Source organism: Syngnathus leptorhynchus, chromosome 19, assembly GCF_054491065.1.
Source record: "Syngnathus leptorhynchus isolate UIUO chromosome 19, UIUO_Slep, whole genome shotgun sequence".
Lineage (NCBI taxonomy): Eukaryota > Metazoa > Chordata > Actinopteri > Syngnathiformes > Syngnathidae > Syngnathus > Syngnathus leptorhynchus.
Window position 1 is genome coordinate 1759120 of NC_141213.1, and position 251827 is coordinate 2010946.

A 251827-nucleotide genomic window follows, 5' to 3' on the forward strand; every position below is an offset into this window, starting at 1 on the left:
TTAATGTGTTTCATCATACTTTTAATTAATTCAGTCACTGTTACTTAGACATTCCTTGTTTTTACTTGATTAGTCTAATTTGAAGTAGTCGTCAACTCAGACAAGTTTGTGTGTTGCGATTTTAACAGAAAAAAATTGGACCAGAAGACATTGAACTAGTGTTTCTTAATACAAACATGTAATATATTTGACTGATAGTGTGTCTCATAACTTCTTCTCACTTCTTAAAATGACTCAATTGTGTCATATAATGTGTTCTAATCTTGACTGAGACCCAATTTACACACAAAGACAATCAGGCCGTTCTCCTTCCTTTCCGACCAAGGACGAAAAATGCTAGCTTATGTCTTCTAAGAATCTGAACATGATCTCATTTCTAATCTTCAAGTCAGGGCTCTATAACAACAACAGCAAAAAACAATCTTTGAAGAATGAAAAAATCCTTACATGTGTTCGGGGCCTAATTTGAAAGAGAATTAATTAGTATTAGTATCATGAAAGGTGTACTTCCCAGCTTGGCCACTAGGGCATCGCTCTGGGATAAACTGCAGTATGCATGTTTTGCGGTCTAAGTATCTCTGTGCTAAATTTAAATGTGCTCTCTCCTGCCTTCCCTCAAGGCCTCCAGGACCCGTCAGGCTGCTACTGACGATGGCGACAAAGATGGAGGTAGGTGGAACTTGTCAAAGTTTGCTGTGTTCCAAATCACTCCATACCCATGATATTGTTGCCTGATAGTGAGTCAGCCATTTTACAGTGCTGCGATTAGTGGTTATCACCTCTTTAGTGACCTCAGTGTATCCCACAATTCTTTTGTAAAGTAGCAAACAATGAAAAGCATAAAAAAAAGTGTTTAAAGTTTGATGATGTGGAGTGGGGGAGCCCCGATCTACTGCACTACCACCCTCATGAGGCCCCTGGAACAACAAGGTGAAGTCGTGGAAGCGCCGGGGAAGGAGTGGCGTGCGTCTCGAGCACCACAAAGTGTGTGATGTTATTTATTGGCCTGTCGCCATGGAGATGTTGCCGAGGAGCCAAGCATCGGCCGCAACGGCCCGGACTCATCCATTCGCACCCCAGCCAAGAGTTTGGGGCTGTTGGAAATGGCTTCCCCGGCCAGCTTTAAGTTGGAGGGCTGTGACTTTGTGAGGGAAAAAAAAGCCTGAGGTGTGATGCAGTGGAAACGTTTCCTGGAAATGCGCAAGCGGCTACCCTCCCCGAATGATCAGCTCATCAACAAGCTTTGCAAAAAGCCTTATAACGATCCTAATTTGAATCTTCTAAAACAGGCTGGATAGGGGCTCTTGAGGACCGAATTTGGGCACCCTTTGTTTCGGATTTTAAAAAAATGAAAATCTTTTTGACCCTTTTCTTCATCTTATTTGTTTTTAGAGCAGGTTTGCCTTTTTTTTTTTTTTTTTTTGAAAATGCCTTATATTAGTTTAAGTATTCTTATTTCTTTTCATGTATGTGGCGTGTTTGTGCAGTACAAGGGTTGAAACTATTCTAGCCTGGTTGCAAAAGAGGTGAAAATGAAAGACACGGCCCTCCTCCCCTGCTCCAACTGCTTGGCTTCCATTGGAGCGGGTAGGTCAGATGACAGCGACCCCTGTTGGCAGTGTCGGGATGACGAGTTTGAGCGCGCGCCACCGGCGGCAGATGCGGGGAGGGCCTGCAAAACCGGTTTCCAAAAGGTGACGGATGATTTGCAGCGAACACTTGTTTGCCTGCCAGCCGGCCCCTCAACTCTGGTGCTGTTCTAAAAGCAACAGTTCGCCATGCACAAGCGTGTATGTCTTCACTTTTGCCCCAGCTGTCTGTCAGCTGGAACCTTTGCTCCGTTCCGCTTGTCAGGAGCGGGACAGAGATTACCTATCACTACTTGGGATGACGCCAACTGCGTGTACTGACATGTGCAGCCGCTAGAGGGCGTTTTGTCGCAATCCAAAGCGACTTCACATCACTTTTTACTCATCGACGATGAGCATATTAGAATAAGTAACTTTAATCTAATAATCGCCAGTTAAGGCTGTCATACTTTAATTTGATTGGGAAAAACTTCCATAAACACACGCAAACATTGGCAAAGAAATGACTATCGTGCCCCCTAGTGGTGAAAATAGGACCTGCAGTATGTGTTAAGTGTAGTACGTACACGTTTGGCTATGTGAACAACATAGCTCGTCTATTTGTGTTTGTGTGGTTTATGTAAGAGTGTCAAATGGACGTCCACGCAATCTAAAGAGTTTTGTTCAAAAAAAGTGAGATGCTAATTTTGACTGAACAAAAGCAGTACTCTCAAAAGAACAAGTTCATGATGATGCTTTTGACTTTGCTTTATTGTTAGATGAGCAAGAAATGCATTAGAGCAAAAATGAGTTCAAGAGAGAAACAATCACTTGGTTTATGGAGGCATTTTTTGTCCAGGTTTTCTCAAGGCGATAAGGACCGAATTCAAAAAGGCTAGTTTTGTCAACACATACAAAAAAGAAATCAACTTCTCAGGATACAATCTTTGGAATTTTTAGTGAAAATGTTTGGTTGTACTCAACTGCAGTCAGATTTTTTTCAGACTAATTTTTTAATGTTGCGACTTTGATTAAAAAACAGATTTACTGTCACCATTTTTCCAATGTCATTCCGATTATTGGCGATTGCAAAAAGCGTGCGGGAGAAGCCTGTCGGTTGTGCCCATCTCAAAGTGAGGAGGGCGCATGTTCATTGTCAAGCTTCTCTTCAACTGTGAAATTGATCTTTCCCCAAATCTGCAAATAGAGAAAATAGGTTATGAAACAACAACGTTTTTTTTTGTATCAAGTAGAAGAAAAAAAACAAAAGCATCTAAAAGAAGAATGTCATTGACTTTGGGCTTTTCTTTACCTCGCACAGATTGGCGCAGGACATGACGGCCACCAGGGTGCGCATTCCGCTTACTTGCGGGATGAACGACTCCTTCCAATTGAAGGAACCTTGAGGTTGGATGATGCTGAAACACACACAAACACACACACATAAAGATACACGAAGAGCGAGGTGGGCAGCACGGGAGCAGATGCGCGTACTTGTAGAAGCGTTTCCTGTTGGCCATGACTCGGGGGCCCTCCATGCCCAAGGTGACGTTGTAGAGAGGGAAGTTGAAGGTGTTGACGAAAGAGACGTTGACAAACATGTCCTGTCCAACCGCTTGGACTCCGCTCACCTACGGGGGGGGCGACGCCACACCGCCATCAACTGGCAGTCCTGTCTCACCTGGCCGTGACGTCGAGCGTTACCTCCAGCTGGAGGTTGGGGGCCTGCAGGTAGACCACCCTCAAGACATTCAGGTACATGGTGTCCTCGCGACCCATCAGTGTGAAGGCCAAGAAGCGCTGGAAGCCCAGGTTCTTCAGGTAATCCTGAGCCTTGATCTTCAACACCACGCGCTCGGCTGGACAGAAACGAGTCGGCTTTAGCGTATCGAAACGAGCCTTCATCCGTGAGGCACAGTCCACGTTAGTCAGACTCACTCTTGTTAGGAGGTACGGTGACCTTGACGACTTCATCTTTGAAACGATGGGCCAGCACGCCTGTGTAGAAGATGACGCTGCACGACACCAAGGCTTTGGCCGTTTGGGCCATGTCGCTGTTGTTCTGGATCTCCACCACTAGGTCCAGGTCCTTGCCCAGCTCCGCCTAACGGAGGAAGACATGTTAAAGGGGAGCTCACCACAAGACACACATGACTTTGACTTTGATTTGTGCAAGGCACGAAGACCTTTTCGACGGAGAGCGTGCATGTGAGTAGAGAATCGGTGTCTGGTGGAACGTCGTCTCGCTCCAAACCGAAGCCTTGGGCAGTCACCATGGCCTTCTTCTCATCAGGACTCCCTACACATGCACGTGCTTGAGCGAAGCCCGTGAGGCCGACTGGGGCGGAATCAGGGGTTGTCACCTTCGGGGTACTTGTACGTGTACGTGATGTCGTCGGGGGCGTCCACCAAGATGTGCTTGGTGTAGAGTCCTTTTCCCACCAGCCTCTTGTCCACATGTGTGGAAATGACGCTGCCGTATTTGTCGTGGGTCAAGTAGACGACGTCGCTGTTCACCTGCAAGGCAACGCGCTGATGTCAACCACCCAAAGACACCAAAAGAGCTGCGGCCGGACTTGACAGCTGACCTCGGCAAAAATGAAGGGTCCGTCGTAGGAGTGACCCACAATACCCTCCTTGATAGCGGTCACAGAGGCGGGGCCACAGCGGTAGAGACCTGATGTCACAAGGGAGACTCAGGTCTTCAGCTTCCACTTTAAAACGAGTGCCACGTCGTTGTCGCAAAAAATCCAGCGAGTCACTTGACGTCACCGCCGCCAACCTACCGTCGCTGGTCTCTTGGGGGGTGGCGTCCACCACCTGCCAGCCGTTCAGTCGGGGTGGCAAGTCAGGCCGCTTCATGTAGACCTCGTTCCAGCAATGATAGTTCCTGCACAAACATTGTCCGGTTTTTCAGTCAGTTTGGGATTAAAATGGTTGCCCCTCGCTGTCGCCACTTGGCAACATCCCACGCGGTACCAGATGGAGTCCTGCGTGTTGCGCTCGTCCGCCGATCCGTCAGCCTTGAAGATGAGCTCGATTTTCAGGTTGCCATTGTTGTCGTGAGCCGAGTTGAAGTTGGAAACCACTCTGGCCGGGATGCCCATGCAGCGCAGGACTGCAAAAGGAGCCATTATTGTCATTGCCACAGTGGGCGTTACCGTGGCGACGGATGGAGAGAGCATCAGTTGTTTTTACACGTGTTGAAGACTCCGGCGAAAACCCAGCACTGGCCGTAGCGGACGGGACTCCCCGTGTTGGCGTACTGCAACAGAATATTCACGCTGCCCGTCCACAGGGTGGGCGCCGTGCCTCCAGAAAAGTTCTCGCTCCAGTTGCCCATCAGGACGCCGTTTTCATCCTGGGAGTTAATCTGCCATAGGGAAGATCAAACACACGCCTCAATAGGTTAAGCCAAATAAGGTGAGAAGCCATGTCAGAACTCACCAAGGCAGAACCCATCCGGACCATTCTGATGGCATCGCCACGGTTACGGATGGGCATGCGGCAGGCGTCCAGGATGTAAATGCACGCATCCAAGACGCCCTGTTCAAACTGCAAAGACGTGCCAAATGTTAGTTAGCTTATTAGCATATTAGCCAGTTTACTAACGCACCTGTCCGTAGACCCAGTCGCGACTGAGCAAAGTGTCCTCGGATCCCATGTAGATGGCGCCGGTGTCGTTGAGAACGTACTCCAGCCGTCCTTGCTCATCCGGATAATACACGGAATCATCTGCGGGCGGACAAAGACGAGGTCAAGTGTCCAAGAAGGAGGAAGGTGGGTTAGCATCTGGCAAAGCGCGCTAACCCACCGCTATTCCAGCAGTTGAAGAGGATGTAACAGTCGGTGGCTGGGTCCCTCTTGGTGCGCTGCAAGCCTCTTTTGGACACGATGGTGACATACATTCGGAACTTCCCCACGATGGTGTCGGCTTGTGGGGTGATTCCCAACATCAGCCGCGAGCCTTGGGAGTCCACGATGCGACCCGCCCAGCGACCCCGACGCCGCGTGCCGAACGTCACCCTCTCCAGGGTGCGCCGAGGGATGGAGGGCTTGGAACCTGAAGACGGAGGAACTCACAATAACCTTCAACAAATTGAAGCGGTCGTCATGGAAACCCACCGATCAGGAACTCCAGCTGGAACTGGTCCCTGGGTGTGACCGGTCGAGAAAAGGTGACGTGTAGGAGGAACTCCTGTCCCCGGCGGACCACCAGGTGCTGGGTGTCATAAGCTTGGGTTCGATGCTTGGGCATGTTGATCTCCCTGCACATGTTGACGTCCTCCACGCTCAGCGGCCCTCCACGCCCTCGCGGGTCCAGCTCGTCGTCAAATTCCACTTGCTCCTCTTGAAAAGCTTCGAATGTGGGGAAATCATCTCCATTGCTCTCCAGGTTGTTGGTGGACGGCTGCGGGGACATTTAGGTTTTTCATTCTGCGTGCTAAGTTGGAATTGCTTAGCTTACTCACCGCCTCGTTGTAGCGCCCCCTCGTATTCATACTGGCCGAAGATGCAAAGAGGATGGAAGACAAGCTGAGCAAAAACAGACACCAGCTCAAAAGTCCGGTTGTGACAACAGCATCTTGAAGCTCCTTTAAAAAGCCAAGTGACTTCCTTCTTTCCAAATAGTCCCACTTCCTGTGACCTTGAGCTTCCCGCGCGGAGGTCACTGTGACATGTTCGAGTCAGCAACTTCCTGTTTTGTTGGACGGTCCAAGAAGTATGTTGACCTGGGGTGGCGCGGTGCACAAGTGGGTAGCGCGTCTGCCTTGCTGTTCTGCCAGTCCGGGTTCTTTGGAATGTGGACTCTGCAAATGTAGCACGTTGGCAAAAAACTACTGAAATTAGCAGTAATTGTAAAAAAAAATATTAATTTGAATTAATTCATTCATTAATTAATTAATGAATTAATTACAAAATATTTTCACTATGACGAAGATGTCAAATAGAGGAAAAGCTTGCCTTAAACTAGAAGTGAAAAAATTGATGAGCAAGACTTAATTTGGACTGAAGAAAGTTGATGGAGGAAGTAGAAGGTCACCACGAACAGACCAAAAGAAAAAGCAGAAAAGCCTTTTGGATGCTCAGTCAGCACAACAACACTTGATGAAGATGACTGTCATGAAGATGTCAACGCAGGTCACCACAAACATGGACCATCCTTCCAGAAAATTCTTCCAGAACCGCAAGAACTTATGGAGTTCGTAGTGAAAAAAAAATATTGATTTGAACAATTCTTTATCCGAGGGCAGGCCTGACAAACAACAATAAAACATGCCAGAAGCCAAAGTATGAGATTTTATTGATCAGGATGCTTCACTTCTGCGTCTTTCTTTAACGCCGCCAGAGGGCGCTAGACACCCCCTTCAAGGTGAACAGAGGCACAGGCCCTGGAAGTCTTGCCATGGATCGGATACATATTTGTGTGTGTGCGATGTTTGAAAGTCATTTTTAATGTCATATGTCGATGTACAATTTAAAAATATTTTAGCTGCTGAGACAATAAAATGTGGTCAGTGGCATAACCCTAAAAATAATAATGACGCGTTACACTTCCTCATTTGAAAGATTTGATGGAATTTTCATTCTTCAGCAAACACAGGCGGAAAAAAGTAGGAAAAGAAAAATGTACAATTTGAAGGTGTGGAAAGAGGCAAAATATCTACGATGAAAAAGAGATTGATGTTAAAAAAAGTCCAGTTCATTTCCCCGAATACATTTTTTTATATTGTATTTGGTATTATTTTTTTGTTGTGTAACAATAATCATCATAAAGAGAGGAATAATCGTGACGCATTGAAGAAAAAGCTCTTCAGAAGGGCCTTCGTTTGAACGTGCATGTTGCGCATGATGGAAAATGCGGGGAATTGAAATGACGCCCCAAAAATCACGTCATGTTCAAATGAAGGCCATGTTGCAAAGAAAGAAAAAAAAGTGAATGGAATGGAGTCTCTCCAATGACGAGGATGATGATGATGATGAGGAGGAGTTCCCCCCTTTCTCTCTCTCGCTCTCTCTCTCTTTTCCCGCCACGGAGGAGGAGGAGCGTGTGCGTGCGTGTGACTTTGCGGGAATGCGCGCCTCCTCTGCGGCGTCAGTTCGTTCGTGGATGCGTGCGTGCTTGCGTGCGCGTCCACCGAGGATGGCGGGAAGCCTGCTGCTCGTGCTGGCGCTTCACTTTGGTGAGTTGCGAAACGACATTTTTGTCAGCATCATCGTCTTTATGATTAATGTTCAACGACGGTTGTTACGTTTGCGATTAGTTTTAATATAGTCACCTTGTAGTCACACGTGAAAGTGCACGAGTCCATTTCATTGTTTTTTCCTGACCAAAAATATTTTTTGTCTTCATTATAATTCATGTCATGATTTGATTTCATTTGTCGCACGTGAGCACTACAGTGTGTGAGTGAATGTGTGTTAACGTGAGTGTGTGCTCGCTGACAAGGGGGATCCCCACCCCCTTCCTATCTTCCTCCTTCTCCTCTTCCTCTTTTTCTTCCTCTTCCTCCTTTATTTGTAGCAAAGTGGCCTTTTACGCGGGTGTGTTTGCGTGTTCGATTTTGCGCTCAGCGCCGAGGCCGTGCCCAGTTGTCCTAAAATGAAGAATAGTCGTGAAAAATTGAATGCTCACGTTTTGTTGTTCTACCTGAAAAAAAAAAGGAATGATGAAAAAATAGACAGAACAATGATGATGTCATTTGTAGCCGTGCACGCGCCTTTCTGCAGAGCGCGGGTGCACGGGCCGAGCAGGCTCCGTCTAATATTTGGACTGCAGCATTCATTATTATTCCCCCCCCACACACACACACATCTTATGAATGTTCTTGCTTTGATTATTGCATAAGTGCGAAGTGTGTGGTCTGCGCGTGCATGTGAAAGATAGAGCAAAGCTCGTGAGCGCGCGCACTCCCCCGTCTTTCTATAGCTATTCTTGTCTCATTATTATGAACGTTATTCTTTTTATCTTGTATAAATACAACAAATTATTATTATTATTTTATTATTATTATTATTATTATTACTGGATTTGTGATTGGAAAAACACGTCCTTTTTCTTCGCGCGTGAGTGTGTACGCGCGTGTGTGTGTGTGCGTGTGGTGGGTGTGTCGAACGCATTCAGCACGCTGCTTTTCTGCACTGCAGGAAAGTGCGAGTGTGTGCGTGCGTGTGCGCGTGACAGGTATAGGAAGGAATGAAAATTTGCAAGACCTCCACGCAAAAGAAAAAGAGAAAGATAAGCAACGGGTAATGATCAGTTCAAAGTGGATCAAATCTGTGTGGGCATTTTTAACATTTGTCGTGTTAAAAAAAAAGATTTTTAATGGAACGGAAAAAAACCCGATTTTTTTTTGTTAAATGGAAAAAAAAGTCATGAACATGAAATATTAGTGTATGTGAAGATATGTATTTGAATGTAGAAATGATAAGTGTAATGTGACGTCACCCATTTCTCATTCATGTATTCATTGTTGGAGAGGGATAAAACCCTATATAACATCTTTTTCCGATTTGCGTTCGGAATTGCTAATTTCCCAATTGCAGGACTCATAAAGAAGCTTTTTCATTTTTGCCACTTGCTTCATCTTAACAATTCATATCATTGTCTTCATCAATCGAATATTTCAGTCGAGATGAATGGATGAAGTCAGCCAGCATCTAAATACCATGACGTCATGAAATCGGTCCAAAATGACATAAGAATCAAAAAGGCGCCAATGAAAAGGGTCTCAACTCCCAAGGCGTCCTCGCTCATCATGTTTGCCAAATTCAACTTGCGTGAAATGTGCTGAGCTGTGGCAAGTGTGTGTACGCGTGGGTGACCTCGTCCAGGGAGCGCTTGCCCTCGCCGCGAACGTCGCACGCTGCACAACATCATGCAGAATCCATTTAAAAAAAAAAAAAGATCATCCGTGTATTTGGCAGTTAGTCTCATTAGTCGTAGCAGGAAAAAAAAAAAAGATCTACGTGTGAACGTTGGATGAACAGGACTCCGAAAGAAGTCGATGGTCAGACGATGACGTCATTAGTTGAGGCGTGACTAATGTTTCGAAGTGTTTTTGGAGCGTCTACCAGCGTTTATGTGAATGCGTCGCCTTTGCATTTTGCTGCGCTGATGATTCGGATTGTGGGGCCCCGCGCGGTTTAACAGTGGTTCGCTGTTTTGTGCTTTGGGCTCAGTGTGGCTGCTGCAGTCGGTGCTGGTAAGCTCCGCCCACTGTGACGCTGTCTTCAAAGGTTTTTCCGACTGTTTGCTGCAGTTGGGAGACAACATGGCCAACTACCCCGCCGACCTCGATGACCAGCAGAACCTGCACAAGATCTGCACGTATGACGCACGCACGCACCCACGCCATCTTTGATGACGGCAAAAAAAAAACGCCTCTTCTTTTTAGTCATCACATTATTTGGCCCGATAAAATCAATGAAGCATAGCAAAAATTGGTTGAAAATCACCTCATCGTTCCAAATGCCGTCTGTTACATCCGTCAGAAAAAAAAAATGGACTGTTTTGCTTGACCTTTGTAAACGGGATGCTTGACGACGTGGTTAATTGGCCTTGGAGATAAACCCCGCCCCCGCGGCTTCAAAAACCAAATGTTTGTCCAAGACATGCGTGAGGGCGTAGTTTTGTGTCCTCCGCCACACTTAAACACACTTTCATGAGGGCAACACGCCCACTCCAGATGGTGCACGCACACACACACGCATTGATTTCATTGAGCGACAGCTTTATCACAGCAGGGAGGGGGCGTGGCAGGTGGGACCGGTCAACACGCCTCCTCACCACACACATGCTAATTGGTAGCGTGAACACGGGTCAAAAGGCACATTATAGATGTGTCCTTGCACGCCTCATTGATCACATGGTCAGTGGGCGGAAGTACAGCCCTCATTAGAAGAAAAATAATGGGCCAGACAAGAAATTCTCCATTTTTGGGGGGTTCTTCATTTTTTTTCTCCTCCGTTTATGGAAATACGACTTTTGTTGTTAGATTCCAACTTGGATCTCACAAGGAAATGTGTAACGTTTGTTGTTGTTGTTTCCCGCCAGCTACTGGGACGACTTCCACTCTTGCGCCAGCACGGCGCTGTCCGACTGCCAGGAAGGCGCTAACGACCTTTGGGAGAAACTCAAGAAGGAATCTCGCAGTCTGGATTTTCGCGGGAGTTTGTTTGAACTTTGCAGTGGAGGAAATGGCGCCGCCCCAAGGTGGGGCATGGCCAGTGGACTGGGAGGAGCGTTCCTGGCGGCGCTGCCCGGCCTGCTCACCTGGCTGCTGGCCCTTTAAGAAAGACCCCCCCCCACCCCATCTCCAATAAACAAAAGAAAACAACAGCAACAACCCACCGGGAACGCACAGGCCTGTGTTGTCCCTCAACTCTGCCTTCCAAGCACTTCGTCCCGTCACACGCCCGCCATGACGCTTTGATTGCCACTCTGACCAAACTTTTGAGGACATGTGGATGACACGCCAAAGGAATTTTGGCGCTCGCGTGGACGTCGGGCGGACGCAACTTGAACACGCGCAGCACACCAAATTGGTCCCCAGCAATATGGCTTGCAAGGCTTAGCGGCTAGGCTTGCTAACTTGCAAGCTAGCTTTTTTTTTTTCCAACCTCTTTGGCTGTGTTGGGAATCCTTTCCTAGACTCCATACTATACTGGCCCACATCGTGTCAAAATGCACATTTCAGGTTTCAGGGAGTAGCACATCTTTCGACTGTGGAGTCGGGAATGATAAATGATCCATATGGCATCATCAAAAGTAGAAAGAGGACATTTGTTGAGTCCCAGCACAGCCAAAGAGTGTTTAAGGCACAGACAGGAAGTGAGTGTCTTTGACTTGCATGATGTCACTTCCGCACCCCTTTTTAGGACATGAGCACAAATGTTGGCTTAGCGCTACACGGCATCTAGCGTAGCGCTGTGAATCGAAGGCTTTGCGCTAACGCGAGCTGATGCTAACCAGAGGTGAGTTGCTTCAATGAAACTCTTAATTGAGAAATGTTTTCCAAATGCAGCCAAGTCAGGCTTAAACACTTTGCTGATGATTTAAGCGGCTCACGGTGATAAGATGGAGCTAAGTATTGACGTTAGGATGAAAACGTGTAACTTTTGGTCGGCCTTTGTTGTACATCAGCTGATAACATTTGGCATTGTAGTGTAAAAGCTACGTGTTAAAGTTTAGCGATTTAATGTCTTAGTCTTTTGACATTTTTGTTTTTAACATTTTAGCTATTTGATGTTTGAATTGTTAACCTTTTAGGTTTGTATTGTTTGCATTTTAATTTTGACATTTTAGCGTTATAACATTTTGCCATCGAACATTTTAGTCTTTTAACATTTTACGTTGTAACATTTGAGCATTTGAATGTTGAATGTTTTAGCGTTTTAATGTTTTAGTCTTTTAAGGTTCTAACATTTTAGCATTTAAGTGTTTCAATGATTTCCATTGTCACATTTTAGCGCTTTAACATTTCAGTGTTGAGCGCCAAGGGCGCGTGCTTTCAGGTTAGCTAACATTTAGCAAAGACTTAAGGTGAACTGAAGTTGATTTTTGTGCTGGTTTCCTGAAATGTTTTACAAGTTGTTTGTTTTTTGTACGTGAGTAGAGAGTTTAGCGTTAACGTTGTTGTGTTTGTGATTACGGCAAAAAATAGAAAAACAAAGCAAAAGAGCAATACCACCACGACATCACGGCCAGTGTAGCTCCTACCGACCAATCAATATTCATTCATTAAAAATTCAAGACTGTTGTATTCCAATAAATAACAAGTAATAATTAATTGAATAATAATAACTTCATGTTTATGTCTCTTTCTGTTTGTTTGCTCGAAACTTCTACAAATCATTCCAAAAATCATCAAAAGAATTTTCAAGAATTTATGATGTAAAATATTCCTAAGAAAAAGATTTATCATATAGAAACTTTATTCCACTTTTAATGAACATAGAAATATCAGAAAATGGATTTAGTGCAAAATAAAACAATACTGTTTGAAAGGATGTTTGTGACATCACTTTTTTTTTGCTGTACATTTCTTATTAACGAACTGACGCGAATGCTCATTCCATATGGCTGAAGATGAAGAGGAGGATGAAGATGAGGCCTCAGCTGGTCCAACATCAAAAGTCCCTCGGTCCTTATTTGTCTGACGGGTCGCGAGCGTGCTGTGAGCTTGAAAATCCAGACAAACCTGTGCTGCCCCCAACTGTGCTGCCCTATTTTATTATTAATATTTTTTAACAACCGCATTCATGAAATGGCCTCATCCAAAAAATAGGGAAAACGGAAACGCCAACGAAATTATGTTTTTAAACCAAAATGGAACGATTGTACAACAGGATTTAGAGAGCCTACACATATGTTAGGGGGATATATGTATTTTTTTTTAATCTTGATTTTTGTGTTGATTGGTTCATTTAATTTCAATGCTTTCCATATTTCATGACGCTCACGTTGCGTGCACGTTCCTGAATAATCATAAAAGAAATGTTACATTTGCATTGGCGACACATTAGATGTCTTACTTATTAATGTGGTCACGTAACTATATGCGCAATAATGCTCTATCGAAATCGGATTTGATCGCCTCACCCCACGCAAAAAAAGCAAACAATTGTTTTTGTTCGTAATGATTTTGAGGACTGCAAGGGAGCGTCTCGGTGGGCGCCGACTAATTCCTGGAAGCGAGACTGCTGAATAATTAAAGACGCAATTAAGGCCTGCAGGAAGAAAGCCGCTCATTCAATATTCATGAAGGAAATCCCGCGAGATTTCTTCTGGCCTCAACCCACTCACGACCACACCCTGCAGGCGTCTGCTTCACTCATAATCGCATTCATACTACAAGAATAATCACACTTTTCTTTTTGACAATCAACAAATTAACGTGCAGAGAACCTGCATGAGATTAATCGATTGATTTAAATAGCAATTACAAAATGTTTTATTCTAAAAAAAAAAAAAAAAGTCAGCAAACGTCAATGGAAAAAAAAATGAAGGAAAGCAGAAGGGAAAAAATAATAGACACTAAAGCAGACCCCTTGCTGCAGTGTCATCTTCCTGCTATGTGCGCCTTGGCCTCTTAGGGGCAGTGTGGTGCAAGTATGCAGATAACGCAACTTGAACGAATAAAAGAGCAGAAGAAATAAAAACGCCATGTTTTGAGTTTTTTTTTAGGGGGGAACAGAGTAAAAAGAAAATTTGCGGGTTAATTATCTGTGTTTCTCCCTGAATGTTAATTGGTTGGACCGCCATTTAAAAATCATCCTTAGTTCTGTTAGCCTCGCATTAGCCATAGGCTAATGGAAACCAAAATCCCTGAAAAACATGGCATTTATTTGGTTTAGTCTTGTGTTTCGTTTGACAGTAACCCTCAAGAGTTTTGGTCCAATTTTACATCCTACAATAACCAGTCAAGAAGAGAGCCTTTGTTTTGGGATGTTTGAGGCACGCTGGTGATGTAAAAATATTTCCTGTTTATTTATTTATCGTAAAGCCTTTTCCAGCAGGGTAGCTCTGGAGGAAAAAGTGGGTCATTACTAAAAATAAGAACCACCCCCACCTCGGGAGGTCCATCAGAAGGCCCCTCGCCATCCTATCATGGCACCGACTGACCGGCTCATAAACGCAGTGAGTTCGGCTTGATGTCATTAAGCTTCTTGTGAATGTTCTTGTTTTGAAACATGCGACACACGTGAATAAGCTAAGTCACGACAGCGACGAGCCCCGCCCTCTTATGCGACAATCTTCTCAGGCCGTGCCAACAGCAGCCTGGAATTTGGAGGGCACGTTACCATGGCAACACACACATGACAAATACCTGCTAACCACTATCGGCATCTAAACAGCTCAGGCCTCCTAGGATTGGCCAAGTAATGGGAAATGGAAAAGAAATTAGGATGGCATAGACCATTTTTACCACATTTTATTTGAAAACATTTGAAAATGTTGACACGATCAGCAATGAACAAAAAGACGCTTCATTAGGAACATCTGAACTCCCAACAAATGTCTCTTTACACCTTTTCAAATGGAAACAAACATTAGCGTTAGCATCTAGTTGCCAACATAACGTCAATATCCTCCTCCACATGGTGGAGTTGACATTTTCCACCCAACTTTATTTGTATTTGAATAAAGTCAATATTAAGCCTAAAATTAGCATATAATGGCAGCTCTTCCCTTAAAAAACACCATTCCATGAACATGTTGACTGTGCTGTATATTCCTGATTTTCATGTTAATGACTATTTATCCATATTAATTAACAAAAGTGGATCCGTTTTACCACGGGCGTGTTCAGTAGCGTCCCTCGACGCCCAGCTGCGTCTCGGCCATGCGTTCTATCTGGCGGTGAAGCGTGTTCACTTCCTGTTGGCTTAGGGTGCGCTCCATGTGGCGGTAAACCACGCGGAAGCATAAGCTCCGCCTCCCGCTCCTGAAACACACCACAGGATGGTCGGCTCGTCCGCTTTCTTCATTCCCTGTCCTGTCGGTCGCTCACCCCGCCAGCGCCACTCGATTAATTATTCAACATGTGCACACACACACACATACAGTGAAGAAGTCAATGTGTGTGTTGAATAATTGACATCGCCATTATCCACACGTGCACCCCCGCCATAGAGATCAATAGACACACACATCTCCGTGCGAGTGTGTCTTGCAGTGTATCCAAAAGAAAACAAATCGGGAGGATTTTTTTTCTGCTGTGATTGGCGTGCGTGTATCACGACTAATGGAGCTGCCGTTCTTTGAGCGCTAATTGCTCTTTAAGCGCTGCTTGACCTTTAACGAGCCTTTCAAGCACCTGTGGAGACAGCGCGTTCACTTTTGCGTCTTCCTGTCACAACAGGAAGTCAATCCTTCCCGCATGTGTGTGTGTGTGTGCGTAAGAGCTGTAAGAGCCGACGCGACGGCATCCATCTGGTGAAACGTGACCCCCATCGATCGCCCTCCCCTCCAAGATGGCGGCCCGAGGGTGCATTAGGGTGTCACGTGTCGCTAATGGCTACTTAGCGCGTGCTAATTTGCACTTGCGATGGAGTGCGTTGGCGTGAAACTTGACGTTTCCTTCCTCTCGCTCCCTCGATTGATCCTGATCACTTGAGTATCGTTTGTTGCATTCATGACCAGTGCAAATTTAAAATATTTTTATATCACATATTTCACTTCATGGGAGGAACGTAACTCTTGCGATGGAAGCTCAATTGTAGTTAATTCATTTGCATACCATTTTAAATATATTTTTAACATCTTTTTATATTTTTTTGATGAACACGTAGGCCTACTATGCTGTGTGTGGGCTCACTTGGGGTGCGTGAAGTCATCGAGCAGCGCCACTTCCTCCACAAGGTCTCCGGCGACGGTGCGGACCAACTCGTAGAAGTCGTTGGCGTGGAATGCCGGCTCGCCCGCCGCGGGAAGCCAGAAGGAGATGTCATTGCGTAACGGAGGGTACTTGCTCAGCGCCTCAAAACACACACACACACACACACACACACACACACACACACACACACACACACACACACACACACACACACACATAATCATCAACTTTTCACGCCGAGTATCACCTCTAATATACCATCTCTCGATTAATCGATGGAATAATCGATAGGATGATGATGGAATCTCCCGTTACAGCATACCCAATCCAACCCTTAATGTTGAGTGTCAAGCAGGGAGGCATCGGGTTCCATTTTTTTTTTTAATAGTCTTTGGTATGACTCGGGTGGGGATCGAACCCACGACTTCCCAGTCTCAGGGCGGACATTCGTACCACAAGGCCACTGAGCTGATAGGATCTTCGACTTCAAAAATGTTCGTTTGTGGCAGCTTTAATCTAGAACGAGACCTGGCCCATATTCTCGTTTCATTCAGTGATGCTTTCTTGTACCACTAGAGGGAGCCCATGAAGCACTTGCGCTACTTCTAGCGCACTTTTGCGACTCGCTGGTCCAAATTACTGCCAAAGCACAACTTGAGCGGTACCCCAGTGACATTTTTTTTTTTTTTTTTTGAAGAATCCAAAGGAACAACAGCTACAGAGTAGGCAGTACCTGGTAGCGGACCTCCTGATGGATGTCGTCCACACGGAATTGCTTGAGGAAGCGCTCGTCCTGGCTCCAGAACATTCGGATGTCGGGAATCTTGTACAGGACCATGGCCAGACGCTCCAGGCCCAATCCAAAGGCCCAACCCACCTTGTCGGCCGCGCCGGCTGACAACAAACAACAACGTCTGTCAACAAAAAAAGGGACGTGATTGTAAACCCCGCTTGCCGCCTGTGCAGGTGGCGGCTAAACGTCGTCCTCCGCGGACGACAAAGTGGATAAAGACGTGCGAGAGCAGCGGCGGCAGAAGGAAATCCTCTCCGCTTGCGCTCGCCATCTGTCCGCCGCAAACGCCGGCGGGAGCTGGGCTGGCTGACGCTTCCAGCACAAACAGCAGGGCCCGCTTATCCTTGTGCCTGGATTTGAACCTGGAACCTCAGGACTGCGAGGCAGATGTGCAGGTGACTAATGCCTACGCTGCAAAAGTTTGGCCTTCACACCAAGCATCGTGACATCACCATTTCTCTTCTTGGTGGTCTCTCACCGTGAGTTTAACATCACTTTTGATAAAGCTCTGGGCTCTTGATTATCATCTCATTGTTTTCACTAGCTCCGCCCGCCGGCTGCGTCCCATTGGGCCACATCAAACGCTCATTAAGGCGCACTGATGTCTTCATCGTTAAGACATGCTGATGTCTTTACCTCACCCACTCCCAAGTCTAATTTTTTCCACAAGCAACCTGCCACAAATAGCGCCCCCTGGATGCCAGTCTACCTCAGATTCACTATTTGTTATGGACCACAGCAGCCTGCTGAGATGGATGGCTGCACAAACAAATGTTTGCTCTGCCCTTCGACACTCCCTGGATGCACGCAAATGCACACACACACACACGCACACACACACACACACACACACACACACACACACACACCGAGCCGGCAGTACATCCGCACACACACTGAGATATCTTCTCCCAAAATTTGGGACTCTCAGCATGACGCTGTAACGACCAGCACTCAAATACAGTAACCAAGTAGGACTAAGTGTTCATCGCTTTTCTTTTGACCTGATATGCTGCTTATTTTCTTTTTCAAACTAATGACAGTGAGTCTGTGTTATTCATGGCCTCCCCCCCCCCCCACACACACACAACAATTCCTCGCTTGAGCAGCTGGAAAAGGGCCAAAAAGATCAACGAGGCAACGCTCGGCAACTTCCACAACAGGTGCGTTCCATTTGCTCACCTGTATGTCCGGCCACCGTCTTCTGATGAATTTCTATTTTCCTTTTCCACATCGCAACTTCACGGCTGCGTTTTTCGCAGTTTGTGCACGTTACATTGATATTGTAGCCACGTTTTCTATATAACCCCCCCACCCCCCCCACACTCTTGCCTGACCCCCTCCCCAAGTCATGTCTGGGGTGCAGACGATGCTGACACACGCGCTCATTCCATGCGTGTGTCGAAAAGGTAAAATCTGATTAAAATCATGTCGGGAACAATTAACAGCCTCTCCAAGCTGTCACCTCAGGCCCTCTGGGAATGGTCGTGTGTGTGTTTGGGGGGGGCGGAGGGGTACCAGCTGGCCACCAGTCATTCTCTCCATAGCGTGTTCGGGAGGCAGACAGAGTGAGGGATGAAGGAGGAGGAGGAATGTCGGCATGAACGAGAGCTGTCCATCACGCAGGGGTTAGGGTTCAGGACAAGATGACTCATTACAAGCGTGGGGTGGTGCAGGAGAGGAGGGGGGGGGGGGGGGGGGAGCAACAGACAATTTAGATTTCTTCCCATCCCTCCATCCTTTTTCCTCTCATCCCCCCATCCATCCACCTCTCCATCCTGTGCGCACAAAACGAGCTGACTCATCACAGGAAGAATTTCAGCGTGAAAAATGAACAGAGGGTTAATGACAGCAGGATGAGCTGGGGTGGAATGGTGGGTGTGGGGGGGGGGTGTACGTTGGTGGGACATGATTTATTCAGGAGGGGGGGGGGGGGGATTAAGACCCGAAGCCAGCACCTGAACCACACGCACATTCCCAGAGGGCCCGTGGCGACGGCTTGGAGAGTCTGTTAATTGCTAGCAACACCACTTTAATCAGATTTCACTGACCACACACACACACACACACACGCGTGCACACGCACACATTAGACCAGCGTCATGCGCACCCCAGCATTATGGGGGTCCCCTAGGAAGTGGGTGTAAATCAGATTTTGGCCAGGAGGCGTGGCCATTAGTAAGTCCCATCTGTTGGGAGGGGACACACACACACACACACACACGTGTTAGGTTCCTGCACACACATTGATATTCTATGTTCAAAAACACGCATACTAAATACACACACACACACACACACACACAGAATGTAATGAATAAATAAGTGGAGAAAAAGCACTCCGTCTTCTCACAGCTCCTGAGTGAATTAATGAAGATGTTTAATTTCTCCTCCGCCATCCATCACTCCCCCTTCCTCGTCTTGCTAACTTCCTCTTCAATCCCCCCCCCCCCCTTTTGCTCTCCTTTGTCCTTTATCCCCTCCCCTTTTACACACGCTGGGCCTCAGGCGCTACATATGGCGGTCACACTATTAAATAAGACTCACGCCAACCGGTGTCCCCTGTTGAAACCCCCTCACCCCACTCCCTTCGCTCTCTCTCTCTCTCTACTGCAGTCACTCGGGTGCTCTCTCACTTTTTTCCCCCTCGCTATTGTCTCCTACACTGCAGAAATATTGGATGGAGAGCGTAAGGGCGGGGGGTGTTGAATGTGGTACGTTACCACGGCAACCAGTCACCCTGCCGCAGTGGAGATGTAAGGGGAGGCGTGCGCGATTCCTAACACGCTTGTCTCGTGCAGTGCGCGTGCGCCACTAAACGTGCGGGCGTCTTTGAACTATTTTTGGCCCGCTCGCCTCTCTGGACGAATTTGCCAGCCGGCGTACACGTGTCACGGCGGAAGTCAAAGGCAGAGCGCCGCGGCGGTGGGTGTGTAGGAAGGAAGTTTGGCCAGCAGCTCATAAATAACATGAATGATGTCATCGTGATGACTTTTTGAGGGTGGCATGACTGATTGGCAATCAGACAATGATTGAAAAACTTCACAAAAGCACTTTCAGGTCTTCTCCAAATGTTCAAATCCGCAATCTCCGTGCTAACGGGGCATCCCGTCACGTTCAAAGTTCATTGTGTGTGTGTGTTCTGACCAGAGTTGAGCAGTTGCTGCTCCATGACTCCGCAGCCCAGTACTTCCATCCAGTCGCCATGGAAACGCACCTCCATCTCAAAAGAGGGATGAGTGAAGGGGAAGTAGCAGTCCACCCAGCGCACCTCCAAATCTGATGAGGAAGATGAAATCAGTCAAGCGAGGAGGGAGCTCTCGGCCGGCGAGGTGAGGCTACCTTCTCCGAACAGAGCCCTGACCAGTCGGCTGAGTGTTTGTTTGAGGTTGAACTCCAGGAGCTTGACGGCCTCCAGACTATGGATTTCCTGTTTGTGAGGTGTTCTGCGTCCCCCCGCCGCCTCAAACATGTTCAGCTGGTCGCCGTCGGCAACGTCGCAGAAGAGCTGCGCATAAAAGTTCCGGGGCACCATTGAAGTAGACGCTACTTCAATCCATTTGCAATTGGAAACAAAATCAAATGGTCTGGCTTTATTTTTATCGATTTGTTTATTTTTACCTGGTGATTGGAGAAGAGACGCACGCCTTCCATCTGGTGGAAGACGGGATAGTGGCTGGCATCGATCTCGTCCCGTCTGTACACGTCTCCGGCCAAGAGGAAAGCGTCCAGGCCGCTGCTCACTAACTCCCTCTGGTGGGCTGAGGTGTGCGCGCGCAGCATCATGCTCCTGATAAAAGAGGTAAGCAGCGAGGCTACATAGTGGGCGGGGTGGCGCAAGCTCACCTGTTCAGGTAGTAGTTGTCGCCGCGCTTCCTGCTGGGGTGTTCGGGCGGAATCAGCAAGCTGTCAATTCATTAATCAAGTCAGTTGGGAGAGCGTCTGGGCGTGCGGCTGTCAATCAAAATGACCTGTCAAAGTTCTGCTCCACAGTGACCACGGGGCTCAGGTTGTCATGGGCCGAGAACAGCGGGTTGCCTGAGCGACCCGTGTAAGCGCTGACGAGGAAAAAAAAAAAAAAACACAAGCACAATTTAACTTTTTTTTAACACCTGTCGTTATGGAATATCGTCATCGCCTAATAACGGTAACAACGCATCATCGTGGAGGTCAGGCTTTAAGTGTGGAGGTGGCACCTGTAGAAGTGAGCTTTGATCCTTTCCTTAAGGAGCCACAACGGATGGTCCCGTTGGTTGTGGAGGTTGCGGCCAACTTTCGCCAGGATCTTCTGCGTCACGTTAGTGAAATCGTCACACGGGTAGGTGTGGCCCAACACCTCCAGACTCTCCTGGTCCCTGGCGGGCTTTAGGGCGGGGCCATCTGTGCAGGCGCATCGGCATGACGCGACCAGAGGCGGAAGCAGGGGGCGCAGCAGCTGGCGAAAGATCATGACCCCAAGTCCCCCGGAGCTGCTGAAGGACATCGGCTCTTATCCAGCGACCCCCGCAGGCTGTGTGCAGAGAAGCAAAGCGCAGTCAGCAGAACATTCAGAAAATCGCTGAGACATAAAGGTCGACGCTGTCATTTGCTCAAAATGACTGTGACAAAGACCAATATGGAGGGACAAAGTTTCCAGGGGGAAAAAAAAGGACCAACCAATCGAAGGCGACATCCAGCAAATGCTCTGTTTGCCAAAATCTGCACCTGAAGGACATTTTGCCTCCAGTACCACCTCGCCATTTTAAGTTGTTTATTAAAATGCATATTTTGCAAATGTGTCCAGACTGTGTGCACGTTGGAGGTTTTATTTGAACAATACTTTTATGCCCTCTTATTTAATATGACTTGATTTGCGACTCTGGCTTAAATCGATCAATAACAAAGGGCGATCGAGGGTGAAATAAAGCGATATGATGATTGACATATTTTGGCGTTTGGCGTCTTGCAATAACACGTATTACTCTCACGTCATTTCGTGTTGGTTAAACACAAAGTTTGTCTTTCAACGTTTATTGTAAGACGTTTGCAAGAGTAGCTTACCTTCAAAAGTCGTACGGCATGAACGCTCTTTTGGTAGCAACTAACGTGCCTGTATATTTAAGTAGTCATTCAAATAACACGTTGCTGAATTGATGCATATAGAGCGTCTAACAACGAGCCAAATAAAAGCCTAGTATGAATTGAATTGGACAAAAAAAAAAAAAAAGATAAAGAAAACAGCGGCACGGATGTGTAAGTGGGACAGGCGCTCTTTGGGCACACTTATTAGTGGGGTCCTAATGCCTGTTGACTGAAACTTGTAGCCGTAAGCCTAGCAACGTGATGGCGGCGCCCTCAAGAGCGCAGGTGATCTCTTTGTACAGGATGCTCCTAAGAGAAAGTTTTAAATTCGCTTCGTACAATTACAGGTAAGACATGTGCGTGCGTCCTACTAACTCCGTCGAAGTTTCTGCTGCGTCATTTTGTTTCAAGGACCTGTCTGTCTGCCAGCGGCGTCCTATGTGCTAATGTAGCTTCTCGGTGTTTGCATCAGACGCCACTGTGATTGGCTGGCAGACAGCAGAGACAAGAGAAGATGCTCTTTTTTTCCCCCCCCCCTCAGTCGACATACATGTAGCGTCAAAACAATATACGGATTGAGAAAGTGAAAGCGACTTCTTGGCTATTAATTGATGCCAATGCACTTGTATACTTGTGAGTCTGCGTCATGCTCAACTCCCAATGGAGTGCGGTCCGACACTTTTGGGCACTAAATAATTCATAGTTCAATCAAAATAGTTGTCAGTTCATTTAATGATCAATAAGTTGTGGATTGTGCTGTGAGAACCACAAGTGACAAACTTTCATTCCAGCTTCTCCGCCATCTGCAACAGTCTCTTTCGTCCTCCTTGCCCGCTTCCCTTCATTGCCTTCCTTGTTCTCATTCTCCCTCCATCCCGTCCTAATAATAAAAGCCGTTGTCTCCTCATCTCTCCATCATGTCCTTGTGCTCGTGTTTAACGACGTCTCGTAAAACGGATCCGTCATTGCTTTACTGGCGCTCTCTCGAATGCTCAATGAGCTGCGCCTGCGACAAGAGGAAGAAGTGGAGTTTGTCAAGGTCACTGAACATCTGCCAGCTTTGCCGCACTTTCACTTGTGGGTTCATTACGAGAGTGATCACAGAGTAAATTCATCGACGAACAATTGGTCTTTAGGGAAATTCAAATGTAAAGAATCACAATAAAAATAGTAATAATACAAATAGAATCCTCCACATAATGAGTTTTTGTTCCAGGACGTACGCAGTGCGGCGTGTACGCGACGCTTTCAGAGTCAACAAAAATGTGAACGAGCCAAAGTTGGTGGAGAGGCTGATGCTGGAGGGCCGCCAGTCATTGGCCATGATCCAGAGACAGGTAACGCATGCACACATTGGGCGGGTAACTGTGTGCGTGTTTACACGCTCGTATATCTGCCATCAACAAACCAGAATCAAACTCTGCCCTCGCTAATGAACTTTGAGCTTTTGAGAAGCTAAAACCCTGCGTGAAGGGTTGCGACCCCACCCCCCACCCCGCTCAGTTCCCGTTTGTTTTGGTGGTCAGGAGTAAATACTTCGATCTTGTTTGCGCAAAAGCGCAAACATCAATCAAGAACGCGTACACACACATAATGACAGCCAACAGCGAGTGTTGCATAATAGCAAGTAAGGCTGAAGTAAATCAACATTTCACAGTCCGTCAGTTGCCTGCCATGGTCATGATGAAGGAGACTGGTCACGTGATCGTTCGAACGAAGTCGTCGTGACGCCATTGCATGTGTGTGTCTGCGCAGGTGGCTGTGGGCGCTATGTTCCAGGCCCAGAAGACTGTGGTGGAGTCGTAGCAGTAGCGAGAGGAGGAAGTCACATCACATCACCCAATCAGTTTCCAGCTTGTGAGGTGGGCGGGGCATCATGGGAGGTTATGCACATTGGATGTTTCATCAAGAAACTCAAATAAATGCGATATGTTATAAAAAAAAAAAAAAATGGAATGGAAGATTTTTCAGCAACTGCTCGTTTTGTTAGCATCACGCGTAGATGCCGTCGGGAGGGATTGGGGTCAGATGTCAGTGATGTTAGCAGGGCGAAGGTGAAGCGGGTGACTGACCGCGCAGCTAGCTGACAGGCTAATAATAGAGCACTGTGTTGTTTTAGGACTCGGGACAACGATCTGCATCCTCACACGCACATACACCTGACCTGATTGTGGGGGTCGTCCTTTAAACGTGTTAACCACCAACACCGCTGTGTCACATGAAGCCTCGCCAAACGGTTGCACATAACTCTCCCTACTGGCCAAAACCTTAATTGTCCTTTTAACGACCTGCTGTGAATGGTGAGTCCTTGGTGACGTCACTCAATAGTGATTTATTTTGATGGGTTATCAGGCAAATTGGACTTTGGAATTAAGACACCTTCAGTGTAGTAAGTACCTGGTTGCGCCATAGCATGCGCAGGAGCAACAAGCTCTCCCGGCGCAATGTGCAGAAGAAGAGGCAGACAAGTTCTATTGTCTTAAGTTTTATGGATCAGTTTGATAGTAAACCACAACAGCCAAGGAAGCATGTGCATTCTAGGCCTCATAATTGGAGAAAGTCTTTTCATTTCCTTTTAAATGATGTACGAAAGTCACCAAACAGTGAGCGTGTGTTAAGTCTTTGAAGAAGTTAAAATGTAGTCAAAGCGTGTGGGGCGATGCGATTACGTCACTTCCCTTTGCGCGCACAGCAGTCGTGCGGTTCGGGGGACGACGGCGGCGCAGCGGGCGCACGCTCGCGGCCGGCGCGGTAGCGGAGCGTGAAGTTTCGGCCGTCGTTGTTGTCCCAGAAGTCACCCTGGTCGGAGCGGAAGTACACGGCCAGGTGTACTGCCGCCCCAGCTTCCATCGCAGGGGGCGTGTAGACGGTGAAGCCGTAGCGCGCGCCCCCGCCAGCCGGAAGCTGGGCGTCCAAGAGCAGGGCCTGCGCGTCCACGTGGGACAGCCACTCGTTGAATGTGTAGCGCACGCCCACCTCCCCGTGCGCGCTCCCGTTCAGCACACGCACTTGGCCACGCACATCGTAGTGCGTGACGGACAACCGTTCCAGGCAAACGCGCAGCATCCGAAGCCGAGAGTCCGGGTCCGCGGGCTCGGAGAAGCAGGGGACAAGGCGCCCTCCCCCTGCTGCGTCTGGGTCCGGTTCTGGGAAGCGCCCTCCCGCTGCCGGCCGCCCGGTGTGTCTGGAGAACACCTTGGTGGGCACTCGGGGCTCGTCTAGAGCGCTGAAGTGTTTGACGCTGGCCAAACTCAAACCAAGTGAGTCGGCGAACTGGACCCGCTTGCGCCGCTCACTCCCAGACACGGCGGCCAGCAGCAACGAAGTCGGACAGGCAGGCAGTGAGCGGGCCCGCCGCCTCTCGCTCATGCGCAGCTCCAGCTGCCGAGCGTCCTGCTCGTCGTCCAGTTGGTCGTCCTGCTCGGGGTCCGAGTCCGGGTCGCGTTCGTCCTCGCAGGCCATCCCGACCTGGAGTGGCGGCGCTGATCCAGACCAGGACATTACTCAGCCTGCCAGGCCAGTCCGCAATGCGCTGCTAAAGCAGCTGCAGGTCAGAGTCCGCGCTGGGGCCTGCTTGTATAGGGGAGGGGACGCCCCCCATTGACCTCCCCCTCAAAGCCCCACCACTGCGCACCTGCTGTCACGCAAGCAACGTACTAAACGTGCACACATTGGACACACGAGCGCTTTCACCTGAAAGCAAGACTTGAGAGTTTACAAAAAGTCACTCACCTTGATGAATGTGACTTGATTAAAAGTCTTCCCACAGCATGTAACATTTCACAAGGATTGGCGAGAAGATAACAACTGTCATGCCGTCAATGGCTGGCACACTAGCGTGGATGCGCCGATATGGCGACGCAGACGCAACCTTTTTTTTTTGGTTGACGTCCGCCCAAAGACGCTTTTTTTTTCAATTGAAGGGCTATTTGACAGCTGATTTCAGTACAGACATGTCCACAGCTCTTCAGACCCGAACGACTGGCCTTGAAGAGAAATCGGATCGTTTTCCTGAAGCACTCGGGAACCAATGACGTCATACTACAACATGCGTTGTACACTAGATCTGTTTGCTGTCCAATTTTTGTATTAGTTGGTACTGAAAACAAACTTTTGGAAGGAAGACATTACATTTTAAAACGTTATAATTATCGCTCAAAATGAATGAACAGCATCAAAACGAACAGTGAAAAAGGTCACACCAGTGGTGGATATTTTTTTTTTAGTTTATTTAGAAAGGCAGATCATAACATTGTATTTAGAGCGCATTTATGTGATGGATGGATATGTAGCTTATTTTCTCAATCACAAACATGTCAGGTGACGTCAATCAAGTTGGAGTTGAAGGTAAACATCCAGCCGTCCGCTTACGTAACAGTCCCCCGAGTGCGTCACTACAAATCAACACTGACGTCACACCAACATTGATTCATTTTCAACCACGTGGAGACAAAAGATTGCCAAGGCGACTGTACTGAAATGAAATGGCGCCACTTAGTGGCAAATTTAATTCACTCCCGTGCAGTCTGATATAAAAAAAAAAAATAAGTTTAATAATGCGATATTGACTTTTTCTTTTCCACAAGAGGGCGCAATAATAACTTTCCTTCAACTCAACGCAGCAAGAGGGCCAATCCAAATGTTGCTTGCTGTCGAGTACACGTCCGTTCAAAAGCTACAAATCCAAACTTGGAAAGCCTGGAAAGATTGTGCGTGCCTAAATGATTTCATTTCTTGTGATTGCAGCATTGACTCGCTCCAGCATCACGAGCCAGCGGGAGAGAGGCCACGCCTCCTGCACCATTTCAAGTGTGACATCACAGACAATATCAAGAGCAAATTGCATCCATCCCTGCGGCGGCATGACGTCACACGCTGATGTCACAGCTCGCTTTCGGCCACGTACATGCGATACACCAGGGTGACGATGGCTGCCGCCGCCGCCGGAATCAGCCAGTTGGGTAACCAGCGACTGACAACAAAGCAGGTTTGTTTATGTGTGTGTGCCTGCGTGTGTGCCTGCGTGTGTGTGTACGTCCGTGTGTCCGTACCTTGGCTCCTCCTCCAAAGTAGTCGCCAGACTTTCCTGGAAAACAAAGCAAGCTCATCATCATCATGACATGCATGATGATGTCATCACAGGGCTTACCTCAGGCTTAGCCAATTTCTCTCTGTCGTCCTGAACAGGCGCAACGCACACAGACACACAAGACAAAGTGCAAAATCACATGAGTGCCCTCGACATTCGTGTACGGTCAGTCCGAGGCGTCCGAGGGCGGCATACCGGGTGCAGTTCTCCAACGAGCATCTGCTGGGCGACGGCGCGGGCGTCGGTGGAATGTCCGACGTCCTCGAAGCTCTCGGTGGCGTCCCCGCCCGCGTGCTCCCTCAGGACCTCCTCGCCGCCCGGGTGCTGCCAACGCACACACCTGGACCTTGAACGCCTCGTAAAAACGCTGGCTTTGATAACGCTTATCCAAACATAAACGCAGGCAATGATGAATGGCGCCGCCTGACGTGACCTCCAGAACCTCGGAAAGACGCCCAATGGCAACCTTCAGCAAATCCTTCCATTGGCTGCAGTTGTGTTTTTGTAGTCTAGTTGTGTTCAGTTCTTTTTCTAGTTGTGTCGTGTTTTTGTAGCTGTATCGCTGGAGCTGCAATTGTTGTGTTCTCTCTGTTATCTTGTTGTAATTATTATGTCTCTGTAGTGTTGGTAGTTGTGTCTTTGTGATCTTGGAGTTGTACTTGCACAAGTAACACATTAACCTAAAATATTGAGTAGTCATTCATGGATTTCCCTCACATGTATACGTGACACTAAATTAATAATTAACAAATAATCAAATGCATGAGGAAAGTAAAATCCTAGCTAAAGACAGAGCAAACAACTACATGATAGAATACTTATCGTCTGCGGAAGTGACGTCACGTATGCACCGTGTCACGGTATCGTAATTGTTGGCTTTCTGGAATTTCCTGTTCTTATAATTGTTTTTTGAAAGTTGCAGTTGTGTTGTTGCACTAGTTTCGCTGTGTGTTTCTGGAGTTGTATAACCACTTGTTGTGTTGCGTTGTGTTGCGTTGCGTCGGCGCTCGCTCACCTCTTCCAGAAACCGGGTGACGTCATAGACCTTATGGTGTATGACGATCCAAGTAGACTTGACGGAGTTGTGCTCAGCGATGTCGTCCAGTGTTAAGTATTTGAGGTCTTCCGCCATCATCTTGCGTCTTTGTGCTGCTTTGATGGTGGAGGTGCGCCTCAAACTTGAACTTTGTGAACGTTTAACTACTCCCGAACGTCGACATTCACGTTGCACCTATTTTCTGCTCACCTTCCCTCATTATCCGCTTAGTACTATTAAAGTAAATTCAAATGGCGAGAAGTTACGTTTTACGCTTTAATTTTGAAAGAAAGTATCCGGTAAGGTTGTGTTTCATTTGAGCGCTTCACAACCATTAAACTTTCGCCCAATGTTTTTGGGGCACCGCCCCCTGCTGTATCGGCTCTCTAATTGGTCGTTCACCGCGCGAACGAGGTGAACGGTCACCTACGCCCAACACATGAAAATCCCATAAAACACAAGATTATTTTTCTGTTTGCTTTTTTTTTTCTTCTCCACCCTTAGGAACATCATGAAGGTCAATCACATCACGTACAATTAGATAAAAAAAAATTAAGACACTAGGAAGGAAAACATTGCTGTCACTTGATGATGATGTGATGGTGTTATCGTGTCATATTGTTAGTTTTAGAGTGTTACACATGATTTCCAATTTGGTGGACACATGTTTATATTTGCTGCTGTCCACATGTTTGTCATCAAGTCAGCAGCAGATGTTAGCAGCAAACAGCAGATGAGATCAAATTGCTTGTACTGAGTGCAGACCACCCCAGACGAGTCAAACACGCCAACAAGCATTCTTGTCTTTTCTGGTTCGAAGCAAGAAGCCAGAAAGCAGGCAAGACAAGCTTTGTTGCTGGTGACCGCGGGCTGGGCTGGAGATGATGTCACAAATGTTTTCCTGTCCGCATGTGGACTGGGTTCATTCGTGTTCACATTCATATTGATCAATTTGTTCTTGTGCTTTTTTTTGGGTCAGCTGCAGTGCAAATGGGCGAGAGGCAGTAAACACCACGATTGGTCACGGGCCAATTGCAGGTCCGTCTACAAACAAACGATTGGATTGGTCAGCAGTTAACGTCAAGTAAGGAGGGCTGGTGTTGCCCTTTTCTTTAAATGCGACAAGTCGTTGAACTAACACAAGTTAGCGCCCTTGGGCATTTGCAATGTGTTTCTTGGCAACTTTCCAAAGAAGGACAGCTCTCGCTTGGGGAGGGTCAGTGGGGAGGAAGGCTTTAATTCAGTCTAGGCTGGCTGCCATGGTAACAAGAGGGGGGGGGGGGAGGTACACTAGTGTGTTACTGTGAGGGCTTGGCCTTCCTCAAGACCACCACCATGGACACACACACACACACATTAACCCTCCACCTGCCATGTGGGGGCATCCCAGAGCCACACAGAAGACAGCTGTGAGGGAGGACAAGGCGTGCCCGAGCATGCACATGCAAAACAAAAGCGGGACTGCAGCATTCCAAGGCAGCCTAACAGTCTGCACCCAGGGCAAAAGTCAAGGCCGACTTGCGGGAGCATCTTCAGACATCCGCAAGTTGTATTTGGGGAGGAGGGCAGAACTACAGGGCGGTCTTTCTCAAATGTTCTAGGCCTGAACAGGAAGCGGCCACCGCTCATTTTGTAGGAAGGATAACAAGCCGGCGCAACTTTCCCGACCAGAGCAAAATGTGGAATGTCCACTCCTCTTTAAGCCGGAATACATCACTTGGTGGACTAGGCAACTTTTTCCGCTCCCCATTTGGCTTGATGACAAGAAAACTCGAAAGGACCTTTGGGGGATGTTGGTGAAGACCAACCCTCAGGTCGCGGATTACCTCAGATCACTGGAGGGGACGCACACATTTCCCGGTCATCATTTGTCTTCCCAACTGAGTTGCAGAACCTCCTAGTCCCAGTTGATCATCTCCAAAAGCGATGACGCCAAAGATGTTCAAGTCGTCCAGCCAGAGGCCTTGCGCATGGTTCCTCAACTCGAGCTCGAGTCTGGCCAAATTTTCCTTTTCCATTTTCTGACCGGAGCTCTCCTCCCTCTTGCAGAGTGGCAAAAGCGCTATCGGGAATCCGTGATGTTTGGCGTGGGTCGCCGGCGCGTGACCTTGGCGCTGCTCCTGGCCTGCTCGGCGTCCTGGCTGCTGCTCGGCCACCTCCCGCCACTGCTCCGCGCCGACATCCCGTCCGATGGCTGCACCGACGCCGGCAGTAAGACGATCCTGCGCCACCTGGTGAGTCCTGCCGATGGATACCTTTGCTTGCACAGCCTTCATGAGAAAAGATGAATTAGGGCGCCCGAGCAGCAGCTGCGGTTTCCTCTGCTGTGTCCCTGCACGTCTTTGACATTCCAGACTATTTATGGAGTCCTTAATGGATTCCATATTCATGCCTCCCGGTGACGGAGTACGGCAGACCCCGTCGGGACCACCGGGAAGGGCTTGGATAACAATCAGTTCCGTATTTCGGCTGGAACACCGTCATGCTTCTCTGCTCTCCTTCTTCTCCAGTGTGCCGACTTTGCTGCAGGCTCGGCGACGGGCAACTTGTGCGCCGACCTGTGCGTTCGCGGTCTGGTGGAGTACAAGCGTTGCCTCTACTACCGCAGCGGCAAGAAGGTGATGGAGGTCCGCTGGAGGGGACGGCCCGTCATCCTCAAGTCCAAGCTGGAGAACTTATCCTCCTACCAGCCCCTCGGAGCTCTCGGCTACCGGGTAGGACAAGAAGAAAACGAGGATGGGGTCCACGAAGCTAAAGGCGTTTGCTCATTGTCTTCTGACAGGACACCACAGAGGACACGTCTCCTATGGACGTCCTCCTTTCCGCCACGATGGCGGTACGTGGACCGCACCAGTAGTACTTTAGGACAAGAAACGGTCAAATCTGCAAATGTTGACTAAATGCTCAGGTGCGTAGCTGGCTGGGTCTGGCCGAGCAGCAGGAGGATGATGATGAAGGAGCCAGTTCTCTGGTCAATCTGCACTCCGCTGACAAGAAGAGTTACTCCAGAGGCGAACTGACGTCCTTGTGGTCGCTGCTTCAGCAGGATGAGTACACCTTCCTGAGGTGCTCCACCACCGTCCGCCATGGCCGCCCGCCTGCCCAGCTTTTGAACTTTCACATCCCTCCCGGCCCAGAGTTCTCCAGGACCTGAGCGCGCATGTATCCAAGGTGTTGGGCTCGTGCGGGCATTTCTACGCCGTGGAGTTGCTGTCAGCCGGCCACGCCTGGGACCAGAACATCTTCTCCCTGGATCAGGAACTGGCGGCGGGGCTCGGCGGCCCGGATCGCAGTGGGATGTGGGCTGCTCGCCACAAGGTCCACCGCATTGCGCTCAGCTTCCTGGACATGGTGCAACACTTTGACCGTGACTTCACGCACAAAGTCCATTTGTGTGACGTCAAGCCCGAGAACTTTGCCATCAGGAAGGATCTCACAGTCAGCATTCTTCTTCCACTTCTTCTTCTTGTGCAAATGCTGAAAAGAATTAGGACACGCTAGTCTGCACCTTTTATGACGTGCTCTGCGTCTTCCTTTGGTGTGTCATGTGATCAGGTGGTGGCCATTGATGTGGACATGGCCTTCTTCCAGCCCAAGATGGAGGAGATCCTGGACCACAAGTGCAGCGGCGACGACGACTGCGGTTTCTTCGACTGCGCGTCGTCGTGCGACCTCGGCTCGCAACGCTGCCGCCGACAGCGCATCAACACCAACCTGCAGGTCGCCAATCGCCCATCCGGCATTAATTGCTCATCGCAACATCTTGATGAAATTGGAACGGAACGGAAACCATTGTTAAGGGCGGCACGGATCCATCAGCAATATTGCTCTTTGTTGTCGTCGTTGATCAGGTAATCTGCCAGAAGATCTTCAGGCTGTGGTTTTCTCCCACGTTGCTTGGCGCCAAAGCGGGGCTCCCCCTACTGGTGGGTTGTGCTTCTTCACCTCCTCCTTATTATCATCTCACTCAGCATGTTTTTCTTACGTCTTGGGGCAGGTGGAGCTGCAGAGCGCGGTGCAAGAATGCTCTGAGTCAGGTGACGCGGACAAACGAGGGCGGGATGCCCATGGGCGCCTCCTCAATGTCCTGAGTCGCCTCCTTCACGAGGGAGGAGAGCCAGACAAATGACGGAAGGAGATCAAAGAACATACAAAACATACAAAAACGGCAGCAAGAACCGCAAGAAAGAATTTCTAAATAAAGACTTTGAACTTTTGATACCTGGAATGATGTTTTACCTGCTGGTGGAAACTGCTTGACTGCATGCAGAGTACAATAAACATCAAGGACGAGTCACATTGTTTTTACTCTTAAACATTTTTTAACACAGCATGTGATTCGTATTCTTTTTGAAACTTGAACTTGAAATGAAAGGGAAAAATAAGTGAAGCACCAAGTCAAAGAACGCCGTTGGCAGCGTGTCAACAAATTTATTATTATTATTATTATTATTATTATTATTATTATTATTATTATTATTATTATTATTATTATTATTATTATTATTATATTTTATTTTGTGTTTTGGTAGTGTCGGACGGGCCACTGTGTAGCACTCAGCTATTGTTTCCGTTTCCGGCGGAGCTTTGAGGCGGACGGACCAAAATATGGAGGGGGCGGGAAGCTTAAGCAACTTGATGGAGTAAATCGTGTCTCTTCACTTTGTTAACGTTTTCGCTGGTTGAAGTTGACTTTGTGAACATTTCCGAGAGTGAAAATTACATGAAGTTTCGTGGGAAGATTGTCGACGTGGCTTGTCTCCACCATTTCACTCGTAAGAACATTCTATTTGAAGCGAATGCTCGTTTGCTTCTTATCGGAGTCGCATGTAGTTGACATTTGACCCCGACTGTGGTGTGTTACGGTCTACTTTATATTTTATGTACAATTAATACCTGTTTTCTGGGTTTTGGTCATGAGAGGTTCGCAAACTCAGATGAAAAAGGCACGACTTTGTTAAGCAATAGAAAATGATGTTTTGATTTTGCAGGAGTGGTGAGCACCATTTCCAAACTGACCAAGACATGTGTACTGCGTTTGACGCCCGATCATCTTTTTTTCATCCTCTGCGGCTCAGTAGCAAACGGAGGCGTGGCCATGTGGTGCGAGCTGGCCCAGGTAGCTGCACCCTTCCGCCCCCCCATCCCACTGTCACCTTATTTTTCACCTGCACGTCGCTCTCCCCGCAGGCCACTATCTTTGATGAGTACCAAATGGAGGGTGTGACCTCCCAGGAAAATGAAATTTGTCTGGAGTTGACACCGGAGAACATCTTCCGCGCACTCAAGACTGTCCACAGTGCCAAAAGTGTCAAAGTCAAGCTGACAAACAAGCATTGCCCTTGCCTCACCATCCTCGCTGAGCTGGTCAGTTAACAAAATGTTATGAGAGTGCTCTGCGTTAGTCACAAGCAGTGATGTCATCACGCAGTGACACCGTGACTCCCCCCCCCCCATGCAGCCAACCATGTCCTCCATCAGCCGCGTAGTGACGCACGACGTCCCCGTGAACGTCGTCCCTCGACGCCTTTGGCACGAGTTCAAAGAGCCCAATGTTCCCAACTTTGATGTGAGTGTGCGCCAAACCGCTATTGCTTTGCGTGCTTGTCGACGTTGGAGTCCTGTGTGATGTGGCGTGACTTGTTTTTCAGGTGAGCATCTTTCTGCCGCCTTTCAAGACCTTGAAGAACGTGGTGGACAGGATGAAGAACCTCTCCAACTTTCTGGTGCGAAGGAACGACATCAGCACTACTGCTGCACCCGACGGGTTTCTTACTGAGCCTGTTTGTCCCCGTCAGGAGGTGGAGGCTAATCTGAGCGGCGAGATGACCCTGAAGATCGAGACAGACCTTGTATCCGTCACCACTCACTTCAAAGACCTGGGAAATCCTCAATGGGGTAAAACTGTCAATGGGACTCCGTCTGAGGTCACCTGACCCGACTTTCCTTTCTTGGCCCGGCATGTGACGGTGTTTCCCAAGACGACACATCGCCGCGGTCTTGGGATGTCGACGCCATGGCGCAGGTGCGAGTGGACATCAGGAAGCTGCAGCAGTTCCTGATGGGTCAGCAGGTCATCCCCAGCAAAGCCATATTCAGTAAGTGCAACCATCATCCGAGCAGAAGTGTTGTTCTTTGGTTTGTCACAGCGGGCACGTTGTCTGTCCCGCAGACATCGTCCACCAGAGGGTGCTCCACATCTACCTGCTCCACCAGGAAGTGTCTCTGCAGTACTTCATTCCCGCCGTGGCCTAACCCACGTAAAACAAAAAAACTTCGACAAATTGAAATCCTTTGAGGGCACCAAAACGTATGTCGCAACATCAGCGTTCTCAGCAGGTAGGACCGCAGCTGGTCTCAAGTTGCTTGATATGCAAGACGGATGCATATGCCGTCATCAAGTCCCGCCCCCAACTAATTGTCGTATCTTCCCATCCATTTGCCGTACTAATGCATTATTAGCTGCTGTTTTTCCCCAATTGTCTTTATGTTTAAAATTTGAAAAGTTGTTTGCCTATCTCTGTCAAGTTGGGTTGTTTTGTGAATCCATGGCTAGCTTAAGCGCCATGCTAACGCCAGGGAGACATAGTGATGAAAGGTCAATAAAAGCCAAAACAAGTTGAACTCGTTGCTTGCGGGTGCAATTTATTTGCCAAAATCACATTCTCGCTCAACTCAAGTCGCTACACCAAGCAAACGCCGCCACCATCTTGTTCCCGGTCCCCCTACATGCAAAACGTAAAAGAGTTCTCGTCAACACGCAAGCTGATTGGCTATAAAGACTGTCCAGCATGAGCTCTTCTGCCCAAGGCATCCTTGGCCGGCCGGCCGGCGGGTGGGCGCTACGACAGCTGCTTCATGTCGTACACGTGCACCTCGCCTTCCGGGCGTGGCTCATCCGCGACGCCCCGCCGGCCCTTGGGTGGCGGCACGGGTGCGGCAGCGGCGCCCCCGTCAGCGGCGAGGTCGGCTCCCTCCTGGCCCTCGGCCACAGTCCTCTCTTTCTTCAGGACGTTCTTGGCCAGGGTCTCCTTGAGGCGCTCGCCTGACTGGCGGATCTTCTGGCGCCGCTCGGCCGTCACGATGCGCTCGCCCAGTTTGTTGACTTTGCTGCCCAGGCTCTCTCGCGTCCGGCTCATGTTGTCCCGCGAGAAGGTGGCCTTCAGGCTCTCCATGCGAGTCAGGCCCGTCTTCTTCTTGGGACGTGCCGCCGCCGCTGCCGAGTCAGCCTCCTCCACCACCATGTACTCCTCGTCCGAATCCGGAGGAAGCTCAAACTTGTTTGACTCCTCGTCGCCCGCGTCGTTACCCGGTGTTGCCGCTCGCACTTCCTGCTCGCCCTGAAACGCCACAATGAGAACACTAAAAATAACTTTACTGTGTCATTTATTTCAAAAGATTTTTGCACACTTTTCAGCAAATCCGTTTGCGATTTAAACCCAAACTTGTTTTGGGCTTTTTAAAACAAGTTTGGCCTTAAATCGGAGACGCTGGCGTTTCAGATGGCGTGCGCACCTTCTTGATCCCGCCTCCCTAAATAGCGAGCGGCAGCTGTTGGCAGAGCTCAACGCGCCGCGGCGAGCGGCTAAACATATCGCACGCTGCGATCGGGTTACTGCCGTTGCTGCCAGCGAACTAAGCGCCCAAGACCTTTTTTTCTTAGCGGGGATGACGATGCTTCATGCGAGGGGTCAGCAGGCCATTGGACCAACCTCTGACCTCTGGTCTTCTCTTCGACTCGTGCGCTTCCGCCACGTTGAGACGTTGGCTTGTTGGCCTCTATATGCCATTGTTTGTCATGATATGCTCCAGAGGGTGATGGCTTGAGGCCAAAATTCACTATAAACCTCAAGGACACTTTGACACCCTTACAAATGTTGAGCAATGCCACCTTCTTGTCACTCACCTGGTAGATGACCACTCGGAACTTGTTCTTGGCCAAGAGGTCCCCCTGCGTGGCCTCCACCTTCTTTACTCGCAGGTTCTGGTTCTCCAAGCGCACACGCACGTCCTTGATGTGCCTGCTGACCTTACAGGTCTTCTCCAGGAGTTTCTCCAGGCCGCCAACGGCGCCGGACTGCTCGGCGGCCAACTTGGCCACGCTGGCCTGGATGGCACGGACGGCGCTCTCCACCTCCAGCTGACGGTCCTCCATGCGCTGCTGCGTCGCCTGCACGCCCTCCATCAGGCCGGCAACGCGCTCCAGCAGAGACTTCACGACCGCCGCGTCCTCCCCGCCGCCGTACACGGAGCTGTCCGCCATCCTGCCTCTGCTCGCTCGCTGTCGCAAACTGGCAAGAGGAGAAGACGGGGGAAGAGCAGTGGGACAGACGCGTGCTGGCAGACTCCACCCGAGGGGGTTAAGTAGGTGGGAGGGGGGGGGGGCAAATCTAAGAACAGAACAGGAAATGACAAAGTCGGATTTCAATCTATCAGTCTATCAGCGCCACCTTTACCCTGCTAACACCCCCCCCCCCCTCGGTGAGTGGACGGCAAAGTTCTCAAACACTTTGAGTGTGGACACAAGAAGATGAAGAATACCAAGATGAATCCCGAGGGAATGTTGAGCATGAGGAGACAGCCGGGGGTGAGGGACTGGGGGTGGGGACTTCCCACACCAGCTGATACCTAAAATTACTCTTGACCCCCCCCCCCACCCCCCCATCCTTGGCCTGCTAGGAGCGCTGCGTCATTCTCTTCTGTAGCCCAGAGGGGTGGGCACCCATCAATTCGGCGACCATTCAAAGCACATGTTGATTAGTTACCATGGTGATTTACTTCTACAACAAGCACAGTGACAGTTGACAGCAGCATGCAACAACTACGGAGCGGCCGCAAGCGGAACCGAGATTGGGAGCGGAACCACTGGTGGCCGCCTCATCTAATACATAAAAAACCAGCAACATGGACACTTGCTACAGACATTGGATATTTCAAAAAGAAAAAAAAAAGGTGGATGAAAAATCTTTGTACCAGCTTAACAGAAGGTCAAGAAAAACAAACATTGGAATGGATTTTCTGGAAACTTGTTGCTTTGGACCTGAAGAGTAGAAAAAACAAAGCATTTTGCTTGTAGTGTGACAGGACAAGTTGAGATGAGCGCGCCCTCTAGAGGACGCCAACAGCATCACGTGTGCTCAAGTGCCTTATGGCAACTGTTCAGACTTCTGTGTGTCAAATGTGTGGAGAAAAAAAGGCTTACGTTAAGTTTGAAAAAGGTCCACAATGTGAGCTACAAATATTTTAAATAAGATTCCCCAAAATGTGCCATTTCATTCAAAAATGTAAACAAAAGCTAAGAGGCGTTAGCGTCCGAGCTAACCAGAAAACAAAAAGCTCATTGGCGCATTCCAGAGTCTGAGCTCGTCTGCGCTTGCCTCTCAGGAAAAAATTCAGCAACGGTGGACACAAACGCATCCAGAAGCAAAATCAACAACAAAAGAAGATTAAAAAAAGATTGAAAAAATAATTATAATACAAACAAAAGAGAATTTCCCCCTGCCCCCAAACTAAGACTCCCTTAGGAGTTTAAAGTATCTGATGAAGAAAGAAAAGAGGCACCACAAGTGGATTTATCAAAAGTGTCCGTGAAAAAAGTGGATCAAGTGGAAAAAAAGCAGCCAACCGGCAGTCGCAAGGCTACGCTAGGCTAGGCTACATCATCCTGGACGATGTTCCGGATGGGAAGTGAGCCAAATGTTGCTTCTGCCTCCGCCCTCGCTTGGCCTTGTTGCACCTCCTGCGGGAAAAACACGCAAAACCCACGTTAAGCCAAAGGCTACAAGCTAAATGGGCCTTGAACACTTAGCTTAATGCTAATTAGCATCCACGTTGTGATGCTTTAACCCTTCAAGCAAGGGATTGAACCTGAACTGAACTTGTTTCAGGGACATGTAGACGCAATACGACAGTTTTCGGAGTACGTGCCTGGTGAAGCACATGACGAGGGCCACGATTATGGCGATCTGAACGGCGCCGATGATACCGGCGATCAGGACGTAATGCAGCTTCTGGCCACTAGGGACCACGTACAGGATGTTGAAGTCCACCAACTGGTCGCAACGAGGGCCACCGTACGACGCCGAGCACCTGGAATGCGCCTCGTGGTAAACGTAGAGGTCACGTGTGCCACCCGACATGTTGCCGAATCGACAAATGTGCCTTACCTGCATGTTGCCTGGTTGCTCCTCATCTCACATTGGCCGTGTATGCAAATAAGGGCGTGGTCTGGTGGGCAGGGGGCGGAGCCTTCCGCAAAACCTTCTCCCTCACCAGACTTGGCGACACCTGCGGCAACAAGAAAAGCGACTTGACGACGATGACGACAAAACCAAAGCAAACAACGCGGTAGGATTTTGTACCAAAGATGTCTGGTTTCATCTTGACGCCGTCGTCCTTCCTGCTTTTGTCTGAAAAGCACAAGAGACCAGAGTTTACGGGACACGCGAACCATCTCGTCCACCAATGTGGGGAGGTGAGCTGAAGTTTTTCTTCCTCTTTGATTTGAACACACACTTGCACGGATTCTGTACACAAGTCTGTCGAACGGGCCGTTACCTTGGCAACGTCCCACGTGGCGGATGTCGATCTTCATCTGTTTGAGGCAGGACGCCTCGCGTACGTGACAGGGCGTGTCGTACGTCACGCCGTCGCCGCCGCAAACCGGGTTGTCGTTGTGGCCGTTACACACGATGTTACACATGCAGCTGTGCGCGCACACAAGTCAAGCGGTCACGTTAATCGTGCGTGCGTGCGTGTGTGTGTGTCTGCGTGTACACTTACAGTGTGTCCTCAGAGTCTTCATCACACTCAGCACCAAACTTGCAATTTCCACATTTGGATGATTTTTTGCCGCGGCTGCCGCCAGAACCTTCATCATCTACACAGGTACACACACACACAGACAAACATACAAGTTGTCAGTGTGTGGATGAGATGTGAGGACTCTCACGCACAATGTGTGTAGACAAGAGTGTGAAGTATTGTGTAGTCGTGTCTGATGAGGACACTTTGTGTGTGTGTGTGTACCTCCATCTCCAGATCCCGAAGAGCCATCTGTCAGTCGGACGCAAGCAAACAGTAAGACATCACCATGAACACATGCATTAACATGGATTGTGTGTGTGTGTGTGTGTGTGTGTTACCGTGGTAACAGGATCCCTCGGACACAATGCTGATGGCTCGCTGCTTCTTGCATGCGGCTCGTCGCAGGAAGCACTCGTTCTGGTAAGTGTCGCCGTTGGAAGCGCAGACGGGGACGAACTTCTTTTGGCACTGAAAGACGACAACCAGACGGTCGCTCGCTCGCGCGGCCAAATAAGCAAAGCGTGACGGGCGGTTGGTCGCACTTACGTGGAAGTGACACACGCACTTGATGTCGGCGCCGTTCTCGCGGCACGTCCCGCCAAAACGACACGTGCCCGCGTCGCACACGCGCAGATCGCTCTTCTTCACTGACGCGTCTGGCGAGAAGAAAAGGCGTCAAACGGCAGACCATCTTTCCAGATGGTGCTTGTGACCTCATGGCAAATGAAGGCCACGCCCACACAGGAAGTGAGTGAGTCTTTTCAATTTGTTTTGGTTTTCATTTTCTTCTCATCTGAAGGTTAAACAAGTCATCTTGTCCCAATTTCAGATGGACATTGCCACCACCATGGGCGTGTCTCCTCAATATTTGCATGAAGCCACGTCACATATTTCCACATATTCTCTGAGCACCCCATGTATCAGTCAAGCCCACCTGGAGAAAAAAAAAAACTGGAGCCATTCCTCGGAATTAACCTCACGTCACACACACACACACACACACACACACACGCACACACACACACACACACACACACACTAGCGTACACACGCGCAGGCATGCGATGCCCCGCCCTGCATGCGGAACTTGTAATTATCTTGAAAATAGCATCCCAGTTCAAGATGAAAACACCACAGCTGACCTTCAATATTCATGGTCGTCATGACAACGCAAACATAGGTGACCCCTACTGAGTTGGCGTTTCCTAATCATGTGTGCGCGTGCACGAGTGAGGTTATGTTTGTGTGTCCGCGTGCGCGTGTCACCTGGACACTCGGCGTTCTTTCCCGGTCCACATTCGAGCGCGGCGCTTCCTCCTCCTCCTCCTCCTCGAGCAGTTGCGCTCGTGGCGGAGGTAAGGCGCAGCAGAAGGAGTAGTAGCAGGAAGGACGGTGAAGATGAAAACGAAGCGGTGGAGGCCACAAGAGCCATGATGGAAGAACACGGGGTTGTCAGAAGAGCTGGAAAATCACGCGCTTTTGTCTCCAAAGCCGCACGAGAAGCGCAAAGATGGCCTTCAGCGCTTCATATCGCCGACGAGGAGGAGCAGGAGGAGGAAGGTAGCACAAAGCGGAGCCCGCGGCAAACGGCGGCGACCCCCACGCAGACGCACGGCGACCCCCCTCACAGCCCGTACTGCGTCTCCATCCCCCACAAGGCCAAACATCCAAACGAGCTTCGGCTTCTGCGGCTTCTCCGTCTTGCCCTTCTTGGGCTCTTCCGAGCGGTTTCAAGTTTTATTCTTTTGAGATCTTCTCGTGGTCGTCGTTCTTCTTCCACGAACGAAGCTCATCAACAAAGGGCCGGCTCTGTCACGTGACCAGCGCAAGACCCCGCCCATTATACCCCGAGAGACAGACCGCTTGGTGACGTCACTACGTTGCCGTGCTCGGTGTCCCGTGCTTACGTCACGTCTCGACGACGCACTCTTTTTTTATTTTAAATTAAATTTAGATCTACAGTAATAGCAACTATCACCAGACCAGAGTTGCTATTCTTTTCGTATCTAGGTATTTAGGAAGTGAGAAATTCAACCAAGTTGAAGTTTGCAAGCCAACTTTTTTTGCTTACATAGATAGAATTTCCCAAATAAAATGACATCATTGCTAAAATAGTTATTTAATCATAATTAATGCACCTAGCTTGGTAATGAAATCAATAATAAAACTTCCGCTTGTTGTTATTCAGTTATCCAGCAGAGAGCGCTCCGTCAACACATTCATTTGACTCCAATTGTCAAACGGAATGTTAGATCATCATGGTCAGGTAACTCAAAGAAGCTGGGAAAAAATATTTGCAAATATGTTTTGCAAACTTTATTGATCGTTTGTGTTTAAATGAGTCCTTTTCACACAACAAACATCTCAAAGACGCCTCAGGATGTTCAACTTTCCCACCATTGACAGCAAAGATCCGCGCACACACAATTTGCCCCGAGGAAGGTGCACGAGAAGATTATCACATTTCATGCAAGCGTTCTTATGATAAAGCCAGCAGGGCTCATTAGTCTACTCCCGCAACGTCATCACCTTCATCTTCCTCTCCTCCCCTCTTTTTCTTCACAAGCCAAGGAACTATTTGTTTGCTCGCACACAAGATAAAAAAAAAAATGTTTCAAAGCAATGAAAAAGAAATGGGCCCACATTATAATGATGAATCCGGTAAAGTATGATGACCCCGTGAAAACACAAGCAGTTTCCAGTAATTGCTTTTAATGACTTTCTACTTTTGAAAGTATGCCAGCTGTCAATCAAATCACGTAGCCTCGCAGACTGTGAGAAAATGAGCGAGAGGGCGGGGGAGAGATGTGCGCGCGCGCGCGCGCGCGTAGGTTGTCTCAACGTGGTTTGTGTCAGATAAGAAGTTCTTCCTGGCTGGTCGTCGTCTCGTTATGGTGCACGGTGGAGGTACCGGTCTAAGTTGATGGTGGTGCGGGTCTACGCCAGACTTTTAGCGGAAGTGGAGGTGCGCACGTGAAGATGTGCCGAGGCGCGGTGGACTTTTTGCTTCTCGCTCGCCTTCGTCTTTTTATACATTTGGTTCTTGTTATGGTTTTGTTGCCGGACGCACTCTGCACGCCAACCGACAGGAAAGGTACGATGACCGGCAAATTCATCTCTCCTTACGTTACCTTACGTTCCTCAATTCCACGCGTTACATGCACGGGTTTGACAAGTTGAGCGACTACTTTGACACCATTGACGTCATCATCCAGTACACTGAGTGAGGTGACCTATTCGAAAAACAGCTGTCGGTCATGATGAAGAATTTTTGGAACTTTGTCATAAATCACATGATGCTCACTTCAGCCTATTGCGTGAGTGAGCAAAAATATCGGGACGTTCGATATCACTTTTTTCCCCAGACCAACACCAGTACGAATATTCAAGATGCTACCACGAGTAATTTCAATACATTACCCACCTTGAAATTATAACAAATAATGAGATATATATTCCAATATAACAATTTTTGCTGTGAAAATGCCTGACTAAAGGAATGGCGACCAGTCTATTCCTCATCTACATACTAGGCGACCAGTTGCTTTATCATTTGACAGTGTAGTTGATAGAAGCTAACATGTTGGATGAACCAGGATGAAAATCACAAGCGTCTTCTTAGAAGCCTTGAGAAGCTTCCGCTGGCTGGGAACGACCTTGGCTCCGTGCGTGTTTGTAAATCGATAGACAACGTGTGTTTATGTGGAATTGTGTGTCTGCGTGTGTGTGCATGTTTGTATGGGTCTGCTTGTGTGGGGGTTTTTGTCTGTGTCCATCCGTGTGTGTAAATAACTATTGTGTCTACTCGTGAGTGGGAATAGAAAGAGATGGTCCGAGTCACATGGTAACCATGGCAACGCAGACTTAAGTGTGGTTTACTCGTGCGCGAGTGCGCCGGCAGGTGAGAGAGCACTTGGCAGCCCCGCTCGCAGCCCGCGGGATTGTTGGTTTTTGGAATCCTGGGAATGTGGAGGTCAGTGCGCAATGTCGGGATTAAACATGTTCAACCTGATGCCGCACAGGTCAAAGGTCACAATGTCAACTCTTAAATGCAGGTCACCCAGGAAGTAGGACGTGGTCAGTAAAAAGGCGGCAAAATGGCAAAGATGCCAAAAAATTTAAAACATCATGCATGTGTGTGTTATGTTTGTGTCAAACTTTCTTTCTCGTGTGTGTGTTAAGGTAAAAATCCTTACATCACAGCACAGACATCGAGCTTGAACGACGACTCTCACTGACAAGTGCCGACACTTTCTGAGCGCGTGCGCACATACGTGTGTGTTTTGCGGAACATGTTGGAACTAGCGCGATGTTGCGAAAGTGAACAAAGTGTGCGCTTCATCAGGGTTACTCGCACATGCATGCTAAATGTTAGCTTGCCTGCGAGCATCCTCAATGTGCATTTTAATCCTTAGCATGCTAACACGGAGTAGTTGACTCGTCTACAGGAACATGCTTGTTGGGTGTTCACAAGTGTGTGTGTGTGTGTGTGTGTGTGTGTGTGTATGTATGTGTGTGTGAGTGTTTGGGTGGGAATCAAGCTGGTGAATGTTTTCAGCTGGCTGACACATTCCTCACACGCATGTGTGTGTGTGTAAGTGTGTGTGTGCACGCGCACACGCATTTGAGAGATTAACACACAAGGCCGTTGTGTTGTTGTTTTTGTGACATGAAGTGCGCATGTGACCTGTGATCCGCTTTAAGTGCGTTCGATAAGTCAATGACAGCACTTTAGTCAAAAAGTGTCAGTCGATGAATTTGAATTTGATTTAATGGACTTTGATGGTTTAGCTGCAGGCAAGGTCAGTGAAGTCAACTCAACTTACTTTCATCAAGCTTGGCTTTCCCAGTTGAATTTTTTTTTTTTTTTAAACTAAATAGTACGCACAGAGAATAGTTAGAACACGAGGAAAGTCCACTTAGCTTAACACTATCAACATGCTAGCGGTAAGCATTGATAGTCGATAGTCGTAGGTTTTGAAGCAACGGCTAATTGAACACAAACGGTGGAGCATCACGTGTCGACAGGTAATGTCGAAGAAGGCAAAAAAACAAACTGAAAAAAAAAATCACACTTCTCACAAATCATCCACACACACAAAATCAGATTTGATAATGTCATCAGGTGGCATGACCGGCAAAGTCGAGGTGGCCTGAATGTTAGTCATGAGTGGACACTGACAGTTTGTTGACAGCAACAACTAGCGCGTCGTTACAGCTAATTGCGAGCGCACACACATTCCTAAAGGACTTGTTGTCATGACTGCGGCGTTCATGTTGAATTTGGGGGCTGTATGCATTGTCCATTCTGTGAAAGGGTTAGCGTTTAGCATTAGCGTTGAGTTGAACAACAACTAGAAAACTGAAGGAGATTTTTCGCGGGACCTGCACAAGCGTGTGTGTGATTGTTTATGTGCGAGTGTGTATCGTTTGCCTGAATGCGTGTCCGTGATTCCGTTCATGTCTTTGTATGTTTGCGTACCTCCACACGTGTTTGTCAAACCTTGACCTAATGTCAGCCGTTGTGTATTTTGCGCGCTTCTACTCGAAAAAATATTTGAGAGGTGTCTTCTTCTTTGCGACGTGTCATCGAGGCGGGGGGGGTGTGTCTTCTTTGAGGATCCGAGGCAGGCGAGATCCAGAAAGATTTCATTCCTTACGCTCCGCCAGCCACGCAGCAACCAAACAACTTCCTTGTCTTCTCACGTAGTCGTACAAATCACATGACTTGAAAGTTTAGGGGCCTATTTCACATGAGAAATGTATCGACGCACAACAGGGAACAAAAAAAGTCAACAAAATGTCAACAAAACACATTTGTGTGTGTGTGTGTCAGTGTGTCAGGGGATGAGCAACCAGCTAACGTTGCTGGGCACGCGCGAGAACCACTACGACAACATGGTGCGCATGTACAGCAACTGCTCGGTGGTCCTGGACAACCTAGAGGTGACGTACACCCTGGACCACCAGAACCTCTCCTTCCTGCAGGTAGGCGGCGCCGTCAAACTCGCCCGCCGAGACCTTTCCTTCACACGGCTTGTCTTCAGTCCATCCAGGAAGTGGGCGGCTACGTGCTGGTGGCCATGAACGAGGCCCGCACCGTCCCGCTGCACAACCTGCAACTGATCCGAGGTCAGAACTTATACGACGGCAAGTACGCCCTGCTGGTCATGTCCAACTACAACCGCAACCACTCGGCCGCTGCGCTGAACTTCACGGGCGGGCTGGCGCAGCTGCAGCTCAGCAACTTGACCGGTGAGGTCTCGATTCTGAAGGCTTCCGGCATGTCTCTGAATGCTTTTTGTGTTTCAGAGATCCTTCGAGGAGGAGTGAAGATGGGCCATAATCCCTTGCTGTGCAACGTGGACTCCATTCAGTGGTGGGACGTGGTGGACAAAAGCAGCAATCCCAGGATGCTTTTCAAGAAGGACGACTTTGCGCGAAAATGTACGACCACGTGACGCTGCCGTTTTGTTCTTCTCCGACTTTTGTGTCTGATTTCGCCTTTTTGTGCAGGTGAGCCTTGCCACCCCTCGTGCATCAACGGCTCATGCTGGGCGGCCGGACCGGAACACTGCCAGATATGTAAAGGGATTCACACACTTTGAACGTCCCTGCATTTTCCGAGTTGTTGAAGTTGTCGATGATCTCGAATCCGCAGTCACCAAGTTGTCGTGCGCCGAGCAGTGCAGTCGAAGGTGCCGGGGGCCCAAACCTAGCGACTGCTGCAACGAACATTGCGCGGCAGGCTGCAGTGGCCCGCGGGCCACCGACTGCCTGGTCAGTGTTGAGGCGTCACCGGTGCTAGCCGCGCTAGCTTGCTAGCTTGACAGCACTTTTGTTTTCAGGCCTGCCGGCTGTTTAACGACGACGGCACCTGCAAAGGCGCCTGCCCACCCGAGAAGCTCTACGACCTTAAGACGCATCAAGTCATCAACAACCCCAATGCCAAGTTTACCTACGGCGCCACCTGCGTCAAGGCCTGTCCACGTAAGACTTTTGTGCCGGCACGCCCATGGACACCTAAATGTTGCAATGTGTGTGTGTGTGCATGCGCGCAGGCAACTACGTGGTGACGGGAGGTTCGTGCGTGCGCACGTGTGGCGCCGGCATGTTCGAGGTGGATGACAACGGCGTCCAGCGATGCCGTACCTGTGAGGGAGCTTGTCCCAAAGGTAGCAAAAGTATAAAAAAAAAAAAAAAGCACGAATATGAGCGGGCCCTCTCGCCATGCATCCACGTTGTGTGCGCTCTTGTGCCGTCCAGCTTGCGATGGCGTTGGCGTGGGCGCGCTGGTCAACACCATTGCCATCAACGCCTCCAACATCGAGTTCTTCCAGAACTGCACCAAGATCAACGGTGACATCTTCCTCATCGAGACTTCCTTCACCGGGTCCGTTGCCGGCAACATAACGGCGTATCCGTTAGCATTAGTTTGTTAGCATTTGCTAGCGTCGCTTTGGTTTCAGTTCCCCCATTGTTATGCTTTTTAATGCTTTCTGATTGGTCCCCGCAGAGACGCCCACTACAAGATCCCGCCGATGGACCCGGCCAAGTTGGACTACTTCCGGACTGTCAAGGAAATCACAGGTAGCTGAAAAGCCCGATTGGTCAGCCTCACTGCCTTGTTTGCTAAAGCACGTTAGCACGCTCGCTGGAACTTTGCAGGATTTTTGCTGATCCAGGCGTGGCCTGAGAACCTGACGTCTCTCGCCGTCTTCGAGAACCTGGAAATCATCCGCGGCAGAACCACACGAGCGTAAGCAGCCAGCGCGGCCGAGACGGCAAGTGGTAACTCGGCCGACGCCCGTTTTTCTCATCGTGTGTGTGCGTGTCCTCAGGCAACACAGCTTGGCTGTGGTGAGGGCCCACAACCTCCGCTGGCTGGGTCTGCGCTCCCTAAAGGAGGTCAGCGCCGGAAAGGTGACGCTCAAGGACAACCCTCAGCTCTGCTACACACGCAGCGACCAGTGGACTCGCCTCTTCCGATCTCCAGACCAAATGATCACCATGAGGAATGTGGCGTCGCCGCAAATCTGCCGTGAGTTCATGTTCCCCACACTAAGAATCAGCGATGGGCAAAAAGGAAGGAATGAGTCTGGCCTTGACGTTGAGAGCATCCTTGTCTTGTCATACAGAAGAACAGAACCACACGTGCGACCCAGAGTGCTCCCAAGATGGCTGCTGGGGGCCCGGCCCCACCATGTGCATGTTATGCCGGCACTTTGAGCGTAGGGGACGCTGCGTGCCCTCATGCAACCTGCTGCACGGGTAGGACGCCCCCCGCCGCCATCCAGCAAATCCACATTTACGTGAGCGTGTGTGCGCAGGGAGCCCAGGGAGCTGACGCTGAACGGAAGCTGTGTGGAATGTCACCCCGAGTGTCTCCCCGCCCAGGACGCGCCCACCTGCTACGGACAGGTCACAAACACGCTCTTCACCTTGCACTAGATTTTTCCCCATAAAATCCAGAAAAGCTTTTGAGAATTTCTTTTTCATTTAATTTTTTAAAAAGTATATTTTTTTGCCAACAAATGTCAGTTCTGAATAAAATTTCTGCCCTTTTTCTTATTTACTTAGAGATTTTTCCCCCCAAAATCCAGAACAGCTTTAGAGAACAACATATTTTTTTTAATTAAAAACGGGTAATTTAAAATAAGTAAATTTTTTCGCAAATAATGTGTCAGTTCTAAATAAAGTTTCTGCCTTTTCTTTTTGCTTACTTGGAGGCAATATTTTCATCTGATGTGCGAGCAGGGTCCCGACCAATGTTCCCAGTGCGCTCACGTCCAAGATGGCCCCCACTGCGTGCCTCGCTGCCCTCACGGCGTGATGGGGGACGGCGACATTACCATCTGGAAATACGCCGACGCCCAAGCCCGTTGCCAGTCGTGCCACCAGAACTGCTCTGAGGGGTAATCAGAGGGAGAACTTTATTTGGGCATTTTCCAAAAGTGCTTGGACAAAATCACAGATGACATGATGTTTGTGGGCCTCTGTGTGTTTGTGCGCAGGTGCACGGGGCCAGGATTATCGGGATGCTCCGGGTAACGTGGTGACCGCACGATGTCCGACACGCCTGGGGCATTTGTGCCTGGTAGATAAGTTTCAAGGTGTTTTTCTGTGTTGTGTCCTCCATCAGCGCTTCCAGGCACTCCACGCTGGCGGTGGGCGTGGTCAGTGGGCTCCTGCTCGTCGTCATCCTATCATTGGTCATCTTTGTCTTGCTGCGGCGACGCCAAATAAAGAGGAGGAGGACCATGCGGCGCCTCCTGCAGGAGAGAGAGGTACTTTGGCAGAGCACTAATTTTGTCTGGATGAAACTCCTCCACTTGATGTAAAGACGGCACAAGTTGGCGGCAAAGAAAAAAATAAAATAATAATTTCAAATGGCACTAATATGCTGTAATGTGCGTGTGCAGCTAGTGGAGCCGCTGACCCCCAGCGGCCAGGCCCCAAACCAGGCTCTGCTGAGGATGCTGAAGGAGACGGAGCTGAAGAAGATCCGGGTTCTGGGCTCTGGAGCCTTTGGAACCGTCTTCAAAGTAAGACGTGGCTACTTTGCAGGTTAGCACTTTGCGTATTGCCAGTGAGCGTAAGCTAGCGTTGCGGTCTTTCAGGGACTATGGATCCCTGACGGCGAGGACGTGAAGATCCCAGTTGCCATTAAAGTTCTCAGAGAGGCCACATCCCCAAAAGCCAACAAGGAAATCCTGGATGTAAGCCTTCGTTTTTTTGTCTTCTTTTTTGTCTATGATACCATTGGCGAGCCAGTCAGCAGGGGTAGGTGGATCTTTGTCATCCTTGTCTTTTTTTTTTCTCCCGTGTGTAATATACAAGTATTGCTTTGGCGCCATCTTGTGGTATCTCGGGGAAATTAACTACTACATGTTGGTCATTTCATCAGGTGTGTATTAATAACTTGCGCATTGGTAGCATCAAATGAACTATAACCAAGCAGTGGGTCTAAAATTCCACACAGTCAACTTTAGAATCAACTCAAATCGAAATGACCACCTAACATGCAAACGTGAGTGTCTAACGTGGCAATTTGGCCGGCAGGAGGCTTACGTGATGGCCAGCGTGGACCACCCCCATGTGTGCCGCCTGCTTGGAATCTGCCTGACGTCATCAGTCCAGCTGGTGACGCAGTTGATGGCGTACGGATGCTTGCTGGACTACGTGCGGCAGCACCGGGAACACGTGGGCGCGCAGTGGCTGCTCAACTGGTGCGTCCAGATCGCCAAGGTAGGCCAGCCGCGCCGCCGCTCGAAGTTGCCGCCCTCCTCGGGTGACGGAAGAATTCCCTTTGCCAGGGAATGAGCTACCTGGAAGAGCGCCACCTGGTGCATCGAGATCTGGCGGCCAGGAACGTGTTGGTGAAAACGCCCAATCACGTTAAGATCACAGACTTCGGTCTCGCCAAACTTCTGACGGCCGACGAGAAAGAGTATCACGCGGATGGAGGAAAGGTACGTGATGCTAAGCTATGATTCTGAACAGGTCGACCAGCTTCTCAGATGTCTTCCGTACTTTCTGTTCCTTCAGGTTCCCATCAAGTGGATGGCCTTGGAGTCCATCCTCCAGTGGACGTACACACACAAGAGTGACGTTTGGAGTTACGGTGAGTTGCCTTCCATCACCCACCCTCCCCCTCTCAAATGGCCACAGCTGTCAATCAAACAAGTACCCCCCCCCCGTCCCCCGTCCCTTATAGGCGTGACCGTGTGGGAGCTGATGACATTTGGGTCCAAACCTTACGATGGCATCCCGGCCGGCGAGGTGGCGTCGCTTCTGGAATGCGGCGAGCGCCTGCCACAGCCGCCCGTCTGCACCATCGACGTTTACATGCTCATGGTCAAGTGTAAGTGAAGTCCAGCCACAAAGTACTTCTACTCGATTACTTGCCACACCGGTAAGCGGGGAACATGACGGCGTCTGCGTCACAGGTTGGATGATCGACCCGTCCAGTCGGCCCAGCTTCCGGGAACTCATTGTGGAATTTTCCAAAATGGCGCGGGATCCCAGCAGGTACCTGGTACTTCAGGTAGGTTAGCTGTAGCATTAGCTTAGAGCGATACAATTTATTCTGACTACGCTTGTGCGCGCCCGCAGTGCGAGCCGCCCAGCCCGTCCGACATCAGGTTCTACTCGCGCCTGCTCAGTTCGGACGACGCAGACGACATGGTCGACGCCGAGGAGTACCTGCTGCCCTTCAAAGGTCCCAGCGGCCATAGCGAGACCCCCTGCGGCGCCACGGTACCGAGTCGTCGATTATGGTGGTGGTCGTTTGGTGCCGTGACACGGCTCTAATTTTCTGCATCCGCAGGCTCATCCTGCGCGAGCTAACAGTCTCGCCATGCGCTACATCAGCGACCCCACTGGAAACGCGCTTGACAAAGACCACCTCGGTGGACACGGTAAAGACCTGCAAAAGCCTTGACTTCGACTTAAACTAAATGCATGACAAGTGAATATGGTTTGAAAATGTTTGCCGCAGACTACGTGAACCAGGATGAGAGTGGCGGCGGCAGGAGATCAGACTTCCACAACCCTAACTATGAAGACTCCAGCGCATTTTGGGGCTCTGCCTGGGCTCCCTTCTCACAGGAGAACACGAAGGCCGGCCCCCGAGTCCAACACGGACCCGAATACTTGAACACGGCGCAAAACTCGCTGCCCCGTGCCGCCAGCCTGGACAACCCCGACTACCAGGCCGACTTCCTACCAGGGCCGGCACCGCCCGACGCTTTGTTTGTGCCGGCCGGTCAGAACCACGAGTATCTGGGCTTGGCCACTGCCGTGCAGACGTCCACCTGCTAGGGGACGCAGGAACACCAAAGTCGCAAGTTTTATTTTATTTTTAAATCTCAGAAGAGCATTCCAGAACTCAAGTGAACAAAAGGAGAAAAACAAGATGAAGACTCATTTAAGTCTTAATGATCGTGCATGCCACACACACCCGCATGTTGTTTGAACATGTTTGTTGAATGTTGACAACCCACTGCTCTTTGTATGTAGGTTTAGTGTGTACCTTTTTACTTTTAACTTATGTCAATTTATTAATGCTAATTTTGGAAAGAAGAACATGTGAAATGTGTTGTTTTAAAATGTTAAATCAATGAAGAGTCCTCTTTTTTAAACCCAACGCAATTGAGCCTCTATTTACGGACTGGCGTGGCAACGTAGCCTTTACAGTAGACAGTCTTTCAAATTATTCTTACATCCGGAACACAATTAATTACTGGCAAATCAACAAAATCTCCTTTTTTTTTTTCCACAATTTGTTTTCATGATAAAAAAAGTGGCTCAATGAGAGGGAAGAAAATTTGCGCACTTCAATATGCTGGGCTTGCCGGTGTATCCCAGCAACGGGCCAGGCAGTTTAAGGGGGCATTTGTTTCATAGGGATGGATGTAAAAGGGGACAAGGCGGGAAAAATGTACCGGAAGTACCTCGAATATTCCGAGGCGACGTCAACTTGACGTTAGCATTAGCCGCGGACGAACGAGCCGCTCCAATTATGTTGTGTGTTTGGTCGTCGAAGGGCCCCCGGGGCGTGTGTTCAGCAGCTTTGGCGTCCCTGCGGCTGGGAAGGAAAAGAGACAAAAGTTGGGCAGGCGGGCGGCGGCTGTCACAAACTGCAACAGGTAGCGCTAAAAGCTAAGTGGCTAACGCTTAAGTCAACGCTTCTCGGTTAGAGGGAGTTGAAACAAAAATACGAGCCCCTCCACATGACAACAGTGACATGGCAGAAACGCAAAACTTTATTTTTGATGTTGACTTCTCCCATTAAAACTGTTCGAGATTAGTTATTGAAAGCAGGTGTCGTATTCCGAGGGTCAAGTTAGCAACACTGCAGCACTGAGTTTTTCCTGTTCTGTCAAGTTACTACCATCAACATGACAAATGAAAAGTTACTTTTATTTTTTAAATTGAAACTGCAACATTGCAAGCTATGGTCATCAAATTGATTTATGTTCTTTTACATGACAACGTTGATGTTGAATTCCGTTTAAAATCCGACATGCAACTCGTCTGCAGGTGGTGACCATCGGCGGCCACTGGACGGCGTCAGAGTGTTGGACCTGACCCGGTAATAGAAAATGAAGATTCAAATGTCAACAGCATGCACACGACTCAAAAGACTCTAATTAAATATCACAATTCTATCAAATACAGCCACACATTTTCAACGTTGTATATGAGCACTGTCATAAACCAAACGCCCCCTGTGACGTGACGTGTCGTGTGTTTGCAGCGTCTTGGCCGGCCCATTCGCCACCATGCTGCTGGGAGACCTTGGAGCCGAGGTCATCAAAGTGGAGAAACCAGGTGATGCGCACAGCCCAGCATCTCGGGGCATCATTTGTCAAGTATAAATGAAAACAAATGAGCTGAATCCGTTATTTGTTCCACACAAAGTTGAAGCGTGTTGCGTGTGGCGCTCTCCAGGTGCGGGTGACGATACGCGGGCGTGGGGTCCTCCCTTTGTGGGCTCGGAGAGCGTCTACTTCCTCAGCGTCAACCGCAACAAAAAAGTAGGACCCCCAAAGAAGCAGGCTTGCCGCCGTTGGCCATCTGCCAGTCTTCATCTCTTCTTCTTCACTTGCAGAGCATCGCTGTCGACCTCAAACATCCCAGAGGAGCACAAGTCATCCACCAGGTCCGTTCAGCCATCGTTCTTGCATTCATTTTGCCATCTCCTTCCTAAAATGGTTTAAGTAAAACCCGCACGACTGTTCAAACATGGTCGATGTGCGTTAATAACAAGCCAATAGGTTGACAACGCTAACGTACTGACGACACACTAGCTAACCTTGTTTGTTTGCCTGCGTTGCTGTCAGCTGTCGGGCGTGTGTGACGTACTGATGGAGAACTTTGTGCCGGGCAAACTGTCTGCTATGGGTCTGGGATACGAGCAGCTCAGTGGACCGAACCCGGCGCTCATCTACTGCTCCATTTCAGGTGCGTGTCAATATCGTTGCACGTACACAACAGACAAAAAGGTCTGTAACAACAAAAAAGGCAAATGTGGCACCACTGCCGAGAAACGCCACCAGATGGCGTCAGTGGCTGGCCCTCCTCTTCTTTAGCTTTGTCTTCATTCGTACAAACGTTGAGGGGAAAGTCACATCCAAAATGTCAACACTCTCGGATTGGTTGGAAGACGCCGCCCCGCGTGACCTTCTCTATGCGCAGGTTACGGGCAAACAGGTCCTCACCATCAAAAGCCGGGCTACGACTCCATCGCCTCGGCCCTGTCCGGGATGATGCACATCACCGGGTCAGAGGTCAGGCACCCTTGCGTTTGCCCGTGCGCAAGCGAGATGTCCCACTATGCTGCTTTTGCGCCAACAGGACGGCGATCCGGTCCGGCCCGGCGTAGCCATGACTGACCTGGCGACCGGTTTGTACGCGCACGGCGCTGTCCTGGCTGCCCTGCTGCAGCGCCAACGGACGGGGAGGGGCGCCCACATTGACTGTGATCTGCTATCCTCTCAGGTAGCGCCTGTGTGTGTGTGTGTGTGTGTGTGATGGACGACTCCCCAAGAGTGCTCCGTGTGTAAACCGGCGCTCGGGAGAATCTAAACACATCGATCAATATTTGCTGCACATCCAAACAAATCAGGGCTTATCGTTCCTTTCCCAGACTCCGGCGTGTCCCAGGGTGCGTTTGATTTGTGGCGTCGAAGCGTGCCATTTGTGCGACAGCATTGCGTTTAAAAGCCTGTTTTATGTTGCACGCCGGCACCACGCCGGCCGGTCTGAGGTTTGACCTCTGACCTTTGCACCCCCCACCGCGCTTGAATTCCGAGCTGTAAACAAAAATAAATCAATACTCAGCCCTAAAAGACTAGAACGAAGGACATTTTCACTCTTTAGAGTGAGTTTTTGTTGAAGTTTTAGTAACTTGACATTCCAAAACAAATTTTTATTTCATCATGAAAAATGTTATCAATGTTAACTTTTATTATTTTGTTTATTTTTCATCAATTATAATAATAGGTTTGCAAGGAACTATGATAAAGGAGTTGTGGAAAAAAAAAATTCCCCATCTTGGAGAGGCACGAAATCAGGGATGTCCAACTTGAGAATGCCAATATAAGACCACTTCAATGTGTTGCCTTTATTGCCACAGGAATGAACAGGTCACCTCCCAAGATGTAGTCATGGTACAATTAAATAAAAACCCCAGAAGAAAGTTGTCTTCTTCAAAAATAGTCGTATTTAAAACAGTCACAGTTAGAAAATGAAAGGCGCATTCATTGCAAAATATTGAGCTGGCCAACTCTACTTTTGAAATTGTGCATTAGCCAATTGGCACCATTGTTGATCTAGCTTGCGCCCAATGTCACCTTGGATAGACCCCAACCCCTTCGTGTCAAAGCGGCAGCGTGACGCTCGCTCGTCATCCCGACGGCGCTGCCGCAAAGAAGCTGCCGCGCCGGGCTCGGCTCTCATGTCGGCCTCAAAGCGGTGGTTTGTCTCACATGTGGCGTCAAGTCCACTCAGCTGGCACGCCGTGGGCCTCGTCTTCCTCTTTCTCCTCTTCTTTTTTGCTTCCACGCGAGCGCAGACTTGAAACGCGAGTGGCCACAAATGCAAACCAGACCGTTTATGTCAACATCCCCAAAACGCTCCCCCCCCCCCCCTCCATCACGCCTCGCCGGCTCCCCGAATCTCTCTGGTGGGATTTGTTGGGCTTGGATGAGGCGCTGAGGCCTTTTTGTGCTCGTGTGCGGCAGGTGTCGTGCCTCAGCCACGTTGCCGCCAACTTCCTGAACGGCGGGAAGGAGGCCAGGCGCTGGGGGACGGCCCACGAAAGTATCGTCCCCTACCAGGTAAGCTAACTCCTCTCCGCTGTCTTTCTTTAGCGAGATGGCAAAATGTTGGTGAACCGCTTTTCGAGATTGTCGCCTTCCTGTGTGCACAATCAGGCCTTCAAAACCAAAGATGGTCACGTGGTTATAGCGGCGGGAAACGACCAGCAGTTTGTCAACGTCTGTCACGTACGTTGATCCTCGGGCGCCATGTACGACGTTGGTGGTCGTCACGGTGACCACAGCTGATGTGTTTCCAGGTTCTGCGGCTCCCGGAACTCAGCCAGCAGCCTCAATACGCCACCAACAAGCTCCGAGTCCAAAACCGTCAAGCGCTGGTGCGGACGCTAGCGCAGAGGTAGCTCATCTTTGCTCATTCCCATTTTTTTAATGTGAAAAGTTCCGCACCCAATTTGAAGCTAGCTGCACAAGTCTGACCCCGCCCCCTTTTTCAGGTTTCTGCAAGAGACCACGGCACATTGGCTGGGACACTTCGAAGGCTCGGGCGTTCCCATTGGACCGATCAACAGCATCCGGGACGTCTTCTCTGACCCGCAGGTGAGGGTGTGTGTGTGTGTGTGTGTGTGTGTGTGTGTGTGTGTGTGTGTGTGTGTGTGTGTGTGTGTGTGTGTGTGTGTGTGTGTGTGTGTGTGTGTGTGTGTGTGTGTGTGTGTGTGTGTGTGTGTGTGTGTGTGTGTGTGTGTGTGTGTGTGTGTGTGTGTGTGTGTGTGTGTGTGTGTGTGTGTGTGTGTGTGTGTGTGTGTGTGTGTGTGTGTGTGTGTGTGTGTGTGTGTGTGCGCGTGCACGTTCCCACTTTCCCTTCAAATAGGAGCAAATCCTCATGAGTCACTTCACACTCGACACAAACTCATCGCCCGTATGTGTGTGCGTACGTCCATGTATGTGCAGAACAAAGCAACAGGACATTTGGTGTGTGTGTGTGTGTGTGTCTCATGTTCGTGTGTGTGTTTGTGTGTGGCGTGTTGAAGAGGTTAAAGTAAACAACATGCTAATGTTAGTCAGCAACATGTGAGCATGTCCAGAATGTTCCGGAATGTTGTGAGACTCGCCACAAGTTGGACTCGAAGGTTTTTGCGGACAACAGCTCCTGCCACCACCTGGCATGGCGGGCGGCGCGCTCGTATAGAGGCTATGATTCAGCGGGCGCGTGTGACGGCCTGCGTGTGCGTGTCTCACGGCAGCTCATCTGCCTCAAGAGGCGCCGACTTGTTTTCTCCATCACGACATTGTTGTTTGTTTTTTCCCTCCTCGCGGATCGAGACACACCTCAGAGAGGAACTCGTGCCCCGACTCGTGTCTCACAGGCTGCGAAGCCATGATCGCTTTTGTTTGGGATGTCTCAGCCAAAGCGTCGGTCAGGTGTGCAAAAAAAGGATTTTTCCGTTGTGATGCAAGGCAGGAATTTCTCGTTGGTTTTCTAGCGCTTTTGTCGTTCGCTTGCTTCTGATTTATATTCAAACACTACTACAAAAAGGATAAGTCACTCGATGCACAGGAAGGGAGGGATTCCCAATACAGCCTGTGTGTTTGGTGTGTTTTGGCGGCGCCGGAGAGGCTTCTGGCAGTCGAGGGGGGGACGAGGCCGCCCCAAAGAAAAGTCTGGAAGTCATTTGGCCAGCGTCCTGGTCTCGCGTCACCGTTGGCCGCGTCCATCTCGCTCACTGCTTCCTCTTCTTCGCTTTCATCCGCCTCTCTGTGTCAGACATTTTCTTTTTCCATTTCTTCAGCTTTGCGTGTTGGAGCACCGACGCTAGCCGCGGGTCTGATTGTAGCCTCTATTTATGAGTCTGGGGACACTTTTTTAATTTCGGGACAAAATGGACACCCCTAGACATGGCCTAATCTGCTTAATTCATATCCCACAAATTCATCAGAACCCGGTCTTGATGCTAGCGGTGTCACGTGGGACAGACAGTTCCCCTTCACCTTGCAAGTTTGACGACATTGGGTCCGCGTTGTCCTCCTCAACTTTTCGTCTCCCCGAAGGTCAGCGGCGGCGACTCCCTTTTACGAGCGCAAGCCCTCCATCCAGTAGCTGTCACCTCAAATATGCAGCTAAATATGGCTCTCATATCCTGACGGCCGGAGGCCAAAGCTAAACAACGCCGAAGTGGAAGTTGGACGTAAATCAGCCGCACCTAAACAAGCAACGCAGTTTTGCTCAGCCCACACCGCCGACTGCCTTGCTCAAGAGCCGGCGGTTCTCCTCATGCCTTTTTTTGGGGCTCTTCAACCTGCGACAAGCTCCGCCTCCTCTTTGAAATACAGCCGTGTACTCCTCTTCGCTTGGACACGGCGGCTATAAATACATTTTATTACAGTTTGGAAACTGTCAAATAAAGTGAAGTTGCAGTAAAATGTTGCTGCGGTGGCTTCCAGCGAGCTCCTGGGTCGCGGGGACCTCACACCGTCAACCCCCCGCCCCCCCCACACATCTTGTTCGGAGGTCACGACGGAGCTCGTAGACCAAGGTGAACAATTTTTGCTCGGCTCGCCATTTGACAGCGAGAAGAGTGAATTATGTGGTCTCGACGTTCCCAATCATTCGTCATTCCCTTCTCCCCAATCTCGCCGATAGGACATTTTTCGTCAGCTATAATAATAAGAAAAAAAAAAAGAAAGTCTTCGCTGGAGCTCTTTCTCATCTGGTGATGGTCAGCTGAACGTGTGTTTGTTCACCTGTCGGCAATCGGCGTTGCAGGAACAGGAACAAATCATTTTTGGCTTGTTGGCTCTCTGCCGAGGCCTGAACGACCTGTTCTCGTTTCACGCTAATTGGAGGCAGCGTGTTTATTTCCAAAGACACTCGTACTTCAATTAGCTCCTCGGAGAACATTGACACTGACGTGTTCATGAGCGTGCGCTCCGTCAGGAACGCTTGCGTCACGCCGGGGTTTATTTTAAGAGAAGATTGATCTTGGCGTCTTTTCCCAAAGAGGACGCCTGTTGCTCTTCTTCTCCACATGTCGCACTTGATCGCCCTCCTGGGTCAAAGGTCTTGTTGGGGGATTCTCCAGAAAGTGCAAAGCTGGATCTGAATTGTTTTTGTGAAACTTGGAAGTTGAGGAGAGCCATCGAGCGTTCGGGGGCGCCGGCCTTGACAGTGAAAGACGGAGACGAGGTGTTGCAACAGCTGGACGGCGAGCGTCATGTTTGGAGCCGAGTGAAAACATGAGAGGCTTACGGGGCTGATCCCGCTCCATCAGTTGCCATGGCGATCCCGGTCCGCCAGAATCCACAAAGCGGTTACAGGTCACCGTGAGGCCACGCAAGTTAGGTGTCACGCGCGAGTGCGCTTGCCAATCAGTGCGGATGGAGGAGGATGTGATGTAAGAAGATAATGACTCGCCGGAAAGAAGCATCGAGAGCTACCTCGGAACATCTGCAGGCAAAAGGCCACCTGCCTTCTTATGCCTTCAATTAAAAATCCTTCCTTGCTGGGAATTAGCATGATGCTAACATGCTAATGGAAGAATCTTTCTTGGGCTTCTGCGGTTGAACGAGAAGCCAATGTCTCCGTGACTTCCACTGACCTGCCGAGCACGGAAGCACCGTGACAAATTTGGAAGGATCATTTTTGTTTTCCCTTCAAAAAATGCCTGAACGTGACATTTTTTCTGCGAGGGGAAAACATCCGTCGGCGAAACCTGATCACACAAGCAGACGCGCCCGCGATCAGGCCAAGCAAAAGCTCCAGAGTCAGTTCATGTTGACCTTCACGCTTACTTATCTCCATCGTCAAATCGAGTCGGCCCGCTTTTCCAGCCAGCCGCTAACCTGAAGGAGACGCCTCTGGAGCGGGAAAACAAACGGAAAAGAAATTTGATTTCTCGGGGAAGCGTTCTGGCGACCTGACGAGGCCCCGACCCCCAAGCAAAAACCGTCGGAGCTTCCGGGGAATCGGACCACCTTCGGCCTCCGTTTGAGAGCGCCGCTCAGGAATGCACGTAATGAAATGAAAATGTGTCCGCATACTTTCCCATGGAGATGGCGGAGGAGGGAGGAGGCTCCAATTAAATTGTGACACCACAAACAGACGGCCGGGCATCGGGACGGCTGAGTGGCTAACAAAAGCGGTCGGGCTCTTTGGATTATTTTTGGAAGTTTGAAAGGTGTTTTTATGTAACTGGAAGTCGCTAACGAGCTCAAATACCGAAATACAAAGAGCGGCAGACAAAGCCGAGTCTCTATTTTTGACTCATCTGCCGCTCGTTAAGCCCGATAGCAACAAAGCCGTAAGGTGGCATCGTCACGTGACGCCCGCTTCCACGACACCGCCGTGAGGACACGACTCATCCGGGCGGGTTCGGCGCCACTGTCGGAGTGTCTGAGCGGTTCCGGAAGTTGGCCCGGGTCTTGCGTGAATCTGAACCGGTCTAGTTGGCCATCGGAGGCTTTGGTCCCTTTCCATCGTTCTGCAAACGACTCGCGAAGCTTTCCAGCTTCAAGCCGTAATCTTGCTGGCGAAGGTCACACGTGAGATTTCTTCAAAAAGCTCCTTTTGAACAAATCTTTGTATTTGTTCTTCACTTCTCCAAAAGCGGGTCTCACCGACAGGAAAGCGCCGGTTGAGAAGGAGAAGACACCGGGCGGGAGGATGTTGGATGAGCAGGTCAGGGTTCACCTCGGAGGTGAAGAAGCAATGGCGGCGAGGGGGGACCGGAAGTCCCGCTTGGCACGCCAAAGCCGTCCTGTGATGAAGAGCATAATTCATGCGCTTTATGCAACACATGCACACGCGCAGCTGCTTTGATAGGCGAGGTCAAAGCCAGAGCAGCAGGTTCAGGCAACCTCAGATCTTCGTCGCTGCGCGCTCCATCCCCCCCCGCCCCTCCCCTCCCACGCCTTGATGTTGCACTGACGTGATGTAACAGCAGGCCCGCACGCTCCCGGGGGGGCTGCTTAGTCGACTTAATGGACCGCCACTCTTGGCTTCAAAGGGTTGGATGGGGGGGGGGGGGGGAGCGGAAGAGAAGGCGCGAAAAGAAACGAAGGTGAAGAAGTCATTGACGGAGTTGGCTTCGGTCGCTAATGTACGCACGCTACAATGGTGGCCAGGCTCGCCCGAGAGCAAGACTTGGATGGAAAAGTGAAGTGCAGTCGTCATCCTCGTCCTTCTTGTCATCATCTTGGTTTCTGCCTTTGGAAGAAGATGATGACTTCATGTGCACGTCACACACATTTCGCCCCCTTCTCAATGACTTTGGACTTGTTCGCATGACGAGTTGGAAAGCCTTTGAGAAGTACAAGGTGCGTGCGTGAGCGTGTGTGTGTGTGTATGTGTGTGTGTGTGTGTGTGTGTGTGAGAGAGACGGCCATATGGATGTAATGATACCCTGCATGACAAGCAGACACACACACACACACACACTTAAAGCTGGTGAGTCACTTTGGAATAGAAGCTGCTCGTGTGAGTGTCCAAAACATTTGGACTTTGTTGTCGTCTTGCGTGCACGTGAAGGCTGCTTCTGGCACATCTGCAACACATCTGGATTCGCTCCCGTTCGACACCCGCCAGCTGTCACTCATCTTCTTTTCTTACACGACAGCCCCCGGCCCGGCTTACGACCCACCCCACTCGGGACCGGTTCTCGCCCAGCGCCAGTCCTGAAGTCAAAATTCTATCGTTGACAGCTCTAACTTGTGTTTGTGTGTGCAGGTGAAACACAACGGGCTCATGCAGGAGATGGAACATCCCACTGCAGGACACATCACTGTGCCTGGTTAGTGCGCACACACACACACACACGACTTGGGCTCATTAGTGCTACTCTTTGATATTTTATTTCAAATATCAATGATTATTGAGGAGGAGGAGTTAGCGATACAAGCTAAAGATGTGCTAGCGTTTTCATAGCTTCCAGTTTAGCTTGGCCTCAAGGTGGCGCCACTGAGAAGGCGGGCAAGACGGTGTACTGTAGGAAAAGCCACAAATAAACAAAGACGGCGTCCAAATGTCAGGCGTGAAAAGTCGGATGTACGCGTCACGTGACTTGTCACGCGATGTCGTTGCGGCTCAGGTCCGGCGGTTCGCTACAGCGGCTTCTCCCACGGCGAGCCCTCGCCCCCCCCCGTGATTGGCCAGCACACGGTGCAGGTGCTTCGAGACGCCTTGGCCTACACTGATGACGTCATCAGCGAGCTGCTGGCGTCGGGAGCCGTGGCACAGAACTCTGTTTGCTGACGGCTTGCTAGGCAGGCCCAAAAAATTGCGCAACTCCAGATTCATTTAAGCGGCGGGAAGTAATCGACCACAAAAACTCCAAATTTGATCCTGCACTTTTGAATCTTTACCTCATGAAAGATTATTTTATCCCAGCCTTCTGAATGACCTCATTAAAAAAAGTTGAGAAATTGAAAGTCATATCTTGATTGATTGATATCTTGAATTAATTTTCTAAAATCAGACCCCCCTTCCCCTTTCTAGAGTCGTTTCCTTCTGCTCCAACTTGCTGCTAAGAAAGCTGTGAAAAAGTGAGTGGCTTCTTTTTAACACGAGCGTAATCTGCTCCAGATGGTTGCTAATTTGCCATGATGGTGACCAGAGGCTCGACGCTAACCGTATCTCCGCTAGCCGCCACAACAGCGCCAGGCCGCGGCATGTGCGGACAAGGAGCCGGAAGGCGCGGCGTGGTGCGGAGGCCCAAGCGAGGCCCGAAAGGCCGGATGGCTGATCCGTGACCCCTTCGGATGTACGTAAGTCATCAGCTCTTTAAGTGTCCCCGACTGACATCTGGAGCGTGTGCAGGAACCGGAGACGTTTTTTTTTTTTTTTTGCATCCTGATGCCGATCGCAGACGCGCTGACATCAATAATACTTTTATTTTGAAAGCTTTGCAGCTGCAGCTGCAAAGCCACTCAGAGACTCACAAAAATCAAATCCCCAAAAAAAAAAAAACTTGATTTGAAGCTTTTGACACCACTGCACTATCCAGTACTCACACCCTGAACTTAAGTACCAGAACTCACTCGTAATAAAAGTAAGAGCTCTTAAAACGACATATTTTGAGTGTCAAACCAACGAGCTGCACATTTCCATTTTTCCGTTTGCGGCCCTCGGAAGAAAAGCGCTTTGGACAGCTCTGCTTAGATTGATGGATGGCCTTTGCGAGTCCTCGAGACAGCTTTCGTGTCAGAGACAATAAGGGTAGTCGGTGCCGGGCCAAATCGCCGCGCTGCTGCCAAAGGCGGGTTCGCACGCACTCAGGCGGGCACGCTGGCTGCGGGGCCGGGACTCCCTCATATGACGTCCGGCGGGAGGTTCTCTGGAAAACACTTCCTGGCGTTGGCCGCAGGGAAGGAGGCGGCGTGCAGCTGGAACAGCTGCGTTTCACATTCAAACACACCTCAAAACACACACCACAGTCCAGATAGGATGTGTACTCCAGGTTGCCATAGCGATGGGGTCTTCTCACAAGAAATCACAAGATGCATCCGACAGAGTTGTTTTCAGTCGTTGGCTTTGCAAAAGTAACACGGCCGTCGTAAACAGGTCGGGTCCGCAACTCGAGTTCATTGGAATCCGAAATGATTGTCATGTGCAAATTATTGATTGATTCTTATCTTGTGTCTTCAGGAAGGATTTCCGCAGAAAGGGCGTTTCACTTTTAAAGGTGAGTCACTCTTTTCTTTTCTTTTTGGAGCCCTAACGAAGTCGGTTAGGAAAAGACCGCATTCTTCGTTCAGTCACAGCAGCCCCGCCCCGCCCGCCTTCTTGTGGCTCGTTGCGTCATGTGATCTCCTCTTGTCTCTAGCTTAGCCCTACAATTAGCTTCGCGCCGGGCCTCTTCATTTGTCGTCTCGTCTTTGTTGTCTCTCACGCCGATTCAACCCTGCCCTCGCCCCGATGCACCCTCGTCCGACCTCGAGCCGAACTCTGACGAGCACGCTTGAAAATGAACAAACAAAGAAGACAAAAAGAATTGGACGCTTCCCGTCTTTTAAAAGTAGCTGTCCCGTATTAGTTAGTTCCTTTCAAAAATAAAAATTCCATGCGTGTTTACGATGCGTGCCGTCAAAACACAGCTGCGCCCGTTCAGCGTGGCTGAGTGAATCATGGTCTTGGTTTACTTTGTCCGTCCACGTTCTAAAACACGTGACGCCATTCGTCGCTCCCGTGTTCCGGAATCGAGCCAGCAATTCCCAAAATGTTCAAGTGGATCGGGGGGCGTGGCCATCTTTTGTCCTTTTAATCAAAGAGCCCATGCTGAGATTGGGCAGAAATGCATCTTTTAGTGGGAGGGGCCACTTTAGAGCGCGTCGGTGTCCGCCCTGAGTGCAGGGATGTGAAGGAGGACCTTCCCCAAAGTTGTTGTCAACTTGCTGTTTGCGTTTCCGATGTCTTTCCCAGACGCGCAAGTCACCGGCGGGTCAGCCAGAGTGACTCAGCGCTGCCGGCGGGAAAAAGCGCCGGCAACTCCGGCTCGTCCTCCTGTCGACTTTGGGGGAACCTCGTGGCGCAATCGGGGGATCGGTCTTGGCCGAGCCTGGGAGGGAACTCCGCCCTGGCTGCTGTCCGCTGAACACTTGTTGACTTGCGAACGAGCTCTAGGCAGGGAGGGGCGAATGTGGGTGTGTATGGGGGGGGGGGGGGGGGGTCCGCCTTGTTGATGCTTTTGACACTTCCTGTCATTAGAGAAGAGAAAAAAAAACACGGCCTCAACTTGCGACCAGTCCCTCGATGTGCTCATCCTAAGATAAGCCACTTGAGGACAAGTGGACGGAGCCAAATGTAACGACCAATCTGTTGACGTTTTGCCCATCCTTGCGCCTCACGCACGAACCGTGATTCACACCCTGAGTCAGCCGCACGCACGTGACCACCGGACTCGTGGGCGCCGGCGTGAGACGGGTTGCCGCCCTGGTCTGCTTCGCTCGACTGACTAGACGCCAGTCTTCTCATCGTGCAGGTCTGTCTAGACGGACCATCTGAACACACACACACAGACGGACGCTGGCACTTTTGACCAAGAAGTTGAACAGGAGAAAGTTTTTTGAGCCAAATGAGGACGCACGAGGCCGTGAGAGGTCATGTCTGTGTGTGTGTGTGTGTGTGTGTGTGTGTGTGTGTGTGTGTGTGTGTGTGTGTGTGTGTGTGTGTGTGTGTGTGTGTGTGTGTGTGTGTGTGTGTGTGTGTGTGTGTTGACGCACTTGTGTCATTTCCTTCTCCATTAAGCGCTAATCCTATGTTGAGCAAGCTGAGTAAAATGAGCAGAACAGGAAATTAAAAAAGGCGACACAGATTCAACGTGCCGGCGTGGCGCGCACACACACACACGCGCACGCACGTCCGCAACATCTCGTCCGTCCGTCTACGCCGACAACCCTGACTGACACTCAAGCGGCCTGTTGTTGTTGTTGTTTGACTTCTGGCTTACGAAGAGCCGCAAGCCGCTTAAAAGAGGCGCCGACTGCTCCGCTTTGAACATCTCGCGGCGCTTCCAACGCCCTCGTCGGCGTGTTTCCGATCGTTCGCTTCACTCGAGCTTCAACTCATCTCAGTCGGTTCGTTTTAGCGCTGTGACATCATGTTCCGTTTCCGAATGAAGGGGATGCAAATCGAGCAAATCGGATATATAGATCAAACTGAAATCAACACATGGATTGAAATAATGGTGCGCTGCAGCACTACTTTTAGACCCGTAAAGGTGCCTTTGAACATCCCGAATCAAAGGCATGATTTTTTTTTTTTTTTCCGCGCTCGTCAAACCTTCCATTTGGTTCTCTTGCTCCAAAAGTTTCCATTTGACATAATCATACTCAGACGTTTGCGTTTGTTGTTTGAAACTTTAATGGGAAGCAGAAAAGTCCAATAAATTAGATCAGAAAATGTCACAAGCACATTTGTACATCAAAGCCACAATTTCCATATTTACAGAATAAAAAATAGGCTTTTTTTTTTTTTATTCCTCGTCTTTCGTGTTCAGTGTCAACAACACCAGCTTTCCCTCCGTATTATTATTATTATTTTTTTCTGGTTTCTTTTCGTGTGGCTGGGGCCCGTTGGGAAGCGTCCGAAAGTAGCGCAGAACAAAAAGAGGTTTTTGGTGAAAGTTTGGAAAATGATGACATTTCCTTCCTCCCTGTGAAACACGTTGACTTGGAGGAGAAAAGTATTGTGGGAAATTTCTGAGTAGAAGCTCAACACCGCTCAGTCTTTTGGGGACGCAAATGTACATTTTAGAAAACTTGAGCTAACGTTCCAGCGTATTCACACACACACACACACACACACACACACACACACACACACACACACGGGCCTCTTTGGTGTCTGAAAAGAGCTAAAAGTGAAAGGAAAGTCAAGCTGGTGAACATTTGACCGATCAAATAATTTCACGCACAGCTAGCAGGTGGTTAGCTCGTTGCTACGCTAACGTTGTCGCCAGTGATGTCAGCAGAAGTTTTGTGTATCGTAGGCGGGGATCAAACCTGTGACCTGGAGTCTCGCTATAGTGCAAAAACATTTCGCAAATAACACGCATCATTATTATGATGATGATTATTATTAACATAAACAATAATATTATTTATATATTCCGTGACAGTAAACGTCAAACATAATAACCATGGTAACATAGAAGTGTTTGGTTCCAGCAGCTAAGCCAACTTGTTTCATTCAAGTAATCTCAACACACACACACACACTCGGACACACACACACACACACGCACACACACTCGAGAGAGTGTCCATCTTTCATCCAGGTGCGTTTCAGCAAACAAAAGGAAAAAGTGGAAGTTGCTCATAGTGAAACCCCAAATTATCGCCGTTCAATGTTTGCGTCCGCTAGGTTGCACTTTTTGGGGATGGGCGAGTCTGAACCCAAGTGTAGTGTCGCAATTTTATAAAATGTGCCCGGCCCGGCAACACGGTGCTGTTGCTACCGTTAGCCCGTCTATGGCCGTTTTGTGTTGTTTAGTTGTGCTATTACGCAAGCGGACATTCATTCTTAGCTGGTTTGGTTGAACATTTTGGTGTTACAATACATTGGGGAACTCACTTTTGCCGCTATCCTTTAGTTGAAGCAAGCACCCTTGGCCTCTTGGCGCCATCTTTTTTTTTTTTTTTTTTTTTGCATTATGAAAGTCTTTCATTTCATGACAGCTGGAAATTGAAATGTGAATATAATTGTAAATGTGGAGATGTGGGAGAGGTCAAATTCAAATTATTATTTTTTTTTTTACTGTTCTTGGCAGATTTTGCCTGATGGCAGGTGAATGTGGGACGTATCCCAAACAAGTTGCATAGTTTGTGGCGTGTCAGCCCCGCCGCCGCCGCCGCCATCATGGTCTCAGCCACACAAATAGGCCACGTCCACTTCATTCTTAACAAAAATATATTAATATTCATCTCTTTTCTTCCTTATTGTCTGAAAGTGCCCGGAGGACGGACGTGACCACCCCTCTTTACCCGACCCGACGCCTGATGCGTCCGCCGTCCCGGTGAAGGTCTAAGAGCATCCACACTCGTCCACGATCATGTTGTGGATGTCCTTCTTGATGATCTTGTGCTCCTCGTTGTAGTAGAGCATGGACATGGCCCGCAGCCGCGTAGGCACGCAGCAGGAGCGCAGGTTCTGGAAGGGACTGTAGCCCCGCATGCGGTAATGGCTGATGACGTTGGAATGGAAGGAGAGCGCCGAGCCCGTGATGCTGACCACGTGCAGCGGGCATTCGCCCTCGCAGTAGTTGGCATGGTAGCCGCCCGGCGCGATGATCCAGTCGTTCCAGCCGATGTCTTTGAAGTTGACGTAGAAGTGGCGCTTGCAGCAGACCCGCACTTTGCCGTCGCACTCCAGGCCTCGCTTGCGCCGGCGCCGAGCGTCGCCCGAGTCCTCCGGCCGCACGGCCGCCATCAGGAAAGGCCGGTGCGACTGCTCCCGTTGGGACGGTTCTTTCCGGTTGGCGCGCTGCTGGGACCCGCCGCCGGACAGCAGCACGGGCGTGGCGCCCGCCTCGCCGCAAAGAGGGCAAGACACCCTGACGCGGAGCTCCGCAGAAGCGCCCCCTTCCAGAAGCGCCTGGACCGCCGCCGAAACCGGGAAAGTGTGCCAGCCGCTGCGGCGGGTGTCCACCGTCTTCTCTGCCAGCAAGACGTCATCCTGTGGCGAAGACGAAGGCGCGCCCCGCTGGAAAAGGCGGACGGCCACCTTAGCGCGGCTGCGGTTGTTCTTGGCCAATCGCAGGAAAAGCCACACGTTGGCCTGCTCCACCAGAGACACTTCGCCACCTCCGTCGTCTTTGGATAGGACAAAGGTCACCGTGTCCCGGGCCTCACCTGAGATGAACAAGACGCAATGCGGTCAGCAGCAGGTAACCATAGCAACACACACACACACACACACATGGATATTCTCTCATCACCAAATTCATGGCCTTAAAAGTTAAAACGTGCAACATGAGTAGAGAAATAGCGAGCTTTTTTTGTTTTTTTTGTTTTCTCCAACCATCCACTTGCGAGTGTTTGTTCTCCCTCCTCTCTGAGAAAGCCAACCACATGAAAAGCATCCTGTTGATTCTCACCAAGCGTATTCCCTCCTTGACGAGCGTCAGGCTCAAAGGACGCGCAAACATGTGCATCCGAGTTCCACGCCCTCTCGGCCTTATTGGCACCACATGTGAGTCTGCGTGCACACGTAGCAGTTTGAAAAACGCAAAAGGACGTGAAACAGCTGGTAAATAAAAAGCCGCCAGCCGTCGTTCTTCTGGCGAGAGGAATGTCCCGGACGCCGAGTGACTCAAACGCGCTCGCCGTCGTCGTAGACAGGGGGAAAAAAAAAAAAAAAAACGACGGGAGGAAAAAAAACATCCATCTCTCTGCGGCTTCTTTGCGCCGGCCCAGCTTTTCCATTCGGGCGGATCAAAGCTGGCTTGCAGACGAGATTATTCCCAGACAGGAAGAGAAAACAAGATGGACAGACACGCCCACCCCCGCCAATCGCAGCTCCGCTCGCTCTCGTCACTCCACACCGGGCGCGCTATCGAATCGACGTGAGGGCTTTCCTCATCGTGCTAGTCGTAGTTGGCGTCTATCCCGGTGGTCGCTGAATCCAGGACTGGTCACTGGCCAATAACGGGCTCACCACAACTCGACTCCCGAAATAATTTCCACATACTTTTTGGAATTTCAAATGAAATGCTGGAAGGGGTTCACCCTTTTGTAAGGGGGCTTGAGCCCCTCCTGGCCCCAGGGTAGCGCCAGGCCTGCTTGGGAATGAGGCAGTGGTTGCGACCCCACGCCCTGAGTGGCCACACCCCCACCTGCCACAGGTGGCGTGTGATTGGCTGAGACGAACAGCAATGTCGTTTGCTCTGAGCGAGCGACTCGCTGCCTTTCACGCCCAGCAGTTTGAATCCTGACTGAGGAGCAACAAAGACTTCGCCAACATGGCCGACACATGAAAGTTCTCTGAGGAATGTCCCTAATGATGTGTTCAATTAAGTCCAATTAGCCAAACGCACATGCACTCACGCCGGGGTTTTGTGTGTGCTCTACTAAAGGACGCGGGCATCTCCGCCAAGAATTCCGCCGCGTCTTCTTTGCAGTGGCGTCTCGCTCGGTCCAATTAATTAGCGAGTCGCTGAACGCATGGCTTGTCGGCGACAAAGGCGCAAGTGTCCTGGCCGTTGCGTCTTCTCACGGTGGCGCCTTTGAGCGCACAACAACACTTTTGATCTGGAGCTATTTTCGGATCACCGGACCCGCCTGCCGTCGTGGCGTTTGGGCCGGCGCCCTCCGCCGGCCGCCGAGGGCACGACAACATGACTTCCCGTCACACGTTTGAGAGCGTAGGCACGCGCGCGCGCTACTTTGGCGCACTCGCTAAGCGACGTGTTTACAATGCGCTGATGTCATCCGCGCTTGTTTTGGGCCACTCCATATGATCGAACCTAATTGACAGCTTTTCAAACTTTTAACACCACCTAAAAACTTACGTAGCTGGACCATCACACCTCACCTATTTTAATCATTTTAATCCATTCGTAGTTCATAAATTGATCAATACTTGTGACCAACCGACATTATGACCAGCATAGTTGCGTAGCGGGCCTAAGTGTTTATTAAAACTGAGACAAAATTGAAAAAAATAAGGAGCGACGAACAAAAAGTGTTCGATAACATTCCTAACATTATGCACAGTTTGAACGTGAATACTGCCCAAAAAAAATAAATAATTAACTCATTCACTGCCATGTGGATGTCTTGAATTCTTTTGAAGTGAATGAGTTGAATTAATCCATTCAAAATTGTCATCAAGAGAAGTTGAAACCCAAACAAATGTATAATCACCGCATGCACTTTGCGTGTGCTCGCGACGGCGGCACGGCACTCACCGGGCTCGGCGAAAGTGATGATCTCGGTGGCGTCTTGCTCATCGTCGTCGTCGTCGTGGCTTCGGGTGACGGCGGCCGGCGGGGTCGTGACCCCTCCTCTCCCTCCGCCGCCGCCTCCCCCCCGGCCCCTCCCTTCGGACTCGCCCTCGATGTGCACGCTGCCGTCGTCGGCCACCCGACCCACGTGCAGCTTGCGCAGGGCGTTGAGGAGCGCGGCGCGGGGCACGGGCCGGGTGATGTTGGGCCTGGCGTGGAGGTGCAGCATGTTAAGGATGTGGCGCTTGACTGCCTCCACCACCTCCCGCTGGGCCGCATCCTCTTCCTGGGTGCCCTGGTTCCCATGTACGCCCGCCAGGGCGCAGGAGGGGCAGCGCCCGGCCGGTTCGGCCGGCTCCGAAGATGACTGGCACACGTGCAGCAGGAGCAGGACAGCGCCGCTCAGCGCCGTCAGTGTGGACATGGCGAAGGAGGGTGACTTTTGGTTCCAAGTTGGTCCCGTTTGTAAAAAGGCGCACAGGCGAGCGATGAAAGCCAGTCAACCTGTGGCGCTTGCAATCTTGGCGGAGATCCTTGCGGCGATCCTGGCGGCTCTCCGCTTGCTCCCGGCTGAGTGATCCTTGAATGATCCTTGGCGCACTAGTTGAATGCTTTCAGCTGGGTGGGCGGAACTGCACTCGCTCGCTCGCTCTCTCGCTCTCTTTCTGCGCCGCGCTGCGCTCGTCCCTGGACGCCAAACTCCCCCCTCCCTCCCTCTCTCCCTCCCTCCCTCCCGCCGCTCGCTCTCACTCTCGCTGTCTTTGTGACTCACACTCTTCCAACTTTTACCTTCTCTGCTTCTTTCCCAGCTCCCCCCCCCGCCCACCACAACCTGGTGGTCCCCACTTTGAACTTCCCCATGACTTGTCGTGAGTGTCCGTCTGCATTAATTTAGACGTCATCTTTCCCGTCTGCGTCAGTGCCAGATGATGCGGTCAGGGCAGACGGCCACCCACCCTCCACCTTAACATTTTTTCGCTGATGCAGCTTCTTTGCCGAGTCCCGACACTGGACATTTCTGAGCTGGAATCCATCACAGCCTCCGGGTTCCCTCTGAAGGCTAGCCGAGGTCCGAGGCTGCTTCCAAAAACCTTTCTCAGATTCCCAGGGACATTGGAGCCACCTCCATCACAGCTTCTAATGTTCATCCAAAATATTGTCACTTTGTCATCACTTTGAAGGGCTTCTGCAGTAGTTCCAACAATATTGGCTGCTTCTCCAAATGCCATTTTCAAGATCCTACAGTGCTACTCAGGCCTTACTGTGTTGTTCTCAAAGGTGTTTCTACAGACATGGGTGGTTCTTAGAACCCATCAGATGTTCTAAAACCTGTCAAAGGTTGCAAACTATTTTTGTAATGACCTTTCGAAGGTTCTAAGGTGAGGTTCAAGGGTGGTTCTGAAGACCTTTGAGAGGAGCTCCAAGCAGAGCCGCTGCTTCTCCACAAGGAGACGTGTAGCTTGATGTGGTTCTTGTGACCACCTTTTTCTATTTTGGACGCTTTGTGATGTGTCCTCAGCATGTCGGGAAAACGCCTCCCTGTTTGTGCGTGCGTACGTGCATGAGTAGGAAGCGTCGTTGCTGAGAAGTTCAGAGGAAAAGGGCTCCCACATCTGCTCTGACGTGTTTACAGCGTAACATCATCAGCATGTGACTCGTCGTTTGTCTGCACGCTTTCCTCAAACGTTGGCAGAGCGAGTCATCGTGTGACGGACGTTGGCGTTGCCGAAGCTTGATTCAGTCTTTGATTTTTCCATTGGTACGTCAAATAATCATCACCTGTACATGGCAGCGAGGTCTTGTGACAGGTGGCCTTCCACTAGAGGGCGCAAGCTTCAAGATGACCTTTCAGTGACTACATATTGTTGTTGACTGCTCAATTTATCAGATGCATTTTCAAACTGCCTAAAAACAAACAAAAATTGTGTTTCTTGTGTGGACAAAGTGCATCTTGGGCTATGTTCAACTTTTGATTGACTTTTGGGGGTGCCACATCGGGCCTTGTAAGGGATTCCCAACATGCAAATAGAGCGACTTCCTCGAGTGACGCTTGTCGCGCCGTGATGTCACCGCACGTCCTTGGTTGCCCTGGCGACAGAGGAAGGCCGCAATCATTCACAACACTGCGTGTGTGTGTGTGTGTGTGTGTGTGTGTGTGTCAGGGGAAAGCCCGTGATCTCAGTGAGCCCTCGCCGGAGCGCCATATGTCCGATGTCCAAACAGGAACAGGAAATGATGGGAGACAGCCAGAGGGGGAGGAGGAGCTTGGACACACCATCAAGTTCACATCCCTGGCGTCTCCTAACATGGCTACCGTGTGTGTGTGTGTGTGTGTGTGTATGTGTGTGTGAGTGTGTGTGCACTCATGCTGACTCAGCATTTACTGAAGTTATTTGAAACACAAACATTCTTCTCACATTGTCTCTTGTCCTCAACATTCTGACGTCTTCTTCCCGTCTACGCCAGTGTGGAATTATTAAATAACACACTCGGTGTGTGTTGCGTAGGTGTAAACTTGTCCGTGCGTAGATGAGCGCGTGGGTGCGCGACCGCTTGTAAGCTGAGTGTGTATAGTTTTGTACAGATGATGTCACTTCTTTCCTTGAGACTTTTGTGGACTTTTATTTTGAAAATTCCTCTTCTTACTTTTGCCAGGGTGTTTCCCCGCCCGCACGCTGAGGCCGACGGCGATGTGGGATGAGGATGATGGAGGAAGGTAAGCAGACGTGATGACACATCAAAGTGTTGACGTGTGACATCATCAATGACAGTGAAAGCCCTCGTCTGCGCCGTCACTTTTCCTCTCTGAGTCAAACACGTGCACGTCATTGTGGTCTTCCTCGCGTTGACAAAACTTCCCCCCTCCCCCCCCACTTTGTCTTCTACAGACAGAAGGTCTGTCTCACTGTCTCAACGCTGAAAATCACACCAAGTGGAGCGTCTGCTCTTCTGCCGAGATGAGCCTTTTGTTTCTTTTGTTTTGTTTTTTTATTCAAGGTTTGGAAATTTTCCTGTTGTAGTTCACCCACATTCCCTTGCTTGATCACAAAAGGATGCAACGCTGCCATCTACAGGAATGCGTTAGTCATTAAAGTGCTGGAACCCCCTTCCACGCCTGCCCATTAATAAAACGTACTTGATGGGTATATTCATCACGACTGTCAGTTTATGTTTGTTAATAAGTCAATGAGTTCATGCGCTATCGTAAAATTGTCATCATAAATACGTCATCATAAAGTCTCAATGCAGAATGTCCACCATCAAGAGGGAATATCATGCTTGTGTGTGTATGCGCACTCTTCATATTGCAGTGGTGAAGTCATGTGAGGACATGTAAAGCACACACACACATACACGGGCATTCCTCCGCAGTGTGGAGAATGTCGATGAGGACGAGCGGTCTCGGGCGGCCCGAGTCAGTCGAGCGTGCCGAGGAGAAAATAAGCAACGCCGATGACGTGCCGATTAGATTTCGATTGGATGTGGCTTGAACGTATACGTGATGGACTTTGCCCGCAGCCGATGAATTATTCATATGGATTGATGTGTTTTGGTGTTGTTTAAGGTGAATGCACTTGAAAGCGAGGCAGAGCACGGATTTGATTGGCCGCCCGGCAGCTGGCATCAAAGGCCGAGAGTCGAGTCAGGACAACGGCAGCCACGTCGCTCCGCGGCGCTCACCTTAAAGGCACTGACACCCAAACTTTTTCATCCTACTTTGGGTGCATTCTGCAAAAACAACAAAAGACGGTTTCGATAGTTTTCAAAGGTAGTGAATCTTAGAGGTATTTCTTTCTGATGCGTCACGGGACTCGTCATTTTCCAACACGCATTTAACGGCACGCCGTGTATTTAATTAACACACGAGGCCCGCTGCTCTGACCTTTGACCTGTCTTCTGTGGCAGAGTGTATGGATGACTTCCTGTCATGTGGCCCGCCTGTCCAACGATGCACTGCAGCGTCGGCGGCAGGTCACTGGGGGAGCGTCATTAGCATTATTAGCGTCATCATTAGCATCATTAGCGCGCTGCCTGACGCTTCACAAGGCTTCAAACACGCTGGCGAGGCGGCAGCGGCGGCGCTGCTTGTTCCCGGCGGGGCCTGAACGCAGCAATGTGTGTGTATGCGTGTCCTACATACGCTCACTGATGAACTTCACCTGAACTCTGAGCCGCCTTGTATGGCACCGCCCGCACGTAACCATGGAAACGCCCGATAAACTCACCAAGCCACCATTCACACACCCATCCACCTATTTGGCCTTTAATTTTTTTTTATTCATTCGTCCATCGTCTATCAAGCTTCGGTCATACATTCCTTCGCCCGTTCATCTCTTTAGTCAACCAATCGTGTTCATGTATTCATTTGTTCATTTGTCAATTGATTATATCCATATTTTTTTCATTCATCCTGTCATTTGTATATCCATTCCTCAAATCTGTCTATTCATCCATCCATGTAGTCTACCGTCATTTATTCATCCCATCATCTTTCCATCCCGTTCATTCATCATATGAAGCACGTCAAGACAGCCCCCCCCCCCCCCCCCCCCCAAAAAAAAGAAGCAAGCTGACTGATGGCTTCAGCAAGTAGACGGGCGCCCGGGGGCAGCCCGATTGATTGATGATGGGGCTGTCGGGAAGCTTTCCGCCCGCAGGAAGCGCCAGCGTTATGGAAAAAAAAAAAATTGCCATCCAAGCCAGTCGGGCTGAAGATGAGGAGGTGGATGATGACGACCACCGAGACGAGACTGAAGGCCAAGAAGCAAAGTTTGCACTCAGCAAGAAAAGCCCGTTTCACCTTTCATTTGAAGGACAAGGCCAAACTCCCTGAGCGGACATCGCGGCTCAGCGCTCGCTGATGGATGCACGGCAGCTTGACGTTTCTTGACACGTGCAAAACGTCCCGACGGATTCGAAGCGAGGAAACGTCATTGCAAAGCATGTTAAAGTACCACAAAGAAGTGTAGCATGAACAAAGGAGAAACGGGAATGGACCATGCAAATCTGGATCTCTTGTCGTGTTCTTCTTCACCAAAATATTTTTCGTGGTAAAATTTCCCCATTCTACCACTCCCACTTTTCTCCACCGATTCAAACTGCTGTAACTTGCAAATGCAATCTTCTGTTCGTTCAGGACATCTGGAAACTATTTTTCACATTTCACCCAATTAAGCTATGAAACCTCCAAATTATGATCTATGATCATACATTTAAACAAATTTGAAAAGGTTCAAATCATTCAGGACTAGTACAGTCCCTGTCAACATTTAAACAATTACACAATGTCACGTTAGGAGTTCTGTTTATTGTCGTGTTAGTGCTGCCACCTGCCGGCAGAGGGGCCGACCAACATGTCAACCAATAACAGGACGTGACGTAACCGCCCTGTGTTTACATCGCCACTTCTGACAGTTAATCGGTAGTCGCTGATGATGTCGGGGGTACACTTGCCTCCCTTATGTTCCAACACCGTGAATTCAATTCGCGCATGTGAATGTGGGGAAAAAAGTGAGCATAGAAGGACATGAAATAGTGATAGCCCCTCGCTAACTTTCTGCTTTTGCTTTTCAGGTCAACTTTCGTTTCCGTAAAGGCGCAGAAAAGATCGTCTCTTTAACAGTGTCGTCACTCCTCCAGCGATGTCGGAGCAGCTTTGTGTCGCTGTGAACAATCCGGCGAGTAAGAGTTCTTCGTAATTGAGTGGATCTCAGGAGGCGTCGTGTCTTGTACGTGAACAAGCAGAAACTCAAGCAGGGAAGGTAAGAAGAGCTAGGTGAGAAACTAAGTTGCTCTAAAAGACGTTGGAAGCGTACACGTCGGCCCCTTTAACGGCGAGGTTCTCGCGCTTGGCATCCTCCCTTCACGTTCGCGTTACGTTAGCGTGCTGAGCTAATAGCACGAAGGCAACTTTTCGGACGCGGTGCTGACTGGACTTTCAAGTGGGTGCGTTGTGACGTCACTCAGGTTCTCATCGAGGATGGCGGAGCAGAACGTGGAAGCCAAACTGAAGAAGCTCTTGAAGCAAGATAAGATCCAACTGTGGATGGCACCTTACACCCACGACGCTCAGCAACCCGGACACACTCACATGCAGGTCACCATCTTACTTTGACTAATCATCACCTGTGCAACCATGATTGGTTTTGATTATGACAGCGTGTGTCCAACAGAGGGCGCGCCAAGTCACTATGGTAACCAACAACAATAATGCTATCAGCGCAATGGTCAGATAATAGTCATCATATAAGTGGTGGAGGTCAACATGCAAAGTACACACAGTAAGGCTAGTGACCAAATCCCAACCGTGAACCTGAGTGCTACGAGGCAGATGCGCTAACCGCTCATCCACAGTGCTGCCATGCCATCAAATATTATCCTGCAGTCAAATGCACAACGTTTTGTTCTGATGTCGATCCTGAGTTTTTGTTTGTTGTTGTTCCAGGAGTTGGCGGAGCGCTACGGGACCCTGCTCCGCATGCAGGTGTCAGAGGTCGCGGGCGCCCTGGAGGTCATCCGCGTGCAGGCACTGACGAGAGGTCAGCGGAACCAGACCTTCAGGGAAACCAATATGGCCACCATAGAGCTGCTGCTGCCAAGAGACTGCCTCAAGGTACAGCCTCATTCTTCCCCTTCAGCAGTGGCATAAAGCTGTATTTGGAATTTTTACCAATTGGGGGTCGGTCTGGAACGTTGCCCCTGCGATAAATGTGCTGGTGTGTCTGCTGCTTCCAGGAAAGCAAGTCAAAGATGTTTATGGAGACCAGGCTAGATGTGTCTGCTCAGGATCTGATGGACAGGTAAGCCGTGGATGGTGCCATTTCACTTCCAATACAGAACCAACGCAAGTATGTCAAAGATGCTAATGAGCTAACTGTGGCCTGTGCGGCAGGATCTCCCGAGAAGTCGGCCTCAAATCCTTCAAGGTGATCCTGAACGGGAAAACGTTAAATGGCGGTGAGTTGAGAAGACAGTTGGTGGACGACATTGGAGCTTTGTCCCATTCACCATGCAAACAATCATCTTCAACTTGTTTATTTCCTTCAATTTCCAACTTGGTTGGTTTTGCAACCCTTCTCAGGTTTGCGGCTGGACCAGCAGGGCGTTCGCAACCACAGTAAGATGATGGTCCTCAAGGCTAGCGGCGTCACCGCCGCCGCTGGCCAGTCCACTTGTCAGGATGCCAACGATACCAACACAGCCTCACAGTCCACCTCGCACGACCACAGCGTCCAGCGCACACACAGAGGCTTTGAGATCCTGTCCGAGCGAGGTAGCACACCCTCACGCGTTAGCGCGCTAACTCTTCAGGAACATTGAAAAACGCTTATGATGGATAGAAGACAGCGATGACCTTCGGACCGCGCCCTTCCTGGAAGTCGCCGACCAGAGGGGAAACCCGCTAAAGATCCCCCACAAGGAGAAGAAGGTAGGTTTTCTTCTTTTTTTTATATACAAATGAGTGAAAATAGTAAAAAGGTGAGACGCATGAGCGAGTCTGTTATTTGTTCAAAATGGATGTCACTGCAGGCGCTGATCCTCGCCATGGGCCTGCACGAGAAGGGGCGGGCCCTCATGAAGAGGAAACGCTACGACGACGCACTCTGTCACCTCCTGCAGGCTGACCTCCACTTCAGGTGAGGAGGAAGAGGAGGATGACAATGATGACGATGACGACGTGCGTGTGCGTGTAGCGAGTGCGGCTCCGAGCTTCTGGGCGCAGTCGACAATCACGGCGTGCTGCAGCTGGACATCGTTTGGTGCTACCAAGCCTTGGAGGCCTTGTCGTGTTTGGATGACGGGCGGGAACGTTTGCGACTGGCCGAGGACTGCTTCCTCAGATGTTACGGTGAGCAGCAGCAGAGGCTGCTCATGATCAAGGTACGCGTGCACGTTCATTCAACAACCAAAGAGTTTCGTTTTTTTTAAGATCTATGCGTGCGTGCAGGGCAACACGGGGCGCGAGGAGGCGTTGTTCCTGCGCCTGCACCTCCTGCAAAGCCTACTGGCTTTCGTGGACGGTAACGACCTTCAAGCCCAGCAGCAACTCGAGCAAGTGAGGAAACGCTGGCTGACCACGCCGCTGCTAAAGACCGCCGCAGTCTTTGGACTCCCGACGGCCAGCCGCCGACCGTTTTGCCTTTGCGTCAGGTGGAGTCGCTGTACACACGTTTGTGTCCCGATGCAGACAAAATGACTCAGCTGATGGTCCTGGGCTTCAGCGAGCGAGAAGCTCGATTGGGCCTGCGAGCGTGTCACGGCGACGTGCACGAGGCCGCCATGCTCGTCAGCAACCAGAGACAGGTAACTGGTCCGAAGCTGACGCTCGAGACTTTTGTCTAACACATGTTGGCCATTTGCCCTCTACAGGAGAAGGAGGAGCTGAGGCAACGGGAGCGCCGTAAGCGCCAGCAAACTAAGGCCGCCTTGGCCGTCCTGGCCGAAGCAGGCTACGGCGCTAGGGAAGCCGCCGCTGCGCTACGACGGGCCGACGGAGACGTGGACCGAGCCTTCCAAGTTAGCGCCGCTCGCCCTTGTGCGGCGCCGCAGGCCGCTGTCACCGAGCGCTAACCTTCTCTCGCCGCTCGAATTTTAGATCCTGCTGGACGCCAGCCAGACGCTCGCCGCATCCGATTGGAACACGGATGAGAATCTGCAGCAGGTCGGTCGCCCGCTCGTTATCTCAGAAATCAATCAGCGGACGGATTGATCAATCGAGGTCGCGCTCGCGTGGATGCGCAGTTGCTGTATTTGGGCTTTGAGCGGTCGTCGTCGGAGGCGGCGCTGGCGTTGGCGGGCGGCGACGTCCAATTGGCCACCGAGCTGCTGATGGACAACCCGGGAGCCGTCTTCTCGGCGGCCTCCTCCTCCTCCTGGGAGGAGGAGCCCGCCACCTCGTCCAGCTCCGCGGGTAGGCCACTGTTTTTTTTATTTATTGTACATGAAAGCTGACGTAAATGTATTGTGGGTCAGCAGACGACAGCCAGCTGGTGAACGAGGTTCTGGAGGACATCCCTCGTCACGAGGACGACTACTTGGACCTGACGCTGGAAGAGGAGCTGCAGCTTATCAACACCATCAAGACGCACCTTGCACGATCCCTGGCGCATTGACCGTGCCAATTGATCCTATGACTTGGCTCAGTCTCCATTATGAAAATCAGGGAAAGGAGAATGTTTGATTAAAAACAAAATCTATTTTTACATAAATAACTAGATGCGCTTTTAAAAAGGACTGTCTCCCTCCTTTTGACACAATTTGAGTCAAACTTCTTTCATTTTTTTTTAAATGTGAGCCACGACATGGTGTAACAGGAAATGAGATGGGAGCGCACGCAGGACAGGAAACAATGTCAGACTTTTATTTTGGCAGAGGTGGCGGACTTCCTGGGCTGGGCCGTCCGGAGGAGGTTGACATGAGGAAAAGAATCATTAAAAAAAAAAAGGTTTCTCTTCATGACGTCTGCTTGCTTTGGCCGCTTCAGAAGTAGTTGACCACTCGTCGGATGGACTGGATGTTGGGGTTCTGCGCCTGCCACTCGTTGGGGCTGCAGTAGTTGCCGCGCTCCAGCACAAACATGCGGCCGCGGAAGTTGGGCTCCTCGTACATCACCCACCTGTCCACGGGACACCCGTGAGCCGAGGGACGGGCGGACGGACGGACAAGCGGGCGGCGGCCGGTTACTCACGCGCCGTCTCCGAACACCTTGACGGAGTTGATGCAGTTCTTGGCCAGGCCGCGGCTTTGCAGGAAGGGGCAGTCGTCACACACTTCGACGCTCTGCCCCGAGAAGTTGGGACCCTCAAACAGCTCCATGCGGTAATGTTCTCCGTGCTGCACAAAAAAAAAAAAAACGTTTTCACACAAGTTTCCCTTTCATCGTGTGTGTGTGTGTGTGTGTGTGTGTTACCATGCGGACAGGCTTGCAGGAGCCCATGTGGTCGTTGTGGGAGTTCCACCTGTGGAATTCGGGGTATTCGCCGTGCTCCAGAATGTACTGCTGACCCTTGAAGTCAGGGTGATCGAAGCAGATCCAGGCACCGCTTTCCACGCGGATGGAGTTCACCCTGACAAGCACACGCATAGCTGGTACCTTGAGTTTCTTGGTAAAAGCTTTTTTTTTTTTTTTTGCCACTCACCTGTTCATGAAGCCACGGTCCTGGAAGTTGTCGCAGTCACCTCTGACCTCCAACTTCCTGCCGGTGAAGCATTTCCCCTCGTAGAAGGTGATCTACGCAAGGGGACGAAATACCGGTGAGTTTACCGTCAACTCGTGACGGGTCGGCGGCGACCGCTCACTCACCTTGCCCGAACACTGTGACATTTTGTGTCGTCCTCACGCTGCACCACGTAAGGCGTGTAGGCCAGCCGAAGTTGGACGGCGCAATTTATAGGCAGGGCGGCGCCGGCGCACGCTCCGACACAAAAGGAATTTTGTGTGGCGGTCGGCGCTTTCCCACAACTTGCTGCGTGCGCACATTCCGTCTCAATGGAAAGCGCACACGTCAGGCCTCCGCTCCAGTGACGTCGTCATCGTCCCCGCACTTGACATGACGAGGGGGAGGAGCAACGTGATGTCACCTCGTGGCTCGTCAATTCCCAAAAAGGCGAATGTAAGATGAATCGTTTTATTGAATATTTCCAAGCAGTATATCATACAAATATGACCGAGTGCTTTTTTTTTTTTTTAGTTGGTGGAGAATATATAAAAAAACAAAAAAAACCATCACATTTTCAGCAATCACGTACAAAGGTCACCTATCTTCATTATTATTTGGATTTGGCCGTTTTTACACACACACACACACGCTCGCACACACAGTAGTTAAGTGAGCTACAGGATCGATTTCTCATGAACATCAGACTCTAAAAAAACTAAATAGACAAATTTGAAATATTAAATGTTGAAAATCTTCAGCAGCTTATGGACAAAAGGACTCGCTCGGTTCTTTTTCAATGTATGCGCCTCGGCTCTTCGTTTTCCCGCTTTACAGGTTCTTGAGCGCGTTGATGTGCGCGCAGATCTTGAGCGCGGGTCCCAGTTTGATGTTCATGCTGCCCATTAGATGTTCTTCGGTCAGCAGCAACAACGCTTGCCCGTCGATCTCCTGAAGGCGGAAAGCCGACGAAACCTCGCCGCAGCCTAAAATGCACAGACAAACCGGATGGATGGATGCATCGGGATGTAAATGTGTGTGCGCGGGCGTTTACCTGGCAGCGTGTGTATGAAGGCTGTGACATCCTCGACCGTCCACTGCGAGGGTTCGGGTTTGAAGGTGCTCGTGGGCGTGGATGGGGTCGCCGCCGCCGGCGACGTCCTCACTCTGTCTGACGCTGGACTCTCCATCCTGGTCGGCACAGCGGCCGCCGGTTCCTCCTCCTCTCCTTCGTCTTCCTGCTCTTCCTCTTCGCCTGTTGCCTCCATGTCCTCCTCCTCTTCCTCCTCGTCTTCTTGCCGATGCTCCTCCTCCGTCGCCGCCACGACCTTCTTGTCCTCTTTGGCGTCCTTCTCTCTACGTCCAGCGCTCCAGAGATCGCGAGGCTGCGGACGCATCAAAAAGTTCACGTCGTGGCCGCTATGACGCGAAGGCGGGCTTTTGGGTTTGTTACCAGTCTGAGCAGGAGCGGTTTGCCCGGCACGGATTGCGCCCTGTTGAGAACCGGCCGCGACGGCCTGTCGCCACGGCTACCGGCGCTCAGCGCCCGCAGTCGCTTGGTCAGACGTACGTTGAACCTGCCGGCAAATGTGGTGTCACCGTCGTGTTGTTAATTTTTTGCCTTAAGAGCGATTTGTGGCTCTGCCGAGTCTCACCCGCGAGCGCAGGAAGTCGAACAGAAGCGTTTGGAGCGCATGAAGTTGTGGGCGTGGCCTCTTTTGCCGCAGAACTGGCAGTGCAGGACGGCGCGCTCGCAATGGGAAGCTCCTGAAAAGCAAAGATGACCCATGGGGGGGCCGTGTCGAACCAGCCGGTGATTCTTAATGCGGCCGAAGAGTCCCGTACGTGTCCCGTGTTGTTGCGCGTCTTTGACGTCCTCGTCTTGCGAGTCTGTAGAATGTTCCGAATGTTCCGTCGCCTCCTCTGTTGCCGTTACGACCGTCTTACTTCCATTCAATTCCTGCGCCGGCGGCGGCGGTGCCGCCTGAGGAAGCAAAAGCAACGACGAGCGGTTCACCTGAAACGAGCAGACGGCAGGTTTGCACCTTCATGGCAACTCGTGTGTGTGTGTGCGCGCGCGTGTGTGTGTGTGCATACAGGAAAGGGTTGCAGTCCTTCCTGTATGACGAAGCCTTCGACCACGTGCGTCAAGACGTCCCTGTCTTGAGGCCACGGCCCGGTCTGCCACGGCCCGTCCGCCGCTCGTTCCTTGGGCCCGTCTTCCGATGGGTCCGGAGGCGGGTCCGCTTCTGTTGCGGTTTCGCTCGCACGTTTATTCTCCACGACCGGCTGCGACCGGCTGAGGTTGAGCGGCTGGGCAGGGGCGTGAGACGCGGGATCCGTCCACGGGGACGAGGGTGGGGACTGTGATGACAGGCTGGACAATGCTGGAACGGGTTGCGAAAGGACAGACACACTTTAGACGATAAGCACAAGGTGGCACAAAACGCGGGAAGTGTTACCCGAGTGGTTGTCGGAGTGCGCCGACACGCTCTCGTTGATGATGTCACCTCTGTCGTCAGTGATGCGCTCACAGAGTTCCTCCTGGCCGGTCCCGTCTGTAGGAAGTTCCGGTGCATCGATGGCACGTACGCAAGCTTCTGGAGGCCGGACAGGAAGCGCTTCCGGAAGATCAGTCTCTGTGACGTTAGATTCCGTCGGCGGCTCTTTGAGCGCTTGTGGCCGACCGACAGGTGACGGCACCTCGGCGGCGCCTTCTTCTTGCAGCTCCATCGGCTGTTCCCGGTCGCCGTGCTCTTCCTCAGTCACCTCCATTTGCTGTCGCTCCAGAAGGTCAGCTTCCTTCTTTGCCTCCATCTTGACTGGTTCGTCCTCATCTTTCCGTCTTTGGTCTTTTTCAGCCACGTGGACATCGTGGAGCCCCGCCGGCGGAGCCTCGATGTCCTTCCGGCGGGGAGGCGACGCGGCGCTTTGAGGAAGCGGAAGCGCTTCCCGTCTGCTCAAAGTCGGCCGCGCGACAGACTGCGGGGGGCGAGCTGAAGAGAGAGCAATAATTTGTAGGCGCCTGGACGCAGATGGCGCCGTCTCCGAGGACGAAGCGGCGAGCGGCGGGACGGTCGCGGGGAGGACGCCGATCTCAGGTGGCTGCTTCTGGAGAGCGGTGGAAACCCACGGCGACGCCGCTCGCACGGACTGAAGTTTGGGCCGCAGAGGGACGGCTCGCACCGGCGAGTAGAGCGCTTGGACCGAAAAAGACAAGCGTGAGGTGAGCATATGACCACTTTGCGAGAAATCATCTTTGTTTCAGCTGTTCCTAATGAAACGACCGCAGAAGAGAGCGCCTTACTTGGAGGCGGTACCGACAGGTGGCGGCAGGGCGCGGTCGGGGGACGTGGCCTCAGAGGAGGGAAGAGCGCCGTCTGCGGGCGGGAGAGCAGAGGCGGGGCCGAGGCGGGGGGCTTCAGGCGCAGGGAGGGGGGCGCGGCCAAGGCGGCGGTGAGGGGCGGCCTCGGCGTCACGCTCTGAAGCTGCGCGCCGCAAACGGACACGAGACAAGAAGAGGCCACTGTCAAGCGGCGGCCGACAGCGCCGCTAGGCGTGCCCGTGTTGCTCACCTGGGGCGGAGGAAGAAATGTGGCCATTTTGTTTTGATTTTCTCAATGGAAAAGTTTTAGTTCATTTCATCAGTTTGCTCTCTGACAAATTTGCTCAATGACTGAATTTAGTGTGCTTGCACTATGGTACCCGACAAACAGCGCATAGTGGGACTGTAACGCGAAACCTTTGGGATGCTGCTTTCACTGTCACCATAGACACGGCAGCATCCCCACAGACGTTTCCGTGCATTTGTACGTGTTTACCATCTGAGTTCTGAGCAGCACCTGCTCTTGCCCGGAGCCTTTGAGACCTTTTCCCAGGAGCAAGGCCTGCTGGGAAGTCCTGTGCCTGGCGGAGCCGGGCGAGCCTGCCGGGTGAGGCTGAGGCACCTGTACACAGCGGTGGTTGCGTTAGCTTAGCACAGATGTTTGTCTTGGAGATGTCAAACGAGCTTAACGTGTTGACGTGATCTCGACTTTGGCAACCGAGATGCAAAACTGTCTAAATGAAACATCTACCTGTCTTCCAGGTGGACTAGCGGGCGTGTGGAAGGGGGTGATGGTGTTGGAGGTCGGCGCGGGAACGCTCCTTGCGCTCCCATTGGTCAGCACCATGGACGTTTTGGCTGAAGAGGCGGTCGTTGACAAAGATGGCGAAGAAGAAGTGGCGCCCCCTACAGAAGAAGACGAGACGTGCGCGGTGGTCTTGGAAGCGCAGGGCAGGATGGGGCGAGCGTACGTACGAAGGGCGGAGCTCGCCGTGGTGGTCAGTTTGGGGGGGGCGGGGACCAAGACATGAGGGGAGGAAGTTCTGGCTGCCGCCGCCATCTTGGGTGTGGAGAGGGATGGCGCGGGAGTGAGCGGTGGCGGCGGGGAGGACGTGACGGGCGTCTGCGGGGGCGCCGGCAAGTCCTGCAGTAGCATGGGATTGGGCGTGAGGCGGGGCGGCGTCGGCGTGCTGGTGGGGGCCGAATCGAGGGAGGAAGAAGAGGCCGGTCCGCGGTCTGATTGGCTCGCACCGCCCGCCTCCTTGTCCATCCTGCAACGCTTTAACGATCTAGAAATAAACACGCAATTAGAATCGCGGGCTGCGATGAACGAGCCACCAAAGAACCAACATTTATGTGGTAAACATGTAAATGCGATACTTTGACTAACAAATCGGAATAACATCATTGAAGCTCATTTTGCTTTATTGTAAATAATTAAATCTAGTATCCATACATTTATTTCTCCACCTATCTATGTCAATGACGTGTAGTGAGTGGATGAGCAATTGGATGCTCTTCCACTAGAGGGCAGTGTCTATGATGATCAGTGAAGCCACTTTTTCGGTGTTGTGCTGTGAAATTTTTGCGCACATCAAATTTATGCCTTGGCTAAAAATCGAGCTTGCAATGAGGAAAAAGAAAATATATTCTGCCAATTGGGTGAGCTCGTCATGCAAGCAGGTGCACGGCAACGCACGACAGCTGCACGCTAACACATTATTATTACTATTATATTCATATCGTATAATAAAAATGATGAGGATTAGCGCCGCGCCAGCTCGTCATGTGGACTCACTGTGAAGTGTTAGAATAAAATAAAAACACGGAGACAGGCCTCAGCTAGCAAAGTGTCAGGCTAACTACACGAGTGATGCTAAGCAAGTGTCAGCTGGGTCGACTCGGCTCGGCGGATTCGGCGGGTTCTTGCCTCCTGGCGTCAGCGAAGCGCGGCGGCCCGGTCCATCCGCTCCTCCATCCGCTCCACGGAACATTCTCACGCGATGACGCGGTCGCGGTGTCAGAAAACCTGCCAGCCAGCCAAAGGGAGAGATGGGCGTGTGGTTGGTTAGTGTAGTGTTTGGCTCAGCCCTCCACTGGTCCGGTCGGTGTGCACTAGTGCACTGGTGAGGGCTACTAGTGGAGTCTGAACGAGTGCAGTCGCTGTCAGTGGCGACTTCGTCGTCACCCGAGATGTCAAATAGACATTGACCCCGCCTTGGCCCGGAATCGCACGGAGACTTCGCCGCCATATTGAATGTGGCAACGCAGCTTCAAAACTAATATTTAGACCAGCGCTACATTGGCTTACGCGTTTCATCGTGGCGTGATCTAACTTGGATTCAAAGTATGCGTCTATCATGTAAATTCTCCCAAATTAAAATATTACAAATGTCATTGATGTACCCCCCGAAGAACACTATTATTAATATCTTATTGTCAACAGATTTGATTTGGTCTTCTTGCCATTTTCTTGTTTTCAATTATTCTATCTCATTTTTGACAGTAACACACAATTGCCATATACTTTATCGATAACAATTGATGATCAAGACAAGATTAATTACTGTAAGGCGGAAGACTTCCTGAAACACGTAGAGTTCAGGTGGTGACGTCTTACACTCACGGCGATTGGCGAGACTACCTGTGACACTTGAGGGACTTGTCAACAAATCCTCAAATGCGACGTCACACTTTCGTCTGCCAGCCTCGTCAAGCTCACGACTGAAACAGCACTATTCTGGCAAGCAGAAATATGCCTTTCAAATTAAAAGCTAATATATACGAGAAGCTGTTTTGACGTCACATTCTTAATACATGATCTGCCCTTCTGGTAACACAACGACTTTATGGAGAGTGACTGACGACGTCTTAGATTAACTGAGCCCCACCCACAGTGTCCCACTAAAGCAAAATATTTTTATTTTGAAGATTTTAGCTAGAAATGATGCTCAATCAATTACACTTTGTGATAGTATTTATGTGGTCGGAGCTCCATGGCAACCGGGACACTTCGGAAACACGGAGCTCAGGAAACACTTTGGAGTAGAACATGTCCCCATCGGGAAGTTGTGACAGAAGTGAGGAACACGTCTTTATTCCATGACTGTCTCCCAACAACTCTGGCTGGATATAACAAAGACAGCATGACATCACAAAGGGCAAACATATCACTGCAGGCCTGCTGGGTGAGAGGCCTGGTCCTGGTTGTGGACTGAAACCAAAGAAGATGCCTTCAACAAAGATGATCAAGCACAAAGAGGTGGAGGGGAGGACCAAACCTGTCAACCTCAAACCTGTTACGCTCCAAGTGGCCCCCACGCGGCAAAGCCGAGCGGCCAGCTGCCCTCGACTGGCGCAGAAGGGGACTCGCTCCCAAACGGCCTGCGAGCGCCCCAGCAGGTCCAGATCCACCGTGACGCGAGCGAGACTCGACTGGGCTCCGGCTCAGCAGGACGCCGCCTGTGATGTAAAGTGGACAGAGGACAGCGAGTGTGCAGGACGGCAGGGACGAGTCGGCGTCCAGAAGCAGGGAATTCACAGGCGAGAGAAAAATTAATGCGTATAGATTCAGTCTAGAAAATTGTCCTGCTTGCCCTATTCATGTGGGCATGATGGTCACATGTAAACCTTTGGTGTGTGCATGCTGGTGCCATCTGTAGCTGTGTGCGAACAGCTGCTGTTGTGATCTTTGACTTGGACCAGACCAGAGTATAATCTGGATCAAGTGCCGTGTAGGAAGATGTTGACCTCTTCACGTGGCCTGGCATCCTGGCATGACGGCTCCTCGTGTCCTGCATGGTTTTGTTGTCTTACTCCCATTTTTTGCTCTTTGTTTCTTTCAGCCACAAAGCCTTCACTGTCATTCCCCCGAACCCCAAGAAGAGAAGAGACATCCAGAAAAGTAAGTGTACTTTTTCAAGCCTTGTCCACTAAAGACTATCGTTTTCAGGCATGCCAAACTTATGATGACATTTGAGGATTCAAGATTTTCTAAAAAAAAAAAAAAAAAAAAAAAAAAAAAGATGTCAATTAGGTTCCTCCTTGTTGTTCCCCTGTTGAATGGCCTTGATTGTAATGCTCTGGGTGAATTGAAACCGAATTGTTTGTATCCATGGTGGTGCGATTGGTAGAGGCGGAGGCGGAGCTGGCGGCTTTGGAGGAGCTGAAGCTGAGCAGAGCCATGGCGTATGTCAACATCCAGCCTAGCACCGTCGGTGAGCCCTGAGCACGCCCCGTTGCCTTTCTTACCATTTGCGCACGTGCAAATAGAAAGTGTTGGCCCCAGATCACATCAAGAAATTCAACAAAGGGGTCGTGTATGTGTGTGTATTGAAAGGGGGGTCTTTGACTCTGGAGGAAGTGCGAGTGAAGCAGCAGCAAGAAATGATGCAGACGAAGAGGAAGCAGAAAGTGAAGCGTTGTGATGTGGCCAAGGCGTCCTGACAACAGTCCACAAGAGACGTCGACGTTTTCGTGCACAATTTCAACTTTTCTCCTGCTGACAACACGTGACCTTCATTGAGATGGAAAAAAAAGAAACCTGTATAAGATATGCAAACATTTACTTGGTCATTTTTTTTCTTTTTTTAAACATCACTCAGTCGTCATCATTCTGTTTTTTGGAAGATGAACTGTATTACAAAACATTTTCTGATATTGGGATTGTAGTAATTATGATAATTGCAAAATTCCCACAAACAGTTTCTGTTCTCATCTCAAACATTTGACCAGCTATAGAACTCCCGTGTCCAGGGCGTTATTTATATCCGAGTCTCCGGGTGTCCGATGCGTATTCTTAAAAACTACACGAGCGGCCATTGTTGTAGTTCATCAGCACCCCATCCTGTGACGTAAATGCTGCGTTCAGGAACTACTCAGAGGAACAAGAGCTTCCCCATCCAACGTGGACAGTCAGGTATTTAATAGACATTTTACATCGTATCGTTGCTGCTGCAAATGGAAATTATATAATAAATTGGGTTGTAATAAATACTTTGTTTCCATTTTTTTCAATAAAAAATGCATTAGGATCAAGAAAATGTAATTGTGTGTGAATGATGAAGATAGGTAGATAGGAGATAGATACTTTATTGATAGGGGGGGGGGGGATTAAGTTGTCAGCAGTGTGAAAAAATAATAAATAGTTGAAAGGTTGAATGTGACGCTGGAATGGTTTGAATAATGGTTTGAATAAGTCAACAAATATGGAAGAAGTAGGTAAATATGTCATATATCACTTTAGCTTGGGAATTGTCATGCAAAGTTTTGGTAATTGGTGCATTATTGTTATGCGGAAAATAGATTGAGCTGACTTACTCACATAGACAAACTTTTATTGTGTTGAATGTCTGTTCACTCCAATCTTTGTTATTGTGGAAAACTTTAACGTGTGGGATAGTGAGGAAAGTGGGGACTTGGGGAATTTACTGAAACGAAAAAGCCTGCCCCCCACCCCAAACCCCGTAGAACATATTTCCGAGCGTCCCTGAAAGCAGCATGAATCGGCGCTTGGTGAGTTGATCTTTGTGCGAAGCATAGCGAGTTAGCACTTAGCAGCAGTTAGCCGCCGCACTCAGCATTAGCGGCGGCAGCAGCAACAGGGCACGGCCGCCGTGAGCACCACGAGCCACGATTCCGCACTGAGTTCCACGGCCTAGAAATATGGTAAAGGCAAATTTTAGAGTCTTTGTTGTCCATTTCTCCCTCCTTGTGACAATTCTGCAAGCTGTGAGCTAGCCGGCTAATGCTAACGACTAGTGGTGTGTTTTCCTGACTCATTATTGGGAGGCTGGCTGCCATTTTAAAGATTAACACATGCGCGTCAAACGATCCTTTTTCGCACAACAACATCCAGATAAGCGGGCCCGATTGTGATGGAAGGGCTGCTACAACACGAGTTGTGATACCGCTTTTACTCTAATCACGTCCTCGAAGCGAGCTCGTCCAAAGCTAACGCAGCTAATGGAGCTAGCCGACGAGCTAAGCGGCTAGCACGATGGCGTAGTAGGCTCCCACTGGAGAAAAAAGCTCACTTGTCATGTCAGTTATTTATTCGGCTTGCGTCATAAAATGTTCGACTTGTCAACCGATGAACAAGCCACTTCCACCCCAAGGGGAGTGAAAACTCCGCGACCGTGACAGGACACCTACAAGGAGATAATCGTTATCATCTGATTCCTAAGATCTAGATTGCTTACGTGCTCCAATTTTGATCTACTTTTGGGTTTTACTGGAGTGTCTTTGGAGGAAACAACTAACTTGCATCGTTTTCAGTTGACATGATGTCAGAATTGATGAGTGAAACTTGATAGCTTTCAGTGTCTTAAAATAAATGACACCATCATGGATGTGTTGGATGGGTTTTGCATTTCACACAGTGAGATGGAAATTGTTTGTTGTTGAAAAATGTATTCGTATCTTCTAGGTTTGGTGTGGCACTTATGGCTACGTCTGATCCAACAGCGACACATCAAACATTAGAAGAGATTTGAAGCATTCCGCTCAGTCAAGTTTCACATGGTAAGAAGCGTCACTATCTCCACATACTCCCCCATCACATCATAGCATACTTTTGATGATAAGGCAAAATATTTCCGGTTAATCATTTTGATGTTTACATTTAAACTGTGTGTGTTATTGTCTTTTATTTTCTGTCACTTTCACAGTAAACTTCGCCACCGAGTGACAACTAATCAAATTGTAGCAAGCACGCTTAGCCTCTTTTTGGGAGAAAAGAGCGAGGGAGTGAGCGAGTCGATGTTATTCAATACTCTTCAAAACCGGTGCTAAGGAATACATTTTTTAAAAATGCTCTTAAAAGTTAACATATTGCGCGAAGAGTCAAACTATTTGAAAACAAAGTGTTTCATCTCTTCACCATTGATTTTCCATTCTTTGTTGGTGAGTCACTCCCTGATCTGGCAGCTTCCCTAGTTGCCGTGGTAACGGCTGTACCTTCTCTGGCTTGTGCTCCCCAGTAGATGCTGGACCACATACACGATCAGGACGGATCGAGTAGCGCTAACAGGAAGTGCCGTTAATGTGGGGTTTTGTGGACTTATTGGATATTAGCTGAGTGGCGAGAACACGTGTAGTCGATCGCGTAACTCTGGCGTCCTCCGCCGGCAACGATGTTTTTTGAAGTCGTTCTTGGAATTTCTTCTGAGGCGTCCTACTTAACACCCTGTGCGGATGGAAGGACTTTTCCTTTTCTTTTTTTTCCTTTTTGCATCTTCTTGGAAATGTTTGAAATTGAATTCAAAGGGCATCGGCCTCCCAAAAGTGCCCTCAGTTGACAGTTTGTCTTTTGCAGGTGATCTGGTGACAAGCGCAAAAGCTGTGCACGCATCGCCACTTGCCCGTGCGCAGCAGGAGCGCAGTCCCGCCCATCTCGTCACCAGTCCCCCACCCCCAACCCCCACGATGGAGTGCGCACACTGAGAACCCCACGTCGCCCCGTCCGCATCGTCGCAGGAGAGCGGCAGCAGCGCCAGGGAAGCGTCGGCAGGAGCCGCCGCCATGTCGTCCAACCGGACCCAAAACCCGCACGGCCTTAAGCAGATCGGCCTGGACCAGATCTGGGACGACCTGCGGGCCGGCATCCAGCAGGTCTACACCAGGCAGAGCATGGCTAAGTCCAGATACATGGAACTGTACACGTATCCGCAAGCCAGCAGGCCTCCTTGTTCTCTCTCGTTCGCATTCGCCTTTTATTCTAGATCTCGTTTTCCTGTTGGCTTTTCCTTAACCTCTCCCGCCAGGCACGTATACAACTACTGCACCAGCGTGCACCAGTCCAATCAGGGCAGGGGCTCAGCGCCCCCCAGCAAGCCCTCCAAAAAGTCCTCCACTCCGGGCGGAGCCCAGTTTGTCGGCCTGGAGCTCTACAAGAGACTCAAGGAGTTCTTAAAGAACTACCTGACCAGCCTGCTCAAGGTGAGTCGGCGCCGCCTCTCCGCACTCGCCCGGACGACGCCGGCAACTTGCCTCTCTTTTTGTGCCGCGGCAGGATGGAGAAGACCTCATGGATGAGTGCGTACTCAAGTTCTACACTCAGCAGTGGGAGGATTATCGCTTCTCCAGTAAAGTCCTGAACGGGATCTGCGCCTACCTCAACCGCCACTGGGTCCGACGGGAGTGCGACGAGGGACGCAAGGGCATCTACGAGATCTACTCGGTCAGAAGGAGGAACCTTTTGCGGCCGGCTTGCCTTTGTGTTTCGCTTCCTCCTTGTCGCTCACTGTTCACGTCAACTGTTGTTGTTCCTCGCAGCTGGCCCTGGTCACCTGGAGGGAGTGCTTGTTTCGACCCCTCAATAAACAGGTGTGTGCGCCCGCCGTCGCATTGAGTTATGCTCACTTCCGCCGTGTTCTGACTCAAAATGTGCCCGGCGGCAGGTCACAAACGCCGTGCTCAAGCTCATTGAACGCGAGAGAAACGGCGAGACCATCAACACTCGCCTCATCAGCGGCGTCGTCCAGTCTTATGGTGGGTCGCAATTTGCAGTCGCCAACTCCCCTCGCAAGTTAAAGGTTATATTTTTAAGAGCAGTTTGACTAACCTTTCACACACACACACAAAAAAAAAAAAAAAATTGTCAGCACTTTCTACCAAAGTATGATTCCCACCATTGCTTTGGACATGAACGTGAAATGTGAAACAGTTGAGCTGGGCCTGAACGAGGAGGACGCCTTCGCCAAAGGCCCCACGCTGTCGGTCTATAAGGAATACTTTGAGTGCCAGTTCCTGACGGACACGGAACGTTTCTACACGCGTGAGAGCACCGAGTTTCTCCAGCAGAACCCTGTCACAGAGTACATGAAGAAGGTACGCACGCACTTTTGGCGGCAACGGCAGCAATGCCAATGACATCACCAACGCGTTGGACGGCAGGCGGAGGCCCGGCTGCTGGAGGAGCAGCGGCGCGTGCAGGTTTACCTTCACGAGTCCACGCAGGACGAGCTGGCCAGGAAGTGCGAGCAGGTCCTCATCGAGAAGCACTTGGAAATCTTTCACACTGAGTTCCAGAATCTTCTGGATGCTGACAAGAATGAAGGTAAGTTAGATTTTTTTTTTAAATTAATTAATTATTTTTTACAAATTTTATTCTCCCTGTGTGTGTTCAGACCTGGGGCGCATGTATAACCTGGTGTCTCGCATCACGGACGGCCTGGGAGAGCTGAAGAAGCTTCTGGAAACTCACATCCACAACCAGGGCCTGGCCGCCATCGAGAAGTGTGGCGAGGCAGCACTCAACGTACGGCGGTCGGCGCACGTCTGTCACACGGGCAGACAGCGGATTCCCGCCTCACTTTGTGGTGTGTGTGTGTGTGTGTTCTTCAGGACCCCAAGGTGTACGTGCAGACCACGCTGGACGTGCACAAGAAGTACAACGCATTGGTCATGTCGGCCTTCAACAACGACGCCGGCTTTGTGGCGGCGTTGGACAAGGTCAGCGCCGGGTGGATGGTCGAATGGACCGGTCGCCTCGTGACACTTTTTGCTCCTCTTAGGCGTGCGGCCGCTTCATCAACAATAACGCCGTCACCAGGATGGCGCAGTCGTCCAGCAAGTCGCCCGAGCTGCTCGCTAGATATTGCGACTCGCTGCTCAAGAAGAGGTCAGCATGCGTCACCGAGCGTTCTCAACTTTTTTTTTTTTTTTTTTACATTTTCCCGTGACTGATTATTTTCTCTGGATGGTTTTCTTTCCAACCTGTTTACGCTCCTCAGCTCGAAGAACCCCGAGGAGGCGGAGCTGGAGGACACGCTGAACCAAGTGGTAAGGCCGCCATGACGCCGTGCTGTTTGCCGGCCTTTGCAAAGACGCGTCCGTCTCGTCCTGTCTTCCAGATGGTGGTCTTCAAATACATTGAGGACAAGGACGTCTTCCAGAAGTTCTACGCCAAGATGCTGGCCAAGCGTTTGGTCCACCAGAACAGCGCCAGCGACGACGCCGAGGCTAGCATGATCTCCAAACTAAAGGTGGCGGCCATGTCGTCGTCGTCTTCTTCTCCTCCTTCCTCCTCCTCCTCCTCATTGTGGTCTTTGCGCTTTTGCAGCAAGCGTGCGGCTTCGAGTACACATCTAAACTTCAGAGGATGTTCCAAGACATTGGCGTCAGCAAGGACCTCAATGAGCAGTTCAAGAAACACCTCACCAACTCGGAACCACTCGATCGTCAGTGTCACGGACGCACGCTCGCTCGCACGCTCACGAACGCACTCACAACGCTCATGTGTTGTGTTTTCAGTGGACTTCAGTATTCAAGTCCTGAGTTCTGGCTCGTGGCCTTTCCAGCAGTCGTGTACCTTTGCGCTCCCCTCCGAGGTGGCAAGCAAGCACACGCGCATGAGGTGAGTGGCCCGCTGACTTCCCGACTGACTCGTGTCTTCCTTCAAGCTGGAGAGAAGCTACCAGCGCTTCACGGCGTTCTACGCCAGCAGACACAGCGGCAGGAAGTTGACGTGGCTCTACCACCTGTCCAAAGGCGAGCTGGTGGCCAACTGCTTCAAGAACAGGTACAACTCCCGCACCCATGTCCGCCGTTCCCGCCGAGCATCTCATCGTGTCTTGCTGTGTCCTAGGTACACGCTGCAGGCCTCCACCTTCCAAATGGCCATCCTGCTGCAGTACAACACGGAGGACAGCTACAGCGTGCAGCAGCTCTCTGACAGTACACAGATCAAAACGGTGCCAAAGCAAAATGGTGTCCTCATCTGACCGCCACAAAGCTCACTCCTCCTCCTTCTCTGTTTCAGGACATCCTCATTCAAGTTCTGCAGATATTGCTCAAGTCCAAACTGCTGGTGAGTCAAATCGAGCCAGCGGTCCAGTCCACACCCAACGCGCGAGCGCTCGCCTGCGTCCGTCAATACCTTTTGTCCGTCTGCCAGGTCCTGGAGGACGAGAACGCCAACGTGGACGAAGTGGACTTCAAACCTGACACAGTCATCAAACTCTTCCTGGGATACAAAAAGTCAGACTGCTTCCTGCTCATTTTTCTGCCAACATTTGGCTGTAATTGTGTGTGTCTGTCTGTATGTTTGTGTGTAGCAAAAAGTTGCGTGTCAACATCAACGTACCCATGAAGACGGAGCAGAAGCAAGAGCAGGAGACCACGCACAAGAACATCGAGGAGGACCGCAAGCTCCTCATTCAGGTCTCTCTCTCTCTCTCGCCCTCTTTTACTCTTTCACACACTCTCTCGCAATCTTTCTGTCTCACTCACTCACTCACTCACTCACTCACTCACTCACTCACTCACTCACTCACTCACTCACTCACTCACTCACTCACTCACTCACACTAACCCTGAAAAGGTTTTTTTATTTCAGTGTGTTTCAGTTTTTACAATCAAATTGTGTGTGTTTGTGCGTGTTAGGCTGCCATCGTGCGTATCATGAAGATGCGCAAGGTGTTGAAGCATCAGCAGCTGCTGGCCGAGGTCCTCAACCAGTTGTCGTCTCGCTTCAAACCTCGCGTGCCAGTCATCAAGGTGCCCGGCCGGCATTGGCTTCCTGCCAGCGGTAACTATACAAGGTGCTGACAGCAGTTTCCCCCTTGTGGACAGAAATGTATCGACATCCTGATCGAGAAGGAGTACTTGGAGCGAGTGGACGGCGAGAAGGACACGTACAGTTACCTGGCATGAGACACAACACACACACACGCCCCCCCCTCCACATTGCCTCAGTTTTATTTTTTGTGTGTTCTTGTTTTTCTTCTGTGAGTAAACAAAGTATGGCTCATGATGTGTGGCGAAACGTTGCGCGTACGTACGTGCGTGTGTGTGCCGCACCAGAGCGGCTGAGCATCTGCCTGCCGACTGGAGGCTGAACTCTGGGCTCTCCTGCCAGTCATGAAGGAACTAAACACATGACACCCCCCCCACCCACCCACCGAAACCACCTGCGCACGTTGTAAATAGGCCCAGAGTTTAAGAGGAAGAATGCCTCGTTCTCATGGCAAGCATTCAGCCAATCCGAGAGCCATATCCAAAGGTTTCTGCATGTTCCAGCTTCTCTTGCGCAGGACGTTTGTATAGTGTGCTTCATTTTCTAAATGTGTGAGAAATAAACGACTCAAAGGTTTCGTAAGCATGTTCCATCTTTGTATTGGTACTGCTGCCCACTGCAAGTCGACACTGAGGGCCCAGCTGAGGTCATAACTCTACTAAGAAACCTTAATCCAATATTAAAATTGTACTGCTAAACCCAATAATTGTTTAATTAATTATAATTAATAGCAAGGCTTTTTTATTTATAAAAAACATCTATATTAAGTTTGTTTGTTTTTTCATAAAAAATGAATAGTTTATGTAAGAAAAATGTATAGTAAGGCTTTTTTTAATGTAAATAAATGACCACATAAAAGGTTTTTGGGTGAGAACATACCACAGAGTGGGTGCTATTCTGATTTGTTCATCCTTTAATTTTTTAGGACAAGACAGGAAGCTGGCATGCCTGCCAGTAAAAGTGATAACTAAAGACAGGAGTGACAAATGAAACAAGAGCACTAATTTCCTTCATCCCACAGACAACTCTTGCGTGTGCATTTCTTCCATACACACTTTGTCTTCATCCTCATCTTCTTCACCCTCAAACAAAACACACAGCAGCCCCCCAAATGCACACCACACAACCAAGTGTGAAGACAAGATAAGCTTCCTCAGCACAAGGTGTCAAAATAAGCAGCATCCAGCCAAAGGTGCGGTGGGGAGCCATCTGTGGGCGGAGCCATTTTTCTGTTACGTCGTCGTCATTGTGGCGGCGAGAAGAAGAGCGGGTGGGACCCGCGAGGGCCATTTAATGGACGAACACTGAACTAGTCGTCCACGTCCGTCCGTAAAGGAGGGTCGGCCTCTTGCTTTTCTTCCTCTTCTTCGTCGTCGTCTGTGGACGTCAGAGCAAACGTTTTCTTTCCTCGCCGCTGCACGTGGTCCTCGTTCCTCTTCTCCAATGCTACGATCTGAAACACGGCGAAGCAGGACCACGCCATAACAATATGTGTAATTCAACTAACAAAACCATTTAACCTAAAAATACCCTCGCATCAGATAAATATTTTCTTCCATTAGACTGTGTGAAAATGGGCGCGCGTTACCTCGGCAACAAACTCCGCCTCGTTCTCCGCACCGATGGGAATGTCGAGTCCAGACACGGCGTTGAAAAGCTCGAAGATGCTGAGCGCCTCGCTCACTCCTCGCTTCTGGAAGAACTGCACAAACACGCGTGTACAAAAAAAAAAAGTTACGTGTGTCACACAGAAACAATAGTGCTGGTGTATCGTTACCGTGGAAACGTTCCTGCAGTCTCGGAAGAGGAACTCCAGGCCGTGAGGGTGTGTGGGCTCCACCGACTGACTGACGTCGATCAACCACACCTGCAACAAACATGGCAAAGGGTTTAGGGAGAAAGGGAAGAAAAATAAAAGACAAATTCATAAGATAACTAAGAATAGACAAAATTGAAATAAGGGGGGGGGGAGGACAAAGGGAAGAAAACCAAAGTTACCTTTCCTTGATGCCACAACATGTTGTATTCGCTGAGATCCGCATGGATCAGATGACACTCCTTATACAGCTTCTGCATCATCTACACATAAAAGCCTCAACATTAGAAGAGTGTGTGTGTTTGTGTGTGTGTGTCCATGGATACATACGTCTAAGACCTGGTGGAAGGCCTTCTTCATGTCGTCAGAGCTCAACATGACGTCCTTGAGTTTGGGCGCAGGGATGTGATCTTGTCCAATGAATGACATCACCAGGATGTGTTTGCGCAACACCACCACGTCCGGACATGGAATCTCCGCCTTCCTCATCCTGGTAAACCAAAATGCATGTGTTTTTTGCATTATTCCTCACATTAAAAAAATAAAATAAATCTATACTTAAAAAAAAACGTAAGTATATGAGGAAAAAAAACATTTTCACATAGTTATGGAACTTGCAATTTGAGAGCGTCACATGACTGGACATGGGATACTTATTCAGAGCCTGCCCTCTTGTGGCCGTTTTGTGCTGCTCGACTTTAGACTGATTTAGGAAGGTCGATTTTCTCTTTTTTTTTTTTTTTAGACTTTTTTTGAGATGCTAAATTTGCTGTCTGAATACTTTGATATGGGAAATGGGAAATGACCTGCTGAGGTTGTGCATCTCCTTCTCGGCCCACAAGCGAATAATCTTGCGAGGGTTGAGTTTGGTGAAGCGGTCGATGAAGCGGTAGTCGTCTTTGATGTAGCGGTCTCGGTTCTTGAACTCGTTCAAGGTAGTCTTGAACACCTTCAGGACCACCTCGTCCGGGATAGGCCGCTCCTCCAGGCTACGCACGTACAAACACGCACAAATCTTCAACATGTACGAGGAGGGAGCGAGCGCAAAGGCCGTCTCGTCTCACCTTCCTCCGTTGGCGTGGAAGACCACAGACTCCTTCCCGGTGCTGATGCAACCGTTGATGCTCTCCAGCACGCCGGCGTTAACCATCTTGTACATCAGCAGACGAGTGCGGGGATCCACCGCTTGCTCCTGAAACCGTAAGGAGGAGCCGTTGGGACACGACACAAACGGTGGTGGATTTGTGGCGAGGGACTCACGGCCGTGGAGTGTTCTTTCTTTTCGTGCAGTTTGGCGCTGCGGCGCTGCTCGCTAACGCAGTGCTGCTTCAGGGAGTTGAACACCTGGTTGGATAATTTCAGGTCCATGCCCAGACCGTCACCCACTTGCACCCCAGGAGCAAACTGAACACACACACACACGCACACACAACGATCCATCTGTTTTGTTTGTTTGGTGTGTGTTGTGTTGACAAAGCGTGTCATACGTTGTCCATGCGTGCCGTGTTCTTCCTGCCGCACGCTACCGCGTCGTGTTTGGTTGTGATGTTTTTGCCTTTCCCGGTAAAACCTCTCCTGGGCGCGGTCTGAGGCTTGGCTGGAAAAAAACCAAAATCAAACATAACGCACACAATGTATACTCCAGAGGTATTCATAGCATTGCAGTGACGCTACCTGCCCTGTAGGGGTCATCCCTGGTGTCCTGCCAGTCCACCTCGTCCTCAGAACTGTCACTGTCCTCGTAAGGATGAACCTTGCGGTAGTTCTCGAAGGAGATGGACACTACACAAACACACACAATTGACCAGTTTAACTAAATTGTTGAACCGGCAAGCTTCATATGACTCGCTTGCTCTGGAACCAATCAAGTTGGTTTTAATCCAAAATTGGAACGTTTGCTTCTAAGCGGCCACCACTACCTTTGCTGTCTCCGTTGAACTTTCTCTCCTCTCGACGCAGCTGGTCATCAAACTCTCGGTCATACTGCATCTGAAGCATCTGAGCCAGCATCAGGTCACTGGTCGTTTCGGCAGAGTCGTCGCTCAGCCAAACACCTGATGAGCTGAACAAATACGATGTTATTTTGGACAGCAAGCCGCCCCCATTGTGACGCATCTCCTGCTGTAACCTTTTTGGCCACTAGAGGGCTGTATAAGACAGACGAACAAAGATCGTCTCTTAACTAGGTAGTCGTATTGTCTGTCTCTATATATGGCTACCATGTTTGCATTGAAACTATTTCTTAATATAGCACTGAAACACAGACGCTATTTGGCTTTATCATCAAGAAGCTAATCATTGGAGCATGTCCAGTATTATTGATCAAGAACGTATGATGTGTGAAACTATGCTATTTGCCAACTCACTCAGTGAGACAGCCAAAGTTGTGATTTTCTTCTTCCAGCTGTCTGGCCAGCTGCTCGCTCATCACATCCGCCAGCGAGGACCCCGACACGGTCGGCACTGTCGCCGTCATGCCCCAGGGGCTCTGCAAGGAAACACAAACAAGCACTTTTACGTTGGAAAGACGACCAATTCTCTCTCTGCTGTCAGTCAGGGAAAAGGCTGAGTAAGACGTTCAATCTTAGCCTCCAGCCAAATCAAGATGCACCGACAAAATGTCAAAGGTGGACAAAAAAAAAAAAGTGTCGAAGACGTTGTACAGTTACCAAGCGTTAAAAATACGGGTGACGTCATCGGCGGAGGCCATACTGACAACAATTTGTTGGTTCACATTAGTTTCCTTTTAAAAAGCTATTTGGCTATCCGACAGCTCACCTAAAACTATAACTTCCAAACACAGGCTTACCTTAGGTTTGTGAGCAGTGACTCCACTTTGATCCATGATTTAATGTCTGGTTCGATTGAAGGTAGCTAACTGCAAAGCTAAGTGGATAACTACGAAGCTAGGTGGGCCAACAAAAAGTGAAATTAACAACACGACAAAAAGAACCAAGAAATCTGTAATAAGTGTGTTGTTTATGTACTTACCGAAATAAACAAATCAGGTCGTGACAACCAAACGAAAGTTTTGGAAAACACCGTGAGACGCTTAAAAGAGGAGTCGCTGATGGCGTTGGGGTACACTTGCCTATCTTGTGTGCCGACACCGTGAGATCAATTCCCGCGTATGACAGTGTGAATGTGTGTGTGATTAAAGAATAAACGACGATTTGTAAAAGGTTACAGTGACAAAAAAAGGTTGGTAAATGACCTAGCCACCAAGAGTGCTGCGAATTAAAAGAACCTTTAACCAACCGGAAATGCGTCACCGTCATTATCAACCTTCATACCGATTACGTCAGTAAACCACTTGAATTTTAGTGTGCGGCAGATACCGAAACCTCAAAAGGAAATTTCAATTAGGCATCTGGACGAAGGATAGATTGATCATCAATCGATAGATAGTTAGACAGGCTGACATTGAATTTTAAGTCTTCATCAACCGAGGACCTTATTGTGAAAGTGTGTCCCGGAAGTGTTATGTCGCGAAAGAACAGGACGCTAAACCAGAGCATCCTGATCTTGACGTTTTCTCCGCACATTTTTTCTCCCTCATCGAACGTTCACATGTCAACGGGGACGTCGGAAATCAACATTTGATCTTTGTTTATTTTTCCTTTTTTCGTTTTTGTCTTCTTGGATTCTCCCCACGCTTATTCCTTCTTCTTGTTGTTTTGTGTGATGGCCGACAGCGTCCTCAGCATCAGGACCAGCTTAGGAGGGCCGGAGGCGCTCGGACCAACGACACACAACACACCTAATTCTATCAGTAATATTTTTTATTTATATTCATCAATATTCTTTATTCACACTTACTATAATATATACAAAGCATTTTATATATATATATATATATATATATATATATATATATATATATATATATATATATATATATATATATATATATATATATATATATATATATATATATATATATATATATATATATATATATATATATATATATAACACAATATATATATATATATATATATATATATCTTATGTATAAGCTTAGCTGTAAGTTATGACCAGCATACAGAAGGAGTATTATGGTATTGATATATAATGTAAAATATAATATTATTTTGTCTGTTTGTCAGAACCAGCAGACCAAGCTGCCTTAACTGACCTTTGAACCTGCAACAGACATCACTCGTGGCCCATGATGTGAAAATGTTGGCCGCCATGACAGCACGCCACAGGAGGGATGCACCGTAAGCAGCATCGGAACCATAGTGGATGACATCACCCGTGGCGGCTGATTTGATTGGTTGAGCAGTCAGATGAGGTGTGTGTGCTGACAGTGAGCACTCGTTAACATCAAAACGCTGACAGGATGTCGCAGCTCCTGGCGAGCCTCAGCGCCGACGTTACCGAGAAGGCTCGGCTTGAGCTCAACGAAAACCCCAACACCCTACACCAGGACATACAACAGGTACTGGTGACCACTCCCTCATTTGTCCCTATGTGCTCTGACATTTGACCCTTGCGTCTTTTCACCACGGCAAGGTGCGTGACATGATTGTGACTCGTCCAGACATCGGCTTCTTGCGTACAGACGACGACTTCATCCTTCGCTTCCTCCGAGCACGCAAGTTTGACCCGGTGGAGACGTTCCGCCTCCTAGCGCAATACTTTCAATTCCGACAGCAGAACCTCGACATGTTCCAGAGCTTCAAGGTCCACGCACACACCTTTTCCAAATGGGATACTGTTTTGTCTCCAAAATAACAAGGTGGTCATGAACAGGAGGTGTAACGTGTGTGTGTGTCAGGTGGATGACCCCGGCATCAAGCGAGCGTTGATGGACGGCTTCCCAGGTGTTCTAGAGAACCCGGATCAACACGGCCGAAAGATCCTCATCCTTTTTGCCTCCAATTGGGACCAGAGCAGGTCAACGCATCGTCATGGCGACATGACATTCACATTCTTGAACCATAAAAAAAAACCCAGACAAACTTATTATTAGCTTATTATTTCAATTTACATACACATTGTAATATTTAAAAATTATTTCATCAAGTGTGTTGAGGACAAAGAGTGTCCTTGTTCAACTCTTGATCAGGACTTGAAGGATGTGGACTCAATGGCGGTCCGGGCTTTCTATTTGTCCAGGAACTCGTTCACGGACATCTTGCGGGCCATCCTTCTCTCGCTGGAGGTTCTGATTGAGAAGCCCGAGCTGCAAATCAATGGCTTTGTGCTCATCATTGACTGGAGCAACTTTTCCTTCAAGCAGGCCTCCAAACTCACACCTAACATCCTCAAGCTGGCCATCGAAGGCCTGCAGGTCAGACGCCGAGCGCCGCTTCATTTAGACAAAAGTAGACCTGAGTGACTTTTTTTTTTACAATTTCCCCAAAATTTTTCCTCAGGACAGCTTCCCGGCCCGTTTCGGAGGGATCCATTTTGTCAACCAGCCGTGGTACATTTACGCCATGTTCACCATCATCAAGCCTTTCCTCAAAGACAAAACCAGGAAACGGGTAAATGCAATTTCTCTTTCTTCTCTGCTAGCCATTCATCTCGCTAGCTAGCTAGATAGCTGTCCTTATTATGTGATCTTCTTCTGCGTTATTCGACGGCACAGATTTTTCTCCACGGAAACAACCTGAACTCGCTCCATCAGCTCATCCAGCCCGAGTGTCTGCCGTCCGAGTTCGGGGGTACGCTTCCGCCGTACGACATGGGAATGTGGGCTCGCACCCTGCTGGGTCCCGACTATATGGACGAAACTGAGTACACGCTCACCTATGACGCCCTTCACGTCCGAGAAAACTGCGGGGGAGGTGCGGACAAGGAGCTCATGAAGAGGTGAGGGCACTCCATGCAACATGCAACTCTTACTGCCTCCTTGTGTCAAGGAACTATGCTCATGTCAATTGAGGAGTTTCTTTTTGACCAAAGTAGTGCTTTACCGCCATCTGGTGGTATCTGACTACAATGTGACGTTTCTGTGCTTCAGGTCTCAGTCGGTGGTCAATCCCGCCATGCTGCGACAGACGGACAGAGACACCAGCACTCCGCTATTGGCCCTTGACTGAACACACACACACACATATATGCACACACACACTCGCACACACTCATGCACACACTTAGACACACTTGCTGGATTTTGACTTGTGTTGTTTTGTCCCGTCCAGCTGAACTTTGACTTCCTGTTTCTGAGCCCAAATGTGTGTTTATGCTGCACACATACGCAAACACACACAAACACTAACGCGCACACACGCTTACATGTTTGTGTGTCCCCACGCTGGAAACGCAGGAAAGGTCATCATGACTTTAGCGAATGTTTGCCCACCGCCATTTTCATCATCATCGGTGACTATGACACGCTGACATTCATACATTCAATCAATCAATCGTGGTGATTGTAGTTCAGTGTCCCCAACCTTCATTGAGCCAAGGTACATATTTGATTTAAAAAAATATCAAGGCTCACCGCAAAAAAAAAGAATTATCGGTGAGTAATCGATTAATCGTTTCAGTCCCATGGTCTTTTTTGTAAAAATGCCGATATAGTCATTAGGAAGTCGGGAGTGAACGTTGGGAATCTTTGTAGATGATCAGAGCGTTAGCACTCTTGTTAGCGTCGTCCGCTGAATTGCTTGGATTAGCCATGTCAATCGGAAGAAAAAAAAAAACAGGGAGCTTCTCGTCCAAGTGTGAACTAAAGCGTCATGATTGTCGTCGCTGAGGAAACTCACTATCGCAATGGTTGCTCGCGTTTATCGCCAAATATGAATGAAAACGCTTCGGGTTAAGCTTTCCAATCAAGCCAATGTCGTTCGGGTAGAACAACCGAGCGCTACGTGCATGTCGATTAGGATGGAAAAAGTGCTCCCACCTTTCATGCTTTGAAGTATTGTGCTCTCAACACACACCGAATGCCAAAATGTCACTGAAGAGAAAGATTGTTTTTATTGAATTTGAACGTATTTCAAGATTGTATCGATCATGTATTGCCGCGCTGCAAAAAAAGACTTTTCGTCGGATGAAAAGCTTTTTGCAGTGTCACTCGACATCAGGGCTACACTCATTTCTTCTCATGTATTTACTGCAGAATGTAAACTAGTAAACATTTACACCTCCACGTGTGCTGCTTTCTTTCTTTTTTTTTTTTTAAATGAAAATACCACAGTAAAATGTGGACATTCAGACAGCGGTGCAGGGCAAACAAGCACGTCTGACTCTTAAAATGCACAGACGGGAAATAAAATGATTTTAATATGTCTATCGTGATTCTATTTTTCTGCTTTAATATTTACGATAAAAAATTATTCCATATAAAAAAAATGTCAAATGTAAAATGGTCTATTTCACTATTTAAGAAAATGTTCACATAAAAAAAATGCTTAACTATATATTTTTAAATTATTTATGCTACTAACTGCTCTGTGTAATTAAATGGAATAAATGTAACCATTTATTTGAGTTAAAATAGTGGATATAAATATACACCCCTGGCCAAGAAAGCCAATGAGAGCTTGAAAAGTCAAGCACAAAGCAAGAAATTAAGACCGTCTGACATAAAAAAAACAACACCACAAACAAAACACTGATTTTCTCGTGTCATTTTTAATAAAAATAGAATCTCTGATAACATCTGCTGGTTGTAGTGATCATACAAAAGGAAAAAAATGGGCTAGCAGTAAAACACACGATGAGTCTTTCGCTAATCAACGCTACAAACACGAAAGTTGCTGAGTGCGGGCAAACGCCGGTTAACTGTGGTCATAATTATTGTCGGGAACGTCTACACCCCAAAATCCCAATTGAGCATTAAGCCTTGCTCGTTGCAAATGTGTGTGTGTGTGTGTGTGTGTGTGTGTGTGTGTGTGTGTGTGTGTGTGTGTGTGTGTGTGTGTGTGTAAGTGGATGTGCTCAAATCAGTAGTACCACCCAGAGGAACCTTCAGTGTCCTGAGCGCGTCAGTCTAGATGGCGCTGAGGGTCTGCCGCTGAGATGCGGTCAGCTGCGGGTGCCACACGTCCACGATGAAGATGAGGCGGAAGGTGTCCGCGTCCTGCCAGACCTCGTGCTCGAAGGAGTCGTCAAAGATCAGCACTTTGCCTTCCTCCCACTCCCTACGAAAGATAATCAGTGGCGATGGGAATAAAAAAAAAAAAAAAACGGGAAGTGGTTCAGTGACGATTACCTGGTCTGGTCCGTGCACCTGATCCTGCATCCCTGTTTGGGAATGACGAGACCGAGGTGCATCCTCAGTCGACAGTTGGTGGGGCCCGTGTGTGGCCACACGTGCGTGCCCGGCTGCATCACTGAGAACTTAATCTACACACACACGCACATACATAAGTCAGTGAGGTGAATTTAGGCTACGTTGAAATCTCCCGAGTGTCCACCTGTCCTCTCTTGCAGCCGGTGGCTTCGGGAAATCTCTCCAGTAGCGAGCAGGTCTTCGGTACAGCCTGGCAGGAAGTCCCGGACTTCTTCCCTGAAGACAAATGAGTTTGTTAGCTGCGTGTCGGTGAAGAGGTGAAGAAGTCAAGAAATGGACCTTGCTGCCAGAGCGTGTACTGGCCCCACTCTCCTTTCTCCCTCAGGTTTTCCTCCTCGGGTACAAACTGGCCGGTGTTTTGGTCCATCATGGCCATCGCCTCGTCCCGGATAATCTTCCAGTTCTTCTCCAGTGCCTGAACGCAAAAATTGCGGTTGAGTCCTAAACTGGAAGAATACCCGCTTAAATTCTGCCCGCTGTCCTACCTTCACTAGATCGGTGTATCCGGTCTCGTTTGGGGTCCACCAGGGCTGCGCCTTAAGCCCGTCCACATTGTAAAGTGACCTCTGCCACACGGACGCAAAGTGCCCTCGCTCGTGGCCCACCTGGTACCAGTGGTAGGCCTGCTGGGACACACATCATTGGTAAGACAAGAATAATATGTTTTCATTACATACACTCACGCTTTTGTCTCCGATTCTCTGCAGAGCGTCTCCTAGGTGGAAGTAGAAACGTCCGTCATCGGTGCCGGGCTCTCCGGATTCGAGCCCCTCCTGGTGGACGGACGCAAATTCAAACGGTGGAGGTCGGCACGCAAACAAAAAACCGACTGACGCTCTCGCATACCTTCAGGTAAGGAATGCTCTCCGTGATCTTGTTCTCTGACTTCAGGATGAAGCCGTAGTGAACCTTCGCAAAGCCGTCACTGGGGGCAACCGCCAGAACCTGAAGATGGCGCCGGTGAGACAACAGAAGAATAACAGAAGAAGAAGAAGGAGGTAACGTCACTCACCTCCTCGTAGACCGTTTTGGCACCTTTGTTGTCGCCTAGCAGTAGGTAGGCCACGCCCAGATCGTTCTTCAGACTGATGTCTTTTGGAAAGATCTGCACCAACTTCTCCAGCGTGGCCACAGCGCCTCGCATGCGCCCTGACACGAGGACATTTTAGAAAGACTTAATTCACACCAAAGATCTTTATCCTCGACGCGGCTTACCCAGGAACTGCTGGCGCTCGGCTCGTCTCTTGAGGGCGGCTCGGATCAGGTCGGGGGTGGCGTCCGGAATATCGGCGGCGTCTGCGTAGCTACCGATGGCCTTCTGCAACATGTCGTTGCTGCGCTGCTTCTCGGCTAAGTCGTCCTCCGCCTGCGTCGTCGAAGGAAGTCATTCATCAAGCTCGAGTAGGCTGACTCCAAACTTGAAAAGTTGAAATGAGCACCTGCGCTTTCCCGTAGTGAGCGCGGGGGCTCTCCGGGTGCTGGTGCACCAACGTCTCAAATGCTTGCAGCGCCGCCTCCACTTTTCCCTAAAGTACGAGAACGCGACGTCAAGCGCAGTCCAAGTCGCCGCCAGTCACTTCCAGCCTGTCACGTACTTTCTTGCGAAGCTTCTCCGCAGCATCCAGTTCTGCTTTGATGCTCTTGTCCAACGTGTTGAGCAGTTTGGCTTTCTTCTTCTTAGCTGGAGAGAAAGCGACATTTGTACAAACTCGAAAGAAATACGTGACGCCTCTTTACCTTTTTCTTTAGGCTTCTCCGCAGTTGTGTGGTCCGCCGCTTCTGTGGCAAAGAGGATCTTGACTGTCAGCGAGTCGTACATTTCCAACACAGGCCTACTGTCTTGCTAGTCAACTTTTGTTCATCTCAAATCATCGGACACGTTGGCGCGCTCACCCTCGGGCGTGTTGCTCCCTCCAGAAGTCTCGCTGTGCGCTTCGACTGGCTCGGACTGCTTCTCCTCCTCCACTGGCGGCTCTGATGCGCAAAACAAAAGGAGAAGTGAGCCGACCGGGTTCATCTGCACTGACAGTTGTTGTTATGAAACGTCTTTTGTGGTACCGGCCGGCGTGCTGCTCTCTGCTGTGTTGTCGCTCTGCGTTTCTATGGCTTCAAAAGGCTGCTCCGCTTCCAACGCTGGCTCTGACGCACAAAACAAACTTACTTCGGGAAAACAAACATCAATATGGATCAGTTGAAAAATTAAAAACAAGAAAAAAAACCTCCTTCTTCTTCTTCTTGTGTCACTTTGGAGCTTGTCAAATGTTGTATAGATTCCACTTGACCGCAAGCAAATAAAAAAAATAATAATTTGGATTTGTTTCACGAGCAATCGTGATTTGCGGTTTTACCGAAAGTCTCCTGAGATGATGGCTCCTCCACCAGGACTGCGAGCAAAATACACATGAAACAACAGCTCCCAACATCCATCTGAAATCCTTACTCACCTCCGCTCGTGTCGATGGCGTCCATGTCCTCCTCTGAAAGAAATCAAGGAGAGACGTCACGATGGAGGAAGACAAAAGAGAGAAAAATAAATACACACCAAGAGGATGCTCCGTGTCTCCTCGAGGATCATCTGCGGCACAAAAAAGCATGTGTCCCCATTGAAATGAATGGAAATGACATTAATCCGTTCCATCTTAGTAAAAAAAAAAATTTTTTTTTAAATTTGTATATATATATATATATATATATATATATATATATATATATATATATATATATATATATATATATATATATATATATATATATATATATATATATATATATATATATATATATATAAATTTTAAATAAACAAAACTACAAACTGCTTTTGACTTAAAATATGTATTTCTCACAATCGTGTTGAGAAAAATAGGACTCACCGGCTACAAAGTCTTCTTCTACAAAGGCTGGCAGGGGAACAGCAGCTGGAGGACACACATATACGTGTATATATACACACACAAGCACGTATTAAGAAGAGGAGGGAGAAAAAAAAAAGAGTGATTAAGAAGTTTTTCCCGCTTGAAAAGGTGATGAAGCAGATAGTGAAAAGGGTGCAGGACAAACCTTGGATTTCAGAGTCCACATCTTCAGCTTCAGAGACTGACATGCACATGCACAAACGCACAGGAAGTGTGTCATGGCACGCACTGAGACAAGTGGACAAGCATATTGTTGCATCACACACTTGTTGGCGAGTCTTCTGTAGCGCTCTCCTCGGGCTGCACCTCCACCGACTCGTCCTCGGGTTGCGTGGTCGACGCCTCTTCAACGTTGAAGTCCTGAACTGTGCTCTCCTCCGTTGTATGCGCCTCCACTGCCTCCTCTTCTGACGGCTCTGCGGCTTGCTGGTTGCTCGACTGATCTTCAGCAGGTTCTGGCACGTAGATAATGGAATTTGTAAATATACTGGACGGGACTCATTTGTAGAGGTAGCAACATATTCACCCGCTGGTTGCTCTTCAGATGGATGCTTCTGGATTGGAGTTTCTTTCAGGCCTGTTTGGAAATGTGACAACGTGACAAAGAGATGCAAACTGCTCACGTGTCACGTGACTTCGTGTGTTATCTAATTTGAATATGTATGACATGAGAAGCGCAGTTGAGGTGGTTCACAGTAAGTGTGGAATTTATTTTCGAAAAGTGGTTGCCAGTCAATCGCCAGATCCAAACATATCAATGAGCGTTCACATAACCAGACCGTGATGATTTTCAGAATATGGAAGGAAACAAGAGAATAAAAAGAAGGTAACAGTTGAAGTTTTATTTGACATTTGCTGTCACATTAGAGGAAAATACGTTCCAGAAATAGAGATGGGGGCGGAGTTTACGGCACATATGAACAACACAAATAAATCTGCATCTGATTAGTTGTGTTGGGAATGGCTCCCGATGGGTTGACAATTTTGTAGTACCATTTGATTGCATAACCAGAAACGTTTATTCCTTATAATTGTACCCCAATGTATTCCACGACGCCACAAGATGGTGGCAAAGCACTACTTTTATTCGACAGAGCTGGAAAAAAAAGAATTAAAAAAAAACAAAAACCCAAGATGTCCAAGAATAGTTTACTTCTTCCTGCCGCTGGCAGCCATTTTGTCTGCAACCACGCCCTTGTCCCTCCTGACCGCCGTCACGCCGGCTCGCTGACTTTTCTCCTCGCCGGTTTGACTGGTGTTTCCTTTCCTGGCGTCGAGCCGCTCCGCCTCCATCTTGTCCCGAGCGGCCTTCTCGCGGGAAAGCCGCAGTTCCTTCTCGCTGGCTGCCTTCTCCTTCTCCGCTCTCTCTTTCTCCTGAGCCAGTCGAGCTTTCTCTTTAGCAAGGCGCTCTTTCTCCGCTCTCTCTTTTTCTTGCCTTTCCCGCTCCATCTTTTCTTTCTCAAGCCTTTCCCGCTCTTTGGCCACCTGTTCTTTCTGGAGTCGTTCCCTTTCCTTCCTTTCCTGGTCGCTCTTCTCTCTGGCCAAGCGTTCGCGCTCTTCTCTTTCCTTGGCGGCTTCTTGTTCCCGAAGCACGCGTTCCTTCTCCTTCTTTTCGAGCTGCTCCCGCTCTTGCTGGGCTTTCTGTAACGCAAGTTGCTCATGCTCCGCCTTCTCCATCCTGTCCCGCTCAGCCTTTTCCCTCTCCATCCTTTCCCTCTTGGCCTTCTCCCACTCAATCCTTTCCTTCTCCCGCTCCATCCTTTCCTGCTCCCTTCGCTCTTTCTCCGCTTCCTCCCGCTCCGTCCTTTCCCTCTCAGCCTTCTCCCACTTCATCCGCTCTCTCTCCACCTCCATCTTCCTTTTCTCCACCTCTACCCTTTCCTTCTCCAGCCCTATCCTCTCCTTCTCCAGCTTGAGTTGCTCCTGGGTAACCTCCAGCGTCTTCATCCTGAGCTGCCAGGCCGTCTCCTCGCCTTGGTCTCGGTCAGCCAGGAGGGTTTCGATTTCGGCGAGGGCGATACGGGCGATCCGCCTGGCCTCGGTTTTCTCGTTGATGGTGCTCAGTTCTTCTCGCAGGACGGAGCGCAACACTTCGTCTCGGATAGGAAGTTCTGTAGTCGGAATAAACTCGTGAAGGGTACGAATGGCGACCAGGGGAGTGTTAGCAGAGCCAAGCTTATGGTGAGTGAGGGCCGATGTGCAACTTGATGCTAAACGTGTTAGCATTCACTGCATTGAAAGCAACGTTCACACATGGATGCAGGTCCAATTTTTTCTACCTCGGGTTCCGTTCTTCCGCAAAGTTGCTTCTTCTGGAATCTCATCTGGGATGCCAAACGGGAAACAAAACAAAAAAATGCTGCTAAGATCCTAACATCAAAAGTGACGTACACAACCCAGCGCTACCTTCGCTCGCTTCCGTCTCATCGGGATCCTCGTCCACTTCCCGGAGCGCTTGACATAAACACGTACAAAATCTTCAGAAACTAGATAAAGGAGGTGTCTGCAATTTTTCCCAAACATTATCAAAAAAATTGGAAAATGCAGCTTTTCAAATGGAAACACACAAGACCAGAGGCAAAGTCCAAAAATCGGTGTCAAAAGCCCGACTCAAATAGAGCAGCTTCTGATAGTTAGGTTACCGTGGCAACTAAAAGCACAAAACAACACGACAAAAAGGGGGAGCATTGGCTCGCCTCCGCTTTCAGCACAAAGCACACGCTCGGAGACAACATGCAGGACAAGCCACGGTGCTCACACGTGTACCTTTCCTCAACGCCTGCTTCCGGCGAGAGCTTTTTAACTTCCTGTCATCTGAAGCGACAAACAGCAAAGAACAAAAAAAAAAGTGAGGCTTATTCTCACCTCACGGGACCTGAGATTTGCCTGTCAAAACGAGAGAAAATAAAAGGATCCAAATGGACCTTCGATCATGTTTGCGTGCAGAGAATTTTTTTTTTTTAAATACTCGGTTAAATTGTGTCCAAGGTCAACTTAAATGAATCCCCCCCCCCCCTCACCCTTGCCATAAATAAACTGCATTTGTTTTTCTGTCCATCCACTTTGCCAAGCATGTCCTCCATGAGGTCCTCAGGCTGGCTTGCTGTCCTCCTATTGGTTCTGAAGGTCCAGTATGACCCCTTTGACTTCCACGTCGTCAAGGTAAGAAGCACTGCCCTGCTGGTGCTTCCGGGCCGCTGTTGCCTCTTCCTCTTCATCTTCATCTTCCTCCTCCTCATCCTCTTCCTGCTTTACGGGCAAGCCGACTACATCATAGAGGAAGGTGAAGAAGCCATACAGCCAATCAGAACCTTCCTCCGCCAAAATATTTACAACTTCCTCAAGAGACTCGCCTGGCGCGCTACCGTCGCCACCTTTGGTCAGGCCTGACGAGAGAAAGTGACAATAGAAGAGGAGACGATGGCGAGGGAGGGATGGATGGAAGGTAACTTGAAAAAGAAGAAGTGAGTGATGTCATCAAATAAAAGAGGATGATGAGAATGGAGGGGAAAGAAGGAAAGGGAGTTAAAAGTCACAGCCAGCAGCCAACAAGCACCACTTCCTTTTTTCCCCCGCATCGTTAAGTCCTCTGACTTCCAGTTCGCTATATCGGAATTGAACATGATGATGGCGCGACGCTGTACTTTTGTCTCCTCGGGAACCTTCTCAGAGGTGTTTTATCGTGCTACGACGTAGCTGTGAACCACCTCGGAGGATGCAAATAGGAAAAGATTAGCGGGGACTTGCCGAGCAGGACTTTGGCGTCCTCCACATCGAAGTCGCCGTCTCCGTCCGTGTCGTAGGCCATCAGCTTCCCTGCGGCACAAACAGAGAGAAGACCACGGTGAACGTGACGGGCTGTGGGTCTGGAACGATGATGTTGAATGAAGTTTAAAAAAAAAAAAAAATAAATAAAAAGAAGGAAAAGAAGAAAGTACGCTTGATCTTTGAAATGTTGAAAGCGTACCTTGTAAAACTTGTGAAAAGTTTATACGGAACTCCTGAGCTCGCGCTGCGTGTCGGTGACACACACACAAAATAACAAGATGAGGACAGGAAACAAAGCCAAGTGTCTTCTTCTCCTTCTTTGCGGGCTCAAAATAACTTCGGACACGTTCGGTGCGGCCGGCTTACCGATGACCCCATCGTAGTCGACGATGTCAAAGTAGACAACGGCCACCGAGCTCCAAACCCCCAGCAGGGCCAGCACCGCGAACCAGGTGAACACAGAATACTTGGCTCCGCCCCCTGTGTCTCCTCCTGCCGCCTTCTTGCTGCTCTTGCTTTCAGCTTGCGGCGGCTTTGCCTCTGCGGATGTCGCACAAGAAACACAAAACATGTCAAACACACCACTGGGACATTCATTCAGTTGACTGCTCGGTTTGATTTTTTTTTTTCTTTTGGGTGAAAGATGCATTGGTAAGTAATTACAACCCACCCTGGTTAATACCATAGCACACATTTATTTAACACACGCAGGTGGCACCTTTTTACAAAACGCAGAGGTCGAAGTGACCCGGGAACGCATTTAACACCAACCCGACGGGGCGGGTCCGACAACAGCTGTTCCTCGGGTAGCAGCTGAGCTTCAAACATGACAATCATGTCAGCGTCATCTCCAAGCACAAACACAGACGACTCAAATGTTAGAGGTCAAAGCCCAGTTAAATTCAACCCAAACGGGCTCATGCCGAACCAAAGCGAGTCCAACCCGAAGGTGGCCACCCACCGGAGAGCGGAGGAGCCTGCTGCGGGGCCGCGGCCTCCTCCACACTGGCTCCTCCTAGCAGAAGCAGATCAATTGACCCGGAAAAGACGCAGCGGAGCCAACATCCAGTTCATGGTCCTACCTGTCTCCTTGAGGCCATCCAAAGCCTCCTCGTTTACCATCGGCTCCCCCTGCTCCTCATACACATCCTCGTTCAGCGCCTCCTGGGTGCTGTGGGGATCCTCCGCCGGCGCTGCCGAGGAGATTGAGGAGGGGGCGGAGGCGCCATAGTGGCGATAGCGCTGCATGGAGCAAAAACCTTCCCAGCCACCCGTCAAACTAGCACATCGAATGTGTAGGATCCAAATGAGAAGGAAACTTCCAAGGAGACCACAACGAGATGAGAAGTGACAAACGAGCAGGATGGCGACGACTCAAACACAAGCGCCTCCTCCTCACCGTCCTCGCACGACCAATTGTGAGGTCCGGAACCTGATCCCCCACTATTCTTAGAGCCGACAAACCCCGCAGTGCTCCGTGTTTCTGTGTGTGCGAGATGCCACAGAGGACAAAGTGAGGGAAGCAACCTTGACATATAATATTGTGCAAAAGTCTTGGACCACGTTTAGATTTATTGCTTTAGCATACATAGAAGACCATAAAGTAGACCACAAACCTCTTTCAAGGCCGAAGTGAACTCTAAACAATTCATAGAAGTTGTAGTCGTTTGTGTGTTCGCCCATTTATTATTTGGCAGGATACACTGGGCCCCAGTTTAAAGTCTATGTAAACTTTAAAGTCAAAAGATGCCCAGTTTTTACTGGTCTGGCATAAATATAAATCACAGTGTGTATACTTTGTGTGAAATAAACTATCCATGAATTCATATAGATTTAGAGAAATGCACGTCAGGGAAGATAGAGATATTTATGATTTAATCATATAAATGTATATTAATTCATTTGTTGATCCTCAGCTAGGAGTGTTCCTAAGAACCGTAAGCACATAATCCTGACGTTATTCACGGGCTGACTTCCAGGAATGTTGTGGTCACGCAAGTCAGCAAAAGCTTCAAAATAGGAGACGTGCTGATCATTTATTTGGTCTGTGCTGTGGATCTTTAGGAAGCTGACAAAATGCCCTCAAGCTCAACCAAATCCACACAGAAAAGCATCACGTTGAACTTTCTCTCACTCGAATGCAATTTAGGCACCATCAAAAAGCTAACTAATGACCTTTTAGGAATAGATGGTAAATAATTCCTTTACATATGTACATTTATACACACAGTAGTGTTACTTAAATGCCGTTTTAAAATGAACGTTACCAGTTAATCTTGTTGCGGCTTTCTCAACCAGAACATGGCAACGCGTGAGCTGTGTTTTAAATGCCACTAACATGTCGGACAAATAAAAGATAGATTCTTCTAGTTTAATTCCACGAGCCTCCTGACATGCATCCACCAGAATAGATACGACGCTCCATAAACAGCAGAATGGCAAAGTGAGTATGCTACGACTCATTCGCTAGTAGTGTCAGAACACCAACCTTTCTTGGAATGCGTTTTGGGATTTTTCTTCGGAGCCATTGCGTCGTCAATTCGCCGTTAGGTTTATATCGACTGACCAACACCTTCCAAGCTAAGCTAACAGCGATTTTGATTGACACTTGGGGGATTTTGTTACGACAGAGAAGGATGGGATGGATGAAGCTGCTGTTAGCTTGGATACCAGCGATGCCGCTAAGAACACTAACTATGATTGGCTATAGGCTCAGCCAATCGGTGAAGAGGGACGGTCAAGGGGGGCACGCTCGAAAAGATTTGAACCAATTATGTTCATGGAAGGCTTGTCATTATTTGGACTGTTAAAAAAACGTGGCAAGAGAGGAGTCGACACCATCTGGAGCGGAACGCAATGTGGATTAAACCCAAATGTCACGTTTACAAACTGCTTTAGTTCTTATTTCAAAGTAATAGTTTTCATCTAAGAGCACATTTAGTCATTTCTGCAGATTAAAATCTTGTCATTCACCGATCAAAGGAATGTGTAGCTTTTAAAATGTGTGTATTCGGCGAACTACAGGTTTTATTTGTAAAGACTTTGCGATTACATCAGAGAACCACAAGGTGGCACTGTAGTACCGTATTAGTGATAAGAGTACCAGTTTAATAAAAATACACGAAAATCAAAACCTCTAAATGTTTCACGTGATTCAGAAAATTGGAGATTTTGCTGCTGTATTGTCGCTTCAAATCTATTACAAGACTGATCAACACGCACAATAAAAAATATACATTTAGACAAGAAAAAAAAAAACGTACACAGAAAGCAATGAGATCGGTTTGTTGGGTTTGTGTCTGGTTTATTTACCGCAGGATGTTATTTTAAATACAGACATTTATTTGCAAAATACTAAAGAGTATTACAACTCAAAGTACTAAAAAGTGGATATATTTATTGTAGTCATCATCATCAGAATAATTCAACGAATAGTTTGTAAAACACCAGGGTAGGATGAGGGGAGGGTTTACTGAGGCACAACTTTCTCCTTCTTCACACCAAAGTTTTTGTTTTACTGGCAAAAAAAAAAATTACAAAATCCTCGAATGACTTAAATTGTTTTTGTTGAGTTCTGTTTGTTTTGCGTTCCAAAACCATCTTTGGAGAAACACTTGAAGCACAACATGGCGTCAGAACAGAAGACTCCGTCTCTTCTGCCACCAACAAGGTCACTTCCTGCCACCTTTGGGCATCCGACCACCTTTGGGCATCACTCACACAAACCAGTGTGGATCCACTTTTGACACCAGTACGACACCAAACTTGACAACGGTGTGGGACCAGTTCTACAACTGTGTAAGGCCAGTGTTAATCAAACCAGCATGACACATTTGTTCTGTGTTGAACCAATATGAAAACATTTCAACACCAGTTTTGAACCAGTATGACATCATGTTGACCCACACTGGTTCAACATTTAAACCTGTGTTGAACCAGTTCGACACCAGTGTGAATCCAGTGTTGTACCAGTATGAGACCAGAGATGAACCAATATTACATTAACTGTTTTGAATGCATGTTGAACCAGTAAGATACCAGTGTTGAACCAAAGTGACAATGGTGTTTAACACCAGTACTGAACCAGTATGACACTGGTCTTGAGCAACTTTCAATCCAGTCTTGTAAGCATTGTGACACTTGCATTGACCTAGTTTGATACCTGTGTTGAACTAGTAGGAAACCAGTTTGGAGGTGTGTGAGTGTACAAATGTTGAGAAAGAGTTGTTTTTGTTCATAAGACGAGAAGAAGGTTGGGAGGTTTGTTGTTCAGATGTTGGAAGGTTCCTGTGCACTCTGTTGGGATTTAAAGATGACCAAGCAGCTTTCATTTTGAAAAGGGAAAGGAAGGCAGGAAGGTGTTATCACCCCCTCAGGTCTGGAACCTTCCGCACCTCCTCGGTAGCACCAAATAAGCCGAGCGGGTACATGTCAGACAGGTCAATCAACGAAGCTTCAGCGTTTCAAAAGATATCAAACAAATGGACTCAGGCCCAACAAACACCTTTAAAAAAAAAAAAAAAAAAAAGTTCTTTCGATTGATTAGGTTATAGTGTACTAGGCTGAAACATTTCCCCTAGAATCAGTTTATTAAAATGTGTTCGTTTAGTGCATTCAGATCAAAGTTGAATTTGTTCTGTGAGCAAATCATAATCTTTCTGCACTGAAAGGACTGGAAACGACATTTATCTGTTGCAGCCTCCCCTCCCCTGCATAACTGGTTGTTTTTTTTTAACAAGGAAAATACAACTATATTACAATCTATAAAGAAATAGAATGTAAAGAATCTAATCTGTGAGTTTCATGATATTGTCTGTCTATGTATTGCACCACTGTTTGTGTTCCAATAGCCACTGCTTCTAAAAGTGCAGCTATCAATGTTAACCGTTAGCATGTCAATGGCCTTTTGCATTGTTGTTAGCATTAAGCTTAGCGGATTTCCTAACTGTTGCCTCTTAATAATATTTAAATACATATTATTTAACATTTAGAATCAAGATTTAACAATAAAATAGATGACTTATATTGCAAGGCACCACTGCATTATTATTTTAACAACGTAAACATCTATGCCTCCGTGCCACTAGGGGGGGGGACTGCAGCACAGCAACAAGTGTTTGTTTGGCCGTCCATGAACAGAATTATTGTCAAAATGTGTTTTATTTTGGTCAAGATGCTCATTGGCCAATCAGGAGCCAACTCAAAGGCGCGGAGTTCCAGGGAGGACAAAGGGGGTGCTAACAATGGCGTGGAGTGTCGTTGAGTGCGGTCGCGGCAGGCAGGCACACTCGCGGTCTATTGCTACTGAAAAGAGCCCTTCAGCGCAGTGCAGCTGAACACCACAGCGACACTTTGGAACTAACTTCTGCTTTCAACAGCAGAATAAAATCCAGGTGGCCCGGTTTCCATTTTTGGGGGGGATGGGACAAAACCACCATTTTGACACAAAGAAGAGCTGAGCGGTTAGCGCCCACCCGGGCGGCGCGTTTGTGCATTTCCTGTTTCGTCATCCGAAGGTCCTGGAAAGTCCTGAAAGTGTCGCTCTCAAAGCTTCCAGGTCTCTGGCTGAGCTTTTATTGCTCCTCACACTTTTGTTGTTTTTTTCCCCCCCCCCCATGTTTCTCTGTGCAAAAAAAGTGTCAGAGTCTTCGTAGAAAACCAAACATAAAAGCAGGGAACAAAGTCATTGATAAATAAATAATAAAGTAGACAAACATGACATTGATGTGAACAATTCTATGAGAGGAATCCGATACATATACATATAGTATACTTATAGTACATATATATATATGTATATAGATATATATACATACAGTATATATCTTGCCCCGTGTCCTGTGCAAATACACTCTTGTGGTATGTTTGGAATGAGACTTCAATCTGGGAACAACACGACATGGAAAATAGGAGTGTATTTTTTTTGTTTGACTTTTCACTTAGCGTCACCCAATTTTGACATCTCAATTCAAGGCAAGAATTCCCTTTTCCAGTACGACGTGCGGCTAAGAATGACATGAGCTAGCTCTTGTTGAGTTTGTGACGAGCCAGCGAAAGGTTATGCTGATTGTAGTCTTTTCGTCTGTCTACTTTGGTTGGCAGTCCAACGTAAACGATGGCGCGCGACAAGATAAAATGTAACACCATTGTCTTCTCTCCTGCGGAGCTAGCGATAGCTTAGCTTCTGGCCATCCGTAGCACAAAACGCTGTGAGTTTTTGGGTTGCTTTTGTGAGTATGTTTGACAGTGAAGGAAAACATAACAAAATTGTTGTTCTTCTCTTCCGCCAAAGTGTCACAGATCCAAGGAGAAAAACTGCAAAGCTTTTTTTTCCCTTCCCTTGTCAGGTTACGCTAAAAAATATAAAAAAATAGTCGTAATAATCGTACAGCTATGAAAAGACTGTCAACAAAGTTCTACTTTGACGAACAAAACCTTTGCTAAGCTCAGCTCGCTTCTCTGCACTCGCAAGCTAACACTCGCGCAGCTAATGTCGCTAATGCAGCTCCCAGTCTATAAGAGACGGACGGATACATGAGTGGATAGTGTTTTGGGGGCCCCGAGACGACGCTATTGCAGTTTGAGGAGCGTCCAGCAGGGGGCAGGAAAGTTGTTCCAAGCTTTAATGGGGCCCCACCCTTTTTATATGTTCCCACTTTCTGGGCGCCCCCTAGTGGCCACGGTGCCCCAAGCAGCCGCATAGTTCTCCATTTGGTGTTCTTGCTCCTAAGGCGCCGTACTGACATTGCTCGTCTCCGACTTTGGGGGGAAAGTGACGGCGGCCCGCGTCACGCTGTTGTAGGACGGCGGCGACGAGGTGGAGGACACAGTCTCGGAGCGCTCCATCCCAACCGGCCCGGAGCCGTAGTTCTCACGTATCATGGCAGCGATCAGGCCTTCCTTCTCGGGCGCCTCCTCCTCATCGTCGTCCTCGCCATCGGCCGCCTCGCCCTCGCCCCGGGCCGGCTTGTGTCGTGGCGTGGTGATCAGTCGGTAGAGGTAGGAGGCGGCCTTCATCTGCCGGCGCACCAGATGTCTCCGGTAGCAACGCTGGATGACGGCGGCCGACACGTCCTCCTGCTTCCGCCGCAACGTGGTGGTGATGGGTTCGTAGGAGATCTTGGACGGATTGGCCATCATGAACTTCTCCTCCATCTGCTGCTTGAGGGCGTCCATCTCGCCCGACTCACCCAGAACGCGCTTGGTGAAGGCAAAAAGGATGTCCAGGCAGTGGATCTTGTCGCCACTGACCATGGGCAAGTCCATGGAGATCAGCTTGATCTTGTTGGGCTTTCCGATACGCAGCGGCTCCGACAAGGAGTCGGCGAAGTCGGACAGCTTGGCGTACTCGATGAACTGCGTGGCCTCCGGGTCGAACTTCTCCCAGACCTCATAGAACATCTCAAAGTCATCCTCGCTGAGCGGCTCGGTGCTCTCCTCTGTGGCCACGCTGAAGTTCTCCAGGATGATGGCAATGTACATGTTGACCACAATAAGGAAGGAGATGATGATGTAGGTGACGAAGAAGGTGATGCCCACCGAGGGGTTGCCGCAGTTTCCGCGTTGGCTGGTGCCCGTGTGCGGCACGTAGGGGTTGCACTCCTCGGGCGAGTTGTTGAGGATGGGGCTCAGCAGGCCGTCCCAGCCCGCCGACGTGGTGATCTGGAACAGGCAGATCATGCTGTTGCCGAAGGTCTCGAAGTTGAACATGTCGTCGATGCCCGCCTGCCGCTTGACGTAGGCGAAGTTGGCCATGCCGAAGATGGCGTAGATGAACATGACCAGGAAGAGCAGCAGTCCGATGTTGAAGAGAGCCGGCAGTGACATCATCAGCGCAAAGAGCAGCGTGCGGATGCCCTTGGCGCCGCGGATCAGCCGCAGGATGCGCCCGATGCGCGCCAGCCGGATCACGCGGAACAGCGTTGGCGACACAAAGTACTTCTCGATGATGTCGGCCAGCACGATGCCTGTAAAGAATGCGGGAGCCGTGAGGACGCCGACGTGTACACATGCTGCTGTCTCTCATCAACTGTGGGGCCAAGAGTGTGTTTGTGTGTGAGCAGGTGGGGAGGGGGCTTCATGCACAAGGTGATTCCCGCTCCACTTGACCACACACACACACACACACACACACACACACACACACACACACACACACACACACACACACACACACACACACACACACACACACACACACACACACACACACACACGCAGAGCTGATGTAACAGGTCAATCATGTTTGATTTGTCTCCAGGGACCCGCCCCCTGCCAGCGCTGATTGCTGCCGTTACCTTCACCGTTCCCCCAGGCGGCCTCGTCTGAGCGCATACACACACACGAGCAACCCCACGCCTGGACACACGCAACCCACACACGCTCACTTAATCACACACTTGTAGCGAGCTAACTGGAAGAAATGAAACATGAACAGTGACGGGAAAATTACCTGCTTGGGCTGTGTGTATGGCAGGTGTGTTACTTGTGAACGTGTGTCTATGTGAGTTTGTGTGACCAAGCAAGACCTTGGTGTGTGAGTGTGTGTGTGTGTGTGTGTGTGTGTGTGTGTGTGGGTCCGTGGAGGGAGGGGCCATCGAGGCCATTCAGAATGTCACTTTGTTGACAGATAACTGTCACAATGACATAACATTACTTCCTGCTCATACACACACAGACACACGCACACACACACACACACACACACACACACACACACACACACACACACACACACACACACACACACACACACACACACACACACACACACACACACACACACACACACACACACAAACAAACACATACAATTGCTTGATGTGACAAACCAGCAGCTCTAATGAAGTTGAAAACGAAACCGCAGCCTGAAATCGTCATGTAAACACTCAACCACGCTCGGAAATGGCAATCTCGATACGCACCGACGATAGAGAGGATGACGACCACAAAGTCGAAGATGTTCCAGCCCACGGTGAAGAAGTAGCAGCGCAGCGCCACGATCTTCACCATGCACTCGGCGGTGAAGACCACGATGAAAGCCACGTTGATGTTGTTGAGGACGCGCTCCATCTGCGGCGACTGCTCGTCCGTCTCCACCATCATGGTGATCATGTTGAACAGGATCAGCACCATGATGATGATGTCGAACGCTTGCTTGGCCACCAGGTCAAAGAAGAAGCCTTGCACGTCGTTCTGGGAGACGGAAGAGAACAACTCGGTCGTACATTCTTTCTCCTCAGCAACTAACACTAGTGCCGCACTGACGAGCTGAGATGTAAGAACAGCAGATTCTTTTCTATTCAGTGTAATTTGCGGTGGTGGTACCAGAGGTCTGGGGATGGGCTTCTGGGGTTTCTTGGAGCCCAATTTCTTCATGGCGTTGTAGTATTTCTTCTGCTCCTCCGTCATGAAGATGTCCTGGCCTCCTAAGTGCAAACAACACGCCACCAAAACGTTATTTTGGTCTTGCTGACGTTGGGAAGTCACAAAACACACAACGCGTGTTTAGCTAAGTTGAAGTGCAACTTATCTTCCTCTTCTGCTGGTTGAAGTTGTCGATGATGACGCCAATGAAGAGGTTGAGGGTGAAGAAGGAGCCGAAGATGATGAAGATGACGAAGTAGAGGTACATGTACAGGTTGATCTCCTTGATGGGCTGCTCCTCCACCTGCGCGACACACCCTCCATGTTTATACTTCTGGTCGCAGTGACGACATCGGCGGAAGGCCGTGTGACTTACGGCTCGCGAGTCCACAGCGGCGTACATGATATCCATCCAGCCTTTGAAGGTGGCCTTTGACACAAAACAACATGACCTCAGTGGAAGCGGCAAAAAAAAAAAAAAAAAAGGGCTGGCCGAGGAGGCAGAGTTAAGGGTTAGGGTCTCAAATATTGATAATCTTTGAAATGAGATTTTGTTGAATGAAAGTCAAGATGAACGAGCGCCGAGACGTCCAAGCCTGTCGTCTGTCTGATTGCCATGGCAACAGCCGTCAACATAACCTTTTATGGACTTCCTTCCCTCTGACAAAGTTTCAACAGCAGAGCCGCTAATGGAAGGGCAGCCGGTTGCCACGGCGACCAGGCAAACACGGAGGGATGCTGAGCCGCTCGTCGTCAAGACGACGGCACTCATTCAATGTCCACGCGCTCGTGAATCAACGGGTTCTCCGTCTATCCTTTTTTTTTTCCCCACTTCCTGTTTGTCTTCTAATTCTCCTTCCCTTCCTCTTCGTCCCCCCCCCCTCCTCATCTTTCGCTCTCATGCCTGCCTACTGAGTGCCTCTAAAAATAAAAGCCTCTCAGGGCTGATTGACTAGCGGTGTGCAGGACGCCCGCGGCGGCGAAGAACCAGGAGGACGCGACGGCCATGAGGGAAAATGTCTTTGGAGTTCATTTAGTGCAGCATGAGGAGAGAGAATGAAGGGAGGAGTAGAAGACTAAAAACTGGATTTTTTGGGGGGGGGTACATGACAGAAGAGGGAATTAGGATGAAGAAGGTTAGGAGAAGGTGGACAAAATGAAGATAGAAGTGTGACAGGAGGACAGAATAAAAAAACAAAACAGAAAAGCAACAGAAGAATGAAGACAGTATAAGAGCAGAGGAAAAAGAGAGAAGCAGATGAAGAGAAGAACCAAACAGAGAACAGCCAATCAGAGTGGAGCACGTCGGCCGTGACTCATTCCCGAGAGGCCGACGGCCGCGTTGCCGTGGCGGCGCGGGGTCCTCACCACTTGCAGCAACGCCAGGTATCCGGCTCCCACGTTGTCAAAGTTGACCTTGACCTTGGTCCAGTAGTAGAGCGACGTGTTGTTGAGGGCTTCGCATTCAGACTTGTTGTTGATGAAGGCGGCGTCGTAGATGTGGCCCGTGCGGTTCACGCAGCGACCGTACTTGCCGGCGAACAGGTTGACGCCCATGATGCTGAAGATGAGCCAGAAGATCAAACACACAAGTAGCACGTTCATGATGGACGGGATGGCGCCGATTAAAGCGTTCACCACCACCTGGAGGAGCAAAGCCACAATGTTTCGAAACTCAACCAATCACATGCGGAGTCCCTCAGGGCTCAATTCAACCACTCGTAAATGTCATCTTACCCGCATGCCTTCGAACCTGGAAAGCGCTCGCAGGGGGCGAAGGGCCCGCAGCGTGCGTAGGGATTTGATGGCGGCAAAGTCAGAATAACCCAAAGTGTTGGCCACCAGGCTCACCAGCGACACCTATGGGAGGCCATAGGCATAACGCTTTATGGCATTACATACAGTGGCTGTTCAATTTGGACTCACCAATCGACAGCAAGTGGCAAAATGTCACCGCCACAGGTGGATAAAAAAAAAAAAAGGCGACTTACATCCACAATGAGGAAGTCCAGCCAACACCAGTAGTTGGTGAAGTATTTCTTGAAGCCATACGCCAGCCACTTGAGCATCATCTCCAGGATGAAGATATACGTAAAGATCTTGTCGGCGTACTCCAGCACCACCTTCACCACCTTCCTCTGCTCGATGTAGATGTCCTCGAAGGCCTGATGACGTCGAGGACGACGGGACGTCACGCGCATGACGTGAGCGAGCGTGACTCGCAAAGTCTTACCAGTGCGCCCGAGCTGAGCAGGATCATGAAGATGATGAAGGACTCGAACCAGCTGTGCTCTACGATGTGATAACACGTCTTCCTCATGCGCCACCACACCTGACCCAAGCCTGATGTTGTGTCCACGTCGCAGCACTTGAACCTTGACGTGCACACTGCAAACACACAAACAACCTTATTTAAGGAAAAATCAACGTGCGGTGACTCAGCGCTTTTTTTTTTTTTTAGTCTTTAAAGAAATATTAACCTCATAAGCCTGCTTGTTCTTTATATATACTCACCAGACTTTCCAAAAGCACCACAAAATATCCAGCTCACTGTATAGAATATATATCATTTTCCAAGAAGTTGCTACGGTTACCAAATTGGACAGCCGTTGAGCTGACAAGACCAGCTCCGAGAAACGATTTGGGTCCCCGTGACTGATGACGTCACTGACTCTCGTGGGCCCTCCCCGCTGATTGCCTGTGTAATTAAAGCTGCGTTGCCGTGGTTACTAATTGGCCCGACGGTGATTTAAAGCTACGGCACTCAATCAGCCGGAGCACTTGTGCTCGGTGACAGGAAGACGATAAACGGCGTTGCTGAGTATTTCTCCGAAATCCATTGAAGGGTCCGTGTGCCTTGGTTTCCCTCTAAAAATACTAAACTGGATGCCTTGTCTTCCTTTAAGTGATGACTGGAAAGATGTTTGCTCCTGGGTTAATGTTCTAACTTCCAACTACTAACTTCCAATCTAACTTAATTACTTTTGAAATCGAGGAGTCTGTAAAGTAACAAAGGTACTTTTATAATTAGAACCACAGTCCGGTTCTCAGATAAGCTCTGGTTCTAGCACATGAAGGAGAACATGTGTCAGTGAACATGTCTTGCTTATGGGCACTGCGGCACGCTTCCGCCTGACATGACATCAAACACACACACACACATACACACACACACCCTCTTGATGGGATGTGTGGCATCCCATCAGCCAAAGAGCTGGCATTTAGCGGCCTAATGAGGCAGCTAATCTAACGACGCGGTGTGTGTAGGTGTGTGTGTGTATCTGTGTGTGTCACCAAGGTTCATCGGGTCCTTCTCTTTGCATGTGATCAATTCCATATGAGCTTCCTGCATGTGTGTGTGTGTGTGTGTGTGTGTTTGATGATAGGTACACGACAGTCAATCATTCTGTCAGGCTAACACTGGCGGCTAATGCTAACAAGAGCGCTATCCTCCAATTTCCAGGTCATCAACGAGTAAGCTGGCGTGCGCTCAAGCGTCGTCACCCTTTCCTTAGGGGGTTTGTGATTGGCCCACAATATGGCGGCAAAGCACTACTTATGTCAAAACGAAAGGCTTCAACCCACTTCAACATAGTTCCTAAAAGTAGAGTAAGCAAGTATTAGCTCCTTGTCCGCAAACATATACGAGTGTGCAAAGTTGCATCGAATAAGCCGAGCTCAGCAGGAGCGAGTGTGCGTGTGTACGTGCGCGGCGGAGCTGGCGGCGAGCGAGTGAGGCGCTCTTCATCACAAGTAGAAAAACAAGATGGTGACCTTCACTTATCTCCAAGCTTGCTCAACACTTGCTGGGATTTTCCCGCTCAGCTGACCTTTCCGCCTGCGTCGTGAATAATTAGCGGCGGCGGCGGCACCACACCTCACACACACAAACACACAAACGAATCCATAGTGGCTGGATCACAAGCGAAACCTTTGTTGTTGACGACTACAGTGATCATCTTTCTATTGATTTGGATTGTGGCGCTATATCGACATCTTTGTATCTGTCTCCTCTCTGATTATGTCATCAAGACAAGGTTTCTCAAGGCACTGGCAAGCGTGGCGTGTCCTCGTCTACTTGCACTAAGCAAGCTGGGTCGCCGGCGGCGGCCACTGGACCGACCTGCCAAGTGTGGAGGGCTTCCCGGGCTCCAGATGGTCACACACATTAGCATGAAAACACAAATTCATAAGCGAAAAGAAAAAAAAAATGCTTAGTGTTGCCAGTTTAGTTACTTGTTAACATTGAATATTTCCTAAAAGTTAGATTTTCCCTAGGTAGGTGGGGGTTGCACAGTCCCACTTGCTTGCCCCCCCCCCCTCCATCATGGCATGGGCCTGGCCACGCGACATGAACAGCTGCTCTAGTCTCAGAGGTTCCCTCGGGAGCGGGACCGGTGCTGAGTCAGCTGCTGCCGGTACCGATCCGCCGAACTTGAGCAACTTTCGTGTGGCGTCAGACCAGAAGAGGTACCGACGGCTGCCAAAAATGCGAATTCATCAGACGCTGGGTGGCCCGATTGTGTCGCAGCCATTTTGTCAACCCGTCGGAAACACTTGCACATCTGCTACGATTCACTTAGGACCGCAAACATAATTAATACTGCCTATCACCATCCTTATTGTTATTCCAAATACAACAGACATATAAAAAAGAAATAGAATGGTCGGCCACCAATTAAATTTGAACTCATAAGAATACAAAGTGTGTTCTTTGCGACAGGCAAAGAAAAGAACAGGAGTAATGTGAGCAAATAAAAGGTGTGAAGCTGCTGAGTCAGGAGGGAACGCAGGTGCTGCGCTCACCTGGACCGACTCCATAAATCTCCCTGTGAAGGGATGAGGTCGAGGGGGCGGGGCTTCTGCTTATGACATCACACTCATCAGCCGTTTGCGTCAGGAGCGCGTTACCGACTCGCTGACTGCGCAACTAGCCGCCAGAGCACTTTGTCACTTTGGCGATGATGTCACCAGTATTTCGTGAGCAACGGTGGTGGGAAGTAAACAAGTGCAAATGTGTGTGTTTTTGTGTCTGTGTGTGTAGGCAGCACTTACTATCCGGGAAACAGTTTTCGGGGTCCATGGCCTCTTCGGCCATCTCGGAGTACTCGTCCTCCTCCTCTCCGGGCTTCCTCAGGTCCACTGTGCTGCCCTCTGAGAGGCTGATGTCGTCTTTCTGCCGAACACGACACCCCGCGTCACCATGACAACATCATCATCTTCATCATGTATTGTGTAAGTGTGGATGACAGTGTGTGGATTGTTTCATGCCTAGACATGACAACAACACACGAGTGTGCAGGGTGTGTATGCGTGTCACTAGAGTGTATTATATCCCATAAAGTATGATTCATGAATTGATTATTTGAACTTTTATTTAGAATTTTTTTCATGCGTTAATTCAATATTTCCACAACAGCTAAATAATAAAACAGGACCTTTTAATCGAGCGAATCGAATACCACAAACGCAAGAGTGCAGTTGCTATGTGAAGGTCGTTTTGACGATCAGAGAACATTTTTGATGCTCAAATCAAAGCTGCTTCAGCAGACGACACCTGCACGGGGGGCAAAGGTAATCCTCTGCCAACAGAACACCTGCTGTTTCGCTTAGCTTAGCTCAAGCATCACCACGTCGATGGCACCCGACTAGCGCCACCTAGTGCTCATCTCTAAAGATAACGCTAGGTCGAAGGGGCGTGAACTTTAGTGACATCACAGAGCCAAATTTCGCAAAACTTCCAACAAAGCAGGTGCGCCAGATGATTAAAGATGACCAAATCATAATCAACTGAGTCAGCGTGCAAGCACAGAGCATGACACAAATCTGTCGTTCCATATTATAGGCAAAGAAGAACCTCCTGCTGCCGACATTGCGCACACACCCACACACACCCCCTGCTCGTGTCCATGTCTGTCTCCGTATGTGTGTGTGTGTATGCACATTACCTCGTCCTGGTCCGCGTCGTCTTCCTGTGAGTCGTCGCTTCGGTCCTCCTGGTCCACCTCCTCATCCTCATCCTCGTCGTCCTCCTCCGGGAATTCCACGTCGGACTCCCCGGGGGCGATGGGCACGCTGATGGTCAGGTTGGGGTTGGTCATGTAACTGTCGTCCTCGGGCGCCACGTATTTTTCCACGTGGCGTCCTGGAAGGTGGACCTGGTTAAGGTGGGCGCCGTGGGCGAGGCTGTGGGCGGGGCCGTGGGCGGGGCCGCGGGAAACCACGTCGGAGGCGGGCGCCGCACCTATGACGGCGCCGTTGGCGTCGGCGTGGACGCTGCTCAGTCGTTTTAGCTTCATCATGGTTTTGGCCTCTTTGCGTTTCTGCCGTCGACGCTTCAGGTTCCCGTTGAAGAAATCCACCACCTGTACAAAAGAGAGAGTCAATTTCTTATTGATTTATTTTTAATGTTGACAAAAGGGCTCGTGAAATCGCTCTCCCACCTGACGGCGGCACCAGGCCAGGCCTCGGCCGATCCTGTGGATGGCGATGTGGAGGTTGTTCATCTCGCCGTCGTCATCGGGCGCCGACAGATTGTCAGAGCTGAAGCTGCTGAGGAGCAGCGCCAGGAACAGGTTCAGCAACTATGGACGCACAAATACAAACAAACTGAACACAACTGCTGTGACGTTTAGCTTAGCATGTTAGGAATGATACCGAACGGCACACACGACTGCTAGCAATTGTTGCATAAGTATTGGATCCAGACGCTCCCAGGCCAGTGGGTCAATATCTGTGACCTGACCCTGTGTGTGTTTTGGTGAATCGACACCATCGGCTGGTGTCATCGTGTGTGTGTTGTTTGTGTAATCAGTTCGAGTATGTCACATGTTAGATTTCGCTGGCCAAAAATACCAGTTTGTGATTGGGGGACATTCAGCGATAGATCAATACTATTGATTGTCCCACAGAGCAACGCGGCCAGCCGACGGCTTTCCGGGCGAGTTTTCTGGACCGGTGACCTACGACCTGACGCATGCCAAAGCGTATAAACAATCGTGGCTTGTGAGCGTGTTAGCAAATACTTTGCGGGATTAAATATTTCAAACTCATTTAGAAGTTGTTTACAAAGCATTTCTCAGCCGGTAATGAGTGAACATGAAAGACAAAATATAAAATGTTTCTGCATGCGTGTGTGTGTGTGTGTGTGTGTGTGTGTGTGTGTGTGTGTGTGTGCGTGTGTGTAGAACACAAACTGATCTTGTTGTGACTTTGGTAGATAAAATGTGTTTTTTATGTCGGTGAGATTTAAACAAACGTCTCTGTGTGAACTCAGTAAAGTTCACCTCAAATAGTCTTTCTTACACACACACAAACAAACAAACACACACAGTTGTGGGTGATAAACGAGCAGTGAGGTGATCTGTTTTTGGCGTTCTTCCTCATCACAACAAAATGCTGCGAGCAAAACCCCCTGGGAAGACGGACTAGCCTAAGGGACGGCGCGAGAGGAGCTTTGTAGGAAGAGCGCTACTTTCACAATTATTTTTTCCCAGCATTAACTTCCTGAACCTCTACAGAAAAAAAAAAAAAAAAACAGGAATAAAGATTTTCTTGGTTGCGGCTTATGTGAAAAAATGTCTCTCCCTCATGTGGCTCGGCCGCACATACCTCGGGTCAAAAGTTTGTGTGGATAAACGACAGCTTTTTTTCGTAACATCCGTCTGTTTGGCGTGATTGCCTTCACAGCGGGTTCCTTTCTTGTCAAAACGTGAAAATGAGCCGGGAGGGAGGGGGGGGGGGGGAGGAGTGTGTCGTCGCCCGGCGTCAGGAGGCTCAGCAGGTGAATTGCTTGCTCAGGGAAACGCGTTCACCTGCTCGTTTGTCATAAGCAGAAAGAGCAAAGCAAACATCTGCTCACCTGCCGCAGCTGAACACACGCACGCTCGCACGCGCACACACATTTGTGTCGGACATATTCATTCATCGGCTAGGGTCAGCCCGTCCCCTGCAGGAGGAGATAGAGTTGCGCTTGCTGACAGGAGAAGAATAAGTGCGTGTTTGTGTGTTTGATTAGCGCCCCCCCCCCCCCCACAATCTGCTTTGAGCTACCACAATGGACACACACACACACACACACTCTCACGCACATGCACACACTTTGATACAATGATGGAAGTGCAGACATGTGACAGCTTCATGGGGTAAATTTCATCGAAAGCTGAGCTACCGCGTGTGTGCGTGAGCGCGTGCGTTCGTCGAGTGGAAGATGATAGGCGAGCTCGTTATCCACAGAAAAAAAAAAAAAATCTCTCCTCTCTGCTCTTCATGTCGAGCAAGATGAGCTGCTGAGTGTGCACGCGTGTGTCTCGGCACGCACACACACGTACACGTCTATAAAGGAAATGAGATGTTTTCAAATTGCAATATCTCCAATTGTGGATACTTTAAAAAAAAAAAAAAAAAACTTCAAAGCAGCGATGTAAACAAAAAAAGAAAGAAAAATTTGCTGATGTACAAGGAAAAGTGGAGAGTGACACATTTACTTGAAGAATTTTCTGGAGAAGAAGAGCAAAAACTGCCTTTTGGAATTTGAATAGACCCCCCCCCCCAAAAAAAAAAATCCCTGACTGAATAAAGGTCGGTTGCAAGCATTCAAGCTTGTCTCCCAACATGATGATGAAGCAGTTGAAAAGGTCACGTGAGCTGGGAGTGGGCGGGTGTGCTGCCCGAGGGAGCTCTTGGGGGGGGGGGGGGGGGACTCACCACCAGATTCCCGATGACCATGACGAGCATGAAGACGAGGATGCAGAGCGGTTGTCCGGCAACCTCCATGCAGTCCCACATGGTCTCGATCCACTCGCCGCACAGAACGCGGAAAACGATGAGGAAGGAGTGGAAGAAGTCCTTCATGTGCCAGCGGGGCAGCGAGCAGTCTTTGGAGATCTTGCACACGCAGTCCTGGAGGTAGGGGGGGGAGAGGAGGGTCAACTGTTGTCCTAAAAGTTGAGACCTACTTTAGAAAACTTAATGTGAGGTCACCTGGTAGTTCTTGCCAAAGAGCTGCATGCCCACTACGGCGAAGATGAAGACGATGATGGCGAGCACCAGCGTCAGGTTGCCCAGGGCGCCCATGGAGTTGCCGATGATCTTGATGAGCGTGTTCAGGGTCGGCCACGAGCGAGCCAGCTTGAACACTCGCAGCTGACGGCCGACGAAGAGACGGGATGAGCTTCCGCTCTACCGCCGTTTGCATGAGCGTGACTCACCAGTCGGAAAGATCGCAGCACGCTGAGTCCTTCCACTTCGGACAGACCGAGCTCCATCAGGCTGAGGCACACGATGATGCTGTCAAAGATGTTCCAGCCCGTTTGAAAGTAGTAGTACGGGTCCAGTGCGATGATCTTTAAAACCATCTCGGCGGTGAAGATGCCGGAGAACACCTGAAACGCAACAACAAGCGCAAAAAATGAGCCTGTGAGCATTGCGCAACATTCTACCACGTTGACTATTTGCCAATATTTGTCCTCAAGTATTTTTGCTGAAGTCGAAAAGGGCGCCGCTGTCGTCTGCAGACATAAGACATGCGCGCGGTGCAGCGTCAACACACTTCTTGTGTGAACGCTGCAAACTTTCGAGCCATTGAGGTCTGAGAAAACGCCGAGTCATGGTGTCAGGCCCACAGAGCGCTGCGCCGCTCAATTGTTAACCGGATAAATCCCGTAATCCTCACAGATGTTTGCATTGCCTTTTAGCCTTTTAAGCACGCGCGTTGGTGTGTGTGTGTGTGTGTGTGTGTGTGTGTGTGTGTGTGTGTGTGTGTGTGTGTGTGTGTGGGGGTGTGTGTGCGTGCATGTGTGTGCAGAGGATCATGTCAGGACTGCGCAGAGACAATCGATGTCTACAATCTTGTTGGCAGCCCTCATGTTATGGTTTAGAATTACCCCGCCATCAATGCTAATCTCAGATAGCCGTCAATGGCGTTTTGCATTAAAGGTTAGCATTACGCTAATCATATGAGCTCCATTATCTTGTGGGTTGGCAAACTGCGGCCCGAGGGCCACAGATGGCCAACTCAGTACTTCCAGACCACTGAGTCGAGATTTAGGGGGGGAGGGTCACGGCCCTCGGGCGCCTTACCAGGTTTCCGATGCTGAGCATGCCATTGAAGTCGTCGGTCATGGGGTAGTGCTCCATGGCCATGAAGAGCGTGTTGAGGACGATGCAGATGGTGATGGCCAAGTCCAGGAAGGGGTCCATCACCATGATCTTCACCAGATGCTTGACCTTCAGCCACCAGGGGGAGCACTCCCACACCAGGTGGCGATGGGCGAAGGCGTACCAGCATGGGTGGCATTTCTTGTGGGCCTCCTCCAGTTCTGAGCGGTCGGGTTACAAAAAAATGACAAACTTGATTCTTGTCATTCAAAGTAGGACTAGTTTTAGAACTGAGTCAAACATGTCCAAATGTTAGCTAACGGCCGGGCTCACCTTCCATGGCATCTGTCAGGTGGCTAGCGGCGCTGGGCGCCCGGTCCCGCCGCTCCGAGCCCAGCGTGGACGCTGACCGAGGGAGCAGAACCGTGCTGAGCTCCGTGCTTGACGTCGGGACCTGCCAGAACCACGCCCACACGGTCACATATTCCCACACAAAACGCGTTTGTCGCACAAGATGCACACTGGTGCTTCTCAAAATGGAGTTTGAGACTCTGCAAAATCTGCGCTCCATGTGTGTACTCGTTTTTGTGTACATGTGGGGACTTCATTAGGTGCACAAGCAAATGAGATTTAATGCAAGGCTGCTTAATGCTCGCTTTTGATTGACGCTGTCGAAGTGTCTGTTTGTGTGCATGCATGCGGGTGTGTGTGTCGATGTGTGTGTGTACGTAAGTGGCCACTTCATTAGGTACACAATCTAATGAGATTTAATGCAGGGGCTGCTTAATGCTTGCTTTTTGATTGAGGCTATCAGAGTGTGTGTGTGTGTGTGTGTGTGTGTGTGCGCAAGTGGCCACTTCATTAGGTACACAATCCAATGAGACTTAAAGATGCACTTAACTGGACTTTTGATGTCCCAAGTGCCATATTGATTGATTCCGATAAAGTTGCCTAAGTTTGGAGCTCATAGCGTTCTCGGGTGTGCTTGTGTAACATTTCCTTGCCTCCAATGAGACATGACGCAGCATCGTTTAAGTTACCAAAGGTTACCAAAGGTTACCTCCCACAATGCCGCGCCAGCCTCCTCCTCCGTCCCGCCTGCCTGCCAGACCGCCATTGGGGAGGCTGGTTAAAAAAAAAAGAAAAACGCCGCTGGCCGCCAGTGGTGCTCTGGTTTGCCTCTGGTTTAGCGGCTGTGGGTCACCATGGTAACATTTCCGTGGCAACCGAGCTCCATCCGTCCTCAGCTGCGAGCGGCGGGATGGAAGCTCGGCACCCACACGTAACTTAGCAGACTTTTAACGACACAGAGGACGTCATCCACAGTGATTTGTTAAAAAAATTAAGAACAATAAGTTGAATATGAATGCTGAAAGTACAAAATGTCCATCCATCCATCCATTTTCTGAACCGCTTAGTCCCCACGGGGGTCGCGGGCGTGCTGGAGCCTATCCCAGCCGTCATCGGGCAGTAGGCGGGGGACACCCTGAACTGGTTGCCAACCAATCGCAGAGCACACAGAGACGAACAACCATTCGCACTCGCACCTAGGGACAATTTGGAGTGCTCGATCGGCCTATCAAGCATGTTTTTTTTTGGGATGTGGGAGGAAACCGGAGTGCCCGGAGAAAACCCACGCGGACACGGGGAGAACATGCAAACTCCACACGGGGAGGGCCGGAGGTGGAATCGAACCCGCACCCTCCTAACTGTGAGGCGGACGTGCTACCCACTGCGCCACCGAAAATGTATCAGTCATTAATTGGTTAACATGAAAAGCACCTCTGGTGGCTTTGGTCTTCTAGACTGAAAGCTTACCCAACAAGGAGTTTCTATGACCCTTGACCCCCAAAAAGCACCATGCCAGTGCGTTTACTGTTATCTGAGTAGTAATGTGTGTGCGTGTGTGTTTAGCTCATGATATCAGCGAGGAACTATGCAAAGTGCTGATTCATAATTCACATGTCTGAGTGTTGGATGGATGCAGTCTCCACCATTGTTTCCACTGTGACAACACACTCACTCACACACTCATAAACTACACTCACACTCTCCTCCTTGACCTTCTCCATGGTGCAGGCAGGCAGCTGCCCCTGCAGTGGTGGCGGTGGCGAGACCACTCCGTTATGGTCCATGGCAACAAAGAGCTTCCCGTTGATGTTCAAAGTGGGATAAAATACCTGAAGACACAAACACACACTCTCCATTTCAGCCGGGAACATTTGGCCGCTAATACCGTGCTAGCAACAAACCAAAGGGAGTTTTCAAACTTGTACTCGTTCTTGCTCGTTGTTACCTGCGAATTCCTGCTAGTGTTGCTGTAGGTGCTGGGTCGGCGTTTGGGCCATGGTTGGGTCAAGATTCCACCAAAGGTGCTGCCGCTGTATGTGCGGCCCCCGGCGCTCTCCACCACGTCGCCCGGCACGCTGTACTCGTCGTCGGCCATCTCTGCCTCTGAGCCACGGCTCCTCAGTCGGAAATTGAAAATGGACGACACCTGGCTGCTCCGTCTAGTTTTGGTAGAGAAAGACCGAGCCAGCAAGGGGTGGAGGGGCTGGGAAGGGAAGTGGGTAGACGGATGTTGCTTCCTGATGTCTTAAAATGTAAATTGATATCAAAAACTTCTTCTCGGTGTCTTCACCTTGGCACTTTCCGTCCCGACACCCTGCAGCAGCTTCTCCTCTGATAGGTTGGCCTCCACGTCAGCCACTCCCACCAGCGCCTGACTGCGCCGCCGCTCCTCCATCAGGTCCAGCGGAGGTCCAAAGGGAGACACTTCCGGCGACATTAGTGAATCAGAATCCGGGGCTTTCTGCGCAGCTGCCTGGTGGGACGAGTCAAGGTTCAATTAACGACACTGAGGGTTGTGCGACTAAGCTAACGATCTAGCACAACCTGCTGCTCCCTCTTCAGCCGCTCCACGGCCAGCTGGAACTCGCGCTCCTTCTGGCAGGCTTCGGCAATGGTGGCTTGGTTCTGCTCCTCGTACGCCATGGCCACCACGGCCAGGATGAGGTTGACCAGGTAGAAGGAGCCCAGGAAGATGACCACCACGAAGAACACCATGTAGGTCTTACCGGCCGAACGCAGCGTCTGCACACGTTTGCGGTTAGCGGCGGCGAGCGGGTAGCTACTGTGGATGCTAACGCTACCTGGTGGTAAAGGTTCTCCCAGTAGTCCTGAGTCATGAGTCGGAAGAGCGACAGGAAGGCCCAGCCGAAGGTGTCGAAACTGGTGTAGCCGTAGTTGGGGTTGCGTCCTGCCTTCAGGCACTCAAACCCGTCAGGACACTTCCTGTAGCATGACAACTGGTGTTACTATTTTTGCAATATGTTAGCAGAACAACTGCTAGCACGTTAGCATTTGATGCACTGTCAGTTGGGGATCGTGATGACAGGCGGGAGGGAAGATGTTATGCAACCAAGAAGAGCAGCACACACAGTGGAAGTGGCTGGACAGCATCCCGCCCTCCATCTTTTTCTGACTCAAACAGCAGCCCCACATCCTCGTTAGGCTAGTTAGCGCCGTGTGACCGGGACCCGCCCACATGTGTCACCTCCAGACGGAACATACAGACAAAATGGATATTCCACATTCGGTTCCTATTTCATCCATCGCAGCCCACGCGGACAGGACATCAGTGAGACCATTGAAGCAAGATTTTAGCGTTATAATTGTTGCAATGTGTATTTTCAGGAGAAAAAAAAATATTGTACTTCATAAAAACATGCAGCAATGACAGAAGTAAACAGTTTGGACATTGGGCTGCTCCTTGGAACCTTGAGACAGCTCATCAGTACGGCACTAAAATTAGTTGTTCTATGCAACACAGATCTTTAGCATTAGCATTAAGTTGGCTGTCATTCTCTATGTTTTATGTTACCTTTGAGACTAAATCAAGTGGCCACTGAATCCTGTCAATACTTGGCAAACATGGAATAAACACTCCAACGACTTTCCATACAAGTGCAGATTGTTGTTTTGTCTTGCATGAAACTTTTTGCGAGACAAGAGTAATGCTGAGGCCTGCCGGTAACAAGCAGTCCTTCTTCTTAATGTGATAATAAAAAGCTGAGCAGCAATCAATGCAAATGTACTTTCAAAGCGCTACTAACACAAACATCACAACGTCGATGCTAATAGAATACGCTAACCCGGACATTGTGCTGATATTACAAACATTGCGTACGCTCACGAGGGGCGGCGGGGTGACGCGCACGCGCACACACACACACACACACACACATAGTGACTAATCAGTCGTCAGCTGTCATCTTGATGGCGCTTAGACTGACACCCACCCCGAGCAAGGCCGTGCCGTCTCACACACGCGCGCACGTCATCCTTCCATGCATCCATCTCATACAAGTGAGTCAACACAGTGGCGTGTGAGTGTGTCTGATGGCTCCAGAGTGCATGTGTGTGTCGGTGCGCTTAAGGACCTCGAGGACACCCAGAGATCTGGAAAATGCAGACGGGAAGGCGTGTCCACGTGTGCGTGCTGGCGTGAGAGGTGTGATCGCGAGAGAGCCCGCAGTTATCTCTCACACACACCTCGGCCTGCTTTCATGGGGGGGGGGGCACTTCAGACCCTCCACCCCAGCTCCCATTGACACAACCCTCACACACAAGCATTTTTGTGAGTGCAGAATAAAAAGAGACTTCAATGAAAAGTGTGTATGTGTGAAGAAAAGAAGTGTGTGAGGTCAAAGTTGATAAAAAGAGAAATTGTTGTGAGACAAAAACGACAGGAGGATTAAAACAACGCAAAACATGATGAGCGTGTGCACGTCTGTGCCATTCCATTTGGTTTCCTGTCACAGACGCGCGCACACACACACACCTTTAATTATAACATTCAGGTAAACTGAGGCCTGGTAGGAAGCCAATCCTTAGCATCACTATGGCAACCGTATCCCTGTGCTGGTTGCCGAGGGAGATTGTTTTGTGCCACCTCTGTTGAGAGAAGGGTGGATCAGAGTATTTGTGTGAGCGTGGGATTGTGTGGATGCATGCGTGTATGTGTGCACTTATATTTGTTGTGCGTCTGGTAGCGCGTGTGCACGTGTGTTTACTTGTATGTGTGTGTGGATATATACCTTCATATTAATGTTCATGTGTGTTTGATTTGTGTATGTGTGTGTACTTAAACAATTTGCGTGCATAAGGCGTGGCACATGATGACAATCAAAGACATGCTAGCATTAGCATGTAGTGACCCTGGTGTCAGGTGACTTTTCAAAAATTTCTAGCTTTTACCTCCTGGCTCAGCATCTTTCAAGAGGTCAGAGGTCACCAATACCTCAGAGGAATCAGAGCTGGGTATAGGGGGTCAACGGTCGACCTTGGTAGAGGTCAGTGGTTTCACTCGTGTTGAATGTCTGTCGGGTGACATCAGCGGCGGCTCTTGAAATAGCCTCTGGAGCCATGTGGGCGGAGTCAGACACTTGTTAGCGACGGTTGCGGCGCTTTGATGGCAAACGCGAACGCTAATGAGTGAGCGACACGCTTGGACAAATACGCTGGGCTACAGTTGCTAGCTTTGGAACAACCGGCTTGATGACTGAGCACAAACGCACACACTCACACAAAGACACACTCGTGCGTGACCACACACACACTAGGGCAAAGCACGCTGGGTAAGTAAAGGACAAATAAGATAAGGTTTCAGCTCGTCTCGCTCAGGAAAATCAAATTTGCCGTCTGATGGCGAAGCTTTAAAGCGTTTAAATGAAACTTAAAACTTGAAGTGGCCTCCCGTCTTTTGCCAACGAATCAAACAAATCTTTGGATTGAATCCAAAGTGTACATGTGGTGTGGCACACATTGGTGGATGACTTTGGTGCGGAGGAACGCCCCCAAAATCTCAGAAGGTTTTCCCAGAGGACCTGCCGTTGTCCCAATACTTTTTATCCACTTGGGGTATTTAAAGTTCAGCATGTGACAGCTGGACTGAAACAACATGCTAACCAATTAGCGCTTAGTTGGTGGAGTGGCGGGAACGACACACTGTCAAGAAAGTCTGAGGGGCTCAGATGTCAGCCGGCAGGAAAGGTCCGAAAATGTTTTTCCTGTCAGACATCTTTTTTTCATCACGTTGATGCTTTAGCTTTAGCAATTAGCATGGTTACGCACAGGCCCACTCAGGCTCTGTCTATCTGTGTGATTGAGCGGCCTGGCTGGCACCAAGGCTGTGCCAAGGATAAGACCGACAGGCTGTCAATCATTCTGCTAGCGCGAATGTGATTGGCTACAATCAAACTATGCGGGCGGGACGAAACCACTGCGCCCGTTTTCACAACATTGGTACTGACCCTTTGCAGAGCTTGGTGGAAGCCTCTTTGGCTCTTCACGTAACAGATCTCACAGAGCACGCAGCGTACTCACGCGCACACACAATAGAAATCAACAACCATTTAGAAAAATGTTTTGGTGTTGGAGTTGAGTTATTGATCTGTATAGCTTTTAACATAATGTTACAAGGTACAAGTGCAAGCCGGGAACTTTAGAAACACGCACGCACTCACACACACACGGGAGGGTAAAGCATGGGGTGGCGACCACCAGTAGAGAAGGCGGCTAATGGAATGATGAATATGGTCCATACGACGCGCGTGTTCCAGGAAAGTCAGCCCCCCCCCCCAACTCGGCCATATTTCTCTTCTAACTGCTGGCATGACAGCGTGCCGCACAACCCAGAAAGACTGGTCGCGAAAGCATTTGTCTCTATCTGTTCTGTGATTGGCCGGCGACCAGTCCAGGGCGTCCACCTGTCGCCGATAGTCAACTGGGATCAACTGGCTCTAACTCCGTGACCCTAACGAGGACAAGGGCTACAGAAAATGGATGCTCATTTACATAATGATGATGATGAATTAGTGCTGAGCTCAGCGAGCGGTCGCAGCAAGTATGTCGCAGCGGCTTAGCTCAGTGACCTTTGCCCCCAGGGAGGCCGTAGCGGCCTGGTGCGTGCGACGCACGGTCGCCAGCAGCGGTGGTGGCATCAGCGTCACTGTCAGCGGCGCTTGTACGCGGCGACACGCGACGCAGCAAGTGCAACACCTGCAACTACAACATTGACTGGCATTGCCGTGGTTACTGCAACCATGCATCATTCTTCCTGATGAGAATTGTTTTGCTGATGAGTGGTCTCTTTTTTTTTTACTTTAAAGTATTCATTGATGACGTAAGTCATGATGGTCGCAGCAGAAGGAAGTCTGAAGTCTACAAAACAAAACATTAATCAGCCCGGGGATTTTAGAACTGGGGCAAACATGCTAACCGCTCGGCTAACGCATTGCCCAGACGTTTTTCCCTTTTTCCTGCCGCTTCTCGCTTGTTTGCACGTTTTTGCTCATTTCCATTCATTCATTCTTCTTTTTGTTTGTTCTTTTTTGGCTCCATCTGTTTGCTCCATTTCCTGCCATCTGCTCCTCTTCACCTCCACGTTGGCTCACTGTTGCTCCATCATCTCCTTCCTTCCTTCATTCCCTTCTTTTCCCAACTACATTTCCTTCTCTTGCCTCCATCTTGTCATCCCTCCATCCTCCTTTCCGCCTCACCTCACCTGAACCTCCATCCTTTCCCAACTCTCTTGTGGCAGGCTCGTGCTAGCCTGCGAGCTATGTGTTAGCATCCTGAGATAGTTTCACGCGGCGCGATTGGTCGGCTAGCTGGAGGCTAGCACACATGCACTCACATGCATTCACACACACACACTTGAATGATGCTGTTCTGATAGTGGTGTCATTCAGAGTGTCATCCTACCGCTCTCAGCGTCAACACCGAACCTCGTCCGTCCTAAAACCTCGTGTCACACGATCCCGCGGCGTAGCACACTCGCACAAAATTACCCTTCCTTTTTCGACACCGAGGTGTACTCACCCTGCGTCGTTACTGTTGCCACAGATCAACGCATCCTTGGCCCCTTCCACCTTGTAGTAGTTGTCTGAAAGATAAAATTAAAAAAAAAATCAAATTTGTGTCATATTGCAGCAACGTCTTGTATTTTTACGCAATTGTTTTTAGTCCCAGTTGCGAGTTGCATCTTGAGTGTAGTACCACATTAGGCCACAACGTGCCTGGCAGCACTAAGCTGTAGGGGAAAACAGTGGGAGGGGTAAAACTGAACTTTTTTTCAATTGAAAAAATAAATAAATAAATAAATAAATAAGTTCCACTAAGCTGCAACAGTAAAGCCAAGCACGGAGATGACGCCTAACAACGTCTCCAGTCATTTCCCTTGAGTTGGCGGCCGGTTCGCGTGAGTGGGCAGCTCAGACATGGAGGATGCCACTGATAGCGGGAAGATAGTCGGTGTTTTATTGTGAAAAGTAATTCCCGTGTGAGTCGGAGTTGCATAAGAAGACGCCAAACTCTGACCTTAAAAGCTAGCTTGACATTTTCATCCACTCGCCTTATGGGAACAACTTTGAGCACGCTCATCTTTTATTCAGCACACGCACGCGCACCACGTACACATACACACAATATTCATCCCACACAAAAGTAATCAGGAGAGCAAAATACACTTCCTGCAAAATAAACTTTGTTTCTTCCGAGGCACAAACATGTTCACTACTTTACGTGAAGCTAAACGACGAATTTTATTGCGGTGGGACAGATGTGATGTCGAAACAACTTTACACAATGCTAAAAGGCAACATTTACTGTGGCGGATTTTTTTTTTTACTGTGACAGGACAGGTGTAGCGTTGAAAAGAAGTATACCTAATGCTATGAGAAAACTTTTATTGTGGCGGGACAGGGAAGGTATATGTTGCTGGGGTATTGATCAGCGCAGTGGCTCGACTCTCGGGTTTCACGGCGGCTTTTAGAGGGTCGATACAGACGCCTGCAGGGACGCTCGTTTGTTGGTTTGTTTGCTTTGTTGGTTTGTGACGGGTAGAGACACAAATAGCCGAAGCATTAGCATCCAGTTGCATTAGCAACCAGCGCAATGTGCTCACTAATACGGGAAGGCGGGTGCGAGAAGCAGGAATGTCACACAACTAGGGTTTGGATTGTTTCACAATAAAATAAAAGAAGCTAAAGCGTCTATTGCGAAGTACAACTTGCTTAAGTTACATAACTGCTCATCTACAGTGAAGTAATCGTTAGCTAACTTAACGTAGCCTACCACTGCTAGATAGAATTATAATCACACGATAGACCGGTCCACACGGCCTCAATTGACGTCACAAAAAAAACATTGAGCCAGTTAACAGCCAGCCAACTCTGCAGTCTCGTTACCTAACTTTGGCCCAACTTTCAAAGCTACAGCACACACACAGTCAACATCACAGATACTACAGTGTAGAAAAAGAGGATGTGACCCCAAGCGGACAAAAATACTCACCCTCATCATTGATGAAGTGTCTCATGGATGTCCAAGTCTTGTTGTTGCAGAAGAAGGATACATTGGCGGGCAGGCTGTCGTTGACGCAGTGCGCCGTGCTGCGGACGCACTTCTGGCGAAGGTTTCCCATGAAGAGCTGCAGGCCGATGAGTGCGAACACGCTCAGGCAGAAGACGGTCAAGATCATCACGTCAGCCAGCTTCTTCACCGACTGGATCAGAGCGCCTACAATTGTCTTCAGGCCTTGCGGAAGGAGCACAGCGTCAGCATACTGCCCATAGCTAATGGCTAATAGCAACAAAACTATTGAAAATAAACCGAAACTGACGTGGACATTCTAGTCGTGCAACAAAGAAAACGGCTGTCTATTCACAATATAATGTCATCGTGAGTGAAGAAAGAATGTAAAGATGCCCAACGCACAACCTAAGACGATCAACAAAACCAAAAGTTGAAGAGAGACAACTGGACTCTTGTTAGTTGTTGAAGATGTTAATAGGCAGACTTCACACCTAAAATTTAAAAGCATTTTGGACTAAAAGCAAAACTTTAGAAATTAACAAGAGTCCGGTTGCCTCCATTCTTCTGACCTAGATGACAGAAAATCAAAACAGACAAGCTACCAAAAGCACTTTGGACCAACGCAACATGAAAAAGGAGAAGAAACACAGAGGAAGAAAACATGGAGGAAGAATTCTGACAGGAGTCAATCACTGGCACATTTATTCTGGGCATTTTGAATCAAATGATGCGGTTTGATGCTAACAAATGCTAACGGTGTTGTTACTGCGTTTGTTATTTGGCGCCTCACCACAAGTATAGGAGAAATTGTTAAAGCTACTTGCTAACACGCTAAGTGGCGGCATAACAAGGTCAGTTAGCATCAGTGCGGGATTTTTTTTTTTAAATCTGGAATTTGAATCATTAGTTATTGGCTATCACGATGTCAACATTTGAAACATAATTTAACAAAAGGCCAGAATCATTTTTATATACGAATTACTTTCGAAGCTGAGCATTCAGAAGCGATGCGGAATTAAGCTCAACGTTTATCACGCCATCATTTTGAATTGATTGGACACTCCCCCCCAAAAAAACGACCATAGGTTATTGATTGGGGGGTGGGGCGCTCACCTGGGATGACTGAGATGGTTTTGAGCGCTCGCAGCACCCTGAACGTCCGCAAGGCCGACACATTACCCAGGTCAACAAACTCAGTGACATATCTGCAACAAGGCCAGACAACACAAAGACACACAAGAGGCGTCACGCACAGACACACAAACAAGCACGCACGCCATTGGACAATCCGCCAACCAGACGGACGCGCACGCGGATGCCACCTGGAGGGCCGCGACACCACAGAAAGCCCAACCGAGCATTTATTGCACTACTAGACTTGGCTTCTAACACCCTCCAGCTGACTTCCTGTTTTCGTCTCCCTGCCGTGATTCGTCTTCGGCCGTCCTGCGGCCGTGGGAAGCGGAGGGGTAACGGGGACTGAACACACACACACGGAGCCGGACACGGGAAGACGTTTACGACCACACTGCGATGGCGAGCGTTTCCTGGATGGGCGGCCCCCGCCCGCCTGTGTTGGCGGGCTCCGGCTGTGGTCTTACCTGGGATGACCGAGATGGTTTTCAGGGCTCTCAGGACTCGAAAGGTTCTCAGCGCCTGCAGGTTTCCTACTTTGATAAACTCTGTTAAGAGCCTGCGGGGGGCAGTGTGGCGCGTGCAGCAGCGACAACGACGACAACAGAAGAAGACAAAACAGAACACTCACACGTCTCTTTTTGACATACTCCGTCAATAATATCAGTAGTCATAAAAATGACTGACAACAAAAAAATCGATTTAGTAGACATCTTAAAATTAACACATTCAAGTTAATCCAAAAAATGTTGCTAAAAGAACCCTGATGGCTGCTTGGCCTCATGGGCTGGCGAGTGCTAACAGCCTTGGAGGAGAGCTCATATTTCTTCTCCTTGACTGGCAGATTGATTGAATTAGTGCGTTAGGGTGGGGTGGGTGTGGGGGGGCAGTCGTTAGGGGCGGCGCAGATGCCGGCGGTGCCGTGGCAGTAAAAGCTTCACTTTGTACTTTTTAGGTTTACGCAAACGTGACTTTTTCTTGGAACGCTTCATCACCACATCAATGTGAGTTCTTCCTTTGCCAGCAAACCGGCTCAGTTCAACGTTCCCGCCGTGTACGTGAGAAAACGACATAACGTATTGTCATGTAACATGTGACGCTGACTACTTCAAGGTACTGTTGTCACGTGACTCCTGTCATGTGACGCCGCCACGTGACACTGTAACAGCGCTTGCCAGTCATGTAACTGCTGTTACGTGACGCTGGCGGTCGTACGCCCGCCATTAGACAGCGAAGGGGCGGAGCAACGTCCGTTGAGTGGAGGAAGAAGGGGGTTAATGGACACTGTTTCCATGACAATTGTGACTCGGTGGGAGGGGCTCCGGGCATCAGTCAGTCTGTACGTGTGTGTGTGTGTGTGTGTGTGTGTGTGTATGTCCATCCGTGTCCAGAGGGGTGTGTCTATTTACTGACCATCACTCTACTTTTAATAAAGCTTGAGGTGGCGTTTCAGGGGCACAATGTATGTGTGTGTGTATGTGTGTGTGTGTGGGGGGGGGGGGGGGCGTGTGCATGTCTGTGTGTGCTAATATGTGACTTATGTGTCCCTGTACAGCTAAAGATCCATCTGACTGCAGGAAGGCCCGCGGGTCAAGGACGTGCACCCGCTGACATCGTGTGCTTGTGTGTTACTGATGCGATGACGATATAATGTGATAAGAGCGGACGATGGCGCATCATTAAAGCTGGAAAGTGAGCTTGGACATTTACCAGAATTCCACTTCATTCCACTACGTTTTGTGAACTTCTGTCACGAGTTTGAAGGCAAATCAAAGCGATTTCGGAGTATCTCTTCAAACTTTGCTTGATTTAGTCATTTTATTGATTTCTTTTCCATCTCTGAATGGTAACATGTCTCATAGCTGGAGGCAGATGTGGCGTTTTAATGGCGGGTTTGTCCTTTCGGAGCGGTCGTTTTTTCACGAGGTTACAGCGGCGGGCGGTCTCGGGGGGTAGCCCGACGCGGGCCAACGGAGACACTTTCATCAAGACGCCTCCATTTAGACAGCGGCGCTTCATTAGACGCGCTAACCCGGGTCGAGCGCAGCAGGGTCAACTATTGATCCGATCACTCGATTGTGATCGTTTATCTTGCGAGCGGCAGCCGCACGGGTCGCGTGCCCGCCATTGGTTTGATTGATCGCCACCCGATTGCTTAGCAAACCGAGAGATTTGCCAGCACTCACTTAAGTACTGAAGTGAAAGTGTTATTTTGTGTTATTTCCCCCCCCCCCACATTTTATTTTAAATCAAACATTTTTTTATAGAAATTATAAATGAAGGTGTTTGTTACCAATTTGTTTGTTTTGAAAGGAACTTTTATAAATTAAGGTGCTTGTTCCCAATTTGCTTGTTTTTAACCTGAGTGAGTGACAATTTGCATGTAACTGTACTTTTACTCAAGTAATGCATGTAGTGGTATTTTGGCCCCCTCTGGCCATGACCAAGGCAGCATTGCTGCCTACTACCCTGGCAGCCATGTTACCCCTCAGCTGACTCAACCTCATTAAAAACGTTGCCTGCTGACGGCTGACTTCTTCCTGACGCGGCAAACGCGCCGGTGTGATGTCTAAAGCAAGTCGGTTGCACATCGGGAATTATGCCCAAAGCTCGCTGCGCGTTTTGGAGATTTTTTTTCACTGAGCCATTCCAAAAGGAATTAAAGACGCTGCTTTAATTGAAGTCGGCTGTGATCGCGCCCACAGTGGCGCAGCCCTCCCTTTCACTCTGCTTGTATTTCACAATAAAAGCCTCGCACATGCTTGAGGATGTTGCGTGTGTCACTCACGCCATGACGATGACGCTGAAGTCAAGCCAGTTCCAGGGGTCCCGCAGAAAGGTGAAGCGTCCCACGCAGAAGCCCCTTGCCAAGATCTTGATGAGTGACTCGAAGGTGTAGATGCCCGTGAAGGTGTACCTGGAAGTCAGAGAGATCGCTTAGAAAAGAGACTCGCCTGCTCGTTTGGGGTCACCGTGTACTCACTCGACATATTTGGCCCAGGCGGCGGGCTCGGACATGGCCATGAAGCAGCAGTTGGTCAGGATGGTGCACATGATGAATAAACTGAACAAGGTGACACGCTTAAGGAAAGCAACACAAAGGCCGTCGCATCCTTATTTCGTTTCAGTACGCGAACCTTCAGCGGGATCTGAAGGATGTGGAAGAAACGCTCGACTGGCTTTTCCATAGGCTGGCAGTGAAATGTCACCTCCACCTGCCTTGTTGTGCGGGAAGTGGGCGGGGGCGGGCCCGCCTGTCAATCAGGTTATAAATGAATCTTAATTACGATCATTTAGTGCGAGGAACAAACTCCTCGCGTGAGACTTTGAGCGGCGGTCGGTCAGATAAACGATGCGGGCGGCTAATTGTGGCATAATGACAGGTCGCCGTCAAGGACCTCCCCGGGCCACCCTAGCTGTGATGTCATTACCCCACCCACGGCCTCCACGGGAGCCATCTTTCTTTCTCTGACTTATTGCGAAGGAGGAAATCCTTTCTGCGGTTGGAAAGTCGTTCTTGATTGTTGTTGACTAGTGAGCAGTGTGTTGTTGTTTTTTGTGTGTGTGTGTGTGTGTGTGTGTGTGTGTGTGTGTGTGTGTGTGTGTGTGTTTGCGTGCCGTCCACTGTGGCGCCGGGTGGTCCCGCATGCTGCCAGGCATCTGACCTGAGCGCCCGTCGTCTGATGCCCAGCAAGGCCTCATGGGACGCCAGGATCAAAGGTGACACTTGAGTGAGACACAAAGCACACAATCGCTTCATAACTGTGTGTGTGCGCGCGTGTCACACCACAACCTGTCACGGTGGCGCCACGCCGGTGGGCCAAAATCCAGAAGGCTCTTGCTCACACTCAAACACTCATAAAAACTCTGAGCGTCCACTTCATCAGGACGCCCCACCACCCTGGCTCCGCCCCCTCCCTCCTACCACCCCGAGCGCAAAATCAGCAGTGCCGCACCTCTGCCGCCGACCTCTTCACCCGATTATCCCCGACAACAGCGGCGTGTTCGCCGACTTGCCATCTCTCAGCGGCAGCAGCCGCCGCGCTGGCTAAAAATATCAGAGTGCGAGGTGAGGACATGGGGCAGGAGTGTGTGTGTGGGGGGGGGGGGGGGGGGGCACTGGGACAGTTGGAGGGTGGTGTATTTTGAAATAGGGCGGGGGGTGATTTCGAGTGTCAAGCCATGTCTGTCATCTGACTGCAGAGGTGGCTAAGTCTCAAGTCTTTACTGTAAACTTCAGTCGGGACTCGACTCAAGTCGCTTGAAATTTAGCGAGGGCTTGACTCCACCTGTTTGAACTTGACAAGGATATGAATGCACCAAAATCCTGATGGCGACGGTCCGCACGGGATGGAAGGGACTGAAGAAGTAGAGCGCCGATGTGGCGTTGAAGCGAAAGATGGCTTTGCCTTTGTTCAGGACTATGAAAGTCTGTCAACAACAAAAAAAGAAAGATCAATTCACAGCAAATTCATACGCCGGCACTATTTACTGAATAATAATAGCGATAGCTTAACTTCATATAGCTCCTTTCAAGGGACAAAAGGGTGTTGAACAATAACGCCTAATTAAAGTCTATATAGGAAGGAGTGTGTGCATTGTAAGGTGTGGTGAACACTTTTTTTTTTAAACGTCCAGGGGATCAGTGTCACAAATATTACTCGGCAAAGAGTTCCAGATGTCGAAGGTGCTCGTCTTTGAATTACTTTGAATATCGAGAGGAGGCTTACAGATCGCATCCTTCCATTTTTTCATACATGGCTCTCAGAGGAAAAAAAGTGAGAGCACTCCTGGTAGGGAAGATAAATGACCATTTTCCAGCATCTCGCAGAGAGACTGGATGTGTTTTTCTCTTTTTTGGCTTCCCTCAGCTAAGCTGGCACAGCAAACACACAAACGTGTGATGCTGCAAACGCGGCGCAGAGCCGAGAAGGGAGGCCGGCGAGGAAAGTCCCTCAAGAGGAAGCGATGTGATCTGAGGCTGGCGAGCGATGTGTCGCCGTCCCTCGCCAGCCTCGCATCGCGCCACCGCCGCATTTGCGCTTTTTTTGCCTCCCGCGGCGGCGCTCAGGTAAGTTGAGCAAGTTAGGCGCACCGACGCCAACGAGAAATTCAATTTAATAGCCTCTCCTACTTACCAACATTTAATTAGCAATACTCTAATCAACACATCTGTGTTAGTTCAAAAATATATACACACACATTGACTATTAGCATGTCAATGGCGTTTTCAACTGTTTGTTAGCGTTAAGCTAGTAGGTCATTCTTCAGGCATTGTTTGTTTGTTTGTTTTTGAAAAACACAAATAGTAATTGTCTTTATTTGATGTTTAGTAAACTTCAACTGGGAGTGGCATGAAACGGGTTCTTTGCAAAACCGGGTCACTGGAATCTCCCGGTAGCGTATTTTGCGTACCCTCTGGTCTTGGAAGTAGTACGGGTCGATGTCCTCCAGGGGTACTCCCACCAGGTGAGAGGGGATATCAGCGTAGATGCGCGGCAGCTGTTTTCCCGCCTCCAGGTCAGCCCGGGGACGAGGGACCTCCACATCGCCAAGGTCCTGACACGCACACGCATTTGTAAATTAGCTCCTCTCTGTTCACAGCCAAAAAGTTTAAGACCACTCACGTTTACCTCCTGGTAGTGTTTGTTGCGTCGGGCCTTCTCCTTGGCGATGCGCTGCTCGATGGCCGCCAGGGAGTCCGGCGTGAAGCGCTGAAAGCTCTCTGGTCCCATTGGAAACACACAGCCGGCCATCTTGTCATCCTGATCCTGCTGCTGACTGGCCCACGCTACCAGCTGGGAGAAAATTTCATGATTTTTAAGGGATCATTTTTTTTTCATGGGTTTTTACAGAAGACAATTAATCCTTCTGAGGGATTCTGGAGTGTTTGGAGTGCTGGCGGTTGTGAGACAAGGAGCCTTTGATTGGAGGATCTCTGAGCGTCGTGATTGAGCGTGATGAAGACGCGGCCCGCGATGACGCCGCGGCTCGGGTCGCCTTACAACCTCCGCGCAATCAAGCCGACCGGACGCAATCAGCTCCGCCTCCTCGGGCCTGGCCGAGGCTCAACCGAGACACTCATCGTCATAGTCCTATTTTCCCTTTTTGCCACTTTTGTAGCCTTCCCTCGGCTACCTTGGTGGGCGGAGCTTTCTGTGCACAAATGCTGAGAACAGCATATCAGCCGTCTTTTTAAGTGGAAGGGAGGCACGGGAATGGTGTCGTTATTCGCCACGACAAATGGAACTACAAAGAAAAGCTTTTATATTTGCGGAAAATTGTGTTTAAGGGTGTGTGTGTGTGTGTGTGTGTGTGTGTGTGTGTGTGTGTGTGTGTGTGTGTGTGTGTGTGTGTGTGTGTGTGGACCATCTGCATGGGCTCTTAATTGAATGATCGGACAGGAGTCATTTTTCAAGCCTTCCTGCATTTATTCTTCACAGCTCCCAAATCAGATTTCAGAAAAGTGTCTACGTGATGAGTGTGTGTGTGTGTGTGTGTGTGTGTGTGTGTGTGTGTGTGTGTGTGTGTGTGTGTGTGTGTGTGTGTTGTGTTGTGTGACCGACTGACGTGTGGATGACAGCTTTTGATAAGAATGGAAAACAGAGCTCGATTTTCCTTTGATGTGGACACACACACACACTCACACAGAGTGGTGGTCACGTAGGCACTTGTTGTGCGTCAATATTGTGAAGTATGACATGCTAACGGTTAGCGAGCTAGCTCCTCAAAAACAATCAAATAGGTGAGGAGAGACGGCAGTGTGTGTAAATGTCAACGATGTGAGGGAGCGTTGTCAAGGCGACAGATGCAGCTAATCTACTACGATTAGCATATTAGGCCAGCAACAATAAGTTTGAAGCATATTTTTGGAGCAAGTCTGAATTTGGAATACCTGTGCGTTCAGTGTAATACCCAGTTGTGCCACAACATGCCAGGGCAGCACTGAGGACGACTGGAAGTAGAAGTTGCTCGAAAGGTTAGAATTGCCGTGACATCAACGCTAATTTCCCTTGGCTTGTATTTTAGTATTAAATTAGTTCGACAAAATGATCGCTTGTGCTTGCAGTATGCACCTACACGCTATTTGCGTCTTGGCCTCGCCCTAACAGCGAACGGCCGTCAGCAGGTACGGTGACGACGAGGATGAAGAGGAGGACCGAGATGTCCCTCACAAGCTCAATTCAATTAGCTTGAAAGGAGGAAACACACATTGTCGCCGCCATTCAAAGATGGCGGGCAGCGAGCCAACGAGCTGGCAGGCGACAACCGGGATCGTTTGGCTAAGGGACAGCAGAGGCGGGACTTGGGACAGAGCGGGCTGACGTAGGGGGGCGTCGTGACCCTGACTGACATGACGACAGTGTTCAAAAGCTGGCCAACCCCAAAAAATGCGAACTTGGTACTACGCAACAATGTTGAGTGCAGAGGCCATGAAGTAAGACTCAAATTCACAAGCAGAGGCATGGAACAGTGTTCTCATTACTCTCCAAACATAATTAAATCTGTCAAAAGGTGATTTATAAATGTAAAAAATATATATAAAGTGGTTTCGATTTTGTTATAATGTACCGGTGTGCTCGGGCCTTAATGATAAACAAATGGACTCAATAAGAGTCCAGGAGATGATGACGATGATGTGTGAGGAGGAGGAAGGTGATGAGGAAGACGCAAACTCACAAACACACACACACGCACATCATGTACTCTTATCATTTCCATATTAGCTATCAGTGTCTCACTAAGTGTCCCATCGCCGAGAAATGGCAGCGTGTACGAACACACACACGCAGGCAGGCGCGGCGGCGATGGCGTCGGGAGCGTGCCGAGTTCACACGTTGGTCAAGGTCGCATTGGAGATAAAATGTTTTATGTACGTCGTCAAACGGCCATCAGACAGTAACGGAAGCCTGGAGCCTCCAACGTAGCCATCAAGCTTGAAACAACATTTCAACAGCGAATTAAAGTGAAATACACTACGTAACCACGACACCGCCGTGCCGACATGTCCTCGAAAAAAATAAAATAAAAATAACGCCAAAAGAAACAAATGCTTAATTCTCATTCCACCACTACCCTATAAAAAATAAATCCACCTTGAGATAGCTAACAAGTTTGCCCTGTGTCCCGCGGGTTGTTAGCTCGCGTGTTAGCAGGCTAGCTCGCGTTGAGCACAGTCGCTTAGCATGAGTCACGGCAATTTTATTCGTCTTGACTTTTGGCGCTGCATCATTTAGCACTTTTTACATCAGAGTGTGAAAATGAATCACAAATTGCTTTTTAAAACATAGAAATCAAAGAGAAATAAGTCGGAAAGACTTGACGGCTAGCGAGCGCTAAATATTTCCCTATTTCCACTTACAGTATGTGTCACACCTTTGCATTGACATCACTCTTGCAACTTAAGTGTGTGTGTGTGTGTGTGTTTGTGTATTGACGACAATCAGATCACATTTTAGGACCAATTGATGGAGAATTTCAGTTATTTCGGTGGGGTTTCAATAACGAGTTATTCGTGTGTGTGTGTGAGGTATCAGGTGATGAAGAGGAGGTGACACACAGAGTCACCTTTCAGCTGGGGTTACACCGATGACATCACAACGCACAATCTGGGCCAGACCCATACATACACACACATACACAATGACACACATTCATTATTCACACACAGTCAGGCAGCACTCAGGTGTTGAGTGAGTTTGAAGTGGATTTGTCCCACGGACGAATGATTGCCATTCAAACATCCGCTTCCTGTCTGCAGGGACGCCGTCCTGTTTGCTAGTTCTTATACTAGCATGCTAACATTGGTACACATAAACAAGCCTACAACGTGCCTGTCGTTGCCGTGGTAACGCTTTGAGTTTATCAGGGAGGAGACATTCACTTCCCGTCTGCTTTTTATAACTGTCTGTTTCATCACACAAACACACACACACACACACACACACACACGCAGAGACACACAAGTGAGGCAGCTGGTCAATTACAATGACTGCTGTAAACAACTGCAGGTGGAATGCAGTGTGTCTGTTTAAAATGTGTGTGTGTGTGTTTGTGGACACACACCTGAAAAACCTCTCACGCACCAATACAAAAGACTCTCAAGTACACCAGAAACACACATCACACCAAAAACTTTCCAAACATACAAAAATACTCATGCACCGTAATAACCATATACCAAGAAAAACTCTCACAAAAAACTGCACAATTTCTTTTTTATAATCACCAAAAATCAAACATAAAACAAAAACCTCTCACAAGTCAAACTAGCACTAAAAACAGTACACCAAAAAACTGTTACACGTCCTGGAAAAGTCTCACACACACCAAAAACTCTCACATCATTCACAAGAGTTATCCTTTGCATTAAAAAGAACATCTCTCGAAAAAAATACAAAATGCTGTGTGGGAACTTTTTTTAAGTGAAAGTCTAAAATTGTGTAAATCAAAATTAGTGTGTGAAAGGAAATTTAAAACAGAAAATGAAGGCCATTTCAAATCCTGACTGCTTATTTTTGCCGTATATATGTGTGTGTGTATACGTGTGTGTGCGTGTAAGCATCTTATTGTGGAAAAGTCCCACTGTGGCCTTCTTTCTGTCTCGTCATCTCTCGTGGTTACCTTCATTGGGCATCAACATTGAGGTTCATTTTAATTTAGCACCAAAGGAGGTCAGACGAGACGCTCGTCAGCCTCTTATAGCTTTGCCGGGCCGGCTCGCCGCGTGTGCGTGCGTGCGTGCGTGCGCTCTGGTTGAAAGGTGTCAGTCACGCCTGAGTGTGTCACTTGATAAAAAAAACATAAAATCTTTTATTTTGTTGAATGTGAAGGGTCGCAACCCTGAAGCTGTCGCCGCCCGCCGTCCTTGACAACTTTCATTTTCACCTACTTTGCATTTGCTCACCTGCTCGCGTTCCTCCACGTCGTCACCTCTTATCGTTACGCGTCCTTCCCCTCCGCATTGTTATTATTATGACGAAACGTCACCTACTTAACATTCTTCTTCTTAGTACAACACATCCTCGCCTCTTCTCATTTTACTATTATGAATTGTCACCTCAATCGCCTCCTCCTCTTTCAATTCTAATCACTGTGTATTACAGCACGCTAAATTTTATTTGATTATTATTATACACACTGTCTTCTAATTTATATTCTCATTATTATATCCTATATTAGCGTCCACTCCAGTGAAACAACATTTTTGCGCGTGTGTGTGTGTGTGTGCGCGTGTGTGTGCGCACAGCGACCCACTTGCATTTATCCTATTTGAGTCTCTCCGCCTGCCATCTTTTCCATTCCCTTATTTTTCCCCGCGCGCGCGTCATGCTGTTCTCTTGCTCCCCGGTGGTTGATTAAATAATTTCCTATTAACTGGTTTGTGACTTTCTAACATCGCATGTTTTTACACACCGTTATCCTGCAACGCCATTTTGTGCAATACGGCAGCTATATACGCGGTTGTCACGCTAAACACGCAAACTCGTATTTCGAGCCGTAGTGCCACAAAATTGCAGCATTATTAATTATGGGAAGAGGAGGAGGTGTTTTCACACAGTTACCAGTTGTTTAGAACTACAGTGACAACTGTGCTATTGTCCGTTAGCCCGTCTATGGCGTTTCCCATTGGGTGTTAGCCTTAAGCTAGCAGACATGATACGATTTGGTGGAACATCTTGAGTGTTTGTTGCCTTTTGTATTATTGTACAGTTAAGTTGGACCGAGCAATGCGAGACAGGTGTACCGCGGGCCGCAGCTACGAGCTAACTTTAATTCAATGTTTTACCAGGTAAGCCAATTGAGAACATTTTCTCATTTACAATGGCGACCTGGAGTGTCTTCCCCAAGGCCACAACGACATGTGATCGAACCGCCAAGCCTCCGGTTACTAAACGACCCACTCTACTGCCTGAGCCACAACCGCCACAACTAGCTCGCCATTCTTTAGCCATCCCAGCCACCCAACACGAACACGTGCATAGTGCATCTGATGGATGACAAACATGGGTGAAGAGTGACGGAGTGTTTCCTGTCTGTTGGTTCTGCTCTTGAACCAGCAAACTGATGAAGCCGCGGCACAAGGACGACACACACGCGCGGCGGCCTTGTCCATCACGCGTCCACGCGCGAGACTGTCTGTCATCGATCTGCGTCCCTCGCTACACGGAGCGTTCCATCATTTCCTGCGTGAAGCTAGACGACTTCCTGTGGGGCTCACATCTTCGCGACATCACAAGTAGTGCCGTGCTCATAGCGCAAAAGTCGGAAAAGTCACACGTGAAACGTGGATGGACGATGCTATCAGCTGATGGTCATCATCATCGCATGAGAGTCCTCGTTAGCGATCTAAATGACGGCTGGGGGGACGCCAAACCGTTCGCCAGAGAAGAAGAAAAGTGGGCCAGTGCTCAGAGCCAGCACGGACCTCCCACCACTGCCCCCCCATCACACACACACACACAAATGTTTGGATTGCTTCCACTATCGCTGTAGTTTTTCTATGACAAAATTGTGATGAAGGAAACTGTTCACATGAGCTTCCTGAAAGTTTGTTTTATCACTTGCTTTGCCAGCAAAAAAAAAGAGACCCCCCCCCCCAAAAAAAATGATATGGAAGTATTTAAAAGAAATGTTCGTCAAATTAGAAGGAAACCCGCAGACTGTCAGAAAATTAATAACAGAGACGGCTCGCCTGGAGATTCAAACCGAGAACCTCGACGCTGTGAGGCAAGCGTGTTGCTCGTTTGCCCTCATCATCTGCGCTTTTTCTTTTCAAGCATAAAGTGTGCTGAAAAGATGTTGAAAGCATCGGTGACACGAGCGTCATTCGGCAGCACGAAGATGGAGGATGAAGGACGGCGAAGGCGAGCAGTCTTGACAGGAAGTGGCCGGCCAGCCTGACATGGCCGCCCCTCATCAAAATAAATCAGCGCCGCAAAAGTCTTTTAACATGTCGGCCGAGCGCTGATTTAGTGCGACCCTCTGGACATTTCAGTCACATTTAACATTGAAATGACACCCAAAACAAAATGTCACCACCAATCAATAGATTTTGCTTTTTTGATGATGACCTTTCGTCTTATTTACCCTCATGTTCACATTCTGTACTGTACACACACAAACAGTTTCAAAAACATGTGCACACACACACACAGTGTATGTGTGTGTGCGTTTATGGCAGTCCCGTCCTTAAACTCAACCCCCACACGGTCAAGATTCTCGATAAGGACGACACCGCTAGCATTTAGCTGCTAGCATCACGTGTGAGCTCTCACGGCGTACTTTCAGCATGTGGCTAATATTAGCACGACCGGGTCAACAAACGATGACAGCAGACGGGAATATTCAGATCAGATCGACTCGGAAAAACACGCCGAGCGGATGTCAGTGATGAGGGGGAAAAAAATAAAGTCATCAAATCAAACACAACTGACTCGTGGTGACCCCAAACCATTTAAAGGTCTTGTGTGTATGTGTGTATATAACTGCTCACTTTGCTTCTACTGTTGCTATAGTAACAGATGATACTCAAAGGACCAGAGTACAGCGTACCGATGAACAGGTAGAAGCACAGTGTGTGCGTGTGTGTGTGTTTCACATTTCAATGACGTGTGATGATTGAGACGCAGGCGACTCCATAGAGTGTGATTTATAACACTACTCCCAGCCCCCAACCATAAACCATCTCACACACATGCGCACAAATAAAGATATTCTAAATATTTGTGATCACATGATGTGAAGGTGTCACCTGAAGCGAGCGCGTCAAAATCAAGTCAGACCTTCGTCCGAATGAAGCGAGGGCGTCACATGTCGCGGCAGAGTTACGTAAAGTCAAATTCATTGATTCGCAAAGTCCTATTTTGACTTTTATTGACTTGATGTGGCTTTTTAGGCTCGTTAGCTAATTGTAACTGAAAGCGTGACGAGGCTACGCTTCATGAGCTCGTTGCCAAGACGTTGTTACGAAACATTTGGGGCGAAGCCGTGAAAAGCGGCATGACGGCGAGCCGGTTAAGCGGGACGCGAGGTGACACTTTCCAAGCGGGCTTTGCTTGTGCTTTTGCTGCTGGCCGCACACGCGCGCTCGCTCGCACGCACACACGCCGGGCAGCTTTGCTGACACCGACGTCTGCGCGCAGAGTTGACGAGTTGGCTTTTAAGAGTCTTTAGAAGAGCGACAGCATCATTAAAGTGTCGGATTAGAAGAAGAATTCGGCGAGAACTGACGCGGCTTCGCGCAGGAGGCAACTTTGCGGGTGCGTGTGCGCTCCGGAAGTTTCCGTCCTGATGTCTGCAAAACAACACGTTTCTTGTTATGCGCTTCTCGGCTTTGATTATTGGACGCTGAAAAAGAAGACAAACGGAGAGGCGACTGTGACAGCTGCTCCCGAGCTCCATACCTTCGACATGCGCACGCAAAATAAGCAGGGGGCGCTCCCTCGTCCGTCAAACGACGACTCGTGTTGGGGAAAAGGTCAGGCCGACCGCCGCCACCGCTCAGAACAAACGGCAATCTCGCGCTCGCCTCGCTCGCACACACGCGCACCAATGCGATGCATGCGACGGCCACCTGTTGTGGTTGTGTCGTGTTGACAGGCGGCACAATGTCCACGTCGTCTTCACCAGGCCAGGAAATGACCTTTTGCAATCAAGGTCACAGTCTGACCCCCCCCCTCACGACACCGCCACCCTTGACCTTTATCATCATCGTCATTTTCATACACTCCGCTTTTACGTGTGTTATCGTCGCTGTTAGTTGAAGAATCGGCATTAAGCTGAGTCCTACAGCTGGGTTTACATTTTATTTTATTTTTTAGCATCTTATTTTGAAAAATTTGGGGGACTACTTTAAAAGTGTCTTTTAATATGTCCGAATGTGTTTAAAGGTTGTGGGACAAGTATTTGAAAGCTTAAGGTATTTAAGTTCTCTAATGAAGTCATTTGCCATACTGATCAGACACATCATTCCTTCCTCACGTCTTTCCTTGCATCTTTCCTTCCTTCCTTCCTTCCTTCCCACAGTGAACATCTTTCATAGTTTGCTCCTCTTCCTTACTGCGCCCGCCGCCATGACGCCGCCGCATACGCAGCCACAAAAACGACAACGACAAAATGCTCACAACGTTATGTGACCTCCGCCAGTCACTTTCTGCGCAGGCCAAGGGTCAAAGGTCCTTGTTTGTTTATAAACAGGCAAAAGATGGAAGGTCAAAGTTCAGCGGGCAAATGTTCTCTCTCTTTCTTCCTCACACACACACACACACACACACACACACACACACACACACACACACACACACACACACACACACACACACACAATCCTTTCGTAGTGTTTATATAAAGAATTAATGAGATTATTAATTTCATTATTATTATTGTTGATGACAAAATAAAAAAACGACTGAAAGCATCTTGGAGATTGCATGAAGGTATTTCAACAAATGGAAAGATTCAAGATCATAATTAACATTCAAATATTCAGATTGGACAGAGAGGATCTTACCGGCTCAACAGAATTATTAAGATTTGTCTTCATTATTTTTGTTTGTTGTTTGGTTTGCTTTTGTTATTATTCTTCTTATTATTAGTAGTAGTAGTATTATTAATAATAATCATAATAATAATATCAAATTACATGGACAGGGATGTTAACAAACAAGAGCGAGGTTATGTAAAGAACAATTATTATAGTAAGATGCATTAAGAGGTTCCTAAAGAATGGAAAACAACGTCAATAATCATTATTGCAATAATTAGTTTGCATGGCAAGGATGATAATGAATGGAAAGAGTACAGCCAGGTTGCATAGGAACACAGGAAACGCGTGCGTATCCCCCGGGAGCCAAAGTGTCCCAGCAGGTAGCAAGAAAAAAAAAAATGCTGACTTTCAATCAAACGTGAGAAAATAATAACAATTGAAAAAAAAAACGCTCGACACGCACAAACTCAGCAAAAGTTCACCTTTCAAATAGAAAGTGCTACTCACGTGTCAAGTGTTTCCAAAGCAAAAGTGTGCACGTCGCCTTCACATCGCGCCGCGCATGCACGTGCACGCGCTTTCCCTGAGCGCTTTTCAGTCTTTACATCCAGCCATGGAGAAAAAGGTGAGGATGAAAAGGAGGATGAGGAGGAGGTAGACAAGTGTCCACGGACGATGAGCACCTACAGGAAAAAAAAAAAAAATTGAAGTCCTCCACACGCGCGCGCCAGCTGTTGCTCTCGTGCACGAGCTCCCCCCCCTGAACAAAAATGAAGAGCAAATAACGAAAGAAGAACTAAAAGAAAGAAAGAAAGAAAGAAAAGAGGAGTGGATGCAAGTTTGTTTGAGGTCCGCGCGTCTGCTGTGCTCTCAATGGGCCGCCAGCCCGACTCAACATGAGCACCGACATCCACCCAGGACGCTTGATTGCCCCTGGACGCCACAGGGGGAGAGAGAGAAAGAGAGAGAGAGAGGGAGTGGGGGGGCGAGAAAGGGGCAAGTATCGCGAGGTTACACCTTGCTCTCGCTTAAGGACACGCACGAATTCCCAAATGTGACGTCACAACATACAGCAGTTCAAGCAAAATCGCTGTCAATCAGTAAACAAACACTCGCAACTGCTCAGAAAGTAGCTTCAACTGTGCCAAAATTTGTGCAAGTGTGTGTGTGGGTAAAGTAAAATAAACTAGCTTGTAAAGTTGTATACTGTGTATAAACGACAGCTAAATGTATAAAAAGTAACAATCTAGCTGAGTATACAAGTTTTTTTTTTTTGTCTCACGCGCACACTGTCATGTGCGGGACTCGAACTCACAATGTCGGGACACGATACAAGCTCGCAACCCCTACTAAGTACACAAGTTCGTATGTATTGTATAGGTATGACGTAGTAGATGCAACCACTTCATTGACAGCTAACATTTTTTTTTTTTTACAAATACTTTCAGCATCGTTTGAGAGGTATTGGAAATGGGAAAGAATTATCGATATTTTTGCCTTTGTTCATTAATGTTTCTGAATTTTCTGCACTGTCAATTTGAAATTTGAAAAGATACTCGAAAAATGTATTTATCATTAAAACAGTTTGTGTCCAAAGTACTATAAACTCAAAAGAGCGTATAAATTGACATGAACCAAATTGACGACAATTATAAATTAGCTAATATAAAGGCATCTGAACTAGTTGTGTAAATTAGCACTTACTGTTTGAAGTAGTGTTAATATTGAATAAAAAGTAGAACTCACTGTGTAGGACGAGGAAGAAACGTAAACTAACTAATAAAACCCAACTTTGGATTTACTGATATAAACTAGTTAGCTAGCATAAAATGAAGTAGAAGCAAGTAAACGTTATGTAATGGGAAAACTTGCCAACTGTTTTTAAAAACGATTAAGCTTGTGTGTTTCAAGAGACTTTCAAGGGGAAGGTGTTATAGAAACGAAGGCCAATTCCTCTTACCTACGTTTAAAAGGTTTGCCATTTTTCTTTCTTTTGGCGTCTTCATTTTCAAGCTCCATCATTTACTTCCCAGCACGGACGGAGCTGTCAAGTGTATAACAGTCTCCCCCTAGTGTTGACTTCCTGCTACTATTATTCGCACAGCCTACTACGATTATTCCCACTAGAATCATCGATTTTTTAAATAGTTTGTCATCCGGGAGCTGGAGGAACATACTGATAAAAAGAATGTAAAATCTTTTGATCGTCAGACATTCACATGTTCACTGCGATCTCTTCAATGAAGCTAACAAGTTTTCTGAGGGAAACAAAGTCGAACCTGAGTCCGCATGACTATGACGTCAGTGCACTGCCTCTCATTCCTATTAATACAAACTGGTTTGTTTTGTTAACGTTTATCGAGTTGACACGCACTAGAAATTATTGACATAGTAATCCTCGTTATGTTTTCATTCCATTTAACAAACTATTCACACATCAGGGCAGCTTTTACGGGATGCGTGTGCGCGTGCGCGTGCTGATTGACTCTGGGAGACGTGTTGATGCTACGGCGTGTTTGTTTTCTGGTCGCCATGGAAGCGAGGGGTCAATGAAGTCTTGGTAAGGCTGTTAAACTCCCTTGCCGCCTCCAGGGGGAGCTGAATCAAATCCAAATGATTGGTGCCGACTGACAGATGGATTTCACGCATCAGCAACTTTCTTCTTCATACGTGGCCGTATATTTAAACAGAACACCCTACCATAGCTAAGATCTGATTTTAAGGCATTAATGTTTCTCAAACGTTTCCGATCATTTGAGATAATAACCTTAATTTACATTCATTATAATTTTTTTTAATTAAGGCAACCAACGAATCAACAAGTGCAAATAAACGTTTATTTGCGGGACATTAAAAAGCAAATTAAAAAAAAAAATCAATGAACGTAATAGCCCTTGACATAAAGGTCAAAGTTCATTTCTCACTTGTCTTGACAAAAACATAAGACAGCAGTATCGCCTCCCAGTGGTGAAACAAAAATTACACCTGCACCCACACCAGAAATGTCTTTCCAATAAATTAGCAGACACGCGCATCTGTAAACCAATGAAAATGTCATATTATCTTCATCTTCATTCTTTTCAACTTGTTGAGTCATCAGTGCATCACACAAATGTTTCAGAAAACAAGTGTGTTTCTTTTTGACACTCTAGTGGAGAGCTGCAAACATGACTTTGGAACATGTCCGCTATATTTCGGTCAAGTGACTACTAAATGTGCAAGGCGGGTTGATTAAAATGGAGTTTGGGGGAACTGAGGGTATTTTAATGATATCTTCAAATCTGAGTTTAACCGTTCAACTTGTCAGAAGTAGACTCCCTATTTGAGGAAATGACAATAACTTGAATGATGTACATTTCTGGCTTACTGTTTTCCAATCTTACAGTCTCGGTTTCAGCTCATCACTACAGTGGCTTCAGCAGTTAAATGTCTTCAAAAAAAAAAAATCAACTTGCTCATCATCAGTGTCAACACAATCGTCTTGCTCAATCTGGGTGTCGTGTGGAAGAGAGTTCAGCATCTTAAGTTTCTTGAGAAGAAAAAAAAAATAAAGAAGAAAAAAGAGATGGGAAGGGCAAGTTCAGCGCAATGGCACTCTCGGTTATCCTCCTCAGCCGGCGATGGCGCAAGGCGTTGCCGACCTCGCCCTTGACGACGTCTTGGCACGCTGGTCACTCGTCAGACCCGGCCGTGCGCTTGTGGTTACGTTTGCGCGGAGACCTTCGGGGCGATGCTTTGTCTGAGAAAACCAAAAATCAAATGGCTACAAAAGACTGACTGATGACGGCGGGGTGAATCAGTCTTGAGGATACGGTATTCGCCTTCAAATATTCAAGAGGGTCGGAATGTCAAAAAGTGCATGCGGCTGCAACGATGGCTCACCTCTGCGACTCTGCACTGAAGGCGTGACGGGAAACGGCAAGAGAAACCAGACAAGTGAATGAGTGATCCTCATGCACAGAAAAGTTCAAAGTTCAAAAAGGGGGGAAAAGGCAGAACAACATATGCCGAACAACACGATGGAAAACAGACTACAGTAGATAAGACTAGAACTAAGCACGGCAGGCTAGAGAGAAGACAAGGGTGGAGCGACAAGTCGAGTGAAGAGCAGCTTGCGAGCGGAGTGCGCAGCGCTCGGACTTACTCATCTGGTTGAGAGTTTCTTGCGGGATCCAGCTGAGATCCACGTTGTTGTGACTCGAGGTCCCCATTTCCACTTTTGGAGCGGGACGCCGCCTCTGCTCGTGCAGACACGTTAGATGTTACACACGCCCGCGCGACACGGCCGTCACGTTTATCGGCGGCCGGCTACCTTTCGGGACTCCAGAAGCTGGTGAAGGCCGACGATGACGAGCAGGCCCAGGCCGGACAGGAAAATGTACATGAAGATGCTGGAGAGGGCAACAGCAAGTGGGTTAGCAAACGCTTTGGTCAATCATTGCACCCCCACCAAAAATACAAAAAAAAAACGCTCACGTCTCTCCGTCCAGCCCGTCCTCCTTCTCAGTGATGGTGACTGTCTGGTTGAAGACAGCATCCTGGAAGATGTTACCCTGCAGGAGAAAGCGTCATCATTCGACGGCCCGCTTTGCTACAGTGGCGCCACCGCACTCACGTTGGCGTCCTTGTAGTTGAGGTTGATGACGAGGCCGAAGGGGCGCCCCCCCATGGGCTCCGCTGGGACGAAAGAATACTCAAAGGTGGCCTGGCGTCCGGACGGAACTGTAGTGTCCAGCTGCAGTGCCGTGAAGTTCTGAATGTGGAACTGGTAGTCCTGGCGCCAGCCGCAACGAAGACAAACACATCAAGAGCGGCGAGGACAGGGTCCTTATGTCGCAAGTCCTCTGGTCCAGTCCTTTTTCTTACCTGCGGATATCGGAACGAAGCATCCAGGGAATCCACCACAAAATCCTCGGAACCTCTGTTAGTGAAGCCCAGCAGGAACTTGACGACGTCATTGGCCGGGAAGTCTGAAACACAAACATGCTAACGTACGTGTCTATGACATCTCTCATTACACTTAGCAATGAGCTAGCAGACTTTCAGGATTGATATTTAAATCTAAAATGTTTAATCTTCTCATGTCCTCTGCCTGCTCTGTTTTTGTGTATTGCTGCTCCGGGCGTGTAAAGAAGCAGTTTAAAAGGTAGGACCACCAACCTTCTCCTTTAACAAACAGGATGGTAGTGTCCGCGTAAGGAGACGCCTTCACCTCCCCGACCAATGCTTCCTCCTCTTCCTCCATCTCCTTTTCTTCCATCTACAAATGCATAGCAGCGTTAATCTACAATAATCTTCCCCCACTCTATCTCGTTTGCATTTGTTCATCTCACCAGTTCCGTGTGCTCGTCATCTTCGACTTCAGCTTCGTCGTCTTCATCATCCGCCGTGACGTCGTCCGCCGTCACGTCGTCGACAATGTCTTCCTCCATCTCCATCACGTCCATGTCGTCATCATCCTCGCTCGGAACCTCGGCTCCCACCAGCGGCGCTGCATGCACAAACATTCTGTTGACATTTTTTTTGTTTTTTTTTTTCCCATATGTTAATTGTATCATGGTGTGATATAGCATTTTGAATGTTTTACTCATGTGACATTGGTTCTATAGAAATCATAGTGATTCCCATTCAACGTGTCATGGTGGAGTGACGAAATGCTGAAAACAACTTCAGCGACAAACTTTGCACTTTTCATCTGATTGTGTTGTCAAGATGAGGCAATCTCGAGTAGGCAGTAAAAAAACTACAGGGGTCATTGAGCACTATGAATTACTGGGGGTTTTTTTGGGGGGGGGGGGATTAACATGTTTGCATCAGAAAGGTACTAATATATATTTGCACATGGAAAACATGAGGCAAGTGACTTCCCTAAAACGAGAGATTAGTGCCAAGCGAAATTTAGAATTTTAATCTATGCACTTGGTGTGTTACATTTTAGTTTCTTAAAATGGTTCCTCGGTAAGACACTGCGCGTGCAAGGATAGAGTGACGATTTTTCAAATATGATGTTGATTGATTTTTTTTTTTTTTTACCATTAAATTCATGACAACAAGAAAATAAAAAGCTTTAGCAATAAACCTAGCTTGCAGCTAGCAGTAAGGACACGTCAGTGTAAGGAAGCGCACTACGTCTAAGTGTACATTTTCTGCAAAATGGGGGCGATTTGAAGCACAAACTGCGAGGCAATCTTTCTAAGACTCATAATATCAACATTGTGTCATAAGAATATTGTCATTCATGTGGCACATGTCAAATGGAGAATGGCCTTCGTGCAGTGGCTAGGCTAAGCTAAGCTAGCGCTCGCAGAGTTCAACGCCACTCATTTTCTTTGTCGAGGGTTAAAAAGGTGAAGATCATACGAACCCCTGAAAACGACGTGCGCCGGGAAAGCCAACAAGGTCAGCAGAAGGAATTTGTGAAGAAACATAATTTTTAACATCAAATTAGCGCCCTATCATTTACACACTCATACACACTGCAACACTGACAGTAGGCTCGTGAGAGAACGATTCGTTCAAAAGAACGAGTCTTTCCAGTGAACGAGAGTGAACGAATCATTTCCTAAAGTGATTCGTTTTTTTTTTTCAGTTCATGTGGACTTTAACCAGTAGGGCGGGTGTGGCACTTTTCACTTTCACTTAAGCTTTTTCCCTAATAAATTGGCCTGTGATTAGATACACCTGAAAATGGCGGTGTACCTAATAGAGTGTTGGAGTGACGTCACAGATCAAACAGCCAATCAGAAAGTGGGGATGAGGACAGGTGCGGCACTTTGACCATGATTTTTGATTATTTGATTTATATAAAAAAAAAAAATTTTTTTAAAAAAGATCAGTGTGTGTGTGGGGGGGAGATTCGTTGAACGATTCGTTTGAACAAATCTTTAGAGTGAACTGATTCTAAAGATTCAGTTCACTTCAAAGAACTGGAATGCACATCACTAACTGACAGCGGTTGCGGTCATTCTTCTTCTCTTTTGGTATGAGGCAAGCAAAATAGCATGTAAACGCGCTGCCACCATCTAGCGGAGCTACAGCCCAATGACTGATGAGCGATAAATACGTGCATTTTTTTTTTTTTTACCCAAGCGCACTATTTTACACGATCGCGCAAATGGTACCCGCAGATTTGCACCGTCAAGGATGTTTTTTGACTTCAACAATTTTTTATGTTTAAGATTTTTTTGAAGGGTTGTTCCCCGCCACCCCATTAGATTCTATTCAGAGACTGAAGACATATTTGTGCTGACAAATGCTGTTTTATTTTTTTGATGTAACCATGTGCACGTGTGTTTATGCCATATGAGGCACGGCAATACATAGTGGTGAGAAACAACATGCGATTAAAGTTGAATCTACGATCAAGAGTATGTGGAAACAAACCTCAACTAAAAAAAATGGCCGACATCTATTAAATAATTCACAAAGATTTCTTTCCACAGCAGTTGTGAAATCAAACATACAAAACACAAAAACAGACGTTCAAAAAATGTTAAGTGATCAAGTGATAATGTAGATGAAGAGTGTGGGGGGGACAAGGATAAACACACACTCGCGCAAAACCACACGTATCCCCCTTCTAGTTGCAACATTCCACGTAGTTGGCGGGCAACATTCCGGACTTCCCGGTGCGCTGCACGGTGCCGTACATCCAGCCCTCGTCGATGGGCTGAGCGTTGACAATGACGTCACCGTCCCTAAAGGAGACTTCATCGTGGTCCTGCGCCGCGTAGTCGTACAGCGCGCGGTAAACACGCTGCACATTGAACACACGTTTGTAACATTATTGCATTGCCATTGTGAAAATCTTATCTAAATCTCATGGTGTGCAGTGACACATGGAAGCCTGTGGGGAGCGCACTCACCATGGTGGATGAGTGTGGCGGCGAGGTGACGGATCTGACCGACGACATGCTGGTTTGATGCATGTAGCCATGATACTGAGATTGCGGCTGCATGTGCACCCCCTGGTGGTAGGCTCCAGGAAGCACCGGAGCTGCAACACATGACAGTATTATTTTACTGGTTCTTTTATCACAAACAAATTGTGATAAAAGAACCAATAAAATAATTGACAAGTGAAAACAAAATGAACATCGGACATCTAACACGACAGTACTTATTAATATGTCTGTTATTTTATTTGCAAATGACCCGGCCCGTTTTTTTAATTCGATTTCTAGCCGTTCAGTGTGAAAGGGGTTGAAGTGTCAATTTCAAAGTGTGTCGACCTTTCCGTCCAACCAATCGCGTGATAGCGTGATTAGAGCGTCGCTCACATACACGCACACACTGGATATGTACCCGGCGTGTCGCAGCTACTGCTGCGCTCCCAGAGGTCAGAGGTCAGCGAGCTCTGTGACTGCCGGGACTGAGGCCTGCTCAGCCTGCGCTCTGCCCGTTCTGACAGCAGAGGGCACCATCCGGCGTGTAAACACAAGAAGTAGACAATAGTCAATGATGGACATAAAATGGATGTCATCTCCTGACATGACAAAAACTGCTTGGAGGTGATGATTAGTTTTTTACAGGCAGCACGAGGGAGGTTTGTAAGTTTTCTTCTGTGGTAGGGGAGATGCTGATTGTTTTTAGAAGAAGACCAAAACACAAGTGTGAGGTTTTCTTTTAGTTGTCAGTGGGGGATTGTGGAAGTTTTGGGCCGTGTTCTACCAGACATCCTGCGAAGGCTCTTGGACTGGATGTCATCCTCCAAAGGGTCAAAGTCAAAAATAGAGCCAGGGTCTGTTCTCCACACCTTCAGGTCTTAAGAGATGACGGGAATGACACTGAACCACCACTGAGAGCGATGGCAAAAAATATACCAATATATATCCAAATACATGGGCAAGATATTTGCCCTTTAAAAATGAGCGCTTGCTGACCTACGATGATGCCGCCGGGCCGTCTGTCCGTGTCCATCATCTGATTGGGGGCTGCGTCGGTCATCATGTTATTGGCTCGCTGGTAGCGCTCCATGCCAGGCTCGTCCATGCCTGGCGTGCAACCTCGACCGCGGGCGCGTTCAAAGTCCTCATGGTACTTGGCCTGCATGGTTGAGCACAAAAGAAAATACATCAAGGCCAGCAATGGTCACATCAAAAATATAACATTTAAAAAAAAAATGAAAATTAAATTATTAATATGTTAATACCAAGAAAAGTGATAAAAAAAAATCTGTTCAAATTTGTTCTCACACACACACCAATGGTGCATTTTGTCAGTGAGCAAATTAAAGAAGCACACCGGTTTTAAAATCTTTATTAATCACACACACACAAGCTTGCTTGCTCTCTTTCCCTCACACACACAGACACACAGACACACAGACACACACACACACACACACACACACACACACACACACACACACACACACACACACACACAGACAGACAGACACACCCACACCCACTCATCCTGATGTGGTCCGTGGGCGTCAGTTAGTACGAGTGTCACGCTGCCACACGCGGTGTCCTGTTAGCCGCGACGGACAGGCCGCTACCATGGAAACCGAATCCTGAGACCTCCTGACCCGCCTGTACTCGGGGGTGTCCAGCTCAGTGCAGCTGTGCCCCCGCACCTCCTGCAGCCCACGCTGGTACTTTACCTGTACACACACACACGCACACATATTGTGTCGTAGACATAAAAGGTTTATGCATGTGTGTGCATGCTCACTGAGCTGATGTTCTCCTGGTTGCGCCGGACTCTTTTTATCTCAGGCGTCTCCACGACGGCGGTCCCGCAGCCCACTTCTTCTCTGTACTGCACCTGAAGGCACATTGTTGCTGGTTCTCAAGCTTGTAAAATGTGTGTGTATGCTTATGTGTGTGTGTGTACATCACTGATCTTCTTGGCGTTCTCTCTGGCGAGGACGATCTCTGGCGTCTCAGTAACAGAGGACATGAGACCTCTCATGAGCTTGGAGTCCCAGCAGTAATGCATCTAGGGGGCGACAGAGAGTCACGATTGCCCATCCAAGTTAACGTCATTTCAATATTCTGGAATCGTTTGAGAGCGCTGAGTGGAAATGACACAAGAGTAGCAGCGTGGAATGGAGGACGAAGGTTAGCGAGACACGTCGCGTGATCTCACCGAGCTGATGTGCCGTTGATTGGCTTTCACCCGCTCCATCTCTGGAGTGAGCGACGGCGCACTGTAGCGACCGCGTAATCGCTCCGCTTCGTCTTTGTATTTTCTCTGGAATGATAGACAGATTGATAGACAGACGGAGAGATGGACAAATAGCTAGCTCGTCAGCTAGCTAGCGCTCACCTGACTGTAGACATCTTTGAGGTAAGAGGCGTGCACAAGTTCCGGGGTGTCGGTGATGCTCCCGTACGAGTTCTCCCTGAGGTGCTCCGTCTGTTTGTAGGATGTCTGCGACACGCATACGCAGAGCGTGACGTGCGTTCCCTGAAGACGGGCGACATGGGCTCACCTGACTCTGGATTTCAGATGCTCTCTTGGCCCGTCGGATCTCCAGGACGTCGGCGCTGAGCTGCATCCCTTTGCCCAGCACCTCCGTGTCCAGGTCTCTGCGGTACTCCTTCTGGTTTAGGATCCGATTGGCCTGTCTGACTCGAAGGAGCTCGGGCGTGTCCTCCAGGCCCAGCCCTGATAAGCCCCGCCCCTTCACTTCCTGCTCCAGGTCCTTCCTGTACTCCTTCTACAAGGACACTTTTCTATTAATTGCTAATAAGTGAAATGTGTGTGTGTGTGTGTGTACCTCATTGAGGAGGTTGGTGGCCTGACGAGCCGTCAGATATTCCGGCGTCTGCTCGATCTCCACCAAGGATTTGCCTTTCACGTGCTCTTCGTAGTCGCGCTTGTATTCCCTCTGAAAAACGCACACGGCTACACATCCTGAACTTTTTGTGCGACGGTTTATCGCACTAACCTGGCTTTGCATCTTTTGCGCCTCCTTCTGGACTTTGTATGTTTGCGTTTCGGCAAACTCCACACTTGTGCGACCTTTGTTCTTTTCATATTCCTCGCGGTACTTCACCTGCGAGCAAAAATATGAGTGAGGGGCTTTGAGGGGGCTGTGTGTGTGTGTGTGTGTGTGTGTGTTGGTGTGCGCGCATGGGACCTGACTGTGCAGCACTGCGTTCTCCTTATGGTGGCGCTGGTCAGCCGTGTCTAAAGCGAGGTGGTACTGAGTTTTGTTCTGCTCGTGCTTCTTCTTGTACTCCACCTGATGCCACACACACACGTAGCGTGAACATGTAGTCGTAGCGAAGTCTATTTGTGATCCACGTGTGCTTACGTTACTCTGCAGTTTGCTAGCATGCAGCACATGTTCCAGCTGCAGGAGGTTGGGCAGGTCAGAAGAACCTTCCACTTTCTGGTTTCGGTTGCTTTTATACTTCACCTGCTCAACGGCAACAACAAAAAGAACTTTGATGATATTCTGAAGGTTTTTCCAAGGAGCAGCCCAAAGCCACACAACAGACTATTATGTAAGGTTTGAAACTGGAGCGCTCCCCCTGCTGGCTGGCTGTGTGTGTGCGCGTGGGCGGAGCATAGACCAAACGTGTGCTGCCCTGTTTCTCCAGCTTTTTCATCCAACGTGCTTCCTCCTCCATCCTATTTGCTTGATAAACGTTTCCACGGTTACAAGCCGCGAGTTCACATCTCACCTGGCTGGCGAGTGCCGTGGCAGCTTGTGTGTGTTTGAAGGACACGCAATCCAGCGGGTTGTAGCAGGGTCGCCCGTGCACCTGCTTATACATCACCTGCGTGGTGGTAAATTGGAGAAAATGATCATTTGTGTGTGTGTGTGTGTGTGTGTGTGTGTGTGTATATGTGTTACCTGGCTGGCCAGTTTGGACACTTCCTTGGCATGATGGATATCCGTGCGCGTTAGGAGAGAAGCGTCACTAACAACCAGATGCTTGGCATCGCTCTTATAAGCCACCTGGGGGCGCCAAACGCACACAAATTATGTGCATACATAAAATATACAGATCGCCGTTTGGATTATGTAAAACACACACACACACACACACACACACACACACACACACACACACACACACACACACACACACACACAAACTGTTCGGTGTTAACAGAATATCGTGTATAATTCATCAAACTGTTGTCATAGAGATGAAAATGGAGATGGCTGTGAGTTCACGCACACTGGACACAAACACACAACTGACTCACGCGCACACATATTTACATAAACATTTTCTAGAATTTGCCCAATTGTTGTCATGGAGATGAAAGTCGTTAAAGTGACAGTGGGTGGGTTCGCACGCACACACACACACACACACACGCACATGCACACAGACTGACTTGGCTGGCCAATTTGGCTGCGTTGGTGGCGCTGACGATATCCGCTCTGTCGGGCGCTGTGCTGTAGTGGTGAAGCTCCTCTTTTCCCTTTCTGTAGTTGATCTGAGATCGGCGGCATACGGTCACTAAGTGGTCAACAGCGCGGCGTTTGGCGTACGTGTCGCCGCTTACGTCGCTCTGCTTCTTGTTGACCTCCATAGCGTGCTCCACCTCCGGCAACGTCTTCATGTTGGCGTAATCCGATTTTCCTTTCTCGTGATTGTACTTCTCCTTGTAGAACTTCTACACAGTGAGAAATCCAAACAGCATCGCTGCGATCACGTGTTGCGTTAACGCGTCGTTAGCATTGGCACGCTAGCACTCACGTCGCTCTGCGTCTTGCTGAGCTCTTTGGCGAAGACCGTTTCGATGGTTTGAGGCATTTGAGCGTACAAAGCGCTGGCGGCTTCCTTCTTGCCGTATTCCTTGTACAACTTCTGCAATACGTACACGCGTACTTTTCAAGACGAATTGTAAACCGCGGCTTAGCGCGTTACCTGACTGTGTAGCTGACTCTGCTCTTTGGCGTGTTGAGTGTCTTTGGTTTGAGGCAGCAGCGAGTACAAACTCTTGCCCATCTCCTTCTTACTGGCGTCTTTGTACTTAATCTGACCAAAACGACCCAACAACGTCAACACGACGTGGCGGCCGGGCTGAAGCTGATCGTCAAGTCACCTGGCTGAACATATCCGTCACGTCCTTCACAAAACGAGTGTCCGGAGTCTCGGGCAGCGAGGAGAACAACGACGCAGGCAGATCGGCTTTGTCCTTTTGGTACTTGCTCTGAAAACACAAGCCATGAATGGTTTGAGGAGCAACAACTTTCGGTAACTCTCGATGACTCACCTGACTTTGAATGTCGGTCAAGCGCTTGACGAATTCCGTTTGATTGGTGTCGGCCATCTTGTGGAAGACGCAGCTGCCGCTCTCCTCCCGACCTCTCGCTTTGTATTTATTCTAACATACACATTCTGAACATCAAATTGCGTTCCTTCTTGGTGTGTTCATTGGCTGGCTTTTGTATGTGAGCACCTCACTCTGAAGTTCCATGACTGCTTTGGCAAATTTGGTCTCCTGAGTGTAGGGCAGCTGCGAGTACAGACTGGTGCCTTGTGTCCTCAAAGCGTCCACCTTGTACTGGACCTGGAGAAATCAACATCACATGTTGTCCATCATCTGAACTGCCATGTTAGCGGAAGAGAGAAGAGGTGAGCCACCTGACTCTGCAGCCGCGTGGCCTCTTTGGCATGTACAGTCTCCAGGGTCTCAGGCAGGTGGTGGTAGAGGCTGATGGCCGACGCCTTCCTGCCGGCTTCCTTGTATTTGGTCTGTAGAGAAGATAAGCATTTAGCATGCTGCTGACACATTTTTGAAGGACGTGTACTGGAGAGAATATGCTATAAGACGACACCAAACTCTTCAGCTTACTTCAAAACGGAGTCCGAGCATGATTTTTGGGAAAGAAACAAAACCTTTTCTCACCTGGCTGTGGAGGTGGGCGAGCGCCTTGGCCAGCCGCGTCTCGGCGGTGTCTGGCAGCTGACTGTAAACGCTGCGACCGAGGCTCTTGATGCTCTCCTGCTTATACTTAAACTGCAAAGAGACCGCAAGTTGTGCCCGAAGCTCTTCTTTGGACATAACTTTTCATGATCAATTTCTTCCAAAATGTGTAATCATCTGCGCTCACCTTGCTCAACAGCTCCGCCATCCTGGCGGCGAGCTGCGTCTCGGACGTCTGCGGCAGCTGAGCATACAGGCTGGTCGTCATCACTTCCTTGCCACTCTGCTTGTACTTGATCTGGCAGATTATTAATATTTTATTTATTTATTTAATTTAATTTTTGTGTTCATCGTGTGTTTGTGAGTGCTTACTTGACTCTGCAGCTCTGAAATTTCTTTCACATGAAGCGTCTCGGCCGTTTCGGGCATCTGATGGTACAGAGCGCTGCTAGCTTCTTTTTTCCCCGCCTCCTTGTATTTCACCTGCGCGTGCACACATGAAGAACAGAAAATATTCAGGGCCTAACATTTCCATAAACGGCGCCCCGAGGGTCACGTGACACGCCGTGACATTCTTTGGTGGGACGAGGAATCTTGCGGCGCTGATAAAGCGACCAGAATAGATCAGTGTGGCTGATTTGTCAGGAGGTGCTGCTAGCTAGCGTCTACAAACCGGTTGAGTTTTCGAACCTGGCTGTGAGTTTCCGCCATGTCCTTCACGAAGCGAGTGTTTAGAGTTTCGGGCAGGACGGAGAACAAAGAATTGCACAGATCTTCTTTGTCCTTCTGGTACTTGCTCTGCAAACATAGCGACACGAGAGACGCGTAATATTTGTTATACCGACGGTGGTTTCAGCTTGCATGTGGTGCGTTCAGGGTCCTCACCTGGCTGTGTAACTCCGACATCTGTTTGGCAAAGTGCGTTTCCGATGTCTCGGGAAGGAGCGAGTACAAGTTCTTACTCATCTCTTTCTTCCCGTCTTCTTTGTACTTCACCTGCAGACCAAGAGCTCACTTTTTAGCATGTGTGTGTGCGCGTGTGTGTGTTTGTATGTGTTGATCACCTGACTGTATAAGTGGTTGAGATGTTTGGCCAACTCCGTGTGTGTAGTTTGAGGCATTTGGTGATAGTACGTCTTGCTGGTATCCTGCTTGTAGGCCACCTAAAAAAAAAGACAGCAGAAGAATTTAGTTTTGGACTGGCTGGCTGGTTCTGGCTGACTCAGCGCCGACCTGACTCCTCAGCTGTGACACATCTCGAGCGTGTCGAATCTCCAAAGTGTCGGGCAACTTGGAGTAGAGACAGTCGGGCGCTTGCCTCCGACCCGCCTCCTTGTACTTGTTCTGAAACGCAGCAGATGAAATCAGGGTCCGGGTTGGGAACAGATCCGGTTGTGGTCTTAGAAGATCCAATACCTCACTTTGGATCTCGGATACGCTTTTGGCAAACAGGATGTCGTTAGTTTCTGGGAGCTGCGAGTAGAAGCTGACGCTTTGTGCCATTTTGCCGCTCTCTTTGTATTTGTTCTGAACAAACAAAAAAGTCTGGTCCGCTTTAAAAGTCTTTGATATCAAGATGAGTTGGTACCTCGCTCTGGATCAGCGCCACCTCTCGGGCCAACTGCGTCTGCGGGGTGTCGGGAAGCTGAGAGTAGAGCGACGACGTCATCTGCTTCTTGCCCTCGGCTTTGTATGCTTTCTGGACCGGGACAAAAAATAAAAACGGCACGCTGGTTTGAAGGCAAAAAAAAAAAATGGAGTGGACGGGAAAAAAAAAAAAAAGCAGGACTGACTTCACTCTGCAGTGCGCTGGCTTCTTTGGCGTGTTTGGTCTCCAGCGTTTCGGGCAGTTGGGCGTACAAAGACGTTGCCGCCTGCTGCTTGGCCTCATGCTTGTACTTGGCCTAAAACACACACACAGACACACACACACATCTTATCATACTGGCTTCCTATTGGCTGATATTTTAACCCTCAACTTTTTTAGGACTTGGCACTGAGTTAGCTGAAACTTATCAAGGAACCCGTCGAGGGTGCGTTTGCGCTTACCTGGCTGTGCGTGTCGGCCATGTCTTTAGCGAATTGAACGTCGGGCGTTTGTGGCATCAAAGAGTACAAGGAGACGGACATGTCCTCTTTATCTCGCTTGTAGTTTGCCTGCAACGCTAGCAAACGTCACAAAGCTGAAGGAAGAAGAAAACGCGGATAGGGGGGGGGGGGCTGACCTCGCTTTGGATCTCCGACACGTGTTTAGCTAACTGCGTCTCTGGCGTCTCCGGGAGGAAGCGATAGAGGGCTGAGGACGCATCCTTGTGGCACTCCTTGTATCTCACCTGGACGGAAATTCAGCTTTGACATCAACGTCCAGAGAGGACAGGAGCGGCGTGAGGTCACCTGACTCTGAAGCTCCGTGAGCTCCTTGGCCCGCTGAGTCTGGAGCGTATGAGGTAAGCTGGAGAAGAGCGAGGACGACATCTGCTTCTGAGCCTCCTCCTTGTACTTAACCTGCAGAGGAGATGATTGTATGACAATCGAGAGCTGGGTAGGGAACGCTTGGAACTAATCTGACCTCGCTCTGCAGCTCTGCGACACTTTTAGCGAACTGAGTCTCGGGCGTTTGCGCTAGCTGAGAGTAGAAACTCTGCGAGAGGGTCCTCTTCCCGTCCTCCTTGTACTTGATCTGAAGGACACGATGGGATATGAATCCAAAGCGGTTGAAGGTGCGAAAGTTTTGCTTCACCTCGCTCTGCATGTCCGTCATGTCTCTGTTGAAGGCGGTTTGGGAGGTGTCAGCTAAGGTGGCGTAGAGGCAGGCGGGCATCTCCTTCTTGCCGCTCTCCTTGTACTTGAGCTGGCAAAACCACGAGGCAACTTTGGTCATGAAGGTGGGGCGGGGCGGGGCCGGCGTCAGGTTACCTCGCTTAGCAGCTCTGCGGCGTCTTTAGCGCGCTGCGTCTCCATGGTGACGGGCAGGGCAGAGTACAGAGAGCTGCGAAGCTCCTGCTCACCCGCCGACTTGTACTTACTCTGTAACATTCAAAGTCAATTGAGGAGCTTCGTTTGGAACAAAGTAGTGCTTTGCCACCATCTTGGGACAATTCTTTCAAACAGTAAAAATGTTGCTCTGGCGGTACCTCGCTCTGCAGTTGGGACATTTGCTTGGCCAGGTGAGTCTCGGGAGTTTCTGGGAGCTGATGGTACAAGCTGCTCTGCATCTGCTGCTGAGCGCCTGCTTTGTACTTGACCTGCCACACACCAACACACACACACACACACACACGTGTGTGTACGCGAACACTGACTCACCCACACTTGCAGCTTCATTGTGTGGTTGCCATAGCAACTATGACCCAGTTGAGGAAATTCCCAAGTCAAGGTTCTGACAGGAAAGAGCTGACAGCAAAGCATCTACAATTGCCTTCAAGAACCTTCCCACCAACTATCCTTCCTTCCTTCCTTCCTTCCTTCCTTCCTTCCTTCCTTCCTTCCTTCCTTCCTTCCTTCCTTCCTTCCTTCCTTCCTTCCTTCCTTCCTTCCTTCCTTCCTTCCTTCCTTCCTTCCTTCCTTCCTTCCTTCCTTCCTTCCTTCCTTCCTTCCTTCCTACCTACCTACCTACCTACCTACCTACCTACCTGACTCTGGAGGTCTGCGATCTCTTTGGCGCGTCGCGTGTGGATGGTTTCAGGCATCAGCGAGTACAAATTGACACTCATCTCCTTCCTGCCGTCCTCTTTGTACTTCACCTGAACGACGCAGACAAGAACCTTCATCATGAACTTTCATCCCTCATCGAAACTAAAGTGGCTTTTTTTTTTTTTTACCTCGCTGGCAAGGTGGGATGCGTCCTTGGCGTGGAGCGTCTCCAGCGTCTGCGGCAGAAGCGAGTAGGAGGACGAGTTCTGGCCCACTTGTTTGTAGCGACGCTGGTGGCGAGATGATCTTTGAATGAATTTGGTGAAGGAAGCCTCGCAGATATTTTGAGCCAGGATAGACGGACGAGGAGCACGAGAAGAAAGAAGGTCGTACCTCACTCTGCAAGTCGCCGACGGTCTTTGCAAACTCGGTTTGCATGGTGCGCGGCAGCTTGGAGTACGACGTCTGACTCCGCCTCTTCTTGCCGTCTTCCTGGTACTTGAGCTGACGAAAGGATAAAGACGCCGGGATGATTTTGGAAATGAACTTGGAAGTGAAACTGCGTGACGGCACCTGGCTTTGCAACTCGGTCATCTCCCTGGCAAACTGGATCTCCATGGTGTCGGTCAGCTGAGAGTAGAGAGACGACGGAGCTCCTTTCACCAACACCTTGGGTCGATAATTCACCTGAGAGAAGCGAGACGGTGACGAGGTCACGCACTCGTTTAGGTGACCTTGAAGCGTGTGGAGGTCAATTACATCACTTTGCAGCTGCGACATCTCCAACGCGTGTTGGATTTCGGGCGTATCGGCCAGCCGGGAGTAGAGCGAGACGGAGGCTTTTCTCTTGCCGTCTTCCGTGTACTTTTTCTACGAGACCGGGACGACAGAGGATGTCAAGATCTCGCCGGGTGAAGGCGGACGAAACGAAAAAGCTCGCACGTCACTCTGAAACTCGTGGACGCTTTTGGCCAGATGCATCTCGCTGGTCTCGGGGAGTTGAGAGTACAAAGTACTGCTCAGTTCCTTCTTCACCTCCTCCTTGTATTTGTTCTGAGAGGGACGGAGGGACAATGTCATGTGCATCCGTCCATCCGTCCGTCCGTCCGTCTCTTACCTGGCTGAGTAAGTCGGTGAGTTCTTTGACAAAGTGAGTGTCATTGGTTTCTGGCATGAGAGAATACAGTGAGGAAGACGTCTTCATGTTTTCTTTGTATTTAACCTGAAAAAAATAAACAGAATTTGTAGCCTTGGTACCGGTTCTATTGTGACGTAGCTACCTCGCTCTGCAGCTGGGTTACTTCCTTGGCCCGTTGGATCTGCGGCGTGTCTGGAAGCAGCGAGTAGAGGGACAAGGACGCCTCCTCCTTGCCCTCCTGCTTATATTTGGACTGAACACGACAAGCGAGACGTTTAGCGAGCTCACGGCGGTCCGGTCCTCGCTGGTGTTCGAAACGGGAACACACCTCGGACACCACGGCGCTGATGTTCTTGGCGTGAATGAGCTCGGCGGCAGGGACGAAGAGACTCTGACCCTTCATCTTCTCAAAGTCCTCCTTGTACTTCACCTGGGAAGATGCTAGAAATGTGATCCGTCCATTTTGACACGTGGGAGGAAGTTAAGCGCTAACGTGCTAACCACTTTGCCACCCAAGTTATTCAAGTTATTTCCTCCTTCCAGAGGCTAAGCTTTGCAAAGATTAACGTCGCCGTGGCAACGGTAAAGCTCCGATCGGTAGAGCAAGCATTAGCTCGGAATTTGAGAACTTTGGGTCGGAACATGGAAGCTTTTGAAGTCAGCCGGCGGCTCGGAGCGGCGTTAAATTTAGAAAGCGCTCGCCTCCTGGCGGCGTGATGACTCACGGCCGAGTCCAAGCGGCTCGAGCGAGTCGAGAGGATTTCAGTAAGCGGCCGATGAGTCAGCGGGAACGTGTCGCCCTCCCACGTAGCAGCGAAAAATTGGGTGTGATGCCAATCGTTTTGATGGACTCACGCGGGATCTTTTGAGGGACGGCTGCCAACGGCGACGCTGGATTCAGCTCAGGCCTGCTTTTTAATGCCTTAAGCATATCTCGTCATGTCTGTTAAGAAGATGACGCCAACACTCTGCGATTTTCACGGCTATTAGCAATAATTGAATGATATGAATGGATAAAAATGAATACACAAACTAAAAAAATTCTAATTCAGGAAAAATACATACGATTTTTAATACATTGTAAAAAAAAAAATGGTGGTATCTCTGTAGTCTGTGTAAAATAAGTAATTTCAATAATAAATGATAATAAAAAAGAAAAAAAAAGGAAAAGAAAAAAAAGAACTAACTAAATTGAATAAATAAACAAATAATAAATATAAATATATATAAAACATAAAATACAAAAATAAATATATATATATATATATATATTTATTTTTTTTTAAAGAAAGGGTTTTTATGTGAAGATAAGATTGTGGGAGGAGCTCACCTCACTGGCCAGCAGGCTGCATCTCCTGTTGAACGCCGGGTCAGGAAGAACCGGGCGGCCACCACTTGAGGCCTGGAAACACACAGAGACCAAAATATTCGGAACGCTGGTCTTTCTTCATGTATCGAAAGTGTGAAACGATGGTCTATAGCAAAAGCCTTCGAGTGTCTTCTCACCTGAGGCTCCTCGGATCTGTTTGCTTCTCCTTGTTCGTCATCTTCACTCGCTTCTTTTCGCACCACTTCTTCTCCGTCCTCCTCGTCTTCTCTCTCCGCTTTAGCTTGCGCAGTCTCGTCAGTGTACACGCGTTCAGACGAGCCCGTGTGTTCGTTTGTGTCAATTTGAGACGTGAAAGTGGTCACGGTCTCCTGGAAAGTTTCTTCTTGTCGAATCTCCTTCTTCACGGCTTGCTCTGTCTTGAAAATTACCTCAGGAGCTGACGAGGGTTTCTCTTCCTCCATGGTGGGACCCTCTAGAGAGAAAAGATTTAGAAGATGTCAGAATTTCGTCCGTTCAGTGAGCGCTGTGTCCAGCTTCAGCTCCCGTCGGGTCTCTGAGCTCACGGTCAGTCGGGTTCGGACTCATGCCGGTCCAGACCCGTGACATCATCGAGTACATCTTATCGCTTATGAGGGCCACATTTAGCTCTCCACTTAAATTTATCAGGAGCGTCACCTTCAACTATTTCTTTTTTTTTTTTTTCGAGGTGATCGCGGTCAAATGAATCTCAGTCAACGCACCACTTTTGACATTTCCGACAGGAAAACAAAGCAAGTGTCCGACTGCTTCGTCGGCTGCCGGAACGGCGGGTATGCTGGCGTCCACGTCGAGCGTCAGATGGCAGCTGAGGTAAAAACGCCACGTTGAACCCGTGACCATCTGTCGCCACACGACAGACAACCGGGCGTGTGCCCTCGCGTTAGTTAGTCCAAGTGGCCCAAATTATCCCGTCTTGATTCTTCCGTTCAGGAATGAATGATTTATTCGTGTGATTATTATGTAAGAGCAGAACATCAAGAGTGCTTTTTCATCTGTACGAGCGCAAACAGCGCTTACGTAACATTGGACCAGTCTCTGCCCTCCTCCTCCTCCTCCTCCTCCCACGCTGCTTCCTCCTCCTTCTCTCTTTCCGCCTCTTCCTGGCGAGTTCGGAGTTCACAGTGGAGTGTGTCAGTCCGAATGTGGACAGGAAGCGTTTGCTTTTACATTAGTGTGATTCGAAATGAGAAGACAAAAAAAAAGTTCACTTACAATTTACCAGATGCTCCATCTCAGATGATGTCGTCGTCGCCTCCATCTTGTCCCCATTGGAGAATCAAGGCGTGTGTGTGTGTGTGTGTGTGGGTGTGTGTGCGCTCACTGACAAAATTGCACCACATCCATTCATCCACCTTCACACCACACATAACCGTGACATTTAACAAAATTGCATAACAAGGAATTTCAAAGCTTTTTCTATCATTAAAGTGACAATAAAATACAATTAGAACAGCTGATCTTTATCTATTTTGAATATGATCGTGAACATAGCCACATACCCAATTAGTAAATAAATAACTCTACATAAATAAATAACTACATAAATAAATAAATAAATAAAAACACAAACAAACAAACCGACTCGGACAAATTATGGCAATTAACTGATCCCCAGTTATAGGAGGGTGTGCACACTTGTGCAACCACATGACCTCAGTTATATCTATTTTTTTCTCTGGTACATACGTTACTGATGTGCTCCTGAGTGCGTCTCAGTCGTTGCATCTCGGGCGTGTCGGACACGATGCTGAAGCCTCGACCTTTGCTCTCCTCAAAATCTTTCTTGTACTGCACCTGGCTCTGCAGCTGGCTCTGCTGCCTCAGTCGCAGGTTCTCCGGCGTGTCGGCCACAATTGTGAAGGATGTCTTGGGATAATGTCTGCACCCAAAATGTATCGTTAACAATCGGTGTCCCCGTTCCGAATGTTTAGCGATGTGGCAAAATGTAACGAAGCTGCCAAATACAAAACGACAACGCTCGCAAGGAGCTGCTGTAGGCCACGTCTCACACTCAGATGCTCACACGCATGCAACTGTATTGTGTGATGTCATATTTATTGTTCGAGGTATGACGTCATAGGTTACATGAATTCCCAAGCCAGGCTGTCTGATTCCATGTCCACTTTGATGCTATCTCCAACTTGTGCAAACAATGTGGCAGGATGCTCCTTTGTGTGCTGCTCTAAATAAAGTTCCAACATCACAAATGCTGAGTGGGCGGGGTTTAAGGAAACAGCTGGAGATGAAAAGAGTCAACTGTGTCTGCGGGTGTGTTGACAATTATCCGGAAAAGGCCAAGAAACAAAGTGTGACTGTTTGTGTGTACGCGGGGAGACTAACATGCTAACATGGTTTTGAGGAAACACAGAAAAGTTCTCGTTAGAGAAGCTCACGTGGGGAAATAGCTTAAAGCGTGTAATATGCACACTTGAACAAATGGTAAAAAGTGTCACACGTGTGTGTCACATACACGATTGCTTTGTGTGATGTCGCGTTTAGCGTCACGTGTGACGGGCCGCAGGGCAGACTCACGCGTTGCAGTAGGGCTTCTTGTCGTAACCTTTGTAGTTCTTCATGTTGAGGGTCATCTTGCAAACCTCGCAGTGGAAGCAGCCTTTGTGCCAGTTCTACACACCCACCAATCCACACATACACAAACATACATTGTTTAGAAACACGCATTTACTTCTCCAATTTTTCCCTTCCTGTGTGCGTACCAATCTCCATACACAGAACATTTCTGAGCAGGGCTAGCCAAAATCGGATTCAGGCGCCAATAGAGGTCTAACGCATATTTTGAAAAAATTCACACCATTGCAAGGTTAGGAGCAAAAGTTGCATTTTTTTTTTTTTTACCCAAATAAAGACTCAACTCAGCTTGTTGTCATGACAACAGGCTGAGCAGCAGCTGATGAGTCAAACAAGCAGCTTGTTTATAGTTTGACTGACTCACTATCACTTCCGGTGGTGCTATGTGGTATTACAAGACTACTCAATTTCCTCCCCTACGATTGAGATTCGGACAAGCTAAAGGATCGGTCGGCGCCCCGATCCTGTTGCTGTGTCACCCGACGCCGCACGCAGCAGATGCTTGACGAGGTTTTAATAATTTATCGACATTACGTTGCACGCCATCATTTATGTATGTGACGCTCAATATATATATTTCACGCCTTGGCCACCTGGGGGCAGAGTTGTACATTTATGCAGCTCGGCTTTCAGATAGCGTTGGCAGTATGTTCTTGCTTCACAGAGGATAAAGAATACATGCCTGTGAGTATTGTTATATTGTCTGTCTATATGTGTTGCTTCACGTCTCCACTGACTCATGAGTTACACCTCCATCTTATAAATGGCGTCAGTTAGCCCATCGACAGTGTTTCCTGTTATGTTAGCATTAATCTGTTTGTTTTAAATACACACCATGTAAGTCGCGATTTGTTTTATGTTTAGTTAACAAGCAAATGGAACCCATTCGGTGGAACGGCCTGTGCGTGTGTGCTGCTGCAGCACGTTGTTAAGGATTGTCTAATAATCTTGATCAGCTGATAACTTGTAAGTACATAAGCAGTTAGAAGAGAGCAAAAAGCTTTAAAGCTTCAAAAGAACGTTTTTTTTTTATGATTCGGGAGAAAGTAGACATGAGAGAAAAGGTTTGTATGATACATGTACTGCATAATATTATGATACTTAAATATCCAATTATTTAATCAGTTCGATTTTAAAACAGTTTAATGTACAGAAAATTGCTTATATGGCTTTAACCAATCCATAAATATGTAACATTTATTTCAACATGTTTATAGATACCTAGAGCTTGTAAAACATATTTGAGAACTATGTAGAGAAATTTTGAGAATTTTTTAACTTTTTTGGGGGGGGGACTGATGATGCACTGTGCAAATAAAAACTAACAACGTCCTGTTGCGTTTAATTAGTTACTATCTGTAAATCTATTTATTCGAAGAATAAGCCGAGTGATGGAGGAAAAGTGCCCACCTTGTCCAGGCAGCTGACTTTCTCTGTGGGGTAAACAACCTTCCCGCAGCGGGCACACTGAGGGTTCATCCTCGCGACTGGGTTGGGGGTCCAATGTTGGAGTCCTGAGGCTGATGAAGTCGCCACAGAGGACGCTGGAGCAGAGGCTCCGGAGTGGAAGCTGCTCGGCAAATTTGTGCTGGACCAAGTGAGCAACTCGTGCAGCACAAGAGCAGTCCCGACAGTGAGCGCCTGAGAGTGTGACAAGCTCGCAGCACTTGGCAGCCACCGGAAACGCGAGAACGACTTCCGCGTCTTCCACCTAAGTAAAAAGAAAAAAATAGAGAGGCTTTTTTTTCTCCTCTTCCAATTATTGGTGTCCAAACAACTCACAACGCAGCAGTTCGCAATCAATATTGTAAATAAAAAATATAAAATAAAAAGTTCATACTCACACTGCCCCTTCTGTGCACATACGCGCTAACTGCCTACGGCCATACTAAGCTAGTAGGGGCATTCCATCACCAAATGTTCAGCCAGCTAGCCTGTAGCTAACGTTTGCACATAACGTGAAATTGAAGTCAATTGAACTTGGTCATCAAACACATCCAGGATTGTTTAAATGTTGTTCACAATTATTTCCGATATTTATTAAATAATAGTCACACATGACAATTTTTCATAAAAAATGCATTTTTTCTAGCATTTGGCCTACATTACATCAATATTCATGGGAATATGTATGATTTGCACATGTAAGGCGATACCAGCAGTTCCACACTGTAGAATATGAACCGGTCTCTTTCTATCGGATTGTCAAATGGTTATTGGCGTGAGATGAGAAGACATTGAATGGAGGTAGCGGTCGATCCTGTTTGTCCACACAAAACTGAAAGTGTCAGCATAATGCAGCATAACAAAAAATGACGTGGGCTATACAAGGATGTGTTTTTTTGTGCTCTCTTGCTATTTTTCTGAGGAGCTTTTCCTATTGTTCTGGGACCAAAGGTGAGTATGGGCCTAATGTTGGTCGGAATTATTCCAATTAAATCCAAGAACAATTAGGGTGTGTGCTGCGTTCTGAGTACCAATCTTTCTCTTAGATACACGAAAGACACGTGTTTTTGTGTTACTGCGTGTGACTGACTTGTTTGCTATTTATCAATAAATGTCTTTTTCCTAACGGTGAACATTTTTTTATACTTGACCATTCACCAGAGTTAAACATGACCTGCCTGGCGTCTTCCGAGTGCATTCTTCCCTGTTACTTCAATTCTGATGGGCAAGGGGCTCGGATCATGTGGTATCGTAAGAAGGCGGTAGTGAGTTGCACACGCTACGGGAACACAAGCTTCGTGCCTCCGGGGGTCCATAACTCACCGGTGGCCCGCTACGTGAACAGGACTAGTCTTTTTGCCGATCTTGTCCTGGAGGGAAACGCCACATTGGTTCTCAGAAACGTCACACCGCGAGACCAAGGGAAATACTTCTGCATCACCATGAAGCGACTCGCCGTGGAGGAGTCGGGCATCATCATCCTGGACGTCAAAGGTGCGTTGTGTTTGGGGAGGTCACTCGGGGGTCTCCTCAGAAACTGTCTGCTCAAACCTTTTCATCCTGACGTCCGTGAAATTAAAATGGTTTCATTGTCTCTGTAAATTGCTGTTGTGCTGACACACTGCTTGTTAGGGTTGATAGATTAGTTTGATCAGTGATGAATGATTTCTCCACTTGCAAGTGTTCAAAAGGCATACTGTCTCTCGCGTGGTTCTTGCAAATACGTTAGCGTGAGCACCACTCTAACACTGCTGGTTTTGTTTGGGTGTCAGCGCCGGTCCAGGATATCCGCATGGAGTTGAGCGACGAGGCCGTGTTCTGCCGGGCTAACGGCATCTACCCGGAGCCCACGCTCGTCTGGTCCACACACCCCCCGACGGACGACGGGCTCTTCTACAATAAGACAAAGATGGAACAGACGCAACTTGGTTTCTATGAGGTGGAAAGCTGGGTGCAACTGAAAGCGGCCGGAAGCATCGACCTGGAATTCATATGTGAAGTCAGCAATGAAATGAACACCAAAAGAGCTCATTTCAAGAAAGAAGGTACACAAGACTCATTCCGAATCTTCCTGAGAAAGGTCCACTTCAAATCTTCTTCTCGCAGATCCCATCCAAACTTCGCCGCGCAGCCAAATCAAGATTCCATGCAGTTTCCCGGGCGACGTGGATACATTTGAGGTGATCTGGAGGATCCGTCATTCGGAGCACATCCTATCCATGAACGTGAGCGTCCTGCAGCGCCATCTGACGCTCTCGGAGGACTGGAAGATCCACGTGCTTGACGGACACTCGGCTTGGCGGCACCTCAAGCTGCCCAACGTGGTGCTCGACCATCAGGGCACCTACACCTGCGAGGTGCGAACGTCCCAAGTCACCTACATCACGCAGACTGATGTCATCGTCATACCAGGTAATTGCACCCCCCCCCTGTGAAAGTTTGAGAATTGTGAGTGATCAACATCCACAAATCCCTTCATCAGATTCAAATCCTCTGGTGCCGGTTTATATCGTCCTCGGCGTATTCGGATTCTTTTTGTTGGGGTCCTTCGGCATCCATGGATATCTCGGCTTTAAAGGTAAAATAAGACAAGATGAGCTAAAGCAGATTCTGACTGAATTGTTGTCTCTTCTCCAGTTTTTGGGAATCGCAATCAAAAAGGAGGAGGATGATGAAAGCAACTCAGCAAGAACAACTTCATCCGAGGCTGGTTTTTGAACATGTGCACTTCAATTTAAAATATATTTTTTCAATTGACTCAAGGACTATATCCATCTGCTCAAGCTACGCTTTGTTTGTACATTACAACATCCAGCTCTCCACACCTTTTTGGATTGTCTACACTGTTTCTACTATGTGTCTTCTCTGGATCCACTGCAACCTGGTCATCCTGGAAGAGGGACCCTCCCATCTGTGGTCTCTTCTCAAGGTTTCTCATTTCCCCTAGTCGGAGTTTTGAGTTTTTCCTTGCCCTCGTGGGAGTTTAAGATCAGGGGATGGCTGAGAATATTTGTCATTTTCACATGTCCTGAGTGTTTTTAGTCACCTAAATGTTGACTGTGATGTACCGAAGTCAAATTCCTTGTTTGGCACGCTCAAACATGGCGAATAAAAATTCTTGAATACGTTTGGTTGAAAATCAAATAAATTTATGTTGTCATAATGACTCTCTCTTTCCTGTTTTGTGGCTGGTATTTTTCAAAAATCAATTTAGCTTTGGAAAAGGACTACATAACCCCTACATAAATGTACTTCCATTGGAATTTGTAGATTTAAATTGATATGATCCGATTAGACTCTAATCTGATAGAGACTCTAATCATTAGAGTTATGAAGAAGGAAATAAATAAAAGAAAATAATGGTGGGTGTGTTTACATGCCAAAAGCAAAACCAAAAACAAAACAAAGAGGAATGCTGTCAGTCGACATGTTCATTGCACAACAAGTCCTGCCAGTGAGCAAGGATATAATGCAGACGAGGATGTCTTTGGTGGGTTTGGTGGTCCAGCTTCTTCTATGGCAGCTGATCCGGGCAGGTAAGAAGGACCTTCACAAGTGTTTTCTCCAAAAACGCATCAAATGGCTTCCATCAAACTTCTCTGCGTCAATGTTTTGCAGACATCAGGGATGTTTGGTGTCGTTGGAATGCGAGCTGCATTTTAGGGGTTAGCTTCAATGTTGGAGATGAGGTGGTCATCCACTGGATCCGGAAACCCCCCGGGGGCGTTGCGGTTAAGGTTCATTCTTTCTACTACGACACCGATCAGATGGCAAACCAGAGCAAGCATTTCAGGGAAAGAACGTCGTTGTTTAAGGAAAACATATCAGCGGGGAATGCATCGCTGCTGCTCAAGGACGTGTTGGTTGAAGATGAAGGGATTTACAAGTGCTATGTGGGAACCCTTCAAGGCAGTCAAGATTTCTACATCAACCTCCATGTGGAAGGTGAGCCCACAAACGCTCTTGTGTACATCAGCAAACAAAAACTGCATTCAAGTCTTGCTAGTTCTGAGTCCTGATAGATTTTGCTGCCTTATGGGGTTCCGCAGGGTTCAATTTTAGGCCTATTGCTTTTTCTCTTTGTACTTGCTAACCCTGCTTTCAACCTTGGAAGAGACTAACATTTCCTTCCATTGCTCTGTTAACAACTGACAGATTTACGTGCCACTTGATGCCTTTTCTATGTTAAGACATGAAAACAATGAATGCATGACTGTCCAGTGGCCCTTATAAATCCAAAGGTTCTTTGTCCAAACTCTCAATCCCTTCTGATTCAAAGTTCCCAGTGATTGGCTTTAACCTACTCAAGATGAGACCTATCATGCGAAAACCAAACTCCTCAAATCCTCCTCTTCAATCCTTCTCTAAACCTTGTTCAAATATCCTCATTCAAATTTGTCTTCATAAGTTCCTGACTTAACCCGTCCTTCTCTTCGAGCACCTGTTGTGTTGACCTGTTGTCGTCTGGGTGTCAGCTCCAATCCGGGATGTCCGCATGGAGTTGAGTGACAAGGCTGTGTTCTGCCGAGTTGACGGCGTCTACCCGCCTCCCACGCTGGATTGGTCCACAGATCCCCCCATGGCAGACACGCTTTTTGAGAAGAAAACAAATGTGGAGCAGACGCAGTTGAGTCTGTATAACGTGGAGAGCTGCTTGCAACTGAAGGCGGACGAAAGCATCCATGTGGAGTTCACATGTGAGGTCACCGGCGAGCGGAACAGCAAAAAAGCTCGACTCAGGACAGAGGGTACAGACATTTTAACCAGACCTCCTCATTTGAACTTTTTTGGGGGAATCTCATTCAAATCTCCTTTGCAGATGCGATCCAAACACAGTCCGGCTCCGAGGTGAAGATTCCGTGTAGTTTTCCCACACAGGTCCAAACCTTCGACCTGATCTGGAGGTTCCGTCATTCGGAGCATATCCTATCGATGAAGGTGAGCGGCATGCAGCGCCATCTGATGCTCTCAGAGGACTGGAAGATCCACGTGATGAACGGACACTCTGCTGGGCGGTACCTCAAGCTACCCAATGTAGTTCCTGACCACCAGGGCACTTACACCTGTGAGGTTCGGACGTCTCGAGTCACCTACATCACGCAGACGGATGTCGTTGTCATACCAGGTGATTACATCGTTTCCTGTCATATGGAATATTAGTGACAGTTCAAATAACAATACCAACATGCTTCTACCCCCAAGACTCAAAGCTTCCAGTACTGATCGGTATAACCATCTTAATCGGTGTCTTGCTGATCGTGTCTGTCTCCATAATTGGATTCTGCATCTGGAAAAGTGAGTGAGCCAAGTTAACGATGATGTGGGAGAGACAGCTTATTGGATCCTGACTGCGCTGTGGTCTTTTGTTTAGTGAGGACGTCGCGCAAATCGCCAAAGATACCAGAAGACGACGACTCCAAGAAACAAGAGAAGAAAGCGAATGACACGGACAAAGAAGTCACTGAAAGTCTAAACCTTGAATTTCTGTCTAGTGTCCTAAGGCAGAGGTATGCTAGGTTTATGAGCGGAATGGCTACAATTTTCCAAGGACTACGTTCCATGTCAAACAACAATGCTATATGAATGAAAAAGTTGCTTATTTTGCAAAAGGGAGATAAAATGTAAATAATATGATGAGGGAAGAACACCCTATTTTAGCATACATGTAAAAAAATGGAACTTAGGCTACATAAGAGTATGACTTTTATCCTGGAAAAGACGCTGATACACAGTAAAAATAAAAAAATAAGTATGTTACTACTTATTGAAACAAGACAATAAAATACATAAAAATTGACTTTTTTTTTTTTACTATTTTGTAGCTGCCGTAGTACCAAGACTGATCTGTGGGAGGCAGCACTGTTCCACGAGGCTGCAAAATTAAAGTCATGTTCTTGGAAATATTGACCAGCTTTAGCATTTGCGATCAGTGAGGAAAAATATAAAAAAAATTATTTCTCTTATGAATATATATAATTTTTTTCCACCTCAAACAAAAGGGAAAACCCCACACAAGTCAAAGAAAGCAGAATATTTGTTGAATATTCGTGTGTGTGTGTGTGTGTACATGCACATTTCACAGCAGCCGCACGTTGTCCTCTCTGTAATTGTGAGTGTCCCCATCGAAGGGCAGCGGTGGTGGGTGGTTGTAGAGGCCCATGAGGAAGATGATGATGGTGCCCAAGGTCATGACTGGGGTAACGAGGAAGAGGCAGAGCCGGTCCACAGTGCGAGCGATGCCGCTCCAGTTATCCTTCTCCTGGAATAACGACAACACGTCAGATGCCTTTGTTCGTTTACGCGGAGTGTTTTTTTTTTTTTTTGGCATTCATTTAAATGGGAACCTGTGTTTGATAAATGGCGTTTCCACATATGATGATGACACGCTCACCTCATTGTAGTCATTCTTATTGCGCATGTGTTTGATGATGTAGTTTGCGCCGTCCACCGCCGGCTTGATTTCCCCGTACAGCTGCTCGGTGGCTCCGCCATCCTCCTGTACCTTTTTCACTGAGGGATGAAAATGAATTATAGAAATTAGGACTAGGTTAAAAAAAAAAAAAAAAAAGTCAACTGTTGACTGGCTAAGTTGGCGTTTGCTGGCTTGTTTTTGTGATCGACTAACGTATACGTTTGCATACCTGTGGCGTGCGTGGGCCGAGTCATGAGCCCGTGTCTCACCGACTGCTTCTCAAACATTAAGTCGCTGCGGGATTTTACGCTGTAGTATTCCTCGGCCGACGTGATGTAGCCCGCTGAGCTGGAGCGCCGCTGCATGCCGCCGTCCCAGTTGGGCTCCGACTCGGCTGGCCGGGACATGAGCAGGAGACGGGGAAGACGCTCCAAGAACAACTGTGACAAATGCGTTGGTTGGACTACAACAGATTTCGGGTTTGTATTTTTAGGAAGGGAAAGTAGCACTTCATTTTATAATTTAAAGAAACAAAGAGGGATAACCGCTGAGTGGGATTCCCGCCTTGGCCACCAGGGGGACACTACTGTATTAGACTGTCATGCAAACACAAGTGTGTGTGCGTGTGTGTTACCCTCTTAGTCCACTCGGACATGATGTGTGTGCTTGGGCTCCTGAAGTGCAGGTTGAGGACAACCACGCAGTTCAAGACCACCACTGTCACCAGTACCATGATGAACATCAGGTACCTGAGACATCAACAATTAATCAAATAAAAAATAAAAATAAAAAAACACGTACACAATGAGTGTGTGTCTCTCACTTGACAATGAGCGGAACAGAGATGGAAGTCTCCGGAAGCCTTTGAGAGATCAGCAGAAGGAAGACAGACTGAGCGAGCAGCACGGAGATGGACAAAGTCATCTTCTCACCACCTAGCGTGCATGCACATACAAACAATTCAACATTTTAAGGAGCCAAGAAAATGTCAGTGAAGTGCGCGAGATTGCCGACGGACTGTCTGCGGGCAGGTAATAGACGAGCGAGGCCAGGAAGGAGATGAGCACGCAGGGGATGATGATGTTGACAATGTAGAAGAGCGGCTTGCGTTTGATGATGAGGTAGAAGGTGATGTCTTGGTGCTTGTTGCTCTCCATGGGAATGTGTTTGTACGTGTTCCTCTTGGCCGGGCGATGGATCACCTCCCACTCGCCGTTCTCTGACAACCAATCAGAGCAGAGAGTCCCGAGGTGCCCATCCGTCACGTCGACAAAGAATCAGATGCACCAAGAGTGCGAGGCGCTCACCCGTCCAGCTGGCCGGGTCGATGATGATCCACTCGACCGTCCACGTGTTGTGATCGTCGCCGTCGGTGCTCAGTAGCATTCGGATTTCTTTGGCGTTGTACGTCAGAGAGCTGCAACGATGTGGGAGATGCGCACAGCAGCTCAACAAAGACCGTCAACTTTGCAGTTCTTGCAGTATTTTGAGTGTAATTCCACTGTCAGCCACTAGATGGTGCAACACTATTCTTTTTTTTTTTTTAATCTCTATTTTCACTTATTGTAGGGGTTGGTCAGTTTGCACACAAGGGATGGAGCTGGGTTTACCATAAACAAAAAAAAAACCATATCAATGAGGAATCTCACGTAAACTTAAGGGTGCAATTCTGCCAGTCGAAGGGGAAATAGTTGACGTTGATAGAGCAGGATGAGCGGAAGATGGCGGGTGGTAACCAGCTGCACTCCCCCTCGTTGGTAACCAGCACGTTGCAATAGTAGGCCACCTGAAACTGGGCGTCGTTGCTGGGCGAGGAGGAAAAGGGGACAGACTCCTTAAGAACTACCGTAGAAAGGTATTTTTTTTCTTACAGAGCACTTAGATGTCGACTAAAAATCCCTCAAGAGCGAGTCGGGAGTGTGTGAATGATTCCAAACTCATCCCCTACTTTGTGGGTAGTGGAGGCTGGAACGATGAATGAAATGAGTGCTCACTTGTTTTCCAGGACGATCTCGGGAAGCCACACCAAGTTGGTCGGCAGACGCAGTATATCGATGCCGTCAAACTCGCTGGTGTTCCACGACAGACGGTAGTCCTTCCACGACTGGTGTAAACGCGCCCAAAAAGACGGCAAGTTTTGCAAACGCGCGGGGCGGCAGCGCAACTGTGCTTCGACTAGAAGAACTCACGTGGCCGATCCAGACGTTGGTGAGCAGGGTCTCATCCTTTTCTTTCTAGCATAAAAGCAGACACAAAGTAACCCTTGACCTCAAATGGCTTTTGCTGTCACAGTGTCAATAAAGCCAGCCGACGTTTGTGTTTTCGTACTAAAGAGATGAGGTTTGAGAGCGTGAGTGCGAGGTAGACATCAACCACGTCTTGTTGTCTCTCCACGGGACGCAGTTCCTTGTTGTAGCCACGCTCCTTTAACAGGTAGTTGATCAGGCGCTCTTCTTCGTTCCGGCACCAGCACACTAGGCACACGCACGTCAAGGTTAGCGTTGATATATTATAACACGTAGAAAAACAACACATTTAGAGTAACACGACTTAGATATTTTAATAGCACCCAAATCCCTAAGTACTACATAGGATGTACTTTCAATTTATTTTTTTTGCGGACTTCCAGTTTGAGAAGCATTGGTGTACACAAAGAGCCTCCAGCACGTTCAAGCGATCCAATTTCACGTGACAGCTGCTTCCTACTTGCTAACCTCAAATGCCAGGCACACAAACCTCCACCAAGCTGCAGATATTTGCCACCAATAGAATTAAACAACAAACACCTCAATATAAATTTGTTGAACTGTCTTTAAGTGCAACATCTCAATATTGAACTCATCTTTACGTTGCGACTTCATTTGAATCAAATCTAGATTCATCAGTTTGATAGCCCAAGATCCGAAACGCAGACTTCAATGAGACATAATTTGACAAATATTCGCATCAATATAATACTTACAGAGGACTACAAAATGTAAACATAACACACATACTAGTTGTTCCAGCATAACCAGGAAGTCCCTACGCATTTTAATGACAGAGCAATTGAAAGACAAAAGAAAACTAACCAGGCCAGAAAAAGGTGAGCAGGAACACAGCAAAGAGCTTCATGTTGAGTTGTAGTTTTGTCGGAAAGACCTTGTCCGTCTGTCTTCTTTCAGACCTTTTGCCAAAGTGCCTTTGATTGACAATCAGCAGCTGCAGAAACAGACGCGGCAGAAAATAGAAAGCAGCAGCAGCAGCACTTGGTCACTCTGTCCCGGAAAACACAACAGCTGCATCAATACTCAATAAAAGTCACACTTTGAACTTATTTGAAAACTTGAATGACAAGCGTGGTCAAAAGGTTTTGCAGTTATGCCCAAAATGCCAACTCAAAAGCTGACCGGTAAAATTCAGAGCTTAACTTAACGCAAATACTTATGATAAGAATGACGCATTCCTTTTGGCAACTTCAATAAGCAAGTATTGATAAAGTCATACGTACCTGGAATGATTTTCCACAACAAATACAGCAGTCATGATGTACATATTTATTTGCTATATAATTAAAACAAAGTTATTTAAAAACAAGAGACACATATTTTATTCAGCTTGTGTTACTTTTGTTGTGACTGTCATTTCTTAATTTAGTTTTTAGTTCACGGTTGTTGGCGAGTGTCACAGCGAGAGGTTGACGTCGTTCTTCTTGCCGCTGCTCAGGCTGTGGATCATGGCGATCATGGTCGAATGCTTGTTGAGCTCGTCTTCGCACTGTTTGAGCTTGGCCTCCAGCTGACTCTTCTGCAGCTCCAGAGACGACGCCTGCGCACGGGGGGGACCAGCATGGAACCGGGAAGCTTGGCGGGAAGGCAGACGTCACGCTTACCTTGATGCACGCGTCCCTCCTGGACTGCTCCGTCTTGGTCAGCTCTTTCTTCAAAGCTTCGAGCGTGTCCTCCAGCTCCCGCCTCTCTTGTTCTTTCCCTCGTTCTTTGTCTGCCGCCGTCCGCAGCTCTCCTTGTAACTCTGACGCCAAAACATGACTTCAACGAGGCGGAATTCTGATGCTACTGCAAATGTGCTAGCGTAATCGCATCTGACCTGCTATATCTTTGTCCTTCAACTGCATGTCTGAATGCAGCGACTTGATCTCCTCATCCTTCTCCTTCAACAGTGACACAACCCTGACGAGAATGTGCGAGCCCAGTGAGTATTAGGCATGCTACTACTCAAACACCAACGCTAGCATCGGAATCCCTTCTATAAAGTCAACTGAAATGCTAGCAAACAGTATGAACCAAAATGCTAACACAAGAGACTGACTAGTTGAAGATATGTCATATTGACATGCAAACATTTGGACAAGTCTCCTACTTCTCATGCTGCAGCTGCAGAGCTTGGTGGCTCTTCCGCAGCGTGTCGTTGCGTTGGTTGAGGTTGGCGTGAGCCGCCCGAAGCTCCTTCAACTGACACCCACTCTCATTGAACCTGACAACAAGCGCATCATTCAGTCATTACCTCTACCAAGGCAGTGACGAAGGTAAAGGTTTTTCAAATTAAGTGAATTATTCAGTCCCGACATTCCAGGAACTTTTATATCGTCCATTATATGGAAATGACCTTTGGAGCAGGGAGTTGTAGGCGGCTTTGAGGGCCTGGTGCTCCTCCGAGTCCAGCTGCAGTCTGGCGTTGTGTTGTAGTAGTTCCTCCGTGTCGGCCTTGGAGCGTTGCGCCTCCTCCAGCTGCATGGCCAGCTCGCTCTGAAGGGACTCACGCCGCCGCTCCGCTTCCTTCAGCAGGCTGGCCAACTTGCGAGCCTTTACGTCACAGATGCTAAATTAGACTTCATCGCCATTTACAATGGCTTCTTTCTACGGGTGGAGGTGCCACAAGACAAAAGTGCTCACCTCGGCCTCGGCCTGAGCTAGCTGGAAGTGGTACTGATTAATGAGGCGGTCGGCCTGAGACAGAGCCACGGCTTTTGCTTCCAGCAGGTCCTTAAGGCGACTCTCCTCAGACTGAAGGTCAGATTAGGATTTAATGAACATCAAATGCCAAATCAGGCCTCCAAGTCAATCATTGCAATCCTGCATGTGCTTCTTTTAGACTGAGGACTAAACCCTAGTTGTCATGGTAAAAAACACACCAACGTCAGGAGTCTCTCATGACTTACGGCGAGGGCGGCGAGCTTCTGCTCGTAGACGTCGATGATGTCAGACACATGGGCATCTTTTGCCGGCTCCTGCAGCTACAAACCAGAAGGGGGCAGCACTCAGCTTCAATGCCATGCTATCAAAAAGCGACAGGAAGCCTACAGGAAATGCGTTTAAGACCTCCAAGCCGCCGCGGAGCTTCTCCACTAAGCCGTGGATGTTGCTGGATGCCCCGGATATGTCCAGACTGCTGCTGTTTGTCCGAGGAGGCGGGAAGTCCTGCACAGGGATACGCTTGACGGTATGTTCGGCCTCCCTTTGCCGGTAAGCATTATTGGCGGCCATGCTGTCCCCGAGGCTGGAGGAAGACAAAAGTCACGTTTTTTCCACGATTGTAAACAGTACTCAGTGTACTTTAGGCCAAAGTATAATTGATGGCTCATGCTTGGCTGCTAGCTGGTCGATGCAGGTTTTCATCACTAAAGAACTGAAATCCTCTTGAACAGCTGGAGACTCACACCAGCGACGGGAAGTCCGGGAGCGGCGTGGCCTCCAAGAGCAGAGCGAGGCCGGTATGCACGTGCGCTCTGTGATGCGAGGTCAGGGCCAGAGCGAGGGGCGTAGCTATCCTCTGGTCCTGAACATGCGATGGGGGTTGAAGGTGATGATGTTGCAGAAGCAGAGAGAGGAAGAAGAAAAAAAAAAAAAAAAGGAAGTCACCTGCAACGTACGGTAGAAGCCGGTCTCCATGTCCTTGACTTGCTGCCGCAATTTGCTCATCAGCACCAAGGTGCTGAGCAGAGCCTCGGCACACACCTGACTAGACACACACAGACACGTATCATCATCATCATATATCTTACAGTGAAGAAGACTCCTGGACCTGATTGGCTGACCTGAGATTGTTGTCAGCGCCCGGGGGAAGGCAGGCCAAGGGGTTGTTGCCATGACAACAGGCGAGCAGTGTCTCTACCTGCAAGAGGCACTGATGTGCGCTCACCTGGTTTGACACCAGTGCCCGTGTGGTGTCCTTACCGCACATAAGTGGACTGGTTAAGGCTTTTGGACAAAGCAAACAATACATGGACCAAGATGACACTCACTTCCCCAAGGGTCAGTGTCAGGGCCTAACCAAAACTCAACTCAACAAGGCTGTACCTTTGGACATCTCTGCTGGGTTTAACACTACCGGACAATTATGAGCGAATGGCGAGGATATCGAGGAGCAGGCTGTTGACGCGAGTGACGCGTTTGCAGTGTTGTCTCAGGTGAGCATCTCTTTTGGCAGGCGGGTCCAGGGACTTGACAAAGTCCAGCAGGACAGGAAGTAGCATCCTCACAAAATTCTCAGTGCTGTCTGGCATGCTGGCAGCGCCCAATGCCTCCTGGGCAAAGGCAATTACATGCATAATGAAATGTCAGATTTTTATTTTCTCAAACATGTGGAAAATGACACTTGATGACTTAATTCAAACCTCCATCAGCTCCGTGAGCAGCTGCAGCGCCTTCAGTGAGCAGGTCTCGGCACCATCCACGGGCGAGCTGATCCACTGCACTAGCGCCAGCCCAGGCTCAGTCGCCGCCGCCTTCCTCCGGCTTGCCGCCGTGAGTTTGGGTCCCGCCGCTTTGCACAGCACCTGGCACAGCAGTGGGCGCAGACCCGGCACGCTGCACATGGCGAGGAGTAGCTCCAGGACCTGCGGACGCACAACAGTCAAGCTCCAGGGGAACTCTAGAACTGTCATGCATGAAGGTGCATACACATAACTCACTTTGGCTGCTGAGTCGGCATCTTTTAAATGCAACAGTCCTAAAACTTGAGACACACACGCTGGCAAGTGCTGGTACCTGCGGACCACGACAAAACCGCTTTAGAGGGGTTTGTGCCTTTGTGTGTATCTGTGTGTCTTGTACCTTGTGAGATAATCTGCAATTTTGGGGTTCTGCAGCAGATCAACCAGAAGATCGACAGAATACGTTCGGGTAAGTGTGCCGTCACCGTTGACAATGATGTTAAAGACCAGCTGGAAGGTCTGGTGGATGTTTTTGGCATCAAAGAGCTGTGGTGGAAACACACACACATACAGCAAAACATACAAACAAACACACATACACGAGGAAACACACACACACACAAAACACTGATGAAAACACAAACCGATATCGAAAGTTTGGACACAAACAACATGCACAGAAATTGAGAGGCACGAACACACCAAGAATTACCAAAAGTCTACAATCAGAAAAGTCTACCAAAATGGCAACCGTTCCCACACCCGCCCACCTTCTCTCCGACTTTTTCGTTAAGAGTCAGGCTGGCCAGGATGGACAAGGTGAAAACCACCACGGTCAGACTGTTGTGGGCCAGAAAGGTGATCAGCGTCCGATAAAACGGCTTCACGTTGTCCTGTTTTTGGATGAAGAAAAGTTCAGTTCCATTTCACTTTTTTACACCCACCCCCTCAATCCATGATGAGGTCACTACAGCAAAAAAAAAACACAAAAGAACCATCACTACTGACCAGAGACTTGATGTGAGTCTGCACGGCGGGGTTATCTCGACAAAGGTTGGCTAACAGGCCGAGGCAGGGCATGATGATGTCATCGCTAGGGGACTGGCTGCCAGAAAAGATTTCAATTCTGTGTGACGGGTTGGCAGTGAAACATGAGCTACGCACACACGGAGTAAGGTCCACCTCAATAAGAAAAATTGAAACTCAGTATACAGATAGACGAACAAAGTTTTTTTTTTACTTGTAGGTTAAAGCCTTTTTTTTGCTGATCAGACTTACACCGAAATTCGGTTTACGTCGTAGCGTAGGAACGGATCAACGTCACAAACCAAGGACCCCCTGTATTATTTCTACTAGTGACTTACAGAAATTTGTCTTCTGAAAAGTATTATCCTTTGTTTCATGATTTTTTTTAAAAACCTTTTGTATTGAACAACTGAAATGAAATTAGCTTTCCTAGTGTATTTACATTTTGTGAGCTGCATCTGTACACTTGTATGTCCGTCTTACATGTTGGACACGAGGAAGACGATGAGCTCGTTGACGTGGTTCGAGGACGGGAAGATGCGAGTGCTGTAGGTTATCTTCTGGAGCAACTGTAAACTCTTTGCACAGACATAGCAGTATTACAATATGCCAGCAACGGTCTGCAACGTACGTATACCCCGTGATGAAATTGTAATATAATCGACTGAAATGACTAACCTGCAGTACTAAAGGGTCTCCAGGGGTGGTGCTGTGGCGATGAACAAGCAGAGCCAGGATGCTGGTGAGGTTGAAGTTACAGTGTAAGATCTTCCTGCTGCCATCGTCACAAGCTGCAATGAGTTGACGTATTGGAATATGGATTTATTCCACCAGAATTTTATCTAAACTAAATAGATTAAAGAAAAAATGGACAGTACCAAGCTGCGTCAGCAGGGACAAGATGGCACCGGCAACGGTGGGACTTGTATTTGCGTTACCGGTGAGCTCCACCAGCCTGCGAACACACTCGGTGGGTAGCAGCTGACCTGAAGACAGCAGCTGCTCACATTTGAGGTTGGAAATCTCCTGCAAACATTAAAAACTGTGACAAAAATGTCTCTGCTCTTTTCATCAAATGTAAAATTTGCGTACCACATTATGGTTTGGTGATATGCATATCAAGTTTATGAGAATTAAAAAAAAATTACAACTTGTAGAGAAATAGATAAGGTTGAAAATTAATTGAATTCAAGTTGGCACTGGACTGTAGTAGAATGGAATGTTTACAAAAAACAAAGGCTACCATTTTGAACAAAATCTTTGGAATCTTTCTTGTTCCATGAAATATAGTTATCATAACTTAGAAAATGACACAAGAGGTTTAAAAGTGAGTCACCTCCATTTGCTTAAGAAGCTGTGCTGTACTTTGAGCATTCCTCCCTCCTTCATACTGCTGCGTGGCGAGCAGCAGAGACTTCAAACAAGTCGTAGCGTCCATTTAGGAAAGTAAAAACCAAACTATCAAAAATATTAATTTGACCTTTTATTTACTGTAACGCTGTGTGTGAGTGAATGAGAGAGGGAGATTCAAATGCGAAACTCGACGTTCGCAAACCAGCAAGCGGTTACACTAGCGGCACATGAGGTTTAAAGCATTGAATTGAATCTCTACATTGAATAATTTCTATCATCGTCTCGAAATAAAAACGAGAGATATTTATTCCAGTTCATTTGTGCTCGTTTTAAGTCCCCAACCGTCAACTTCCGACAACAAAACAACACGTCCTCCCGCTCGGTACTTCAAAATGGTGTGGGACAAATGACGTTTAAGATTGCGCGCATGCGCGGGGCTGCTGCCGCCTTCAGGGCCCATAGGAAATGTGGCTCCTTATGCGCGGGGCTGCTGCCGCCTCCTAGGGCCGATAGGAAATTTGGCTTCTTGAATAGTTTTGCCATAAAAGCTACGCGAGAAAATACACAATTTAAGCAGAAATTGAATCCTTTACACCAGTGGTCCCCAACTTTTCTGCTTTTCCATCAGTACGACTTCTCCGTTCTGTACTGATATCAAAGACCGATACTTTGCAAAAGAAATGCAAGAAAATTGTGATTAAAGAAATACCTATCTTCGCCAATTGAGATATTTGGCTTATCATTGTGCAACATTGATGGCGATTTTTCCCATTCTCATTCCAATTTCTGGTTGGAAAAACAACAAAAACGGCCACAAGAAGGCGCTCGATACTGTCCCGCCGAGGTCGTTTTCATTGATAAACACACTCACACACACACACACACACACGCGCACACACACAAAAGATACAGTAATAATTTACAAATTATAAAAATATAGTTTTTGTATTTTTGTTTAGGATCTTGGGGATAAATGAAAATAAACCCATTTTGGATGCAATAAGCATTGTTCTTGTTTTCCATTTAATCCCCTTTCCTCCCTCTTGATTCGACATGAATGCAATTCCATTTTTGCCCGATAGAGGGAGGCACACGTCACATGTCATCACGTTTTCGGTTGTTTTTTCTAAATTACATTTTTGTATCTGAATTGATGTTTCAGCTATTTCTTCATGAAAACGGACAAATTTAAGTGTCTTCAGAAATCCGTTTCCTCTCACACATCGTTCGTCTTTTGACACTCAAGTTGGCTTAACTGTCAATGCTTATTATGTTGTTGCAATACACCAGAGGGACTTGTAAACCAAAGTGCCATGATGAGGCAGCCATTTTATTGTTAAGTTTTATTTTATTTTTGGTAGGATAGGGGTGTCTGCACTATTATTGACCAACCTTTTCTGAAAATGACCCACAATGTATACATACTGTAATTGGTAGTTTTCAAATGAGCTAAATGCATTGAGGGGAAAAAAAAAAAAACACTCATCAGGGATCAATCCAGCTCAACTATCACTCTCATGGTGGCCTTAGCCCCCCCCCAAATGAGTGTATGTATGCTCGTGTGCTGTCTTAACCCCTGAAGTGGGTCCTTCTGGCTGGCTCATCCCGCTAACGAGGGCCTTGCTGTAGGACTGTAAACAGAGGACCACTCCCGATAATCAGTCCGAGGCCCGGAAAGAAAGCGCAGAGGGACTATCAAAGGCTGCAAACAGGTGAGGTGAACTTACGATTCAAGCCATAATATTAAGTACACCTAATGGGAGCCAAATCAAAAGTTACATTGCTCAGTGTCAACTGACGCAATCCGAGAGGTGTTGCGTAACAAAAAGTTTCATTTAGGTGCTTGGAAAGCTTAAAAGGTAGATTTTTTTTTTTTTAAATTGATATTTTGACTTGCATCTCATTTAAAATATATTGAAGTGCTGAGGTTTCCTATGAGGAGGGGAGCTGCACCGAAAGATGAATTGTGATTAAATGAAATAAGTAAATGAAAATACTTAAGTATTTCATATTGGGATTTTATTTTGTAACATTTATGGTATACTCGGCCACACACACACACACACTCACTCACACACACAAAACTGGAGTCATTGAAATGTAATTACTGCAAGACTCTTTGTGCGAGCAGTAATCCTGTGAATCCATTGTTGGCCATACGTGCCTGCTCCTTCATTTATGACCACTACCCCCAACCAATTCGACCCCCCCACACACACACACTCAGGAGAAGTGTGCTTCCCACAAAAAGAGGCGTAATTAGCCCGGCGACACAGGCCCTCACAATGGGTACAACTTTTAAAAGGCACTGTAAGGCAAATACCGAAGTGTGCCATGTTGCACTTTAGGGCGGGGGGGGGGGGGTTGAATTGAATCCCATTCAAATGGCTTTCTGTCAATCATTACAACGCTGTAGTTTGTGAGTGCTGCCTCTGCTTGCCACTTTTCTGCTTTTGCCAAGACTTGCACATGCCTCCTGGTGGCCACACACGGCAACTGGCACCCCTGCTGTCCCAGGCTAAGTTGTGAAGGATCTCCGAGCAGCAGTGGACCCCAGAGATGCAGCGTGTAGGACCACCGGTGTGTGGACACGCCCTACTGTCCATTAACCAGTGTCCCGGCTGTGGGTAAACCAGCTATGGGTAAATAGTGACGACCTCAACGGTGGACCAGGCGGATGAAGGCTGCAGCAGAAAAGGGTCACCAGTCGTCTTGGTCTCCATACCACTGGATTCTGACCCCCTGATCTGTCAAGGACAGTGTGATGGCTGTCTGCGCACCAGTCTCCCCACTTTAAATAAAGTCACAAACGGGCGTCTTTTTCTCGAGAAGAAGACAGTCATACTCGTCCCGAGCGACCGCCAATAATGATGGTGTGTGTGTATGAGAGAGCGAGAGAGAGTTTGCAGCGCGGCATACACATTAATGATCGCAAGTCCTAAACAAACCCTCTGTGGTTGTTGGGCATCGACCCGCTGATGCGCCCATCACAAGCGGCTAACGTATCCGCGGAGGCCTCGCGCTGTAATTGACTTTGGGACACACACACACGTGCGGGATTAGCAACTCTCATTAGCCAGACCCCCTGTTGCTTTTTTTGTGTATGTTTTGTTGTGCTTGGAGACGGGGTGTGTATTATGAGAACAAAATAATATATTCTGCTATATATTTGCTTGTTAGCAAACAAAGTGTGAGCTCATCCTTTTTGGCTTCACCCCTTGAAATACATCCCCCGGTGTTTATTGGCCCGTGTGGGCCACGAAGGGAAAAAGTGTGCGAGGTCGTTTGTGTTTCAGCCCGAACGGATTGGCCCGTCACGAGCTCACCCAACGGATCGCCCGGATGATCGTATTTCCTGATTAACTCAAGTGAAATAAAGCTCTTGTAAAAAAAAAAAAAAAGGACGTTCCCTATCCCTTCTTCCCTTTTCCTCGCTCCCTCTCTCTTGACTCTTTTTACGTTTTGTTTTTAATTACCGTGGTCATGCCCGACGGCGGCTGATGACTTGATTAAGACTGTCGCGCTCTGTTCCAGTCTCTACCCCGCTGATGGATGACTCCCAAGCTTATTAACTTACTTGCCACCCCGCCCCGACGATCAATAACGTGCCGGACCTTGAAACGCAAAGAGGGGCAGTGTGATGGAGAGACACATGATTAGCCCATGTAGCCAATATGGAGAGGAGTACAGGTATATTGATTGGGATGGATTAGGCTCAGTTGCAGAGGCTTAAAAGCTTCTCTTTTTCTTACGCTGGTTTTTGTAATCGTACCTGACACCGTGACATTTTTAATGGTAACGAGCAATAAAAAAAATGGCGATACAGATTTTTTTATGGTGTGGCTCTTCCATATTTTGGAATGACTGAAAAAAATGAATACATTCAATCACATAATGACCAAGCCATGGCAGGCGTGCTTAAACTTGTTAAGGTTGTTTAGCATACCTGTCATGAAATTTAAACGGCTCTATTATTTGAAATAATCCAAATAATATGATTACTTTTGTTTCATTTGATGTATTATTCGATGTAACATAAAACCACATTATAAAAAGTTTTTTTTGGGGTGACATTATTGCATTCACTATTTATTACATTCGTCTAATTAAAAAAAAAAAACATTGAAAATTCTTAAAAGTAAATTCCTCAGTCCGAGATGGCTAAAGTTCCAACGCAATCGAAACAAATCGGAGCATTCCAATCTCAAGGGGAAAAAAAAAAACAAAAAACACAACAGTACTTGACACCCGCCCGTCTCCTTTTACTTGGAAGACCACCAGGAGACACGGCAGATGAGGAAAGGTCACAAAAAAAAAAACCTCATTCCCCATGGGAACCGCCCGCTTCACTGGGGCTTTTCACGAATCAGGGCTCATCATCGAAGATCATTTAGCCACCAATGGAAGCGCTTCAGCGTGCCGAGAAGTTTCGACATGTCTGAAGGTGACATTACGTTAGGACTGAATGAAACGGGGCAACGGAACACGCATAATAGACTTTCTTTCTCCGCATGTTGCGATATCGATCACGACTTGATGGAATGTTGGGAGCAGAGTTATTACATTGACTCTACGCTTATTCAAAGGAGGGCGAGTCATCCAAATTAAAACTGCAATTTAGCGTCACCCGATTTGACTGAGACTTTTTTTTTTTATGGCTCTACTCATGATATACACGTCTACCATAATTCATGTGGCTCAGTGAAACCGAATTGATCAAAATGATCAAAAAAAACAAAAATGGCCGCTTCGAATCAAAATGGGCTCCTGAGACTTTTTTTGTGGGCACATGAATAACATAAATATGTTTCCACTGACCTTTTCTTTGGCCTCCATCTGTGTTGACGGAAGTGGAAGCTCCTGCAGGGATGATGCACGCCATTAATGTGAGCGGGCTCCATTTTGCCAGACATTGATCTCGACATGCGGATCGTCCAACCCCGACCGACTGAAAGACGACGACAAGCAGAGGCAGACTCAGAAGGTCATCAATAGAACATTAAACATTACATTTTCTTAAAACATGGGTGAAGGTACAAAAAAAAAACAGTATGTCCCAAAAAAAAATAATAATTTAGTATTTTTTTTTATGGTGTTGGGATTTTCAATAGTTTCAAAGATTTTTTGCTATTTCAACCACACTAAACAGTAGCAGAGAAACTACACCATTTCCATCCATGAGGTCATTTAGCAATATGTTTTTCCAAGTAACTTTTCCCACTAAGCTTTCAGCTGGGACATTTGAAGAATTGACATCATAAAAGCCATTCAAAAGGCAACTAAGAGCGACGTTTCCAAGCCGTGAATGCACACTTAGTGGCTACATTCAATCCCCGCAAGAGAAATTTGTCTCAAGTGCAGAAAATTATTGCTAACCTCTGCATTTTCCCCCTTTTTTTCCACCCGGCTGTGATGCACATTATGAGAAATATGGAGTTGCTTTTACCGTATGCACTCCAGCCAGGGCCGTCATCTGTGACTTCTATTAGCTTGCCGCTCAATAGCGCTCTTGTCCTTGGATGTATTGTTTCTATTAACTTTTTTTTTTTTCCCTGGTCTGTTTTAATTAAATGTGCTGATGGAGTTTTTTTTGGGGGGGGATGGAAATGTCACAACAGCGCTAATGAATTGACGCGATGTCCGGAAGACAAATCAACACCAACTGTCTGTATGAATCAGATTCTTTAAAAAAAAAAAAAAAAAAGCATAAACAGATCAATAGAGCTTTCACGGCTCGCATATTGCTGACATAACCTAATCCCGGCATGCGTGTGTGACCACCTTGCATCCAGAGCTGTAACACAAGCTCATTTAGCATATGGCATCTTTACCGTCGGTGGGGTAAACACAATGGGGATGGTCAAACACACCACGCTGTGCACATTTGCACATTAAGCCGTTAGAAAGCTTCTTTAGGAACCTTCAAAATGAATCAACTTTGTCCGGAATCTGCATTTGTAGGCCGAGTGTTACTCGGGCCTGTGTCAAAATGTGCTGAGTATTCTATGGAGTCAGGTTTAGAGTTAACAATCAAATTCGACTGTGGACGCGCCAAAAACAAACAAAAAAAATGGTCACATTTTACAAATAACATTGTGCTACTCGTCCAACAAATGAAGTCATAAAGGCTTTCTTTCCGCTGCTCCTTTATCGGCGTGAAGCATTCAAACAAATGTCCAAACTTCATTGAGCAAACCTTTACTTCCACCCTGGCTCTCGAGGATCTCGCTATCAGCTGTCAACCTTAATGGAGGCTGCCAATCCCAACAAATCAATACGTCCCCAACAAGGGGCTCCGATTTCCGACCACACAAGAGTAAGCATGACGTCACGTGACCAGGATGCCCCTACGATCATAGTCCAACACAGGAGGGAAAAATAAATAAAAAAAATCAGACCATTTTTGGTGGGAACAGGTTAGACACCCAGAAGCAGGCAGCTAGCCAGCTAGCAAGCGGGAGGTGACGCTAGGCTAGGCTAGGCTATGCGAGCGAGGCCGTAAAGTGGCCGTTAGTGTACATTAGAGGCTCTTGAAGGGATCATGAATTTTTCAGCAAGGGGCTTTGCATGGTCGCAACCTTAAACACACCACAGGCCCTTCAGGATACTCTCACCTTTAACCCCTGCTCTCCCTCGGGGCGAATGGTCATGGTCAATGATCTGCCTGGCAACAGCTTTGTATCACATGAGGTCAAGTGGATGTTTTCACATCCTCAGACTGATTAAGGTGTTCAATAATGGCGCGCAGGGGGGGTCACTCTGGCATTGATATAGTAACAATAGTCATAGTTGTGATTATAAATATAACAAGCAAAGAAAAAAGCTGCAGCTCACTACTTGTTTTAGTTTTTGTTTAGTCTTTGTGTCAAGATATCAGATATAAGATTAGTTTTAGTCAAGTTCTTTTTTTTGTCTGGTCACATTTTAGTCACCTCTTTTTTTTTTTTTTTTAAGTCAGAATGGTCCAGGACTATTTTAGTCTAGTTTTAGTCGACTAAATCTTATGACATTTTTTATACTCTTTTCTCGAATGCAATTCTATTTTAGCCAAATCCAATTGGTCCTTTCAAAAATATATTCATTTCAGACACAGAAGATGCTCTGATTTGAATTATTTTCTCAGAGGGTCGCCATCAAGTCAACAACATTCAACCACTGCATTCGTGATGACGCCATCTTGGAAATCAAAGACACGTCATTAATTGGATCCTTCACTGAGGCTGTGATGGGGGCGGATTTGTGCACATCCGTGAGTGCATGTGTGTAAATGGACTTAGTTTAGGCGGGATTAACCGCACTAAGAGAGGCAGGGACATGCAGGACGTGTAGTGTCCATATGCTGCAAAGCCTTCCCTTGGGGGCCAACACGTGCCCCTCAACTGCACTGATACTACTAAATAAGTATTTGGAAAAAGAAATTGCCTTTAAAAAGGCAGATTTTGTACGTAGTATGTAAAAGATAAACAGCTAGCCTAATGCTAACGCCTAATGGTAATCACCATTGACTGGCTAGCAAACAACAATTCCATTCAAAAATGGCACAAAGAGGCTGAACAAAAAACAACATTTAGTGCAGAAACACATTTTGTGTCTATTCACAAAAGTCAACTTACTTAAAGATTTTAATATTCTACTCCTACATTATGTTTTCCTATATGTCATCTAAATCCCCAAAGGATTAAGATGGCTCACTCACTCACCTGTGTGAAAAGTCAAAGTTGGTCCTGCCTGAGTTCTTCCTTTGCCCGTCACAAAAGCGTGCTTGAAACACAAAGTACATATATGTAATGTAAAACAGTTTATCCATGTTTTTGGAAGACATAAATGTCAACAAAGAGCCAACAAAGCAGGGGCAAAAAAGAAATGTACCTGATGTTGAAATCAATGAGGCATTCTTCTTCACAATTCCAACTTCGAGGTTGGAAGCGCTGTTTAACGATGCCTGCCACCCTGTGGTTAACACTGGTATTACATCTTTCAAACATCAGCGATAGTGAATATTTTCGAGAAAAGGAGGACTATTACAGTACTCTTTGCTCTCAGTGGCCAAAGTGGGAACACTAGGGACAAACCTTTAAGAACAACACCAAAAGCCAATGGTCATAATACACGTATTGTCCAATGAGGAACTTTCTGCAAGGGTCCATCAACACCAAAAGCCAATGGTCATAATACACGTATTGTCCAATGAGGAACTTTCTGCAAGGGTCCATCAAAAATGAATATTTTTTTTGCTTCATGTACCTCATGTAGTGCTGTAAACAGTCTCAGCACAAAAGGGTTTTTGTGAGGCGCATGCCGAGAGGAAACCTGCGTGGAAGAGTGTGGAACAAGTCGAATGACAAAAGCAAGTGTCGGCCTTACACGCACTTCGGAGCCCTTAATACATGTGAATGGAGCCCCCCCCTCTACCTGCCATCATGTTTTTAGCACACTCACTTGTCTTATCATGATGAATGGAGAGTTGGAGGGACTCAGGGGGGGCTGGAATATGTTACCCCGCGGGAGCACAGTGGATCCCCACTGCGGCCCCCGTGAAGTAGGGTGAGGCCATCTGCCCTCTTCTTCTTGGGAGTCAATCCCACCTAGATGAGACACACACGTGGTGATATGGATAGTGCTTGATCTGCCTGGCCAGCCTTAAAATAACATCAAATATTGTGGTTAGCCCTAAGTGCTGCCGTCATTAGTATCGATATAAATGCAGATGTCGAAAAAGGACCAATTAGGGGCCAGTGGGGGCGGGGCTAGCGTGTGGATGATCTCCCTGTTTTATTCTCATTCTCTCTATATCTCTCTCCCCTTTTGTCTCTCATCCCATGATGCCACAAAGTGGAGGTGGTCGCGGGGGGTGCACTTTTCTTAGCGGAGGCCCCCCAGAGGGTCGTATATACACGGCAGGGAAGGAGGATCCGCTAAAATCATGTACTTGTTTGAGCCTCCATTGTTGTCCTATTTGAAGGTGACCTTTCACCCCAAGCAAGCCTGGAGTCAATTCAGCCATCCATCAATGTATGTGCTCATGTAGACATACACTATACATAAAATGATCGCTATATCAACATAAGAAATGACTTGTGGTTGCAGAAGTGCGCACACCCTCTTGTAACCGGTGATGCGGTTGTGTCCAATTCATGCTAAATGGGAGTTAACACACATCTTGCACCATATGAAGTGCCGTTGATTCCCTCCAATTAAAGTTCAGATGTTCTAGTAGGCTTTTGCTGGCATTCTTGCCATCACATCTTACAAGCCTACTGAGCGCTTCCTTAGGGGGATCAAAAGTTTTAGCCAGGAGAAGGCTGCAGCTCTCTTGTCTGTCCATCGGTCAGTCTGTGAGGCATGTGGTGACAAGAGTGTGACGGCAGATGTCAGTCAGGCTGTCTCATTGTGCTCGTGGCAGAAGAGCAACTCACGGCACAACACACTATTGTCATTCATTTGCTCCACAGGGACTTGTTTCAATTTACACCCCGCTTCTTAAAGCGGCATCACGCACGCAAACTGCGAGTCTTGATGAAAAAACACAAACTAAGAGGTTGATTTAAATGCGTGTGGTTGGATCTTGGTGTTACGTTTCAGCATATAAAACTAAGCATAAGCATTATCTTTTTAATGCACTTTAAAAAGATATATATAATTATTTTATGTACCCGTGAGTATAAAATTACTTTCTTCATAAACCGACCACAAATCATGCTTGGAATTTTTTTTTTTTATTAATTGTCTAAATTATAAATAAAGCACTCTACTTTGCAGTGGAAATATCAGATTAGACATAATAAATTAGCAAAATGAAATAAATGCTCCTTAACAAAAAAAAGATCAAATAATAATAATAAGACTTTGGAACTAATACATGAAATACAAATCTGGGTTCACAATCCACAGCACTGATCACATCACCATAAACATTTCGGCACACGTTTGATTGATCGTGTGCCTCAATACAGCAAAATCTTCTTAAACAGTTACAATATTAAACCATTTAAAAGAAACTTGACGCTTGTCAGAGTACAAATAGGACAATAAACTGGTTTGGCTTTAGTTCCACGGACGATATTCTGGATTTAAAGGTGTTTTTCCAGTGTAAGGTTGGAAATTTATTTTGACATTTGTTTGACTTTTTGCATGGTCCAACATTGATTCTTCCGCTGAGCCAGTTCCTGGATTGAGAATTGTGCTGTCCAAGATTTGTCTACCTTAAAAAAAAGAAAAAATACATTTTAAAATGAAATGCAAGACATAATCGAAATAATAATATTTCTTTCACACTACTGTTAAATTATGTTTATAAATACATCTAAACCAAACTAAAATAAAAACATCGAGACATCAATGAAATTCTTTACTTGTATGACTTCTGGCGTGGAACTTGAGCTCAGGCTCCTCCTGGAAGGAAGCCCCGCACAAGTCGCAGGGGAAGGGCTTGTCCCGGGCGTGAGTCCGCCGGACGTGGCTGTCGTGCGCCGCGTGTGAGGCGAAGGCCTTGCCGCAGTGCTTGCACTTGAAGGGCCGCTCTCCAGAATGCTGGCGGATGTGTGTGCGCAAAATGCTGGAGGCAGTGAAGGCCTAAGTGGAGGAAAGAAAGAAAGAAAATTGACAATGGCAACAGGGAACTTGTCATTTTTGATCAGGCAATAAAGTAGATTTATGTGTCAGATGACTGTTTAAAACAGAAAATGTGCTAAAGTAAATATGCAGTCATATTTGTGTGGACATTAGAAAACCAATTGATTCAAAACTGATCATTCATATTTTTTTAATCAGGCAATTCATTTGCATATTTGCTGAAGTTTGTGGCTGTGTTCAGCAATTAAATTACTTTTAAATAAATTTCATTTAAATAATATGCGGTACAATAATCAACCTTGCTGTTATCAGAAATGATTGATTTGAGTTTAGCAATTAATATTTGTCAAGAGGTAGTGATAACTAGTTCCACTTACAATGCTCATTTATGTCTTTTGTGACCGCTTCTAAAATTAATTGTGATCAATTAAATACAAAATGAAATTGTTTGTTTTTCCTAGCTCAATTTTAATGTTTTAATTTCATTTTGTGATTACCGAAAAAATATTATTATTTTAAAATGTGGCCTTAATATTTCCACGAGTTAAATTCAGTTTGCAGATAAAAATAATGCGTGATTACAAAAAAAAACATTATTTTAAGATGTGGCCTTAATATTTCCAATAGCTAAATTCAGTTTGCAGATAAAAATAACAAGCTTTGTAATGTAAAAACAAAAAATATTGTTTGAGGTTATAATTTTAACCAGGCAATAAAATAGTCCCACTCAATCTTTTTGTGCACGTTTGAACACAAACCATAAAATTAAGTAAATATGTTAATTTACTCCGGATCATACATTCATTTCATCATTTTATTTCCATTTTAATTCTAACAAAAAAAATATCGTTTCCAATCTTGACCATTCCTCTAATCAGGTGGAAAATAGTTCCACCACGTGACATACTTTTTCTTGCGTTAAACAACAACGTGTTAAATAAAATAAAACGTAAGTTAAAACGAAATTTAATAATTATCTCTTATTTTATTTTAGAATTAGCTAAAACAATCGTCTGTTTAGCGAGACGAAACACACGAACTGATCGTGAGAATACCAAGCATTCAATCGGTGATCACGTTGAATAAAAGATTAACCGAGAGTGTAAAAAGAAAAAAAAGGGGAGGATGCCATACAAACGAAGAAGAAAAGGCACAAAAAGAACTCAGGCTCATTCTATGGTCGTAAATAACATGTATAATGTGGCGAGACAAAAGGGTGGGTGTACATCTGGCCGATAATTAGCATGGAAGTGTGTCGCCGAAGTGTGCCCGCGGAGGGACACAATAAAACACGGGCCGAATGCGCAGTAAACACAAGGAAGTGGACGAGTGACAAATTGACAATACCGGACAAACATGGCGGATTAAAATACATCTCCTTCAAGTTCTCCTCACTAGACGGACATTTGTAATATTCATCTTCTTTAAAAAAAAAAAAAAAGTCCCTCACCTTGTTGCAGTAGACACACTTGTAGGGACGTTCTCCCGAATGGACTCGCATGTGTTTGTTGAGGCTGGACGATTGAGAAAAACTTTTTCCACACACTGTGCACTGCAATATAGCAACAATGGCTTTTTAAATGATGCCAGTTCAATTACTCGTAAATTGAAAACGTTACATCAACTTGAAAGAATTGTGCTTTTTTTTTTATATATAACATTGAGTAGACCAATAATGTTAATATTGTCCTGATATTTTAGTTCATTTCACAAGCAATAATATATTTATTTGATTGAGGTATCATTTAAAATACCTTATGTGGCCGGTGTTTTTCATGCACGTGGAGGATGTGTATGCGCAGGCGATCCCTCTTCTCGAAAGAACGACTGCATAGGTGGCACGGGAACTTGCGATCACCCTGGTCCACGCAACGTGTGTATTTCAAGTGCTTGTCCCGGTAGTACTTGTAGGCGAACACCTTGCCGCACCGGTCACACTTGAAACCCTCACCGGCATCTGGGGGTAGTTTGAAAAAGATCAGTTCCATTTCAGAGCTTTTCATATCTCCGGTTCCTGATCTCACCTTCAGCGGAAGGTAGGGTGTCGTAGTCCTCGTCAGGACCCCTAAGGGTGAGCGGGATGCCCAAGAACTGTACGTAGCCATCTCCGTACCAAACCAGGAGCTCCTGTTCGCCTTTGATCTCCTTGCAGGCTTCGTAGAAGATCTGACCTTTGACCTGCACCGCCGCTAGATTCTGCTCCTCAGCGAAGCGAGCGCATTTGACCAGCGACATCCAGTTGGCCGAGCCGCCGCGGCCGTCCACAAAGTGGCTTAGGCGACCGTTCTCAAATACCTACAGAAAATGCAGGACGTCGCGGAGGATAAAGAATATACGCCAATGAATAATGTTAAATTGTTCCACTGGTGCTCAAATATCTGTTCAGTCCTACCTCCCACATGAGAGTGTTGTCGTCGTAGGTCTTCATCTCGCTCGTGTTAACCAGTTTTCCTCGGAAGGGTCCGAAGCGTGTGCCTTTGGGAACGTTGCTTTCGGCGTCAGTGAACACGGTGCAGTGAGAAACGTTGCCCCAGCATGCCTGTACGATGCTCAGACCTGCAAGGAGAACGGCTTTCACGTTTTATCACGCAACATCGGAATGGTGGGTTTTAGAGCCTCACCCTCAGGAAGATCCAGAGCATCCTTATCCAGTGGGTTGATGGGACTGTCTGCAAGACAACCAGACTCGATTGGATGACATATTTGGAATAAAATCATCCATAATTAAAAATCAATCAGATTCGATTAATACATATTGTATATACCGTACAGAATATACAGGTGAAAAAACTTTTTTTTTTAACTGTTACTCTGTACTAATTATTTTTTGTGGACATTTATGCAGTATGTATAATGTAGTATATACAATACATATAATGTACTGTATATTTACAAACGATATTGACAAAATGTGTGTAAGTATACACATATTTACATTTTCACCAGATTAGTGGGAATTATTTACAATAATGAAATGTTGACTTAACCTAACTTGTTGATTTCAAACAAATTAATTTGTTCTTGATTTTTTACATTTGCTATTACAACCAGTTATTTTTCTGTTTCCGTTTTAATACGCTTTTAAAAATCGGTTTTATGAAGGTATTTTTATTGTTGCATTTTTAGTATAGTTTTTTGTTTTATGATTTTTTTTTAAATCGGGGATTTGTTCCCTTTTTTTGGGGCTATCAAAACCTGACTTATCAAAACTTATACCTTTTCACCTTGATGAATTGTTCTAAATTTGCCCATCAAAATGATGAGTTCAAAACTTTTCCAAAAGACAAGCACTTGGCACCTTCTTTGTCTGGCAGGTTCACCCCTGAAATAGCGTGGCCTCCTCCGGCACCGCCACGGCCTCGCTCCGGGCCCGCTGAGTACCCGTACAGCACCGCGAACAAGTCATCCTCGCTAAAGTTGAAGCGGCCTCTCTTCTCCGGGGACGGAACCCCGCTCCGGAGCATCTGCTTGGCTGGCGATGCAGAAGCGCAGGGTGACCTCTCGCTGCCGTTACCCGAAAGCGAGAGAGGTCCTGCGGCGTGCTCGGTCACCACCGCGGCCAGCTCCTCCGCCTTGGACGAGAACCGCGGGTGACTTTGCATGAGGTGTCCGAGGAAAGGGAGACCCGGGCCTGCTAACATCTGCTGCTGCTGCTGGAGGTAAGGGTTGAGTACCAGCGCGGAGGGGGACTTGACGGGGTGAAGGAGACCGTGAGTCCGGGGGAAAAGCTCCATATACGGATGGTGGTGGTGATGATGGAGAGGGGCGGGGAAGAAGCCCCGGGCGGGACTTGTCTTGAGCATGTCCGCCTGGAGGATCCTGTCCTTGGGCGCTGAAGGGAGGCTGGACAGGGTGAGCAACATGAAGGATGGATGGAACTGCGTCCTAATAAAATACAGGTTAATACACACTTTAAGCACATCGAGTTCATTTTTCAAATTCATGAAGGTAACGTTAATTTTCTTATTTAATGAATGAATGCCGCTTTGCATTGTAAAGCACTTTGTGATTATCTGCAAAGATAGACTTTAAGTATAAAGAAAAGTGAATTTATTTAGCTTCAAGAAAATCTTGATTTCATAACACTTTGCTTAAATCAAAGGTTTATACACATATTTAAATCATTTTTTTGGGGAATCACCCCCCCCTGGTGAAAAAGTTTAATCTAAATTTCCTCCCTTCATCCCATAAAAAAAAAAAAAAAAACACATTCATCACCGCTGTGTGAGTATTTGAAGAAGCATTCAACCAGTTCAGAGATACAAATCAAGGTCATGACACTCATTCAGGCCAGCCAGAACTGAGGTCAACATTCCTAAAACTTGAATGTCTTTATAGACCCTAACCCTGAATCCATATTTTAGAATTTGCAACATTTAATTAGAAATAAATCTGCAACTACCAGAAGCCCATTAAAACACGCAGAAAAATCAGCACATTTTGATTTTTTTTTTTTTAAGAAGCTTACCTTGCTGCCAATTTAGAGGTGCTGCACAGTGAAACTTGCTGTCATAACCCCTTTCCTACCCCCCCCCACACACACACAAGCAGGAAGAATCTTCTTCAAGTGGACCAGACAGTGAGTGTGTATGTGTGAGGACTGTCCGGTCATCTGAGGGCATCCACGTTGATCCGCTGATGATGGTGCTTCCTCCTTTCTATTGGCTGCTGGCTCATGCATCTCAATAACATCTTTCTCTCTCTCTCCAGGGAAAACCCACCCTGCTAACTTGTATGCATTTACATATGAACTCATCAATTTGGATGTTATCTCAAACAACCCCCCCCGGAACACTAATGATCACTTTTACCTATGAGGTGTACCTAATGTTATGGCCTGAAAGTGGAGAAATAATTAACAAAAAAAACAAAAAATGCTGACTTGTTTTGTTGGAAGAAACAATTAAAAGGCATCAAGGTGAAATATGTCAATAACAGAATTCTTTATTTACAAGGCAAATAGCATCAGCGAAGCCATAATAATTGACAACTTGCATAACCGTGGGTTTTAAACTTCTCGTGTCACTTTTGCATAAAACACGCACACGCGCGCGCGCTCGCTCGCTCACACACGCTTGGGTTGCAAAAAAAGGGGGGAGTTGGGGTGGAGGGGGGGCTACAGTGAGATTCTTGTGAACAATGCAGGAGAAAAATCGCACACACACGCACACCAGCTGTGGAAAAAAAGCAACGAAGCGTTCCTGGGAGAAACTCTTATTATAATACATGAACATATCGCGCTTCCTTTTTAAATGATGATGTCGCACCCGGTTGGTTTTGTACAAGTCATTATACAAACGTATACACACGGCCACGTAATATACAAGAGCGGACGAGATCTAAGGCATATTTGCTAGGTTGTTGTTGTTTTTTTTTTTTTAGCTCTAGTAAATTGGCAGACAATACAAAAAGGGCATTAAAAATAGCAAAAGCTGTTTCGGGGGGGGGGGGGGAGTGATCGTTGCATCCTACACATGGCTTCTTTACACGTTCTTTGGAAATAATTTTGCAACGGGCAGGGATTTAAAAACGCTCAAGAAGGCTCGTTTGATACAATCGAAATCGGCGCTTTGTTGAGGATTGCCTCGTAAGTCGCATGGGGGGTTGGCCCTTCAGAAGAAATGGTTGGACCCTGTTGACCTGACATCATCGTTATGATCAGAAGCATGTCAAAACCAAGGTTCTGAACTCGAATTGAGGTGTGTGAGGGTTATTTGGCTTTTCTCCATGGAGCGTCGCAGTACATCAGAAGGGTGGGGAACCGTTTTTCTGTTTCTCCCAGAGACAATACGATAATTCAAAAAAAAAAAAAAAAAAACAGCATCCAGTGTGTGTTTTGTACTCAGACACGGGACGGAGGAAGAACATTGACTCCTTTGACCAACAAATTGAATCAATTTGTAACGCGTTTCAAATCATCCTTCCCCATTGAAATGAATGGAAATAAATGAATCCATTCGAGCTGCATTGTGCTCCAGTTTCACGAAGATTTTTTGCAGAGAATAAAGATCTAAAAAAAATCTGCATTGTCTATATACTTGTGTTGCTCCACTATTTGTGTTCAAACAGCCAATGCTTAAAGGGCACTGCGACATGGATGCTATTTATTAGCCTGTCTATGGAGTTTTGCATTAAGTGTTAGCATTAAGCTAGTGACATTTCCTAAGGCAAAAAGTATGCAACATTGTTAAACACAATTTAAGTCATTTAAGTCGGACCAACTTTAAAATATAAACTGACATTTATAACAGTAATGTTATTTGTTTTTTTCTTCCCAAGTAAAGTTGCAAAAAAATATTTTTTGCTTGCCAGCTTGGCCTCTTTTTTCACCAAACTGGTGCTTTGCTGCCATCATCTGGAGCTCATCCTGCAATCGGAAGTGGAATGGTGGCAGTGTGAGAAGAAAAGTGGAGAGGGGGTGGGGGGGGGGGGTGCACTCGCTTCTCCCACCCTCACGACGGCCACCGGCGTCATTGCGGGCTCCGTGTGAAAGGCACTGGCAAAATATGTTTTGCTTGAAAGGGGGCGATACTAAAATAACAGAATGGTTAATTTGACTTTTTTTTTTTGCGGGGTTCAGACGTTAACTTTTCAATGATGTTAATGTTTTAACAATTACAGGTTCCCCACCCTTTGTAATTAAACAGAAAAAAAAAAAAGAGTGCGCGCCATTTTAGGCGAATCATTGCCTGAGGACATTTCAATATGGCTGTCTGTCAAGAGCCAGTGCTGCATAATCTAAAACATGAGTGTTACAAACGGCATTAAAAAAAAAAAAGGGTGTTTTAATACTGCATCCAAACGCACAGCCCAAAAAAAAAAAAAAAAAAAAAAAGGTGTCCTTATTCTTAATTAGGAAACTGTACAAAAATTACAAAAAACAGTTATTGCTTGTTTACATGACACCAAAATATGCACCTAGCAGCTTGCATGAAGCAATTTTTGTTTTCAAACTCCAGACAACATAGAAAGCACTTTTTTTGTTTTTTTTGTTTTTTTTTGTTTTGGGAACAAAAGTTATTGTATGGCTGTGTCGACTCGACTGGTCTCGTTTGGTGGTGGTCTGCGCTAAAGGCAAGAAGAAGCAAGAAAGCGATATCATCTGTACACTGTATACATCGCGGCCCCGCCCCGCTTTGTACCGGATGCGCTGAAAACAAAGAAATATGATGTCAGCAGACAGCGCCCCTCCCCTCCCCTCCTTCAAAAAACAAAACAAAAAAAATCTAATAAATAGAAAAACCATGGTATCACTTATTGGTATATACAAGTCATTGAATTTGGACTTTTTTTGTTTTTAATTATAAGATCATATAATCTCTTAAAGTCTCGGATGCTACAAGGATTAAGCCATCTACAGGAATTATTCTTAGTAAAACAGAATCTATACAGAAAAATAAAACTTAATTTAATACACTATATAAACCTCAAAACGCTCTTCTGCAGTGTTGCCTGCTACCCCCCCCCATTCAGGCGAACAAAAAAAGCTTTCTGAATCGTCTTCAGAAACTTTGAAACAAAACTTCTGAACTTTTTAAAAACTTTTTGTCATCATACAATAAGGAAAAGCTTCAGAGAGGCAAACCGAAACAGTCGGGTTTTCCTTTTTTTTGGGAGGGTGAAATATTAACAATGAGATTGTAAATAGCCGCAGTCCGCTGAGAGGAATACATTCATCGGGGCGTGTGTGTGTCGGGGGGGGGATTGGGGAGGTGGTTTGCCCCTCGTACCCGGGGGGGGGGCCTACAGTAAGTCACACTACGGTGAATGCAGACAGATGCCTGACTGTATTTCGTAATCTTTGAGGGCTGTTGGCTCGCTTGCGTTCGTACGCTTTTTTTTGTTGTTGTTGTTGTTGCTCCATCTCGAGTCCGACTCAATGCGAGTTAACAGTATTTCTGGAAGAAGAAGAAAAAGAAAACAAACCTGAAGCAGTTGACTGCATAAACATGCACAGTGATGGGCAAAAGCTTCAATCGTTGACATAATCTAAGTGCCGATATGTTTTCTATTGTCTGACATCGGTGCGATGGTGACCGCCCCGCTAAAATATTGATGGGCCCTGAAAGCCTCGTGGAGAAGCTGCGGTTAATGACACCTTACCGGCTCTTGTCCCATGGAGGGCAAGCCGGGCGAGGACATGGATGAGACGCCCATCTGGCCCATGCCAGGGACACCGTTGAACAGGCTGCCGTTATTCTGCTGTTGCTGCTGGCTAAACTGAGGGGACGCTTGCTGCTGTGAGAACATACTGCCAAGGAAAAGGAGCACAAATCACAAAAAGGTGATTTTTTTTTTTTTGGGGGGGTTCCACCAATCACAATCCGCCCCTCCCTACCTGTTCCCTGCCACGTTGCCCTGCGTCCAGCCATTGATGTCGGACGAGCCCTGGAAGGGGGTACCGCCTGGGCCCTGCTGCATCATGGGGGATTGCTGAGCGTGTGCTACCCGTGGGGATAGCAGGGGGCTCGGCGGTGCACCGGGACCCCCGAAACCGCTGTCCGCCTGTTGGCTCATACCTGGAGTGACAGTTGGGAAATGGGTCAAGGAGACAACACCAAAATGCGATAGAAATGAATGAAATAAAAAATGATCGTAGAAAGCGTCATTCAATGCATTCAAGTGGGCATTCGGGATGTTGACTGCAAGCAAGGTCGGGAGCAATGAGGTTAGGAAGGAAAATGAAACAGCCTTGGATGGATAAATATAGATAGATCGGATTCATGGTAAAAGAACTTACTGCCGCACTAGAGCTGTGAAGCCCTTTTTGAAAATCTGTGTTAAATGGTGAATTCGCTCTCATGGTTTGAAGTAGAGCTGGATTTCTGTAGTTAGGGCGCCCTCGTGTGGACAAGAAAGTGTAGAGCTAGCTAAAATTATGAGAATTAATTTGACGTCATACCTGTAAGCGCACACGTTTTTGCAAGTATATCTATCATGTGCAAAAATATTTGTATTTTACTGGTTCCAAAAAGTCTGATATTCAATCAGGAAAGTTTTCTTTTGGGGGGGGGGGTTGATCGTAACAGCACACGATGAGGGCATTTGAGGTGAACCGCGTGTGGGGGGGGGGCTGGGGCGGGGGAAGCAGTACCTGAGTTGGGAAACTGAAAGGCACTGTGCTGCATTTGGGGGCTGAGTACGGTCCCGTACTGTCCGCCCATCATGTTTGTGTTTTCCATCATCATCATCATCATCTGCTGCTGCTGCTGCTGGGAGGAGGGGGAGGGGGTGGAGCAGGAAGAGGAGGAGGTGCCATGCAAGTGCAGCTGGGGGTTGGCGGGGAGAGACAGTAGGCTGGGGGAGGAGAGAGGCGAGGGGGAGGAGAAGGGGCTGCTAGGGGGAGGTGGAGAGGCCAGGCCTGTACCGGTACCGTAGCTGGGCGGGTAGGGGAACTGCTGGGGGTTGGCCTGGGGGATCCGCGGCCCGCTCATGTTGGGAGGCAGGTTGAGGCCCTGCGCCCGCATGGCCATGCTCCGCTGTTGCTGTTGCTGCCGCTGTCGCAAGTGGTTGCTCAGCATCTCGCGTTGACGCTGCGCCAGCATCTGGGCATTGATGGTCCCCTGCGGGGGAAGACCACAAGTGGTGGGCCCGTTTTCTCCAGCTGGGTGGATTGATGGCTTACCTGATTGGGAGCGTTGGATCTTAGAGGTAGGTTCACATTTGACACGCTACTCATCTGTGTCATCATTGGCTGTCGGTTCTGGTTGGAAGGAAAGGAAGACAAAAAGGAAGAAGACAAAAAAAATGGTTACAGCAAAGTTATTATCCATCCATTTTCTGGACCGCTTTGTCCCCACGGGGATCACGGACATGCTGGAGCCTATCCCAACTGTCGTTAGGCAGTAGGCGCGGGACACCCTGAACCGGATGCCAGCCAATCGCAGGGCAGGAAAAGTCAAAACAATTGAATAGTCCGACTCACCTGCTGTGACTGAAGCCGATGTTGCAGCTGAAGGCGCAGCGTGTTGGGCTGGGTGGGCACCACCCCGCTGGGCCTGAGTCCCGCCCGGGCCTGCATCCTCATCATTGGGTAACCGGGACGCGGCGGCATCTGGCCGGCCATCGGGTGGAAGCCCGGCTCCTGCATGGGCGCGCCGGGGTAGCCCCTCTGCGCCATGTGGGACGGGGGCGGGGCAAACTGCTGCTGAGCGTACATGGGGGGCTTCTGCTCCAGCATCATGGAGGAGGGGTCCTGCGCAAACTGCTCCTGGTCTAGCGTCTGATTCTGAAAGGATCGTGGGGAAACATGAAAATTAAAACGAGGAGATTGAATGAAGCTGCGTTTTGCGCGGTTCGCTTTTTTTTATCCATACAGCGGATTTTTCGTGAAACGGCACTTGTCATTTTCAAAGTACAACGGCAGCTGGGTCACCTGTTCGATCAGAGCGGGGATGCCGAGCGCCCGGTCCAGCTCCTCCAGGCCGTCAAAATCCTTTAGCGCAGAGTACAGCTGAGACATGAGGGCCCCCTCGTCCACCGGACCCCCTTCGCCGAGGCCAATGCTGCACAACAAGTCCTCCTGAGGAGTCGGGTGAAGCGACCTGAGGAGGGGCGAGGGGGGTGTTAAGAGGACATGGGCCCAGACTTTGAATTGGCCAGGATTTTGGTGATACCTGTTCTGGTTGACAAAAGCAGTCTGCTCAATGGGCATCATGCTGTCCGGCCAAGGAGCCGTCTGATTGGGCGGAGCCTGCTGCTGCTGCTGCTGCTGCGAGAAGTGGCCGACCATACTCATGTCCATGTCAAGTTGGGCTAAAGGGTGACAAAAAAAAAAAAAAATCGATAGGATCCAGTTTAAAAGGTTCCTGACAAGAACGAGTGTGCTGGCAAACTGCTGCGTTCAAGTGCTTTAAAATTTGACATCTCATTACCAGATGTGGTTAAAGAAGTGTTTATCAAATTCGGAGGTAAAATACATTAATTGTTCATTTCCTTTTATTACTGTGAACTAATCACAAATTCACTTCGCTTGAAGAATATTTTGCTTTGAAGACACCACGAGATGGCGCTAAAGTACTGGTGAATATGAAACGGTAATTTAAGTAGTTAACAGGAAGGATTAAGCATCGTGAGTGAGTCTCTTTGTGCTGGTATTCCACACCGTTGGGCATCATGGAGGTCTGGAGCATTTGCCGAGGTCCTGGTTGCCCCGGTCTCATGGGAGGGCCGCCGGGGCCCATCCGACTCTGGGCCAGCTGCGGAACCGAGGCTGAGCCCGCCCAGCCTTCCTGCTGTTGCTGCTGTATACCCGGCCGAGGACCGCCTGGACCCACAAGTCCTGGATGGAGACAAGAATGAGAATTACTGTACTGTAACATACGTGGAAAGCCTTGAGTGTGGGTGTAGGATTCTACAAACCCACCTGGGACGACCATGTTGGCCTGGCTTGCCATCATGCCGTGTCCTCCCACCATGCTTTGCTGCTGCTGTTGCTGCTGCTGAACCAGCGCATACGGGCTGGTGGTCCTCATGGGGTACTGCGGCGTGGCGCTCATCTCCAGCGACACACTCCTCATCGGCCCACCCCTGCCCGGCCGCACGCCCCCGAAATCTGTAACGTAAGGAGAATGAAGACTTCCGCCGCCCAGCAAAGCAACACACAAAACAAATACTATAATAATACTAATAATTACTCGAGTATTTATTTGAGTGGGTGCGAGTGCTTTGCTACTCACTGGTGGGCACCATGCCACCGGTAACATTCTTGTGCTGCGGATGCTGCGGCGGTGTGGCCGGGTTGCTCTCGGACATTTGCAGGATGTCGTTGATGATGTTTTGCTTGTCCATGGGGCTGGGCAGCGAGACGGGCCGCGGCTCGCAAAACAGCTGCGGCTGGGCATTCTGCAGGTCGTTCAGGATGTCGTCCAGCTCCGAGGACTGCGCACGGAAAGGAGAAGGAGATGGATGACACTTGTGAAATCTGAAGACATGGATAGCAGTGAGATAAATAAGTTGCAAGTGCTACAAGTGGCCACCAGGGGACAGCACATGAAGACTCACTGTGAAGTGCACTACTGAGCTGTTCTTAACGGGAAACAACCAAAATTACACTGATGGGCAAATATCTCAAATAAAACTAATTAGTTATAGTTACAAATTGCCCCCAAAAAAGTAACTTACTTCGAATTACTTCTACTAATTAGCTACAAGGACATGTAATTATGATGATACTGTTTTACCTTTAAACCTTTAAATATGTCAAAGGATTCTGGTTTTTTGAATTGAGTAGACCAGAATAGATACATTATTTCCAACACATCTACTTCCAAATAACAAATCCATAAGGATGTAGAGATGAAGGAATAAAACAAAGCCTCGAGCCCACTTTATCACAAACCGGTGAGTGACTTGTACGGCCATTGATAGCTTTGCTTAGTGTGGTATACGTGAGCTAGCGTTTTCCGGATATACGGGAGTGCTACATACAGTCAATGTGGAGGAGGGGGGGGGGGGGGGGTGAGACAGTGAAAAGCCCTAATGAGGTCAGGAATGATGTAATGCTCCTGTACACTCTCACTTGTATGCCCCCCCCCCCGTTCACTTTCTACTCTCTCGGCCACGCCACTTTTACACTTAATGGCTCCTGTTTCTATCAATCTCTCGCTGTTTTCGAGGCAGCAGTGTAACGCGATCCGCATCCTGTGCAGGAACGACGAGGGTACAAGGCGTAAAAGGAAGAGGAGGAAACAATTTTAGAACCCATAGTTGCTGTAAGCAGAAGGTTAAAAAAAAAAAGTGAATATTCGTTTTTGGATTGAGCTAAAATTATGTTCTTTTAAAAACACCCAGTTTCAAATTATTTTGGACAAAAAAAAAAAGAAGCATATTTTGACCTGGATTGGAGCTATCGACCACTGGTTGGATTTTAGTTTCGTTTCGATGACGGCGAGAAGTTGCTATGTCGAAGTCAAGGAAGTGCTTTCACTCATTTGGTCAAAGTTGATGACAGTGGAAAATTAACACACACACACACACACACAATAATATTCCCCTCTGCCTTTTGCCACAAGTCAACTCTGCTCTGATTTCACATGTAGTCCTGCATCAATAATTCAGCTTTCAAACAATCGTGCGCATTACAGGAGGGAGGATGTGTGTGTGTGTGTGTGGGGGGGGGGGGGGCACACACTAGTAGGAGCAGTGGGTGAGGTTAGACCCCTCCCCCCACCACCTCCCCGCCCTCAAATCGAGTAGTCATCGTTCACACATGGCCGAGCAGCCATTCACCAGCAGCCCACTCGCCAGATAATGAAGTCGTCACAGCGTCCGTGACTAAAGACAACAACACACGCAATGCACGCTGCCAGAAAAGGCAAACGGGACCCGGAAGAAAATAATGAATTGAAGGATAATCGGTAGAATCGAAAACTATTCTCAATACTGCATCGGGTCAGTTTAAAGAAAAGTTGGTTTTCGGGATGTTTTACAGGGGGACGACTTTTTCCTCTCCCCTTATAGCCGATGCGGCGTAAAACAAAACATGGCCGCCGGCTCTATTTTAAAGTGCTTGCCTCCTCGCCACTATCACCATGGCAGCGGCATATGGCTCATCGTGCTCACTCTGCCTGCCGAGGCTGGGCTCTCCTGGGGCTATGTGCGCTTCCCCGTGTTTCTCCCCTCTTTGTTCCCATGCTACGGTGGTCCGACTATTACCCGAGGCCTCCCCCCCCGCCCAACATCCACTCCTCGTTTCCTTGTACAGTGGCGTCAGAGTATTGGCCCCCTTTTCCTGATGTATGATTTTGTTTTTCTATCAGGCAAGCCCCCATTTTAGTGTGTAGGAGATGTTGCGCGCACTCCCGCAGTAGGTGCATCGGCGATTGCATCACAGTAAGTATACTGCAAAAAAAAAAAAAAACAACATAGCAATTGAAATTTCACCAGCAAGTCTCTCCCTGTTCATTCCAGATTCCCTCCTCCCTCCCTCACATTCCCCTTCCTTCCTTCTTTCTTTCTTTCTTTCGTTCTGTGCCAGCCATGACCCGAGCTGGCTGCCAAACCCGCAGATTCCCGGGCCAAACGCGAGCAGGGATCAAATGGCCGGAGTGCCGCGGGGGCTTCGTCCAAATGTCACAGTCGTTTGAAGTGGGTGGGATGCAGCTTCCCTTTGCTCACGCCGCCAAAGCAACTTTTAAAAAGATATCGTGCTTTTTGGTGGAGACAACTGGAGGGGAAAAAAAAAGTGCCGACCGGAAGTGCCAGAATTGAACAAAGTGAGCGGCCGTGCAATGATTGGAGCGCTTTCATCTCGCTACGGGCGGTCGGTGAACCGATTGCATGCGCTGCGTACGCACGTGCATCGGGAAAGAGAATCGGCGAGGTGTTGAGAAGGCGCTTTTTGACATGGGAACTCCACAGCACAAGAAATTAGCAGCGGACGCTAGTCCGGGAAACAAAAAAAAAAAGAAACTAACCTGTTCGGCCCGATCGTAGCCGACATCTGGTTTCTCTGTTTTGACGAGCGGATGTTTGCCCCCCCCTTCCACCTTGACCTCTCCAGGCTCCAGCTTGGGCGCCTTGTCCTTCAGCCCGCCATCATCCTTGTCCAGCAGGTAGCGCAATAGAGCATTGTCCTTCTTTTTGGGGCTGAGCGGCTCCTGCTTGGGGGTGCCGTCTGCGTCGGCAGCGCCCTGGCCCTGCTCCTGGCCCAGCTCCTTCCCGGTGGCCTCGGCGGTGAGCTTGGCCAGGTCCACGGGAGACGTGCTGTTCTGGAGCAGCTGGTGGAGGATCTTGTGTTTCTCTTTGAGGGATGTGGCGTGCGTAGTCACTCCGGGGAGCCCGCTGCGGACCCCGGTCCCATCTTTCGCCTCGGCCCCCGCGTTGGGGGACAGGGGCGTCTCCAGAGGTTCCGGTTTGGTGGTGAGCAGCTGCAGCAGCTTAGTGTGGCCCTTGCTGTCGTGAAGACGAGCGTGAGCGTCGTCCTCGCGCTCCTCTTTTGGGTCGGCCGGGTTACTTTCCGTCTGGGCCGCCCCGTGGCCCCCCTGCCCGGCTTCGAAAGAGTCCAACGAGCCCGGTCCGGGTCTCGGCGCGGGATGAGGCCCCGATCCCGGAGGGGCGCTAGCCGGGGAGCCTATCCGCCGATCGGGAGACCCCAGCGTGTGCCCGTGACCGACTCCGTGACACTCGCTTAGGGCCTGGAGGGCTGACAGAGAGCTGCTGGTGTAGCTGTTGCCATGGCTGCCCGCCGCGCCGCTGCCCATTCCCACCGGGGAGGGCGAGTGGAGGCCGACGCGGGGGCTAGCCGCCCCCCCGGGGCTGCCGCGATGTCTGGGGGAAAGCATGCAGTTCTGCTGAGGCGGATGCGGACCGCCCACCGGGCTGGGGCTAGCGCGGGAGGGACTGTTCATTCTCCAGTTCTGGCCCTGCTGCGGTGGCTGCATCCCCCCCGCGTGGCTGTGCGGTGGGGGGCAACCGTAGCGGTAGCCCTGAATGTGTCCCCCCATGGCCGCTGGCTCTCTGGGCCCGGCGGGGCCCGGCGGCGAGAAAGGCGTGCTGTTGCTGATGTCTTGGCCCTGAGGTCCCGCGCCTGGCAAGCTGCCCGGGGTCGGAGGAGTCATGGAGGGGGTGGAGGAGTTCACGGGCTTGGGAGCCATGCCCGCAGCCTGGGCCTGGGCAGCGGGACCCATGTCCTGGCCCATGCCGCACACCGTCTGCTCCCTGGAGGCCAAATAACAACACACAGAGCAGTTCAAACAATCATACGCAGAGAAATGTTTCTGTTCTCGGACGTACCTCTGGAGAATGTGCAGCGACATGTAAAGCTGAGGTTCGTTGGTGGCGTGAGAGCGCACCAGCTTGCTCTTGGTATGGGCCGACACGATGGTTCCGTCCGAGAGAGAGAAGCGGTAGATGGGGCTGAACGCCTGGCCGTGGCGAAGCACTGCACCGAAAAAGGAAGCGTATCAAATCGCAGGTGTCGGACCGCCGGGGAGCAGGACTTACCTTCTTGCTGATGCCGTTTGGCAAAAGACATCTCGCCGTCGTTTTGCAAGTGAAAGCGTTGGATGCAACGACGCACCAGGTCCTCCCAGCCCGGTTTCATGGAGGCCCGCAGCAGGCTGGTATCCAGTGAGGTTATCTTGCCTGGAAAACAGAACTTTCTTTCACTACCAATTCAGATATTCTTCAGGATGATTTTTTTTTTTTTAAATGTCAATCCAAAGTCATAACATGAGGAACACCTGCTCCACTGTAATGCGCTTCAGCTGAGAAACCAGGCCATGCCATCTGTCAGGCTAATGGATCTTGTTAAGACTGCGCTTGTGTACCCGATCCTGCTGTAATTGGACTAGCGCGTTAGCGTGGAGGGCAGCACGGTGGCCTAGCGGGCTCCGGGTCTGTCGTTCGAACGTGTCCCGATGTCGGTGAACTTGAATCGTGTTGCGCTTTCTCGGTACCTTGTAGGTCTTGGCGTGTGGTGAAGCTCTCGTGCGTGGGCAACATGGGCCTCTCCTTCATGGGAACCCGGCGAGCTACGCAGATCAGGCACGACTGGAAGTCTGAGGGCGGAGAGGAGAAGCCGGAGATGAGGACGTACGTGGAAGGATATGGAAAGCACGGGGTGGGGGTGTGTTATTCCCAGGCAGCATCATTAATTGAGTTATTAATGATGATGGGGAGCAGGGCCCACCCCCACCACCCGTCGTCTTTCATGAGCGGAAGTGATGACCTTTGAGTGTCAGTGAACACATGAGTCAGACCGGTTTTGCTGGGTCGGTTTTTGAACTTGCGTACCGTCGCCTTCTTCCTTGATGGACTTGGGCTCCGACACGGCGAAGCACTGCATGGTCTCGTACTTCTGCTGCTGCTGCGGCTCGTGCTCGTGGGGCTGCTCGGGGCTCTCGCTGTGCGGGTTGACCAGCATTCGGCAGTTGAAGGTGTGGCTGTTTCGCCTCGGACCCTCGCTGGACCACGGCACGCCGTTCACTGGGGGGGGGAGGGAGGGGGAGAAAATTTAGCTAACTCTGATAATGGCGGTAGGTTATAATCAATTTGCTACAGTTTTTTTTTGGGGAGCCGCTCTAAAGTTTGCAGTCAAGCTCCACCGAGCCAAACGTGCGTCTCCTGGAGAACGCACATGCGACTCGAGCAAAGTCGCGTCCCACTCCATCTGCTGATCTCATTCGCTGCATTGATGATAATCTCCCAGTTATCTGGGACACAGCCCCACGCTTGATGCTTTTTTTTCCCCCCTTTTTCTTGCTGGGTGCTTCTTCTTCTCCTCCTCGCCACTCGCTCTCCCGCCCAGATGGCCGGGCGCTCGTCAGACCTCAATCCCGAGCGCAGAGGGGGGAGGGACTGACATAGATTGAAAATCACCTCCGGTGGCAAAAAGAAACTGAAGTCAAATGTTAAAGGGTAAAAAAAAAAAAAAAAAAAAGCTTTGCTAATATAAAATGAACAAAGAGAGCAAAAATGGGAAAGTCACACCCTTGATGTGACGATAGAGGCACGAGATGAAATTATAGGAAGGGAGTCGCGGCTGACAGGGGAGAGAAACCCGAAAATGGAAGCTAATTAGCCGAGAAGGCGGCTTAGATGCAAGAAGAGCGCCGGGGGGACTCTCGCCATCCGGCTGAAGAGGAAAATGAAGAACGTATAGATTGAGAAAAAGTGGAACGCACCATCTGAAAAAAAAAAAAAAACCCCAGCACCCTTTTTCAGTGGAGCGCGGCAAAAACAATTACTTGATTTTTTTTTTTTTTCCCCTTCAAATTTTTCAAAAATAATTTCAAAGTGGAGCTCAGGCTGACCGAGGGATTTGGGCAGCAGGTTCTTAATGAACTCGGCGTGGTCTCCGACGTGCAGCACGCTGTAGACGCTGGTGTTCATCAGCTCCTCCTGGTTGTAGTGCAGGTACTGAGTCACGTTCTCCGACACAAACACGATGTTGCCCTCCATGTTCACCACGAAGAAGAAGCCGTCCAGGGCCTGCGCGGGACAACCAACGACAGCAAGTCAACAGATTTTTATTCATTTATTTATATATTTTATGTTTACATCATATTTATATTCTATTTTTATACAAAATCAAATTCCGGTGCTTGTTAATCTGAGACGGCATTTCCTCTTCCACCTCTACGATAACTATAATCGCCATTAGCCTAATTGTTTTGCACGGGCGCGCCAACGCGTGAAAACGTCCACGGACGATTCTCCCAAAGTCGAGCCCGGCTGAAAATAGAGCCGTGGCCGAGATCATCTATCGCGGCGCGATAAGTGCATTCCGTGTGAAGAAAGGCCACGGGCTGGACAAGTAGGGCACCCAGAAACGGAGTGAGCCTCTTTCTAGACAGCGCTTGCGTCACGTCGAGCTGGCCGATATGCTAATATACGAGGCTCGCCTCCTCGCCACAATGGCGACATTTCCAGAATTAGTCTATATGCCTCCCTCTTAGTGCATCCTTTAAACGAACACGGGCTATATTTAGCCCCCATGAGTCAGTGTGCCGATTTGGTGACGCCGGACCGCGGGAGCTATAAATAGCCCTCGACGGCAGATATCCGACGTGAGAGGAAAAATGAAATGAAGAGAGCCCTGAGCAGGCCCTTTCTATGCACACGGTACCTCGAGCATCATGGGTCCCAAGGCATCCTTGTCAATCACGCTCTGGCCCGTCGACGAAACGTCCGACTTCTGCACCTCCTCCTCGTTGGCGGCGGCAGCTTTTTCTGTGAGCGGGGAGAAGGTTGAAATGTTTGACTTAAAAAGAAACATTTTGTGTTAGCCCCCCCGCTGAGGTTTCGCCGATGCATTAACGAGCCGAGAGATGAATGCGCCGCTCTGTGTGGAAATTGAAGACGCGTGATTGGCTGCCATTCGCGTAGCCATCGAAACGCCTCGCCCGGCCCCAAAAAAAAGTAGGCGAGAGGACACAAGGTTGTAAGTTTCTATCGTTACGTTGCTTATGTTACATAACAGCTCCTGTCACGTAAAACAAGATGACATCGCCGGCCACGTATATAATTAGACTGCGCCGTGGTCCAGCTGGGTCTAAACTTACTCCGGCCATCTCCATACGCCCCGTCGAAGCAACAGGAGCAATTTAAACTATTTTTGGATCCAAAAGCTTTTCTACTCCTTTTGATTATTTAAGAGAAAAGGCCATTTTTAGGCATGATTAAATACAATCATAAGGATAACGTGTTGGGTCTGAGATGTCTTCAGGAGAAGCATCTGTGCAAATAATTGGGCGGTGCTGATTGATGTGCCCGACGTTCTGGCTCGGGATGGTGGAGGCCATGCTGGATTATGAGAGTTACATGATGAAGTGATGGAAAGAACATTAATCAATCCTAACTCTGTTTAGGACAATATTAAATTGCTTCCAACACTTGCATGTGAGTCATATTTATTTATCATAATGATTATTATTACCTTCATTATTATTCGCGTGTGTGTGTGTGTACCTTGCTCCTTGATTTGCCGGATCTGCTTGACCGTCTCCTTCAGGATGGCACATTTGTCGGGCTTGACGTTGAAGTTGTCGATGTCGTTGAAGTTGGCGAAGATCAGCTCGGCCAGCTCCTCGATGTATTTGTTCTCGTGCTCGCGGTTGCGTTTCTCGTTGCTCCGCTTGGGACTGAGAAAGGAGGAGTAAATCGTTTGATAAATAAAGTACATCATTTGCTAATCGTGAACTAAAATGAATGGAGTTTTCCGATCTTATTGTCATGTACAGTTGATCTGGCTTTACCTGGGTCCGAGAAGTTCTGCTGAACATTCTTTACGTTTTCGCGACTCTGCCCTGGCAGGGTCGGAAGAGTTTTCCCCGATACCGCTCATCCTCAACGCATATCAGCTTCTAGAAATAAAAAGAAATTGTGAAAACGTTAAAATGCAACCCTATTACCTTGAACTTTTATTTCAGTTTTGAAACGGTCCTTTTTTTTTTTTTTCCCCCCCAAACTGCAGCATAATTGTAACTCGATCGGCTGCATGAACCCTTTTTCTACGCAAACCAGCCTTCGGAAAGGTGATTTTGACAAAACTCTCGAGTTTGAGGTCAGGGCAACAACTTCCTGACGGCCCTTCTGGCTTTCGCCAGCACACATGCGCTCGGCGATGCGATCTATTCCAGCCATGGAAACATGACAAGCGCACATGCTTGCCTGCTGACTCCTCCTTTCTTACATAAGGCAGGACGGGTAGCACAATATAGAGCAGATGTAGCGTAGCTTATGCGAGAGAGAGCGAGGGAAAAAAAAAAAGCTTCTGGCCTGGAATGGCCTACTTTGGAAGCAGCAAAAGGTGATTAGACACTCAAAAGAGGGGCAGCGTGCAGATGACAGATGACTGCAAAGGCAATGCCATGTTCGGCTCATTAATAGTTTTTTTTTTTTTTTTTTAAACTAACCTCCCGTCGGAGTTGATGCTTTTTCCCTTAATGATGACGGCAGATTGTTAAACTCCCTTAATAGCTTTAAGTGGCGCAAGTTATTCCCATTGGTCGGCCAAGTTACCATGGGGATTCCAGGTGCCGATTGGCTGCGCCCCGCCGAGCTCGGATACCATTGGGCGCCTGCGTCCTCTCTCCTTGACACGGCAGTTAACGGCGGGGTCGCTTGTACGTTTCGGAGCGATACGAGCGGGGGCTTCCGCGTCGGGATAGGCGAGCCACGTCTCAATGACAAGGCAGACAGACAGTCTGCACGGGGGGCCGGGACCGCCGGTGACGACGAAGAAGTGATGGAAGGTGCGTGTCCTTGCTCAGAGCGTATCTTAGGTATCACCGGAGCTGACGCTCCAGGATATGGCCGGAGCCGTCCTGTCTGGCGATAGGGAGACGGACGGCAAGGAGCGAGAGAAGGAGCTTGGATGTCAGCGGAGAGATTTTGACCGACCTTCCATCCAAATATTTGAATGGTGGTTGGGAAAGAGGTGCCAGGAGCCAAAACTCACAGAAAGCATGTCGGAGGAAGGGGAGTCGAGGGAGGCGGGATCAAAACCCACTTCGGTCAAACTTGCCGACAGCTGCCCGTTACCTTGAAGCAGATGTTTCACCGCGAGGTCACGGTCAAGGAAGGGAGAAAATATCGGCGAGAAGATATTCAATACATTGTCGGAAGCTAACAGTGAACAGTGGTGCCTCGGGGAGAAAGAATAAGCAGCAATCATAAAACAAAAGAGGCTTTGAGTTCTTTAATGAACTTTACAGTCAAACCAAATATTTGTGTTCAAAACAAGCACATACACTTGTCTCGGGCACAGTCCGCTTGAGGCTAGCAAACAATGCAAAACGCTATTGGCATGCTACCGGTTAGCATTGATAGCTGCCATTTGGGATTTTACGGGAAATATCACGTCTCCCTAAGGTGAAAGCAAAATTTAAAAGAAAAAACTAGAAAAGCTACCAGAGCCATCGGAGAGGTGATGGCGATTTTAGGAAACAAAATTCATCGTATAACACTCTCTTACACAAGAGTGAAAATAACAAGCAAGAAGTGAAAGGAGAAGAAAAGCTTCGTGGCCTTATCTGATAACCCAAAAAAAAAGAGCCTGAAAAATCACAAGGAGTCAAAATTACCTACAAATACCACCAGTTGAGAATGTGTACCTGCCTAGTGCCCAAAGACCGCTCCAGTTTTTGTTCCTGGATTCAGTGGTTGGCATTTAATCAGAGGTCGCCCTTCCCCCATCACCTTGGTTTCAGTGCGCAGAGTCCCTCAGGCCATCGCTGCGAGACGACAACATCAGGAAAGCTCCGAGTCTCGTCCACTTCTGCGAGCCAAAAAAGCCATGATGAGTCAGCATATGTACCATTTAAAAATGCATGAAACCAAATCTCGTATTCGGAAATAATTCAGTGTTGAACTAAAAAAAAAAAACTCTGAGACTTTAGAGCACAACTGGGATGAGATGTCTGCAAGGTCTTTTCATCTCCCGGGGGGGAGGGGGGGGGGCTTGAAAAATCACATGGCGTGCGCCTTACTAATCATGGCGCACAATTAATGAGACACATGGAGAAGTCATGTTCCCCTTTAGATAATTAGCAAATACAACTTACGAGCGGTACGAGAACTCCGCCGGGGCTTTTGAAGGCCATAATTGTGCCAACTAATCAAGTAAGTATAATTCCGCATTTCTCAGCCTTCCTCTTTTTACTTTCCTGCCAGGCGCTAAAGTTCTCATCCCGCGGAGGAATTTCCTCTGAGCTCTAAGGCCGTCACGTGCTCGTGCCCGATCGCCGGATCGAATGACAGGACAAAAGGGAGGGTGTGAAGAAAAAACCAAAACAAAAATCAACGTGGTAATTTCCCTCGTTGGGAAGCAGAACCAGAACGGAGGCTTTTACGCCCGGCATTTGGGAAAACAATGTTAATGAGCTAGCTAATCAGGTTCGGACGGGACAAAAGTGGGCTGAGGGTCACGACGGGGCTAAATGCCACTGAAGCGCCGTGCGGGTGCCTTTTGAATTACCCGCTGATGACCCTCGATTCGATAAGAATGAAAACACCTGATCTAATTGCTCTGGGTGAGTCACGCTATAGCTTCGCTTCAGATCCACAAACTAACGGCAATTCAGAGAAGATTGAATTTTGTTAGGAAGAGAACACGGCCGAGACGCCTGGCGTGGGCGTTTTTCGGGCGGGAACGTGCGTTGGCTCTGTCAATGACGGCAAACATGACAATCGATCTTTTTTTTTTTTTTTTGGGGGGGGTCATTACTTTTTCATGCAGCAAGTCAATTTGTCTTCATCATAGAAAAGAAAAATGCCTAAAATAAAAAATTCTTAAAAAAAAAAGAATCTTATGGGGATTTGCTTTGTTGCACACATAATGACAAAAAAAAAAAAGTTGTTGCTTCAGTAATACGACTTCAGTCTGCGACTGTGCTCACCACGCTGTTATCTGCATGTGTAAACATAGTGCGTGTGTGTGTGTGTGTGAGGGGGGGGTGTGTGTGTTGCAAAAGCTCGACAAACAAGTCTTTCAGCTCTGAATTTCAACCGAACTTTGTCTCCCGGGGCCCGACAAACTCTGAGCGCTCACTGGAAGGTATTTATAAACGCGTTGACGCCACGCCAGTCGATTTCAACGGCCGCTTCTGACGGCGACCCGCGCCAGGTGCCGGCACATCTGCTGCTCCGATGGCAGCTGCTTCAGCGGCGATATAGGGAGTCGACGTAGCTTATGACGCTCAAGTTGAATGGCAGAAAAAAATAAAAAAACGACAGCGAAAAGGTCCCGTGGAACAAATACAGGAAGTCGTTGCAGATCTTGTGACCAGTCAGCACCTCGGCTCTTGCGCACCGTTTACGCGCCGGCCGCCATTTAATGCCCGTCACACTTTGTATGGAAAGAGTTCCAGTCGAGGCCCGAGGCTTTACAGTGGTAGGGAAGGGAGGGGTGTGTGTGTGTGTGTGTGTGTGGGGGGGGTCAGCTGACACAACTATGTCACTGACTTGATTAACTATAAAGCCTGAAACGATCCTCAAGAGTGCGACAGGCAATTGTAAAACATTTAGCTGGAGGCCGATGGCGTCTTCACGCTCGAACGTGGTGAGGACAACATTTTCGGGCATGACTTTAAAACCCCGGGCATGAGCTGATTAGGACCTGACGCTGGAACATGTAATTGGACCAGACAGTGGAGGGAAGCGGGGTAGAAAAGGAACAAGCCAAGCACGGCAGCTCTTTCTCTCTCTCAAGCAAGTCCCGTGTTGAAACAGAGACGAGCGAGGTCAGGAAGACCCCGATGACGATTTAACGGTAAAAGCCATCACAGTCAAAATGGTTGTTGGGAAGTGCAACCAATGAGGGCCACCATGTTATGTCCTGCACCAAGTCCATTTTTTCATCCAGTCAGGAACAGGACATGAGCAGACGGTTGATTTATGGATCATATTCACATGAAGCTATATCTCGTTGGCGCAATATGGAGAGAGGACGCGGGGTACGCGATTCACTTCGGGAGACCCCCTGCAGTGGTGAGGAAGAAAGAAAAAAAAAAAAAAAAGAGTCGAGACAGCCGCGACGCGGGTCAGTGCAGGAACACTGCTGAGTCAGCAGAACGCCGGTCAGTTAAATCCCAGGGGGGGAAAAAAAAAAACACACAAAAAAACCGCCGCCTCGCATTCTGGTGGCTTCATGACGAGAGGGTGAGAAAAAGGCCTTGCCGCGCATACCGCGTCAATCTCGGCCCTGCCTGCCAGTCTCCAGGTTGTCCGGTGGACGAGCTGGCCGAACGGGAGGATTTTCCTCTCGCTCCCCCTCCGTCCGGTGCCAAGGATTCCTCGCTGTGCCAAGCACATGCTAGCACTGAGTAGCACAAACACAGTGGAGGAAGCAATTCACTGTCCTGTGTGAAAGAGGCTCAAAGTCAACTTGGAAATTTGACAGATTGGTCGGTCGCATCAAGCCTCTTTGACATTTTTTTCTCTCTGCAGCCTCCTTCTCGTTCACCCTCCCGTTCAAATCAAAGTAGCCGCGGGCACCTTCTTAGCCACGAGCTAACGCATCCAGCGGTATCATTTAGCTCGGGATCAATATGCACTCGGCAGCGGCTGACCTACATCGGAGCGCTTTGGGTCGCAGAGATGCAGTCGGTGGCGAGGTGTCACGTTACCGCTCTTGCTTTTAATGAACGATTTAAACGCGACGAGAGCGACTGTATCGTTGCGAAATTGGATCGACAAATAAAAGGGAAGAACTGGTATCGCTGCTTAACACCTAAACAGAGTCTTTGCTGAGCATTCTTCTGTTTTCATCTTTCAAAGTAGAAGATGGAAAATTCCACGCTAACCGCTAAGCTAACCTGAAAGTAAGGAAGTTGTATGCTTAAATATGTGTTGCAAGTTCACTGCTGTTAAATGCCCACCACGCAAATTTCTGCAGATTGGCTCTCACGTTAACTTTAGCAGTTATCATGGCTCCTTTTTATGCACATTTGACTGCCACCTGATTCGGACTTTTGGATGTGCCGCATTCCTCGCGGGGTTTGTTCTGATGATGCATATAGACTCCGTTTCGCCCTCCTTAGCAAAAAAAAAAAAAAACGACACCCACTCCATGCAGATACTGTAGACGGATGGGCGGCGTGGCTGATTCCAGGTCAGTTCAAACAACACAATGACGGAACGCCTCGGAGCGCGGTGGGGGTAAATAGTCTCGCCCCTCCTCTTTCGTGACGGTGTCTCATCAACCATTTCACCCCCCCCCCCATGCTGTCGCTACTGTAAGCCTGGCCATTACCCCCACGGCTCATCCCTCACACCCACCCAGGACCTGTCACACGGCTGTTTCCATGGCAACACCAATGCACAGACAGCAGGGTGAGGTGCCCGAGCTGATATCAGCAGGAGGGAGGGATGAAGGGAAGGAGGGAGGCATCCTGTTGAGAAAACACTGCGGCCCTTACACAAGGACTGATGGACGGATAAGCTAACGCAATAAGTGACCGCTGTTTGTTTATCGCTAAAAAACCAGTCCGCTATTTACTTGTGTTTCTGTCTCGTTTATAGTTTCACCAATTAGTGTTGTGCATTAGCGCCGCCTACAGGACTGGAGTTGACACTTACAGACATGATGTTCAAATTTCTATTTGCCAACGATTACAACATTTTGTAAACTTAAACTAAGAGGCTAATACTGGACGAGAGCGCTGCACAGGTTTTGGAGTGGGATCCAGCTAAGACAAAAAAAAAAAAAATGTCAGCTTGGGCTGGAAAACAAGGGTCACATGATTACAATATCAGTCAGGTGATGCAACAAAGCTTCCTTATCACAGGGCAAAGGACGCCGACTACTTACAGGTTGTAATACACGCTTTAGTTTCAAGTTATTCGGGCAATGGAGGAAACCGATATGAGCACCGATACTTTGGATATATATCAAATTTGATGAAACACAACGACAATAAAATTGGACCAGATGATGATGATTCGCCCATGTGTCAATCTGCCAAGTAGAACTTACTCATTGACAGTTTTTAACCACACCATTCCGAACCAATCGTCGCAGTGCCGAAGTCCCTAGACCCGACTGTACTTCAAAAAACGGATTCATCCACCATTTTGCAAGCGTAGCAGAACACACTCGCCCTCAACTTATATGTCACATCTGTCCGTCCACCTTGACTCCATAGTCTGACAGAAGGCCGTGACTCGCTTACGTGCCGGCAGCTGTGCAACATGTCAAGTCAAGGACCCGTGCCAGTGATGTGACAGGACTCAGAGGTCTGGCGTGTCGTCAGGTGGGCACAGCAAAACCGCTTAACCGGTTCCTCGGGATACATTCCGCCTGCATTAGCGGCATTGACAAGTCACTGCAAAAGACAACTGTGCATGTGTAGCCTAGAACCAGTCAAGCAGGAGGCCTTCACAAATACAGTCATCTGCATATTCACCATTTATTATTCACAAATGCTCAGTTATTGCGCTCTTTGAAACAAACACAATTCTGCACAAGCTCTGTCGAAGTACGGTAAAGAGTACAGTCAATGGTGTATGTTAAAGAAACTGGCATCGATTGGAGACAAACATATGTTAAGTATGGCCAAAGTTGTTATGAAGTCAGTGTTTTTTTGGCATGTGCATAAAATCATCAACACATTTCTTTTTTTTTCATGGTAATGACATAAAATGGTACTAATATGTTTTGGTCTCAAACAAGGTGGAACATAATAATTCTTTGGAAGGCGTTAATTACTTGTGGTTTTCCACTGATCACCACGAATAACGGATTTACTGCGCACGTCCATTTGTGCACTCAAAACAAAGCGAAAACCAGAGTTGCACAGCTACACCCGCATGCCATTTCGCCCTACTTTTGTACAAACCCCCCAGATTTACTCGCCGTCACTATTGCCGAACTTAATATCGCGAGGCTACGCAGCAGTTCGGCTCCCCTGGCACAATTCGGCTGTGATTTCACCGAGTTCTGCGAGGTGAATAGCCGCACAAAATACAGGGAGAAAAACACATTAAGCCATGGAGCTCGTTAGCATGCTAACTACGTTCGCACTGACCCAACTTCGTCTCGTACTCGCTCGCTCAGCAAAAAAAAAAAAAAAAAACAGAAAACAAACAAAACAATATTAACAAATATATCACCTATGTAACGGAAAGTATCAACAACCGGTTGATTTTATAAACACACCGTTGACAAACATGGCCAAATAGAGCCTGCAAGCTCGCTCTCTCAATGCGTTTTAATTGAGTTCGCAGGGCAGATAAATCCCTATTATTGACACCAAGGGCTGGCCGACAAGCTAACCAAGCTAAAGCTAAAAAGGAGCCCGAGTATGTATAGCTCAGACGACCGAGATTGACGAGCTAGTGGAAGCAGTGGAGCAGGAGGAGGAGGTGGTAGTGGTGGTGGGTGCGGGGTTGCTGGGGCTTGCTTGTACCGGGACTCGTTGACGGGGGGGGGAAAAAAACACAAAAATGCCCGCTTACGTGTTAGTGCTCAAGTCGTCCGTCTTCTTCTGGGTTAGATTCCGTGCGTCACGGGCTGAGCTGACCTTCGCGAAGGCGACGGTGGAACGACGTTAGCGTTGGCTAACTGTGCCGCCATGTTACTGCTGCGAGTCCGCAAGCCACCGCTGAGTGTTTATCTGGCTGGTGGTAGCTAGGCTAGCTTCTACCCCCTCCCCTCCTCATCCTCCCCCACACCAAAGCACATCACGGGGCTCCTCCAGCGAGGTGCGCACCCCCCCCCCCCCCCTCTCTCTCATTTAAGCGTACTTCGCAATATTGTTTTTTGTTTCTTGGCACAACTCTTACTTTAGTGGACGTTCATACCGTACCGTAATTAAAAACGTGTCGAAAGTATGTTTAAAAAACACATAATAGCCTTTTTAAAAACGCATTCGGCGTTAGATTACTGAATAATTTCAGTCAATCATGTTTAATATTTCAATAAAATTTATTTCGGCATTTAAAAAAAAATTGGCCGATGGAATTGGCACCTATTCACTTAATTTACTGTCAATCATCTATATTTTTATTGTTGTAAACTTGAGCAACACTGCCTTCTAGCGACCGTAATAGGAACATGCTTAGAAATTACACTTGCTTGTACAATATTTGTATCATTTGAATAAAAGTGGCTTTTTGTATTCTCTAAAATAAAAAGGACCTGTTGCCAAGTACATCATCCTCATGATTAAGCTTCAGGGAATAGCATCTTTTTCAACAGCATTAAAAATCATCACAAACAGTCAATCTTGTTTATTTGGCACAATTAAAAACAGGAGAACCGTCTACACTTTTATAACAAATCCCTCTTTTCATAAGCAATAGTAGAAATGCAGCAAATCACACATTTCCCTCTCTCCTCCAGCATCATTAGTCACTCCTCCTTCCTGACTTAACTAGGAGTCCACATCCAGCACCGATGGGTGTTTTGGTTTATTTACAAAAAAAAAAAGAAGATTTACTTATTTATACTTCCATGTTCCTTTTTTGTCAGCCAGTGAGACAGTTGTTTACTAGACTACAAAATGTATATCCAAAGCTATGGCTGGTTAGGATAAGACACTAAACGAAATGTAAAGTAGCTCACAAAAATACACAATTTTTTTTTGGGGGGGGGGGGGGGGGGGGGGGGGGCGGAGGGTGGACGGGGGTGAAATGAAACAAGACTTTTTGGGGGCATGAAAACACAAGTTTAAAAATGACACACCCTGTACAAAACGTTCTGTATCGATAGGCACTTTTTTTCTTAAATAAGGTCTTTTTTTGTGTCATAGTTTATTCCGCAATTTGTTGGTTCTTTCCCACCCAAAATTGGCACAGCGGAGCAGCCTTTCTGACGACGGATAAATCCAATGGACGTCCACTTGCGACGCTTCTTGAGGAGCGAGAGGGAAGCGGCCCGGGTGAGAGGGAAGGGCTTTCACGTAGCGGCGTCTCTTAAGAGGACTTCTGCTTCCGGAATCTCGGCGAGTCTGCAGCGTGAGAGCTGACGCCGTTGACACCGTTGGCTAAGAACACACACACACACACACACACACACACACACACACAAAACACTTGGTGAGAATATAATGACACCTGGGAGGAACTAAATACGAAATGATGCTTCACCTTTATCTTTCTTTGCTTTGCTTTTGGAGGGCCCAGATTTCTTCTTGATAGTCTGCACTGAGGCATGCTCTCTCCAACGACGCAGCTGGAAGTTGATAAACTTCCACATCATGAAGGCCTGCGTCAGACACACGCCGGCCAGCACGGTGATCCTGGGGAGAAAGAGAGCGCACACACACACACACACACACACACACACCAAAAAATACGTATGAAAACAGACAGACAGACAGACAAAAAGCATCTTGATGGAGATCAAAGTTACGCTCACCTCACGAAAAGAATGTTAAAGTTCCCTGTGGTCAAATCGAAGCCTTGATTGTCTGCGTTGGCGAGGCCGAAGCCCACCGTGAGGACGGAGAGGGACAGCGTGAGAAGACGTCCGAGGACAAACAGGACGGCCCACACTCTGAAGCTTACGACCAAAAAAAAAAAAAAAAAAAAAGAGGAAACTTGAAATGTGAGGTAGGACTTTCTGAATATTCTAAGAAAATAGTTCAAAGTATTCTAAGTGAAAACACAAAACAAAAGCCTCAATGCTCATTAAATGTTCTCAGAAAGTCACCCAAGTCTCGGTTCTGCCCTTACCCCAGCTGTCTGTTCTCGTTACTGAAATAGACGAGACGGGAAACGTGGAAGAGAACCTCCACAAAGTAGTGCAGCACCAGCAGGACCAGACCCAGACGGTTCAGACTGAAAAACAAAGACGACTAGCGTGATTCTTTTTCTTTTTCTCATAAGGCTCGCTAGTTAGTCTTACTTGAGGATGTAAGCGCCGCCGATGTGGCCCAAGTAGAGGAAAATGTACACCAGCTGGCGCGGAATGTCCTCCTAGAAGTGGTAAAAAGAAAAAGAAAAGAATTACAACGAGCCGGCACAGTTCCAAAAGCTGCCATTCTTTGGAAACAAAGTTGCCTAAAATGTGATGATTCAAAACAAGTTGGACTGTAACATTAAAAGAGTACGACATGAAAAATCAATGTGACAGAATATAAGGCAAAAAAACCTTTTTGGTCTTCTGGAAGTAGAGCTCAGGGAGCGCATGGAGCCAGTAGGCAATCTGGCAGATGTAGTAAAACTTTATCTGTAGCCTAACAGGGCAACATTGACATGAGTATGCAGAATAGCACAAATTATCATTTTTATTTTCATGTTATTTCATCAGCCTTCTACTTACGGCATCAGCATGTGGGGGTAACCTTCCCACAGCGAACTGGGATTGGATAGGAAGTTTTCCTGTGACACAAATGCAGGTAAGCAAAATAAATAAAAGATAAAAAGATGCAAAGAAAAACAAAACAATATAAAGGAAAAAAAAATTACATCAGAATAATCATAAGAATAAAAGTTGTAATCTTGCAATTTGCATTACGAGGGGAAAAAAGTCAAGATATTATGATAAAAATTCACAACGATCAGATTTGTAAAAAGTCAGAATATCACAAGAAAAAATTTAACATAAGCTAAAATGACAGTCATAAAATAATTCGCAATAAAGCAGAGAAAATAAATTGCAGCATAAGAAAAAGAATTACGTTTATGGTATAAAAAGTCATAATGAGGAAAAAAAAACTACTGAAAAATGGCACAAAAAGTTTTACTGCGACTTCTTGTGACATCACAATTTCTCATCAAGAATACCGAACAATGAAGCAAAGCAAAAGTAAAAAAATAATAATAAAAAATTGTATGACTAGTCAATAATTGATCAAACCCACCACGTACTTACAGAGAAGAGGATACTTGCGCCCCAGCCGAAGGAGAGGAAGTAGAAAGCGCTGAGCTGGCCCGACTCGTTGAACTTGCTGTGTTTGGTTTTGGAGAAGTGCTTCTTACGAATAATTTTCTGCACGCCGACACCACCAATTAGACAACAATGCGGGCGGACGAGCGTGACCCGGGCATGCGTGCCACTTACGTCCAGCACGTATTCCTGGATGATGGCGTGCATGATGATGGCCACCAGCATGTAGAAAAAGACGGTAGCCAGGTCTTTGATGCCGTGGTGGAAGTGGTTGACGGCCGTCTCCTCTGGACCTCCACCCCCAAAAAAAACAAAACCAGATTATTTGTCAAGTCGAGACACCAGCCCTTTAAGGAAAATGCGCCTTGGTGATGTGTCACAAACTGTTTGCTCGAGAGGATCTTGTAGCCACTGACCACATCTCAGCTATAATAATCTATCCTTACAATCTTCCTACTCATCTGCTTGTCATAGCTTTTGGAAGAATCATCATCACTTTAGAAGAATCCTACTCTCTGCCTGTGCATTTGAATGCATCTTATTTGTGAGGCATCTGTAAATAAGTTACAGTCCTGCCTGATAAGAGGTGAATGGAACCCTGACACTGCTGGACGCTATCTTTAAAAAAAACACAAAAAACTTTCACAGAGCTTTGATCAAAGTGGCTACAACAATCGAAAATTGCAGTCGGTAAACCAAATTAAAATAACATGTCAAGATGTTTTAATTCAGTTTACCATTTGTTGAGATTGTCACGTTGTACTGGACGGTGATGAACAACACTGCAAACTTGGATGTGACCTGTGAATTTGGATGAAAAGTACAAAAGAAGAATTATTCTACTAATGCTCACAATATTAAAATGTATTTTTTGTTTCTTTCCCACGATGCCATTTGAGGACGCTCTGTTAACTGAATGTGTTGCATTCACATTCCGTGGGAGTCCGTGACTTCATAAACTAACAAGAATAAGTGTAGCACGAACCCCGCAATTAACAATGAATTGCGATTCTCATGTTTCCATTATTAATCAATATGCAGTGATTAAAATGTATTTTAAATCAATAAAGTGCCGTTGCGGCGTGTTCGGTGCTGCGTTTTCGAAAACAGCGCTGCGTTCACTGCCCTTAAACTGCGTCGGACAATTCTAAACTATTTTACAAAAATAAGTTTTAATAAATGTGAACGTATGGGAGGGAAAGTAAAGCTATTTAAATACTTTACGGATGGAGATATTATTCAGCTAAAGAGAAGAGAGGCAAAAACTTGCTCTTCGTCGTTAGACTGAATGATGGCAGCCCTCCTGCAGAATGCCACGTAACACATTCAACGTTACGTGCAAACTAACCAGAAGACGCCGTTTGCCTAATCAATAATCACGGGGGATCGATGAGATACCAATAAAGTGTTATTTCTGTCTTTTTTAACACCGTGTTGCGTTCAGGGAACTTAAATGCTTCGTGACTAAAGTGCGCCTGTTGATTCCAAATTTCATAAACTAAAAGTACCGTTTAACAAAAGGGATTAAAAACGGGCAGATATATCGAATTAAACGTTTTACTTAGTTTGTTAGGTTTAAATAGCTAAAAATGAGAAATCAGAGTGTAAAACGGTCAAACTTTGTGTTCCAAGAGGAAGTAACACCGCGGAGAAAGGCGAGCAAGATAACCGTGCCACGGTCACTAGATGGCGGCCAAAAGAGAACCGAGCCTCCGCCGTCGGCGGGCTGCTGGAGCTCCACCGTGAGCTCAACACATCCGGAAGAAGTTAAGTCAGCAAAGTAGAAGATGTGTGTATCGCCATTTACCTCGAACATGAGCCCAAGGAGGAACACCATAGCAACGCAGGACACAATATCGGCATGATTCTGGATGATAAATTCGTGGCTCATCACCGGCGGGCTCTTGGTGCTCTTTTTCCGGATACCCATTTCCACAGAAATCGGCGTTGCTCGTTCGACGGCGACTTTTCTGAATGTCAAATTTTTGTTTCTTTCGACGTGGAAGCACTCGACAGTCGGCCTGCTGTTTCCAAGAACCCTAAAGGCCAGGCAGACAGCGATTAAATGGCGTGTCACTCTTGTGCTCGGGTGGGAGTGTCCACGCCAGCGAGAGTTCAGGGCGCCGCGCTTGACGCTACACAGGAAATAGCCACGTTGCTAGATCGCCCCCTACAGGATTGGGGAGGAATCGTGGTTCAATCATAATAAATGAACGAATCTATTTATCTTAAATTAATGATTGCAAATGAAATGATTTATGAAAAACTAATGAATGACTAAATGATTTAGTATTCGTTTTGAAATGAATAATACGCATATACATCAAATAAAAATAAAGGAATACAAAAAGTCAAAGTCTGTTTTATTGTCAATACCAGTGAGAACAGATTTTCATTTGCAATGCCGGGATTTAAGTAAAATGTACCCTTTTTTTTCTCTTTTTTTCATGGTTTGTCCTTTGTTGGTAATCAGGTGTGTTCCGCTAAAGCCACTCCCATACACAATGCAGTCCACACCATGGAAACAGGTAAACGTAGAAAGTACAAAGGAAAAAGTTGGCAGAAAAATAAATACTCAAAGTAGCTAGTTACCTGTTGCCATCGTGACACTTTCTATTTTGTAAAAGGACTTAGTCAGAAATACGGATGTCTTATTTCAAATGTACTTGAGAAAAGAAGTATAGTATTTCAACTTTACTTCTTCCCACCACGGGCGATGACGTTGAGTCCCATGCAGTCAATCATTCCCAAAAGTGCACGTGCACAGGACACAATTACGTAACAACATTGCTATGGTTCATTTTAAGGTGGAGCTTGTGCTAATTCCAAAGAAAGAAGACAGAAAGCAAAAGAGGACGAGAGAGCTTCTGTCTGCTCCTTCCACTTGTGATGAAAGGATGGCCACGCATCTGATCAGCTACGCACAAAAACTGTCCGATCTGATGCCTTTGGCCGACTAACTCAGAGATGCGCCGAACTGACATTCGGTACACCAAACTGCGATGGCTCCTAACGCTTGCCGGGCTTCTTCTTTACATCGTGGACATCTGGACAGATGTGGGACTGTCCATTAAGTACCTTCTAGATGGACGTTACATATGCTCGGCGTTGACTTTCTCATTCATCCTGGCCGGGTTGCTGGTGACTCAGATTTTCAGTCACGCCTGGTATGAGGATGATCTCGAAGACGCTTTGGTGAACCCCCGAGGGCAAGCCACCGTATTTGGAATGTCCAAGGGCAAACTCGTAGTCTTCCACCTGTGCGGCGTGGGTATTTTCACTAGGTAAGGGCAATCAAACTCCCAGATGGGGAAAAACGGAATGTGTAGCGGTTCGTGACAACATAGGGAGTGTCGCTTTGCACTTTATTATCTGGTGTTCTGCAGATTGTCTAAACTGGTAGAACCACATTGAGCTTGCATTTTTTCTCACTATGGAAACAAATACTTGCAATTCAAAACATCACGTTGGGCGAATATTAAACGGAAATACCGCCGCAATAAAACACATGACAAAACTATACAACATAGTAGTTGTTCTGTTTGTTTGTTTTTTTCCTTTATCAATATTTATTTGATGTCTATGTATTTATTTATTTACTTTAGGTACTACCACCTACTCAAAAGTGGCTTCAAAGTGCTCTGGCTCCTGAGCGGTTCCCTTAACGAGGACGAGAGGAAGGAATCTCACCATCGCCTGTTTTGTCAAGCCACTGACTTGAGCATGCTCAAACTCTTTGAGGCGTTTTTGGAGAGTACCCCCCAGCTCCTCGTGCAGATCTACATAATCCAAGACCAAGGCGAAAACTCGGTCGTACAATGTAGGTTTCAGTTCTAATCCTTAAATGTCATCCTCTAAATATCCAAACCTAAAGGTGTCGTTCCTGTCTGCTGCCTTCCAGATTTTTCCACGGTCTTCTCGTGTTGTAACATCGCCTGGGCTTTGGTGGACTACCGCCGATGTCTACGCCGGTCACTCCCCAACATCCAGGAGATGCCCTCTGGCTTGCCCACCGTCATTTACCTCCTCTATAAACTCTTCACCTTCAGCAGCCACATCCTCAGCTTCAGTCTCCTCCTGCTCCTCACCCCATACTGTGTGATAGCCTTGGTGGGCATTTTGTGGCTCCTGGGGACAATATGGTCACACGTGCTTCGCACCAACTTCTGCTCCACCAAAAGGCATGAGATGGTCTACCGCGCAGTGGTTGGGTTCATCCTGACATTCACCTTTTTTAACGTCAAAGGACAGGACACCAGGATTGCCATGACTGTTTATTATTTCCTCCATTTCCTCATTAACGTGACATCACCATTACTTTTGGCGTTACTGAAGCCGGAGGTGCGGACAGCAATGTTCTTCTTGGTAATCAGCGGGGTTATCTTTGCCAGCTCCGTGCTGGGGCTGGCCTTTCTGGTGTTTTTCTACTGCCATCTGCACCCGAAAGCGAAGCGGCCTGAAGCTGACGAAGTGGACGGAATCGCAAAACAAACTGAGGCAACAGGCAGAATGAACAACTTCCTGCGGCCCTGACGGACATTTAGTCAAGATCGTGGGTACAATAAAAATCACAGAAACTTCAATTAAGATACCTGGACCCTTCTTAATTGTTAAAGGGGCCATATACATACATATGTAAATATATATATATTATTTGTCAATTTATTTATTTATTTTTTATTTATTGGGGTTATTTGCTCATTACTTATTCGTTGCTCTTGTCTGTTCGTTTTTACTCTTTGTGCTATTTGATTGTGAGTGTTGTGTACTGTGTCTAGTCACCGTGGGACGGTGGGAAACGTAATTTCAATCTCTTTGTGTGCCTTAACATGTGAAGAAATTGACAATAAAGCGGACTTTGACTTTGATACATGTACATAAGCATATTTTCTACTCTACTCTAATATATACATATATATATATATATATAATAATAATAATAATACATTTTATTTATAAGGCGCCCTTCAAGGCACTCAAGGTCGCCGTACAAACATGAAATAGCATACACAATTCAAAGAAAAACAAATATATATATATATATATATATATATATATATATATATATATATATATATATAATGTATTTATTGCATTGTAGCTTTACATTTGTATTTATCTGCTTTTTAATTTCTCGTGGGGGTTAGGGGCGCGTTCAATATTTTAGGTTAATGCTCTGTTGGAGACACATTTAGTTTGTTCCCGGTTATTGCTAGATTTCATATTGATATTCATATGTATTTCATCTTGCATGTTATCATCTTTGTTGTGTGCATGGATTTTCTGGAAATCAATTAAACATTAAAATCTCAATAGTATCTGTCTCCATAGTCAGTGATTTCTATGCATTCTAATAGTATTTCCGTATCAAAGTATTTTTGGATACGGTTTCAAATTTTAGACATGAAATATATCTTGTTACTGTACGTATGTAGTAAAATAGGAAACGCTCTTGGAAAAGTTTATCTTGCAGCGTTACTGGAGCGCCGTCTGGTGGTGCAACTCTGGACTACATCACCACCAGGCATGAAAAAAAAAGTAACTTGAGTGTAAAATAAGCATAAAGACAAAAGTTATGAGTGAAAGGGGTTACGCAATGACTTTCGAGGTGCTATAAAATGAGCATTTTGTTTACAGGACTGCTGGTGAAGTATGCAATGAACCCGTTGAACACTAGATGTCAGTATTGTCATTTTCTTACAATTCAGGCCCGGAGTTGCCTATTTCAGGAGAAAGACGATGACGTCATCTTTTAAAAGGATGGATCATCCCCTCCTTTTTACTCCTTTTGTTGAAGAAAAAAAATGTAGCCAAGTAAAGCTGCCAAAAGTGCTTTTATCAGGGTGGGGGAGGCAAACTTTTTGGAACAATTTTGCTTGAGCGACTCACCTGAATAGTTAGCGCCACTGACATGGAACCACAGGAGTTAAGCAAGACCCAGAAAAAAGCGGGTCGAGGAAAGTGGTAGTACGTCATTTCTGGCACGGTAATAGACGCTAATCTGAGTCTCCCATCTAACCCTAATGCACCTCCAGTAGGGGGATGATCTCGGAGGGGGCAGAAAAGACCTTCAAAACCATCTGAGTCAGCTCTGATCTTTTCTTGATTTTGCTCAGGGTGATGCACACCTCTAGAAGTCAATTCTCAGCCTCAAAAGTTCGAAACAAAAACCCAGACATACTTAAATTGTGCTATTTTTTTGACATAATAATGACTACAGGCCTTTTTTTTCCCGATAAAATACTATTCGATACCTAATCTCGAAACATGAGGTGGATTGTGATTCAAGAACGACGCATTTCAAATGCTGCCTTGATGCAGACCGTTAACCCTTGCATCAACTTATTGATTTATTTTTTCCATCCTGTAGCAGCCAATCCATTTCAGGGGGTCTGCCGGCGTGTGCGGTGCCCCCCAAAAATTTGTACGGGCCCAATAACTGCGGCACGGCGAGCCGTTTTTCATTAAGGCTTCAAAGTCCATTGAAGGCATGATTAATGAAATCCCCGTAATGTTGCATGTCTTTAATTACCGTAATGCACTACCACCGCAGCAGCACCTTCGATGCATTAGCGACCCACGTTCAGCTCCCAAAGTTCCCAGAATTGTTTTTTTTCTTCTTCTTCTTCTTCACCGTTAAGGTTTCGGCACCGTTAAGGTTTCTTTAATCACGCTGCATTGCGCTCTGACAAATGAGTCCGGGCAGTGACAGATTGGAGAGTGGGGCCGAGGGTAATTACATGCAGTGGACTCGAGCGTGTGTGATCAGAGCGTGGTATAAGGTTCACAGGGTTCTGTAAATAAAGAAAATTATTCCAAGAACGTCGTAACAATGTCGGAATTCTGCTCCAGGAACCGTGACGCAGCGGAATAATGTGGGCGAGGGTACTTACAGTACTAGAGCAGCTATAGATAATATAACGAGGCATATATTCTTTATCCTCCTACAATAGAATTGGCAACAGTTTTTCTTGATTTAACATGACACACATTTTTCAGATTTTTTTTTCCCCAGAAAGATTAAACGACTCCACGTCTGGAAAAAAACTCCGAACCGATTGGTGCTCACTCATTATTTTCTGTGAGGCAAGCGGGTCATCGGGCGAACTGTACAAATTAGCCAAAATGAAAAAAAACGCAAGGAGACAAACTGCAAACAAAGCAGAACGGATGGCTTCCATCGAGCCGCTTGGGGGAACCCGGACATGACGCCATGGTCAAAACACGGCATGCTTCTCCTGGCTGGGTTAATCAAGACAAGCCCCCACCCGTGTGTGTTTGATTGTGGCCCACCGCTACATTTTCCGCATGTGTGAAGCCATTGCTCATTCGCCATCGTATTTTTTTTGACGTTACATCCAGTCAGCGGGGGGGGTCGTTACATATTTTGCCGCAGTGTAAACAAATACAAACAGTGGATATCATCCATCATCCTGTATGCTGCCCAAAACAAACATGGCTTCTGTTTTCTGTCTGTTCATACGTGTATATATGAATATGTATGTGTTTTAATGCAGATGTTAGCACATTTTTGGCCGATTAGACTTTATTTGAGCTATATATCTGTTAGTGGCTAATGCAAAAAAGCATTAAATGTGTCCCAATTCTTTTACACAGTACTATATGTTTGGAAAAATGTACTACTTCGGTTGGCATATTTCCAATCAGACTGCCCATCCCCCATCCAAATGCTATAATGGAGGGGGGGGGGGGGGGGTCCTCTTGGAGCTTATCACAGCAGGCCCGGAGATCTTCCAGCGCAGCCCGGGATGCCACGGCCGATTAGAGCTCGGGCCTGGCTTCTTTGATGGTGGCCACGCTGAAATTTGTTCTACATTAAGCCGGTGCTAATGTGATTAGAGAAATTGATCCATTAAATCTACTGTAAAAATGCGGGGTTTGAACTTGATACCGGCGGAGAAACATGAGAGGTACTGTGAAGGATTTAAAAGAGTCTTTGATGTCATATTTAACCCATCTGCACAAAAACGGAGGAGAGGAGGGAGGGGGGGTCCATAAAATGCATTTGGGAGTCCGAGAGACGGACCCCTGAGTGAAGAATGGCTGTTTTATTTTGGCCGTGAAGAAAGAAGGAGGTGGGGGGGGGGGCGTGTCACATTGTGCCACTCTAGGCGTTTTATCGGAGCAGTAAAGCGACCCAGACGTTCACCCCCCGTGTCACTTTCGCTACGGGTCACAAATTTGGCTTTCAAAACAAAGTTTTCATTCCGACGCAAAGCGAGACACGTCTTTTTTTTTCTTTTTTCGCAATGGCCGTTGCTTTAGTGGGCGGTCACATTGGTTGTCCATTTTGTCAGTCAACGGGGGTTACTTTTGTACTCGACTAGGTGCCGAAACGTGTTCAAAATGGCCGCTGTCACTCGATGTCCGTGCTGTGGTCCCCATAGTCTTTAATATAAATCCCGTTGAATGCAGTTTCGTGAATAATCAGGTAATCTCCCAGCCTCAAACCTCGGCGATGCAAATGCGGCGGCGCAGACGGCGGGCCAAGCCAAAGAAAGCCAAAGACGGTCAAATACATCAAAATCAGACACCGTTTATTTTGTTTCGGGTTTGACGGACTGTAATTTGGGACAAAGACATCCGTCGGTGGAGGACAAATGCTGCGGGAAGTTGATGAAGGGTTGGCCCGTGCGGGAGGTGAGGCCAAGAGGAGGGCGGACATGTTGTGTTATGCGTGACAACTAACAGGCTCGTGTGGAGAAAAAAAAAACATGAATGAGCTGCTTTGTTCGCAACTGTTTGACTCGCGATGATTTTTTTGATCATTTTATGAAGTCCACTTACAATTTATGGCACTCTGTCCTCGCATATCTTTGGAGGGCTCCTCCGAGGTCATTTCGCCACACAAGGGACTTTCCCAGCAACAAACAACCATGAAGTGCATCTCATGTGTATAATAAGCTAATTGCTGGGCCATTTTGTGGCTTTTCTTTTGGATGAGCCACGGAAAATAGATGGAATATAAATATGAAGTGGTAGAATATATATATATATATATATATATATATATATATATATATATATATATATACACATACAGTACTCTTCCTGTGTGCCCCAATTTGGAGTTCAACTCAAATTTGAATTGTGCCCAGCAGATGGCGCTCTAGATGCACATATGTGCTGAAGCAGCAACATGAGCTAAGGCCACACAGGCCAGAGTGACACTTGATAGCTCCTCATTACCCATCAGCACTCGGCACTCATTAGACAAGAGCCCCCCCCCCCCGAAGCTTTTGTTGGTCTAAAAGCAGCCTCGGCTCTTTTATTTTTACCCCCCCCCCCCAGTCATTTAAAAAAAAAAAAACATTGCAAAAGTAATAGGGGAAAAAAAACATGTTAGGGAACACGTTTTGGTTCATTATAGCTTAAAAATGAATCAATTTAATTCTTTATTTGTATTTAAATCAAAATAAATTTGATTTGATTATGAATGACATATTTGATATATTTATTTTATTATACATGTGAACTGGAAAACTCACTGCAATACTAGCTTTTACTTATGGCACAAAGGGAATTATGAGGAGGTTCATTAATAATTCATAAAGAATGGATTGAGTTAAACAGCAGGAGCACAGCGGTACAGTAAACGTCTCGCTTGGGACAGCGAGTTGATCAATGAGCCGGGTATTTGCTTTTGGGACGCTCGCTCGGCTGGTCGGTCGGTCGGCCGGGTCACATGACAGCGGATTCCGTGAGAGTGCGGGGCAGCGAGCCATTTCTTAACACTAAAAGGACGATTGGATTTCGAAGGGGTCGCGTTTCATAGCGACAATGAAATGCTCGCTATTGATAAAAAGTGGGAAATGCATGTCGGAGTGAAAAAGAATCCGAGGAAAAATGATTGACTGAATAACTAACAGTCTGATGACTTACGACCTTAGCAGTCGAACTGAATAATTGGCGAGCTAACTGAAGATCTCACCAACTAACTAACCAACCAAGTCACCGGATAAAGCGCTTCATCCGACAGGAAGTGCCGGCCATGATGCTTTTATTTAATCATTTTCAGGCAGTGGCTAACACACACACACACACACACACACACACACACACACACACACACACACACACACACACACACACACACACACACACACACACACACACACACACACGCACGCAATGCATGCACACATTTGGAAGAGTCGAAAAGACGGACGAGGGATTAAATTTAGTGCGTGCGAGGCGCCACTCAGGACATGCCCGAGTGATAAACACGCCGTCGATGATAGCGATGATTAATGGTTCTAATATTCAATAAGTGATTTCCGATTTCCTCATCTAGCAGTGAGGGCAGCAAAACAGGAAAAGCGTTTTGATTCATAAAATACACGTTTGTATTAGGGTACTCTTCTTCTTTGTAGAACTTTTTAGAATTTTTTTGTTTTCCCAAAATGTCCATAACTGTAACTGCCAAAGGTGGATTGTGAGATCCTGGGGTGGGGGTCATGATAAGAAAGAGACATCAGCAGCGGACAAGGGCAAAAGAACATATTGATGGAGAGGCCCTCTCGCAGGGCCTGCTGACATTAGATAGCTGCTATTTAAAAAAAAAACATCGCTTCCTCATGGATTTGTGGCAAAATGGCCGGCGGAACGCTGGTTTACTTACATCTTCTCCATCTCGGAGTTTCAACATGAGTGTTAGTTAACCATTAAGTGTCGCTCCGGTCCCCCCCCCCCCCACCACCTCCCCACTTGAAGTGGTCACGCTGGGATCAAGTCCAGCCAAGTGACAGTGAGTCTTGGGCAACAGCTGAAAGATGCTGGCAATGGAAGTGGGAGTGGGTTTAGGGATTTGGGGGTGTGTGGGTGGGGGATTTTAGTCTGGCTTTGACTTGGGCTTAAAGCGCACAGGGGTGGAAATACTAGAAGCAAAAATGTTGGACTAGTCCAGTAGAAAGAGTCTCATTTTAGTCCATTTGTCTGAAGAAAGTAAAAAAAATCTGCTTTGGAAGGATATGCAACAAGCACCGAGGAGAAATCCCTTTGCCCCCCCCCCCCCCTTTTTGTGCCCCTTGGCCCATTATAGCCCCTTGGTCCCTTGTACCCGTCGCTAAGCTTCTCCACGTCTGTCACATACCCCCCTGCCTTGTCACACCCCAGCACTGATGGATTGTCAGGGTCACTAGTTCAGCTGTGGAGTTCAAGCCTGTGGGCTCCAAAGACCCCCCCCCCCGCACCAACACACTGCAGTCTGCTCCCCCTACCCCTTGCCCCCCCCCACTCTCCACCAAAGCCGGGCACTCAGCTGAGAAAACTCATAATTCTCTCCTGAACGTCTCCCCCCCTGCCTCCGACACCCACCGGTAACACTTTCATTCCTCGCAGGGCCCTCAAATAGACCCCGGCTTCCCGGGGCCACATAAATCACCACGAGGGGTCGAGGAGTCGGGGAACAGGAATCAGGAGTCGTCTCGTGGCGGCCAATCAGTCAAAGCAGTCAACGCGCCGGACAGTTATCTCTTCATAATTGCGTCTCTGGAGACAGTGTCCAGTTTAATTCAACATATGATGAGTGAGCCCTCTTTGATACTGCCATCTCCTGGACAACAGTGAAATTACACCCAAAATGAACAACAAAACCCAGTTAAAAGTGTATATGAAAAATCAGCAAAATGGAAATAGAGTCTGTATGACTTAAAATTAAATCCATCAAATTTTTTTCATACATTTTAGAAAGTTTCGCAAAGTTAAAAACGCCACAAATCGTAATGTCAAATTTCATCCACCTATAGGAGATGCTTATGGACGTTCGGATACACGATCCCAGATCACTCGGCTCCGGACCACATGGCGAGGTACAAAAGGGGATCTGGAGAGTCTCGGCTTGTGGAGCCCAATCGACATTGACACGCTCTCCGCTCTCGTGCTAATAGCGCTGAACTGACGAGGCAGGAGGAGGGCAGCAGACTTTGGGTGGTGCTGGCAGTCCAGTAGTTTTGAAACGTGGCAATTATCAGCATTAGCCCCGCTCCCCTCCCAACCGACCCGTATCGTTAAAAGTCAGCGGAAATGGCAGCAATCAGGGCCGATTTCCCTGCGAGATGCGGGACGGGCTGGACACAACACACACACATATCGGAGAGATATAGACGCTCAGGAATCCTGACAGATGGAAGCGAAGCGGGCTGAGCCCCGACGTAGACAGAATTGCTTTGGGATTGACTCACAATTAAGATATCAAACGAGATCATGGCAGCTCACTGACAGCTGCCGCAATTGTTTGCACCTGACCCCCCTACCCCATCCAGCCCCCCCCCCCCCCATCCAGCCCCCTATCCCATCCCCACGTCTGCAATGGATTAGGCCCACTCGTGCTGGTGGCCACATTTTCACCTTGGCGCAAATGATTTAGTTCAGACTCGTCCGCCTGGCGTAACAGAAATTCACTGGCCTGAAAATATTGACAATAATTAAGTGGGGATTGAAGTTTAGTTTGTAACTCAAATCAACATCACTGTTGAAATGAATGGGAATACTATTAATCCGTTCCAGCCGACTCCCTTACCAAAAGCTAGTGTTTGTTTTTAATGAGAATAATCCATGTTTTTAAGTTTTCTTTTTGATATGCTAGCATTACGATAGCAACATCGTGCAATTCTCTGTTTTATAGAGGAGGAAATGAAGAAGTGCACAACAACGCATGCCCTTGTCAGGCCCTCTTTCCCCGGTACCCGCTGCCAACGTGCCTGGAACCAGGCCAGTCCCTGTGGAACCTCCCCGGATGCTCGTATGCTTCCCAGTGTGTAATCTGAGCCAGGCCTTTGACACAGTACAGGTATGTTCCCCTGTGGCCCAGATTACCGGGGGACTGTGTAAACAGCCCGGCTAATCTGAGGAAGTATCCCCTCCGCCAGTTTGCCAAGCCTGCCTTCGCTGACACGACGGCTATTTGATTGGGGGGCGGCATAAAAACCGACGCTGGCGCACCTCTACTTCAACATACACACCCAAATTAAATTCTTAGAGGCATCGTGTTGGCATGGGTTCATTCTACCTTGCAAATGCTCCCCCAAAAAATATTTAAAATTTTCCTAAAAATGAGGCGCACCCCCTAAATTGCCTATGTGGGATCTGTTTGAGGTTTTTTTTTTTTTTTTTTTGATGGCCAAGAGAGGCAAGAAACAAATGCGTTCTTTTTTTTTTGTTTAGAAGAACACCATCCATGCATAGAAGCGCTTTTCCTCCCTGGAATAAAAAACCTCATTAGGGGTGCGCCTTATCCGTGTATCAGCGAATCAGTGAGGCAGCTTGACATCCCGACCTGGACGTTTTCATGCAGTGATAGATATTATTCAAATGCCCGAGCCATTCTTCAATTAATCCAGGTTCATTTACGTACCCCTCCCTCACTGTCCCACCCAGCATGAATGGGCTCACTGTTGGGCCCAGGCCACCCACTCTTATGGGAATCCGCAGCGAATTAGAAAATCTGTCAATACGGGAGACGGCGGATACGCCGCACCGCTCCACCTGTTGTAAAAACGCTCTTTTGTCCGAGATCTGCCGCTGCTTACCTGAGGAGAGTTAACCCCGAGGTCAATGACATCCCCGCCGTGTTTCATGACCGGCTGGGCCTTGGCGGGAGCTCTGTGGAGGCCCATTGTTGTCCAAGGGGAGCACCACTCACTTCCTCTTGGCTCGCCTCTATCGCATACCTCTGCGAAACGGACCCGTGAACACTAACGGAGACGTATTAGATACGACCTATTCATTAAAAAAAATAATATGGAAAAATTACAGATGTCATTTTCTGGACTACTGGGAATCAGAAAGGGTAATAAACATTTGCCAGGAATATTTTAAGTCGTTGGGGATTCGTGTTTCACCCCCCCCCCGCGCCATAAACAAATCAAGCAATCAGCTCATTTGATTAATTCCCTCTTTGCGTACACAAAGCGGCACATCATCGCTGTGTTGATATTTGAATAGGATTTGAGCGGGATGTAAATGTGGAGTAAAGGAGTAGAGCGTACACAGGTGTGTCACGTGGCCACACGCCGACGACCGCCATCGTGCTCTTTGGTTAGGGGCCGTTGGGAGGCAGACAAAACAGAATAAACGTGTTTTGCTTTTTTTTTTTGTGGGGCGGCTGATGATAATGACATCTGTGTTTGTCCGTCCTGCCTTTCTTGGACAGCTATGTCATCATCGCATTCGCGGACTGCCCCGAGGGGGTGGTGCGCGGGCAGCGAGGGTGGCGAGGTTAGCGTTGAGGCTGGGGGTGCACGGCGGGTCGGCGTCACCTGTTCCTCCAACCAAAATAGGACACGACTTGAGCTTCAATTTTTAGCAGCGACAAGGGCAGAGCGATGACTGATGAGCGCGAGCCGGCGCACCCCCGTGTTGGCTTCCTTCGCTCTACCTGGCACGACAATATTAACATGTTTGTTTTTTATATTCCCCCCCCCTGGTGGCCGAGGCGGGCATACCAGAAGGAGCAGCACCATGCAATGAAATGAAGCATTAAATCGGGATGAAGAAATGATTCAATTATTACACATGACATGTTTTCTGAAATAAATTTCCTTTTGTACATTATAATTAAGTGTAAATTTGCCCTAAAATTTAAAACACTGCAATGTTGATTTTGAAGATATTTAAAAAAAAAAAAAGTGCTTTGAGTAAAGGAGGTCAAAGCCTGGAAAGAAGCACCCGAGCCCGCCGGGGTCTTTGTCAGTGATACGACTGATGACGGGTTCGGCTGACGCTCGGGTGTCACGCGGACTTTGTCTCCGGGACACCGCCTTGGGCTGATTCCCACATCCGCCCTTGTTTTTTTTCTATAGCGAGAGCTAACAAAGCATCCCTGAGATGCTGGCTATTTTTACCTTTCTCTCGGTCTGTTTAAAAGGTACGACATGACGGGCATGATGAATGGCGGCAATAATTCACAAGCAAAAGTCCAAGAAGCGCTTGTTGCCTGCAGGCCTTTTTGCACAATACACTGAAGGTCAGATTGTTGCTATGTGGCATTGTTGGGCTAGCATAGCGTGACAAGTCTTTTGCGCATTAGCTCCATTTTTGCTCAACATGCAGAACACCACAAAAGGACAACATTTTTTAGAAAAAATAGAAAAAGCAACAGCTACCAGCCACGATACTTTGTCGACTTATTCAATTCGCCGGATGCGTTCAATGCGCCGTGGGTTTTCGCTAGCCGCAATCGAGTGCTTGGCGCGCCGCCATTTTGTTTTCCTGTTGTTCAAATCACTTTCCGACAACGAAAAACATGCAGTCGAGCCACAATATTCTCCCCGGGAAGATAATCAATGCCATGGATTGCCACAGATTAAACCGGGGGCCGCTTGCTTTCCCCTCTCCGACATTCTGAGCGCTCAGTGAAGCGTACACACAGATTTGTTCATTGTTATTAAGCGTCCCTGCATCCTTCCCTCTTCCCGCAGGTCTTAACTGTGATGACAATGCTTTCCATGGCATGCTCATTATTTACAATTCCTGTAAACAAAGCAGCGCTTTCATGTAAGCAAAAACTACACAGTGAATACCCCCTAATAGTGCATATCAACGGCTATTAGCAGCAAAAAAAAAAACCCCAAAAAAACTAAACAGTAACATGTGAGCACTTTTGGTTTGGGGAAGTTCCACTTCAAAACGGTTAAAGGTCAGGACCAAACCTGCATGCTGCTATTTTAATAAGATTAGTTTTTTTAAACACTTTTTAAAACATCTTCTGAAGTCAATCAAACAAAAACTATCCTCTTTAGCTTAGCTTCGTTCGCGTAATGTTAGCATTTTGGAATAACCGGCCAGCAAAAGCAGCAAAAATGTTTTTTTTTTTTCCACAGTTGGTCACAAAATGTATCAATTAATTCAACGGCTAGCCGG

The 251827-nt window shown here is 48.0% G+C and overlaps 33 protein-coding genes across 80 annotated transcripts; 12 read left to right on the forward strand and 21 right to left on the reverse strand.

The window, feature by feature from the left end:
* Positions 1–2696: 2696 nt before the first annotated feature.
* On the reverse strand, positions 2697–5991 carry LOC147041527 (coagulation factor XIII A chain-like). Its single transcript, XM_085939780.1, has 15 exons — positions 5694–5991; positions 5383–5631; positions 5185–5303; positions 5016–5123; positions 4767–4941; positions 4548–4686; positions 4355–4458; positions 4157–4245; positions 3932–4085; positions 3755–3867; positions 3507–3672; positions 3273–3427; positions 3063–3199; positions 2881–2986; positions 2697–2765 (listed from the first exon to the last, which is right to left on the reverse strand). The coding sequence occupies exons 1-15, from the start codon at positions 5989–5991 to the stop codon at positions 2697–2699; spliced, it is 2181 nt and encodes a 726-aa protein (XP_085795906.1).
* Positions 5992–7524: 1533 nt separating this feature from the next.
* On the forward strand, positions 7525–21588 carry nrn1a (neuritin 1a). Of its 4 annotated transcripts, XR_015069132.1 has the most exons (10): positions 7525–7753; positions 9753–9900; positions 10627–11546; positions 14088–14211; positions 15867–16038; positions 16611–17101; positions 17816–17869; positions 19857–20038; positions 20107–20508; positions 20935–21588. XR_015069132.1 is itself a non-coding variant. In XM_085938703.1 (3 exons), the coding sequence occupies exons 1-3, from the start codon at positions 7645–7647 to the stop codon at positions 10862–10864; spliced, it is 495 nt and encodes a 164-aa protein (XP_085794829.1). In that variant the 5' UTR covers positions 7525–7644; the 3' UTR covers positions 10865–12574. The 4 variants fall into 4 exon arrangements, 1 of the variants encoding a protein (XP_085794829.1); XR_015069133.1 differs by lacking the exon at positions 16611–17101; XR_015069134.1 differs by lacking the exon at positions 14088–14211.
* fars2 (phenylalanyl-tRNA synthetase 2, mitochondrial) lies at positions 14497–22151 on the reverse strand. 2 transcript variants are annotated; one of them, XM_085938697.1, is made up of 10 exons: positions 21747–22151; positions 20903–21216; positions 20678–20764; positions 20553–20612; positions 20328–20496; positions 20049–20214; positions 19854–19985; positions 16647–16807; positions 15893–16053; positions 14497–15019 (listed from the first exon to the last, which is right to left on the reverse strand). In XM_085938697.1, the coding sequence occupies exons 2-10, from the start codon at positions 21187–21189 to the stop codon at positions 14881–14883; spliced, it is 1362 nt and encodes a 453-aa protein (XP_085794823.1). In that variant the 5' UTR covers positions 21190–21216; positions 21747–22151; the 3' UTR covers positions 14497–14880. The 2 variants fall into 2 exon arrangements, with proteins under 2 accessions (XP_085794823.1, XP_085794824.1); XM_085938698.1 differs by lacking the exon at positions 21747–22151 and adding an exon at positions 21363–21535.
* lyrm4b (LYR motif containing 4) lies at positions 21757–23711 on the forward strand. Its single transcript, XM_085938706.1, has 3 exons — positions 21757–22114; positions 22984–23104; positions 23523–23711. The coding sequence occupies exons 1-3, from the start codon at positions 22029–22031 to the stop codon at positions 23571–23573; spliced, it is 258 nt and encodes an 85-aa protein (XP_085794832.1). The 5' UTR covers positions 21757–22028; the 3' UTR covers positions 23574–23711.
* A 535-nt stretch (positions 23712–24246) lies between these two features.
* On the reverse strand, positions 24247–25284 carry ppp1r3g (protein phosphatase 1 regulatory subunit 3G). Its single transcript, XM_085938702.1, has one exon. The coding sequence runs from the start codon at positions 25266–25268 to the stop codon at positions 24438–24440; it is 831 nt and encodes a 276-aa protein (XP_085794828.1). The 5' UTR covers positions 25269–25284; the 3' UTR covers positions 24247–24437.
* Positions 25285–26242: 958 nt separating this feature from the next.
* cyb5a (cytochrome b5 type A (microsomal)) lies at positions 26243–28203 on the reverse strand. The gene is made up of 5 exons (XM_085938705.1): positions 27872–28203; positions 27052–27180; positions 26917–26946; positions 26819–26853; positions 26243–26739 (listed from the first exon to the last, which is right to left on the reverse strand). Exons 1-5 carry the CDS (start codon positions 27989–27991, stop codon positions 26649–26651), a joined length of 405 nt encoding a protein of 134 aa, XP_085794831.1. The 5' UTR covers positions 27992–28203; the 3' UTR covers positions 26243–26648.
* dipk1c (divergent protein kinase domain 1C) lies at positions 26503–32180 on the forward strand. 3 transcript variants are annotated; one of them, XM_085938701.1, is made up of 9 exons: positions 26503–26754; positions 29942–30126; positions 30403–30606; positions 30675–30728; positions 30801–30958; positions 31030–31330; positions 31448–31612; positions 31744–31818; positions 31890–32180. In XM_085938701.1, the coding sequence occupies exons 2-9, from the start codon at positions 29971–29973 to the stop codon at positions 32019–32021; spliced, it is 1245 nt and encodes a 414-aa protein (XP_085794827.1). In that variant the 5' UTR covers positions 26503–26754; positions 29942–29970; the 3' UTR covers positions 32022–32180. The 3 variants fall into 3 exon arrangements, with proteins under 3 accessions (XP_085794827.1, XP_085794826.1, XP_085794825.1); XM_085938700.1 differs by lacking the exon at positions 26503–26754 and adding an exon at positions 29166–29865; XM_085938699.1 differs by lacking the exon at positions 26503–26754 and having other exon boundaries at positions 29166–30126.
* Positions 32181–32452: 272 nt separating this feature from the next.
* hus1 (HUS1 checkpoint clamp component) lies at positions 32453–34505 on the forward strand. The gene is made up of 8 exons (XM_085939074.1): positions 32453–32667; positions 32884–33011; positions 33083–33259; positions 33354–33461; positions 33544–33618; positions 33691–33790; positions 33874–33990; positions 34065–34505. Exons 1-8 carry the CDS (start codon positions 32616–32618, stop codon positions 34145–34147), a joined length of 840 nt encoding a protein of 279 aa, XP_085795200.1. The 5' UTR covers positions 32453–32615; the 3' UTR covers positions 34148–34505.
* A 12-nt stretch (positions 34506–34517) lies between these two features.
* On the reverse strand, positions 34518–36210 carry LOC147041535 (caveolae-associated protein 4a-like). The gene is made up of 2 exons (XM_085939075.1): positions 35799–36210; positions 34518–35232 (listed from the first exon to the last, which is right to left on the reverse strand). The coding sequence occupies exons 1-2, from the start codon at positions 36153–36155 to the stop codon at positions 34735–34737; spliced, it is 855 nt and encodes a 284-aa protein (XP_085795201.1). The 5' UTR covers positions 36156–36210; the 3' UTR covers positions 34518–34734.
* A 452-nt stretch (positions 36211–36662) lies between these two features.
* On the reverse strand, positions 36663–40493 carry LOC147041536 (tomoregulin-1-like). The gene is made up of 10 exons (XM_085939143.1): positions 39965–40493; positions 39245–39354; positions 39037–39166; positions 38921–38947; positions 38675–38771; positions 38450–38598; positions 38254–38301; positions 38059–38179; positions 37820–37981; positions 36663–37631 (listed from the first exon to the last, which is right to left on the reverse strand). Exons 1-10 carry the CDS (start codon positions 40128–40130, stop codon positions 37547–37549), a joined length of 1095 nt encoding a protein of 364 aa, XP_085795269.1. The 5' UTR covers positions 40131–40493; the 3' UTR covers positions 36663–37546.
* Positions 40494–41474: 981 nt separating this feature from the next.
* Positions 41475–50800, forward strand: LOC147041537 (melanoma receptor tyrosine-protein kinase-like). Its single transcript, XM_085938547.1, has 27 exons — positions 41475–41792; positions 44535–44686; positions 44746–44953; positions 45011–45145; positions 45215–45283; positions 45360–45478; positions 45547–45688; positions 45760–45873; positions 45965–46091; positions 46215–46288; positions 46367–46457; positions 46540–46739; positions 46837–46969; positions 47029–47119; positions 47456–47613; positions 47713–47745; positions 47841–47985; positions 48121–48243; positions 48319–48417; positions 48761–48946; positions 49015–49170; positions 49247–49322; positions 49416–49562; positions 49648–49745; positions 49814–49957; positions 50028–50118; positions 50199–50800. The coding sequence occupies exons 1-27, from the start codon at positions 41678–41680 to the stop codon at positions 50519–50521; spliced, it is 3549 nt and encodes a 1182-aa protein (XP_085794673.1). The 5' UTR covers positions 41475–41677; the 3' UTR covers positions 50522–50800.
* Positions 50801–50982: 182 nt separating this feature from the next.
* sugct (succinyl-CoA:glutarate-CoA transferase) lies at positions 50983–73385 on the forward strand. 12 transcript variants are annotated; one of them, XR_015069117.1, is made up of 22 exons: positions 50983–51348; positions 51743–51794; positions 51960–52033; positions 52154–52239; positions 52314–52364; positions 52546–52666; positions 52901–52992; positions 53060–53203; positions 54448–54543; positions 54640–54711; positions 54783–54880; positions 54978–55080; positions 60203–60266; positions 60564–60888; positions 60971–61017; positions 61118–61239; positions 62120–62156; positions 65742–65833; positions 65922–65993; positions 66072–66857; positions 71571–71631; positions 71804–73385. XR_015069117.1 is itself a non-coding variant. In XM_085938548.1 (14 exons), exons 1-14 carry the CDS (start codon positions 51042–51044, stop codon positions 60725–60727), a joined length of 1524 nt encoding a protein of 507 aa, XP_085794674.1. In that variant the 5' UTR covers positions 50983–51041; the 3' UTR covers positions 60728–60961. The 12 variants fall into 12 exon arrangements, 2 of the variants coding, with proteins under 2 accessions (XP_085794674.1, XP_085794676.1); XR_015069114.1 differs by having other exon boundaries at positions 65922–66857; XR_015069119.1 differs by lacking the exon at positions 65742–65833 and having other exon boundaries at positions 66069–66857.
* inhbaa (inhibin subunit beta Aa) lies at positions 64761–69339 on the reverse strand. The gene is made up of 2 exons (XM_085938551.1): positions 68880–69339; positions 64761–66822 (listed from the first exon to the last, which is right to left on the reverse strand). Exons 1-2 carry the CDS (start codon positions 69337–69339, stop codon positions 65996–65998), a joined length of 1287 nt encoding a protein of 428 aa, XP_085794677.1. The 3' UTR covers positions 64761–65995.
* A 902-nt stretch (positions 73386–74287) lies between the features above and the next one.
* On the forward strand, positions 74288–85022 carry nub1 (negative regulator of ubiquitin-like proteins 1). Of its 6 annotated transcripts, none has more exons than XM_085939280.1 (19): positions 74288–74426; positions 74490–74677; positions 74883–75012; positions 75361–75528; positions 75651–75715; positions 75808–75872; positions 75997–76188; positions 76256–76344; positions 76446–76552; positions 76610–76796; positions 76864–76971; positions 77067–77219; positions 77286–77432; positions 77512–77577; positions 77658–77826; positions 77889–78734; positions 78837–79169; positions 79271–82298; positions 83160–85020. In XM_085939280.1, exons 3-16 carry the CDS (start codon positions 74896–74898, stop codon positions 78026–78028), a joined length of 1773 nt encoding a protein of 590 aa, XP_085795406.1. In that variant the 5' UTR covers positions 74288–74426; positions 74490–74677; positions 74883–74895; the 3' UTR covers positions 78029–78734; positions 78837–79169; positions 79271–82298; positions 83160–85020. The 6 variants fall into 6 exon arrangements, with proteins under 6 accessions (XP_085795406.1, XP_085795407.1, XP_085795410.1 ...); XM_085939281.1 differs by having other exon boundaries at positions 78837–79528; positions 81934–82298; positions 83160–85010; XM_085939284.1 differs by having other exon boundaries at positions 76259–76344; positions 78837–82298; positions 83160–85022.
* Positions 78272–79335, reverse strand: LOC147041541 (gamma-crystallin N-B). The gene is made up of 5 exons (XM_085939285.1): positions 79219–79335; positions 79055–79146; positions 78826–78982; positions 78604–78749; positions 78272–78531 (listed from the first exon to the last, which is right to left on the reverse strand). The coding sequence occupies exons 1-5, from the start codon at positions 79237–79239 to the stop codon at positions 78396–78398; spliced, it is 552 nt and encodes a 183-aa protein (XP_085795411.1). The 5' UTR covers positions 79240–79335; the 3' UTR covers positions 78272–78395.
* On the reverse strand, positions 79543–85060 carry LOC147041542 (uncharacterized). 3 transcript variants are annotated; one of them, XM_085939277.1, is made up of 12 exons: positions 85042–85060; positions 84328–84426; positions 83149–83686; positions 82894–83019; positions 82380–82647; positions 81535–82272; positions 81170–81459; positions 80918–81089; positions 80728–80839; positions 80526–80649; positions 80127–80457; positions 79543–80058 (listed from the first exon to the last, which is right to left on the reverse strand). In XM_085939277.1, exons 3-12 carry the CDS (start codon positions 83665–83667, stop codon positions 79904–79906), a joined length of 2835 nt encoding a protein of 944 aa, XP_085795403.1. In that variant the 5' UTR covers positions 83668–83686; positions 84328–84426; positions 85042–85060; the 3' UTR covers positions 79543–79903. The 3 variants fall into 3 exon arrangements, with proteins under 3 accessions (XP_085795403.1, XP_085795402.1, XP_085795401.1); XM_085939276.1 differs by lacking the exon at positions 85042–85060 and adding an exon at positions 84965–85031; XM_085939275.1 differs by lacking the exons at positions 84328–84426; positions 85042–85060 and having other exon boundaries at positions 83149–83303; positions 83373–83703.
* Positions 85061–85206: 146 nt separating this feature from the next.
* Positions 85207–87390, forward strand: LOC147041543 (uncharacterized). The gene is made up of 4 exons (XM_085939348.1): positions 85207–85940; positions 86243–86301; positions 86531–86614; positions 86737–87390. Exons 1-4 carry the CDS (start codon positions 85627–85629, stop codon positions 86841–86843), a joined length of 564 nt encoding a protein of 187 aa, XP_085795474.1. The 5' UTR covers positions 85207–85626; the 3' UTR covers positions 86844–87390.
* A 435-nt stretch (positions 87391–87825) lies between these two features.
* LOC147041544 (cullin-1) lies at positions 87826–94640 on the forward strand. Of its 2 annotated transcripts, none has more exons than XM_085939165.1 (23): positions 87826–87911; positions 88825–88919; positions 89713–90058; positions 90161–90335; positions 90409–90576; positions 90672–90722; positions 90797–90887; positions 91063–91226; positions 91293–91455; positions 91526–91656; positions 91743–91850; positions 91913–92019; positions 92132–92180; positions 92252–92383; positions 92461–92578; positions 92652–92728; positions 92801–92919; positions 92986–93091; positions 93160–93207; positions 93295–93377; positions 93455–93560; positions 93783–93896; positions 93972–94640. In XM_085939165.1, the coding sequence occupies exons 3-23, from the start codon at positions 89919–89921 to the stop codon at positions 94050–94052; spliced, it is 2331 nt and encodes a 776-aa protein (XP_085795291.1). In that variant the 5' UTR covers positions 87826–87911; positions 88825–88919; positions 89713–89918; the 3' UTR covers positions 94053–94640. The 2 variants fall into 2 exon arrangements, with proteins under 2 accessions (XP_085795291.1, XP_085795290.1); XM_085939164.1 differs by lacking the exon at positions 87826–87911 and adding an exon at positions 87918–88064.
* A 130-nt stretch (positions 94641–94770) lies between these two features.
* Positions 94771–98996, reverse strand: riok3 (RIO kinase 3 (yeast)). The gene is made up of 14 exons (XM_085939166.1): positions 98723–98996; positions 98541–98637; positions 98098–98219; positions 97651–97793; positions 97406–97513; positions 97219–97328; positions 96992–97135; positions 96796–96923; positions 96538–96720; positions 96062–96221; positions 95914–95994; positions 95693–95782; positions 95504–95617; positions 94771–95368 (listed from the first exon to the last, which is right to left on the reverse strand). Exons 2-14 carry the CDS (start codon positions 98574–98576, stop codon positions 95225–95227), a joined length of 1563 nt encoding a protein of 520 aa, XP_085795292.1. The 5' UTR covers positions 98577–98637; positions 98723–98996; the 3' UTR covers positions 94771–95224.
* A 377-nt stretch (positions 98997–99373) lies between these two features.
* LOC147041546 (clavesin-1-like) lies at positions 99374–102826 on the forward strand. 3 transcript variants are annotated; one of them, XM_085939269.1, is made up of 10 exons: positions 99374–99503; positions 99841–99954; positions 100076–100175; positions 100250–100420; positions 100515–100633; positions 100856–100901; positions 100977–101030; positions 101116–101226; positions 101331–101554; positions 101706–102826. In XM_085939269.1, exons 2-10 carry the CDS (start codon positions 99914–99916, stop codon positions 101782–101784), a joined length of 945 nt encoding a protein of 314 aa, XP_085795395.1. In that variant the 5' UTR covers positions 99374–99503; positions 99841–99913; the 3' UTR covers positions 101785–102826. The 3 variants fall into 3 exon arrangements, with proteins under 3 accessions (XP_085795395.1, XP_085795392.1, XP_085795394.1); XM_085939266.1 differs by having other exon boundaries at positions 100856–101030; XM_085939268.1 differs by having other exon boundaries at positions 99462–99503; positions 99841–100010; positions 100856–101030.
* Positions 102827–103305: 479 nt separating this feature from the next.
* Positions 103306–113362, reverse strand: unm_hu7910 (un-named hu7910). Of its 5 annotated transcripts, none has more exons than XM_085939577.1 (27): positions 111748–112597; positions 111627–111680; positions 111032–111205; positions 110865–110909; positions 110645–110713; positions 107424–107474; positions 107164–107352; positions 107043–107078; positions 106856–106900; positions 106528–106560; positions 106430–106462; positions 106334–106369; positions 106205–106261; positions 106044–106118; positions 105879–105959; positions 105723–105764; positions 105581–105666; positions 105425–105511; positions 105201–105351; positions 104998–105134; positions 104832–104930; positions 104669–104758; positions 104471–104608; positions 104265–104400; positions 104110–104201; positions 103905–104038; positions 103306–103833 (listed from the first exon to the last, which is right to left on the reverse strand). In XM_085939577.1, the coding sequence occupies exons 1-27, from the start codon at positions 111911–111913 to the stop codon at positions 103683–103685; spliced, it is 2487 nt and encodes an 828-aa protein (XP_085795703.1). In that variant the 5' UTR covers positions 111914–112597; the 3' UTR covers positions 103306–103682. The 5 variants fall into 5 exon arrangements, with proteins under 5 accessions (XP_085795703.1, XP_085795702.1, XP_085795706.1 ...); XM_085939576.1 differs by having other exon boundaries at positions 106044–106124; positions 111748–112591; XM_085939580.1 differs by lacking the exons at positions 111627–111680; positions 111748–112597 and adding an exon at positions 113154–113362 and having other exon boundaries at positions 106044–106124.
* A 3618-nt stretch (positions 113363–116980) lies between these two features.
* scn5lab (sodium channel, voltage gated, type V-like, alpha b) lies at positions 116981–146433 on the reverse strand. Of its 3 annotated transcripts, XM_085939574.1 has the most exons (30): positions 146275–146433; positions 146057–146200; positions 144954–145072; positions 143625–143714; positions 143430–143558; positions 140621–140712; positions 139487–139729; positions 138014–138077; positions 133282–133423; positions 133025–133222; positions 132771–132953; positions 132426–132683; positions 132178–132309; positions 130463–130583; positions 130112–130350; positions 129241–129414; positions 129014–129175; positions 128738–128932; positions 126475–126615; positions 125980–126396; positions 125087–125207; positions 122265–122419; positions 122023–122196; positions 121769–121891; positions 121400–121675; positions 120408–120461; positions 120198–120335; positions 119993–120097; positions 119590–119860; positions 116981–118632 (listed from the first exon to the last, which is right to left on the reverse strand). In XM_085939574.1, the coding sequence occupies exons 1-30, from the start codon at positions 146395–146397 to the stop codon at positions 117392–117394; spliced, it is 6024 nt and encodes a 2007-aa protein (XP_085795700.1). In that variant the 5' UTR covers positions 146398–146433; the 3' UTR covers positions 116981–117391. The 3 variants fall into 3 exon arrangements, with proteins under 3 accessions (XP_085795700.1, XP_085795699.1, XP_085795698.1); XM_085939573.1 differs by lacking the exons at positions 144954–145072; positions 146057–146200; positions 146275–146433 and adding an exon at positions 143779–144652 and having other exon boundaries at positions 125980–126176; positions 126276–126396; positions 143625–143705; XM_085939572.1 differs by lacking the exons at positions 144954–145072; positions 146057–146200; positions 146275–146433 and adding an exon at positions 143779–144652 and having other exon boundaries at positions 143625–143705.
* An 11519-nt stretch (positions 146434–157952) lies between these two features.
* ssr1 (signal sequence receptor, alpha) lies at positions 157953–161673 on the reverse strand. 3 transcript variants are annotated; one of them, XM_085938937.1, is made up of 10 exons: positions 161494–161673; positions 160463–160620; positions 160290–160389; positions 159996–160099; positions 159745–159903; positions 159606–159682; positions 159442–159520; positions 159274–159367; positions 159012–159079; positions 157953–158868 (listed from the first exon to the last, which is right to left on the reverse strand). In XM_085938937.1, exons 1-10 carry the CDS (start codon positions 161567–161569, stop codon positions 158740–158742), a joined length of 1044 nt encoding a protein of 347 aa, XP_085795063.1. In that variant the 5' UTR covers positions 161570–161673; the 3' UTR covers positions 157953–158739. The 3 variants fall into 3 exon arrangements, with proteins under 3 accessions (XP_085795063.1, XP_085795064.1, XP_085795065.1); XM_085938938.1 differs by having other exon boundaries at positions 159012–159026; positions 161494–161669; XM_085938939.1 differs by lacking the exon at positions 159012–159079 and having other exon boundaries at positions 161494–161672.
* A 704-nt stretch (positions 161674–162377) lies between these two features.
* Positions 162378–164689, reverse strand: LOC147041550 (LIM zinc-binding domain-containing Nebulette-like). 3 transcript variants are annotated; one of them, XM_085938941.1, is made up of 5 exons: positions 164542–164689; positions 164012–164174; positions 163434–163532; positions 162995–163125; positions 162378–162885 (listed from the first exon to the last, which is right to left on the reverse strand). In XM_085938941.1, the coding sequence occupies exons 2-5, from the start codon at positions 164118–164120 to the stop codon at positions 162709–162711; spliced, it is 516 nt and encodes a 171-aa protein (XP_085795067.1). In that variant the 5' UTR covers positions 164121–164174; positions 164542–164689; the 3' UTR covers positions 162378–162708. The 3 variants fall into 3 exon arrangements, with proteins under 3 accessions (XP_085795067.1, XP_085795066.1, XP_085795068.1); XM_085938940.1 differs by lacking the exon at positions 164542–164689 and having other exon boundaries at positions 164012–164541; XM_085938942.1 differs by lacking the exons at positions 163434–163532; positions 164542–164689 and having other exon boundaries at positions 164012–164533.
* On the reverse strand, positions 164563–176349 carry LOC147041551 (uncharacterized). Its single transcript, XM_085938936.1, has 50 exons — positions 176330–176349; positions 176135–176217; positions 175255–175550; positions 175079–175150; positions 174077–174178; positions 173891–174001; positions 173728–173832; positions 173553–173663; positions 173370–173480; positions 173184–173297; positions 173004–173114; positions 172799–172900; positions 172610–172720; positions 172112–172222; positions 171894–172004; positions 171718–171828; positions 171547–171657; positions 171372–171482; positions 171203–171310; positions 171027–171134; positions 170771–170881; positions 170566–170676; positions 170394–170504; positions 170211–170321; positions 170042–170140; positions 169863–169973; positions 169668–169775; positions 169350–169460; positions 169165–169275; positions 168960–169070; positions 168695–168805; positions 168510–168620; positions 168324–168434; positions 168153–168260; positions 167975–168085; positions 167804–167914; positions 167610–167720; positions 167439–167540; positions 166945–167049; positions 166772–166867; positions 166399–166503; positions 166222–166326; positions 166030–166137; positions 165859–165969; positions 165571–165798; positions 165405–165509; positions 165225–165329; positions 164970–165074; positions 164808–164900; positions 164563–164736 (listed from the first exon to the last, which is right to left on the reverse strand). Exons 2-50 carry the CDS (start codon positions 176139–176141, stop codon positions 164566–164568), a joined length of 5532 nt encoding a protein of 1843 aa, XP_085795062.1. The 5' UTR covers positions 176142–176217; positions 176330–176349; the 3' UTR covers positions 164563–164565.
* Positions 175966–179384, reverse strand: LOC147041552 (LIM zinc-binding domain-containing Nebulette-like). 2 transcript variants are annotated; one of them, XM_085938943.1, is made up of 4 exons: positions 179117–179384; positions 177650–177744; positions 176804–176996; positions 175966–176469 (listed from the first exon to the last, which is right to left on the reverse strand). In XM_085938943.1, the coding sequence occupies exons 1-4, from the start codon at positions 179183–179185 to the stop codon at positions 176350–176352; spliced, it is 477 nt and encodes a 158-aa protein (XP_085795069.1). In that variant the 5' UTR covers positions 179186–179384; the 3' UTR covers positions 175966–176349. The 2 variants fall into 2 exon arrangements, with proteins under 2 accessions (XP_085795069.1, XP_085795070.1); XM_085938944.1 differs by lacking the exon at positions 175966–176469 and having other exon boundaries at positions 176478–176996; positions 179117–179382.
* Positions 179385–182597: 3213 nt separating this feature from the next.
* Positions 182598–185063, forward strand: LOC147041553 (uncharacterized). The gene is made up of 6 exons (XM_085939109.1): positions 182598–182688; positions 182771–183097; positions 183628–183900; positions 183972–184277; positions 184355–184447; positions 184524–185063. Exons 1-6 carry the CDS (start codon positions 182622–182624, stop codon positions 184733–184735), a joined length of 1278 nt encoding a protein of 425 aa, XP_085795235.1. The 5' UTR covers positions 182598–182621; the 3' UTR covers positions 184736–185063.
* A 24-nt stretch (positions 185064–185087) lies between these two features.
* chrnd (cholinergic receptor, nicotinic, delta (muscle)) lies at positions 185088–188978 on the reverse strand. Its single transcript, XM_085939108.1, has 12 exons — positions 188636–188978; positions 187893–188038; positions 187754–187798; positions 187559–187668; positions 187214–187369; positions 186872–186981; positions 186583–186783; positions 186388–186499; positions 186199–186313; positions 185794–186004; positions 185544–185662; positions 185088–185411 (listed from the first exon to the last, which is right to left on the reverse strand). Exons 1-12 carry the CDS (start codon positions 188676–188678, stop codon positions 185229–185231), a joined length of 1551 nt encoding a protein of 516 aa, XP_085795234.1. The 5' UTR covers positions 188679–188978; the 3' UTR covers positions 185088–185228.
* Positions 188979–189085: 107 nt separating this feature from the next.
* Positions 189086–202526, reverse strand: cip2a (cellular inhibitor of PP2A). 5 transcript variants are annotated; one of them, XM_085939106.1, is made up of 23 exons: positions 202465–202526; positions 202296–202356; positions 199414–199543; positions 194121–194268; positions 193921–194033; positions 193726–193820; positions 193225–193342; positions 192987–193109; positions 192617–192843; positions 192475–192550; positions 192178–192399; positions 191922–192087; positions 191599–191746; positions 191423–191522; positions 191221–191339; positions 190865–191060; positions 190723–190797; positions 190457–190567; positions 190170–190366; positions 189924–190037; positions 189651–189733; positions 189436–189575; positions 189086–189371 (listed from the first exon to the last, which is right to left on the reverse strand). In XM_085939106.1, exons 3-23 carry the CDS (start codon positions 199429–199431, stop codon positions 189228–189230), a joined length of 2733 nt encoding a protein of 910 aa, XP_085795232.1. In that variant the 5' UTR covers positions 199432–199543; positions 202296–202356; positions 202465–202526; the 3' UTR covers positions 189086–189227. The 5 variants fall into 5 exon arrangements, with proteins under 5 accessions (XP_085795232.1, XP_085795229.1, XP_085795231.1 ...); XM_085939103.1 differs by lacking the exons at positions 199414–199543; positions 202296–202356; positions 202465–202526 and adding an exon at positions 194579–195252; XM_085939105.1 differs by lacking the exons at positions 199414–199543; positions 202296–202356; positions 202465–202526 and adding an exon at positions 194579–195248 and having other exon boundaries at positions 193225–193321.
* Positions 202527–204639: 2113 nt separating this feature from the next.
* Positions 204640–209030, reverse strand: prdm14 (PR domain containing 14). Of its 2 annotated transcripts, none has more exons than XM_085939553.1 (8): positions 208466–209030; positions 207789–207836; positions 207560–207723; positions 207192–207462; positions 206922–207124; positions 206618–206719; positions 204948–205167; positions 204640–204797 (listed from the first exon to the last, which is right to left on the reverse strand). In XM_085939553.1, the coding sequence occupies exons 1-8, from the start codon at positions 209028–209030 to the stop codon at positions 204640–204642; spliced, it is 1731 nt and encodes a 576-aa protein (XP_085795679.1). The 2 variants fall into 2 exon arrangements, with proteins under 2 accessions (XP_085795679.1, XP_085795678.1); XM_085939552.1 differs by having other exon boundaries at positions 207192–207463; positions 207522–207723.
* Positions 209031–210105: 1075 nt separating this feature from the next.
* ncoa2 (nuclear receptor coactivator 2) lies at positions 210106–232804 on the reverse strand. Of its 5 annotated transcripts, none has more exons than XM_085938724.1 (22): positions 232570–232804; positions 226813–226891; positions 224868–224975; positions 224581–224753; positions 223739–223842; positions 222924–223101; positions 221905–222096; positions 221568–221669; positions 221113–221253; positions 220903–221050; positions 219585–220827; positions 216846–217047; positions 216533–216721; positions 216272–216448; positions 215784–215922; positions 215543–215711; positions 215093–215395; positions 214793–214870; positions 214541–214730; positions 213506–213686; positions 213271–213418; positions 210106–213065 (listed from the first exon to the last, which is right to left on the reverse strand). In XM_085938724.1, exons 3-22 carry the CDS (start codon positions 224954–224956, stop codon positions 213054–213056), a joined length of 4158 nt encoding a protein of 1385 aa, XP_085794850.1. In that variant the 5' UTR covers positions 224957–224975; positions 226813–226891; positions 232570–232804; the 3' UTR covers positions 210106–213053. The 5 variants fall into 5 exon arrangements, with proteins under 5 accessions (XP_085794850.1, XP_085794849.1, XP_085794846.1 ...); XM_085938723.1 differs by having other exon boundaries at positions 214535–214730; XM_085938720.1 differs by having other exon boundaries at positions 214262–214730.
* A 524-nt stretch (positions 232805–233328) lies between these two features.
* Positions 233329–238074, reverse strand: tram1 (translocation associated membrane protein 1). Its single transcript, XM_085938726.1, has 11 exons — positions 237753–238074; positions 236683–236746; positions 236120–236238; positions 235931–236047; positions 235379–235437; positions 235208–235292; positions 234962–235032; positions 234790–234894; positions 234473–234616; positions 234202–234353; positions 233329–234098 (listed from the first exon to the last, which is right to left on the reverse strand). Exons 1-11 carry the CDS (start codon positions 237873–237875, stop codon positions 234028–234030), a joined length of 1110 nt encoding a protein of 369 aa, XP_085794852.1. The 5' UTR covers positions 237876–238074; the 3' UTR covers positions 233329–234027.
* Positions 238075–238842: 768 nt separating this feature from the next.
* On the forward strand, positions 238843–241032 carry xkr9 (XK related 9). Its single transcript, XM_085939379.1, has 3 exons — positions 238843–239229; positions 239551–239765; positions 239847–241032. Exons 1-3 carry the CDS (start codon positions 238913–238915, stop codon positions 240476–240478), a joined length of 1164 nt encoding a protein of 387 aa, XP_085795505.1. The 5' UTR covers positions 238843–238912; the 3' UTR covers positions 240479–241032.
* Positions 241033–251827: the final 10795 nt, after the last annotated feature.

Coding starts and splice junctions, on each gene's coding strand:
- LOC147041527 (XM_085939780.1), bottom strand. CDS start 5,991: ATGTCCCCGCAGCCGTCCACCAACAACCTGGAGAGCAATGGAGATGAT. Junction 3,868..3,931: donor CACGTACAAGTACCCCGAAG/GTGACAACCCCT, acceptor GTGCATGTGTAG/GGAGTCCTGATGAGAAGAAG. Junction 2,766..2,880: donor CCTGCGCCAATCTGTGCGAG/GTAAAGAAAAGC, acceptor CTCTATTTGCAG/ATTTGGGGAAAGATCAATTT.
- nrn1a (XM_085938703.1), top strand. CDS start 7,645: ATGCGCGCCTCCTCTGCGGCGTCAGTTCGTTCGTGGATGCGTGCGTGC. Junction 7,754..9,752: donor CGTGCTGGCGCTTCACTTTG/GTGAGTTGCGAA, acceptor CTTTGGGCTCAG/TGTGGCTGCTGCAGTCGGTG. Junction 9,901..10,626: donor AACCTGCACAAGATCTGCAC/GTATGACGCACG, acceptor GTTTCCCGCCAG/CTACTGGGACGACTTCCACT.
- fars2 (XM_085938697.1), bottom strand. CDS start 21,189: ATGTCCTTCAGCAGCTCCGGGGGACTTGGGGTCATGATCTTTCGCCAG. Junction 20,497..20,552: donor GACAACTACTACCTGAACAG/GTGAGCTTGCGC, acceptor CTCTTTTATCAG/GAGCATGATGCTGCGCGCGC. Junction 20,215..20,327: donor GTCTCTTCTCCAATCACCAG/GTAAAAATAAAC, acceptor TTTTATGCGCAG/CTCTTCTGCGACGTTGCCGA.
- lyrm4b (XM_085938706.1), top strand. CDS start 22,029: ATGGCGGCGCCCTCAAGAGCGCAGGTGATCTCTTTGTACAGGATGCTC. Junction 22,115..22,983: donor TTCGCTTCGTACAATTACAG/GTAAGACATGTG, acceptor TTTTTGTTCCAG/GACGTACGCAGTGCGGCGTG. Junction 23,105..23,522: donor TGGCCATGATCCAGAGACAG/GTAACGCATGCA, acceptor GTGTCTGCGCAG/GTGGCTGTGGGCGCTATGTT.
- ppp1r3g (XM_085938702.1), bottom strand. CDS start 25,268: ATGTCCTGGTCTGGATCAGCGCCGCCACTCCAGGTCGGGATGGCCTGC.
- cyb5a (XM_085938705.1), bottom strand. CDS start 27,991: ATGATGGCGGAAGACCTCAAATACTTAACACTGGACGACATCGCTGAG. Junction 27,181..27,871: donor TCACCCGGTTTCTGGAAGAG/GTGAGCGAGCGC, acceptor GTGCGTTGGCAG/CACCCGGGCGGCGAGGAGGT. Junction 26,854..26,916: donor AGAAATTGGCTAAGCCTGAG/GTAAGCCCTGTG, acceptor TTTGTTTTCCAG/GAAAGTCTGGCGACTACTTT.
- dipk1c (XM_085938699.1), top strand. CDS start 29,863: ATGGTTCCTCAACTCGAGCTCGAGTCTGGCCAAATTTTCCTTTTCCAT. Junction 31,331..31,447: donor CCATCAGGAAGGATCTCACA/GTCAGCATTCTT, acceptor TCATGTGATCAG/GTGGTGGCCATTGATGTGGA. Junction 31,613..31,743: donor GCATCAACACCAACCTGCAG/GTCGCCAATCGC, acceptor GTCGTTGATCAG/GTAATCTGCCAGAAGATCTT.
- hus1 (XM_085939074.1), top strand. CDS start 32,616: ATGAAGTTTCGTGGGAAGATTGTCGACGTGGCTTGTCTCCACCATTTC. Junction 32,668..32,883: donor TTGTCTCCACCATTTCACTC/GTAAGAACATTC, acceptor TTGATTTTGCAG/GAGTGGTGAGCACCATTTCC. Junction 33,012..33,082: donor TGTGGTGCGAGCTGGCCCAG/GTAGCTGCACCC, acceptor CTCTCCCCGCAG/GCCACTATCTTTGATGAGTA.
- LOC147041535 (XM_085939075.1), bottom strand. CDS start 36,155: ATGGCGGACAGCTCCGTGTACGGCGGCGGGGAGGACGCGGCGGTCGTG. Junction 35,233..35,798: donor TCCGAGTGGTCATCTACCAG/GTGAGTGACAAG, acceptor GTGGCGTTTCAG/GGCGAGCAGGAAGTGCGAGC.
- LOC147041536 (XM_085939143.1), bottom strand. CDS start 40,130: ATGGCTCTTGTGGCCTCCACCGCTTCGTTTTCATCTTCACCGTCCTTC. Junction 39,355..39,964: donor AAAGAACGCCGAGTGTCCAG/GTGACACGCGCA, acceptor TCTTCTCGCCAG/ACGCGTCAGTGAAGAAGAGC. Junction 38,180..38,253: donor GATGAAACCAGACATCTTTG/GTACAAAATCCT, acceptor TTGTTGCCGCAG/GTGTCGCCAAGTCTGGTGAG.
- LOC147041537 (XM_085938547.1), top strand. CDS start 41,678: ATGTGCCGAGGCGCGGTGGACTTTTTGCTTCTCGCTCGCCTTCGTCTT. Junction 46,092..46,214: donor ATCGAGACTTCCTTCACCGG/GTCCGTTGCCGG, acceptor TGGTCCCCGCAG/AGACGCCCACTACAAGATCC. Junction 47,120..47,455: donor CGCCCACCTGCTACGGACAG/GTCACAAACACG, acceptor ATGTGCGAGCAG/GGTCCCGACCAATGTTCCCA.
- sugct (XM_085938548.1), top strand. CDS start 51,042: ATGCTGGGCTTGCCGGTGTATCCCAGCAACGGGCCAGGCAGTTTAAGG. Junction 55,081..60,202: donor ACGTCTTCTCTGACCCGCAG/GTGAGGGTGTGT, acceptor TTGTGTGTGCAG/GTGAAACACAACGGGCTCAT. Junction 60,267..60,563: donor AGGACACATCACTGTGCCTG/GTTAGTGCGCAC, acceptor GTTGCGGCTCAG/GTCCGGCGGTTCGCTACAGC.
- inhbaa (XM_085938551.1), bottom strand. CDS start 69,339: ATGTCCACACTGACGGCGCTGAGCGGCGCTGTCCTGCTCCTGCTGCAC. Junction 66,823..68,879: donor CATCACTTTCGCCGAGCCCG/GTGAGTGCCGTG, acceptor TGTTCATCTCAG/GTGAGGCCCGGGACACGGTG.
- nub1 (XM_085939282.1), top strand. CDS start 74,896: ATGGCGGAGCAGAACGTGGAAGCCAAACTGAAGAAGCTCTTGAAGCAA. Junction 77,433..77,511: donor ACGTGGACCGAGCCTTCCAA/GTTAGCGCCGCT, acceptor CTCGAATTTTAG/ATCCTGCTGGACGCCAGCCA. Junction 77,578..77,657: donor CGGATGAGAATCTGCAGCAG/GTCGGTCGCCCG, acceptor GTGGATGCGCAG/TTGCTGTATTTGGGCTTTGA.
- LOC147041541 (XM_085939285.1), bottom strand. CDS start 79,239: ATGTCACAGTGTTCGGGCAAG. Junction 79,147..79,218: donor TGTCACAGTGTTCGGGCAAG/GTGAGTGAGCGG, acceptor CCCCTTGCGTAG/ATCACCTTCTACGAGGGGAA. Junction 78,750..78,825: donor CCTGCAAGCCTGTCCGCATG/GTAACACACACA, acceptor TTTTTTGTGCAG/CACGGAGAACATTACCGCAT.
- LOC147041542 (XM_085939277.1), bottom strand. CDS start 83,667: ATGGACAAGGAGGCGGGCGGTGCGAGCCAATCAGACCGCGGACCGGCC. Junction 82,648..82,893: donor TGCTGCTCAGAACTCAGATG/GTAAACACGTAC, acceptor CCTCCGCCCCAG/GTGAGCAACACGGGCACGCC. Junction 82,273..82,379: donor CCTGTCGGTACCGCCTCCAA/GTAAGGCGCTCT, acceptor TTTCGGTCCAAG/CGCTCTACTCGCCGGTGCGA.
- LOC147041543 (XM_085939348.1), top strand. CDS start 85,627: ATGCCTTCAACAAAGATGATCAAGCACAAAGAGGTGGAGGGGAGGACC. Junction 86,302..86,530: donor GAGAAGAGACATCCAGAAAA/GTAAGTGTACTT, acceptor TGCGATTGGTAG/AGGCGGAGGCGGAGCTGGCG. Junction 86,615..86,736: donor CATCCAGCCTAGCACCGTCG/GTGAGCCCTGAG, acceptor GTGTATTGAAAG/GGGGGTCTTTGACTCTGGAG.
- LOC147041544 (XM_085939165.1), top strand. CDS start 89,919: ATGTCGTCCAACCGGACCCAAAACCCGCACGGCCTTAAGCAGATCGGC. Junction 92,729..92,800: donor CCTTTGCGCTCCCCTCCGAG/GTGGCAAGCAAG, acceptor TCTTCCTTCAAG/CTGGAGAGAAGCTACCAGCG. Junction 93,897..93,971: donor CTCGCGTGCCAGTCATCAAG/GTGCCCGGCCGG, acceptor CCTTGTGGACAG/AAATGTATCGACATCCTGAT.
- riok3 (XM_085939166.1), bottom strand. CDS start 98,576: ATGGATCAAAGTGGAGTCACTGCTCACAAACCTAAG. Junction 95,995..96,061: donor CCTTCCACCAGGTCTTAGAC/GTATGTATCCAT, acceptor TTTTATGTGTAG/ATGATGCAGAAGCTGTATAA. Junction 95,369..95,503: donor AGGCGGAGTTTGTTGCCGAG/GTAACGCGCGCC, acceptor GCCGTGTTTCAG/ATCGTAGCATTGGAGAAGAG.
- LOC147041546 (XM_085939266.1), top strand. CDS start 99,914: ATGTTGGCCGCCATGACAGCACGCCACAGGAGGGATGCACC. Junction 100,176..100,249: donor TACACCAGGACATACAACAG/GTACTGGTGACC, acceptor CACCACGGCAAG/GTGCGTGACATGATTGTGAC. Junction 100,634..100,855: donor TCCAATTGGGACCAGAGCAG/GTCAACGCATCG, acceptor CTATTTGTCCAG/GAACTCGTTCACGGACATCT.
- unm_hu7910 (XM_085939576.1), bottom strand. CDS start 111,913: ATGCAGCGCTATCGCCACTATGGCGCCTCCGCCCCCTCCTCAATCTCC. Junction 106,901..107,042: donor TGTGGACTCTGAAATCCAAG/GTTTGTCCTGCA, acceptor TGTGTCCTCCAG/CTGCTGTTCCCCTGCCAGCC. Junction 104,931..104,997: donor CCAAAACGGTCTACGAGGAG/GTGAGTGACGTT, acceptor CGCCATCTTCAG/GTTCTGGCGGTTGCCCCCAG.
- scn5lab (XM_085939574.1), bottom strand. CDS start 146,397: ATGGCCGGCTGTGTGTTTCCAATGGGACCAGAGAGCTTTCAGCGCTTC. Junction 143,715..144,953: donor ATCAGGATTTTGGTGCATTC/ATATCCTTGTCA, acceptor TAAGCGTGTCAC/CTTGTTCAGTTTATTCATCA. Junction 132,684..132,770: donor TCGGGACGGAAAGTGCCAAG/GTGAAGACACCG, acceptor TTCCCTTCCCAG/CCCCTCCACCCCTTGCTGGC.
- ssr1 (XM_085938937.1), bottom strand. CDS start 161,569: ATGTTAAAAATTATGTTTCTTCACAAATTCCTTCTGCTGACCTTGTTG. Junction 159,683..159,744: donor TCAACTACAAGGACGCCAAC/GTGAGTGCGGTG, acceptor TTTCTCCTGCAG/GGTAACATCTTCCAGGATGC. Junction 159,521..159,605: donor GACGGGCTGGACGGAGAGAC/GTGAGCGTTTTT, acceptor TGCCCTCTCCAG/CATCTTCATGTACATTTTCC.
- LOC147041550 (XM_085938940.1), bottom strand. CDS start 164,204: ATGTATTTTCTTTTGTGCTCAACCATGCAGGCCAAGTACCATGAGGAC. Junction 163,533..164,011: donor GCCCGGCGGCATCATCGTAG/GTCAGCAAGCGC, acceptor CTCTGCTGTCAG/AACGGGCAGAGCGCAGGCTG. Junction 162,886..162,994: donor CGCCACACTCATCCACCATG/GTGAGTGCGCTC, acceptor TTCAATGTGCAG/CGTGTTTACCGCGCGCTGTA.
- LOC147041551 (XM_085938936.1), bottom strand. Junction 173,664..173,727: donor TCACCGACTTACTCAGCCAG/GTAAGAGACGGA, acceptor CGTCCCTCTCAG/AACAAATACAAGGAGGAGGT. Junction 169,776..169,862: donor TGTCGGAGTTACACAGCCAG/GTGAGGACCCTG, acceptor CTATGTTTGCAG/AGCAAGTACCAGAAGGACAA.
- LOC147041552 (XM_085938943.1), bottom strand. CDS start 179,185: ATGAACCCTCAGTGTGCCCGCTGCGGGAAGGTTGTTTACCCCACAGAG. Junction 177,745..179,116: donor AAGTCAGCTGCCTGGACAAG/GTGGGCACTTTT, acceptor GTGGGTGTGTAG/AACTGGCACAAAGGCTGCTT. Junction 176,470..176,803: donor CTCAGGAGCACATCAGTAAC/GTATGTACCAGA, acceptor TGTGGTGTGAAG/GTGGATGAATGGATGTGGTG.
- LOC147041553 (XM_085939109.1), top strand. CDS start 182,622: ATGCAGACGAGGATGTCTTTGGTGGGTTTGGTGGTCCAGCTTCTTCTA. Junction 183,098..183,627: donor CATCAACCTCCATGTGGAAG/GTGAGCCCACAA, acceptor TCTGGGTGTCAG/CTCCAATCCGGGATGTCCGC. Junction 184,278..184,354: donor GGATGTCGTTGTCATACCAG/GTGATTACATCG, acceptor TCTACCCCCAAG/ACTCAAAGCTTCCAGTACTG.
- chrnd (XM_085939108.1), bottom strand. CDS start 188,678: ATGAAGCTCTTTGCTGTGTTCCTGCTCACCTTTTTCTGGCCTG. Junction 187,669..187,753: donor CCAACGTCTGGATCGGCCAC/GTGAGTTCTTCT, acceptor CGTTTACACCAG/TCGTGGAAGGACTACCGTCT. Junction 186,982..187,213: donor AATTGCACCCTTAAGTTTAC/GTGAGATTCCTC, acceptor ACATCGTTGCAG/CTCTCTGACGTACAACGCCA.
- cip2a (XM_085939103.1), bottom strand. CDS start 194,680: ATGGACGCTACGACTTGTTTGAAGTCTCTGCTGCTCGCCACGCAGCAG. Junction 194,269..194,578: donor AGCTTCTTAAGCAAATGGAG/GTGACTCACTTT, acceptor TAATGTTTGCAG/GAGATTTCCAACCTCAAATG. Junction 190,038..190,169: donor TACAACTCCCTGCTCCAAAG/GTCATTTCCATA, acceptor GCTTGTTGTCAG/GTTCAATGAGAGTGGGTGTC.
- prdm14 (XM_085939552.1), bottom strand. CDS start 209,030: ATGTTGCTCACCCTGTCCAGCCTCCCTTCAGCGCCCAAGGACAGGATC. Junction 207,837..208,465: donor GAACCTGCCAGACAAAGAAG/GTGCCAAGTGCT, acceptor GTTGTCTTGCAG/ACAGTCCCATCAACCCACTG. Junction 207,125..207,191: donor CACCCTACCTTCCGCTGAAG/GTGAGATCAGGA, acceptor AACTACCCCCAG/ATGCCGGTGAGGGTTTCAAG.
- ncoa2 (XM_085938720.1), bottom strand. CDS start 224,956: ATGAGCGGTATCGGGGAAAACTCTTCCGACCCTGCCAGGGCAGAGTCG. Junction 217,048..219,584: donor GCTACGATCGGGCCGAACAG/GTTAGTTTCTTT, acceptor TTCCGTGCGCAG/TCCTCGGAGCTGGACGACAT. Junction 216,722..216,845: donor CGGTGGCATGGTGCCCACCA/GTGAGTAGCAAA, acceptor CTTACGTTACAG/ATTTCGGGGGCGTGCGGCCG.
- tram1 (XM_085938726.1), bottom strand. CDS start 237,875: ATGGGTATCCGGAAAAAGAGCACCAAGAGCCCGCCGGTGATGAGCCAC. Junction 236,048..236,119: donor TCCAGGAATACGTGCTGGAC/GTAAGTGGCACG, acceptor GTCGGCGTGCAG/AAAATTATTCGTAAGAAGCA. Junction 234,895..234,961: donor GGCGGCGCTTACATCCTCAA/GTAAGACTAACT, acceptor TTTGTTTTTCAG/TCTGAACCGTCTGGGTCTGG.
- xkr9 (XM_085939379.1), top strand. CDS start 238,913: ATGCGCCGAACTGACATTCGGTACACCAAACTGCGATGGCTCCTAACG. Junction 239,230..239,550: donor GGCGTGGGTATTTTCACTAG/GTAAGGGCAATC, acceptor TATTTACTTTAG/GTACTACCACCTACTCAAAA. Junction 239,766..239,846: donor CGAAAACTCGGTCGTACAAT/GTAGGTTTCAGT, acceptor GCTGCCTTCCAG/ATTTTTCCACGGTCTTCTCG.